This window comes from Aphelocoma coerulescens, chromosome 4, assembly GCF_041296385.1.
Source record: "Aphelocoma coerulescens isolate FSJ_1873_10779 chromosome 4, UR_Acoe_1.0, whole genome shotgun sequence".
NCBI classification, from domain to species: Eukaryota; Metazoa; Chordata; class Aves; order Passeriformes; family Corvidae; genus Aphelocoma; species Aphelocoma coerulescens.
The window spans coordinates 76572189-76849894 of NC_091017.1; the positions used below are offsets into that span (position 1 = coordinate 76572189).

General features: G+C 51.9%; 9 protein-coding genes and 1 long non-coding RNA gene across 21 annotated transcripts; 3 read left to right on the forward strand and 7 right to left on the reverse strand.

Annotated features, from left to right (window-relative positions):
- The first annotated feature begins 3806 nt into the window (after window positions 1–3806).
- Window positions 3807–32807, forward strand: RNF24 (ring finger protein 24). 4 transcript variants are annotated; one of them, XM_069014761.1, is made up of 7 exons: window positions 3807–3899; window positions 12166–12248; window positions 21591–21740; window positions 27277–27319; window positions 28229–28270; window positions 30304–30383; window positions 31473–32807. In XM_069014761.1, exons 3-7 carry the CDS (start codon window positions 21598–21600, stop codon window positions 31609–31611), a joined length of 447 nt encoding a protein of 148 aa, XP_068870862.1. In that variant the 5' UTR covers window positions 3807–3899; window positions 12166–12248; window positions 21591–21597; the 3' UTR covers window positions 31612–32807. The 4 variants fall into 4 exon arrangements, with proteins under 4 accessions (XP_068870862.1, XP_068870861.1, XP_068870858.1 ...); XM_069014760.1 differs by lacking the exon at window positions 12166–12248 and having other exon boundaries at window positions 3821–3899; XM_069014757.1 differs by lacking the exons at window positions 3807–3899; window positions 12166–12248 and adding an exon at window positions 19033–19141.
- A 1638-nt stretch (window positions 32808–34445) lies between these two features.
- On the reverse strand, window positions 34446–50769 carry PANK2 (pantothenate kinase 2). Of its 2 annotated transcripts, XM_069014762.1 has the most exons (7): window positions 50481–50769; window positions 42252–42604; window positions 40838–41091; window positions 39692–39868; window positions 39329–39452; window positions 37660–37785; window positions 34446–37066 (listed from the first exon to the last, which is right to left on the reverse strand). In XM_069014762.1, exons 1-7 carry the CDS (start codon window positions 50689–50691, stop codon window positions 37016–37018), a joined length of 1296 nt encoding a protein of 431 aa, XP_068870863.1. In that variant the 5' UTR covers window positions 50692–50769; the 3' UTR covers window positions 34446–37015. The 2 variants fall into 2 exon arrangements, with proteins under 2 accessions (XP_068870863.1, XP_068870864.1); XM_069014763.1 differs by lacking the exon at window positions 50481–50769 and having other exon boundaries at window positions 42395–42485.
- A 2196-nt stretch (window positions 50770–52965) lies between these two features.
- MAVS (mitochondrial antiviral signaling protein) lies at window positions 52966–60282 on the reverse strand. Of its 2 annotated transcripts, none has more exons than XM_069014764.1 (7): window positions 60244–60282; window positions 59478–59607; window positions 59181–59367; window positions 58615–58832; window positions 57698–58229; window positions 56500–56654; window positions 52966–56033 (listed from the first exon to the last, which is right to left on the reverse strand). In XM_069014764.1, the coding sequence occupies exons 2-7, from the start codon at window positions 59592–59594 to the stop codon at window positions 55377–55379; spliced, it is 1866 nt and encodes a 621-aa protein (XP_068870865.1). In that variant the 5' UTR covers window positions 59595–59607; window positions 60244–60282; the 3' UTR covers window positions 52966–55376. The 2 variants fall into 2 exon arrangements, with proteins under 2 accessions (XP_068870865.1, XP_068870866.1); XM_069014765.1 differs by lacking the exon at window positions 60244–60282 and adding an exon at window positions 59802–60180.
- Window positions 60283–62043: 1761 nt separating this feature from the next.
- PTPRA (protein tyrosine phosphatase receptor type A) lies at window positions 62044–176617 on the forward strand. 2 transcript variants are annotated; one of them, XM_069014766.1, is made up of 24 exons: window positions 62044–62131; window positions 89121–89255; window positions 119031–119102; window positions 154048–154126; window positions 154534–154899; window positions 156882–156899; window positions 160685–160769; window positions 162054–162127; window positions 163918–164054; window positions 165833–165923; window positions 166411–166487; window positions 167355–167391; window positions 168500–168597; window positions 168745–168864; window positions 169787–169953; window positions 170735–170870; window positions 171574–171723; window positions 171839–171932; window positions 172691–172767; window positions 174076–174210; window positions 174446–174571; window positions 174956–175107; window positions 175334–175469; window positions 176210–176617. In XM_069014766.1, exons 3-24 carry the CDS (start codon window positions 119091–119093, stop codon window positions 176282–176284), a joined length of 2442 nt encoding a protein of 813 aa, XP_068870867.1. In that variant the 5' UTR covers window positions 62044–62131; window positions 89121–89255; window positions 119031–119090; the 3' UTR covers window positions 176285–176617. The 2 variants fall into 2 exon arrangements, with proteins under 2 accessions (XP_068870867.1, XP_068870869.1); XM_069014768.1 differs by lacking the exons at window positions 62044–62131; window positions 89121–89255; window positions 119031–119102 and adding an exon at window positions 145462–145554.
- On the reverse strand, window positions 123993–127592 carry LOC138110083 (uncharacterized). The gene is made up of 3 exons (XR_011150789.1): window positions 124935–127592; window positions 124715–124801; window positions 123993–124546 (listed from the first exon to the last, which is right to left on the reverse strand). It is a non-coding gene; the product is annotated as an uncharacterized lncRNA (long non-coding RNA).
- A 5261-nt stretch (window positions 176618–181878) lies between the features above and the next one.
- MRPS26 (mitochondrial ribosomal protein S26) lies at window positions 181879–185099 on the forward strand. Its single transcript, XM_069014769.1, has 4 exons — window positions 181879–182192; window positions 182895–183032; window positions 184122–184245; window positions 184467–185099. Exons 1-4 carry the CDS (start codon window positions 181906–181908, stop codon window positions 184596–184598), a joined length of 681 nt encoding a protein of 226 aa, XP_068870870.1. The 5' UTR covers window positions 181879–181905; the 3' UTR covers window positions 184599–185099.
- A 386-nt stretch (window positions 185100–185485) lies between these two features.
- On the reverse strand, window positions 185486–186718 carry LOC138109195 (neurophysin 1-like). Its single transcript, XM_069012268.1, has 3 exons — window positions 186584–186718; window positions 186302–186503; window positions 185486–185628 (listed from the first exon to the last, which is right to left on the reverse strand). The coding sequence occupies exons 1-3, from the start codon at window positions 186701–186703 to the stop codon at window positions 185579–185581; spliced, it is 372 nt and encodes a 123-aa protein (XP_068868369.1). The 5' UTR covers window positions 186704–186718; the 3' UTR covers window positions 185486–185578.
- A 2438-nt stretch (window positions 186719–189156) lies between these two features.
- On the reverse strand, window positions 189157–190873 carry LOC138109196 (vasotocin-neurophysin VT). Its single transcript, XM_069012269.1, has 3 exons — window positions 190721–190873; window positions 189987–190188; window positions 189157–189338 (listed from the first exon to the last, which is right to left on the reverse strand). Exons 1-3 carry the CDS (start codon window positions 190838–190840, stop codon window positions 189157–189159), a joined length of 504 nt encoding a protein of 167 aa, XP_068868370.1. The 5' UTR covers window positions 190841–190873.
- Window positions 190874–196647: 5774 nt separating this feature from the next.
- On the reverse strand, window positions 196648–212903 carry LOC138110086 (RING finger protein 37-like). 3 transcript variants are annotated; one of them, XM_069014772.1, is made up of 5 exons: window positions 212815–212903; window positions 203990–204086; window positions 201679–202855; window positions 198669–198830; window positions 196648–196958 (listed from the first exon to the last, which is right to left on the reverse strand). In XM_069014772.1, exons 2-5 carry the CDS (start codon window positions 204041–204043, stop codon window positions 196744–196746), a joined length of 1608 nt encoding a protein of 535 aa, XP_068870873.1. In that variant the 5' UTR covers window positions 204044–204086; window positions 212815–212903; the 3' UTR covers window positions 196648–196743. The 3 variants fall into 3 exon arrangements, with proteins under 3 accessions (XP_068870873.1, XP_068870871.1, XP_068870872.1); XM_069014770.1 differs by lacking the exons at window positions 196648–196958; window positions 198669–198830; window positions 201679–202855; window positions 203990–204086 and adding an exon at window positions 206067–208758; XM_069014771.1 differs by lacking the exons at window positions 196648–196958; window positions 198669–198830; window positions 201679–202855; window positions 203990–204086 and adding an exon at window positions 206067–209015 and having other exon boundaries at window positions 212815–212889.
- A 7324-nt stretch (window positions 212904–220227) lies between these two features.
- LZTS3 (leucine zipper tumor suppressor family member 3) lies at window positions 220228–261562 on the reverse strand. 4 transcript variants are annotated; one of them, XM_069014775.1, is made up of 4 exons: window positions 261389–261562; window positions 227070–227558; window positions 224712–225542; window positions 220228–223193 (listed from the first exon to the last, which is right to left on the reverse strand). In XM_069014775.1, the coding sequence occupies exons 2-4, from the start codon at window positions 227517–227519 to the stop codon at window positions 222483–222485; spliced, it is 1992 nt and encodes a 663-aa protein (XP_068870876.1). In that variant the 5' UTR covers window positions 227520–227558; window positions 261389–261562; the 3' UTR covers window positions 220228–222482. The 4 variants fall into 4 exon arrangements, with proteins under 4 accessions (XP_068870876.1, XP_068870877.1, XP_068870874.1 ...); XM_069014776.1 differs by lacking the exon at window positions 261389–261562 and adding an exon at window positions 236973–237086 and having other exon boundaries at window positions 224712–225473; XM_069014773.1 differs by lacking the exon at window positions 261389–261562 and adding an exon at window positions 236973–237086.
- Between the last annotated feature and the right edge of the window lie 16144 nt (window positions 261563–277706).

The following is a 277706-nucleotide window of genomic DNA, read 5'->3' on the forward strand; positions in this document are numbered from 1 at the left end:
CGCAGCGGGGAGGGAGCGAGGGAGGCTCCCCACATCCCATCTCGGGGGCAGAGATGGGATGGGCACACGCTGATATTTATAGAATCATAAAGTCGTTAATGTTGCAAAAGCCCTCTAAGATCATCCAGCACAACCATTAACCAACGAGTGTCCTTGGCTGAGAGGGGCCGTGGTCCCTCTCAGATCAGCTGGCAAGGCCACCCCAGAGACCTCAAGTGAAAGGAGGGGAGAAGGGGAGGCAAGGAATGGGGACACCAAGCAGTCAGGATGGATGAAGAAGGGGAAAAAACAGAAGAGTGAAGTGGATTTTTTTCCAGTGAAGGAGCTGGAGGAGGGTGTTTGGAATGTGAGGATGTCCAGGACCTGGCAGCGCTATGCCATGGGAGCAGGGAATGGGATGATCTGCAGGAACCCAACCCTTCCTCTGCCCACCAGGTCTCCCATCCACAACACAACATCCACAACAGCCTGGCCAAGCCAGGCTTGTGAGGCTGAAGGTCTCACAAGGACCAGGAGATAAAAGATGTGGGGGTAGATCAGAGAATCAGGGAATCATTAAGGGTTAGAAAAGCACTCTGAGATCATCAAGTCCAACCCTTAACCCAGCACTGCCAAGGCCACCACTGACCCATGTCCCCAAGTGCCACATCCACAGGGCTGTTAAATCCCCCCAGGGATGGGGACTCCACCACTGCCCTGAGCACCTGTCAGGGCTTGACCATCCTTTCAGAGAAGAAACTTTCAGAGGAGCAGGACATCCTGACAGGCTGTGGGAGGCCGTGACAGGGCTGCTGCCACCACTCCAGCCTCCACCTACTTTCCAGGGACACCTCAGTCCCATCCCTGCCCTGGTCACCCCGTTTGAATTGGGGTGACAACAGATCTGCCACGGCATTCGTGGTCCAGCACTGTCAGAGAGGAATGAGGGAGAAAGGAGATATCTTCCACCTACCCATGGGACAGACCCACCCTCTCTTATCACCCCATCTTCGTAAGGTCCAGGCATGCAGCTGGGCTGGATCACTCATTGAGTAGGAAAACCAGGATCTTCTCATACATACAGCAAGGTGTTATTAGCAGGAGCACGTGGAGCAGGGAGAAAGGGAGCAGTGTTGTTCCCTCCGTGACCAGGGGGGGAATCAGGGCTTGGAGATGCATCCCCACACCCCCAATTAGCTGAATTTGGGTGCCCCCATCCTGCATCCTTCTGCCAGCACGCAGGCAGAAAGGATCTGCCCATCCAGCCTGCTTTGCCTTTCACCGAGGAAACTTCCTTGGCCATGTCCCCACGCAGGCAGCAGTGCTTCCCAGGGGGAAACTGAGGCAGGGAGGGTGGTGCACCGCAGGAGCTGCTCTCTATAACCAGCAGCTGATCCTGGGCATAAGGCAGTGTCTGGGAGCCCTGTGCCAGCACTGGAGTCCCAATGGACACCCTGCCTTGCCCATGTCCAGAGTGCCATGGGGCCATTTTTGGGTGTTTATTATTTTCTCTCATTCAGGGAAAGAGGCTGGACATGCTCTGGCTGTGTGTGCTGGCAGCCCAGAACCCCCCCTGTGCCCTGGGCTGATCCCACAGCGTGGGCAGCAGGAAAGGGGGGATTCTGCCCCTCTGCCCCACTCAGGTGAGACCCCACCTGCAGAGCTGCCTCCAGCTCTGAGACCCCCAACATCAGAAGGACGTGGAGCTGCCAGAAAGAGTCCAGAGGAGGCCATGGAGATGCTCCAAGGGCTGGAGCACCTCTGCTCTGGAGCCAGGCTGGGAGAGCTGGGAATGTTCCCCTAGAAAAGGGAAGGATCCAGGGAGACCTCAGAGCCCCTTCCAGAGCCTAAAGGGGATCCAGGAGAGCCAGAGAGAGACTTTGGACTAGAATCTGCACTTTTCTCATCAGGAGAAAGGGGAATGGTTTCACAATGACAGAGGGCAGGGTTAGATCGATATTAGGAAGAAATTGTTCCCTGCGAGGGTGGGGAGGTCCTGGCACAGGTTGTCCAGAGAAGCTGTGGCTTCCCCACACCTGGAAGTGTCCAAGGCCAGGTTGGACGGGGCTTGGGAACAACTTGATCTAGTGGAAGCCGTCCCTGACCACGGCAGGGGGGTGGAACAAGATGAGCTTTAAGGTCCCTTCCCACCCAAACAATTCCATGACTCCGTGCCAAGGACAAGGCTCGCAGCGCTCCCTCCCCTCCGGCTGCAGCTCCAGGCTTTGCCCCGGAGTGCCCAGGGCCGGCCCGCGTGGGAGGAACGGCAGAACTCGATTTCCGAGTGCATTTGCTTCCCAAATTCGTCCCGTCAGCAGCCGGCAGCGGGTCCCCTGCGGGGCTCCGCAGTCTCTTCCCAACACCAGGAGTCCCGGCTCGAGCATGTCCAGGCGAATCCCTCCCATGCCGAGCGGGGATTCCCACAGCGGGAATAAGGCTTCACCTAGTGAAAACATCCAGCGGATCGGCTTCCTGCCTCATCGCTCAGGAATCCCGAGGTCAGGGCCGGCGAGTCCTCCCACGGCAGCGCGTCAGGCCGGGAGCACGGGATGCGCATCCCACTGTCCCCGCTGTCACAGCACCCGGGATGCTCATCCCAGTGTCCCCACTGTCACAGCACCCGGGATGCTCATCCCTGTGTCCCCACTGTCACAGCGCCCGGGATGCTCATCCCAGTGTCCCCAGTGTCACAGCGCCCGGGATGATCATCCCAGTGTCCCCACTGTCACAGCGCCCGGGATGATCATCCCAGTGCCCCCGCTGTCACAGCGCCCGGGATGATCATCCCAGTGTCCCCGTGCCCGGGATGCTCATCCCACTGTCCCCGCTGTCACAGCGCCCGGGACCGCCGCGTCCAGCCCCTCCGCTCAGCCCGGAGAGAGAAGGAAAGGGGAAAAAGAGGATCAGCTCCCCTTGCACGTCCAGAATATCCTCGGACCAGCGCGTGACGCTGGCTCTGGGTGACATCCCAGCTCCAGGGTGATGTCATTTCCCCCAAAAGTGATGTCGTGTCCACGGGAAAGGGACAGGGATAGGGACAACTGGAGGGGTGCGGGCAGCAATGAGCAGAGCGGGACAGTGCCCACTCGCACACCACCCCCGGTGCCACCTCCTGTCCCCTCTGCGTCACCCTTCCTGCCACCCCGTTCCCACTGCCACCGACCCCCGTCATCCGCCTTCACCCCGTTCCTGCCATGCCCTGTCCCCATCTGTGCTTACTGCCACCCTGTCCTGTCCCCCGCTGCCACCTCATGTCCCCAAAGCCATCTCTTGACTCCACAGTCACCTCTTGTCTGCACAGCCCTTGTTCCCACAAGTGCATGTCCGCACTACACCATCCCCTGTCCCCAGCATCACCCCCTGCCCCACAGTCTCCACTACACCATCCCTGTCTCCAGTGCCACCCTCTGCCCAGCGTCACTGCACGTCCCCAATGTCTCCTTCTGTCCCCACAGTCACTCCCTGCCCCCGTCGACCCTCCCGTCACCTCCGTCTGTCCCGTGTCATTCCCCGTGTCACCCCCTTTCCCTGTCACCCCCTGTCAGCCCGTCACCCGTGTCACCCCCGTCACCTGTCAGACCCTCCCCGTCACCTCCTCTGTCCCATCCCGCCCCGTGCCATTCCCCGTCACCTCCCCCTGTCCCATCCCGCCCCGTGTCATTCCCTGCCACCTCCTTTCCCTGCCACCTCCCGCTGTCCCATCCTGTCCCCGTGTCACCCCGTGTCCCACCCTCCGCTGTCCACTGCTGGCCGCTCGCCCCGCCCACCCATCCATGACGTCACCCGATCTGCGCATGCGCGGCGCGCGTGGCGAAGCCGTGCCCGGCTCCGGGCGGGGCGGGGCGGTTCGGCTCCATCCGGGTCCTGCCCGGGCCGGGCGGTGCGGGCGGCGCGACCCCGGCGGGACAGCGCGGCGGCTGGTGAGTGTGGGGGGCGGGAGCCCCCTGGGGGGCCGGAGGACCGGAACCCCCCCCCCCGAGCGCCCATATGGGGGGCGGGGACCCCCCCTGGGGACCCCCATGTGGGGTGGGAGCCCTCCCTGTGCCTTGTTCTGTGGGGAAGGGACCACTCTCCATCCCCCTTGTGTGCCTGCGACCCCTTCCTGTGCACCCCTCTGTGGGGCAGGGTCCCTCTTTCATCCCCGCTTTGGGCAGAACCTTCCCTCTGTGCCTTGTTCTGTGTGGAAGGGACCCTCTTCCAGCCCCCCTGTGGGGTGGGACTTTTCCCTGTGCCTTGTTCTGTGTGGAAGGGACCGTCTTCCACCCCTTGTGTGCGGTGGGACCTCTCCCTGTGCCTTGTTCTGTCGGGGATGGTCTGTCCTCCATCCCCTCTTTGGGCTGTTCCCTCTCTCTGTGCCTTGTTCTGTGGGGCAGGGTCCCTCCTCCATCCGCTCTTTGGGCAGGACCCCTCTCTCTGTGCCTTGTTCTATGGGACAGGGTCTGTTTTCCAGCCCTCTGTGGGGCAGGACCCTCTCCCTGTGCCTTGTTCTGCGGGTCAGGCTCCCCCTCCATCCCCACTGTGGGGCAGGGGCACCCCCTCCTCAGCAGCTCCCATGGGGGACAGGGTCCCTCCCTCTGCTCCACAGTCCCCTCTGGGGTAGGGACCTCCACAGGGCAATGGAGCAGCCCCCATATCCCACAGACTCCTAAGGGGAGACTCTCAGGGTGTCTGGGCTGTGCTTTTGAGGTGTCTGGCAGCACGGTAGTGGTGCCATAAAGTCCCGGTTGTGGGGCAGAGGGGACAGCCCTAGGGCACAGCTCTGGACCGTGGACTGGGACTGCATCACCCCGGAGGGATGCAGGAGAGGGCTGGGGCACACAAAGGGACAGGGGGCATGTCCCCACCCAGCGCCCATCCTGCCTGGAGCCTCTTGATGAGGGGGAGCTCCTGGGGGTCCCACCCCACGCTCAGTTCAGGGTCCCCAGGTCACCTCTGTTCCCGGTAGCCGCTGGCTTGGAATCAGACACGTCCCCTTGCTTTCCTGGGGCCAAGACAGGACGCTGCGGGTTTCTTCTGCTTTAAAAGAAAACCAAAGAAAAAACTACCCAGAAATGGGAAAAGCTGCTTTTTTGGAGTTACACTGGGCTGCTGTTCCTGCCGTGCCGGCACGTCCATACCCTCCCTGCATCCGCCGCTTTGTAAGGGACGTGCGTGGGACCCTGGGGACTGGAAACCAACGGGTAAAAATGGACCTCCTGCGGTTTGGGGTTTTGGTTTTTTGTTTGTTCAGTTCAGCCTGTCTTTGTCTTCGCCGGGGTGCACGGAGGAGAACACGCGTGGGTCTTGGTCACTCCACGAGCGGCACCGGCTCCGTCGGATGTGCCAGCGAGTGTGTCTGAGGGTTGCTTCCCCCCTCCCGTGCACACCTTTGGCAGGAGGCTTGGATGATAGCTTGCTCTGGCACGGTCCTCGCCTTTGATCTCGAGTTTCCTGCCATGGATAACGTGTTCGGCAACACGCGAGCCCGGCTCGGCAGCTGCCGGGGAGGGCGATGCGGGTGCCTCCTCCTCCTCCTCCTCCTCGTCCCGGTTTTCCCCAGCTGGCTCCTGCCTACAGCTCCCGGCTTTCCTTTGTTTCGGGTGCCGCCAGGACGGCTCTCACAGCCCAAGGATGCTCTGAACGGAGCAAAGCCAAGCACAAAAAGACCCCCCCCCCATCCCTTTGTTTCCAGGCGTTTGCGGGCTCAGCTGGTTTTTTACACAGCGGCGTTTCATGTGCCCAGGCAGATAAACCGACTACTCGATGTCTCTTCTTTTTTATCCTATTCTGAGTTATTTTGGGTGCTTTAGTTTTCAGGGAGCACATCCCGGCTGCAGGCTGTGCCGGAGGGATGCGGCAGCTTCCTGGGAACGGGGTGAATTTGCCAGAACTATAACTGGAACATCTCGTGGTTGTCCTCTGGTGTCCTCCTCGCGTCTCCTCGGCTGAGCAGAGCCATAAGCTCTCGGCACCACACTAAAATCTGGGATCACCAGCCCTTCTCCTGGGAGAACTCTGACCCTGGTTTGCATGACCTGCTGCCAGCAGCAGCTTTGGGGACAGAGGAAGGTGAACAAAACCCAGGCCCATGCTCAGCACTGATGGCTGAAATCAGCTTTTTTTTAATATGTGTCCTTGACTCTATAGAAAGCAAAATATAAGTTCTAATATTATTATCAGCATTATTTTTTAGGTTCCTACTGCTGTTTTATTTCCCTCAGGTGTTGGGTTTAATAGCAAAACCATCACCTGAATTCATTTGAGTGCTATTTTTTTTTCACGACAGATGTACACAAAGCACCTTGACCGTGTCAAACAGCCCCTGAGTCAATTGGGTTGTTTGCTCTATTACTTTATTCATACAGGTTCGATGCTCCAGCTGATGCATCTGGAGTGCTGTGCCATCTGGAGCAAAAATTAAATACAAATTTGGCCCCTGGCCTGGAAAAATAACAACCCTGTGCCCCACTGATAATTGGCAGTGGAAGGATAGAGCCCCTGACAGAAGAACTGCTTGGGGGCAATGTGGAAGGAACCCAAAATTCACTAATTGAGGTATTTAAAACATATTAAAAAAGGGAAAATAAATGCTTCCAGTCCCGTGTGCCGGCAGGAGGGATGATGTGATCTTGTTACCAAGTCACAGGGCTGATACAGGCAGGTGATGGTCCTGGTCCTGGGTGGGTGGTGGTGATTTCCCACATCTCCCAGCCTTGCTGCTGAAGGAAATCCCCTCCACAACCTCACAAAGCTCTGTTCCACCGCTACTTGGCTCAGGTTTGCTCATTTTGTCCTCGTTCACCAAGGCTGGGTTGGACACTGCAGGTCTGCTGCTTGGGTTGCTGGCATTGCTGTTTGGTCAAAGGCTGTCTCAGATTTGGGGGGAACAAGATGTGGAGGTGGGTCAGCTCTGCAGGAACTTACTGGTTGTGCATCCCAGGCTCAGATCCAGTCACCTCCAGGTGTGACTGGAGATAACTGTGATGGACTAGCCATGAAAGACACCTTGGGGTCAGCGTGCTCTGAATGTTGTGGGATCTGTTGGACCTTCAGATGAGGAATACTATGTGCCAAATGGGAAATAAGATGATGGCTGCTGGTTGCTGCCACTGTCCTTGGCTGGAGAGGGGTCCTGGCCCTGTCCTGGGGGAGAAGCAGGTGATGGGGCAGAGGAGGAGGAGGATTCCATGATGAGGAAGCAGCAGAGCTGCTCAGGACTATGGAGTTGAACCAAGCCTGAAGGTTCTACCCAAGAAGAGCTGACTTCCAGCTGCTTTCCTGGACTAAACAATGTGTGGGATTACAGGAGGGTACCTGGCTTTGCTAGGAGGGCTTTTGTGCTTCTGGGCCACCTCTCCAGGTGTTCCCTGTTGGGTCACCCCTTCCAGTGACCTGCTGTCAGCTCCACTTGGGTTGTGTGGCAGAAGACGTGTTGTGAGTGATTTACTCATAGCCATGGATGTGGAAAAGGTGGAGAGAGGCACAGCTGGTGCTCATCTCCTGTTCCCACCACCTGCACCTGGAACCTTCTGCCTTGGGATGACAGGGCTGAGACACGGTCCTCCCCCAGCTTGCCAGACTCCTGCCGCACAGTAAACCCAAACAAGCCCATCCTGGCCTTGGCAGGAGGTGCAGATCCTTCTGGTGGTCCTCAGCCAACTTGGACCGTTAGTGTGGAAGCCTGGAGGGTATTTTTTGGGGGGTTGAAGCTCTCCCAGGTCTCAGCAGAGGTTGGTGTGGTGGAGCTGGGTTTGTTTGTTTTTGTTCCTGCAATCATTCCTCTTAAAGCCGAGTGTTGTTGACACAAGATAAGATCAGCCGTCACAGCCATCCCCTCCCCCGTCACTGTTCACTGTTGCCCTGGAACCGCTCAGACTCAGGTCGGGAGTGGCCGTCCTGGTGTGCCCGTGTCCCCACCCCGAGTCGCTGACAGGGCTCTGAAGCGGCATCAGTAATGATGTGATACGGGGCTTATCTGCAAGTGAGCCCAGTCATCGCCTGAGCCCGGCGGGTGCCGCTCGCTGGGTTGAGAAATGCCAGTGATCCTATGGAAAACGTGCTCCAGGAGAGGATCCAAACCGATGTGGTTTTGCTACAGCCATGGGCAGTGGTGATTTGCTTCCTGACCTGAGGGATAGGAAAGCCTTGACCTTGACAGTGGGCTGGAGCAGTGCCTATTCCTCCATCCTGGGATGCAGCGGTCCCCGCTGGAGACAGAGCTGCATCATTTATGGGTGCTGTTCCCTCTGCAACAATAACATGGGCAGTGTGTCATTTTTCTACTTGTCTGGCATGTTTAAATTCCATCAAAGAACAAAAAACAATCCTAAAGGGTTCCAACCGCATGTGGAGGGCTCCTGTGTCCTGCTCACAAATGGTTGTGGTGCTGAAGGGATGGTGAGGGGAGACGAGCCTGGCCCTAATTCCAGTGCATGGATGGGCAGTGGGAGCTCATGGACCACGTTAGCTGCAAACAGCTGGATCAGCGTAGCCGAAGGCTATGAGGTCTCAGGTTGCTCTGCTGCCGGAGCTACGGCTGGATCAGCCTGTGGAAAAAGCAGAGACACCGAGGAGCAGCAAGGGCAGGGTGGTGGGAAGCCTGGGCATCCTGCTTTTTCTGCTCCACCTTCAGGACTGTGAGTGTGAGAAGCAAGCAGGAATGACTTCCCCAGGGTTATTTTGGCCTTTTTTTTTTTTTTTTTTGGTTGTGGGTGTGTTTGCAGGACACCAGGACTGCTGACAGCAGCTGGGGTTCTCCTGGCTCCAAGGGGAGAAAGGATCTTTGCACGGGATAATCCTGGAGGCCCACCCCAATGTTTGAGGGACAGCGTGCTAGGCAGCTCCTTCAGTCTGCTGTCTCCATGGAGGCAAGGGATGGACATCCACGTGGCAGCACAGCCACAAGGGTTATTGATGTGTTGGAAACCATGAAAGCCCCTGAGAATGGTCACGTAGGAATTGGGACTTCTCCGAAAAGGTAGTGGGATTGATAACCCAGCTGAAGTGCACCTGTGCCAATGCCCACAGCGTGGTCACCAACAGGAGAAGGAGCTGGAAGCCACTGTGAATCAGGAAAGCTGTGACATCGTTGCCAGCACAGAGACATGTGGGATGACTCAAACGAATGGATTGCTGCAATGGATGGGGATAACTTTCCATCATTTACCAGCAGCCCTGGCTAACTGGGAGGTCCCAGCTGGCTGGAAGTGAGCAGATGTGACACACAGCTACAACAAGGGCAGGAAGGAGGATTTTGGGAACTAGGGGGCTGTCAGTCAGGTGACAGGAGCAGATCACCCTGAGTGCTGTCACGCAGCACAAACAGGGCCATCAGAAGATCTGGAGCAGCCAATGTGAATTTGTGATAGGCAGGTCCTGCCTGACCAACCTGATCTCCTTCTATGACAGGGTGATCTGCTTTGGTGGATGAGGGAGAGGCTGTGGGTGTGTCTCTCTGGACTTTGGCAAGGCCTTTGACACCACCTTTTCGTGGAAGGGGCAGGAGTCACCATCCCTGGAGGGATTTAAAAGCCGTGTAGAAGTGGCTCTTGGGGACGTGGTTTAGTGGAGGCCTTGGCAGTGCTGGGTTAGCAGTTGGACTTGATGGCCTTAGAGGGCTTTTCCAACCTAAACGATTCCATGATTGTGTGATTTTATTATCCCCTCAGAGGATTAATCCCGCCACTAATGCAGCTTTTCACTCGCAAAGCACTTTAGAGGAAGTCATGCCAGGAGAGCGCTTGGAGAGAAAAACTGAAAGTGCTGAGCAGGAGGCAGCTGCCCTCCTGATTTCAGCCCTCCCACTGTCGCTCTCCCAGCCTGTGGAATAGGAGTGGGTTTCCCAGCTTCTTGGCTCACAGGGAGTATTTCGGGGAAAATACAAGAGCTCCGTGGTCGTGCGGCTTCCCAGGCGTGGAACCCGAGGGATTTCAGCTTTCCCATCGGTCCACTGAAATCCAGGAGGAGCGGCCCGGCAGGTAAGAAAGTGGGTGAAGCCAAATTACCCATCAGAACGGAGTGGGAGGGATCAGAGTCTCCCACCCGACAACTTCCAACTACAGCAAATCCACCCGAGTGGATCGTACCTCCCGCCGACCGGGGCTCTCGGAATTAAATCGGAATTAAATTGCCGGGGTATTGTAAGGATCGAGTTAAACTTCTCTCCACGCAGAGCTTTGTCCCGAGCAGGCAGATATTTCCTCGGTGCTTTAACGATTCCCATTTTCCTATTGTTCCCTATAAAAACCCGTCGCCAGGCTGGGCTTCCCCCGAGGCGATTTCCTGGCTCCGCTCAAACTGCGGGCTTGGGGTTTTTCTTTCGCTTTTTAGTTGTGAAGTGTTGGATGACGACCCGGCATTTTGCTCTCTGAGATAAAAGATAAGGCTTTTGGAGGCTGTGTCGGTGGTGGCCATCCGAAGTGGGATGGGATTGAGTGGTTTGGGGGCTGCATAAATTGGGATGAGCTGGCTAGAGCCCGTCTGCTGGTGCTCGTGTGGGTTGTGTGTCTGTCAGCTGAGCCCTGCACCCCAGTCTCGCTTGGCATTCACACCAAAACACCCTCACCTTTGTGCTGAGCGTTGTTTGGGGGCGGTACTTTGGGAGTAAAAGCAGGAAAAATTGATAATTTTTTTGGCTGTGGCTTTGTCTGGGGGGTGCTGAGTTGTCGTGTGCTTTTGACCGTTCTTGGGGCTTCCTCCTTGTATCCTCCTCCTCCTGAAGTTCCCCATGCAGCTGCCAGTGATGCAGCAGGAGGAACGTGTCAAGGAGGTGATGGGAAAGGCCTGGGATGTGCTGCAGCCAGGTGAGAGGGATGGAGCTGGAGACAAGCCTGGCATCAGGTGGTTTATTCCAGCCTTGGATGCTAAAGCTGGGAGCAGGAGTGTTGCAGAGAGTTAGGAGATGGCTGCATGGGGACAGTGGGTCTTTTCCCAAAGCCAAGCGAGTATTTGTGCCTAAAGACAAAAATTATGTGGTCCTGCAGAAAAATGGACTGGAGAAGAGGGATTCTGCTGTCATCCCATCAGGCACCTCCAAAAGGAGGGTTTTTAAGACAAGCACATGAAATTGAGGCTTTGTTTACACTGAGGTTGGAACTTGAGTGTCTTTAGGTTTCATTTTTGGATGGAATTTAAAAGAGGAAAGAAGTAAGAACTGACAAAAGTTTAGTTTCTTTCTTAGAAAACGTCTGCTTTCTAACAGAAGTTGCTTTTCCTTTCCCAAAGATCCCCTGAATCCTTTCTGCTTCCTTTAGGTTTGATTTATCTCAGGTATTGATGTTCTGTGCTGGAACATCCAACTTAGTAGCAAACGGCTTGATATCAAACCCCAGATTGCACATTACCTGCTTCATCTTCTAAATCAAGTAATTTATTCTTCAGTATTATGAATCACTCATTGTGAGGGTAGCAGCAGATCCCAGCCTGTTTCCATGAGGGTGCCATGTTACATTTTCCTTATTAACCCAGGTCCTTGCTGCAAAGCCTTGAGGATGAAGGCTGCTGCCAAGCTGGGCACAAGTTGGGTTTTGTTGCTCAGAGATTTTTCTCTTCTTTCTTGTTATTAAAATAATGTTTTCCTAGGCCACTGCAGAACAAGTCAGATGGTTGGGATGGATTTTTTTTCTCAGCTGGAGCATCCATTTCCATAAGAGTTGGAGCCCAAAGATAGGTTGTGAAGCCCTGGCAGGTTGCTTGCCCAGGATGGGATCCTGTCTTTAGCCTCCTGTGGATAGACTAATCAGGCTTGCCTCGATACCCACATAATTCCAGACAACCCTCTGCAGCACTGGGCTGGAAATCCCCCTTTTCCACCCCAAAACCAGCCTCGGTGGGGATTTCTCTGTGAGGACTCGCTGTGTGGCAGCCGTCTCTGCAGGCTGCTCCATGCTTTTGTTTACATCTGGTAGAAAACTTCTTAAATTTCCTGGCAAGGGAGTAATTCTAATCCCTTTCAATGAGATCAACGGATTAGTGTCTCAGATGCTTATAAAATTGTGAGGATTAGCCAAGCCTCCCCCCCTTTTCTTTCTATGCCACGTAACGTCATCGCCGCGTTTTAAAAGGGGATCTCTGTGCTGTTACCAAGAGCTGAAGGAATTTCGGTGAGCCTCTGCGAATCCAAGCGTTTAAAAACCACATCTTCATCCTCTCCCTCGCTCCCTCTGGATTTTTGTGCAAGTTTTAGGGTGTTTTTCTCTTTTCTTCCAGCATCCCTGGCACCAAACCGCGGTAGCCGTTCAAGCAGATACGTTGGGTTTGCGTGGCTTGGCTGCGTTGCGGCGCCCGTGCGGGTAAGTAGGGAGCTGAGCCAAAGTTTTCCTTCACAGAGACTTGCAAATTCCCATCTTGAGAGGACCAGATCCCAAAAAACATGTTACTTCATGAGTTTGCCCCTCATTTCAAAGGATTTGGGCTTTTGTGGTCCATCCCCAGAGGGGAACGGCACTTCTGGGCCGACAGGATGCTCTCACCCCAACTGTTGAGAGCAGGATGAAACTCCACACACCCACATTCCTGCATCCTCTTAATTACAACCTGCACTTTCATTAGGACTTGCTCCCTAACCAGCTCTCAGGGAGCTGACAGGGAGGAGGGTTTCAAACCCTGTTGCCTCTGCCCTCAGGGCAGTTTTTAAATGCCTTTTCTACCGGGTCGATGGTTGCGTGGTCGCTTGACCTGTGTGAGCAAAGTGATCCCGAACTGCCAAGTGGTAGGAGCTCGGAGCCAGGAATTCCTGGCCCCAGCCCAGTAGAGTTTCAGAGGCGAGCTTTTAAATATATACAAAGACAAGCTCATAATTTCCACTCTACTAATGAGGCCACGGCGTTTTCATTGAAATGTGCCAATAGGCGCCGTGGTGGTATTTTAGCAGCCTTGTACTGTGAATCCAAATGTGATTTAACATGGCAGCCCCTGCAGAGCCATGGAAAACCGGCTTCTCCCGCTGAATTTCAATGATGCTGCTCAGCAGCACTTCCCAAAAATCCCCTCGGCAGTGGGACTTCTCCTTGTGTTTCATCACGACAAAGCTTTTCCCCCACTTTGGTGAAGGTGGGAATGGGTTGAAAGAGGATATTTTAAGAGGGAAAAGTCTTAGTTTAAAGCCTGGGTTGAACAGATGTGTGGCTGGCTGGTGTGGGGTGGCGATTTAATAACCGGGCTGGCCGGAAATATCAGTAAATCATAGTAAAAAAATGGAACGTGAGGGCTCCAGACATCGTGTTCTCTCTTGACCTTTAAAAAGCCACTCGAAGCTGCCAGCCTGCTCGTTGCTAAGCCACCTTCTTAGTGCCACTCATATATTTTCCCTTCTAGTAGGCGATTCAGCGCCTGGGAATTCGTGGAGATCTGACAGTAAACTGTTACACGCCTGAAATTCCCACTGGTGGTTTTTAGCTTTGTAGCCTTGAAGCGTTTGGAAAATATTTAGCAGGTTTTGTTCAGTCAGCTGCAAGAAAAATGTAAATTTTAGGTGACTCTCTCAAAAGTTTGTTCTTTTTTAAGTTCAGCATCACAGCTGTAAATTGGGGTGTTGCTTATTTAGGGCTCAATTTATGAGGAACCCCGGCAAGGAGCAGCATCCCTGGACAAAGGAGGGGTGTGGGTGGGTGATGCTGAAAATTTACACCTGGTTGTCCATCACCTCCTGGTTACAGACCCCTGGGGTATGGGTACACACCTGGATTTTAGAATCACAGAATCATGGAATGGTTCGGGTTGGAAGGGACCTTCAAGACCATCTCATTCCACCACCCTGCCATGAGCTGGAACACCTTCCACTAGACCAGGTTGCTCCAACCTGACCTTGAACACTTCCAGGGACAGGGAGTCCACAACCTCTCTAAACAACCTGTTCCAGTGCTTCACTAAGGTCCTTTCGCTTTCTGCATCCCTCTAAGGTCAGGCCACGATTCCAGGAGAACAGGGAAGAAGGATGATAGCCCATGGCATCCCCCTCAGTGCTGAGACTCTGTGACAGAGGAGGAGATGCATTTATTGGGTTGCTGAATGTTTCTCTTCAGGCACCTCACTTGGCTGTGCAAGTCTGGCAGTGGAAAAGTTCAATTTTTCATTTCCAACTAAATTTTGAGGGGTTTTCCATCCTTGCAGCCACTCTGCTTGTGCCAATCCCATAGAGGTGAAGCAGCTTTTGTCCTGTACCCATATGACTCCCAGGAGGTTTTTTTGCTGGACATAAAATGTTGCAAAACTTTTCCAGTCTCTGTTAGCAAGGGAGAAGGAATGATAAAAAAAATACTCCCCTAAATCCCGGTACTTGGGTCAAAACCAGGAAAGGGTGGGCTGACTGTGCAGCTCATTTTTTGGAAGTATTAGGAAAAATTGGAAACGGCAGTGACGTGGCATTGGTGTGGATTCCCAGCAGGCTGGGGTTTGGGATTGTCTGGGTTTTCCCGAAGCCCTTTTCAGGCTGTTAGGATTGTAAAATACAAATCTGGCCAGATCAAAGTGGGCTTGGGGGAACGGCTGCTCCGTGGGATTTGTTTAGAGACTTTTTCCTGGTATCCAGTCACCAGCTTTTTCACTCTTCTCCATCCAGCTACCTCTTCTTAGGTTTTACCTCAAATATAAATGGTGCAATTAAAAGGGTCCACGGAGTGCGTTCCTGAGGGCTGAAATCCAGGATCCGGGAGCAGACAGCAGCAGCATAAAGAGGAATTCTTCCCTCTCTGGCCTCATGCTGCTTTTCCACCACAAGGCTTTACAGCCATCTGGATCCCCTTTCAGATTATGCCCCCCCTCCCAAAAATCCATAACCTAGCAACCTTATTTAGTGTAAACGAGAGCATTCTGCCTTCTTGTTCCTCAATTGTGCCTGGCTCCTCCAACTGCCTTTATAGGACGGCTGCTGGCAGCTGTGATCCCATCACTGGTCCAGGGTGCTTGTCTCCAGCAGGATTTTGTAGGATTATTGGTCCCTGTGTGTTGCACTGATTATTACTTTTTTCCCCTCATTAAAGGAGCTTAGGAAATGGAGGAAAAAAAGGGTTTCGGGAAGTTGTTTAATCCATCTGCTTCTCAGTATAAGAGTGGAGAGGGCAAGTTGCTCTTTGACTTCATGGAAAGTGATTGGTTTTGGTTCAGCCTGAAGATGATTTGATCAGAGTGGGATTTTTTTCTTCCAGATGTGATATTTTGGGAGTCCCCATTGCTTCCCACAGCTCTGTGTCATCACCCGGGAATTTTCAAATTCCCTGGAGCGTTTAACACCAATTTTTCTACTCTGACCCTTCAGCTGTGCAGGCTGCGTGTTTCTCATGGAGTTTCCAATTTGCTTTCCTCAAGGAATCTGTTCGTTGGGGAAAACTGCAAACAAGGAAAAGCAACCACAAATGAAGGTGGGAGATTATTCCCACTTGTCTGTGCTCTCATTGCTCTTTTTGGGCTAAAATACTCCCAAATTTAATAATGTGTGTCCCACTGCCTTCAGCCCATAAGGGGAAGTGTGGTGGCTCCTGCCTTCTCCTTTCACCTCATGAGTACGAACAGGGCTGGGGGCAGGAGGAGGCAGCAGCAAATCCTTTCCCACCACACTTTTGTGGGAGGAAGAGTCAGCTCACCAGGTCGTGACGTTGGAGCTGCATGCCAGGAAAAGGGGGGGGGGGGGGGGGAAATAATTACAAATCCCCAAGGCCAAAGGGGAAAAATTCCTCAAGTGTTATTTCATCTCCGAGCAGTGGGTTGAGCTGTCCTTGGGCAACTCGTATGAGCCTGTCCGAGAGAGGAGCTGCCAGCTCAGCTTCAAACCTTCTTGGGAAGTGATTCCCAGCTCTCATTCCTGATGGGAGCTCAAGCAGGGCTCTCCTCCAAACTCTGCCTCCCCCTCCTCCAGACTGTATTAAAAAGTGCTATTGACTTTTCTTTTTTTTTTTTTTTTCTGTTTATTTTTGCCTGTTTTCTTGGAACTTGCAAAATCAGCCCTGAGCAAACCTCTGGTTTGCTTTTCCAACAGTGCTGAGAGAAAGAACTTGACTTTACAGTGGGTGATGGGAGCTGTGGCTGACCCATTTCTGCACGTTTCTCTGCCAGCGGTAGCAAAAACATTTTTGCACTTAAAGGTTCTCTTCAGTTTTAAGGTTCTGGGATTAATTGTTTCTTAAACTGTCTGGAATCAGAAGGACTTGCTGGAAATTGCAGCCGTACAGTCGTGCTGCTGGATGTTGCATTCCTTAGACTTCCCCATTTTTTTCCAATTGCTTTGTCACATTGTCACATCACTTTCTGTGTCCCCTGCCCAGAGGCAGTGGAGAGGGTTAAGGTTTTGTGTTTGGTGTCGGCCAGCTGGGGAATACAGCCAGGAAATTTCCTGATTCCAGTTCAGAAAAAGCATCGGATCTGCTCTCAGGGAGGAGGGATCAAAGGTCCGAAGTGCTTCATGCTTGGAGGTCAGTTTGGTTCCTTGGATGTCCAGGCACACAACAAGAGCTCACCACCACCCCCAAGCCTGCAGGCAGCCAAAATGGGGGAAACAAACGGGTTTTTGTTCTGTTTGACACCCAAAAGTTCTTTCTGTTGCTGTGATGGTGCCGCATCACCCCAGCCAAGCTTTGCTGGATCCTGGTACAACCCTGCCTGTGGTGTGAGGGACCTGTTGGGATGTTCCCTCTTCCCAGCACATTAATCCCACTGATCAATAACACTGCCAAACCTTGCACCATCCCTCAAGCTCCTCCATTCCCTGCCAGGTTGTGGAGTGAAGGATCTGGGTCAGGTTGGGTGCTTGGAGCTAGCGCTGGATGTCACATCCCCGTGGTAGCATTGTAGCTCTGTAAAATTGCATCGTGCCAAGAGTTTTTGTTTTCTCCCTGTGCTCAATCCTGTTGTTCCCTGGTTTTGGACAGCAAAGGCCATCGCTCCTGGCTGGAGCAGTGCTGTTTTCCCCCTGCTCCATGCCAGGCAAAGGTGATGCAGCCGTGTGGCATCTCTGTGGTGACAGCGATGCTGGTTTGGGGTTGGCTCTGCAGCTGCCTATGATTTTCCCATCGCCACGCTGCAGATCCTGGTGCTGGACCAGCTCCAGAGTCAGAGCTAAAGGAAATTCCTTCCAGCTGCTTGAGGTCAGGGCTTCGCTTTGCTTCTGGGGTCCACGAGGGGCATTTTTTGCCTGCGAGTTAAACGCGGGTGTCTCTGGCTGCTGCTTCTTAACACCTGGAAGAATGTTTTCTTTTAAATATTATCCCGTTAGTCATAGCCATTAAATAACCTGCCTCTTGTAGAATCATTCCATGGAAGAATACCCTGCGTTGCAACACAACTTGGGCTGTTTCAGAAAGGTCTTGTCAGCTGCTCCCTGTTTAACTTTCAACCGAGTTAATAACGCTTTTGGTTAAACCTGTCTGAAACACGTTGCGAAACGCCTTTGAAACGCGAGACGCCGTTGACGCCCGCTTGAAACCTTTCCCATCAATAAAATATTTCAGCTTGGAGTTTGGCCACAGCTTAGCATTCACTTTTCCCTGAGATTCGTGATTTCAGGCCTGCCTGTGTCTGGCTCCGCTGGGTATTTGAAGCTCAGTGTTTCCCGGAGATGGGTTGGCTTTGCCAGCCTGGCCGGTGGTATGCTCGGACCACCAGCTCCATCCAGTTTCCCCAGTTAATGGCTGAGGAGACTCAGTCTGAGTTTGCTTTGAACCCCTGTGGAGAAAGTTGTTTGTCTTGAAAACATAAAGTAAATCCCTCTAAAAACAGGAGTTTTATTTACAACAGCAGAGGTAGAAGCCGCTCCTCTGCCCAGCATGTGGGCTGTATTTAGGTGTGGTGATGCACAGCACATCCATGGCCCCTTTATGCACTGATGTTATAAATAATTTTTTTTTTTTTTTTTTAATGGACAGGCAGCTCCTTTTAATACTCCAAGAAGGAGCACACACTTCAAATTCATGTGGCAAAGCAGCAGGAAAGCAAAAATCTGCAGCTTTCAGTCCATGGCATCACTTAAAGTGGCATCCCTGGTGTCACCCCCTGGCTTCAGGGACCACAGCTCTGCTTTGCTCCCCTCCTCCTCCCTGCCTCAGTTTCTCTACCTTTGAGAAGATAATTGCATCCTTTATTAATCCCTGTGAACGCTCTGGGTACGAGGTTGGCCCCACGAGTTAAGTGCTGGCTGTGGCTCTAATGGGGATTAATTTGGCGACGTGGCTGCGCAAGGTTTGCCTTTCGGAGGCCAACGTGTAATCAAAGCGCTGAGACACCAGAGCTGACCTGTAACACTCCCTTCCTGGCTGCTCGATGGGCCATTAACCAGCACTTGGCTTTTAATTAAAGCTGGGTTTTGTCCTCCTTGGAGAAAGGTGGATGTGCTTTGCCCCACGTGGCTGAGTCATTGGAGGGTGTAAGGAAGGAGATGTGGAGCTCAGGTTGTTCTGCATTTGTGCCTCGCTGCATCCCAGGACACCATTGTTCCTTGTTACTTTTCACGGAATCAGAGAAATATAGAATCATGGAATGGTTTGGGTTGGAAGGGACCTTAAAGACCATCCAGTTCCAACCCCGTACCATTGACAAGGACACCTTTCACTATCCCAGGTTGCTCCTAGTCCCATTCAAGCTGGCCTTGAATACTTCCAGGGATGGGACAGCCACAGTTTCTCTGGGCAACCTGTGACAGTGCCCCTTTTTCTTCGTGTAGGCTGTGTCCCCCCTCTCAGGGGCTTCAGGGACCTGCTGGGGGCCATGGATGCCCCACAAGCATCATCTCCCTGCTCTGAGATGCCTTGACCATGGAGAGAGCAACAGGGAGGCTTTTGTTCTGCACCAGAAACTTTTCATCCTTCTTTATGGCTCCTTTTTTATTTCTTTTGGCTGCGCCCTTGCAAATCTGAAGCAGATTAAAATACAGTTCCTCCCCCCCCACTCCCCTTAAAAAAAACCAACCCCAAAGCTTGGCTGCTTGAAATCATCAGATTTCACTGGAGTCTTTTAAAGTTAACAGTTTCCTGGATCCTGGGCAGACTAACTGATTTTTCCCCTTTAACCTCTGTGTTTTTTGCTGTAACGTTTCTCAGCTGTTGCAGCAGGAGGGAGGGAGGACCAGGGCAGCTCTGATGTGGAGGAGGTTATTTCACACGGGGGTTGGATGAATCTGGTGCAGGACTCCCTGGATTTTCACCGCAGGGGACCGAAAGGTCGTCCCCAGGAGGTTGAACCCCCATGATATGGCTGGCAGGTAGGTCATGGCTGCATTCGTGAAGCCCCTTTGGGGCAAAATATTAGGGAAATGGTTCCACTGGAAGAGGAGAGTAGGATGCTGGAGGTTGGTCTGAGCTCTGTTTCTGCTGACTGTTTATTTGCTGAAGGCTCTGATGGTTTCTAGCTGTGCTCATGGATGTGGGGATTGGTGCAAGAGCGGCACAGCTCAGGTGCATACGACCATGAGGAATTCTTCTGGCTTGATGGGATTTGCTGCCCCAAATGCAGCCTGGATGTTCCTTACCTGCCATCTGTGCCACGGAATCTCCTGGTGGGATTGCTGAGAAGAGCATCACAAGTTAAAAGAGTTGTAAAGAAAAGAAAAATAAGAGTCCAGTGCTGGCTGGTTTTGTTGCCTCTCCTCCAAGACTTGTCTCTCCTTCCTTGTAAAAAGTCAGCTGGAGCTTTCCCAGACTGAGGATGTTTCTCTCGGGCAGTTGAGGAGCTGGAGGCAGCCAAGCTTGGCCAAAGGCAGCGATTATCAGCACAAGCCCAAGGGCAAGGTGGGGCAGCCTTGTCCTCCAGCCGAAACATCCTCGTGCCACGAGCGTGACCGAGGGGAGCCGCTGAACCGTCCCAAATCCCTTTGACCCAGCAATCGGTGCGGGACTGAAACGCAAACCCAGCCCTGCAACGCCGAGCTGCGCATTAACTCCGCCGGGGCTGGGAACAAAGGTTTGGGGCCTGGACGGGGCTTTTTAAAATGTATTTGCAAAGCAAACCAGCTCAGCTGAGCGGAACAAGCGTCGGTGGAGGAGCGTGAGCTGCCGGGTGGTTGCTGGGCTATAAAATCCCATCCCCACCAGCGCTGGCAGGGGGATGTGCCGGCTCCCCGAGCTCTCGTAGCGTTTCCACGTTGGCTGGGAGAGTTCTGAACATGCGTGTTGGTCTCTGGAGGCTTTAATCAAATCCAGGCTCTACCAGAAATCGCCTCGAAACTTCCAGCGAGCTGAGGAAACTGAAAGCAGCCGGAGCAAGGAGGCTCCCGGGCGGGGGTTTGATGCTGCAGGGATGTTGCCTTCAGTGCGGGGATAGTCCCGGTGAGGCAGCCGGGATGAGAGGTGAGTCTGCTCCCCGTGGGAAGTCAGAGGAAAGCCCCCAGGGCTCGGCAAAAAAGGGGCCTCAAGGGGAAAAGGAGATTGGGGAGTGAGGATGCTGCTTGGAGGGACACTCAGAGGACACTTGGATTTCGGAGCGTCACTCCCTGGCACGTGTGGGTTCCGATCCCGCGGTTTCCCTGCCGTCTTCCCACCCCGTGCAAAATGAGGAGCTGTGCAATTACTGCGCTGTGGAAAACTCCCCGCTCCAGGGGAGGGTTTTGTTATCCCTCGGTGATTTTATTTGGGAAACAGGGCTCAGACTGTAGGTACTTTCCTTGCTTGTAAAACTTCATCGCACGCTGCTCTCCTGTGGGCAGAAGGGAAAACAAGGTGTATTTTTAACTTCCTTTTCTAAGCTGGGGGCAGGGGAACTTTATGCCTGGCCAGCAACGGTTGTGATCATCTGAGGGTGAACGGTTCAGAGAATGATAGGAAGATAAGAGATAATAAATAAGTGCAATTAAATCCTGGGGGAGGTGATTGGCTGAAGTCATTATCCCAGGCAGCTGCTCGGGCTTTAATTGGGGCTCTCTGAGGGAAGGGAGGTTTTGGTCACGCGTCCCAGACGTGGGACGTGACAGCCAAAAGTGCTGCCTCTTCCTCTTGGCCAGCACTTGCCGGTGCCTTGGGGCTTTCCTGGGGGGAAGCAGCCTGGGCTGTGCTGAGGAGGAAAGCTGAAACCTGCAGAAGTGCTCTTAAACCACCAAACCTGTGTCTCAGATGGGAAAAACAAACAAAGCCTCCTTTACAGAGTCCGTAGTCTCCCCATAATTTCTCTCAGTGGCACTGCAGTGGATGTCCTTGTCCTTTTTCTTTTCTTGGGGTGCACTGGGATAATGTGGACCCAGCCAAGCCCTGTGCTTGCTTGATGGTTTTGGAGGGGGGTTTCTATGGGATGAAGAATTGGTCTTAGAAACCAGTAGAGGGGAAGGGAAGGCAAACCTGCCTTGCTCCAAGGCTTCCTGGCTGCTTTCAGTATTTTTACCCAGTTACTGCGGGGTTTGAGGGACACTGGCTGCTGCTGGGGCTGCTTGGATGCAATTCCCACCATCCATCTCATCCAGCGTTTAACCTGAAGGATGATGGGTGAAAGGAAAAGAGCTGGAGGAGAAGCTCACGGTGGGAGAAGGAAAATCCCAGCCCCAGCTGATCCAGCCCTGCTTTGTTTTCAGGGTTACCAAGATGGGAACTTGGTTTTGGGCAAGGAGCGGGGGATGAGTGAGAAGTCATCTCCAGCCCCCTCCACCTCCCTTTGGAGGGACCACTGTCTGCAGAGTGCATCCCTAAGGAATGTCACATCCATGTGTTTTCTCCCTGTCTCCACAGCCTACCCATGAGCTCGGACTTCCAGCATTACAGTTTCAGGATGCCGAACATCGGGTTCCAGAACCTTCCTCTCAACATATACATCGTGGTTTTTGGCACGGCCATCTTCGTCTTCATCCTCAGTTTGCTCTTCTGTTGCTACTTGATCAGGTAAGGCAGTGTTGGAAGGGAATGTTCCCCAAGAGCTTCCCTGCTTCCAAGCCCATCACCAATCCCTGCATCCCAAAAAGAGGGTGGCAGCACCTTATCTTTTTGTGACATGTCTCGTGCCAGCTTGATGTCCCACAAGGCAGTCACATTATCCACCTAAAACCAGGAGATAACTCATATTGCTGAAACAGGCATGGAATTGTGGTCAGCTTCTCAAAAAGCCTGGAAAGGGGTGTTTTATGGTCCCTGCTTTCTGCTTAACGTTTCAACACATTTCCCTCTGTAATGAGTAACTCGTGTCCTGTGTGCCTAAGGAATGTTTAATACCTGCTCCGTTGGTTATTGAACACAAATTGCTCCTTCAACAGCACAGTTTGGGGATTAATGATGCAGAGTTGATGTGATAATCTGAGCAATGGGGGAGCGGGATGGGAGGGTTAAATGTTGTTCCAGTTTGGGGCTTCTTTTAATTATTTAATGGGCCATTGGGGAGATCGTTGGGCTGCTAATTGAGAGGAGAAACTCTTCCTGATGGAGGCAAAATGAGGCAAGTGGGGAAAAAATGCAGTGCCTGGGAATCGAGGTTGTGGTGGAGATGAGTTGTGCTGATAACCTGAGATGGGGGGCTGGCTGTTCTTCAACCTGTGCCTGGGAGCAGAGGTCATCGCTCTGCCAGCAGTGGCAGCCAAAATTCTGCATTCCCAGAGCTCTCCTCTCCAGCTTTTCCATCCCCCTTCCTTCCCCTCTGTCTTTCCAGCTGGCCCCAGCTCCCTGCAGTCTGTGTATCCATCCCATCCGCTCCCTGTGTTCCTGTAAAACAGACACCCAGTCTCTCCTTGCACCACAGCAGCCAGTCCCACCAGGGTATCTATCCAGAGGCTGTTAAAAATATTTTATCCTTCTCTTGTAGACCAGGGAGGCAACATTTCCATGTCAACCTTCTACATACTTGACAATTGCCAACCATTTTCAGTTCTGTGTGAAGCAAAACCTCATAAAAACATGCAGATGAGCCCAAACACAGGCTTACCCAGGGGTGATTTGGGCTGCTTGGGCATCATATCTTGATTTTTTTTCCCCACAATTATGCACAAGACAAGGGTGTTTGAAGGTGCAACACATCAGTCCATCCCAGTCTGGGATGCCAGTGGGAGGGGATGCAAAAAAAATAGACCAGCAGTGTTTAGAAAGCTCAAGGACTTGTTTTGCTCATGTGGAGCTCGAGTCTATATGGCTCAGTTAGAAAACTGAAGAGGTGTTTGGACTTTGAGAGTATTTTCCTGGGCACTCTCTGGGTGTGTTAATGCCCCAAAGAAGGAATAACAAGGAGTAATGTCTGGAAGGTCAAGCCAGAAAATCTTTAAATTTAGAAGCTGGAGGCGTGTTGTAAGAGAGAGAGGGTGAGTAACCGGTGAGAGAAGCCAGCAAGGAAGTGGCAAGTCCTCTGTCTCTTCACGTCTTTAAATCAAGAGCGAGGGCCTTTCTGGACGAGATGTTTTGGCTCCTGTTCCTGAGGTGCTATTTAGCAACCCATGATAGATGGGGAGTTGGATTAGGTCATCCAGTGATCCCTTTATAGCCCAAAACCCTAGAGAGACTCTACAAATGGCTCTTCAGACCTCCTCCCTGAACTCTGTTATTGGCAGAGCAGAACCAAAACAGGATCCTGCAGCCCCCGTTGGGGAGGGTTTTGCCGTGCCAAGGGTCTGAGCTGTGCCAGTGTCCCGGGAACATCTGCCTCCACGGAAGCTGCTGTGTCATCTCAGCTCATCTGGGATATAAAAGCCTGAGCTTTGGTGGGGTTTGGGAAGCATTGTAGGTGGACAACAGGATGAGGACAACCCACCTGCAAGTGCAGAGAGACCAACAGAAGGACAGGTTCCCTCCAGAGCTCCAGGGCTCTGCTCCCATCCATGGGGGTTCTTTGCAGGTAACAGCAGCTCCTGGCTTTCCCATAGGTGCAGCATCAACACAACCCATCCTCTCCCTCCTTTCCCACAACTCCACATCTGCAAATACTTGGCAAACACCAAGCAAGGCTCATGACACCACCTTCAGGCCCTGGTTCTCATCTCCTGCTCTGGATCAGAGCATCCCCTGCAGCTCTCCTCACATCCCCAGCTGGGGAGGCATCCGGAGCATGGAAGAGCCAATATCAGGTGTATTCACCCCAAATCGCAGAGCTGATGGCATGAAATAAAAGATGTGCTGGGGAAGGAGAGAGCACGGGCTGTGCTTTGCAGCTGTGTCAATACAGGCTGTGCTGCCCCACTCCAAGTGGAAGCAAAGTGACAGTTTTAATTGGATTGGCTCAAAACAGAGTCCAGTAGGAATTTTACAACAAAAAATCATCATTGCCTGTGCACTGTTCAGGTGAACCTTGAGCTCTTCTGCTGCTGCAGACCACTCAGGTCAGAGCACAGGTCCCTCATGGCTGCTGCCTCTGCTTGGCAAAATTACAGATAAAAAAGAAAGAACAAGGAAATGAGATTTTGCAGGGAGCTGGTTGTGTCTGATCTCTGGTGAATTAATGAAAGTGATAAACTCGTGTTGCCTTCGGTCCCATAAAACCCAGTCCAGAAGGATGCTGAGCTGAGCAATGCCACCCTTGCTCTGGGTGAAGGTTGCAGCATCCACTCTCCCTGCTTTGCTGTGGATCATCCAGGGCTCATCCCTGAACAGCCTGGAGCAGCTCAAAGTCTCTGGGAGACTCAGGGTACAAAGCCCCTAAAAAGCCTCTTTTGTTCAAAGGGTTGTTACCTTCTGCATTCAGACCTGCCAGGATCCAACACAGTGGTTGGGTTTTCTGTCCAGAGAAGGGAACGGAGCTGGGGCAGGGTCTGGAGCAGCTGGGGGAGTTGGGAAAGGGGCTCAGCCTGGAGCAAAGGAGGCTCAGGGGGGACCTTGTGGCTCTGCACAAGTCCCTGACAGGAGGGGGCAGCCGGGGGGGTCGGGCTCTGCTCCCAGGGAACAGGGACAGGAGGAGAGGGAACGGCCTCAGGCTGGGCCAGGGGAGGTTTAGATTGGATATGAGGGAAAATTTCTTCATGGAAAGGGCTGTCCTGCCCGGGCACAGCTGCCCAGGGCAGTGTTGGAGTCCCCATCCCTGGAGGGATTTAAAAGCTGTGTGGATGTGGCACTTGGGGACAGGGGTCAGTGGTGGCCTGGGCAGTGCTGGGGGAATGGTTGGTACTGGATGATCTTAGAGAGTTTTTCCAACCCAAATGATTCTGTGAAGAGCCCAAGGAGCCCAGCTGAGCTGGGGACAGCCACACAATGATGGGATAAAAAGCCAGTGCCTGGGACCTTTCTACTCCTACCATAAAGCATGAAATAAGCAGATCTTGGAGGTAAACCTGCAAAAGAATTTTCCTCTGCATTTTATTCCTGTAGCTGTTCACTTGCTGTAGGTGAGTCAGTCACCCAGAGAAGCAGGGTGCTCCCACTCCTGCGGGAAGCGATCCCAAAGCCCAGGAGAGGCAGTTGTTCCTTCAGGGAGGGTGACAGCACACAGGATCAGCAGCCAGGCACTGTGTGGTCCCTTATCTCGGTCAGACATCTGCCAGGAATTCCTCGGGAGTCGCAGCACTTGACACGAGATGGATGGAGCTGGCTCCAACTGGGAATAGTGCTTGCCAGGATCCGGGGTCTCCTCATGACAGCTGTACCAGGCCCCACCAGGATCCATCTGGCCCAGGATCCTGGCTCAGAGGGAGGGAGGCAAGGAGGAGCAGGCTGAGCTTGCACACTTCAGCACCAGCTGTGCTCGTGCTGCTCCCCAGAACCTCCAGGGAGGGGTTTTTTGGGAAAATCTCCCTGTCTGGCTCAGCACCAGCCCAGGGCACTGTAGATCCATGCTTACAGCACGGAGCTGTGCAGGGCCAGGTGGCTGCTTCTTCCCCACCACTGCTCCAAGGCGCTCCAGTGGCTTTGGCTCAGGGGGGCCAAACCCTTGGTGGCCACTCAGTGCTCCACACAGACGGATGCTGCCTCCCATTCCGGGCGAGTTTTCCCTTGTCTGTGGTCTCCAGCCGCACGCCTCGCTTCTCCCCATCTGTGTTTCATAACCGCCTTCCCAGCCGCCGGATCCCTGCGGATTGGGCCGGTTTCATCCTGTTTTCTCTATTGTTCCTGCATCTTCTGCTCGTGTTTCTGCTCAGGGTCCCTGCCAGAGGGATGAGACCCCAGTCTCCTCCTCCTTCTGTTCCTCCTCTTCCTCTCCTCCCTGCCTGCTGCAGTGTTTTCCATGGTTCACAGGCCGGTTCCTGCCAGGCAGCGTTCTTGGAGCAGGAGGGATGGCTCCCTGTGAAATTTGGGACTCAGGAGCTGACTTTCTGCATCTCTCCCTGCAGCATTAAGGTGTATTTTTACCCATCCCTCAACTTAAAAAGCCCATGACATTTTGGGGGAGGGTGTCAGACATAAGGAAATATTTTTCCATCCCATTTTTATAACTTCCCCACTGCAGTGTGGCAGGATTGGAAAACCCCCACGAGTTCAGGTTGAAACAGCCAGGGATTTCAGACAGCCCCCAGAATATTTTTGGAGAAGTGACATTCCAGGCAAGGGGGTTTCCCATCTGAAATCACACTCAGGGCTGGCTGGGGAAAATATTCCTACGGCTCTCCAAACCCTGCAGCCACACATTGACTCCGTATTGAAAGTCCTTGGCCAGCTCTTCAGCTCTGGGGACTTCCCTCCTGAGTTTTCCAGGCACTTTATTAAATGCCATGTCTGGTAATGAGAGGCAATATTAGTTATTTTAATTTTAAATGTATTTATTTTAGGAACATAATGGGCTTCTCCAACCAGTGGATGCCTGTGGAGTGCTCTGCTGGCTCTGACTCTGGAGAGGGGAGACTGGAGGGGGAGGGGATAGAACCAGCACTTTGCTTGTGGCCTAAAATTCCTGCTGGACTTCCCACTGCAGCAGATGTTCTTGGAATAGTTTAATCCCACTCCTCTCCATCCCTCAGTTTGCTGCAGGAGTGGATGTTGTTTGATGGATCTTAGAATTGAGGATAAAGCCGAGTTTGAGGAACCCGGTGTCACCCAAGCAGTGTGATGGGGGCTTTGTTGGGAAACCTCTGGGCAGGGAATCTCCTTCCCTGTCCCTGCTGGAGTAGGAGCAGAGCTTTCCTCAGGTCTGAATCCCTGTCGCTTGGAAAACGGTGCCGCATCCAGTTTTGGAGTTATTGCCAGCAGAAGTGGCTGGGAACTGAGGGGATTTATGGCAGATTGTGATTTCCTCACCCACTTTTTCTGGTCTTAACCATGTGGGTGATGTCTGCTCAGAAAATCAGGGAGATCAAAAGAGGGATAAGGGAGGAGTGTGCCTGGGGATGGAGACGTTGCCTTCCCAGCAACAGGGAAAGCTGGATGTTGCCTAAACGTGTCGTTTCCTGTGGCCATCCTCATTTCTGAAATAAAAAATTTAAAATATAACATGTTAAATCTGGGAAAGTGGAATGTTTGAGGTATTACAATAATCCCATTTTTTTGCCTGACCTCACGTTTCTCCCTGGTTTCACTGCAGGCTCAGGCATCAGGCACACAAAGAGCTTTACGCCTACAAACAGGTGAGATGATCCTCCAGCTTTTCTTTCCCTTCTCCCTAGTGCCAAATCCATCAGTTGTCCTTGTGCTGGTCCTCTCCTTGGGAGGTTTCTGGCCCTCCAAGGGCAGTTCTAACATCCAGGCCAATCTGTCCCTGCTGATTTAATTGTCCCCTACCAGCTGGGCCCCCCAGGACCATCCCTCACCTGCTCATCCCCAGGTCTCTGGATTTTCCATTGAAGTCCTGAGCACTGGGAACATCACCTCTGGAGCACCCCAACCTCTCCAGCCCTCACCCACTGCAGAGCAGTGGTGCCATCACTTCCCCAGCCACCAGTCCATGTTCTGTGGGGTCTGGATCTGCTCCCAGGGTTGGACCCAGCTGCTCCAAATCCCTGCAGCCACAGGGCTTTTCCAGGGAACAGCTCCATGGCAAGCCCAGCTCTTCCCTGCACCCACCTGCACTCACCAGTTAAAATAAACTTGGCCCAGAGGTGGGTGTCAGGCTGCTGCTTCCCCGTCCTGTTTTCTCCAGGATTTGTGGGATTTTCTGCCTCTGATCTCTTGATCCAAGCAGGAAGGTGGGTGGAGTTGGGCTGATAACACACAGTTATCCTGGATTTATAGCCCTCTCCAGGTGTTCAGCTTGGATGGAGGGAAAATGAAGTGGTGAAAAAGAGTGTGGTGGCCCAGGAGGGATAAATCTGGGAGGAAACCTCCTGGATTTGGTGCTTGTGGTTTTATCTGTCCCAGCGCTCCCATCCTCCTGTCCCTGTGCAGGGGTGAGGGCCCCTCGTGCTCCCTGGCTGTGCTGGGTTTACTGGGGGGTTTCCAGTTCTACTGGGACACTCAATGGGATCCCTTTGTGGAGCTTTTTCCTGGGAATGCTGACAGCAGAAGCTCTGTCCTGACCCCAGTGCTTTGCCTTGCAGGTCATACTCAAGGAGAAGGTGAAGGAGCTGAACCTCCATGAGGTGAGCATGTCCTGGGGTAACAAAGGTTCCCTCAGCCTCCTCTTCCTCACCCTGGGGAGGGGGAAAATCCTCAAATTTAACTCCACTGGGAGCAGAGCATGCAGGCAGCTGTGCTTTGGAAATGGGGAAAGCTCCTCTACAAAAATCTGGATTAAACCCTTTTCCCTCCTCCTGGCTCCCCTTGGGTTTTCCTGCATCGTTATTGTTATTTATTGCGTTCTTATCACGCTTATAAGAAGCTGTGGATAAGGGGAGGCCAAGGCAGGCTGGGCCTTGTATAAACAGTGTCCCTGGGTGGGGACGTCCCCTCTGGTCCCGCCACGGTCGGGGTGTGACAATATCCACCACAGCTGTGGGCAGGGAAAACTGAAATCCAGGATAAACACTCCTGGAAGAGGCAGATCCACTCCTCCCTCCCCACCCCCTGAGGGCTGAAGCACCTCAGTTTTTCTCCATGGCTTTCCAGGCTTTTGGGGGCTGAGCATTCCTACTCACAGCCCATTTTTCCTGCTGAATTTCAGCAGGAATCTGCTCGAATCCCACGTCAGGCACAGCCTGGATTTATTTATTCCCCAAGAGACAACAAAAATGCCTACCCACATCCGGGCACGAGGCTGCTCATCTGCTCACGACCAGCTCCAGTTGTTTATAAGCCACTATTTATTTTATTTTAATCCCCTGAGCAGAGCCCATCCCACGTTTGAGCCTCGCCCTCCGCTCCCCACAGCCACAGGGTAAATCCCAAGGGCCCCAGGGTTCCAGGCAGTCCCTGCTGCAGGCCCCTGTTTCTGATCCACTCCCATTAAATCGACCTGCAGTGGGGTTTTTGTCGGCACACCGGCTTCAAAGCACTTCAGTGGGGTGAGAAATGAGTTGTAGGAAGGATTTGGGAATGTGCCAGAGCCGGGAATGGCTGAGATAACGCTCAGCCCTCCTCCTCCTCCAGCTCTGTTCCCAGCTGCCTGCAGATCTCCCAGATTTCGGGGAGGACGAGGGCTCTGTGGGGAAGGGGACAGAGCAGTTCAAGCTCTTCCCTGGGATTTGGGAAAGCCTGGCAGGGTTTAGCTCAAAAATATCCCATTTTGGGCATTTGTATTTTGGCATTTACAGGCAGTGTTTCTGGAAAGCAGAGGACGGGGTGGGAATTTTCCAACATGATGGGGCGGCTGCCCGGAGCCCTGCGGAGGGAAAGCGCCCGCCCAGCTCTTCCCTCCCTGTCTCTGGGTCTGGTTTTCCCCTTTTTCCATCATTCCACCTCTCCCAGGCCCCAGGGGAGCTCGGGATGTGTGTGTTCCTCAGGAGATGACCCCAACAGCTGCACCTGGCCCTGGTGCACTGACAGAGATCCCAGGCCGAGGAGGCTGGGAAAACCACCCAGAAATATCCTGAATCCCCTGGGATATCCAAAATGAGTCAGGAGGAATTGGCTGCGAGGGTGAAGGAGGTTTTGGCTGAGTCTTTTGCCTGCTGGGAAAACAGCCACCAGCTTTCCCAGCCCTGGGATAGGGATGGCAACAGCCCATTGCCTTTTCCTTTTCCCAGAAGTGTCCCTGCGGATGCAGCTCAGTCCCAGGGACCAAGCAGCAGCCTGGATCCATCCCCCTGCACCCTAAAACCTCAAACACATCCAGCTTTGGGGCTGTTCTGTGGAGGCTCCATGGTCCCTTCCCAGAAAAGGGAGACCTGAGCCTCAGACTGTGATTCCAAAGCTCAGCCAGTGAAATTTGGGAAGGCTTTAGGGGGGGATTTCACCCCTGTGAGGGTGGGGAGGCCCTGGCACAGGGTGCCCAGAGAAGCTGTGGCTGCCCCTGGATCCCTGGAAGTGCCCAAGGCCAGGCTGGACAGGGCCTGGAACACTCTGGGATAGTGGAAGGTGTCCCTGCCCATGAAAAGGATGGAGCTGGATGATCTTTAAGGTCCCTTCCTATCCAAACCATGCCATGATTCCATGATTTTGGCCATCTGTGTAGTTTTGACGTGCAAATGTTGTGCCCTGACCACTGACACCGCCCTGTGCATCCCACACCTTGCAGATCTGTGCCGTGTGCCTGGAGGAGTTCAAGCCCAAGGACGAGCTGGGGATCTGTCCCTGCAAACATGCCTTCCACAGGAAGTAAGTGTGGGCTGGGCAGTGGGGCTGGGGGCTCTTCCCACCCCCATTCCAGGGCAGGAATGGCAGGAAAAGCCCCTGTTGGATGAATTGGAGGATGTGAAGCAGCAGAGGCTGGGAGCTGGAGAAATGATTCACAGCTTGGGGAGCTGGGGTTTAACTTGTAGGGTGCCCCATGCAGAGGCAGGAGCTGGCCTTGGTGAGCCTCATGGGGACCCTTCCAACTCAGTCTATAATTCCAGGAAAAATGTAAATATATATTTTTTTATATAGCCCGTGGTTTATATAAAGCAAAACCACAAAAATTTATGTGACTATATAAAATAATAGCAATGTTTTATGTAATAATACTATATAATATACTATATGCTAAAGCTACATAATATCCTACTATCTATTACAGATATTTTTCTATTTTCTGCTTATTTATACATTTTATCTAGTTTTATATATTTATATTTTATATATTATATAATGTATTTATACAACATTCATATATATAGTATATATACTATATATATTGTATATACTATATAAGTATATATAATATATAATATATATAATTATACATAATATATAATATATAATATGTATAATTATATATAATATACAGGATACATAATAGTATGATATCAGAATTATTGACATAATTTTTATCATTATTTCTATACATTTATATGCATGATATAAATTTATATATTTATACACATATATGTGATTGTGTATTATTGGTACATTATTTATAGATTCTGTATTTATAATTTCACAGACACCTTTTACGTATATAGCTTATTTTTTGGCGTATACATTTTATATCCCTATAATATAAATATAAATATAAATATAAATATAAATATAAATATAAATACAAATTTTATATAAAGCATAACACAAAATCCCTGTATATACACACACAGAGACACCCCCCCAAAAAAAAATCCCAATAAAACATAAAGGTACTCAAATGATGAATTAAAAACTGTTCAGCAGCAAAGCTCCAGGGCGGGATCAGGAGGTTTGGGGGGGATTTTGCAGCTCCGCAGCGAGGTGCGGTGTGTCCGCACTGACGCCCCGTGTCCCCCGTGTGCGCAGGTGCCTCATCAAGTGGCTGGAGGTGCGGAAGGTGTGTCCCCTGTGTAACATGCCGGTGCTGCAGCTGGCGCAGCTGCACGGGAAGCCGGACCCGGGCCCGCCGCAGGGGCCGCTGCCCGGCTCGCAGAACATCGTATAGTCAGTCCCTGCGGGGCCGGGCCCGGCCCGCGCCCGCCCGCGGCGCTCGGACACAACCAAAGCACTTCGGCCGCAGCTGAGCAGCCCCAAATCCTGCCGGGATGAAGCCTGGGCTCGGATCCTCCGCCAGGGCCAGGAGGGGAGTCGGCGTCCTCGGCACGACATCCTTCTCCAGCACCTCCCTTCTCCAGCGCCGCGGCCGCCGGGAAGCGGCGCGGTGGCACCCAGCGACCTCCCGGAGCACCGCGGCGGCCCCGAGCTCCGGCCCCTCCTGCTCCCCCGAACGCGGGGCGGACCCCGCGGCATCGCGGCCGCTTCCTGCCCCCTTCTCTTCGCCTTCGGTTCCTTTGCCTTTGCGATTCCCACCAGGAAAAGAGGGGGTCTCGCCCCTGGAGTCGTGCTGCGGTTGGGTGTCCCCGTGGCACCCGGTGTCACCCCCGGGAGCAGCGGGTGGTGGCTGTGTGGGTCTCCCGGGTTTGGATTCCCCTCCCACCCTCCCGGGGGTGGCTGCCCCTCCTCCTCGGCTACCTCAGGGGCCTGCAGTCCCTGGAACGGGCACCGTCCTGGCCTCAGCTGCAGTGAGAGCCCTGGCGTGGGGGGCAGGCAAAAAATCCCGGCCTTCGGGATCATCCCATTGCTTCCAGCCTGGCCCCGGGGGTCTCTGGGCAGAGGTTTCCCTTGCCAAAACACCCCAAACCCCCCATCAGCGCCTGGCGGGGAGCTGGGCCACCCTCTCGCCTCTCCGACCACAAGTTTTGGGTGTCCCCTGCCATCCTCACCAGTCGCATTCCCGGGCTTTGGGGGAGGGGGGTGTCAGTATTACACGGCAGCGGCTTTCCCGGGGGCAGGGCTGGGGGGGCTCCTGGTGCCGTCCCCCCTCCCAAATAACCCGGGACTGTTTATGGAGCGTGGAGCCTCATAGACGTGTTTGTACACTACAAATTCTGCAGCAGAATATTTTTTAAAACATTCGCTGGTTTTGGTTTTGTTTTTTTTTTTCCCTCTGTTTGTTTGGGTTTTTTGTAAGCTCTATTTTTGTATATTTAATTGCTATTTGAAAATTCTAATAATGCGTCTTTTTTGCTAATCACACTCTTCTTAAGGAAAAACCAGGAAAGAAAAAAAAAAAAAAAAAAAAAACAACCGAGAGTTTGCATGTGATTTGACTTGAAATGTAAATAAAAGCAGGTTTTGGAAGCGGGGGTGTGTTTGCAGGGGCTCTGTCCCCCCATCCCTTGTTCCCTGTCACGCCGGGGATGTCCCCAGCAGGGGAGGGACCGCAGCAGGGCTGGCGGTTGGGTCACGTTGTCCATGTCCCCTTGTCCCAGCAGCATCCCTGTCCCAGAGCAGAGCATCGCTCCCAGCCACGCCGGTGGGGACACCATCCCATGAGGGCAGGGGGGCTGCAGCGCACCCCAAAACCCCCAGCCAAGGGGGATTTTGCAGGTTCCGGGCACGGGTGAGCTTCCCTGCTTAGGGAGAGGATATTCCTCCAACCAACCTTCCCAGCCCGCATCCCGGCCCGACCCCCTCATGCCGACCTCGGCAGGGTTGGGACGGGTTCAGCTCCCGGCTCAGCGCTATGGGATCTCCTGGGGTGCAGCTCCATCCCCATCTCCTGCTCACTTTGTTCCTCTCCTCCTCTTCCTCAAGGCTTGACCAGGCGGGTGAAAAAATCCCCTTGGATTGTCCCCATGGGGGTGGCTGAGCTGGGGCCACCCCCAGGCTGGGATCCCTGCAGGGCCCTGGTGTGGAGGAGGAGGCGGGGCTCCCACGCGTCCATGTCCCGCTGTCCCCGTTCCGCTGTCCATGTCCCGCTGTCCATGTCCCGCTGTCCCCGTCCCGCTGTCCCTGTCCCGATGTCCATGTCCCGCTGGCCCCGTCCCGATGTCCCTGTCCCGATGTCCCTGTCCCCCTGTCCCGATGTCCCTGTCCCGCTGTCCATGTCCCGCTGTCCCTGTCCCGATGTCCCTGTCCCCCTGTCCCTGTCCCGATGTCCCCCGATCCCTGCCCGGCGCGGGGCTGCTGCCCTCTAGTGCCGGATCGTGCCTGAACACCACCGAAACCATGGAATCCTTTGGATGAGTAGGGACTTCAAACCCCATCCCATCCCATTCCATTCCCTGCCATGCGCAGGGACACCTTCCACTATCCCAGGCTGCTCCAAGCCCCGTCCAGCCTGGCCTTGGACACTGCCAGGGATCCAGGGGCAGCCACAGCTTCTCTGGGCACCCTGTGCCAGGGCCTCCCCACCCTCACAGGGAACAATTCCTTCCCAGTATCCATCTGATCCTGCCCTCCGGCAGTGGGAAGCCATTCCCCCAATGTTCCGTTCACCACCTCCAGAAGGAGCCACAGGAACTGAGCGCCTGGCTGCCATTCCAGCCCTTTTTGGGATGACGAGCTCGCTGGGAGGCAATTCCCACTGCTGGGACAAAGTCTGGATCTCCCACCGAGCTGCACAGAACAGTTATTTTGCTGCTTCCACCCCACGGCTCCTGCTCTGGATTGATGCTGCACCACCACCAATCCCATTCCTATCAATGATCAGCAAGGAAGTTTTTCATCAAAGCCAAAAACGCTGCAATTTCCCCCAGAATAATTAATGTTCGTTAAATTTTTCCCCCCCTCCTTTAAAATGCTTTGAAATACAAGTGATTCCCAGAGCCTGAAACATGCAGGGAAGGAGAAACAATCAAGGATTGCCAACAATTATTTTCAGTAAGCTAAAAACCAAGTGGTTGACCCCGATTTCCCCAGCACATTTCTGCTCATTCCCACCACCATCCATCCCGCTGCGCTGGAGCTCCAAGAACGAGACAAGAAGCAAACAAAGGGTTTGAAGCATATAAAAAATAACTGTAGTATTTTATAACAAGAAGAAAAAAAAAACAAGCAGTTTACAAAAAAAGGATAGACAATAAGCCAGGAACTTTGGTGCTGGGATCAGACTGTGCTGGATCTACTCAAAAATCCCGAGAAAAAGGAGTCACACACGCACCTGTACAGAGTGAGGATGTGGAAAACTTGCAGGATGCTGTGCCCAGGGACACCAGTGTCTCGGAGCAGGGACTGTGGTGGATCAGGCTGTGGGATTGCTGCTGGGAATTCCCAGCCCTGCAGAGATTTCCCAGCTCTCCACGGCAGAACCATGGCAAGGTGGCTTCTGCATCAGCCCTCAGCCCCCAAGGCTGCTGTGATTAATAAAAGCCAGGCTTTTTCCTGTGTATCCCAAGGATTCACACACCCTCCCCAGCCCAGCCCAGCACTGACCCCCTACATCAAGGAGCCACAGAGGTCCCAGGCACACGGATATTCCAAAAAGCTGAAGTTTCTGTGCCTTTTCCATGAGTTTTGGCCCTGAGGGTGGGTGAGTGAAAGGCCAGCCAGGTACGTGTGTGTTGGGTTTTAGGGGGTACAGCAAGAGCTGAGTGTAGAAACCCTTCAGTCAGCACTCTGGAAATGGAGATGTTTTTAATGGAGCGTTTGGGAACCTCTTGTGTGACTTCACAAGGAATGAAGAATAAATGAGGTCTTGCATTCAACTGATCCCAAACAGGCTGCCCAGAGAAGCTCTGGCTGCCTCATCCCTGCAAGTGCCCAAGGCCAGGGTGGATGGGGCTTGGAGTGACCTGGGATGGTGGAAGGTTCCCTGCCCATGGCAGGGGTGGGAATAGGAGGGGCTGTAAGGTCTCATCCAACCCAAACCACTCCCGGAGCTGCAGGATCCTGCTCCCAGCCCTCACCTCTCCAGTACCATCATAGGAACACAGAGCAGGACACAACTGAAACCTGTGTTAGTCTGCAGGAAAAACATTTTCCTCCCCAGCCAGTTCAGATCACCTTCCACATGAGCCCTGCACTCTTTTTCCAGATTTTTTCCCAGTTGTCAAATCCCTGGCTGTGTCCAGAATCTCAGCTCACAGTCAGCTGAGGTTTAGAGATGAACACAGATCTACCCAGCAAAGCAAACACCCTCTGAACCCATTTCCTCCCTTTTCAGAGGGAGCTGCCACATGAGGAACCCACCTCACACTGCTCAGATCTGGGGATGCAGCAACAGGCAGAGCCAGGTGGGATTCAGGATGTAGGGAAGAGCTCGGGACTGTCCAGCACTTCCAGCCAGGCTCACAAGGGGATCAGAGAGCTGGAAATTGGTTCCTCGGGAAAGAAACCAGGACTGGAAGGGCGTGTTGAGGTCAGGGTGATGGTCATCCTGATATCCTGGGATAAACCCAGACACCATGACCTGATCTGAAGGACCTCAACAGCTTTCCCTGTGCTCCAAGGAGCTGCTCACTGGGAAGCCAGAGCACTTCCAAGGCCATGTCTCCATGAGCTCACATCCCGAGGGAAGGTGCAGATACTTCGTTGCTTTCAGAGAGCATTTATTGAGCGTGCAGGATCCCTCCCAACCCCCCTTCCCCAGGGTGCAACTTCCACAGGGGCTCCACACCGCAGCATCCCGCTCGCAGGCTGTGTGGCAGCATGCACAGGGAAAAGAGGGAGTACAGCATGCACGGAAAGGGGAGGATTCCCCCAAAATGACAGGAGTGTAGCCATTAATAAATGTAACATGGAATATTACAGAGATCCAAGCGTGACTGAAGGAAGCATCTCTTTGGTGGAGTTCTGTGCAGCCGAGTTTGGGAGAGAGAAAATCCCAAACAAACAAACAAACAAACAAATACCCCTATTCCATCCTCAAATTTAGATCTCAAGGCTGGAGGCTGACAGACACCCCTAACACCATTCCAAAGGGTGCTGAGGGCTGTGTAGGAGCGCTGCAGGCTGCAATGGGAATCACCCTGAGGCACAGATCCCTGCTGTACCTTCTGTCCCTAGGACAGGGATAAGGACGTGTGGAACAGGGATAAAGCCTGGCTGAGAGCACAGCTGTGTCCCACTGTGGATCCAGTGGGCCATATGCAGTTACACACCAGGGCTGTGCTGATGCTCTTCCCCCTTCCCAGACCGTTTTCCAGCACATGGAGAACCTCTGATTGTGAACACAGAACTGACCTGGGCACTCGGCACTCCAAGGGATCCCAGTGGAAGGAGCAGAGTGCCCGTGCACTGCTTTGTCACCATCATTAAACACGGAGTAAAACTACCTAAAAAGGGCAATTTCACATGACTGAAATGCCCCACAGACCTTCCCATGCACCCCCATGTCCAGCCAGTGTATTCCAATCACATCCTTGGAACAAACCTGCACTGTAATCCCAGATGGATTTCAACTCTTACAGACACCCATCCCCGTGCTGTCCTGACAGGCCACAGCAGTGGAACAGTCACAGCAGGGGCTGCGACACAAAACGTGGGCTCAGTGACCCCCAAAGCACGGGCTCAGTGGCCCAGGGAGTGACCTGAATCCATAGGTCCAACAGAGATCCTACACAGAGTCAGGCTGAGTCCAGGAGTCCCAGGAGAGCACCGACTGCACCGAAGTAACCCTGAGGAGCGGAAGGAACATCCAGTGAAAATCCACCTCACACAGAACAGCAATACCCACGGAATCAGGGAATGGTTGGGGTTGGAAAGGACCTTAAAGATCATTCAGTTCCATGTCCTGCCACAGGCAGGGACACTTCCCACTATCCCAGGCTGTTCCAAACTCCATCCAACCTGGCCTTGAACACTTCCAGGGATCCAGGGGCAGCCACAGCTTCTCTGTGCCAGGGCCTCACCACCCTCACAGGGAACAATTCCTTCCCAATATCCCATCTAACCCTGCCTCTGGCAGTGGGAAGCCATTCCCCCTTGTCCCAAGTCCCTCTCCAGCACTGGAAAGTCTCCCTGGAGCCTTCCCTTCTCCAGGCTATTAAACACATGGTGTAATTTTAACAACATATAAAGGAGAGGGGAAAGATACAACGACAGGGAGGTACTTTATAAAATAGAAAATAAAATAAAATATAGCTGTGGCTGTAGCAGCAAAGCCCTGAGAGCCTCCTGCACCGTGCACTCAACAGCTCCACTGGCTGTTTACAGAGCGCTCCAAGGATTTGCATTTTGCCATGAGACAAATTTTAAAAAGGAATTTCACCTCATGTTCCAAGAAAAGTGCTTTTAACTGTCCCTTTGACCAGTAGTCCAGGGCGTAGGCCAGGAGCCTCATGGAGATGGTGTTGATCCGAAGGAAGTTGCCCACGAACACCACACGGTTGATGTTCTGCCAAGTGTTAAGGGGAAAAAAAAGGAATATTAAGGCTAAATTCTATTTTCTGCTTGCAATGATGAAAACCCCCCGTGGGGATGGGTCTGGAGCACCAGGAGAGGCTGAGGGAGCTGGGAAAGGGGCTCAGCCTGGAGCAAAGGAGGCTCAGGGGGGACCTTGTGGCTCTGCACAAGTCCCTGACAGGAGGGGGCAGCCGGGGGGTCGGGCTCTGCTCCCAGGGAACAGGGACAGGAGGAGAGGGAACGGCCTCAAGTAGTGCCAGGGGAGGTTTAGGTTGGATATGAGGGAAAATTTCTTCATGGAAAGGGCTGTCCAGCCCGGGCACAGCTGCCCAGGGCAGTGGTGGAGTCCCCATCCCTGGGGGGATTTAAAAGCCGTGTGGATGTGGCACTTGGGGACACGGGGCAGTGCTGGCCTGGGCAGTGCTGGGGGAATGGTTGGGATTGATGATCTTAAAGGATTTCTCAACCTAAATGGTTCAGAAATTCTATGATTTAAGTGCCTGCTGAAAGTGTCTGGCAGAACCTGCAGAAAACCACCCATAATTCCATTAGAAAGCAGGACCAGGCCATTTTAAGCCAAGCCCTTCCTCAGACTCTTGCAGAAATTCCAAGGCCAATCTACAGCCTTTCAAACTCATGAATTTGGATAGAATAGCTGATTTTCCTAAGAAATCCTTATACTGCCTGGGAACACTGATCATCAAGTGCCATCTCCCCCTCTCCTCCCATGATGAGCCTTTGACTCATCATGAAACACCTGAGTCACTCTACTTTTAAATGGGGAGAAAACAAACTAATTAGGAGCCCTTAACCAAAATAATTTTTAAAGAAAGGGAAAGACCAACCAAGTAGTGGTATTTTGGATTTAAACCAGACTTCCAGCCTTGCTTTTCCACCCTAAAATAGTTCTGATCCAAGCTCTGAAGCTTTCTTGTTCTCCAACAAGAAAATAATTCAGTTCCTCCTCTTACCGAGGAACCAGGATCGAGTCTTACCTGCTCCTGAACTCACATCCTTCTACGGATTTTCCCTCCCTCCCCACACTGATTAACATTTCCCCTGAACTATTCAGGATCCTCATTTCATTCAGCTGAGCTCCAGAGCAAGGAATGAGCAGATACATTATGAGCAAGGCTGTTTAGGACAGGTCTTGCCTCGTTTTGGCAGCAATGAAGGCAGAGCCAGAGGAGTCAGGAGGATGCTGGATGCCATTTGCCCATCCCGTGGAAGCAGGCTCAGGATGGAGTGCAGAGCATGTCTCTGCTCTTTCATAGCCCTGTACAATGCTGCTTGACATGAATGCAACAAGGCAGCACTGTAAAGAAGCTGAAAGCACAGAGATCCAACAACGGCCGTGGCAGTGGTGGGGCTTGGCCAGGAAATCCAGCACAATTCGTAAAAACAACACAGGAAAAGATATCCAGCCTCTACATCCTCTATCCCTCCTTTCCTCCTCTCCCAGTGGTCCCCAGAGCTGTTCCCAAAGAGAGGGGTGTTCCTCAGGCAGGCAGCAAGGGAAGAGATTCCCAAAATACCTCATTAAGGGCACACATCCGCGCTATGGAGCCAATGTTGTTGGTGATGGTGATCAAAGTGGCCTTGGCCAGGTCCTCCTTGCTGACAGATTCCCTCTTCTCCTTGCTCATCATGTTTCCAAAGCTGTAAAGACAGTTTTAGGGTTAAAGGTCCCATCAGAATTCCAGGAGAAAACAAGAACTGCCAATTTAACCAAAGTGATTCCTCTTGAAGGATTGACTGCTACCTTTAAAAAGCATTGCTACCAATAACTTAGATCTCTTAGGAACTGCTGCTCTCCTAAGGCACCTAAATCCAGCTTTTCATCCTTGCAGGATCTCCAGTGGCAATCAAACCAAGATGAGAACCAGGCAGGGCGTTACCTGGATGCCACAGCCCAGCCTGGCAGCCCAAAGCGCTCGTAGTCTCCTCCGTAGATGTCCCGCACCAGTTTGTCCACCTTGGTGCTGTCCCCATGGGATGCCATCTCCAGGGCCTCCTCGAACGTGGAGCAGCCCGTCAGAAGGCAGCAGAGGCCAAAGAAGGTTCCCCCTCCAAGGCTGCAAGTAAAGCAAAATGAAAATGAAAGCTCACGTTGTTCAGCTCTGCGTTCCAGTTAGCTCAGGTCACACCATTCCTGACATCTTGTTTTAGGGAGAATTATCTTGGAAAAGCAGCATTTTCCTGGAAGTCTGTTCCTCTCACGTATCTTACAGCCTGTGAGGAATCCCTCGCCCTCACAGCTTTGTGCACGGGCCATGTTGTGAAATGAGACCTCCATTTTCTTATGTTACACTGTTCACTTTCTTCCCAGCATCCAGAGATGTTAATCTGAAAATAAATATTAGTCCTGAGGGACAATTGGAGTGTCAGGGCAGAGATATCCAAAAGTTGGGGGAAAAACTCTGTCTTGTTCACTTTACTGTGCACAGATGCCACTAATAATGTATAGTAAGAGTAAGAACTGTACTGAGAGGCTTAAATTATTATTATTATCATCATTATTATTATCATCATTTTTATTACTACTGTTACTTTCCAGGGAATTCAGGAGAGCTTAAAGCTACAGAACTCTTTGGCTTTGCCAGAACACAAGAGCAACATCTTCAAGATGGGCAAGAACTGGGGGATTACTGCTATGCCCTTATCCCTTCCACCAAAATCTGGCAACTTTTGGAAGTCAGGATGGAAATCTCAACTTCTTGGATGAAAGCTAAGAGTGTTAACAATCCCAAACTATGTGATCTTATAAAATAAATAAATAAAGCCCTTAAATTCCTACAGCAGGGCAACTAAAAGACCAGCTTTGGTATAGACTGGCTGCAGTAAAGACACCAAAACATGAAATCCAGATCCTGTTTTCCAGGAGGGATTTTTGCTGGCAGGGAGTAACTGCAGTAGGAGCAGGAGCTTGGTCATTCCTCTCACCACCTTTCTTGCAGCTCATCCCTGAAAATGCCATTTACAAAGCAGGAATGTGCTCCAGACCCTAAAATCAAAGTCCCTGTACCCCCCCCCCCAGCACTCACCTGGTGCCTGTTACCCGTTTGTAGTTGTCTTTGGAATAGACAGCCAAAATGCTGACCCCTGAGCCAATGTTCACCAGAAGGAGAGGATAGGGATTCTCCAGGTTGAATGGGAGCTTCTGGCACCTCTCAGCATCCGTCGGGTTCTCAAAGTAGTAACACTCTGAGTGTCCATTGAACCCCAAGGAATCAATGTACAGCACTCCTTTCACAAGGCAATCCAGCTCATCGAGCTTACAAAGCTCAAGGTCACCCATCTGGTGGGAAGGAAAAAAGAGGAATATTGAAGAAGTAGCCAGGGATTTGAAGGGTTTATGCTCAGGGCTGGAAAAATGCATTCACTGCCAGCTCAGTCCTGCTGTGTCCATGCTCCCTGCAGAGGCTGAGGGAGAACAGATCACAGGGGAGCACAGGGACTTCTAGGTACCCCAGCCATCAGGTGTGGAACAGGGCAAAACCATCTGGATCCACAGATGGACACGGAGTGAATTCCAGCAATTCCCACAGGCCTGACTTAGGCCCTGATGCTGAGGCACTGGTGTGAACAAGCCAGGAAAAATGAGGGACTTACACTGTCTGACAAAAATATCCCACAAAACCCATCCAAAGGAACATCAAAAAACAGTGAGGAAGTTACAAGATCATTTTCCTCTCATGTCACTGCCTTGACCACACAAAATGGGATATTGGGAAAAACAACAGAAAGGGTTGTGTTGCCCAGAATAGTAGTGGAGTCTGCATTCCTGGGGGGATTTAAAAGCCATGTGGATGTGGCACTTGGGGACATGGGTCAGTGGTGACCTTGGCAGTGCTGGGGGAACAGTTGGATTTGATGATCTTAGATGGCTTTTCACCCTTAATGATTCTATAAAAGCCTTTTAAAATGCATTTTTCCAAGCCCTGACTAAACAAATATTTATCATGTTTTTCACCATGAACAAGGATCCCACTTAGAATGAAATCACATGATGATGTCAAATCCCAACTATGAACTTCCTGACAGTTACATTTACCACAAAATCTGCCTGAACCTCAACCAGCTCATTCACATAGGTGTCAGAAATGAAACCAGGTGAGCAAAGGAAGAAAATAAAGCAGGAGAAAGACAGCAATGAGGAAAAAAAACCAAAACAACCCCACAAGACTGAGATTAGCACAAGCAGAGATTAAAAACAGAGAGGAAGATTTGTAAGAAAGATCATTAGTGAATAGTTTTAGAGTTATGTTCAGGGCAGAAAGTGTTTTAATTTGGAGATGCCAATTTGACTCCACATGCCAAGTTTAACTGGAGTTACAAACAGCATCAAAATGAAGATTTAGAGAAGTTTTAGAGTGTGCAGAGGAAGTTTTCTAGTTTTAAGCTTTCAAAGAAACGTCACTACCAGATCCTAATGGTATAGAAGCCAAAAATGCCTACTGTGCGAAAGTCCTGCTCAAATTTGTACGCTCCACCTCCCGTGGCACATAAGGTAGTATGGAGGCTCGAGAAGTGCTTTTCGCTTCCCATTTGGATAAAAGCAGGCATGTCATGAGTAGGAAAGCGTATAAAGTGCAGATTGCCTTTACGTCCACACAGGGTAAGGTCCTTGAGCTCAAGGTGCACATCCCGAATGCCTGTGGAGCCATAGGCTACGTTTGATGTCAGGTATTTGCGGATGCTTTTGAGGTTTTCCACTTCTTCCTCTTCCTCTTCGGCCGTGATGTCCTTGGGTTCAAAATAAACCAGTTTGACCAAGGTCCCTCCGATGTCCAAGCCAAACCAGGGAAAGACTGCAGAGAGAAGACAAAGAGAAAATGAGACGGGGTATGGCACAGCCATAGCACGAGCACCTCTCTAGTGGAAGGTGTCCCTACCCATGGCAGGGGGTTGGAATGGGATGGTCTTTAAGGCCCCTTCCCACCCAAACCATCCTGTGATTCCATGGAAACAGTTTTCATTGAATTAATTAATGCAGTTCTCTAAGGACCCATGTGGTCTCTCCATTTTCAGGAATGTTGGCAGCCTGGTCTGTCTTTGACAAGAGACAGCTCCTATTTAGAGATCCCTCACATTCAGGAGCTCTGAATATTTGCTGTACAACACTCAAACACTGACATCCCTCCCCACAGGTCTGACAGCATCCATACCCTTGCCAGATCCTGCTGCAGGTTTAATCCCCAGCTATTCCTTTTCCAAAGTTCTGAACCAGAGCCACGGATAACACCAGTGCTTTTACATCAAAGGGATGTACAAACGTTCCCTAATTACAACACAGGGCTGAGGTAGACAAGTAATCTAAGATGCCGCAGGGAGACAAAAACAAATGTCTAATTGGATTATTTTATTAGTCAAATTCCCCCATGGTACAAAATATGCATCAGTGTCAGGCCCAGCAACATTTACAGCTGTGTTAGATAATGAGCTTCTTGGAAAAGATCAAGAGAAACCCCTGATCTGATGGAATCTGCGATTAGAGCTGGGAACTGGAACAGATTAGTATCACTATTAATGAGCTAAAGGAGAGGCTGGAGCTAATGAGATGCACAGGCTCCAGAGCAAAGGGAAAAATGTAGCCACATGTTAGGGCTTATGGGAGCAGGATTCAACCCTTATGGTAGCTTCCAGAAGGAAAAAAGGAACTCTTAGAAAATCAACCTGAATCATAGAATCATACAGGTCAGAAAAGACCTCCACAATCCCAACTATTAACACAGCACTGCCAAGGTCACCACTGACCCACGTCCCCAAGTGCCACATCCACACAGCTTTTAAATCCTTCCAGGGAAGGGGACTCCACACTGCCCTGGGCAGCCTGTTCTAATGCTTGATTGCTCTTTCAGGGAAGAAACTTTCTCTAACATCCAACCTAAACCTCCCCTGGCCCAGCCTGAGGCCGTTCCCTCTCCTCCTGTCCCTGTTCCCTGGGAGCAGAGCCCGACCCCCCCTGGCTGCCCCCTCCTGTCAGGGACTTGTGCAGAGCCACAAGGTCCCCCCTGAGCCTCCTCTTCACCAGGCTGAGCCCCTTTCCCAGCTCCCTCAGCTGCTCCAGACCCTTCCCCAGCTCCGTTCCCTTCTCTGGACATGCTCCAGCACAGACATTACCAACGTTCCTCTGGAAAACAGCATCTCAGGGTTTAGTAAAAGTCCTTATCTGCAAACAGATAAAGGTGGAACATGGAGAAGCCCTCATCCCTCCCCCTTTGGAGCAGGAATCCCTCATGTCAGGCTCTTCAGGGAACAATCTTAGCACAGGCAGAGCCTGACAGGTTGGAGGACACATTCTCTGGTGGCTGTACAGGCCCTTCCAGAGCTTTCCAGCTCCCAGGAGCTCCTGGCACCGGCAGCTCCCCAAAGTATTTTTAATCCACCAAGTTATTTTTATGTATTTCCATAGAGGCCACCCCCAACCATCACCAAAGGAAATCTTGAAAGAAGATGCAAGCTCTATTTTCGGAGACACATCCAAATCCCAATCACTCTCCATTTCTGAGGCATTTACTTCAAACAAGAACAGACACAAAAATAACTTTTCATGAATGAAAGGGAAAAGAATCTGAATGGCAGCCCAGCAGAGAGAGGGAGCAGGGGCAATCCAAGGACTTTTACACAGGCAGATAGTGATAAGACAAAGGGGAAAGGTTTTAAACTAAAAAGAGAGATTTAGATTACATATTAGGAAGGAATTCTTCCCTGTGAGGATGATGAGGCCCTGGCACTTAGAAGCTGTGGCTGCCCCATCCCTGGAACTGTCCAAAGCCAGGCTGGGTGGGGCATGGAGCAACCTGGGATAGTGGAAAGTGTCCCTGTCCACACCAGGGGGTTGGAACACGATTGTCTTTAAGGTCTCTTCCAACACCAACCATTCCATGATTCCTGGAATATATTTGTTCCTGTCAAAATATGCCATTTGATTTCTGCATTAGACTTTTTTTTTAAAGCATCCCCACCATTATATTTAGACAACAATCTTCCCCCAAACTCCCTTTGCCAGGCTACACAGGGGTAAAAATGGGGAAAGAGCAGAGGTTGGGGACTTGGAGATGGTCTCACTAATGTGCAGCAGAAAAGACAAACATCCAAAAACACGGTGCTCTGAAGCCAAATGCCTGAAAATGCCACAGGGGCTGCTCCATCACAAGCTAACAGGCTCCTGCTTCCCAGCACTCAGCTGGTGCACGGCTTCAGTAAAGTAACAGATTTGTTTTAAAGTTGGTTGTAAAGTTCACACACCAAACTCCTACACTCAGCAACACAAACCTTCCAGATTTTAGGGCAAACACCACCTGGGTCCATCGGTTTAGGCAGCTTTCCTGGTCACAAAAAAAAGAGCAGCTCCTTGGAAACTTCACCCCATACCCAGTACCATCAAGACCTTCAATATTTTATTACACATAAATTTAATTTTTATTTGGGCAGAACATCAAGCCTGGAGTTAAACCACACCAGTTGTCCACTATCTGCCTCACCAGGAACAGGGAAACAGGAATGATGCCAGCAGAGCTGGGAGTAACTGCAACCAGGCTGGGCTCATGGGTCACTATCTCTACTCAGCACTGGCCCTAAAAAGAAAACCGAGCCCCCTGAGCTGGGATACAACTTCTGACCAGAGCTGGCTCCCACATCCCTGTGGCACTGCTGGAAAGGCTCCGTACAGAGCAGCTGGTATTCTCCATCTGCAGCAGCTCGGCTGTACCTTCCCTGTAAGTCACCAGGGATAAATTTGAAAAGACAGCCTATTAAGGTAATTAACTTACCCCAAATCATTGTTAATTATGGATCTCTCATTATATACATCCTAGCCACAGGTTAAGAATCCAAGGAAGAAGTGTGTGAGCTCAGAATTAAGTACTTCTCTCCCTGCTGCAAAGGATTCCCTATGCAGTAACACCTGTTGGAGAACTCAATCCATTACAGGGACAAAACTTCCCTATAAACCCTTTTTTGTAGGAAAGAGGAATGGCACACAAACAAGAGGAGGAAATCACTCCAAGGACATGAAGAACTGGGGATTTTTTCCTGACACTTACAGGAAGTCATCCAACAGGAACATGCAGGGCAGTGACAGCTCTTCCCTGTCTGAGAACTAGAAAAATCCAATGGAGGGAGGAGGAAGCTCTCTTGGATCAACGCCATCACCATCTGCCACCAAGATTTCTCCTGAAACACTGATTTATTTTTTTTCCCAGCAGATGAAAGCCATCCTGAGATCTCTCCCTTGTAAGGCTCTGAAGCAATTTTTCCAAGAGAGCTGCCGCAGATCTCGAGGAGCAGCAGGAGAACTGCCGGCATCCAGGAGCCCCCGGGCATCCCCGAGGCAGATTTTGCTCAGTCAGAAGGTTCTGCTGGAATAACCAGACACCAGCATCAATGGCCAGGGCAGGAAATGCAAACACTGCCTCTCATCACCTCCTCCCTGCTGCTACTTGGAGATCTCTGTGCTGGGATGAGTCTCACATGTCTCCTTTCCAAGCGCTCACCAGCTGGAGAACAACGGGAAGGATGGCAAATCCCAAGGCTGGCAAGGGAAGCACATCATCTGTATGGACCCTCTGGGCTCTCCTCCTGCCCAGCACCTTCTGGAAAATGTTTAGTTGTTCCTTGGGTGTTTGGGCATTTCCAAGAAAGGCAGGAAATCCTCTGCTCTCAGTTCCAAACCTCCTGCAATCTGTCTCCTTAGAGGAACTCTGTTGCTTTACTGGAGGATGAGAGCCATGAATCCCATTCTCAGCGAGTTGGGCAGAGAAGCTGTGGCTACCACATCCCTGGAAATGTCCAAGGCCAGGCTGGAGCAACCTGGGATAGTGGAAGGTGTCCCTGCCCATGGCAGGGGGTGGAATGAGAAGGTTTTGAAGGTCCCTCCCAACCCAAACCATTGGCCTGACAACTTGCTATCCTCGAGCACAGACAATTTTAAAAGCAGCTCTCTCTATATATTTTCAGGTAAACAGCTCTTTGTCTTAAAAACAAACCTTCTTCTCAGAGGCAGATCTATGGCTATACAACAAACAGCAACAAACAAAAGACTGGTCGGCAAAGTTAAGGGCTCACAGCTCTGACTAAATAATCCCAGAAAAGCTCAAGGATACTTTGTGTGCCCACAGCAAGAGCTGCCACCCTCCCTTCAAATCCCTTTCACAGTCAGACTGTAAGATCTTTGGGGCAATAAAAAGAAATTGCCTTTATCTGATATGTAAATTACTTCATAAAATTTAACACTGTGTAAATAAAAAAAGCCCTCAACAGATTTATTCTGGAAGCTGCAGAACTGTCAAGATGAAAGAGGTGATATAATTAAAGATCTCCATGGTGGATTTTCATCACAAAACAAGCAGCTCAAGTTGTATTTCAGAGTGATCCTTAACTTCTGAGCCAATTATATCAGGAGCTAAAAAGATTAGTCTGATGATTTAGTTCAGCGTGTGACAGCACCTCCAGGCTTACTCTGAAATATTCAATATTATATTTTAATAGTGTTATACCATGCTGGAAAATTTACAGCTGAGAAAAAATACAATTTATTAGCACTTAATATAAAGTGACACTAAGTCTACATTTCCTCCCATCCCTAAAAACAGGCTCTGACAGGAATTCATATTTCATACACCATTCCAAAACAGAAAAAGATATTTAAACATCAAAGCTTAAATTTTGTATTACCAAAGAAGCGACAAAACGGCATTTTATTTTTACCTTTTCTTGGATACTTTCTGTATAGAAAATTTAAAGTCACGTGTCCATTATGTCTTTGCATGATTCTGATAGAAGATACTACAACTTTTTTAAAAGCAATCAGTTGAAAGGAAATAATACTTTTTTCTCAGGGAACAAACAAACAAGCTACAGAAGGGAGAAGCACATTTTGCTAACCAGGGAAATAACCTAAACTCATCTCTGTTGAGTATCCCAGGATTTCAGGAGGAGCAAGGAGAGAGTGGAAGAAGGGGAAAAGGGGGAAAAGCTGATGACCTGAAATGCTGATCTATTTCTCTTATAAAAAAGATTCATTAAAAAAACATTCCCCTGCTCATTATGACCTGTTCATCATCAGGTTTCTGCCTGGCACTTCGCCCTGCCCACAGCCACAGCTCCCTTATGGACCACGATGGGAATATCCTCTTTACTCATCTGGGATCTTTCCAGTCCGATTTTTTAAGTATGGATTTCAATAATGGCACTGATAATTCAGTATCAGAAGGGAATTTTCCTGTGTTGTCCTTGGAGCTGATAAAGTTTTTGTATATGACATGTCTGCCTGCACTAATAACCCTGTCAGGCTCCCTTTCCCAACACAACACTCCAAAGCTTCAAGAAATCTCCGTGTTTTCAGGGACACTTCTCAGACCCTTCTGAGAGCAAATGTCCTTGACTTCTCCCCCTTCTGACAGGGGCATAGGGAAAATCAGTGTCTTCAGTGAAGTTCCTTAAGTGCACCAGAAAACATTTCAGGGAATCATTCAGGTCGGAAAAGACCTCTGAGATCAATTCCAACCGTTAACACAGCACTGTCATCTTCACCCCTAATCCATGTCCTCAAGCGCCACACCCACATGACTTTTAAACGGGGAATTTAAATTTCCAGGGAATGGGAATTTAGCTGGGATGTTGGGCGCACTGTTTCTTTCAGATCTATCCCAAATCCAGCCCTCTTCCCTGATCTCCGCAGTGAAACAGCCCTGACTGTACCTAACAGGCACAGAGGGACGAGGAGGAAGGAGGATCACGAGCCTGCTGAAATCCTTCCACTCCTGGGGAAGCGGGGCTCATCTGCCAGGGCATCTGCCAGCACAGCCAGGCAAGACAAGCCTCAAGGTCACCCAGCTCGTTTGCCACATGCCAGCACCAGACAAGTGGGAGCTAAAGTAGGATATTTTTGATCCCATGCCCATTAAGCGCTTCCCCTTCATTCTGGCTTGAGTCTTCCTTAAGGTGGGATGGAGCATTTTAACTCTGAAACTGATTTACTGTGACATCAGGCATTGTCCCTGCTAAGGGATACACTTGTCCCAGTCCATTTCTCTTCCAGTTACCACAAGAACCATTTAGGAAAGTCAGACTACATTGTAATCCCAAATCACACCATGCTGACCTTACAGAATGGATCCAAACCCTTTCTTGGAAGCTGCCAGAACACCTGTTTTCCATAAAGTATCCCACGCCTCTCTCAGCATCCAACTTTAAACCACATTTTCCAGAGAAGACACAGACACTGCCCCGAGCAAGGCAGAGGAGAATCATCACCTAACGCAGAGCTTTATGTCCTCCCTCATTCTCATACCAGAGATCTCCTTCATGTCCCTGCAGCCTTTTAACTAACAGGTCTCTAATTAACAGCCCCACGGATCCCTATTCCTATTTTTCACCCTAAAGGCGAAAGAGAAGCTGCCTTTTTCACCAGCAACCAAGAAAAGATCAGAACACTCTTAAAACTTCACTTGAATACAGTAACAACATCTTGGTGCTGCCAGTCACAGCCGAGATGCAGCAGAATCCTGATCCCTGTTTTCAGCCCAGATTTCTTGCTCTCATCTTTTTAACAGCTGTGCAGGTACCAAGGAATTACACCGAGGTTGTTTCATTTTCAGGTATGGAAAGTTCCTTCCAGGAGGAAGGACTCCAGCAGAAGTCAAGGAATAATCGCTCGGTTCCTCCTCAAACATGGCTGAAGTCAGTGACAGCCACGGCACCTGCACGGCAGCTCCTGCTGCTCCCAAAATGAAGGCTGCCATCCATTTTGCTGCTTCCAGTAGGACACTTACAAATGTGGTTACAGGGATGGGGTGTTTTCCTTAAAAAGCCTGGTTTGATCTGTGTCCAGCTCCTGCCAAACCTGTAGGGTTCTTCCCTCCCAAAATTGAAACTATTCCCTTTGCTCTCCATTGCTTTCACAGTTACCAGTCCAGCCCCACAACCTCACACCCTGGTCCCTCCATCTGTCCTGCTGTGCCCTTCTCCTCACCCTCTGTCACCAGCTGCCTTTCCTTCCTTCCCATCCAAGGTCCCCCAGTTTGGGAACCTCAGCATCCACCACAGCCCCATCCCGTGTCCTGCCCCACCAGGCAGGTGTCACCTCATCCTAAACCTCCAAGAGCTCCTGGAACGCAGCTTGTCCCATCCTTCACCCCAACCTCCTAGCCCATGTCACTGTCCAACCGTGTCCCCACCGTGCTGTCCCCAAACAAGCCATGCTGTGCCCATGCCATCACCCCACAGTGCTGTTCCCAAGTTGGCCATGCTGGACGAGTCATCACCCTACCGTGTCCCTCCGTGCCGTCCCCAGACTGGCCATGCTGGACAAGTCCCCACTCCACTGCGTCCCCACCGCGTTCCAGACTGGCCATGCAGCGCCCATGCCATCACTCCACTGCGCTGTCCCCATACTGGCCACGCTGGACAAATCCTCAGCCCACCGTATCCCCGCCGTGCTGTGCCCACACTGCCCATGCCGTGCCCATCTCACAGCGCCGTCCCCGTGTCCCCCTCCCTCCCTGCTGCGCCCCACGCCCCCCCAGCCCCACCTCCCCAGACCCCGCCCCTGCAGCCCCCACCCGCCACAGCCCCACCCACCGCGCTCATTACCATAACCCCGCCCCTCCCCTGCCCATCCTCTCAGCCCCCCCGCCTCTCCCCCCCTCCGCTCTCGCTCCGCTCCCGCTCCCCCGCACTCACGCGGGCGGTTCTTGCGGACCGAGTCCCGCCGCTGCCGGCTCACGGAGCCGCCGCGTTCGCGGGGCTGCGGACCCGCCGCGCCGTCCGCGCCCGCCGCGCCGCCGCTGCTCCGCCGCCGCAGCTGGGAGGGCCCGGCGTCCGCGCCGCCACCCCGCCGCCGCGGCTTCTTCTCCTCCTCCGCGCCATCGCCACAGCTGCGCGGCGGCTCCATCGGCAGCGCGGCCCGGCCCCATGGGCCGCCCGGCCCCGCTCCGGCCCCGCTCAGCCGCCACCGCCGCAGCCACCGCCCCCGGCGCGCCTGCGCCGCACGGCCCCGCGGGGCGGGATACCCCGTGAGGCGGCCGCCAATCCGCGCCCCCCGCGGCGCAGAGCGACAGGAGGATCCGCCAATGGGAGGCGGGTATTGAACGGCAGCAAGATGCTGGGCCCGCCTCCTGCTCTCGGCGGCGTAGAGTGACAAGCGCAGCTGCCCAATCGAGAGCGGCGCCTGGGTGAGGCGGGTCAATATGCGACAGCTCTGACCTATGGGCTGCCTCTGGGGCGAGATTGACACACCAGTTGCCCAATGACTGAGAGAGCTGTCCGAGCGGGGCGGGAGGAGGCGCGGTGATTGACAGCTCGGGTAACTATGGCAACACAGGGGGCCGAAAGGAAGAACCGCAGTAGGCCCGGCTGGGCTGGGCCGCGCGGAGGGGCTGATTTGAATATTATTTGCATATGCAGATAGCGATGCACATGGCACGGGGCGGGTCTGCCACCCATCATGGCGAGCCCGTACCCCACAGCCTGGAAGGGACCTTAAAGACCTTCTCGTTCCACCCCCTGCCATGGGCAGGGACACCTTCCAGCAGCCCACGCTGTACCAAGCCCCGTCCAGCCCGGCCTTGGACACTTCCAGGGATCCAGGGGCAGCCACAGCTTCCCTGGGACACCTGTGCCAGGGCTTCACCACCCTCTCAGGGAAGAATTTCTTCCTAAGATCTTAAAATCCTCAGCTCTTCTTTACATCCCAACATAATTCTAGTGTGGATGCATTCTGTTCTTTAAATCCTGATCCCATGTTTATCAACAGCCGCAGCAGGAAACACGCAGGTGGCAGAAAAATTGAGGCAACCATGAAGAGGGGTGTAAGCAACAACCAACAGGATGAAAATTGAAAGGAAAACACAGATTCCCAGACTACAGGATGCCATAAGAGCTCTCACTGTAAGGCGATGGCGATCTCCGTGTGAAATGTCAATTGTTGTCTGGCACACGAAGAGCACACCAAGCATGGAACCACAGCCCAGTGACCCAGGGTGCTCCTCACCTGCCCCGGGGTAATCCCAGCTCACCGCAATCCTCAGGCGTTAATTTGATACTGGAGGGATCAGTGACCAACATTCCACAAAGGTGTGATAATTCCCGAGAGAATGTGCTGATTTCTGGACAGCAGGGTGAAAACAGGACAAAGGGATCAGTCAAATTTAGTTGGTGTATTTTAATATCCTGTTGGGTGAGTGGAGGAAGTGGATAAATGGGGTTGGCAGTGACAGAAGATAAAGGATGAGCTCTCTGAACACAAATAACCTCCTTCAGAGCAGTGTTGCCTTCATTTGGGTAAAAAAGGAACTTGCTGAGCTCTGCTGCCCAAAGCTCTGAGTATTTTCAACCCCTGATCAATGTGTTTGACACACCTGGGCTGTAAGAGCTCAGGGAGAGGAGAAAGCAAGGGGAGCTCTCAGCTGTTGGGACAGAGCAGGGCCTGCAGGAGCATGGAGAGGGCATAGGAAATGGCTGCTCCCTCCCAAAAACTTCCTGTTTACCCCCAAAAGGCACACTGCATGTCAGAGCTGTTCAGGGGACAAGAAGACAAACCTGGGGAGCAACCACCTCCAGAGCTGAACCCAGCATGGCTAAGGCAGCCCAGCATGGAAAACGTGCCCCTTTTCTGTGCAGGATGCTGGGATAGAATTCAACATGAGAAACTGGGAGATTCTGGATAATGGATGAAGCAGGATCCTGGCCTTGGTGAGGTACCAAGCTCAGCACACATCTGTGCATTGTGTCCACCTGGTTACATCCAGTCCTGAGGGTCTTTCCCTTCCAGCCACAGTTCCCTGTGGCTGTTTCTCCCAAACAGTTTCTCAGGGGACTGACTTTGCAGCTTGGTGCATTTCTCCTCCCAGAACTTGTCCAGTTCCTCTTTGGTGACGACATCCTGACTTGCTCAGCTCTTGGCTGCCTCAGGAACCACCTTCCCTGTTTTCATCCTGCACATCCTACCACCAACAAAAGACCTGCCGTGGCGGGCATCCTCTGGACCATGACCTGTGCTTTTTCCAAAAGGAGGTCTGGAAGCTGCCCCTGAACCCTGTCACCTCCTCCTGGCACCGATGGCCTCAGTCTCTCTGTGTCACTGCCATCAGAGCCCTTCAGACTGTTCCCTCCAGCCATAGCCCCATCAACCTCCTGCTCTTCATCCAACAAATCACAAGAAGTCAAGTGTGAAGCATCAAACCAATTTATTTTAGTTAGTAAAAGGCTTTTTAGCCTGTTAGTAAAAGACGTGCAGGGATACAGCTCCCTCCTGCACCATCTCCTGCTAATGAGGCTTTAAAGTGCTACATAACAACTGTGACAATCCCGGCACTTCACAGCAGCGATCTGAACATGTGCTTTCCCCAGCCTGAGGTGGTGACAAACCAGCTGTTTCACAAGAGAAATCTGACACGAAAAGGCAAAGCATTCAAGTTGTTGCTTAAATGTATGGAAAAACATGGGAAGAATTTCATAGGCAAGTAAAGCATCGGAGAAGAGGGCCTTGGTAGGGATGCGGCTGGTTTGGGATCTCATGGATCTCCTCTGAATTACAGAAAGCATGGAGAAGGCAAGTGCCTTTTTGTCCCTCTTGTTAGGGAATAACCATTTTAACAGGAAGAGCAGCTCCCACATTCCCTCTCCTGGCAGAGAGTGTGTTTAAAGGACTGTCCCTTCCTCCTTCAGCACCGGGCGCTGAGCAAGGGATGAACACCTCGAGATCTTCTGGAAAGCAGCCCTGACACACCAAAATCAACACCTCCCTCTTGCATATACTGATTGTCCTTAGTTTTATGGAGGCACTTCTTGGACTTTTGGGCAGAAGGAAAGTATTGGGAGGGAGGAGCAGCCATTCAGGGCTGATGGACCTTTCCCACCCCAGGCCAAGCTCCGGGCGTGATGGCTGCACTTTGCAGCCAGGCCCCAGGGGGCTGAGCTCCCTCCTGCTCCCTGCCAGCAGGAAGAGGGGATTTTGGGAAGCTATACTGACAGCAGGAATTCAGGATGAGTAAGTTACTGGACACAGCAGGATGAGGGAAGTGATTCTGCTCCTCTGCCCCACTCGGGTGAGACCCCACCTGCAGTGCTGTGTCAAGATCCGCAGCCCCAACGTAACAAGGACGTGGAGCTTCTGCAGTGAGTCCAGAGGAGGCCACAGAGAAACTCTGAGGGCTGGAGCCCCTCTGGAGTCAGGCTGGGAGAGCTGGGAGTGCTCAGCCTGGAGAAGAGAAGGCTCCAGGGAGACCTTAGAGCCCCCTCCTAAAGGGGCTCTGGACAGAGACTTTGGACAAGGGCCTGGAATGACAGCACAAAGGAGAATGGCTTCCCACTGTCAGAAGGCAGGGTTAGATGGGATACTGGGAAGAAATTCTTCCCTGCGAGGGTGGTGAGACACTGACACAGGTTGTCCAGAGAAGCTGTGGCTGCCCCATCCCTGGAAGTGTGCAAGGCTAGGTTGGATGGGGCTTGGAGCAACCTGGAGCAATGTAACTACTCCAGGCTGCTGCTTCACTGCTTTACTGTATTTTAGAATCACAGAATGGGTCATTAAAGAGCATCTCATCCCACCCCTCTGCCATGGGCAGGGACACCTTCCCCCTAGACCAGTTTGTTCCAAGCCCTTTAAGTCACTGGAAGGTGCTACAAGGTCTCCCCAGAGCTCAGAGCATCTCAGACTCTGGTGTGGCCTCCCTGCAGTGTGCAGCTGATCCCATTTGTGTCCAGCCTGAGCAGAAAGTTCCTATACCCCTATGCCATAGCAGCAGGTATCAGGAAGGGCAAGAACTCCATTTACCCTTCCAGTCAGGCTCAAAAAATCCAGCCTGAAAATCAAAGACACCCAACAAGCCTTTGTGGCACCAAGTCTGCTTAATGTTGGCATTGCCTGAAACATTCCTCTTAAATCAGAAACCCCTTTTCCTGCCGGGAGAGGGTGAAATGGGGCTGATCCTTGAGAACACTGGTTAGATGCAACTCTTTCCTGACCCTCATGTTTATCCCCAGGGTCAGTGCTGCATGAAGCAATTCCAGGAGGAGCAGCAGAGACCACCAAAGGTCCTTGCAGCAGAGGCAGACACACCAAGTAAGGCGAACTGAACATGAGACGTCTGGTGGAGGCTGCTGCATGCACCCTTGGGCACATTTTCAAGCCAAGATGAGCAGAGCCAAGAAAATCAGCTCTGCTGTTCCAGGATATCTGCACAACCTCTCCTGGCTGCACTGCACAAAGGGACCTGGAGGTCACCCTTTGGATCACCAGTTTCCCTGAGGCCTCCTGGGACCAAACAAGGAAGACATGGAGAATCACCATGAGGGCTTTCCTTTTTGACTCAATGGATCACTTTGGAGCAGGATCCTCTCCTCCATGTGTGTAAAATGAGAAGGCTACAGCCAAGAAGATGGTTGGGAACTGTGAGGGAACAGACCCAAAGCCAAGAGCATCATGTACCAAGGCCTCTTCCAGCAGAACCTTCCAGAAAAAGATTTAACAACGCCCCTACTGCCCCCCTGCTATTCTTCAGGCTTCAAATGCGTTGGCCAAAATCCTGTTGCCAGAGGAATTCCCCTGGCTGCGTCACGGTCATGGCATTGCATCCACTATTTCCGCAGCCGAGCGTACACCGCGAATGCCATGGCAGAAATGATGCCAACAGCTGGAAGGATGTACAGCAGGGACAGGCCGTTGCTCTCCCCCTTTGGGACTCGGGCCTGAGGTGAGCTGGTGGCAGCATCACGGCCACTGCCAGAGTTGAAATTGACAGAGCTTCCAAGGGGACTGACTCCATCACTGCCAGCTCCAAGCTGGGTGCTGGGGTGATGATCCACACGGACCTCATGGGTGCCCAGGGAGGTGCTGTTCCAGCTCAGAGCAGGACAGGAGTCTCTGCTTGCTCCAGATGCCTCCTTTTCCCTCGGGTCTGCACAAACCAAGGAGACTCTGGGGGATGCTCCTCCTGAGCTCTGGCTATCGCTGCTCACCAGGATTGGGTCGCTGCTGAGGCCAAGGCTACTGGAGGTGGTGGAACGGTGGTTGCTGGGCTCCTGAGAGCTTGGGCATCTGCTGGCCACCTCTGGGCTTCCCCGAGGCATGGACATGAGGACGCCTGGCTTGCTGAGCTCCTCATCCCTCTCATCACTGTGAGACACCCAGACGCTCGTGGCAGAGCTCCCCCGGGAAGCCGATCTCCCAGCCGTGCCTTTGGAGCCTCCTACCACAGCTGTGCCCAGGACAGGGTTTGTCAAGGCCGGGACCACCTTTGGGAGACAAGGAGAGGGGATGGGTGCAAAGGGAAGCATCCACTGGCCCAGTCTTGGGCACACAGGTCCCACACAAACCCACTTCAATACTCAGTCCCCACACCTGCCATTAATAAAGTTGGGTCACAGGTAACAGTGAAGTGAAAGAGCGAGGGAAGAAGGGAGATAGGCAGGAAGGAAAGGGAGCCAGGCAGTGAAGAGAGCAGTGGAAAACAGCACCTGGAAGCCAGGAGACTGACTGGCAAATCAAGGAGGGGAAATGAGTCAAAGCCCAACAGTTTGGCTCCCTTCTCCCATGCTCCATAACACAGTGTGTGGACAGTAACATGAACACAGTGGGGGAAAAACCATCCCTGAATAAACTCATCACCAGCTCATGTGGCACTGCAACAGAAAATCTCCCAACCGGGGGAGGTCACAAGGACACGAACGAATGCAAGTGGCAAGAGGAAAGGTCACCTACTTCCTCCTTTGTTGGCACAGAGGGGGTGCTGCTGGCTGTACTCCCAATGGGCAGTTTCTTCTCTTGCTTAAGAGACTTCAAAGAGGTGTCACGGGATGGGAAAGTGTCTCTGGGCACAGGGGTAGCAACCAGGGTAGCTGTTTCCATTGAAGCACCTGTCAGGGAGAAAACAAAGTACATTGTGTTAACCAGGAGGCCTAAAAGGTGAGATTTGCTCTTCCTCAAGGATACTGTGACAGGACAGTCCCCAGGCTGAGGGGGTGGCACAGGGAGCAGGACCCAATGCCCTGGCTCTGCTGTGGCACCTCAGCTTTCCCTGCAGCTGCAGGTAACTCATGCAGGGTGGGCTGCAGGGCTGGGGAGCACCAAGGGAAAGAGAGGCTTTTAAGGCTCCTGGAACTCCATGTCCCCCCAGCCAGAAGGGGCTGACCCCACATGGTGGGGGCGAAAAGGCTGGCAGGGATGGGTGTCTCTCCTCCCAGAGACCCTGGAGGGCAGGGCTTTATCCTGATTCTATGAAGCCCACGGGCGAGGGATGCAGGAGATGCTAAAACTCCCCCAGACGCAGGACAAAAACATCTCTACAAACTAGGGGAAGGGGAGAAGTTTCACACCCAAAGCAGCTGCACTGACAATAAAAGAATTAAAATGCACTTGGGTAAGATGATCGTTGTAGGTTCCTTCCAAATGAAAGAGTCTGGTCTGTTCTATTCTACTCCACCCATTCCCCCAACACTGCCAAGGCCACCACTAACCTGTGTCCCCAAGTGCCACATCCAAATAGCTTCTAAGTCCCTCCAGGGATGGTGACCACCACTGCCCTGGACAGCTGTGCCAGTGCTTGACAACCTCTTCCGTAAAAGAAATGTTGCCTAACATCCAATCTAAACCTCTCCTGATACAACTTTTGTCCTGTTGTTTGTTACCTGGGAGCAGAGCCTGACCCCACCTGGCTGCCCTCTCCTGTCAGGCAGCTGTAGAGAGTGAGAAGGTTCCCCCTGAGCCTCCTTTTCTCCAGGCTGAGGCCCCCCAGCTTCCTGAGCTGGTCCTCATCAGACTTATGCTCTAGAGCCTTCCCAGCTCCATTCCCTTTTCTGGACACATTTCAGAATCCCAATTTCTTTCTTGCAATGAGGGGCTTTCAGCAGCACCTCCTGCTCCCTAGTGGCTACTTGGTTCTGCCAGAAGAGAAACCCACCTCCACTCCCTTGATGCCCTCGCAGCTTCTTCTCCGCATCAAACTGCTCCTGGATGAGGAGGGGGCTGCGCACATCCACAAAGCTGCCCGTGGGCTCACCATGCCCAGAGCTTGGCACAGGCTGCTTTTTTGGTGCTGAGTTTGGGGGCTGCTGCCCCACACCACGAGTGGCCCCTTCCAGCCGTGGCAGTGACTCTGTGGAGATATCTGAGTTCTCTTCAGGCTCATTCCTGGGCTGCTCAGGGCTGTGAGTGGCACCTGCATCCCTCGATGGAACAGACCTGCCCAGGGCCAGGCCCGCTGTGCCGCGGTGCAGGTGGTTGGCATTCCCGAAAAACCCGTTGTCCACGCACACCGGCCGGCGGCTCAGCCAGTCCCGGCCCTGCTCTGGGGTCCCCGGTGACACTGGCACAGCCCCGGCGGGGTGCGAGGGATTCCCCTCTCCACTGTGCCCACCGCTCACTCCGCCATGGACTTTGCTCCCAGGTGGAATTGGCTGGGGACTCTCTTGCTCTGGGAGTTTTTTGGGGAGCTGGAAGGAAATGAGCTGTGTTAAAATCACTGAGATGAGGGGGTCTGGAACCACGGGGGTGCTCCAAACCCTGAGCAGTGACCCCTGTGAGGCTGGTTATGAAGGGGGTCTGGGGTCTCTCCTGGGCACCCACCCGATAGTCAGGGGCTGTGGAGAAGCCTGGACTGGCAAAGCAGACCCGCACTTCCCCCATGGAGGGAGACAAGAGAGGAAGCAGTGACAGGGACAAATAAAACATGTAAGTTACCAGATGCAGCAGTGATCAGCAGTGAGAGGCTGCTTGGGGTGGCCCTGAACAAGCCTGGCCCTACCACAGGCTTCCCACACCCCACCAAAAGGTCCAAAAGGGACCTTTGTGTCCCCATCCAACACGTGCCCTGCTCACCGATTCCTGCACTGGGAGCCTGGCCTCCAGGTCCGTGCTCTTGGGGGTGGCAGCGCTGGGCAGGACAGGTGGATGGTCACCAGCAGGCAGGTCTCGGCGTGGCTGCTCATCCATCGGAGCACCCGGGGCAGGATTTGGCCCCTGGGATGGTGTCTGGGCATTGATAGTGGGAGGGGCATCACGGGGAAGGGAAGAGGTAGCAGCAGAATCTGAGGGACCTGGAGGAGACAAGCAGATCATTGTGGGAAAAGCTGAGGAAGCAGAGGATAAGTGTGGGGCTGAGGCAGCTCTGTGTGCGTCCCTGCTCTGTCCCCACATCAGCCAAACCCACAGCATTCCTTCGTTCATCTTTCCATCTTCCCTCTTCCCAGGTGACAACCCCAGCCCACCACCAACTTCAAACATGGACCTGTCATCCTCAAACACATCACCACAGTGAAGAACATCCCTGGGACAGTCACAGACACCTCCAGCACCCTAGGAAGCCAAGGCAGGGACAGAGACAACTTTGTGTCCCCACCTCCAGCAGCCCCCCGGGGCACACTCAGGGAGGAGGAGCTACATACGAGGTCGAGGTCGAGGTTTCCAGGTGTCATAGACTTCCTGCAGCTCATCGGCCAAGTGCCCTGCGTTGTTGTGGTGCAGTGCCTGGATGAGATCCTGTACCCAGCCCTTCCTGCACCTCAGGTGCTGATAAAACCTAAAGACAGCTGCCTGGTTGCCCCGTGTCTCCTCCCGGGCAAGGAGTTCATCCTAGAAAAAACACACAGGGCATCTAAGAGACAGTCTAGCTTAGAGGTTAGACAACTCTATGTTCCCATTGGGGAAGGAGCCTGGCAGAGCTCAGCAAAATAGGAACTTACTCTGTCAGAATCGACAAGGCAGGTCAGGGAATCAGCCAGCGACGCCACTCGGATAGCCCCAAACTTCTTGAGGTTTTTCGTAATGTGGATGTACACTTTGTCTTCAGCCAAACCCATCCTGGCTCAGCACCTGCACAGAGACAGAGACTTAGCGTGAGCAGAGGCTGCTGGTGAAGCTCAGGCTGTCTCCAGAAGCTGTAGCTGTTCCATAGGCACCCGTGCCCTGGCACAGACACTGCGATGAGACAGGGGAAATGCCAGGCGGAAAACACGCAGAGAAGACGTTCGGGTTAAAGTTCAAAGCTCAGCTTCATTTCCACAAACCTCGCTTCTTTCTACCATCGCCCATCCTGTGTTTATTCCCATTCTGCTTGTTTGGATTCAGCCGGCGGGTTGGGGGCCGGCCTGCCGGCGGGTCATAACAAACGCCAGGGCCACAACAGGCGACAGGGCCAACACAAGCACCAGGGGCCACGGCTGGAATCCCGCAAAAGCAATGGAAAAACCAAAGGGGAAGGCATAGGGCTCCTTCCCACAGGGAATGGCGGCCCGCAGGCCGCGACGTGGCTCTGTGCGCCCTCACGGCGGGGCACCCCCGCCCTCAGCGCGACCTTCAGCCCCCGGGGGAGCTCCGGGAGGTTCTCCGCTCTCAGATCCCCATGGCAGAGCGGCCGGGGGTCGTGGCCAGGGCTGTGGCGGCCACGGGGGTCGATGCGGCTCCGGTGCTCCCCCCCGCTTCCCCTCACAGACCCTCAGGGCCCCTCACCTGCGCCCGCCGCCGCCGCGCGCCCGGCACTGCTATGACCCCACCCCCTCATGTCGTGCCCGCCGCTGATTGGCCGTCGCGCACGCCCGTCATGATGATTGACACGTAGTGATTGACAGGGGGGCGTGTCCGGTTCCGGGCTCCTCAGGACGAGGGGGACGCGGAGATCCTGGGGCGCGTCCAGCGGGTGTTGGAGCACGGGAGCGTCTGTCCTACGAGGAGAGACTGCGGGAGCTGGGCTTGTTTAGTCCGGAGAACAGAAGAGTGAGAGGGGATCTCATCAATCCATATAAATATCCCCAAGGAGGGGGTCACAGGATGGTGCCAGACTCTTTCCAGTGGTGCCCAGCGGCAGGACGAGGACTAATGGCCATAAACTAAACCACAAAAAGTTCCACCTCAACATGAGGAAGAACTTCTTTGTGTTGAGGGTGAGCACTGGAACAGCTGCCCGGGGAGGTCGTGGATTCTGCCTCTCTGGAGATATTCCAAACCCAGCTGGACGTGTTCCTGTGTCACCTGCTCCAGGTGACACTGCCTTGACAGGGGGCTTGGACTGGATGATCTCCAGAGGTCCCTTTGAGCCCCAGGATTCTGTGGTTCTGTGGTTCTGGGAGCTGCACCTGTTCAGCCTCGGCAAGAGACATCTGAGAAAGAACCTCACTAATGTGTATAAATATCTGAAGAGAGCGTGCCAAGAGGACAGAGACCGGGCTCTGCTCTGTGGTGCCCAGCAATGGGACAAGAGGCAAAAGGCAGAAACTGATGGAAATTCCACCTGCATATGAGGAATCCTTCATGTGAGCACTGGCACAGGTTGTCCAGAGAAGCTGTGGCTGCCCCATCCCTGGAAGCATCCAAGGCCACAGGTGATGGGGCTTGGAGCAGCCTGGGATAGTGGAAGGTGTCCCTGCAGGGAGTGGAACGAGATGGTCTTTAATGTCCCTTCCAACCCAAACCATTCTGTGATTTTAATTAATTGAAGCCATCTTTCCTCACTCTAAATTATATAAAAAAATCATATTTCTGGGTTGTTTCTAATTAAGAAGAGATCTTTGTGATGATCAAAACTTACCACGTGAAGCACAAAAGCCACTCGCTCAGTTGCGCCCAGTAATTTTTGTTCCTAGAATCATAGAATCATAGAATCATAAAATCATTGAATGTTAAAGGTTTGGAAGGGACTTTAAAGATCGTCCCAAGCCGCCCTGCCACGGGCAGGGACAACCCCCACTAGACCAGGTTGCTCAAGGCCTTATCCAACCCGGCTTTGAAAATTGCCATCGTTGGGTCATCCACAACTTCCCTGGGCGACCTCTTCCAGTGTCCGAGCATCCTCACAGTAAAAAGTTTCCTCCTAATATCCAATATAAATTCCCTCTCTTTCCACTTGTACAGTTACTCCTTGTCCTACCGCTGCATTTCCTTCCTAAGAGTTCCTCTCCGGCTTTCCTGTAGTATCCCACCAAACCTTTTTTGTTTATAGTTAATTTCCTACTCCGGAATTTTGGGAAGCGGGACCGGTGGGGGGGGGGTGGGGGGGCGGCAGTGCCGCCTCCGCGCCACCAGGGGGCAGCACCGCCACGTGCCGGGGCCCCTCATGGCCACGCCCATGGCCACGCCCCGGCCACGCCCCCGGCCCGGAGCCGCGCGATGGCGGCGGCAGCGGGCGGGCGGCGGCGGCGGCGCCGCTGAGCGCCGGGAGAGCCCCGAGGGGCGGCGGGGGCTTCCCGCACCCCTTCCCCTTCCCTCGTATCCCCCTCCCCTTTTCCCCCGACCCCCCCCCCCCGCGCCCTCCCCCGCTGCGCCGTCCATGGTTACAGGCGGCCGCCGCGGCCTCGCAGCGGAGCCGTTTGGGCGGGAGCCGGCGAGGGAGCAGCGGCCGCAGGTGAGCGGGGGGGGGGGGGGGGGTCGCAGGTGAGCCCCCGGGGATGGGCACGGGGTTGTTACGGTGGCGTGGGGGTGATGGAAGGGGCGGGGGGCGCGACCCACGCGTGTTCGTGGAGTTGGGTCACCCCCGCCCTGTCCACACTGAACTTGGGGGTTAGTATGTGCGTATTTGTGGGTATATTTGTTGATGGTAATGGTGATTTCTAAAAGTGATCGCTGGCTGGGGCTTGTGGATTTGCTCCATTGGAGCGAGTCCAGAGGAGGCCACCAAGTTGATCGGAGGGATGCAGCACCGCTCCTGTGAGGAAAGGCTGGAGGAATTGGGATTGTTCTGCCTGGAGAAGGATCCGGGGAGACCTAATGGGGGCTTTTCAGTACTTGAAGAGAAGCCACAAGAAAAATGGAGAGAGACTTTTTACAAGGGCCTGGGGTGACAGGAGAAGGGGGAATGGCTTCACACTGAAAGAGAGTACGGTGAGATTAGGTATTAGGAAGAAATTGTTCCCTATGAGGGTGGTGAAGCCCTGGCACAGGTTGCCCAGAGAAACTGTGGCTGCCCCATCCCTGGAAGTGTTTAATGCCAGGTTGGACAGGGCTCTGGGCAAGCTGGGATAGTGGAAGGTGTCCCTGCCCATGACAGGGGATGCAACAAATGGGCTTTAAGGTCCTTTCCAATCCAAACCGTTCCATGATTCTATGAACCTCCAACTGTGCGTCTGCAGCGACCCACGGCCTCCTCCCACCCTGCACCCGCGGGGTTGGACACGGGGGTCCAAGCTGGGGACAGCCCTGTAAGACGCAGAAAAGGGCTGCAGGGCAGGGCCACCATGGCCACGATCTCCTGCCAGCACCCACCACCTCCCTGCTGCAGGATCGCCGGGCTCCCTGGACACCTCCTCTCAGGGCACTGGGGCTTCTGGTCAGTGAGGAACCCTCCTGACCCACGGTCTGACCACGCCCCCCTTGGCAGATCCAGGCCGTGCCGGTGACCAAAGGCTTCTTTTGGGACGGATATGCCAGCCTGGGGACTTGTGGCCTGGAGCCTGGCTGCTCCCTGTGCCATCCCTCCGGGAGATGCTCCAGGCTGGAGCATTGGAAGGCACAACCTCTTTGCTGTGGGGTCCGAGGGCTCTGTCCCTTCCTCGAGGGCTCTGTCCCCTTCTCACTGGCTCTTTCCGCTCCTCGAAGGGTGTGTCCCCTCCTCGCCACTGCCTCCGCGCATCCCAAACGGGAATCCCAAATGGGAATGTCCGTGCTGCCCCTCTCCGGGCTCTCCCACGCTCGGGTAGCTGCATCCTCCCTGCTCGGCCAGCGCTTGCTTGTTTCGGATCTTGGATGTCATCGAGGGTGGAAAATGTGACAGGAAGGAAGGGAGGCTTTTTTTCCCTCCTGCTAAATATGGACTGACATTAAAAGTCCAAATACTGTCGTGAAAGGAATCCCAACCTCTGTTTGTCGAGGGAGAGAAAAACGATGTTTTCTGGCTTTTCGGCTGTGAGGTTCCAGCTGGGAAGTTTCGCAAGGAGTGGTGGAGTCCTTGCCGGGAGCCTCAGGAATTTACTGAGCTTGTTCACAGGACACTCTCCACAGCGTCTTATGCTAAAAAAAAATTAGTCATCCCTTCTCTGCCTGCCTGTGGCTGGGGGAAGCTTGCTGCGAGCATGCAGGATGCTTGGAAATATTTAAGGATTTTTTCCTCCTGTACAAGGAGTTCTAGAAACGGCAGGAAATAAAACTGCGGCCCCAACAGGAGTTTTTCATCTTTATTTTAATTCCTGTTGCTGCAGCAGCCAGTGGCAGAGAGGGGAAGGATGTGCTCGGGGGAGCTGCAGCCGGGTTTGGGGGGAGGATTTGTCTCTCCCTGTCAAGCATCAGATGCAAACTCATGCTGTTATTCCCAGAGAGATTGGGAAACAGGTTCTATGTGGAGCTCTGGAATGAGGAATGGGATCACAGGGTTGGTCATGGCACGGCCAGCTCCCTGATGGCTTCTGCTGTGGCCAGGGCGAAGAGCCAGGATGCATTTTGGGGAGCAGGGACCACAGCTTCCCTAGGACCTGGGGGTGCTGGGAGAGAGAGACTTGGTGTCTGTGCTGGGCAGAAAGTGGGCACTGCTGCCTTCCCATTCCATGTGTTTCTTTCCACCCCTGTTGGAGAGCTTTCTGGGGGAGCGCCTGTGGAAAGCTCCAGGGTTTTTGCCTGATCTTTATTAAAACAGTTGGTTAAAGCAGCTGGTTGGTTACACTGGGCTGAAGGTGGTGGAGTCATCGTCCCTGGAGGTGTCCAAGGAGCAGCTGAACGTGGCACTCAGTGCTCTGCTCTGGTAACAAGGTGGGGATTGGTCACAGGTTGGACTTGTGAGGTGATGATCTTGGAGGTCTTTTCCAACCTAAATGACTCTGGGATTCTGTGAAAACAGTGGGGGATCCTGGGAGGTGCTGGAATAGGTACTTCCTGTTTCCAGGGTACTGGTGCTGGTGCTGCTGTGTTGTTCCCAGACTAAGGAGACACAGCCCTGCCTTCCTGAAACATCCCTCATAAATATCTGAATCTCTGTGCTGCTCCGTGATACTGGTCCATGTCCAACATCAACATCCTTGTGGACGAGCAGCTTGAATTCCCTCTCTCCCTGTCTCCTCCTGCTACCAGCCTACATCTGTTCTGCTCCAACCCTCTGTGTTTCCAGTGGGGTGGTGGATCCCAATCCAGCAGGGAGGGTGCAGGTTTTGTGACCTCTGCTGTGCCACTGTCAGGGTCTGTGTGATGCCTCAAAACACTGGGGAGCGTGGGGTGGGATATTTTGCATGGAACTTGGTGCCTGTAGTGCTTCCATAGGGTCAGGAGTGGCACCAGCTGCTGCCTGGTCCTCCGCTCCTGGTGTGACATGGGCAGGAGGTCAATAGTCCCTGGCAGCCGCTCTCTGGGCTCATTCACAAATCGCATTTTCCTCTGGAAATAAAACAAATCCCCGGGCTTTCCTCTCACAGTGGAAGTCATTTGAACACGACCAGGTCCGCCAGCATCCCCAAAGCCTGCGGACAGGAAGAGACACTTGAGTGGAGAGGTAGGAAATGTCTGCATTTAGAGCAGTGGCTGATTCATCTCCTGCTCTTAACTCTTTCCCCCCTGATTTTAGTGGGATCAGCTGGTTTGCTTCAAGGCTCGGAGCCCAAGGAGGCTCTGGCTGGATCACAGAATACTGCTGGGTTTAGTACATCGTGTTTACGTGGTTTGGGGTGGAGAGGGAACGGGGTGTGCGGTTATCCGAATCGGATAACCAGAACGTTGGCAGTCACGTTAGGGAGGATTAATATTTAATATATAGGGTATGAACCATTGTGCTTAATCACTATCTGATGGGCTTAGGAAGAGATTTAGCGATAAGCAAGTGATTCCTGAGCTGTCCAGAATGATTTCTTGCATCTTCCTCTGGAGCAGCTGGTCCTGGATATCGCTAGAGGCTGGTGTGATCCTGTTCTTCCTGATGTCTCCAGTTTTTGTGAGTAGAGTGGCTTTCATCACGAGTGTTCGCTTCTCATTAAACTCACAAATACTCTGGAAACCCTTTTTCTCTGATGCAGCTCACGTGGCTGGACTGTCAGCTGTGGTACCTGTCAGCACTTGAAACTTCTGTGTGTGGCCAAAGCTTGTGGGAAATACGTTGTGGGATCCATGGATAATGGCACTGTCACATGCATCTGCCCAGGCACTAGTCCAGAGGCAGCTCATTGATTCTTTTGTCTGTCTAACCTCTTTAGGAGGCCTTTCATGTCATCTCCAGGCTCCCACCATGGTCCTGGAACTCCCCATGAGAGTGGTGCTGCTTTCCACAGCTGCTTCATGTTGCCCCACCTGGGTTTTTTCTGCAGCATGAGGTGTTTTGTAGTACAGCAAGGTAGGGGCTGCCCCTCTGGGAAGGGGATTGCTGTGTTTGTGCAGGGAGGAGGTGATGGTGGGGAGTGCTGTGTCCAAGGCTGGAGTCCTCAGCACAACAAGGACTTAGAGCAACTCCAGAAGAAGCCATAAAGGTGCTTCGAGGGCTGGAGCTCCTCAGCTCTGGAGCCAGGCTGGGACATGTTCACCTGGAGAAGAGAAGGCTCCAGGGAGGACTTGGAGCCCCTTTCAGTGCCGGAAGGGGCTCCAGTGGAGCTGGAGAGGGACTGGGGACAAGGGATGGAGTGACAGGACAAGGGAAATGGCTTCCACTGCCAGAGGGTGGGTTAGATAGGATATTAGAAAGAAGTTCTTGGCTGTGAGGGTGGGGAGGCCCTGGCACAGGGTGCCCAGAGAAGCTGTGGCTGCCCCTGGATCCTTGGAAGTGTCCAAGACCAGGTTGGACAGGGCTTGGAGCAACCTGGGATAGTGGAAGGGGATTGGAACTGGCTGCTCTTTCAGGTCCCTTCCAACCCAAACCATGCTGTGATTCCGCGGTTCTGTGCCAGGGCACTCAAACAATGCATCTCCACAGCCACATGTCCTGCAGGTTTGAGGGTTGTGTCTCCATGGAAGGAAACCCTTCTTTAGGCTGCAGGAGGGTGTGTGCCTGCACCTGCCTTCCTCCCTGCCTCAAATCAGAGCTCTCCTGGCTGAAAGCATCAGCCATGGCTGTCAAACCCGCTGAGCTGTGGATGCTTGTGTGGTACCTCTGTGTTTATGGCAGCTGCAGTTTTGATGGTGGCGGTCAAAACACCTGAGTGTGGGTTGAGTTTTGGCATATTGGTCATGCAGAAAATCCTGGTGTCTGCTGTAGCAGGCATGGAGGTTGGAAATCTGTTTAAAATTGGGACTACTTTTTTTCCAAAACACCTGTGGAAGAATTAGAGAATCAGGGAATGGTTTGAGTTGGAAGGGACCTTAAAGCTCATCTCCTTCCAAGCCCCTGCCATGGGCAGGGACACCTCCCACTAGCCCAGGTTGCTCCAAGCCCTGTCCAACCTGGCCTTGAGAATGTTCCTTTTGTTCTCTGTGCAAACAGATCACTTGCTTAGGCAGCAGCGACTCCTTATTCCAGAATAATTTGTTGTCCTAATTCCTTCCTGTTGAAGCAACTCCATTTTGCATGGAATAATTAGCACTAATTTGAGCCTGGGATGGAAAACAAGCGTTCTCTGACTTCAGAGGAGCAGAAAAGAGCGTGACCTCTGCCTTTCCCACGTGAGTCAGGTTGTGCCGTGCCATCCCTCCTCTGAAGCCAAATTAAAACCTGTCAGTGAGACCGAACATTCCAGGTTGGCAGGAGGGAGCAGGAGGTGGAGGTGTCACCGATTTTAAGCCTTCTGCTGTTGCATGGAGCTGAGGACAAGTGTGGTGAGGGGGAATGGAGCAGCACCTCCTTCCTTCTTGGCTGACACTGAGGAACAAATAAACAGAAATGTTCTCACTGCGCTGATGTGAAAAGCTGTTTCTGAGCCAGCCTGGCCTGTTGGTGGATTCCTGGCTCCCCAGCCAGGTACTTGAGACCTTTTTATTGCTATAACAAGGACTTCCTCATCCTGCCCCGCAGTCTGACTCGATCCATGGCTATTTTCTGGTCCTTCCAGGAAGACATGCCTGCTCTGCCTTCCTTTGTGTAGGGAAGGGAAACCAGCCAAACCCCTTTCCTCCCCCAGAGCCCTGAGTGTCTGAAGAAGGGGAGGTGCAGGGCATCCTTCCTGGTTTCTCCAGCATTTACCTGGGAAGCATGAGATGAATTCCAGTGCGAAGCTGTTGCAGGCAGGATCTCCCTTGCCTGTCTCCCAGCTGCCTTTCTTGATTCTGGTAGGCTCAATGTTTGCTGATGGGGTTGTGAGCACTGAGGCCATGAACCATCTGTTCAGGATGAGTCCTGGAGGCAGTGGAAATGGGAGATGCCCAGCCTGGAAATCCCAGCTGGCAGAAAATGGGCTTCCATTGTCATGATACCTGAACACCAGCCACCTTGGCTGATGGATGCTGCTTAGACAGAGAGTTTTAAGACCTGAATTCATAACTTGGGGGTCCAAGACACTTCTTGGCACTCCAAACTCCATCAATAAAGGCGTGTTATAGGCTCATTGTGGAGGTGCTGCAGCAGCATACCTGTCTGAAAAACAGGGTTTGGCCTGTTGGAGCTTGTAGGTTTTGTGTATTCAAGTTAAGTAATAGGTGACAGGAAGCCCGGATCCAGGTATGAGCAGTGAATCAATCACCACTGGATTGCTCTGGGGTTGAACCAGCACCCCTTAGGATGACTGTCCTCCCATATCACACCTGATGTTTCGAAATAATCTCTGATTGTTCTGATGAGCTGAACCCCAGAGGTTTAGCTGGCTTTGGGCTCCACCCTATCAGTGGTGACCTTGCTCCAGGGCTGGGGAGAGCAGCAATTCCCAGTGTGACTGCTGAAGGCAGGATGTCTCCCGGGTCTTTACTCACATGCTCTTCCCCAGGACGTTGGGGATCATCTGCCTGAAAGAGAACTTGCAGAGGGTCTCCCCAAAACTGACACCCAGCCATCCTCATTTGTCTTCTGGGCACTCAGCATGTCATCTGGGAACACTGATAATGGAATCATGGGATGGTTTGGTCAGAAGGGGCCTGGAATATCATCTCATTCCTACCCCCCACCATGGGCAGGGACACTTACCACCATCCCAGGCTGCTCCAAGCCCCGTCCAGCCTGGCCTTGGACACCTCCAGGGGCAGCCACAGCTTCTCTGGGCAACCTGTGCCAGGGCCTCACCATCCTCACAGGGAAGAATTTCTTCCTAACATCTAATCTAAATCTACTCTCTTTCAGTGTGAAGCCATTCCCCGCTTCTCCTGTTGCTCCAGTCTCTCTTCTTCTTTCCTGTAGGCTCCCTTCAGGTCCTGGAAGGCCCCAATTAGGTAATCCCAAAGCCTTTTCTTCTCCAGGCTGAGCAATCCCAATTCTCTCTCTTTCCTCATAGCAGAGCTGCTCTATCCCTCTGATGATCTTGGTGGCCTCCTCTGGACTTGCTCCATAGTGGTGAACTCACCAACTAAGCAGCAGATCCTCCTGGAATCCCTGGGATTGTGTGGGCTCCACCCCTTGCTTCCCACCTGTGTTTTTAGAGGTAGTGTGTCAGTTCCTCCTCTGGGGATTTCAGACACTTCAGTCACAACCTCAGGGCCAATAGTACTAATTTGCATTGGTAAATGATATTGTGGGATATGTCAGAGAGGGTTCTGCAGCCAGGAAATCTGTTCCTGGCCCCAGTGTGATTGCAACCAGCTCAGAGTCCTGCTTGCTCCCAGTCAGGCATCTCTTACTCCATCCCCAGAAAAACTCTGCTACACCCAGTGCAGACCCAGCCCTGGACCAGGAACAGAGGAGAAACAGGGCTGGAGGAAGAAGGGAAAGAAGTGACCCACAGAGGCAAGGAATTAGGTGAAGGAAAAGCCAGGAAGAAACTCAGGTCTGGCTGCTGGTGGCAAGGGTGATCCGAGACAGCCAAACCAGGAGCAAAAGGGACAGACCTCCCAATCCCGATGCTGTTAAAACTTTCTGGAAGGCTGGAACCTTCAAATGAGTAAATCTCACTGAGTAAGAGGAGAAATATGAAGAACAGGATTTGCTTTTTTTGTGTGTGTGGGTTTTTTTTTTTTCAAAAAGGCATTTTAGTGGTTTATAAAGATTCCAGCAGCGCTCTGGGAAAGCGCAGCCTCCCGTTCCAGGCACCGTGTTCAGCACAGGAATATCCTGGCTCTCGACCTGCAGGTCTCGAGGTACCATAAATTTTTCTGGTGATAGTGTGTGGCAGGCCAGCATGCAAAACTTTTCCTGCTGCTTTACAGTTTGAATCATGTTTTTATCACGGCAGCAGATAATCATCTCACTCGTGTTCCAGAAGCGAAACTCTTGTGGATGTGTTTGAGAAGCCTGAAAATAAATATATTCACATGTGTTTGCCAGTGTTGCTGAACACATGGTGTGTCTCAGAGCCTCTGGATTTCACTCTCTTGCAAACTGGCCACTCTTGAAGGCTCAGAAGTACAACTTTATTCCTGTGCTGCAGTTTCATACCCCTTCCACAGCAGACACTAATGCCATCCCCTAAATGATGAATTAGAGATGAATGGAGATGAGTTAGGAATGAATAATAAATTGGAAAGCATGGATAATCCTCAAGATTTTCTCTTGAGGAGACTTTAAACCTATTTGGCTGCAGGAAAGTAGATGTTTTTAATCCCAGTCACTGTGTAGAATTTGTATCCTCGTTCCGGTGGCAGGGTCGGAATGCCAGGTGGGATCTTTGGGTGACTTGGTGGCAGCAGCTTGTCTTTAGATACTGAAACTGGGATGAGAGAGGTTCAGTTATTTTCTAATCTTATCTGGGAGTGTGCTTGACAACCCTTTCCATGAAGAATTTTCCTTTATATCCAATCTAAACCTCCCCTGGTGCAACTTAAGGCCGTTTCCTTCTGTCCTGCCTCTTGTTCTCTGGGAGCAGAGCCCGACCCCCACCTGGCTCCAACCTTCTGTCAGGGAGCTGTATTCAGCCAACTCATTTATCATCTTTCTATACCAGTCTTGGCCTTCAGTGGTTGTGTGGGAGTTATTTTTTGACTCCAGCAGGTACCTGGAGGTGAAATCTGTGGCCCAGCCATTTGTGTTACAGCAGTGCCTGAACTGGAGCTGTGCTTCAGCTCTGGCTGTGCAGGTCTGGCCTCCCAGAATCCAACATCCAAATGAATAAAAACAGGAATAATAAAATAAAAAAAAGGCTAGCTGAGAGAGAAAAGCAGCTTTGGAAGGGCTGAGGTGAATCTCTGCTCTCCTGAGAGATAAGTACAAGTCACAGTCATTTCTAATCTCTCTCATCCCCTCCTTGGCTGAGGCTTCAGAAAGGATGACAAACCTGGTGGCTCTTTGAGTATTTTCCACCTCAGGTCCATCCCCATCCCTCTTGATGGCTGTTGTGAGGGTCCCTGCTGGAGTTCATGTCCCTCAGCCAGGGCTGCAAGGGAGCTCTTGGCAATACAGGTGCAAAACCAGTGCTGCAGGTGCATGTTCACAAGGGTGACACATCTGATCCACCCAGGAGAGGCTGTGGAGGCACCTGAGTATCTGATACTGCTTCCTGTGTCCAGGTTTTATCCATGGCATAATGTAGGATTTACTCCTCACATTTCTTAAAATGTTCTAGAGGAAGTTCCATGCCTGTGCAGAGGTATTTGCCTTTTTTTCCAGGATATTCTGTGGGGGTTGTTCGAGTTTATGTAACTTCCCATATGTTGCCCTCTTCTTGTAGAAACTTGAAGATAAATTGTGAAATGCAGGCAGCTGCTTTAAAAGGATACATCCTCAGCTGGAGCTCAGCCTGTTTGTGGCCAGAAAAGGGGAACCTGGGAGCCCTCTGTCCCTGTTTCCTCTCTGGCACAGCTGAGTGAGCAGCGTGGGATGGAGCATCTGATGCTGCCCCGTTGCCCAGCGCGGGGATGCTGCTGCAGGAGGAGGCCCTGGTGAGCTGGCAGCAGGCTCCAGAGCAGGCACATGCTGTGAGGGTGGTGGTTTCTCCATGGAGGGGCTGCAGCCCTGGCTTCATTCCCTGCAAGCTCTTTTCTCCTTTCCAAAGCTGCTGCATTCCCTGCAGTGCCCCTCTGCCCAGCAGAGAGGGTGGTTTAAGTGGCACTTTTAAGTCAGTGTTTATTGAACCACTTTGCTGGACCAGGTCTTGCCTGGTGCTGCTTGGTCTTCATTCCCATGTATATCATAGAAACATGGAATCATTTGGGTTGGAAAAGCCCTCTAAGACCATCCAGTCCAACCATTCCCCCAGCACTGCCAAGGCCACCACTGACCCACGTCCCCACGTGCCACATCCACATGGCTTTTAAATCCCTCCAGGGATGGGGACTCCACCACTGCCCTGGGCAGCCTGTTCTAATGCCTGAGCACCCTTTCAACAAAGAAATTTTCCCAAATATCCCGTTCTAAACCTCCTGGCACAACTTGAGGCCATTCCCTCTCCTTCTGTCTCTGTTCCCTGGGAGCAGAGCCTGACCCCCCCTCCCCGGCTGTCCCCTCCTGTCAGGGAGTTGTGCAGAGCCACAAGGTCCCCCCTGAGCCTCCTTTGCTCCAGGCTGAGCCCCTTTCCCAGCTCTCTCAGCTGCTCCAGACCCTTCCCCAGCTCCACTGCCCATATCAGGGTCTGAGGGTGCTCAGTGTCTTGCAGATCCACATTTGTTGGCTCATGTGGGACACAAGCCCAGCAGCTGGTAGGAGATTCATGGCTCTTGTTCACTGCAAGCTTGAACAAAGCCCTTCACCCATCACCCAGGTCAGTTCTGCTTATCATTTTTGAAAATGGTTCAGTCCCATGTTCAGAAGGAATTGGAAGCAGGGCAGTGGCAGAGCTTGGAGCCTGCCTCAATCTGGGGTGTTTCAGTTTGGCCAAATTTAGAAATAGTCACCCCAAGACATGGGGAATTACACAGCATGTAATTAGGGTCTCCAAAAACATCTCTTTCCATTCCCTCTCCAACCCCCCTGGACCCAAGCCACGAAGCCCAGCCACTGAACAAACCCCTCTTTGGAACTTCAAGGCTGAGGAACTGAATTTGTCCTCTGACAGTTGTGCTTGCTTGACTGGTGGACAGAGAGCCAGGAAGTCTGTGCACAAGTGGATGGGAGAGGTGGAAAGTCCTGAAGGGAAAAAGTGCTTCAGGGATGAACCACACAGGTCTGATGATAACTGGCTGGAAACTTCAGCCAGGGCTTCTGGACAGGCAGACAGCCTCAGCAATGCCGGGAAGACTGAGCTCCTCCACATCCAAACCCGGGAATTGACCTATTCAGTGGGGGTTTTTTGAAGTTACAGCAAGATCATGAGTGTCTTTAGGAAGCCAGGAATTTTGGAATTGCTCAATACTCACTCAGCTGCTTCGGCATGGGTTATTTGGAATGGTTTTATTTTTGTAGAATGGACTCAGTTACCAACGTGGGATCTTTGGACATGAATGTGTTTAGCTGCTGTGGAAAGAGGTCCTGGCAAGGTGAGGCCTGGCTTGGTGAGTCTGGCTTCATTGGAGGTGACATGACAGCAGCCTCTGGGCAGCACAGCAGACTAGAACACCAGTCTTGTAGTTTAATCTGTTTAAACTGTCTCTGCTGCACAAAACAAGTTCCTGCCTTTTGCTGCCCAGAATGCCAGAGTTTCATAGAATCATTGAGTCATGGAATGGTTTGGGTTGGAAGGGACCTTAAAGACCATCTGGTTCCAACCCCTGCCACGAGCAGGGACACCTTCCACTATCCCAGGTTGCTCCAAGCCCCATCCAACCTGGACTTGGACACTTCCAGGGATCCAGGGGCAGCCACAGCTTCCCTTGTGTTTGGAGGGTGCAAATCTCACCTGCTACAATTTGGCTTCATTTGAGAGAGAATCTTTAAAACTCTTTTGAAGCCTTTAAGGACTCCTCTTCCTAGGGAACTCATGGTGCTGTGTATGTGCAGGGGGATTTCATTTTGGGCTGTTCAGTGCCCCACACGCCAAGAAAAGTGGCACGGATTTAAGGGAATTTAAGTTCCTGAAGCCCTGAAATTCCACCCAGCTGTGCCAGAGAAAGTATTGCTGCCCAGCTGAGATCACTGCTTTATATTTGATATTGAATTCCCCCTCCCCTGCTGCTTCATTAAGGCAGTGGAGTTACAGAAATGTCAGTAATTAGCTAATGAAGGACACGGGTGGTAGCACAGTAACAGCTTCCATAGGTGCATGGCTGTTACTCCAGGATTTTCAATCCAGCATGGAAAGGTCATCTCTGCCACGCTCATCATGGCTGTGACTGGTCCCATCCTACATCCAACACTTTCTGTGCCACTTCAGCTGTTTCCAGCCCCCTGGATGGTTGTGGCAGTGCATTCCATGCCCCCCCTTCAAAATGGGACTTCAGGCAGGCTCCCAGCCCCTGCCATCAGATCCCAAGCCTGGGATAGGAACAGGATTGCCACTTCCACATTTTCTTCTCCATTTTGCCTGTTACAGAAATTGTTGCCAATATCTTCAAGTATCCCTTGAGCTTTGTCTTCACTGACAGGACTGGGCTGTTGGCATGGAGCATTTCCAGGAGGATTGCTTTGCTGTGGAGGTGACAAATGGCAGCTCAGCTGCTTTGGGATGCTGTGACCACTTCACAAGGGAGCACGTAGAATGCAGAGCTCAGGCATTCCCTGTCCTTATTGAAGTCCTTATTTAAGGTCCTGCAGGCTATCTTCTGGGGAGATTCAGAGTTCAGCCACTGGGTTAATGAATTTTGGTGGGGTTTTTGGAGAACCAATCCTGTGTCAAGCCTTGGGAGGCTGCGGGGCCTCTGGCCGGTGCTGTGGCACAAACCCACCTTTGGCCTTGGGCTACCAAGTTCCATCTGTGGGCCAACTCTCAGTTAACGGTGGCTTTTGCCAAAGACAGGATGGTATTTTGTGTCTTTCCTGTAGGAAGCTTTTGCAGTGACCCTCTTGTGGCTCTTCAGCCAGTTCTGAAGCATCTCTGGCTACCCCAATTTGCCTGTGGTCACTTGATGTGCGGTTACAAATGACCCTGTCAAAGTGTGGTGTTGGATGTTATGTTAGAATCAATTGTTCTCATTGTTTATGGTTTAATTCATATATTTTTGGAAGCTGAGCCCTCATTCTGACTTTGAAACAGTCAGAACATTGAATAAAACACTCCAAAGCTTTCAAAACATTTGAACTATATTCTCCCTTCAGACATTGTCAGTCATTTCCATTCTAGATCTGACCCCAGATAGCTGCTCTGAGCTGTGCCCAGGTTGCAGAGGTCCTTGGATCTACCTCCTGAGGCCTGAGGAACATTGGGAATGATGGTTTGGGGGAGAGGAACTGAAAATGAATGTGGTGGTTAAATCTGTTCTTGCTAATAAGAGCCACTTGAATTTATTTTTGGGTGCAATTTTGGTCCATCCTATTCTGGAGCTAAATTCATGATTTGCTTTTTGGATTGTCTCTTCCTTCCCTCTTGGCCTCCAGCTGCCAAACCCTCCCTTCTCCCCCCATGCCCTGGCACATGGCATTGCAGCATCCCGAGCTCCAGCACTGCAGATGTGCCAGATGGAGACACTGAGCTTGTGCAGGCCTCAATTTTGGAAGCAACAAAAAAATGATGACTTGAGCAAAACCTTCTTGTTTGTACTGAATTTCGTCAGAGCCCAGCAATGTTGAACAGGCACCTTGGAAACTTCGTGCCAGAGAGCTCCCAAGTGTTGCTGCTGTTCATGGAATAGTTGGGGTTGGAAGGACCTTAAGGACTATCTATTCCCAGGAGGGACACCTTCCACTAGACCAGGTTGCTCCAAGCCCCATCCAACCTGGCCTTAAAGCCACAAACAACCTCTGCTTTTAAAAACCTGTCTCCTAAAATGGTCTTTGTAGACAAAATCACACAGCAAACACTTGCCCACTTAATTCTTCCACTTGAGATTTTTCTTTCCTCTGAGCAGGGTTGTTTCTCAGCAGCTTTGAGTGCAAGGATGCCTATTTGTCAAGTCTTTGCTGGCTGCAGAGTTGAAACTCTTCAATACTCCTGTCTTCTGCGAGCTCTCTTCCATGAAACTTTCCTTCACTTGCCATCCTCCTGCCATTTATCAAAGCCTGCCTTGCTCACGGATTTGGTGCCCAGTGAGGGACTGGGGTTATTCCCATTGTGTCACACCAGGCTGCCTGCTGTCCCCAGAGAAAAGGGGAGAGATGTGAAGTAAAAGGAGGAGTTGATGCTTCCATGCTTGTTGAGAAATGCTGGCTTTTGAAATGCCCTAAGCCTGAAGTCTCTTGCTTGGAGAACAGGTCTGACGTGCCTAATGATGCTGACCACTTCCCACTCCAGTTGCCTGGTCCAAAAGGGATTTACTGCCTCAGAAATGGGGCTCGTTCAGCTCGCTTTAGGTAATGGGCAGCTGAGGAAGCAACACTTTAATTTTTTCCTAGAATAAAACATCCTGCAGGGGCTTCATGTTTAATAATAATAATCTGTAAAACCTTGTGATCTTTGATTTTAAGGCACGTGCTGTAAGCTGAACTCAGTGGTTTAGTCACAGAATCACAGAATGGTTTGGGTTGGAAGGGACCTTTAAAAACCATCTCATTCCAACCCCTGCCATGGGCAGGGACACCTTCCACTATCCCAGGTTGCTCCAAGCCCCATCCAACCTGGCCTTGGACACTTCCAGGGATGGGACAGCCTGGACAACCTGTGCCAGTGTCTCACCCTCACAGGGAAGAATTTCTCCCTAATATCCAATCCAAACCTCCTCTCTTTCAGTCCTGTCCTACAACCTCCCTTTCACCTTGGTGTCAGCTGTGCCTTTTCCACCATTAATACCTGCACTTAATATTCCCACTTCCTGCTTAATAACTGGGGGGGTCAAGCCCTCTCTTGCCAAAATTGGGTGTTCTCTGGGGCCCTGGCACAGCAGCATTGGCTCCTCTGTTAGTCCCTGGCTGAGCAGGGAATGCCGCTGCCCCGGAGCCGAAAGGAGAGGAAGGTGTGAAGAACTGACGAGTTGTTTCATGGCAGGGGTGAGCTGATGTAAGATGGAGGCAGTGTTGTTTTGGAGAGTTTATTTTTCTGTTCCCTCCTTTCTGCACGTGTTGGACCACGTCTGGTGGTGAGTAAGGCGGCTCAGCTTGCTTACCTTGGCGTGAACGCCGCGCTCTGGCGCAGCACCTTGTCCTGGCTGGTGTTTTGGCAGGCTGGCAAATGAGCTGTCTCACTGTGGCTGACACAGAGCCTGGCACAGGTGGCTCTGGAATTGCCTGGGGTGGGAGGTGAGGAAAAGGGAGCTCTCACCTGGTGGCAGTGGCCTGTGTGATCATCCACCACAGAATTCCCAGCTCTGCTCAGTGCCCTGCGTGCCTGACTCCTGCCTCTGGTTAGGCTGAAATGAAAATGTGGGAACCAGATGTGACCCGCCAATACTATCTTGTTTAACACCCTATCTCCAGATGTTTCCAGTTTGTAGTGCTAATTTCCCCTTGCAGTTATCCAAGAGCTAAATCTGAGATGCTTGCTGCCTTTAGGAAGAGGATCCAACTGACCTTAGTTTTATCTCTTGCTTTGCTTGATCCCACATCTCTTGCATCCAGGTTGGACAAGCCTGTCCATCTCCAAACTGCCACTTCCATCTCAAAATCATCTTGCAGTGAAGTTTTTACTTCATTATCTGCATAAGAGGATTGAAAAGCAAGAAGAATCAGATTTTTGCCCAGGAAATTTTGTGCTTTGCAAGGGCATTTCACCACATCCTTTTTTGAAGGCTGTAAGAACAGCTTTCTCCAAGGGATGCTCTTCCCTCGGGACTGCTCATGCTTTTCTTAAATTTCACCAGCACGTGACCACAGGACATGGAAGGACTCGCAGGAATGTTCCTAACTCCCTTTGAAAGGCAAGCTGTTATTTCAGCCTCTTGCAGAATCACTCTGACAGGAGACACTGCAATCAGGCTCCAGAGGTAATTGCATTTGTAATGTGAAAGACAGAACAGGGTCTACAATTCTCATCCTTGACTGGCTCTGCAGGGACTTAAAGTAGTCCAAAAAAAAACCCCCAAACCAACAGACCCAGCCATTGCTTCTGAAATTTGTGATTGGTCTGGGCAAAACATTAGGAAACAACATACTCAAGGGGACAGGATGATCTCATACATCTGACTTTAAAGCAACACGCTCCCATGGAAACTTGTTTCCCTGCCTATTCCAGAGCACTGGCTGCTGCCTGGATCTCCCCTGCCCTCCCTGGCCCAGCTCAGCTTAGTCAGCAAGTTCCAGTTCAACTTCTGCCTTTTATTTTGTGCCTGTACCTGAGTTAGCTCCATTCCTCAGTAACCAGCTCTTTGTCAGAGGAAAGGTTTCCAGGATGCTGCCAGCAGCTCATTGTCCATTTCCTGAGAAGAACTGCTTGCTTTTAAGTAGTTTGCCTGAAATCTTGACTATTCCAGTGCAGCTGAGGCTTCCTGTGTTGGTTGACTTTCTTGGGATGAAGTTCCAGCCACCCACATGCGCTGTCTGCAGTTAGTTCTGAGTCTGGGGAACAAATCTCTGCTGTAGGGTTTTGCCGTCACCGTGTTGTTGTTCCTCTGACGTTGCGATGTGTGACCATCCTCGGTGTGGCAACTGTGATTTACAAGCAGCAGCTCCCCACTGTTTATTGCTGTTGGATTTTGAGGGGTGTGGAGACAGGAGCTGGGCTGGAGTGAGCCACGGGGGTTGGATGTAGCAGTGTTGAAGGAAGTCACATCTGGAGCCCGGTGGCTTGAGCGAGGGATGCTTCTGCCGTGGCACATCCTCCCTGGTCCTTCCTCAAGTGCAGATCAGACCTTTATGATGTTCACAGCACTTGAGTACGAAGACAGTGGAAGGATCTTGGCATCCCAGGTGGAGATGAGCTTGTTTGCATCCAAGTTACTCAAGGGTTTCCTCTAATAAAGCCTTGGCGTTCCCCGTTTGGCTGGCTCGAACGCCCGGCTGGTTTCTTTCTTCTCTGTCATCAGAGGTGTGGCGTGGACTTTCCCATTAGAACGTTGCTCATTCGATCCCATTTTTTGAAATTCAAGAGAACAGATTCAATAGAACAGATAATCTTTCCTGGGCCTGACTCTTGCTGGTTTTTTGGGAGCAGGTGCCAGCAGCTGGTGTGGCCATGAATTAAGTGATACAGGAGAAGCTTGTCCAGAGTTGACCATAGCTTCCTATCCACCTCTGAAGGATTTACCCTTCGTGAAAGGTTTCCATTTTCATTAAATCCACCCTGTAGCAATGAAACCTGAAAAAAACCAGGAACTTCCACCTCCAGCAGACTGAGTGGTGTTGGTGTTGTTTGGGTTTTTAACTGGGGAGAATGAGTCAGCCTGTCCTCAGAAAGCACCAGGACTATTGGCACCACTTGACCACCAGTTTCCTGTTGCTCCCTTTTGCTTCTCTCTTTTTCCTTTTGTTGAAGCTTTTAGGGCTTGGGTACACGTTTGTGAGAGTGTCTGGATGTTTCCCACTACTGGGACTCTACTGTGTGTGTCTTTGCTTTTTTTTTTTTCGAAAGGAAGACCAGAAAGATGTAGAGATCAAGTCCTTGGCTGAACCTCAACTTCTAGAATCATAACTCTTACTGCTGACCTTAGGGAGCTGTCAGCTCCACAAATAAATCTTTATAAATCAGCATTTTCACTGTAGAAATTCACGCAACTTGATTGCAAAGTCACTTCAAGCAGAACGGAATAAAACATATTAACTGTTTTGGGATAAAGCTTTAAAGGTAGCTTCGGTAACAGAGGACTGACGACTATGAAGTTATGGCAAATTCATTCCAAACTTTTGTGTTTGGTTTCTGGGATATGGCCTTGGTGTCTCAGATCATGCTTTGCATGCTGGGCACTCACATTTTTTTTGTTGTTCATCCCTTTTTCTTAAAGAAAGGAACACGGGGATGTGCAGGAATGCCAGAGCAGAGCATGTGTGCCCGGGTGCTGGAGGCGTATCTTTGTCTTGTGAGCATGTGGGAATATCTGCATGGAAACCCGTGCTTTTGGGGATGGGAACCATCCCGACTGAAGCCGGAGCAGATGGGACACGCAGCCTGAACCAGCCCGTCTCGTTTATGCTTTATTAATTAGACATGTTATCAGAGTCATCTGTGTTTTCTTTCCTCTTCTCCTTTCCAAACCAGTTCTGCTGCTTCGCTGCCCGCAGAGGCTCTGATGAGGAGCTCAGTTTGAATCCCTGAGACTTGCATGGCAGCACTTGTTCATTGTGGTCTGTGTGAGCACCATAAAAACTTCAGGGAGAGAACTCAGAGGAGCTTTGTGAGCTCTGGGGATCAGAATTTTGGGAGTTGATGGTGCTGTCCTGGTAGCACATCCTCCTCCTATGTAGTGTCAGTGTTTGTAAGAACTTCCACCATGTGTTAATCACAGAACCACAGAACGGTTTGAGTTGGAAGGGACCTTAAAGACCAACTTGTTCCAAGCCCTGCCATGGGCAGGGACACCTTCCACTAGCCCAGGTTGCTCCAAGCCCCGTCCAGCCTGGCTTTGGACACTTCCAAGGATGGGGCAGCCACAGCTTTCTTGGCAAACTATGCTGCTACTTTCTGTAGAACGCTTAAAAACTGGCATGGATCAGAAAGGTGACTGGATACACTCATGGAAAGAAAATGTAAAGATCCCTGGGTAGAAATAGTCCATGCTGAAGACTGGGAAGTGTTCTGGGGAGAAAATGGTACATGCTGGTGGGGGACTCACCTTGCTTCACAGCCTTGCTGCTGATTACTGTTGGAGGTATTGAATTAAACAGATCTCAAGTGGGGTCTGTCATGCCCCTTGGGACAGTCTCAAGCTGTCCCTGTGCACACTCAGCTTCAAGATCTTACTGAAAGAGAGAAAAGCTTTTTCAAGTGCTGGAGTGGGAGCTGGGAAGTAGGGATTTTCTCAGATTTCCCTTTGAACCTTTATCTCCCAGCAGGTTAATATCTGAATCCTCAGTGTCCCTCATCTGTATGTGAGGGTGAAGTGGGTCGTAAAACCCTTTCAGTGAACCCCTTATAGTCTCAAGCTGCTCCAGTGGAGGTTCAGGTTGGTCATTAGGAGGCAGTTCTTCATAGAAAAGGTGATAAAATGCTGGACTGGGCTGCCCAGGGAAGTAGTGGAGTCCCTGTCCCTGGAGGTGCTTAAGGAACAACTGGACGTGGCACTCAGTGCTCTGGTCTGGTTGACAGGGTGGTGATGGGTCACAGGTTGGACTCGGTGATCTTGGAGGTCCTTTAGAACCTGGGTGATTCTGTGTGTGCCCATCTCTGGTGCAGGAGATGGTGAAACAGGAGTTGGACTCGATGATCCCTGAGTGGGTCCCTTTGAGCTCAGGATATTTTGTGATTCTCTGAAACCCCATAAAGCCAACCTGAGTTTTGGCCTTTCCAACACCTGGGCCTGTTTTATAGCCACCATTTGGCGAGGTGAAGGGAAAATCTATGGATTTGCTTTGTCTGATGCCCTTCCAGGGAAAATTCCCACTCACCAAAGAAGCAGCCAGATCATCCCTGCAAACACAGCAGGGAAATGACTTTTAGTGATGGGCTGGCTTGGATACTGCCCAGATCCCTTCCCTTACAGCAGGACACGATGATGACCGTGTCCAGGCTCTTCCTTGGCACACACACTCAGCATATGTTATCCTTGAAGTCCTTTTCCCAGGCGTGGCATGCCTTTGTGCAGGCACAGTGTCTACCCTGCTAATAGGATGCTAGTGTCTTCTATCAGCAAGTTAATTGGGTCCCTCGGTGCTGGAATATTTCCTGCTGCTGCATCCTCTTCCCGGAGCTACGCCTCCACCTCGGGAACTTCCCTGCTGATGAAGATGTGATGCTGAGCTCTCCGCCGTGCCCGGAGCCAGCGGAGGTTAAATCCCAGATAAAGCTTTGGGATTGCTCACAGCCTGGGGCGGGGGTGGGATGCACACGCTGAGAGGTTGCTGGGGGCATTTTAACTGCATTTTGTTTATCGAGCTGGCTGTAAACACAGCAGGAGGTTGCTGCTTCTCCAGAGCCTGGGAGCCAAAGGTGTATCGATCCCAGGGAGCTGTGGGACACAGGTAGATGCTGGTGGAGATCTCAGCTGGGTTGTTTCCAGCTGAGGATGAAATTTCTCTGCATCCTGCACTTCCTCCTCTACTGTAATGATTTTATAACACAACTTTGTCAGCTGATTTCTCCCCAAAGCAAGAAGCCCTGTTGCTAGGAGTGGGGTGTGGGGGGGAAAAAACCTCAGGAATACTCATCTTCAGCAGTCCAACACTGCCGATAACATTGAGTCACTGCTGAAAGCCTCAAAGCAAAACAGATGTTCGGTTTCTAGTGACTAAGTAAGTATTAAAGGTACCAGATGAGCAAAGTTTTAACTGAGGTATTTAATTTGTGGTTGGCAGCTGAGACAAAGCATGAGCAAACAAGGTGCAATGAAGAAATGGTCTCTCTCCTGGCTTACACATGCCGGTGTGTTTTCATAAAACCTTTTTTGTTCCATTTTTTCCCATTTTTTAAATATGTCTTTCCGGCTTGACTCATTCTCTCTGTAGTTGTAACCTTTAGTTCTGGGTGGGAAGGCAATTATTTTGTGAGACATGAGACCAGTGGCAGGGTGAGTGGGCTCTTGTTGCTGCGTCTGTCATCTTGCTGTTTGACAAGTCACTTCTCCAGGAGTGGTTTGTGTCTCTGAAGTTGGGGATAATTACACGTGTTCTCAAAAATAAGGAAACTGGGCTTAATGGTGCATCTGCTCAGCCTGACTTTTGAATTCATGAATGAGTAGAAAACTTGGAATGTGACTGTCACACAGCTGTTAGCCTTCAAGCAAGAGACAATTTTTGATGACTGTATTCTTAAAAAAAGAGTTAGGGTGAGAACTGTGATCCCAGGATTCTAGGCTCCTTGGGCAGCCAACACTGGGAGCTCCTTGAGCTGCTGCTGGTGTAGGTGTTGGGTTCCCATTGCTTTGATCCCTGGTGAGAAATCTGCAGCACTGTCTGGCTGTGTGGAACAGAGGTGCTGAATCCCTCAAACCTGAGCAGGTGATAACACAACAGGGAAGGAATTGTGTCCTGGTCCCTCTTCTCAGCATCGTGTGCAGTGGGAGTGCTTGTGGATTCCTCAGGTCCAATGAATACCTAACGTAAAACACATGAAAATCCTGGTAAAGAGGACCCTGATCAGAACTTCCCTCCTTGGTAAGTCCATAAATCAGCTCACTCTGTACTTTCTGGAGGAGTGACTCGCATTTTGGCTGCTCAGCACCACAGGAAGGACAGAATAGACTTTGGGTTGCTTTCCCTGGTGTGTGGGAAGTGGATTTGTACTGCTAAGCCCAAGTGGGAGCTGAAGCCAAGGCTCCATCCTGCCAGTCCTGCAGGATTTAGGGGGGTTTTGGCAAGTTCTAGATGGTTTCTATTAAGAAAAAGGCTTTTTGGATCTCTTTTGAGGGTGCCTCCCTTTGGAGGCTTTCTCAGGAGCCCATGTGCTGAGCACTTAATCTTCCACCCCACTTAAGGGAAGAGGGGCAGACACCAAACCCTGTTGGCACCTTATTTCACTTAATTCTCACATTTAATTGTTCTTCCTTGGGCTTTTAAGAGAGTCTCTGCCAAAATCAAGAAGCTAAAAATTAAAGTAATTATTGTGGTGATGGAAGCAATCAAAGAGGCCACCAGGCTTCTGGTCTGAGTGCTGTGGAGGAAGGAGCAGTCTGGGATTGAGCTCATCTCCTGGGACACGCTGGGCTCCAAGAGTTAATTTTGTTCCCGACTTCTCTGTCCATGAGTAATCCATTTGTGCTGGGAGGAAATGGCAAGTTCTTGCAGTGAGGACAGGCTTCACTGCTGGAGAAAATGATGCCTATTTATCATATGATGCTCTCCGTGCCTTTTTTTATTTGTCCTTCATCTGAACTAAGCTCTTTGGTGATGAGCTTCCCTGACAGCAGATTTTGTAGTGGCCTACAAGTGTTTTTCTTTCCTGCGTTTTCTATTTCCCTGCAATTCCTCACACAGCCCCAGGCACCAGCTTGTGCTGGGGTCACCCACCTGGAAAGGAGCTGGACAGGAAAGGACCTGGGGGTCCTGCTGGACACCCAAGTTCACCCTGAGGCAGCAATGTGCCCAGAAAGGACAGTGGTGGCCTGGGCTGGGTGAGACAAAACACTTCCAGCAGGTCCAGGGAGGGGATCCTGCCCCTCTGCTCAGCACTGCTGAGGCCACACCTGGAGCAGCGGGTCCAGTTCTGCCTCCCCAGGACAGGAGGGACATGGACAGACTGGGGAGAGCCCAGTGAGGGGACTGGAGCATCTCTGCTCTGAGGAAAGGCTGGGAGAGCTGGGACTGCTCAGCCTGGAGAAGAGAAGGCTCCGGGGGCCTCATCCCTGTCCATCAACACCTGCAGGGAGGGTGCAGAGAGGACGGAGCCAGGCTCTAGCCAGTGGTGCCCAGGGACAGGACAAGGGGCCATGGGCACACACTGACCACAGGAGGGTCCCTCTGAACATCAGGGAACACGTTTTGGCTGTGGGGGTGACCAGGTGCTGGCACAGGTTGCCCAGGGATGTTGTGGAGTCTCCATCTTTGCGGATATTGAGCGTTTATTAGGATACAATCATGGGCAGCTGGCTCTGTGTGACCCTGCTGAGCAGGGAGTTGGACCAGATGATCTCCAGAGGTCCTTTCAAACCTCCACCACTGTTCTGAGACAGGGAGATCAAGGTCCTCAGGAGATGCAGGGCTGGGCTGAGCCCTCTGCAGGGGTGTGACTTATGCACAAATGCAGCTACATTTGGCATCGAACAGCACTGTGTGATCACATCTCCTCTGCTGGAAGAATGTAAAATGGCTTAATAATTCTTCTCCTGCTGTTTTGGATTAATTTCTATCTTTATGCTGTGTGTTTTCTTTGCTTGCTTCCTCCTTTCACCTTCCCAGCTGTCTCCTCAGAGCAAACTTCCGTGACTCTTATTGTTCTGCTTGTTTTCATTCTCCTTCTTGGGTAAATTTATTTTTTTTTTCAAGTGTGATTTCCTAAAGCTCTGCAAAACGCTCTTTCCCTGCTGCATTTTGAAGTATTAGTTGCAAAAGAAAGGGTAAGGAGCCTTAATTCAGGTGCATGTCTTCCTTTATCTGCTTTTCTTTTAAAAAGTGACTAAAGCCACTGATGAATAATGCTAATTTCTGCTGCCATCTGTGAATGCAGGACCAAGCTGTTTCAGAGCAGCATTTTTAGTGCTTTATCTGTTCAGGGCGGGGAAGGAAAAAGGCTCTTAGCTTTAGCAGCAATAACCTATCTCTCACAAGTTGTAGTCTGTGCTCCCATCTACCACTAAAACCCAAAGCAAACAAAGATTTGTGCAGAGACAGGAAACCTTTTGGGTGTAATTGCCAGGAGGTCTTTGCTTTCACGATTTTTGGGTTCACCCAGAAAGGCAGCCGAGCAGGGCTGCGGTTCACTGGGGTGGATTTATTATGAGCTCTCACTGGGCTTTAATTGGACATTTTTGGCAGCTCTGGGAGTTTCAAACGCCCTCTGCAAGAGTCTCCTGGCCACGCTGAGTGAAAATGGCCCAGGGAGGGAGGGAGGGAGGGAGGGAAGGGGCTGGTGTGTGGAGGCACAGCTGAGCTACGCCCTGATGACAGCCCTGCCTCCAGGCTCCTTTATTTTGGCCTCGAGCCTTAGTTTACATAATCCTGCCCTGATCCCTCATCTTCTGCACACATCAGCCTTAGAAGACCCTCCAGTCTGACCAGATCAAACTGGGAAGCAGGTCTCCCCTGTCATCTGAGCCAGGAAGTGCTGGTGTTGGTGGAGTCGGGTGGCTTTGGCTGTATGAAAGACCTCACCAGTGCCAGGACTTGATTTTGGGGCTCCTTTGGAGGCTGAAAAAAAACAACCCAAACCTTGAACATGGTCTGGAGAGCTATGGAAAAGGTCTGGCTCCTGGAGCCTGTGTATTGAATAGGTGCAGCCCTAAATGGGGAGGTCTGACCTGCAGAGTCCTCGTGGCTTTTTCTCATGTGTTTATCTCTTGGTTGTGTGAATTTCCCAAACCAGAACTGGGCTGTGATTTAGGACTAGTTTCCCAAACCAGAACTGGACTGTGATTTAGGATCAGTTTCCCAAACCAGAACTGGAGTGATTTAGGATCAGTTTCCCAAACCAGAATTGGGCTGTGATTTAGCATCAGGTCTTTAGGGAAGCTTGTCATGGCGATGTGTAATAGCATAATAAAACCCTAACTGCTTCACTTTAATGTGTCAAATGACTCATTTACAGTGTCATCTGGGACAGATGAGGCTCTATGAGATAAGTAAGACTTGCATGGGGAGGGAATATTGAGTAATGGACCCACAGCTATAATTGGAGGAGGAATAGATCTTCCATTTCAGATCTGAGGAAGTGGTTTATCTGCCCAGGCTGTAAGTGAATGATTCTTCTCTCAATTTCCTCCGCATATTCTCCACTTCCTCTGTGTAATATTCCTGTTATTTATAACTGCTGTGTTGAATCCTAGAGGTAGATGCTGCCTGCATTTCTATATTATGTAGAAGTTGAGGTCCAACAGGTTGATGTGTAGTCCTGACCTTCTGGGAGCAAAGAATTGATATGGAAGCAGGGAAAACATTTATGTCCCTATAACTAACCCCTTTTTCCCTATATTCTGAATATAGAGCAGCCCTGTCCATCTCCTCCCATCCCACAGGAAGCCAGGGAAGTGGCAGACAGGCATACAAAGGATTATTATATTTGATCAGGCTTGGAAATGGGCTGGAGATAAAGCCCTTGGTGTTTACTGGACCATTAAACATTTATTATCATCTCTCCAGTGTGCTGGTGGTGCTGTAAATAACAGCTGTGACCAAAGAGTGGGGTCAGCAGTTGCCTTTTGCACCGATGTTTGTAAATGGAGAAGCAGGTCCTGTGATTTTTTAAGGGTTTGGTTGGGGGGAGCATCTGCCCAGATGCCATGGAGAGAAAATGGGCAGATGAGCTGGCAGGCCAGAGCTCCTCTTTATCACAAGGAAATGCTGAAATCTTAGGAAGTGGGAGAATTTGAACAACAATGAAAAAAAGATTAGGGCCAGAGTTAGGAGTTAATTTATCCCTGCCCTTCCTAACAAAAATACATAATGCCCTCAGATCAGAACAGCTTTTGGATCTGGATTTAATTAGGTGGAAGGAGGGTTCGGGCCTCTCTCCCCCAGCTCAGCCACGCTCCAAGAGGCATTTCCATCATCAGACTTTTATTTCCCTTTCTCCACCTTCCCAAGCTTTTGCAGGGAGAGGAGAAGCGTCGCCGCAGGGCTGGAACTCAGCTCATGGGGTCTGAGCTGCAGCACCTGGTCGGATGATGGGGCTTTTGAAAGGGGGAATATGAAGGGATTACTCTATTGCTGGGAGGCTGCAGCCTGGTGATTCCTACCGCAGGCAATCCCTCTGAAGTCAATGAGATTGGAAAGCGTGTAAATCAGTATGGAATTCAGAGTTTTCATGGAAAAATGGGGGGGGATATTTGTTTTACTTGCATATAAATTACTTCTAATAAGGCTCCATAGACACGACTGATCCTTCTCACCACACTGTTGCTCCTTTGAGTCCCAGAGTCGTTCTCGCTGTCCTCTTATTTTTAAATAATTTTGCAAAAAAAGCCTCCTGCGTGGGAATGCTCTGTGGTTGTGAAGCGCTGCTGGGAATGACTCAGGCGGGAGCGAGTCCTCGTGCGCTTGGGACCTGCGGTGTGAACGGAGAAAGGAGACAGGCTTGTTTTCACACTCTCTCATTCTGTGTCTCTGACATGTTCCTGTTCCACCATTCAGATGTCGTCAGGCTGAGGGATAATTAGAGGGAGCCTGTTTTGCTGCAGAGCCGGATTGGGGATCCACATTGCCATGGGCAGGCTGGGTTATTTGGTGGGGAATGCAAAGCAGTGGAGTGGGTGTCCAGGGAGCACTGCTGCACCATGAGGGAGAAGGTGCTCTGCTGCTCCTTCCCTCTGCCTGCAGAATGTATCTCCTTTCTATGAAACACAGAATGGTTTGGGTTGGAAGGACCTTCAAGACCGTTTAGTTCCAAGATAGGTGGCAGGGACACCTTCCACCAGATCAGGTTGCTCCAATCCCCATCCAACCTGGCCTTGGACACATCCAGGGATGTTGGATGTGGGTATGTTGGTTTTTACAGTGGTGCTCTCTAGCCTGGAAGTCTCCATCACTTACACACAGATGTTTAAAGAGGTTCCTAGGAGCTGCTCTTGGACCTCTCAGACACTGGTTCTGCTGCTGCCTTTGCTGTGGGTGGATGGTTTGGGAGCTCACTCTGTGTGAGGCTTTAATGCCCTAATAAAGCAGTAGAACAAAGAGCATCAGCTTTTCTCTTGCTCCATTGAGAAGGACATTTAATTTTGCCAGATGTTCCCACGGCACAGGTGGTTTCGGCTGTTTTAGACTCACCTTACCTTAGAAAAATGCACATTGCCTGTTTGTGCTTTGTGCAGCACGTGGAAGATGTGGCCAATTTGAGTTGAAAATGAGATCTAAAACTGGAGGAGTCCTACAGAAAGTAACTGAGGAGCCAAATATATACAACTGAATAACTGAGGAGAGAACCAGGTCCCGTGAAGCTGGTTGCCAAGGGAATAATTCACTTGTCTCTCCCCCAGCCTGATGGAATATTGTTTTCCTCTCCTCCTTGCCAACATACCCACAGCTCCAGAGGAGTCACTCTCACTCCTGTAGATGCTTTAACTGATCCATTCCTAATTCCACCTTGGGGCTGTTTTCATGAGCAGAGGAGCCTTTGAAAGCACCTTCCCCTGTTCCAGGCCTCCAGAAGGGTTTGTGCTGTCCAGAGATTTGTCCTCTTTTCCCACTGGTGCTGGCTGACCCGATGAGTACCCAGTTCATGCCCACAAACTTTGACTTTCCTCTCCAAAAATAAGGGTGTTTTTAAGGCAGCAGTCTAGATTTGGATGTAAAATCTTGCTTAAAAGGAGATCTTTCCAGCTTCAGGCCAAGTGATGTATGATCCTTGTTGTCCTGTCTGGGGAGCAGAACAATTCAGGATTAATTTTTAAATCATTTATTTAATTATTTGATTTATTTATAATTTAATTCTTTTAAATTTTCTTTATTTTTTAAATTAATTATTCTTTAGCTCCTGGTGTATTAACAGGGTATGCAAACTTGGGTTATTCCCCAAAACTTGATCTGTGGTCTTCAGTCTTCCTCTTAACCATCTCCATGTCTTCTGCAGGCTGGTGTTTCTCCATCTGAGCTTGGAATACTTGGATAAACTTACTCTACATGGAGACTCCGTAAGTGGCTGGGACAGTCTCAGCTTAGTTGGACAATCCCAGTCATCCACAACAAAACCCAAGCACTGGGGGCAGAAAAAGGCTGTTTAATGTGGCTGATCCGTGTGAAAGGACTCACTCATCTTGGCACAAGCCACTCACTGCGTGTTCCTCTCTTCCAGGGTGCATCGAGAATAATCATCAGCCTTAACAAGGATTGATTGTGTGCTCCTCATCCTCCTGTCCTGGTATTATTGGGAAGAAGCTTTGGCCATCACGTTGGGGAGGCGAAGAGGTGAATGAACGTCCCTTTCAAGGTACAGCAGAGGCATGGATGAGGTGTTTGGGGTGTGGAGGTGGTGCTGGTGTAGCCTTTGGAGGTTCCAGGGTGTACAGGTTCCTCATGGATTCGCATCCCTCGATCCTACACGGAGAAACCTGCGCTCTGTCGTTCCCTTGTTCAATCCTAATGAACGCCGTCTTCTCACACTGGGGGGGTGTTGGCTTTGTATTGGTGCAAACTTGGATAAATCCAGTGTTTTCTCTTCATTTATTTGAAAGAATCTTTCATTTTTGAAACTTCTTGAGTTGTGTTGGGAGGTGTATAGAGTATGGGCATCAATTTTTGTACTCTTTTGGAGAGGGCTTTTCTTCAGTTTCTTTCTCTTGTGTACACAAACCAGTCTTAGACTAAAATGTACTGAATTAGTGTTAGACTGAAATATATGCTTACCTTGGTGCAGATGGGCACAGAATTCTTGCATGAGTGATTTATTGAGGAGGGAGAAAGAAAAAGCCCAGAGTCTTTGAGGAAAGGAAGGCCATGGAGCATTACTCAGGACATTGGTGAATTAAATCTCAACATCCATCAGAGAGTTTGTGGGAAGTTTTTCTGGTCAAAGTTCTTCCCGTGGTCTGACCTGTGGAAAAGAGTGAGGAATGCTTTTAAAAATTAAAAATAAAAACCCTACTGTAAGATTTCTTGTTGGGTGTTTCGAAGGACTTGTTCCAACCCAGGTGGATTCAGTGCTGGGATGGTGCTGCTGGAGTAGCAAAGGGAGATGTGCATGTGGAACCTGGGGATTTGTATAAACAAGGTCTTTTCCTAAAGCATTTCTTGTTGCTGTGGCTTTCACAGGTTCACCCTGTCTGGAGAAGTAGTTTGTATTTGTGGTTTGATATTTCCTTAAAGCTTCCACACAGCATCCTGCCGACACTGCCTGCTTCACAAACATGGCCAATTTATGGTTTCATGTAAAAATTCTTTGAACTCATTGCAAATCTGATTTGATACCTCGGTGCCAAACTGAAGCCAGCCCTAACTTTTAGGGTTGACTAAATCCTTCCCTTGGAATCTGTGTGATATTTAGCAGTGAGTTTCAGATCTGCTTGTGTGTGTTCCTCTCTGTGCTTCACTGAATTTTATGTTGTGTTTTGCTATGTGCATTTTTAAGCCTTTTGTTTTTTGCTCACTTTTTGATTTGGGGAAAACTCCTATGGAGGTCAACAGCTGAATGAATCCCAGTAATTAGGGTTGTCCTGTGCAGGGCGAGGAGTTGGATGGGGATGATCCTTGTGAGTCCCTTCCAGCTCAGGATAGCCTCTGATTTTAATTTACTGAGAAGGGCCAACTGTCTTAGGAGAAAAACTTTCTCTTTGGTGCCTTCTTTTCCATATCTGATCCCATTAAGAAGTAAGTTCAATGAGACTGAAGCCTCAGAAAAAATTCATGTATGATTCTCAGTGTAAACATTAATAGCCTAAACTCCATTTGTTTTTCAATTTTTGCTGGTATAAGACAAGGATTTTTTAGAGAAGCAGGAGCTTGGATGTGCCTTTCAGGGCTTCTGAGCTGTTTGGGGTTAGAATTCAGTGGCCAGCTGGAATCCTGAAGCTGCTGGGATTGGCAGGATGTGTGTGGAGCCACATGAAGAGGAGTGGCTGTGGGCTGATCACCGTGGCCGGTGCTGTGACTGGCCAGGTGAAATGGTCCCCACAAAATTGCTTGTGTGTGAGTGGTTTGTCTTGCATGATGAAGCCCCATGTGGATGTGACTCTGGTAGCTGAAGTGAAATAGTCCCTCAGCACCTTCCTTTTGCAGCAAAATCAGATTAAAATTTGGATTAAAACAGCAGCTTCTTCAGCAGAGCCCTTTGGGAATAAGACAGCAAGGTCCACACTGAGGTCATGGGGCTTGTTCAGCTGCCTCAGATAGTGTGGGATTCTAGGTAGGATCTGGAGTGTCAGAGGTGTCCATTGTACCAGGAACCTCTTGACTCCTGTGGGCTACTGGAAAGACATTTTGGGCTGGGTGTTTTTTCTCTGTCTAAAACAGGGGTTATGAAATAGCTGATGGGAGCTGGAAGGGCTTGTGCACCCTTTTCTGCTTGTGTTTCATTATCTGTCACTTCCTGATTTGTGTCACAGGGCCAGAGCATTCAGATTCAGATTATGTGGGGGAAAAGTGATGCATGAAGCCCATACAAATCTGCCCACTCAGATGTATCACTAGATTTCTGGGCTTTGTTTGCATGGGTCCCATTCACTTGTCACAAGTTACTGTCCTCTTTTTGTCAGCCATTTCTGCAATGTCACACGTTTATTCCAGCTCAGACATAGTAAGAGTAGTGCTGGCAGACCAGGGAGCCTCTGTTTGCAGAGCACAGGTGAGAATGCTTCAAAATTTAGCTCTGAAATGTTGATTATATCCCAAAAGGTTTTGCTTGTGCAACTGAAAACCTTGGGATCACAGATATCGTAGTGCTCCCAGGTCTGGTGGCACCTCTGAGTAGAGGTCACAGTGGTTTCATATCAAAATTGGCTTAAAATGCATTACTGGAGGAGGGGAAGGAGGGTGGGAGGTGGGACCCACTACCAAACACCTGCCATCTGTCCTAGAGGGTATGAGTGGGAATTGTAGAACACTTGGGTTGGAAGGGACCTTTAAAGGTCATCTCATTCCAGCCCCCCTGCCATGAGCAGGGACATAGAATCATAGAATATTTGGGTTGGAAGGGACCTTCAAGACCATTTCATTCCAACTCCCCTGCCATGCACAGGGACATCTTCCACCATCCCAGGTTGCTCCAAGCCCCATCCAGCCTGGCCTTGGACATTTCCAGGGATCCAAGGGCAGTCACAGCTTCTCTGGGCAGCCTGTGCCAGGGCCTCACCACTCTCATAGTCAAGAAATTCCTTCTAAAATCTGGATTCACACAGTTTTTTCCACCATAACTGTTTTTATGATCCCAGCAGGTTTATGGGAAGGGTAGGGGGGAAGCATCCCCGACGCCATGCAAAACTTGGAATAACAATACAGGAATGTGGGCAGGATCATCTTCCTCAGGTCCTTCAACCACCAGCCCTTCCTTAGGCTCACAGAAATAGTTTTGTTTAGGAAAATCAAGGGCCTTGTTCAAAAATGCTGGAATTTCTTTGGAAATTGAGCTTTCAAAATCCGCAGAGAAGCCACCTCTGCTCTCACAGCAGTTCGGAAGCTGGGCTTTTTTGGGATTGCTGCCAACAAATATTTCTTGGAAACCCTTCCGTGTGCAGTGCGAACAGCAGGACAGGAGGTCTGGATGTGAACTCTGGATGGTAAAACCAGGGAGGTTTTGGCAGGGCTGTGTTGGGATGCCTCGTTCTTGGCCTTTCTCCTTGGGGTGTACAGGCAAACCCCTGCCTGGGCTGGCTCAGAAACTTCCAGCTGACTTTCTAGCAAAGCTGAATTTTCCACTGACTAGGAAAGTTTTTCAGATTGAAACAGCTCTCTGATTTTTTGGATGGATTTCTCCAACCTGTTGACTACACCCAGTCTGTATTTTTGAATGAAACTAGTGCTGAACCTTCCCTGCAGGGGCAAGAATTCTCATAGAATCATGGAATGGCTTGGATTGGAAGGAACCTTAGAGACCATCTACTTCCAACACAGGGACATCCTCTACTAGACCAGGTTTCCCCAAGCCCCATTCAGCCTGGGGATTCCCTGAAACCATTCCCTGGTTCTATGATTCTTTGAAAATGGACAAAGCTGTAGCCTGGAGTATCAATTAGTCCTTGACCCAGGTCAGACTTTCCCCTTTTTTTTCCTGTACAGGTTCTCCATTGCTTTCTCTGAATCCCTTCTTTCTGGTTTTTTTTGGGAAACTATAAAATTTATGTGGAGAAGGAAGGAAAATCTCTTTCTTACTGCAAAGGGCCAGGTCAGCATCTTTTTTTAAAATCCCTGTGAGAGCAATTTGTCAGAAAACCTTGTGGGAAGCAGGGAGCTTGAGCCTAGTGGAGCCAAGCTGAGCTTGAACACTCCCTTGATTTGAGCTCATATCACTAGCAGGAACAGAAATCTTTTTATTGGTAACTATACAGGATAAGAAGGAGAATTTCCCAAAGGATGGGCTTCTTCCCTAAGTTTCATTCTCTGAGGAGGCCCTGAGAAAACTGGGAAGTTGGTAGCTCCAGACAAGTAGATGCATGCACTGGTGTGCATTCTCACCTGTAGGTACACAGGGAGCTTTCCCAAGTTGCCCAGAACCTGAGAAAATGGAGATAAAATCAAAAAGGCAATTGCAGTTAATTATGCTTTGAAGGCAGCTGGAGATTGGTTGGAATCCTGTGGGATTTCTGAGGCCTCCCAGTGCAATTTCAGGTGGAGTGTGGGCAGGAAGGTTTGGTTGCTGTGGTTGGAGCTGTCTCAGTTGTGCCTGTCACCTCTGGCTGTTGGGCTGTGCATGGCACAGATGTCACCACCAAGACACAGTTATTGTCTCATGGCAAATTCCTCATCGAAGTTTTGAGTGTTGATCAAAAAAAAAACCAAAAACAATCCCAAAAAGATAATTCTGTACATGACTGAACTTCATTGGTTTTTTTCCACCCACACGCTTTCCCTTTTCTTCCCATCCTCACCAAACCCTGGCCTGCATTTTGTGTCTTGGGTGATGGGAAGAAGCCACATTCCAAGAAATCTTGGATATCTCTTTGGTTTATAAAGGAATTGGGATGTGACCAAAGAAATGCCAGAGGCTGGATGTTCAGGGGGCTGCAGGTGAGCTGGTGTGGAGTAACAGGCGTAGAAATTCATCACAACAGTTAAATGTCTTATTTTCTGTGATGTGAGCTTGGGAAATTAAAGGAAGAGCCTAACTTTTGACTCCAGAAGAACCAAAGTCTTGAAGTATTCAGCAGTGGGAGTGACAAAATACACAAAGCTGTGTGGGACAGTATTTCTTGCTGTGCCCTTCTGTTCCTGTGGGAATTTAGGTCAAAAAATGCTCTGCTAACTTCATAATTTTGCCTGAACCAAACTTTGGGTCTCCAAACATGTTGTAACCACATCCCATCAAACTCATTATTACCTGAAATTGCACTGCACATTTTTTGGTAGGTCCATGTGAGTGTTTTGTTGAGGCCTAGACTTCAGCAGTAGTAGAAACACGTGATGTTTTTAACAAGATAATGCAGACTTGGTTTTATTCCCTTAAGATGGCAAATCTTTCTTCAGAGAATCATGAATTAAACAAGACAGTGCCTCACAGCAGGTATTAAGGAAAAAATAATAATTTTTTAAAAGCCTTTGGAATGGTCTTTCCCTCTGGCATCTTCACTCAGGTTCTGCAATCAGTAATTCAAAGGAGGTTTTGTGGGAAGGGGAGGCGAGATGCAGGAGTTGATATGACTTCCCCAGGGGTGAGAACTTTGAGAGCTGGGACCTGAGCATAAATCTCTCTAATTCCAGCTCAGCCCTTCACTGTGAGATCATTACTTTGTGTGATTAATCTGTGCAATGCCTCCAAAGCCTCTAAAGCCATAATGCTACACATGCATTGAGGAATCCTGCTGCCAGCTGGAGTATCTGGGAGTCTCTTGCCATTTCTGGCACCTTTTTGCTACGACTTTTAATACAGTGAAGCATTCCCTGGCCTTGGTTGGTCTTACTCTGATGTAATCATCAGTGCTAATGTAGTCTTCTTTAGGGAATACTATTTTCAATAGGGACAAAGAGTTCTCCATGCAAAAATCAGCTGAAATGCTGATATTTGATAAGTACAGGTACAACTAGCAGCCATGGCAGTTGTCTGTCTTAGTTTTCTTACAATGATGAGTAACATAATGTGTTCTTAAAACTCACTTCCTAAAGACAGGAGAGCAGTAACAGGACAGTCTGCATTTATCAGCCCCTCCATCCCAAATAACCTTCAGAACCTCTGAGCAATTCCAGCCATGTTTGAGAATCTTCAAAATCTTCAAATCTTGCAAATTCTGTGAAAACTGAGTAGCAGTGGGGAGCTTGAGTGGAGAGACCATGAGGCTTCCCAAACTTGATGCAAATTTCTGCAGTGTAAATTTACTTCTTAGGTAATCCATGTTTGATTTTTAGGATGATGCCAACTCCTCAGCTGAGGTCATGGTATTACCAAAGCCTCGAGTGTGATGCTGGGCAGTCACTTCGCCCTTCCGCTGCCTTAACCCCGATTTAATGTAGGATGACTTCATCCTCCTTCTCTCAGAGGCACGTGCTGCTTCTGTCACAGGCATTAGCAGATTTACCAGCAGCACCTCACACGCCTCAAACTCTTTGTGAATCCCGTCGGTGCCCAGAGCCCCGGGAATATCTGATGCATCACGTTGCAAACTGTGAAATTGAAGATTCAGCCCCACTTTGATGCTCTGGCTCTGTGAGCAGCAGAACTAATGTGGCTCAGCATACTAATGAGGGAGGTATTTATTGTTTGGGGCCTGGATGGTGTTGAGCTTCACCCTTGAAAAATTCCTGGGAGGCTGAGCTTCCTCTCGGGATGGGCCTTGTGGGGTCCTCAGCAAACAAACAACCGGCATCACAGCAGAGGGGAAAAATTCCAGCTTTAAAGGAAACAGCCCCAAAATGAAATCCTCTAGATAACTTACAAAAGATCTTAAGTAAGGGAGGATTGAAGTGGAAATCGTTGCTTTTCATGGAGAGAAAGTGAGGATGAAACTGAGGCAAGGCCTAAGCCAACAGGTCACCACAAGGATAAAATTAAGATGCCAACAGCTTTTGGCATTGCTGGGGACGTCAAAAATGTTGTTTTCATCTTGGAGAAGCCCTTCTCCAGCACTGCCTGTTTGGGTCACTGAAATCTGTTCATTTTAACTGGAAAGTACCAAAATGAGTGAAGATGTCGCTTTTAACCTTGTCTGGGCTTGGTAGAAAAGCACTTAGAGCTAAAAGCTGGTGTTGGTGGGACCTGGAAATACTGACTGGAGAAGGCTTCATTGAGATAAAACCTCTCTATAAAGACAGGACTTCAAAATTCCATGGGTTTGTCAGGTGCCACATCCCTTGGGATTTCCTGGAAGGGAGGAATCCTTTACACTCCTCACATTTGTCATCTGGGCAGTTTAAATTCTCTAGAAAGGTGTGGGGGATTACTTGGAAGAATTTTGCTTGCAAGGATGGCTTCCACCAGGAGGGGAGAATGCCATGGACTGAGGACCTGTGTGAAGAGAGTGTGGTGGTTTCTGGGAGTTTGAGGGATTTCCCGGGAGGCTGGTCAGGTTGGAGATCCAAACCTCTGAATTATGTGTAATGTAATAGCTGAATTAACAAAAAATCACAGAATCATTTGGGTTGGAAAAGATCTCCAAGATCATTGAGTCCAACTTGTGACCAATCTCCACCTTGTCACCCAGACCGGAGCACCGAGTGCCACATCCAGTCATTCCTTGGGCACCTCCAGGAATGGGGGTTCCACCACCTCTCTGGGCAGCCCCCTACAATGCTTACAACCTTTTCCATGAAGAAATTCCTTAAAATGAGATGGTCTCCCAAATATCTGTGCTCTTGACTCAGCTGCAGGGCCTCCAAAAGCGAAGATGGTTTTGGTTTAAGTTCCCTTAGCAATGAAATATGTATCAAAAATCCCAAACATATAAATTCTACTCAATTTGCTTGTGTTCTCCACATCCAGCTTTTATATCCCTGGGATGATCTTGACTTATTTCCACCAAGAAAATTAAATTCCTGCTGAACCACATGTCCAGAACTCAGAACAGCACCTTGACACGGTGTTGCTTGGGGAACCCAAAGAGTTTTAGGAGCCTGATAGGAAATTCCAGCAAACCAGGACTGTTGTCAACCAACTTCCAACTCGAAATCCTCCAGGAGCACAATGCACTACAATTATAGCAGCTTTCCCAGGGCAGGAAACAAGCGCTGCCACTGCTGTATTCCTGTGTGTGATATTTCTGACACACAATGTTATCTTGGGGATTGTTACATCAGCTTTTATGTGGTGCTGGGAGGGTGGGGCGGAGGTTAATTGGTCATGTTAATGGTTTTCGTGTTCCTAATTTAGGCTCTGAGTGCTGTCCTTGGGTTCGGAGGGAGTTACGAGAATTCTTCGTTCTATTGTGGTGCTGTCACATCTGTGGTGTGGGGAGATGGCTCCAGCTACAGCCCAGACCACTGAAAAAGCTCATTCAGTCAAATTTTTGGGGTTTTCTCCTGCTTACAATGTGTTGGAAAGTCATGAGACTCCTAATGGATGGACTTGCTCTGAAACCAGACCTGTCTGTACAGATTTACATCCAGCTGGGCTTCAGCTGAAGGACAGGAGCTACTCACCGTGTATTTGTTCAAACTCATCTCTGGCAAAATGTCTTTAATTCACCCCAAATGTGTCTTTTTGGACATGTATTCTGGAAACACAGTGGAAACTAGTGCAGAGTTCATGGCTTTGTGGTTATAGGGCTTTTTCCTTCATAGAATTACAGAATTATATAATTGTTTGGGTTGGAAAATGCCTTTAAGATCATTGAATCCAGCCCTTAACCCAGCACTGCCAAGGCTACCACTAAACCATGTCCCCAAATGCCACATCCACTTGGCTTTTAAATCCCTCCAAGAGTGATGAATCCACCACTGCCCTGGGCAGCCTGTGCCAGAGCTGGACAACCCCTTCCATGGAGAAATTTTCCCTCATATCCGATCTGAACCTCCCATGGTGCAACTTGAGGTCATTTCTTCTTGTCCTCAAAATATAAAAAAAAACCCAGAAATTAAAACCCCAAACCACTGCAACACCCAAACCCTCAACTTGTTTTGTTTAGTGACCATTCCTAAAATACTTCTGCTCACCAAAGCTATGGAAGTAGGCACCTCATGCATTGGTTGAGGGGTACAGCTCAATGAAAAATGAAAAAATAGTTTGGCTTTTTTTTTTTTATTCTTCAGTGTCTGGTGAGAGCAGAAGAATCAGCGAGGAAGTTAAAACTCTGGGGACCTCGGCTTCCTAATGGCTCAAAATGCATCTTTTTGCATGAATTTAAAGTTAAAAGGTGTTTCAGGCCAGGTTGGACAGGGCTTGGAGCAACCTGGGGTAGTGGGAGGTGTCCCTGCCCATGGCAGGGGGCAGAACTGGATGAGCTTTAAGGTCCCTTCCAACCCAAACCATTCTGTGATTTTAAAAAGATTTTAAATGCCTGTCCCTTTTTCTAGAATCTGAAATGTCACAGCCACCATGGGGTGGTTACAGAAGAAACACTCACAACCATTCTACCAGGGATCAAACTTCCTTTTCATGTATGATGTGCTCCTCTCACACATAAAAAGCTTATTTGCTAAAGACCATTTGCTTTTCTCCAGCCAGACCGACGAGGCTGTGCTCAGGAAGCACCAGAGGGCTGGCTTCATTTTATAAGAATCAAAAAAAAACACTTCTGAGAGAGCTCTTCGTGTCGTACTTCCTCTATTCAGAACTCCAAGTCTTTCACAAAAACTGAGCAGAATCCCATGGGGCCACAGCCATCCCAGGGTGGTGGATTGAATGACTTAAGTATCTTTTTCTGGTCTGATTTGTGACTGTAGCTTTAATTTATTGCCTCCTCTGTAAACCACAGATATGTTTGTTATTTGCAATTACATGGTTTAAAAAAAAAAAAAGAGCTTTATTTGGATTTTTAAGTCATTCTTGTTCTTTGCAGTGGCATTTGTTGCAGTGAAATCCTTTTATGAGGCTTGTGGGGAGAGTTGGGTTGAAATAGCTTCTCAAAGGGACACATGACAGGCAGTGGCTCAAGGAAGGGATAGATTGGATATTAGGAAAATTCCTTCATGGAAAGGGTGGTCCAGCCCTGGGGATTTTAAAGCTGTGTGGATGTGGCACTGCTGGGGGAACAGTGGGCTCGGTGATCTCAGAGGTCCCAACCTTAATGGTTCTCTGATTCTAAGGATAAAAATGAAACTTTTATCTCTTCATGGAGCCTGAGTAGTGCAGCATTCACCCAAGTCAATTTTGTACATTGAATATTTGGAATATTCTTTTTTTACTGTAGAAAGCCTCCCACCTGAAATTTAAACACCTACAGGAGCTGAGCTTCAGTTTTTCTTTCAAAAAATTGTCCCCATGCTGGACACCTCATGGTCTGATGTTTATGGTCACCATATTCACATACCTTGAGTCAGCAACCTCCTCCTTGTCACTTAACACAACTTTAAAATGTTTATGCTGAAATTTCCCTCATGTGTAATAGTTTCTATGTTTTGCTTAAGTGAATCTGATAATTTTGCATTTTTAGAGCAGAGAGAAACTTGTGGTCCAGATCCAGGGATTAGTGATAATATATTTTGGAAAAAAAATCATTTTCATGTTGGTTTCGAATCCATCAATCCCTTAAAAAAGCAGAAAGAGAGGTTGCCCAGTGAAGCTGTGGCTGCCCCATCCCTGGAAGTGTCCAAGGCCAGGCTGGATGGGGCTTGGAGCAACCTGGGATTGTGGAAGGTGTCCCTGCCCGTGGCAGGGGGTGGAACTGAATGAGCTTTAAGGTCCTTCCCACCCAAAACATTCTGGGATTCTCATAGGATTCTGTTCCAAAGGACACAGTTACCAACCACGCTGTCCATCAGTGCTGATTTTGGGAGGTTCTGCTGCCTGGATTCCAGTCTGTTGTGAAAAGGCATCTCATCCACGATGTGGTAGAGTTGTAGGCTCAGTGCATGGAGCAACCAGGCGTGAAAAAAATTAAATTGCTCATAAATATTTTACTATATTTAAAAAAAAAAAGTTACCCAGTAATTGCTTTCCTATCGTTACCTTCTGCCTGCATGAAAATAACATATGCCAGCATGAACCCCAGTGGCAGTGGGGAAGGATTGAGTGGGAGAAAATGAGGTTATCTCTTGATCAGTATTTTATCAGCTCAATAACAATATTTTGATTAGGAAAAATACTGCACTGTCCCTCAAAGAGACACAGGCTTCTTGTGATTTCTGTGTCACCAGAGTTGTTTGAGGAGGGTTGAATCCCACACGGCTTAAAAACACCAAACCACTAAGACCAAAGGATCATCTTTTAACAACTCTGTCATCTGCTTTAAATCCTTTTCATTTCTCCAGCCTGAGTGCCTGGAAGGAAGCTGGAGCTCTTCCCTGAGTGGTATTGCTGCCTCTGGCTTGCTCTGGACACCTTTCATGTGGGAGAGGAGAACTTGTGAGCAGGGGCAAATCAAAGGGCCTTGGGTTAAGGGATCATCAACACCCGAGGTCAGAGTGGTCTCGGGGCTGCAGCCACAGCTGCTCCTGTTTCCATTTGTCCTGGGCATGGACATGAGGTGGCTCCAGTTGCAGAATCACAGAATGGCTTGGATGGGAATGGACCTTAAAGACCATCCAGTTCCAAACTCTTCCAAACACCTTCCACTGTCCCAGGCTGTTCCAAGCCCCGTCCAACCTTTCCTTGAACATTCCAGGGATGGGGCAGCCACAGCTTCTCTGGGCAACCTGTGCCAGGGCCTCCCCACCCTCACAGGGTTTCTTCCCAATATCCCATCTAACCCTGCCCTCTGGCATTGTAAAGCCATTCCCCCTTGTCTTGTCCCTCCATCCCTTTTCCCAAGTCCCTCTCCAGCTCTCCTGCAGCCCCTTCAGGGGCTGGAAGGTGTTTAAAGTCTCTCTGGAGCCTTCTCCAGGTGAGCACCCCCAGCTCTCCCAGCCTGGCTCCAGAGCAGAGGGGCTCCAGCCCTTGGAGCATCTCCGTGGCCTCCTCTGGACCTGCTTAACAGATCTATATCTGTCTTCTGCTGGGGAGCCCAGAAAATGCCACTGATTCAATGCCTTGGCACAACCCTGCAATTCTTGGCATTGGAATCTGGCTGGAATCACTGAGCTCAGGCCAGACTCCCTCCCTCACACTGCTGGGAAATGAGGAATAACCCGACTCATCCCAGGAGCTGTGCAGGTGCAAAAGCTGGTCGGTGAGAGCTGCAGGGTGCAGGTCCTTTGTAGATCCCTGCCCTTCTCTGAGCACACTCTCCATGCTCCCTGCCTGCTGCAGATCGCTCCCTTCTGGCGTTGAGAGCCTCTCTCTCCATCTCTCCATCCCGTGGCTCAGGAGGCAGCGGTACCTGATGGATACAGCACAGCCGATCATGGCCCCCTGCCACCAGCCTCGCCGGTGACCTCAGCAAAATCCCTCTCCCTGCTCCCTGCTTAAAATCGAGGATGAAAGGCAGTATCTCATAAAAAGGAAGGTCTGAAGGTGATGCTTGCACGTAGCTCTCTTTGTTGTAGGTGTCTGTACTCCCGGCGTCCTTCTCATCCTCAGAAATCTAAAGGCTTTTGTGGCGGCATTCAGCAAAGGACTGCAGTGCACAGGTCTTGTGGCAGTGTGCAGTTAATCACCAGGCTACGTCCAAAGAAAAGGAGAAACCCTTTGCTCATAAAAAGGGCGGAAAAGGGATCAAGTTTTGCATAAATCAAGAGATCTTTGCAGCAGCACGGTGCCATTGCTGGGAAAATTCATGGGGACCTCAAAGATAAGGGGAACAGGAGTGCTGAGCAGCACAGGGTTGTATTTTAAAAACCCCACAGTTCGCCTCTTTTTTTGGATGTTAGAGAAAATTGTGTGGGCAGAAGTAGTGGTAGAGTCTCTGCACTTGTATCAGGGAAGCTGCTGATGGGTTTCACCAAATATTTTCATGGTGAATTGAGATTGTGGAGGAGATAAACGATAGAGCTCTCCAAAACGCCTGGAGGTTCCTTGTGAGGGGTGGCAAACTGGATTTCTGGGCTTTGAGGGCGCAGCCATGGGGGAGTTATCAGGAAGACAAAGAGATAAATCCAGGATTACTGCCAGGATGTTTGCTGATAGTAAACAGACCTGCGAGATGTGCAACAGCCGCTGGAAAAACCGTGAGTGCTGATGCTGGATACGGTGCAAATATCCACAAATTGGTTAAGAAAAACCCCAAACACTCAGTGCTTAAAACGAGTTCTGCAGGGAGAAGAGGTGGAGATGCCAAAACTGGGAGGAGCTTTGATAGCCAGCGTTGAAAAGCCGTTTCCTGAGTGGGAGGCTGGAAGGATGGATCCTGTAGGTTGGAGTAACACGGGAACGCTGCCTTTCCTATTGCTCCCCGCATTCCCTTTTTTGCTGGGCCATATTTATTATTTCACATGGGTTATAACTTCCTCGTCGGCGCATGGGGGTGTGGGAGGGGGAAGGAAATGACACTTGCTTTCTTTGCAGGACTTTGGGAAGAGCTGCAGAGTAAAGGTTGGCTCTAAGAGCTCGGTAGAAATGCTGTGCTTCCAAGCGAATTCCTGCAGGTACTGTCGGGTGAAGTAACCTGAAACCTGGCATTTGGGGTGCGGCAGAGGAAGATTGCAACCTGTCCAGTTTTGCTTTGTAACGTAACACACCGTGGAAAAGGGCCTGACTGGGGTTTTTTAACACTTTTTTTGTCTTTTTGGCTTGTAGTGGCTCCATGGTTTTGGGGCGCTCCCCAGCCAAAGGTGGTTGGGCTTTGTTTGCCTCCAGAGCCCTGTTTCCCTTCACACAGTCACAATCGGGCAGGAAATGGGTTTCTTGTCCAGCCAGCCTGGTTTTCTCGACAGCAAAAGCTCCCTGGGTTCTGCTGGGAAGCTCTCCAGCTCTGCTCACCCCCACGCTTCTCCGTGCAATTCCTCCACAGCAGCATCCAGCCCAAGCTCAGTCTCACCTGGCTCTGCACGATGCTCCTTGTAGTTTTTCTACCTTTTACCTCAAAAAAAACCACTCGAGCAGCTTTGCCTGTTCCTTTTTATGTCATTGTACAAAATGTGGCTGTCACACCCACCAGCTTCCTTTTAGGTTTTACCCAGTTCTGGGCTCCGGGTGCCTTGAATAAAGGGATTTATGCCTGGACATGGCAGCGGCAGGCTTTTCTCCTGGCATGACCAGACTCTCAATGTGACATTCAGAGCTGTAAAACACTCCTGACAATAGCTGGTGTTGTTCAAAGAGCAGCATAAATAATCAACGGGTTTTTTTTTTCTCTTGTTTTTTTTTGGGTTGGTTTTTTTTTTTTTTTGTGAGAAGAATAACATCTCTCCAGGCTGGCTGGGGAGGCGAAGGGCAGGCACTGTTGGAATGTGGAGGGGAAACTCAGGAAGGGGTGACATGGAAAACAGTGACTTGAGCTTGTTTTCTAGAAGGTTTTAAACATCATGGCACTGGTCTGTCTCTCAAACAAGGTGTTGGGGCCTCTGTTCTTTTTTACACACGTTTTTATGCAGAATAAAGTAATTCCACTATCCAGGTTTCTGTGTGTTTGCAGGGACCTTGTGGCTCTGCACAAGTCCCTGACAGGAGGGGGCAGCCGGGGGGGTCGGGCTCTGCTCCCAGGGAACAGGGACAGGAGGAGAGGGAACGGCCTCAGGCTGGGCCAGGGGAGGTGTAGATTGGATGTTTCTTCATGGAAAGGGCTGTCCTGCCCTGGCACAGCTGCCCAGGGCAGTGGTGGAGTCCCCATCCCTGGAGGGATTTAAAAGCCATGTGGATGTGGCACGTGGGGACGTGGGTCAGTGGTGGCCTTGGCAGTGCTGGGGGAATGGTTGGACTGGATGGTCTTAGAGGGCTTTTCCAACCTTTTTGATTCTGATTGTGCCCAGGTCTTTATCCATCTTGAAAACCCCCAGGGATGGAGATTGCCCAACCTCTGGGCACCGAGCTTGACTGATCTCATGGTGGAAAAGCTTCTCCCTGCACCCTGAACCTCTTGATCCATCTTCTGCCCATCACCTCCTGTCCTCCCACCCTGTAAGAGCTGGGCTCTCCCTTCTGCCTGATGTCCTTGGAGATGCTGGAAAGCTGCTAAGTCCCCTTCCTCACCTGGTGCTGGTAGCTGAGTGTGCCCAGAGAGAAAAAGGGACAAATATCTGTGTATTTGTGCATCTACCACATACCTCAAATTAAAATTAGAAATGGAAACTTGTTGAAGAAGTTACCAAAAAGATGCATTAGCAATTCAGTGATGTTTCTTCCTGGTTCACTAGCCCACGTGCGTGGTAACTTGCCTCTTCTGAAACTTTCATAGAAAAATATGTATTTTTAAATTTTGCTTCAGTTTTTACATTCCTATCTGTCAGTACCAATAGGTGATGTGATCCCACCATTATTTTGTCAATTAGGCATCTTTTTGGTGCTGTGACCTGAATATAGGATGGAGCAACTGCTGATTTCTCTTCAATACGATTTTTGTCTCCTTTCTTTTAATTCTTTTATAAAAAATCAAGAATTTCACCACTAAACCAGCCTCTTTTTTGTTAATTTCTCCAATACTGTGAAAATAAAGCACTGAAATAAATCTGGTTTGTACAATGAACGTGCAGAGGGAAAGGCTTTTGTTCACCCTTTAGACAAAACCTGATCCCAACCTCATCTATTAAAATTTTATATTGGTAAAAAAAACTTTCTTAAATATGCTTATTTTCTTTTAAAAATGTTTTTAAAAAATGATCTTAAACTGAGGGGGAAAAAAACCAAACCCATGCAGTAGTTGTGGCCATGCCCAGAGTCTGCCCAGCACGTGCCGTGGGTATGAATGAGCGCCGGCAGTTTTGTCTCGGGGCTGGATTAGGCACAGTTGCTACTGGAAACTGCACAGCCCAGCTCAGGGAGGCTGTTCCTCTCCAAAACAGAGTCCCTGCCCGTGGCAGGGGCTTGGAACTGGAGGATCTGTAAGGTCCCTTCTGACCCAAACCCTTCTGTGGTGCTGTGGAAGCACCGCCGAGGCTGGGGAGCTCACTGGGGTGGTGAGGACGTGCCCCATCCAGCACCACTAAATGCCACTTACTGGGGTTTGACCTCCAACAGCATCCAGGGGAGGCTTTTCCTTCTGGGATTTGCTTTGAGATGCAGCGTTCCTACCTTCATTTCTTTAAAAAAAGTCTCTTTTCAGGATTCAAACCCCCCAAAGTCTGTGTTTTTGCACCGTTTGGGTTTCAGCCCCGCTGCTTGCACGTTGTCAGTCCTGGAGCAGCAACAGTGGCTTGGTTTTGAGATGTAAAACAAAAGCTTTTGTGCTCCATGGCTGGTGTGTGCTGCTTTCTGCTGTAAGGAGGGAAGCTGAGCCCTATGCTCAGCCCATTCCTCCCCTGGCCTTCCTGCCAGGCCATTGAGCTGGCCCCTGTCAGTCAGCAGTGCTTTCAGAATGAAGCCGTGGGATAAAGCTCCAAAATGTGTCTGTGTCAGCTCGGGAGTGGTGCCTGCACTGCTGGGTTTGGGGGTGTGCAGAGCTGCCCACGTGCAGTCACTTTTGCACAGTCATTCATGCCTGTCGGAGGGGTTGGACTCGATGATCCTTGTGGGTCCCTTCCAGCTCAGGACATTCTGTGGTTCTGCTCTGGGATCTCTGATCTGTAGCAGAGCTCAGGGTCATTCCCTTATCCACAGCTCCTGGATCCCGTTCATTCCTTCTAGACTCAGTCTAATAAAGCCAGCTTTAAACTGCAGCCTTGCTCTGTGGAGATGGGACAGGGTGGTGTGTCATCCCCTCCAGAATGACTGGGAGCTCCATGTAAGGTCTCTGCACAGGGGATGTGGCATTTCAGTACCTAAAGGGCCTTAAAAAAAGAGGGTGAGTGACTTTTTATACAGGCAGATAGAGATAGGACAAGGGGGGGTGGTTTGAAATAAAAGATGAGAGATTCCTATTAGATTTTAGATGGAAATTCTCTACTATGAGGCCCTGGAACAGGCTGCCCAGAGAAGCTGTGGTTGTCCCATCCCTGGAAGTGTCCAAGGCCAGGTTGGACAGGGCTTGGAGCACCCTGGGATAGTCAAAGGTGTCCCTACCCATGGCAGGGGATTGGAATGAGATGGTCTTTCAGGTCCCTTCCATCCCAAACCATTCCATGATTCTGTAACACCTTTTGCTGCAGGGAAATCTCCCCTCCCTGTGCTGACCTGCCCTTTGCAGGCTGAGATAAACACAGTCAGATTTTATTTCACCCTGGCAGCATATTTTAAAATCAGGCTGACAGAGCAGTGGACCTGAGAACAGAAAAGATGTCGAGGCAGTGGCGATTATTGGGAGTGTTAGAGCAGCATGGAGAATGCAAGGATGCAGAAATAGTACAAATCCTACTGGGTTGGGTTGTTTGGATCACAAAAACGACTTGCTTTTAGGGGTTTTTTCAGATACTTGCTCATATTTTTTGTCCTTGAGTGCTGTGCTTGAGTGAACCCCCCCCCCACCCTTGCCTTGGGAGGTACTGATGCTGTTGGTAGCTCTCAAGGCAGCTTTGCCACCAGGACCAGCCTGTCCTCCTCTCTGTTGCCAGAGAAATCCTCAGCCCTTGCAGAGCACTGACCTTCAGTTTATACTTCTATACCTGGAATTCTCCCTAGAGCTGTGTTGTGCAACAGGGAGCGTGATTCCACATGTGTTTTATGTAAGCCAGAGAGGATTTCGGGTGTTGTGTTGGAGAATCAAAGCCCTATTTGGGGGAACCTGCAGTCTGACTATCCAGTTGGACAAGCTCAACTTTCCCTGCAATTTAAATAGACTCTGCCAGAATGTTAATTGTGCCAGGCTCCAGAGCTACCTTTTAACTCCTTAGGAACGTGCTGGGTTTCCAAGCCACCCTCACTCTCCTGTTTCAGTGGAGAACAACAGCTTTGAATGTCTGTGTCCTTCACCCACTCGTTCCCCTGGAAAGCTTTTATGGCTGCAGTGTGTCCTTTGGGATAATCCAGGACATTTGAGCTCAAGAAGGTCCTTTCCTCCCACACCTGCTTGTGTGGAAGTGGGGATCTCCCTCAGAGCAGCTTTTACCTTTATTCATCCCAGAAATTCCTCCTCTTTGAGGCCAACTATTTGATACCTGTAACATTTTGGCAATTCAGGTCTGTTCACTTGTTCTCAGTTTATGGCACTTTCTTAACTAAGTTCAACCAGAATAAACAGCATCCAGAGAGAGAAATTCCAGTTTATTGTGAATATCAGCAACACTGGAGAAACAGCTGTTCAGTTAGGGGCAAACTCACTCAAAAATCATTATCTTGTTTATTAGAAGGCAAAAAAGAGCTTCAAGTGTCAGAGATAGAGAAGGGATCATGCCCAGTTTGGTTTGTTGTGGTATTGTGGGAACACAAGTGCGCTTAGTCCCAGCTGGAGCTGTGGCAAAAGCTGTCCCCTGGAAATGCTGGAAGCTTTGCTGTTGATTTACATGGATGCAACCCTTCCTGCTCACAGATTATTATTATTTTCACCATCTGTGAAAGTTTCTGCAGCAAAACCTTCCTTCAAATAGAGAAGGTTTAGGATAGTAAGGAAAACAGGCATAAATTAGGGCAAAACCATTTGGGTTTGTTCTTGCTGCAGGGCAATAGTGGGGAAAAAAAAGAAAATTAACCTCCTTTTTCCCAGGATACTGCCTTACCTGGAGCGTGTACCTTCCCTAAGTGGTGGCAGATGGATTTCTTTGTTTTTCTTCAGGCTTGTGAAGCATCCAGGATTTTTGGAGGAGCAGCTGTGTACCCCAAGAGTTAGACTGAGGTGTTTCCTTGTAGCCTGGCATATTCCAGCTGCTGCTGCTGGTAGGGTGGACCTGTCACATGCAGGATCTTCTGATGCCATCGTGGACTCTGTGGCACCTGGGATGGTCTTTAAGGTCCCTTCCAACCCAAACCACTCTGTGATCCTGTGTTGTTGGGGGTCTGAGTTCTTGGCACCTTCAGTGTTAATTATTTTTTTAAAGTTTAGGTAATTAATCATCTCAAACAAGTCCTGGTAGCTAAGGTAGGACAGGATGTCCATGTGGGAAGTCACTCCTGGTTGGAGACTTGGCTTTCTCTTGAGAGAAGGACCTGAGCAAACTTGAACCGAAAATGTGTGGGTTTAAATTTTAGAAAAAACCCAAACACAACTTTTTAAAGCAGCATTTTGTGTTTTAAACAAAGAATACAGAGCTATGGGAGACCTTCCAGAGAAGCAAAAAAATTATTTTATTCTTGGAGTAGGGTCTTTACTGGAGAAACAAAACTGAAACCCCCAAAGGGAACCGAGACCTGTGGCCACCTGAATCCTGCAGGAGATCACCATGATGGATTAAAGGGAAGCTCCACAGCTGCACACAACACCTGCCACCACAGCTCAGTCAGAGCTTTCCTAGCCATGAGGAGGTCTCATCCATGACTTTTAGCTCCACTTTCCATCTCCAGTGTGCCCAAAGGTTACAGAATTCCCATGGTAGGACTCCCCGTGCAGAACTGGAAGGATCCTGATGCCAGTGTGATGAGTCCTGCAGGTTTAGTGCTGCTGTCCGCTGTATCCCCCCAAAAGAAACATCAAAACTTCTGGCAGGAAAAAAATCACATCCTGGATCTTTTGCTGGTTTTGGGAATTTGGGTGGAATAGACCAGGAGGTGGCTTCTCCAGGGCTGCACCTCCAAACATTTGCCCTGTAGCCCCTTTGTATTGTAACGACACCCTTAACGCTTCCAGACCTGATGTACATGAGGGTTTGTGCCACAATTCTCTTGATCCTTATGTCTTCCGGGTCCCCACGGATTTCAGTGCTGTTTGGAGGGGCAGGGAGATTGTCAAAACTCTGAATTTCATCCAGCCTAAAAGCTGCAGCAGAGCCAACATTATTGTTTGGTGCAAAGTGCTGAGCAATCCACAACAGCCTGGTCCTGCGGCGTGTCCATCCCTTCCCTCTTTGGAGTTACCACAGGGACTTTGTTGTGTGTGTGGGGAGTTGTGTCCAGGTTTTGGTTGGATTTTAGGGAAAATACCTTCACAGAAAAGCTTGTCCAGCCCTGGCACAGCCCTAGAGTCCCCATCCCTGGGGGGATTTAAAAGCCATGTGGATGTGGCGCTTGGGGACACGGGTCAGTGGTGGCCTTGGCAATGCTTGGGGGAATGGTTGAACTTCATGTTCTTAGAGGCCTTTTCCAACCTAAAGGATTCCATAATTCTATAAAATTGAGTGGATTTATTCACAAACTTTACTTTGACAGTGACTTTAGAGCCTGATGGTCAAGCCAGGAGGTGAAGCTCCTTTATGAGCACATTGAAGTGGGGCGGTGACAGTGGCAGAAATGAAACCCATTTTCCTTTGGTCTCTGCTGCTCTGGCTTAATATTTTTTTTGCCCATGTGTAGCTTTGTCAAAAGCCTTACTCTGCTCTGTCGTGATCTGCTGAGGGTTTGAGGCTCAGCTAGAGCAGGATGGGGTTGAGGTGGGACAGGGGTGTGTAGGTGTGCAACAGGGTGTCCTGATCAGCACTGATAACAGATCTGGAGATGCAGACGTCTGGCTCTCAGAAAGGGGCCACCAAAAAGGGTTCTAAGGAATCCAAGTGTCAGTGACAGGCAGAAAGGAGCTGTTGCTTTTTGAGCTTCATGACCTGCTGTAGCTCTGATCTCACATCCCAGAGGAGAGAGGCACAATATCCTGGCTACAACAATGATATAAATACAACGTTGTATTTATATCCACAGCTCAGAAATCCATCCGTGAGAGGAATGAAGAATATCCTGTTGCTGTCCAATGCTATAACTTGCTGGAGCTTGATCCTTGGGTTGCTTCCTGAACAGTCACTCCATGTCCCTGTCCCTGTCCCCGTCCCAACTCCTGCATGCACAGAAATCCCAGCCAAAACCACCACCTGACTCCTGCATGGTGTAGATCTGCCTTTAAACCAGATCCTGCTTGCCTTCAAGTGGATAAATCTCTGCCTGGGGCTTGGCAGGCTGTGGGCTGGGATCTGGTGGAATGATGGGCAGGAAAACCCAAGTGAAACCTCTCCCATCAGGAACAAGGATGTTTCCATGGCAGTGATTTGCACTGGTGAGCAGAGCAGGGAGTGGCAGTACAGGTGAGGTATGGGACACAGCCAGATGTGGAAATTCTTGAATTTGACATTTGGCAAGCAAAATGCATGATGGGAAATGGGATTTATTTCCCAAAACTTTTAGGGAAGCACAAATCATAGAATCCTGGAATGATTTGGATTGGAAGGACCTTGAAGATCATCTCGTTCCAACACCCTGCCATGGATGGGGACACCTTCCACTAGCCCAGATTGCTCCAAACCCTATCCAGCCTGGCCTTGGACACTTCCAGGAATGGGACAGCAACAGCTTCTCTGGGCACCCTGTTCCACTGCATTCATTCTCTCCCAAAATGTCCAGGATACAGCCCAGCCTCTTGCAAACTCTTGGTGTGTGTCCCACCTGCTCTGTTCACAGAGTGGGTCAGATTAAGACACCTTCCCAAAAACAAAACCAGCCCTGAGCCAGCAGCAGAAGTTGCCTGTGAAGCATTTTGTAAGGTTCTGCCCCAATTCTGCCCTGAGGCCACTGATGTCCCTGGTGCACTGCTCAAAACCTCATGTCCATTCCCCCTTCCCAGCTGCTCCCAGCAAACCCAGGCTGTGCAGAGGATGACTGGTCGTGTGAGTGGGTTTTTTCCCCCCCTTCATAAGTTTGTTTATTCATTAAGGAAGTCAAAAGAGGAAGAGGAATAGAAAGGTTGCAAATGTTTTGCTTAGAAATGAGACCTCAGTGACTGGGCTGCACATTGCCCCGTGTAGGACACTTTGGGCAGCTCCAGTGTCCTCAGTGGGAACTCAGGAAGACCAAGGTGCCCTCCCAAGGTGTGCTCAGGTAGGGTCACAGCTTGTTTGTGTATCTGCTTACATCCATATGGCCCAGAGTTCCTATGGAGCCAGGCTGGGAGAGCTGGGGTTGTTCAGCCTGGAGAAGAGAAGGCTCCATGGAGACCTTTCAGCACCTTCCAGTGCCTGGAGAGGCTCCAGGAGAGCTGGAGAAGGACTTTGGACAAAGGGCTGGCGTGACAGGACAAGGGGGAATGATCTTTACACTGACAGAGAGTAGGTTTAGACTGGATATTGGGAAGAAGTACTTTACTCTGAGGGTGGTGAGGCCCTGGCACAGGTTGCCCAGAGAAGCTGTGGCTGCCCCTGGGTCCCTGGAAGTGTCCAAGGCCAGGTTGGATGGGCTTGGAGCAACCTGGGCTAGTGGAAGCTGTCCCTGCCCATGGCAGGGTGTGGAACTGGATGATCTTTAAGGTCCTTTACAACCCAGACTGTTCCATGATTCTATATGCCACTGTTTGACTGTCAAATCTTCACTAATGAAAGCCTCTCACGTACAGTTGTGCATCCATTGGCTTCCCAGAACGTGGCCCTTAAAGCCAGTGGCCATCTCTGCATCCCGGGAGTTCTTTTATTCCCGACTCTATCACTTCAATTTTTAAAGGATGCCTCTTTTCAAACAGCTTTGCCCTGTCTCTTTACACATTCCAATCTAAGAAACAGCAAGGACTAAATTTTACAGGCACCAGGAGGTCATGGGGTGCTCCTGCTCCAGGGTCAGGCATCAGCCTTGCCTCCCATCCAAGGGAGCAGACCTGGACTGTAGCTCGGAAAATGCCAGGGAATGGTTTCTCTGTGCACACAGAGAGGGCGAGGAAAGGAAAGCAGAGAGATTTGCCAAGGGAAATGGTCCTGTTACGCACAGAGTGTTTTCTTTGGGTGTTTGTTTCCCACCCCTCGCCCGGGATGCAGAGCTCGGGTTGGGAGACTGAACCCGACGGGTTTATCTCAGGGTGTGGCATTGCTGCAGGCTCTTATCAGGTGTGTCCTGGGGAGCGAAACCATTTGAACAAAAGCCTTTCACCTCCATTTGTGCACAGTTCCTGCGCTTGGCCAGGGCTTGGTGTCTGCACCGGGGTGGGATTGGTCCACGATTGATTTGTCTGCAAGAAAACGGATGGGTTTTTTTGGTCTTTAATGCATTAATTTTGGGGATGGAAATTCTAGGGTGGATTGGTACAGATGAACGAGGTTAGAAACACCAGTGAGGCTGTATGGAAGCACCAGCACCAAAATTAATTCGATTAGAATGATAGGATATTAGAATTACAGAATCATTTAGGTTGGGAAAGACTTGTAAGATCAGCTCTGGAAGGAGTTGCCATGGTTTAGAAGCGTAGGAAAGCTTTTCCTCCTGAAAACTGCCAGCTTGTTCAGCTGTCAGGAGAGAGCCGGATGCTTTCCTTGCTCTCAGCTGCTCCTTTAGCTCTGACAGGCTGTTTGCTGGGATGAAAGGAGACACATCAACAGGCAAAACTGCGAGAGCTGCCGGCGTTTGTTGCTGTCACACCTGCGTGGTGGCACTGCCAGCACAGCAAACAGGCAGGTAGAGTAAATAACGCTGGATTTTTTTAATTTTTTTTTTTTTAGTTCTTTTCTACAAAAAAGGAGATAACGACTGGATGCTGTCCCATTTTCAGCCTAGGAATTGTTTGCCAGACTTGAATTACAGGAATTGCTGTAGTGAGGCAGAGCAGCTCCATTAACTGGGAGCTGGCAGGGGCTGGGGGAGGCTTCACACACCGAGGCCCCGCGTTGTGCTCCCGTCAGGAACGATTAAAGGAGCTGTTTGTGATGGAAACAAAACCAAACTGGGCTGATGCTTTAAGGGGAAATAAAACAGGGAAGAATAACTTTATTGAGCTTGTTTATTAAATCTTGCTGTGCTCCCTTCTGAGCAGCAGAAACTGTTGGAGCTGCTGGTGCAGCCAGTTCGTGTTTTGTCTTTCCCTTTTTTGAACTGATTTGGTGTGGAGAGGCTTTGGACAAAACCCTTTCATATCCCTTTGGCTTAGCTGCAATCCTAAACTGATCTGCTGGTGACAGACTTAAACTAATTATCACCAAAGAGTGCAGAGGAGAGGTTTTAAAGCTGTTGTTTTGATAAGATGATGGGTTTTCAGAGAGGCTTGGGAAATATTGGGTGTTAAGATGCTGATGTTGGCCCGTGCCAGTATCCATATTCCATCACAGGGAGGGAGAGATGAGTTTGCTTTCGCTGCTAAACTACTTAGAGAAGGTTCTGCTTAAAGATGGAGGGGAAAAGCCACCACCCAGGCAAGGGGAACAGCAGAAGAGCAGAAGGAAGCTGGCTGCAGATTTTTTTCCCTTTGTGTTTCACTAATCCTTTGGCCCTGCAGCTGGAGCAGCTCAGTTCTGCTCCCTGCTCTTGCTGGAGCATCCTCCAGTTCCCATGTGCCCCTGCCCTTTTAGTGTTTCATCCTTTTGCCTTTATTAAAAAACCATCCAGTTTCACCCCTTGCCACAGGCAGGGACACCTTTCATTATCCCAGGTTGCTCCAAGCCCCATCCAGCCTGGCCTTGGACACTTCCAGGGATTCAGGGACAGCCACAGCTTCTCTGGGCAACTTGTTCCAGGTTGCCCCTGGGCTGGTTTGGTGTTTCACACCCTTATTCTCTGAGCATTGATGATTTTTTTTGGTGCTATACTGTGTTTGCCCTTACCTGTGGCGCAGTGAGTGTTACCAGATGGTTTACTCAAAGTTGATTTTTTTTTAACACTTCTAGTAGTAGTAGTTTAGTGCTTGCTGCTCTCCTGCTGTATGTTTTTTAGCCAGGCAAAGTGCCAGCACGTCTGTTGGAGGAAAAACTCCTGGCTGGATCCTGGAGAATAAACTGAGCTCGAATTCCCTCTGAAGGGAGGGAGCTCAAGTCCCCCAGGGACGATTTTTCATCATAACGGTCGCATTTGGTAAATTAGTGACCAGTTTTGGAAGGAAAACTGGATGACTTTGGGAGCATCCCCTGGTAGCCATAAGGAGGAGGGAGATGTGGTGCAACACCAGCCCCTGGAGCTGGAGCTGAGCATCACCAGCAGCAGCACAGCTGCTCTCTGCACAGGGACACCAACCACAGCCCTGCAGGTGTTGGGGGCTCAGGCTGCAGAATACCTGTGGGATAGCTGAAAAAATCCATGTTTTGGTAAAAGCCTCTGAAGGTCTTAATAAAAATCCCTTGATAGTTACCTACTCCAGGTAGACCTACCTGTGCATGGTGATTTACTGATTTAACCCAGCCTCTGCTGTGATTCTTGGGGTGTCTTGTGCAGGGCCAGGAGTTGGACTTTGATGATCCGTGTGAGTCCCCTCCAGCTTTGGGTGTTCTACGATTCCAAAAGGAGAAGTTGTCACTTTGCAGTTTATTTGTTCCTCCCTTATCCTTGCTCATTCAGTTGGAAAGATTTAGGGTTGTTTTTTCCTTTTAGGGCAGGGATCATCAGGACACTCTGTGATACCTCCCTGATCCCAGCAACCATTCCTATCTCTGTTGCAATTCAGGTGGGATTGGAAGGGGCACAGTGCAGTGGTTTTTGTGAGGATGACTTGTTTCTTCACATCAATTTGATGAAGCAAAGTGCAGGGGATTTGAGTCTCCTGCTCTTTCTTTGGTTTTCACACACTTCAGGGGGTTGTTTTTCTAGCAGCCTCTCTCTGCAGCCACCTATAACTTGGTGTGTTTCGTGCATCAGGGGGAGCTTAGGATGTGATATTTAGGAAGCAGAGAACAGAAACTGGCATTCCAGAGGAAGCAGATCACACCAGCTCTCCTCACCCCTTCTCCTCAGTTATTTAGGCTTGTTTTGGGTCACTGTGGAGCCATGCCTGGCCCAGTGGGATCCTGGAGGAGCTCCAGCCTTTTCAGAGGCAGCAGCTCCCTCACAGCGCTGTCCCAGAGGACTGTGGCAGATTGCAAACACTCTCAGCACAATCATACCATCCCAATTAGCATAATGATGCTGCCTAATTTATGCACAAATTGCCCTAATTTATGTGTGTCGATACATGTGATTAAAGCAGGTACAGGTGGAACAGGGTTTGGTCTCACCCAGCCAATGAAGCACAAAGCTGCATCCCCCCCAAAATGTGTGAAAGGTCCAAAATTCCTTCTTCCTCTTAGTAAAATGTGGAGGTTTGTGTAGTTTTGCTCTGGCAGCATGAATGCAGTGCTGGGCAGGGCTAAACTCGTGGCAGGAGGTAAGAGAATAAAGGATTCCTGGGCTGAGATTTGCATGGATTATTAAACGCAGCTTTAATTTGCCTTGATACGCTTGGGTTTCAGGTGGATTAACAGGCGGTGGGATTTGGGGCTGTCTAGCCAACTAATACCTGCCTTCCTTTTATTTTAATTATTTTAACAAGGGATGGAGGACTCCTGGAACTGTGGGCCACCTTTGCCAACCCCTGATCTTGAGCGTTTTTGTGTGTAACGTTTTAGACCATTAATATTCTCGATTAACAAAACTGCTGTTGTCATCTGAATTCCCAGAGCACTTTCTCAGTAGGGTTCTTCCAAAAAAACCCTCTCAGACTGTAACCTTGTATTCCTCATTTTAAGAAAAGAAATAGATAAAATGGTTCCATAGAGTCACAAACTGGTTTGGGCCAGAAGGGCCCTTAAAGGTCATCTCGTTCCAACTTAATCTGACAGGGTCTCCATGACATTACTCCTGTCCTAAATCCAAAATGCTGTACTAGCTACTGGGAAGAAAATCAACTCTATCCCAAAAATCCACTCTAACTCAAAACCAGGACAACCTGGTCACAGCACCAAGCCTGTCTGAGAAGTGTTTGGACAATGTTCTCAGGCACAGGGTGGGATTCTTGGGGTGCTCTGCACAGGGTTGGACTTGATGATCCTGCTGGGTCCTTTCCAGCTCAGGGTATTCCATGATTCTCACTGCCCTGGGAGACACTTGATGCTGAGTCCAATGGTCTCCTTCATAACTGAATCTCTTTCTGAAGCAACTTTGTGTAATAGCATTGCCAGAAATACCTGGATCAGGCTGGTGTCGGGTTTCCCAATGCTGCCAGGCTTGGAAAACTGAATTTTGGTGGTAGAGAATGGAAGTTCCTTCCTATATCCCATGTGTTTTCCTTACCGTTAGTGTGCTGTAACATCGTGTGCATTCCCCAAGTTAAATTGCTTTCATCCAAAAATACACAACTAAGATATACAAATAATAAATATGAATTCTTATGGTATTCCCAAGGTCAGTGGGTTGCAGGGATGGCTTTCCACACCCAGCTGACCGCACCAGATCCTCCGGAAATAGCGTTTTGGGAGGCTTATCTGGCAAGAAGATTACACTGCTGGCACATCGGGGCACAGGGGGTCAGGACAAGGCAGAGGAGTGGAAAGAATTGTGTGGGGCCAGGGCTGCAGGAGCCAAATGTGGGACACGCTGCCTCCTCTCAGCTCCGTGCCACATTTGCTCCTTGGTAGTTGCGCTTCCTGTCCATGCAGAAGCTGATTTCTGAGGCCCGTGAGTAATTTCTAAGAACAGATGTGGATGTGAGACACTCCTGTGAGTGTGTACAACACGACATGTTTCGACTCTGACATGACTGCCCGCCTGCTCCGTGCTCCGTTCCTGTCACAGGGAATGGGGGCTGTGAGTCACTGAAACTCACACATCCCCAATTTCCCTCTTCTCCAGCCACCTGAAGGCACAGCCGGCTCCACACCCCATTCACACACGTGCCATTGACCTTGATAAGCTCTCTTGTGTTCATTCTGCCTTTGCATTTGCTGGTTTTTGTTATCTCCCAGTGTACACTGTGCTTTCAGGAGATGTTGTCCTTGTCTTGCAAGGAGCTATGAGCGTGCACTGCATGAGTCTCGCTCCGAGCCTTGGAAAAACTCGGCTTCATTGCTGATTCCCTTTGAACTCTGGGATGGTGGGGGTAGCAGCAGGGGAGCTGGAGAAGAGGAGGCTTTGGGGAGACCTTCCTGTGCCTAGAGAGGCTAAAACAGAGCTGGAGAGGGACTTCAGACAAGTGCATGGAGTGATGGGACGAGGGGGAATGACCTTAGGCTGTAGGAGAGTAGATTTAGATGGGATATTAGGAAGAAATTCTTGGCTGTGAGGGTGATGAGGCCCTGGCACGGGTTACCCAGAGAGACTGTGGACTTCCCATCCTTGGAAGTGTCAGGCTGGATGGGGCTTGGAGCAACCTGGTCTGGTAGAAGATGTCCCTGCCCGTGGCAGTGACACTGGACTTGATCATCTCCAGAGATCCCTTCCAACCCAAACCACTCCATGATTCTGTGGTTCTCTTGCACTTAGCACCATCCGAGGCTGTGTTTGGAATCTGTCAGCCTTGGGAATGAAGGAATAAATTGACCATGAAAATATTGACAGCACATTTGCTTATGCCAACCTCCTAACTCGGTCCCATAAAATTTACTGCTGTCTAAATGCACAGTGCTAACCAAAGGATGGAAGGGCTTCACTCCTGCATGGGGAGGAGAGGCTGGACTGAATTCCTGCAGCCCTCAGACCCCTCTGCCCCAGGACAGCAGTGTCCCTGGGAGGTGTTGGGAAACGCTGGATCATAAGGAAGAAAATGCAAGTGGTATGGGGGGAATACCAGCACATCTGGGGTCACTCATTTAGAGCCAGAGACAAGGGAAAGCAGATGCCTCAGCTGTTCTCCAGTTCCCTTAAAAAAGAAGTATCAGGAAAACAACCCAGCTCTCCTCCTCCCTGGCAGATCCAATGTCTTTTAATCTGCTCTGTCTCACAGCTTCTCTTACAATGGAAGTTGCTGGTGGTCTGCTTGGGTTAAGCAGCAATTCTGGCAGCCTTCTGAGCAGACGTGATCTCCCGGTCTCGTTGCTTTGAAGCTCCTGGTTCTATCACACTCGACTAAATCAGATTTTTTCTACTCTGTGGAGGTAGAAAATCAGCCCCATGCGCCCATCTGATTGCAGTGCTGAGACTTGTCTAATTGAACAAGTGCTCGAGTCAACACTTGAGCAGGATGAAAAACAATGAGGAGATCACCCAGGGATTATGTCTGAGCTCCACAGCTCCTGGCACCGACACAGCAGATGGCTGGGTCGCATCCTGCCCAAGGCTGGGCAGGAAAGATGTCGATAGGAAAATAAATATTCATTTGGTTCAAATGTATTCAGCTCGAAATCCAGAAGTGCCTCAGGTCTCTAACTCTGTACTTCGTAGCAGCAGCCCAGAAGATGGGGTTAGTTGGGGGTTGGCTCCACAGACTCCTGCAAGGAGCCCCACTGCTGCCTCAAAGCTGCTGTGGGTAAAAAATATTTTGGGAAGGGGAGCTGAGATGCAGGGAGTGGAGACAACTTGGCTGGTCATGTAAAACTGGGGAACAACCAGGAACAGTCTGGACAGGGCGTGAGCCCTTCTGGGGTGGCTGTGGTGATAGAGCCAGGAATCCAAACCTGAGAGCTGCTGGGGAGGGAGGTGGTTTGGGCAAAGTGTGAGAACATCATGAACATCCCTGCAGGTCCCCAGCCTGTTCCTTATAGGATCACACTTGATCCTACAGCCAGAGTCTGTATCCAGAGAGGTTTGGGCTTGGGGAAGGCGCTGGTGGCTGTGCCATGGGTACGTGTCCACCAGAAATCCTGATGACCCCCATGTGGATTTCTGTCCCCTTCCCTTGGGGTGGAAGTAAAAGAACACACACAGAACTGCTTTTCCCAATGCCCAAACTTCTGTCTGGGGAAATACACCCTCAGAGGAGCCCAAAGTGATTGTGGTGCCCTCACTACAATAGAAATCACCTATTTCCTCTACCTCTGCACCTTCCTAAACTTTATTTACTTTTACCCAAACAGCAGGGCATGTATCAGGCCAAGCTGGGAATGTCAGTCTCCTCATCCATAACTGCTGCTGCCCTTTAATTCCCTCCTGCCACCTTTTCCCAAAAGCACTTTTAACCCTGGAAACTCCCACAATTTTGCTTTCTGTATTTAAAAGTTATTTTCATTTTTTCAAGTGCATCTGTAGCTTGAGCAATAATGAAAAACTGCATTTTGCTTTTTCATCTGGTAAAATGAAGTGGAATTGCCTTGCTGGCAGCAGTAAAAATGCTGTTTCCCTAAGATGTTTCTGGATTCTAACTGTTTGGTTTTAAAAGCTTTTTTTGTTTGTTTGTTTGTTTGTTTCCAGGGGGCAGCACTGGAAGAACCTTTATGGGCTCCTAATGACGTGCAAGTGGACGATTGACTGATGATGATTAAGGTAGGAAGAGGTGCTGTTAATTTTGGCATCTTCTCATTTGTCCTGTCCTTGAAATAAAATGGTGCTGGCCAGTGGCCCAATGGTCATCCCTCTATTTTGGGGTTCAGTACACAACTGTGGCACTATGGCCAAGCAGTAACTTGTGCTAAAGTGTCCCTTTAAACACAGAGGGAAGGGAAATCTTATTTAAGAACTACCTGGGAACGTAACTAAGTGGAAAAAATCTGACTTCCTCCCCCAAAGGATAATAAGGTCTCTGTTGGTGCAGAGTTGGAAGGGACATGACTCCTATTTGAGAGCACTCAGCACAGGGATTTTTTTGTTCTGCTGAAACCCAGTGGTTGGGTTGGAATTCAGGTTCTAACTTGCCATCTCAAAAAAAAAAAAAGAAAGAAAGAAACTCGAACTAAAAATATATTTTATTCGTTTATTTTCATCATCTTGAGCTTCTGTGGAAAGCTGGTCTATCTCCAGATGTGGCAAGAGACTGCTTAATTCTTGATTGATGAAACAGAGGAAAATCCCTGATTTCAAAGCAGTAAACTATTGTACAAACTTGGAGAAGAACATACAAATGTGAGCAGAGTTAAATGGGTTTATAAGTAGTTTTATGCTGCTTTAATATCTGAATTCTTGCCTTGCTGGGTCATTTCTGCCATGGCTGTTGTGCTCAGAGGCATCCTCAGGAGGGTGAGATGGTCACTGCTGGTCTCTGCCTCCTCTTCCAGTAGCAAAGAGGGTCCTTCCCCCCTTTAGGAGTCACCACAGAGACTCCCAAATCTACTGTAACAGAGGCTTTGCCTTCTCCCACAGTTGGGGTTTTCACTTCTGATTAATGGGTGCAGCTAATGGCTGGTTGGTTTTCGGTGTCGGCAGAGAGCTGTTGGAAGGAGAGGGGAGAAAATCAAGCTGCAACAAGAGCAAATTCTTGGAACGCAGGTTTGCCGTTCTCCGGCGTATTTGTACTTCTTGTTTGGCTTGCGATAAGATGCGCTGCTGTGGAATTTGCTTGGAGCAGGGATTTGCATGAATTCTTGTTTCTTGCAACGTGCACATCTGTGCAAGCCCTCTCCCCGTGCTCCGCGGTACCCGAGCACCCCTTTGGAGAAGGATTCGTGTGCCGGGGTGCAGCGGTCAGCAAAAGCCGAGGGCTTGGGGGAAGGAAGGCTGCAGTGGTAAAAAACAAAGCTGCTGAAAGAAGGGGAAAACTCCTTCAGGGCTGTGCAGCAGCGTCAGGGTTTGTGTGTTTATTCTGTGCCCTGGCTTCTCATCCCAGCGCGGTTTTGCAAAAGCAACATCCTCCTGTTAGGAAAAACTCGGGGCGGTTGTGCTTGGCCTCTCGCAGAGCTCCCTTTTATATTTAGGAAGTGTAATGCCACCAGTCACAGCTGCTGATTGATACAGCGTGGCCCAAAATTATGTACAAGATGGGAGTAAACAGTCATTGGGGATGGTCTCTTGATTCTGCACTTGGAGCTTTTCATTGGAAGGGTTTCCCCATTCTTCTAGAGAGATCTTTCTGTAAATCCCTAATTAAGCAAATGAGCTGCAGTGACATCAGTCTGTCTCCAAAAAGAGCTGGTGTTTTGGAGAAACCTTCAAGCTGCAGACTCAAATTATCCAATATTTAAAATTGTGGTGTCTCATAGGAATAGGAAGAGCGAGGAAGGAATTACTTGAGTTTTGGGTGACTTCAGGTTTCATGTACAAAATCAAGGTTTTTATTGATGCTAATTCCAGTGTCCTCACTAAACCTGATGGCATTAAAAAATTTGCTTGTAATTCTCTTATTTCCTTTTCACAGAGAGTAGGAAAGGTTAAGGCAAACGTGTTGGGATGTTCATCTAAAATACTTTGTGTGATGTATTTATTTTCTGAAAAATTGGCTTTGCAGGGGAAAACTGGGAGAATTCCTTCCCCCCAGAGCATCAGGGGCAGGTGTGGGTGGTGCAACAGGTGGAGCATCAGTGGTCCCATCATTTGTGAGGGCCTGGGTTGGGAAGAGCACCGGTGTGTGTTGAAAGCAATCAGTACAAGGTGCTAAATGTAATGGGGATGTGGCATTGTGTGGAGCTGTATTTGAGCATGCAAAGCACTGCCAGAGCTGCTTGAAAGGGCAGAAACCATCTGAGTGTGGCGGAGACAGTCCCACTGACACCACTGTGGTCCCAGTGCTGTGTTTTGGAGAGGGGGAGCACTAAAACCACAGATCTTGCTTCAACAAAGCCCATCCAAAGCCATCCACAACCTCTGCACCATCCATATCCTCCTCCAGCTGTGCTGCCAGCACCTTTGGGAGGTGGGAGCCACCCTGACGTGCCCTGTGGATTTGCAGAAGAGCTCGACACGTGTGGTTTCCTCCACCAGTTCCACCAAGCTGTTGTTTTCGGTGCTACCCACAATAACTGAAATGTCTTTCCTGCGAGATAAGTCAGTAATTGTGGTTGGCTCCTTCCTCTGGTGTTTGTTCTTGCAGTAACTTGAAGCTTCATTTATCACGAGGGTGCTGCTGCTGCTCTCCTCTGGGGGTACCCTCAATCCTTCAAGGACTGCTCCTCAAAAAAGTGCCACAGCTTCATCTTCTCCCCAGGCACATGTAATTGTGACCAGGTTTCATGAGATGAGATAGGAGGTGGTGGGTCAGGACTCATCCCAGCTCTGCACTGCTTGATCCTGGTGGATTTTGCTTTGGTTGGCCAAGGCCTAAAGTGGTTTTTCCCCCACTTGGATTTGCAGTTTCAGTCAAAGGTACCACCCCCTGCAGTGCTTCTGAACTCTTTAAAGATTGCTTTGACATTTTGGGACTTGCTGATGTGCTGGCTGATCCTTGGAGTACATTTTGGAAACACAGAGTTTGCCCAGAGACCAGAAATCACAAGTGAGTGGTGCTCCTAAATCCCATCCACACTTCTCCCCACCTTTTTCCTGTGAAGCTTCAAACTTCTACATGAAATTTGTTATCACAATTGAGGTGAGCTGACCTGGCCTGCTGCATCCTAAAAGATACCCTTGGATTTGTAGGGACTGCTGCACAGAGTGCAAACCATCATTCCCAGCACACACCTCCAGCACTGGGAGGTTGGAGCTGAGCATGGAATGGGGACAGGAAAGAGAAAACTCCTTTCAGAAACCACACCAGGTAGCGTGTCAGGACCTGCAGCCCCTACCTGGAGCTGCTGGGTATAAATAAACACATCCACCCTCTGTCTTATTTCTGACAACTGCCTCCCTGAGGAGTAATTTATATTTTTTTTTCCCAGTAGCTTGTTCTGCAAGCAGGTTTCCTCTTGCAGGTGATTAGGAAAACCTCATTTTTATGTTAATTAGGCATAACTATCAGTGCACAGACATCAACTGCTCTCACATCCTTCTGAGACGTGCGATTTTTATTGAAATTCAGTCCTGAAAAACCGATACCAGCAACTGATGTACCTGTTGCCTGAGCAGATGGGAAACTGCACCAGAGGGGTGGTTGCCTCAAAAACACGTTGCCAGGGTGTAGCAACCACAGGTTCAGCCTTCAGGAGGGTTGCAGCTGCAGTCAGTTTGGGTTTTTAGTGGTGTCTGCTTGCTAAGTTTGAGGGTTTCCTCAACAACTTGTCTCCACTGAGATCAAGCTGTGCTAATTTAGTTAATTGCAGCTAAGCACAGCTACTGCTGACATGGGTGGGCCTGCACCTATAAGAACAATTCTTTTCCATGTTGATGTCTCCAAACTCATCCCTGCTTTGATTATATTTGGTCCTATGAGAGGGTCGAGTTGATCCACATCTTCAGTAAAACAGCTCCTTCATTTTGAGCAGATTGGCTGCCCCTTTCCTGGAAGTGCTCAAAGTTGGATGGGGTTTGAAGCAACCTGGTTTAGTGGAAAGTGTCCCTGCCCATGGCAGCAGCGTGGAACTAAATTGTCTTTAAGATCCCTTCCATCAGAAAAGGAAAGGGAATTCAATCAGGTGTGCTTTGGGTCTGTTGGTAAAACACAAGTGCAGCTGCTTTGGTGACATTTTCTTCACAGTACCAAGCATAGAGAGAACACTGGAGGTGGAGGGGGTGGAGGAGAACATCTGGTCCCAGCTGATACAAACCAAAATCCACGAAATTCTGGACTTGCACCCAGCAGTGGTACAATTGGAATTGCACTGTCTTGCCCCAAGACCATGTGCTATAAACCACGTGCAGGTTTCAGGAACGCGTTTGCCCAGCCAGACACAGGGCAGCAACGGGATTAGCCAGGTCAGTGGTTGCTAACACCATTAACTTCTCCTACCTCCTTTTCCAGAACTCAGTTCTCGTGATGTTATTTAAGGATTTTGTAATCCAAATCCTTGAGGTTCCTTGCTGAAAGCTAAAACAAATACATCCATCTTATCAGGTCTTTCCAAGAGCAAAGCATGGAAATCCCCTGTCAGGCTGGCACCGTCACCGGTGTTTTCCTCTCTCTCCACCAGCGACTTTTCCTTTAATATTGCTCTACAAATCTTCCCTGGATTATGCAATGATTAAGAAGAAAGAATGAAAAATTACACAGGAATCTGGCAAGGGACACATGGACCCCTCGCAGCTCCAGCTGGTGGTTGGATGGATTTGTGATGCATTAAACACACGAACGATCTACTTGTGGTGCAGAACCGCCGGTGCTTGGTCAGGGATCTGTTCCCTTTTCACACAGAGTCATCCTGAGGGCAAGCAGATATTTGGGTTGGGGATTTTTGTATGTGGATGTACACAGGGGTATAAGGCAGGCTGGAAAATGGAATTATTCTGTGTATTTCCAAGGGCTGTGATCCTTTACCTGTGGTGGTCTAAGGTGGGTGCAATTTTATGGGAAGTGATACCTGGCAGCAGGTAAACGGCTGCAGGTGGGGAGAAGCCAGACAAGCTTTTGATGCGTAAATCCTCCAGTTCTGACACAAAATGTGATATTTGTCTTACAAACTCCACCGGTTGCTCTGAGCTTCATCGAAATATAACAACACTTGGGGTGAGAGAGGGCACAGTTGGCACCTGTGGAGCCAAGGGATGAGCTCGCTGGGGAAGGAGGTAAATTATTGCTCGGGGAACATGGAAGGGCGATCTGGGGACCAAGGAGGAGGATGGCTTTAGAGAGAAGCTAGATTTTGGTTGACCGTTGCTGAGGGAATTTAATTCCCAAACTTGAATTTTAATGCATTTTAGAGATGCCCATCAGTATGCAAGACATTTTCCCTTTCTCTCCTGTCCTCTCTTAGCCAGGTGGTTCTGCCCAGCCTATAAGTTGCAGTGCAGGAAGTGGGGGGTGTACCAGGTGAAATGTGGAATATTTAGGGAAAGAAATACTGTGATCCATAGTTTTGCTGCTGCAGAGAGCATTTGTGGGATGGGAGCTGTGTCTGAGCTGCTTGGCTGGGTTCTGCTTCCATTTGATGTGGTTCGTGTGCCTTGGTGAGCAATTCTCTTTGGGAGAGCTGGAGGGAGAGGAGAAGCTCTTTAAAGTGAAACACTTCAAATATAGATGGAGTTTATACTACAATAAAGCTGTGTTTTACCTCTTCAAGGCTCTTTTTCCCCTGTGGAAGGTGCCCAGCTTGGCTGCACCTCACTCAGCAGATGTTCTTGGCAACTTCAGGTCTTACCTTGGGCTGAGCTTTGAGGAAGCACAAGGTCAACCTGCTGTCATTCTGGAGGAAGTTTGTAGGTTCAAAATCCAACTAGACCTGTTCCTTAATTTAAAAAAAAAAATAATAAAAAGCAAGCAAACAAAAAATATTAGTATGGACCTCTTCCAGTCTTGTACAAGGGGGTAGGGAAGTCATAGAATCATAGAACCATAAAATGCTTTGGGTTGAAAGAGACCTTAAAGACCATCTAATCCAACCTCCTGCCATGGGCAGGGACACCTTCCCCTAGACCAGCTTGCTAAATCAACAAGATCATGTGAACAAGACCATGATATTGCAAAAAAACTTTGTATTTGAGACAAGCTAGTTTTGAGGATGAAATGTTGCTGTTTCTTCCCCAAAATGAGTGGATGTTATGGCATCCAAACTGACACCTGAGCTTCTGAGGCACAGGTGGGACTGAGCAGGATGGTCTCTGCAGCTGCATCCCGTTTGGGTTTAGTTATATAAGGTTCCTCCTTGCAGAGAAAACTAGTGGGGAGGTGAGAGCTCTGCAAGAGGGGGAAAATGGCTCAAGGGATTAAGCAGCAGAAAAGTGGTGGAGTAGCTGTGGAAGCTGGGTTGGGTTTTTCAGGAGAGAAGTTGGTCAGGATTTGTGTTGTGTTGGTGTTTTAGTCCATGCAAGGAGACTCAGATGTGAGGAAGGAAGAGATGGGAGTTTAGCAGGCACCTGCTGGGATGTTCAGTGTCTCCCTGCCTTCATCCCAAAGGTGAACTCAAAATTACAGGTAGTGACCATGAACAGTGTGAGGGCTCTGGATAGAAAGAGTTAAATCTAAGCAAAAATGAAATTATTTGGAAGGGCTGGAGCTCTGCCCTTCAGTGCTTCCCCAAACTGGAATGTTCAAGAAGCCCCAGGAATGGCTGAAACACCTCGGGATCCCCGTGAAGGGTGGTGTTGGCTGGATTTTTATCTTCCCAGTCTGTCTTGGAGTGAAAACGCAGCGGAGAGGATGAGGTTTCACATGGGGAGAGCAGGTGTCCCCTAAAGACACCAGTTAGTGCTGAAAAACCAACCTGAAACTCCAGCTGCAGAGGGTCAGTGCCTCCAGCTGCCTCGGGCCACGCCACTGCCAGCTCAGCATGTCTCCAAATGCTGCTGGGAAAGGAAAGCAGAGCCCTGGTCCTGCAGGTGCTGGGCTACAAGAATACCTCGACATGCACATTGTGGTGCTGCTCCACCTCCTTCCAGAGCTGCCAGATGCTCACTTGGGCTGTCCTGGAGCTCAGACACACCTTGGGCAGGATGGAGATTTGTTTCCTCAAATGACAGGTCACAGGAAATGAATTTTCTCTTCAGCTGCCACTGTGATCAACCCGGCCTGAGTGCCATCAGCAGCATTAAAAGCACCCTCAAATATTTCACCAGGGATGCTAACAGGTGTCCACAGCATGAAAACAAACTGGGAATCCCGGTATGGCACTGGTTTTGAGCCAGTTGCTCTATGGAAGGTCAGCTTTGCAGGAGGATGCTTCCCAGCTACTGTTTTGCTTCACCAGTGAATCTGTTAAAAGTCCTCTTCCCAAGCAGCCAGAGGTTCCATCAAAACCTGTTTAACATCTATTTCTTTATTTTTATGTGCTTTGAACAGGGCCTGAAATGTTCCATTTGGGAAGATGGTTTAGTGAGATGTTGGCTGGCAACCCAGCTCTGCATTAACTGCTTTAGAACCATCTATTCCCTGCTTCAATTTTATTTGCCTTTAAATAAAAAAAAGATAATATCTGCTAGACACCGGTTTGTTCATCCCTCAGGCGGGTGTTCAGGAGTTTCCATTGTTTTTAAAGTGGCTGTTTCTGGGCTTTTGGAAGGGCTGTCAGCTTGCTGAAGTCCATGATGGATCTGTAAGAGGAATCTCACAGGAATCCTATCTGCTTAATTGGAAATGCTGGTTAAGGGATGGGATGCAGATGATCACCAGGATGCTCAGCCACACCCTTGGTCCACACACTGTGCCCTGGGCATCCGTGCTTTGTAATCTCATGGGGGCAGCCCTGGAGTTTGAGCTTTAGCAGGGGGAGAAACTCTTCCTCAGTGCTTCATGTCTTGCTTGTAATGAAATGACTTTATTTTCTTGTGCAGCAATCGTAATTTTAATAAATTTTCCCCGTCACAAAAGGAAAGAAATGTTGTGAACTGATTTGCTGCTTCTCTTCACCGTGAGGCAGATTTTTCCTTTTCAAAGGAAAATACCTTTTAAAACATTTGCTCTGCTTTTCAGCTTGAATGATTTCATCCATACTCTGATTTTTATGAACAAAGGCTCACAGCAAGATGACTTTCAGCCCTTTCAGCTGTTGATTTATCCCAGTCTTTATTCTTGGGAGCAAAAATATGGAAAAATTCTCTGTTACACCATTTTTAACATACATTTTCAGAGTTTCATACCACAGGGTGTTGTGGGGTTTTTTTTCCCCAGCGATGCTTTAACATCTGAATTTGGTACAATTCGCTGCTTTTGAAGCATTTGGTGACTTCTGCTTTGTGCTTGATCCAGTTTTGATGTGAATTGTCCAACTTCTGTTTCGGGGGAGGAGCAACATTATTTTTTTTCTCACCAGCCTACATGGCATTTAATCCATCTGGAGCACGTGGCTGCTGTAATACAGAAACCACACTCTTTTTTTTCACAAATTCTTCCCTGTGTGACTTCAGTAGTTAAAGCTGGTTCAGTCTCCTGCCCCGGGACTGCTGTGCTGGAAGCTGAAATCTGTTTGTGTTTAAAGATGCTGCTTCTATTTTGGTAGGAAAATGCATCATTGAGAAGTCTTTCTTCCCACTAGCTGCACACTCAGCCTGAAATAAAATTTCCAGGGGCACATCCTAATGAAATAACCCACTGGGACACAAAAAAAACCTGCTGCTGGTAGTGGGACCAAGCTGGATGCTTCCCAAAAGGAATAAGTTAAAGTCTTGTGTAGCAGAGGTTGGGCACAATCGAGGTTAGTGAGTGATGAGATGGTGTTAGAAGAAAGTTGTTGGCTAAACAAAGTCTGATGTGTTACAGGATAGGAATTTTTATATTGGATGCAGTATCTCATCAGCAGAAAATAGCAGGAATATGGGAGCACTGAAGCTTTTGGGGCTGTTGGTGGATGGGAGGCTGGACATGCCCTGGCCATTCCCTGGGCTGATCCCACCGTGTGGGCAGCAGGAGAAGGGGAGGATTCAGTGCCTGAAGAGGCTCCAAGAGAGCTGGAGAGGGACTTGGGACAAAGGATTGAGTGATGGGACAAGGGGGAATGGCTTCCCACTGACCAAGGACAGGGATAGATGGGATATTGGGAAGAAATTCTTCCCTGTGAGGGTGGGGAGGCCCTGCCACAGGGTGCCCAGAGAAGCTGAGGCTGCTACTGGATCCCTGGAAGTGCCCAAGGCCTGGTTGGATGGGGCTTGGAGCAACCTGGGATAGTGGAAGGTGTCCCTGCCCATGGCAAGGGGTGGAATGAGCTGATCTTTAATGTCCCTTCCAACCCAAACCATGCTGTGATTCTGATTTTAGGATGATATTTTCATTCAATTTAAATAGGCTGGGATGCAGTGAGGGTTATTAGCAGGGCAGGGTGGTTAATTAACCCACAGGACACGTGAGGAGGTGCAAGGGCTGTCTGGACGCAGCCACTATCACTTGGAAAGCACCAAACACAGTCATTTCACCTGGAAACTTGGGATTCACAGGAGAACAGGAAGAGCAGGGTTCTCAAAGGCACATCCAGGGATGTGCTCTCGAACCAAACTTCAGAAGTTAACAATGTGGTGAAGAATGAAGGAATTTCTCCCCTAAAAATGGATGCAGTTGCGTAGAGGATGTGTGCAGGGACTGAAGAAACCCCCCCTACAGTTTCCTTTCCATCAGTGTCACTGCCTCCCTCACATGGATCGAGATGAATCCAGTGGGAAGGACACAACACTGGAGAAGGGGTTGGGTGTCCCTTTGTGACAGCCACCATCCCCACCAGCTGATGATCCTGATGATCCTGCTCCTCTTACCTCACATCCTACACCCCATCCTTACCAGTACTCCTAGAGGGATTTACAGAGCCTCTGAAGCGATTGAAGTGCTCACAAGTATTTGAATGTCCCAGTAAGTATTTATCTGCAATTAAGGTCTTGGAAAAACATTGTGAAACACGAGCCATCATGCGAGTCCTGCTTCCCTTTGTGGCAAACTGGCAAATGCTGGCTTTGATCCTCTCTTATCCCTATGGATCTGAGCCCTCTTCTTTCTTCTTTGCACAGAGGACCCACAAAAGCATCTGGGACTGTGCACAGGGCCCCGAACAAGCGGCAGCCAGGCTCATCTCTCCAATTTTCAGGCTCACCAGCGCCTTTTGTGAGATGGTACCAGCTTTGGTACTTCAAAGAAAGGTGTCAGAAATGCAAAAATGAGCAATTAAGGATTAATCTGCTTGTGGGGATGGGTATCTGCCTCCCCCTCCTGATTGCACTGTAAATTAGTGGTTGACTTGAGCCCTGTAGTGGAGCTATTTATACCTCGAAGGTTTGAATTATAGCTGGATAGATTATATCATCCCTTTGTTTAATCCTTTTTCCTTTCTTCTGTCGGGCTTTTGACCTCAGTGATTTTCAAAGCAGTCAGATTCGCTTCCTACGGTTTTCTTGTGATGGTATTTGTATCCAGGAAAGGGGAGGAGAATTTAGATGGCTTTTTCTGTACCATTTTATTTTCTCTTGCTCGCCCTTACTCATTTCCTCATTCAGCAGCCCAGTCCTTTTCTTTCTGTTTTAACCTTTTTAGGCGTTTTCATTTCACAACCGTCATTGCCTTTCTAAGGCTTTTTATTTTCTAGGGCTTCAAAACAGCAGAGGTGAGGGGCAGCCTGGGTGAATATTCCACTTTATAGGCTTGAGCTCTTCCCAAAAAGCTTTGGAATGAAGCTCTCCTGCCATGCACCTGCCTGCTGGTCAGACCTACAGCTCTCCTTCCCCCCGCCACCCAAGGACTGAGTGGTGTGAGGGAGGGTGTTGTTGCTCTTGGATTTATTGGCTGTGATTTTGCAAATAAATGCTTTATAATCACTTCCTTGCTGCTCCTTGCAGCCAAGAAAGGGAGATGTGCAGCCAGGGAAGGGCAGGCTGCCTCCCTGTGCTCCAGCTTTCCCTGTGGATATGCATTTCCTATTTCCAAGACTGCTTTCTTTTAGACCTCTAATAAGTGTTAGAGGGTTTAGAATGTATATTTATTCTTACAGCTCTCTAAAAGTTGCGTTTTAAACAAAAAAAAACCCAAAGTTGGCCCCGGGTCAGTGGCTGCAGTGGTTCCTGGCTCTTTGCTCCACTGCTGCAGTTTGGATTTTCCCGTACTTCCCGTCCAGGAGAAGCCATCAGGAAAATAAAGGGCACAGGAGATGTGGAAGTCGACTGAATATTTTTAACTATTAGAACATGCTGTACAAGGGTGGGAATTAAACTCTGCTGCTGGAGCAAGCAGAGAGTTCCTCTGCAGTGAGAGCTTCTCTCACATCCTCCTCGATGGGTTTTTCTACCTGGAGCAGCCCTCCCATCCAAAAAATTCCCATTGGCCTTCACATCCTTGTGTAGCAAGGACTTACACACACGGTTCAATGTTTTGAACAAGAGGGAATGGAGATATCCAGCAGAACTCCTGACAGGAGTGGAGACCTTTAAAAGTGAAGCTGAGCTGGGCTGGACACCAGCTGGTGGGAGCAGGAACATCTGTGGGATGGGAACAGCTTTTAATGACTTGTAATTCCCCATCCCTGTACTTCCCAACCCCTGGAAGTGTTCAAGGCCAAGTTGGATGGGGCTTGGAGCAACCTGGGCTGGTGGAAGGTGTCCCTGTGCCAGAGGGAGGATCTTGAAGTAGCAGGAGGCTCTTGGATCTAGTGGGTCATTATTGGCTACAGTGGGAGAATTTCCATTATGATCAAACCCAAAATCACCATTTTTTGTAAGAAACTAGAATAGCTTTTACCACCAGATGTGGGTGTAAAATCCTGTGGGGAAATAGGATGGTGGTTGGAGTAGAGTTTTCCGATCTAGTGGGTTTTAGGACTTTTTCAGTGGAAAAGTCATTGCATTTTTGATGCCCTTTATCAGCATGTGCTTAACCTCCAGCCCGGTGGATATTTGGGGGTTTGTTTATCTTTTGCAGCCCTTCCAATTTTTGTGAACAAATAATACTTCTTTGGAGCAGCATTTGAGCCCTTGGTCCTTTTTTTCTCCAAGCTGCTGCCCACAATTTGACCACATCTCAGCCTTTCTCCTCCATGGTATTTCTGGGAAGTCGAAGCTGTTGCCTGGTGCAGAAAGGCCAATCATGGGATAAACTCAGATCCTGCGTCTGGAATGAAGTTGGGAATATTCATCAGGCAACACCAGTATCATAACCTTCATTTTCATACACTTGGGGAGTGTTGCAAGCAATTAAGGCTGATCAGATGGGACTGGTCCCTCTCCTCTCTCCCCTTATCCCACCCTCTCTTACTCTTTTCTTTGCCTTCATTCCCTCCTCCCTAAAAAAGGAGCAGGGGAAAGAAAAGCAAAGTAACTTGTATGGATAGAGGGGACATGTAATTATGAGCAGTGGGACCAATTTAAAAAGGAAGATTTCAGAGAGACTCAGACTTCCTTTGACATGTTGAGGGGTTTTTGGTAGAGGATAAAAGGAAAATAAACTAATTTATTCCTAAATTGTAATTCCTTTTTGGTATTAATCTGTTTCATTAGTGTAGTTCATAAATGCACACAGGCAGGGGAGAGAGGGGGGCTGCAAATTGAAATGAAGATATTGTTGAAAGGAAAGTCTTGCTAGGAAAGGCTTCCTGCAGGGAGCAATCATATCCCAGGAGAAGAGCTGGAAACTCCATCGCTTTGGACTTTTGTAAGTGAGACTGGATGGAGCAATTTGGGAAATTTCTTGTAGGGAGCAGTTTTTCTGCCTGGTGGGTAGGACCAGATGATCTAATCAATCCCTTCCCTGGCCAGTCCATGTGGTTTTCATTTCCTCCTGCTGAGAGGTGGGGAGGGGAGCTGAGCTGGGGAGTGCGGTGGCCTTAGGGATCAGTCACTGCTTACAGGGTTGCTGGTTTCCTGGGCTGTGATTCTGCCACTCTGAAATATTTCCAATTAAATATTTTCAATTAAAATAGACTTTTTATCCCCTGCTGTGACTCTTCCTAGGCTTAGGAGGGTGTAACCCTCTTTGCAGGGAGCGCTCTTCACCTTCCCTGAAGCTGCAGCTGAGGCATCTCCCAAAACATCCCAGTGTCCCTGGGGTGTCAGCTCTGGACCTTGTGAACTGAAAATTGTTTCACTGAGATTTGAACAGCTTTTTCTCTGCTTTCACCCATAAAAAATCCTGTTTCCTGTTTGTTCCACAGGACAGAACTCTGAGAATGGGGAAGAATTTGGAGCAGAATGTATCATCATGGAATCACAGGATGGTTTGGGTGGGAAGGGACCTTAAAGTTCAGCTTGCACCACCCCCTGCCATGGGCAGGGACACCTTCCACTATCCCAGGTTGCTCCAAGCCCTGTCCAATCGGGCCTTGGACACTTCCAGGGATGGGGCAGCCTCAGCTTCTCTGGGCACCCTGTAGCTGGCCATGAACTTTTTATTTCCCCTCTCTTTACCTCTTGGTCATCGTGCAGGGTGGTGATGAGGAAACCTTGTGAAGCAGGTTAGGATTTGACCCAGTTGTAACATGAAATTATGTGGCTGCTGGCTGTTGGTGTGTCGTGGCTGAATCATGGCTTGAAGGTCACGAGTGATTTGCCACCAGCCTCGTTTATCTACCAGAGTGGGTGCTGTGCCTGTTGATGGGAAGAAAAGCAAGGATATATGACTTGATATGGATTTCCACGGAGGAATGGAGAGATCTGAGAATCGTTTCTTACCTGGGAAGGATGGTAGTGATGGAGGAAACAGCTGTAGGACGTGGGAGGAGGGAGAAGGTGAGAAAGTGGACTGTGCATAGCATTTAGGAAGGAGATGGATTGAGTTTGGTTTAGTGCTGAGTGTGAGTTCTTGGGATAGAGAGAGCTGGAGCAGAGAGGATGAGGCCTGTAGAGCACTGGATGAAGGAGCAACTTGTGTGGTGCAATTGAGCAGAGGGATGCTGAGCAAATACAACTCCATGGTTATGTTTTTTCTGGAGACACGGGGGTGGATGTGAACACAGTCCACACGTGCCTGGTTTTGAGGCCATGGGATTGCAGTGCCTGTCTTTATTTGCTTCTGTACTTTAGGGCTCGTATTTTCTTACTCCATGTGTGAGAATTGAACCTCAGCTCCGCTGTCCTCTCCTAAGGAAAAGCCTGTGGAGATCTGCCCTGGATCTGTGCTCGGAGCACGTTCACTCCCTTGCACAAGTGCAAGGTCAGATTTCTGAAGGATCTGGTTTTCCCTCAGAAGAAGAGATGGCTTTTCAAAGGAAAAGTCCGTTCTCCTTGACAGTGACTTTATCCCCTTGACAACTCTTAATTCTTTCTGAATTCTCCCAGTGGTCAGGGACAGCAGAAGTTGGATGCTGCATAATCTCCGATCCCCTGCTGGCTTTGCATCCCTCCTCTCAGCAGTGATTTGTAAATATTATTTCCCCCCAGTATTTTAAAGGACATTTTCATCTCCCCTGGCAGAAGAAGGAGGATATTTCTGGCACTGCTGTTGTATCAATTTTGCTCCTTGTTTAAGATTAATATTAAAACTAATAACAACACCAAAGCAAACTCAATTTTGGTGCTTTCCTCTTAATTTACCCATTCACTTAAAGTCCTGGAACTGCAGCTTTGCTACCACTTGAGACTCAAAATGCAAATTTAACTGAAGATCACATGGAAATCAACTCATCCATCTTCTGTGTGATGAGCAAAGGTGCATAAAGGGAAAACCAAACTGTAATTTAAACCTTGGCAGAAAATAGGGAGGAACTGTGGGCTGCTGTCATGTTGATTGTTTGGGCAAGGCAGTGGGATTTTGCTGTGTTGTTTCTATTTAGCTAATTCTTAGCAGCATAATGGCAATTTTAGAAAAGTTATTTCAGTCAGCAGCGAAACTGCAACACAATAAAGATAGATTTGTTCCCCTGATAACAGTTTTGATCAAGGTTTCCTTTTATCCTGCAGTTTTTAAATAATTGGCCCGCTCGCTCTTGGCTTTTATTGTACTGGGGATGTTGTAAATTCAGATTGTTTTGTAAACCTCTAATTTTAGACACGTCTTGATGCTTATTGTTCCCTTCATCCCCCTTTTTTTAATACCATGGCACAACCTCTGCAGAGAGGCGGAAATCATCTCTGTCCTGAGACTTTCATGTCTAGACTGGATGAAGGGCACGAAAATGCAACCAGAGCAATCCCCCACCAGCCTTTTTTTAAAGTCACTTCTCCTTCCCAACCCCAAACCCCGGAATCTATTCCCTTTACCATAACACCAGGCAAAAATAAGCGGATGAAAATCATAAATGCAGCTTTATTGAGTGAGTGTGAAATCAGAAGCAGCTTTCCAAACCAGTAGCTGTGTATAAAAGCCAGCGCAGGCATCAGGGACACAATTGAGTTGCTAAGGCAGAGTTTTCCAATCGTGCCCCGTAGAGCCCCGCATCGTCTCATTATTCCGCTCCAGCGTCAGCCAACAATGGGGGGAAGATAAAAGCCTGGCAACCCGTTTGCTTAGAGGGGTCAATTTATCCCAGCTCTTTGTAGGGCAGTGTAATTTTAGGCTTTTACGTGGCGGATCACGCCGAAATCCTCGCTGCAGCACTTCCGTAAATAGGTCAGGAGGGGACTCGCCGTCGGGAGAGCGAGGCCGGGATCGCACCTCGCTTAGAGGGAATTATGTTTTCTCAATGAAAATAAGATGGTTTTGTCCCTATTCACCCAGTTTGTAAAGGGGAAAAAATGGGTCAGTTGGACACAGCGGCGTGTTTCGGTGTGCTGCGTTCGGGATGGAAAGTTCGTGGAGCCTGGAAGGGACGCTTTCTCCCACAGCAGCAAGGAGGGATTTCCTTTTTTTTTTTCCTCAGCAGGAACATTGGAAATTATATATAACAGGTGTTTCACCTTTCTGAACGTTATTCTGATATGCTTGGTTTGTTTGGCACAGATTATAAAGCGGTCGTGGGGCTGTTTATCAGCTCCAGCGCTTCTGGGTGACCTTGCATCTCATCTTTGGAAGCAGCTTAATACCTGTAGCATCCCAAAAAAAGGATCTCAGGGTTTTTATTGATAGCTTTTGTCAATAGAATAGTATTATTTTGCTATACCAATCATATATAATGATATAATATTTAGCTAGCAATAAAATAGTATTATTTTGCAATACTCTGACAAACTGCAGGTGTTAGGCATGGTCAGGGGTTTGGCCACAGTGGCAAAAGACTTGGGAAAAATTGGGTGGAGTGCTTTATTCCTCCTCTCCCCACTGACAAGCTAATAACTAATTGCTCAGGGAGGAAATGGGAGGACTCTGGAAGGCAATCAGGTGCCAAGGTAAATGCAGCCTGGCCCTGCCTTTAACCGATTTTCACAAGGAGTCCTCCTTCAAAAGAGCTGGGGTGACATGGTTCAAGGTGAACAGAAGGCTTTGAACATCCATGAGCAGGTGATGCAGATGTCTGAGAGGCTTCCTCTCTCCCTCTGTAGAGAAACATGCAGCAGGCTGGGATCTGTCCTCCCAGGGCTGCTCAGAGCACTTAGGATCAGAGCACTGCAAAGGATCCATTAAAAAAAAAATTAAAAATCCACTTCTCTCTGCCTTAACGTGGATTTTGCTCCCAAACCACATGGGAGATGGATGGATGTGTGGGGAGAGTGAGGGGTTGTATGGAAACCCTAAGTTGTTCTTCCACCCAAACCACAGATGTCCTGGTAGGCATGGGATAGCCAAATGTTCGAGATGCTTCTCATTTTGCTGGGAAAGAGGAAGGAAAAAGGCCACTTCTGTTTGTCTGTTCTGTGGGAATGCCAGGGCTTGGTTCAGCAGGGAATTGAGACCTCTGTGCTTCACTTCCCAAGAGAGCTTCTTCCATCTAGTGCAACCAAAGGACTTCCAGGGTAAGACTTGAAATCAAATTTTCCTCTCCCAGTAAAACCTGGGGTCATCTGAGGATGGCCAAGAGCAGCGACACTGAGGAGCAGCAGGAGCAGGAGCTCTCTCTTTTTATGTGGTCACCCAGTATTTTCATCAGCCTGAACACAGGTGTTCTTCTCTCTCCTCCCTCTGCTGCTCAGCTGCCACTGAGGTTCCATGGCTGGAGGCTGCAGCACAGAGGAACAGCTCCTCACTTGGCTCAGCCCCCTTCTCCTCTCGCTGTCACCTCTCCAGTTCCTGCCCTTTCTCATCAGCCTCTCACCCAGGAGCCTCCTTTGATCCTGACAGTTTTCCTCTATGAAAAGGGTGGAAAGAGCCCGAGTGGCAGCTCCCTTGGGCTGGGAGAGGGGAGGTGGGTGCACAGTGAGACACACACAAAAACCTGATGCCGCTACTCTGTGATGCTGAAACAATATCTGGCTCCCTGATCCCAAAGTTTCTGCACAGCGAGGAGGAATGGAGATGATGGCAAAGATCTGGGACACATCGCTGTCCTTGGCTGCCCAGCTTGTCACCTGCTTCCAGGCTGGCTCCCTGGCTCATGGCAGGTGAGCAGATCCTTGTGCCACAGGTGTGGTCCTGGGAGCACTTTGCTCCAGGGACCCACTGGGTGTGAACAAGAGGCGCCAGATTTCCCTTCTCCTGCCCCACCAAGTCCTCCTTTTACTGCAGGGCTTGTGCAATTTGATGTCCCTGAGTGCTCCTATGCTTTGTGACTCATGGTTTTTACCTGCCAGGCTGTTAAACCCCCAATTTTGGTGTTCCATGTGCCAGCTCTTGTAATAGCTCAGGTCTTTTGAAATGGAAAAGGAGCAAAAGCCCCAAACAAAAATGCTGTTGGGCCATGAGGGTCTTGTGGAGGGAGAAGCCTGGAGTGGTGCTGGGCAGCAGGGACAGGTTTAGATGGATATTGGGAAGAAATTCTTCCCTGCGAGGGAGGTGAGGGGAGAGAGCAAAGATGCTGAGACATGAGATGATGCTGATGGTGAGATATGGGGTGCCCCTCCAGTGGGGGATCAGTCCAGAAGCACAGATCATGGTCCCCATGCTGTACTGACCATCTGAGATACTTCAGAGCCAGCTGTCAACACAGAAGCACTTAACTCCTGTCTTCAAGTGAGGGTGGGGATGGGTGTCAGCAGGGGCCAAAGGCTGCTCCAGTAGTGAGGGCTGATGGAGAGCTGGGAGGGTGCAAAAGGGGATGATGTGGAGCTCATGGAGACTCGTGGAGCACCAAAAGCCAACAACTGGAGGGATCCTGTCATCTCTTCCAGCGGGTGCCCTCTAAGAGCAGGAATGGAAACACATGACTGCACACACCCATGGGGTAAACCAGCACCCTTTCCCAGTTCATACTGGGATACCCAGCTGGTCCTCAAACCCCAGATCCCAGGTTGGGTGCTCCCCTGAAGTGGTGAAGCAGGAGGAGAAGATGCCAACTGCAGGCTGTGTTTCTGGTAGCTCGTCTCTGACTTAACAGGAAAAGACTGACCACAGAAAATGTACAATATTGTTTTTCTCTGCATTTTCCTGAAATCTGTTGAACCGCTTTGCCTGTGGAGGGAGAAGAGGAGGGGTCACATGGGGGATGGGGAGGAAGAAATAATGGTGGCTCTGTTCAATGGAACTCCCCTAACAGACAGTTTGTGTTGTTATTTTCCCCCTCCAAACACATAGATCTGATCTGAAAATCCCGGGCTTAAAAGCACAGATGTTTAGTCTGACACACAAATGTGGCATCGTTCCAGCAAGTGAAACAGCTGGAAAGTTCCTGGTGAGTTCCGAGGAGCTAATCTGGGATGAGAGGAGTTAAAGCTGCTCAGCAACAGCTGCATCCTTCAACCAAATCTGAAACCTTCCTTCCCTTCCCTCCAGGTCCTTCCCTTTGTACTAAAGCAGCTTTCAGAGATGTTACAGCTTCTCCTGTCCCTCAGAGTGTCCTCTGGAGCAAGGGGAGAATCAGTGGTGGGGATAAAAACCAGCCTATGGCAGTGCCACCAGGCTGGATATTGTGAGGTATTTTGGGGGTCTTATCTCTGTGCCCAAATAGGTCAGGGGGAAGATGGTGTTGGATTAATTCTGTCTCTACCTTAATGTCACAGCCAGAGATGTGTTGGGGTGTGAGTTGGGATGGGTGGCCATTCATCTCAAACTCATGAATTTTAATTCCAGTCCACACCAGCAAGGATTGAAAGTATCTCACTGTTGATGTTCCTTCCTGGACTCTTAATAACTATCTTAGCTTCTGCCATGAATAACTGGTTCCTCCAGGTGGTTTAAGAGTATCCCACACCTGAAATGCCCTTCTGCTGCCAGGAAAGGCCACCTGGAGAGAGCAGATACTGCTCTGCTTTGCCCTGTGCTCTCTCTTTCCAGTCTTTTCCAGTAGTGCACAACCTGCTTTAGAGGCTGAGCTGTACCTGTCATTTTGACTGCTTTGGAGCTGGGAGGGGGTCAGAATTCCACTCAAGAATCCTTTGTCTTCATTGCCATCCTCTGCAAAGTGGTGGTGGAGATATGGGGCTTTCCTTCAGCAAAGCAACCAGGGGGCACTTCAGAGCTAATCCCTTTCTTGTGCTCCTGATGGGATAATTCATTAATCGAGAATGAAGACGGCACCATTTTTTCCAAAGACTCCAGGTCTGCTTTTCCTGCAGCTTCCAGAGTGGGAGGTGGGGAGCAGTCAGCATCCAAACGTGTAATTGTACAAGCATTTGTACATCGGAGCATCAGGGATGTACAGAGCATGTGAAGAGATCCCATAACATCTGGAAAACCTGGGTTTTAAAGCCAGGCAAATCACACCCAGAACCCATGGGATGCCTGTAAGGCTGTGGGGGAGAGGAGTAGAGGAAAGTACTCCACAGAGGAGTAGAGGCTTGTTGGTTCATATTTAAGTCAAGGCACTTCTGGAAATCATGTCTAGATCTCTGAAATTGATTGGAGATGGTTCCTTCAAGAACGGTGCCCCAACCTGAGGGTGTTATTAAGGTAGAAATAGAATCATAGACTCAGTTAGGTTGGAAAAGACCTCTCAGATCATTGAGTCCAGCCATTAACCCAGCACTGCTGTGTCCAAAAATGACCCTGTAATGAACTGACCACTTGTAACATCCCTTTTGCTTTGTTTGTCTGTTAGATGTTGCCCCTTTTCCATCTGTAGGATTTTGGTTTTAAGCCTTGTGCGTGTCCCAAAATGTCATCTCCTTTTCTCCCTCCTCTTTGGTACATCCCTGCATTTGGTTATGGAAGGATTGCAGGGGTTCTTCAACTTGGCACTCATGTCCCCCCATTGCTGTACAAGGACAGGATGGCTTGGGGTGCTACATCACCCATTTGGGAAGAACCAATCCCATAGATAATCATCCAGGAATGTGTCTGATTTGGGACAGGGCACAGCTCGGAGATGGATGTGTGCCACTGAAGGATTGGACTGGATTTGGTTTGGACTAAGGGCAACAAGGAGGATTTGAGCCAGGATGGCCTCAGGGTGCATGGCATGGATTCAAAAGTGATGGCACCAAGCTGAGAGGTGCAGGTGATTCACTTGAGGGACAGGATGCCATGCTGAGGAACCTTGGCAGGCTGGGGAAGAGGGGCCTCGTGATCCTGATGAGGTTAAACATGGCCAAGTGCAAGGTCCTGTGCCTGGATCGGGGCATTCCCAGGATCAGAACAGACTGAGGGATGAGTGGATTGAGAGCAGCCCTGCCCAGAAGGATCTGGGGGTGTTGGTGGATGAAAAATGAGCCAGGTCACAGCCCAGGAAGAGAATTGTACCCTGGGCTGTGTCCAAAGAAGGCTGGCCAGCAGGTCAGGTGAGGGGATTCTGTTCTCTACTCTGCTCCCAAGGTGCTCCATCTCCAGTGCTGTGTCCAGCTCTGGGATCCACAGTACAGGAAAGACATGGAGCTGCTGGAGCGAGTCCAGAAGAGGCCACGGAGCTGCTCCAGGGGCTGGAGCCCCTCTGCTCTGGAGCCAGGCTGGAGAGCTGGGGGTGCTCACCTGGAGAAGGGAAGGATCCTGGGGGAGCTCAGAGCCCCTTCCAGTGCCTAAAGGGGCTCCAGGAGAGCTGGAGAGAGACTTTGTACAAGGCCTGGAGTGACAGGACACAGGGAATGGCTTCCCACTGGCAGAGGGCAGGGTTAGATGGGATATTAGGAAGGAATTTCTCCTTGTGAGGGTGGGGAGGCCCTGGCACAGGATGCCCAGAGAAGCTGTGGCTGCCCCTGGATCCCTGGAAGTGTTCAAGACCAGCTTGGAGCAACTTGGCCTAGTGGAAGGTGTCCCTGGCCATGTCAGGGAGGTGAAACTGAATGGTCTTTAAGGCCCCTCCAACCCAAACATGCTATGACTCTGTAAAAACGAGATGAGTTTGTCAGGCCGGGCTCTTGCGCCGCCAAACACCGTCCTGGTCTCGAGCAACAGACTTTGTGTTGTGTCCGTGCAGGCACAGAAAGCCCTCTCTGTTGTGTGGGAGCTCCTGTACCATTTAATGCCTGGTTTGGGGGGTCTCTTATTTAACAGCAACACTGAGGAGCCTTCTGTGTATTATGCTGCTATCCAGGGCCTGATGGAAATGGGTGTTTTTGTAGTAAAGCTGCTTTTCAAAGCCTTTTAAAAGGAACAGCAAAGACTTTCAAGGATGGGGATGTCTCGGGTGCTGGCGTCTTCATTGCTGTTGGAATGATTTAATCTGAGTGGAGGGCTCTGTCCTTCCGGATGGGACTGAAATTAATTTAATTCAGCATAATTTTGTTTGGCTTAGGTGCCTAATGCAGGGGGATTTCAGCTCTGTCGTAGCCTCTTAATGTTTATTTTCATATCACTAAAATCTAAGTGACAAATGGTGATGTTTAATGGCTGCCCAGGGAGAACTCGTTTATTGGGGAAAAAAGCAAAATGGGTCATAAAAACGGAATTCCAGTGTTACCTTGACTCTGTTGTCTCTTTTACATGCATCCAGCCTCTGCTGTCATCAAGGAAACTTGAAATTCCCTCTTTGTGTTTTGTTTTGCACATGAAATGGCCAGGATTCATCTCTTCACTGCTGCCTACATGTGTCCAAAAATATTTGTGGTCCCAGTGCAAACACAATCTCCAAACACTTCAGAGAAGCTGTTCCTTCCGGCAGCTGCTGCCGCCGTGGTGCCCCTGAGCACAGCAGCTCTTCCAGGCTTTTGAGCAGGTTTTCAGCACAGAACTGCCTCACCAAAGGATGGGAGCATTATTTTGGGAGGCTCTGTATTTTTTGATTTGCCGTGATGGGCATTTTACTGGTATGTGGCCGGAAGAAATAATTAAACTGGTAATTTGCTGGTTTTTCATGTAATTGCCTCAGGAACTTGTTCTCTTTTCTAGCACTGAGCTGCAGGTGACAGGACAAGGGGGAATGGCTGCAAACTGACAAAGGGCAGGGATGGATATTGGGAAGGAATTCTTCCCTGTGAGGGTGATGAGGCCCTGGAATGAATTTCCCAGAGAAGCTGTGGCTGCCCTTGGATCCCTGGAAGTATCCAAGGCCAGGTTCGACGGGGCTTGGAGCAACCTGGGCTAGTGGGAGGTGTCCCTGCCTATGGCAGGGTGTGGAACTGGATGATCTTTAAGGTCCTTTCCAACCCAAACCATTCCATCATTCTGTGATTCTGTTCTTGGAGATGATGGGGTGCATCCACCTTCGCTTTAGGGAGGGACCTCAGGCTTCTCCTGCAGCTCCATCTAGAGGGGAGGATGGTGGGCTGGTCATGGAGGCTGGTGGCCTCTGTGGACCACCAAGGCTCTGCTGTCCCCTCACCCAACATCCCACCCTGCAGCACCTTGCCAGGGCTGTCAGTCGTGCTTTTCCTGATCTTGGGGTTATTCCTGACCCCAGATCCACGTTGCTGCTGGAAACCCTTGTGTTTAGTGGGGAGGACACCACAGCCAGACTCAGTTCCTTGCCCAGACGCTGCTGGGGAGGACCATTTCTCTACTGAACCTCAAAAGCAGAAGCAGGTGCTGCTCCCTTGGCTGAGGATGCAGAAACCACACACAGCTGCTCTGCAGTTGCTTTTGGGGTGGATTTCACAAGAGAAATCATTGCTGTTGGGGCCAGGGCTTTTCTGGAGAGGAGGTCCCAGCTGGACCTGCCCAACATCTGCACTATGGCTGTGTGGGCCAACACCTCCATGGACCTCTGGGCTTGCTCCTCTAACTTCAGCTTTCCTCCCAACCATGGGCTTTGGTTTTATGTGATACTCTTATTTTAAATGCCATCCTGGAGGGAAGAACACAGCAGTGCTGAGTGTCAGGTTACCTTCCCTATCTGAGTCCTAATTCTCCCTTTTTTTTTTTATATAGGGTTCTCTGGAATTCCCAGCTACCCGGCTGTGCCCAAAAAAAGGCTGGTTTAGACCTTAGCAACAGGGTATTTTTGTTCAGATTGTATTTGTTCTCCTGTGAGAGCCATTGTTCTGTCCCATGCCTTGGCCGCTTCGAAGGCTGGAGATAAAAGCCCAGGCTGACAATAATACAGTTGAGTTCAGCCTTTTGTTGGGGAGATGAAAATAGAGGATGAATTGTGAATAACATGGGAGGGCTAAAAGTCAGTCGTCCCAGGATGTTGGTTAATCACTTCAAAGATAAGAAGCTGCATTTTAATTATATATTTTTCAGAACTACTGAACATTAGGTTTTGTGTCCGTATCAGCAGGGGCTTGAACCCACCGTGGTGTTTAGGACTGGTTCTTACAATCTTGTGTCAGCAGGAAATATGTTTATTGCAGTGATATTGGGTTTATGGTAGGTTTATAGCAAAATATATATATAATTTGTAGTGGCTCTATTGTATTAGGTTTATAATACGTTTGTAGATACATAATCACAGAATTATCGAATCACAGAATGGTTTGGGTTGGAAGGAACCTTAAAGTTCATCCAGTTCCACCCCCCTGCTGTGGGCAGGGACACCTTCCACTAGCCCAGGTTGCTCCAAGTCCCATCCAGCCTGGCCTTGGACACTTCCAGGGATCCAGGGGCAGCCACAGCTTCTCTGGGCACCCTGTGTCAGTGTCTCACCACCCTCACAAGGAAAAATTCCTTCCCAATATCCCATCCATCCCTGCCCTCTGCCAGTGGGAAGCCATTCCTTGTGTCATGTCACTCCAGCCCTTGCCCCCAGTCCCTCTCCAGCTCTCCTGGAGCCCCTTTAGGCCCTGGAAGGGGCTCTGAGCTCTCCTTGGAGCCTTCTCCTCTCCAGCTGAACACCCCCAGCTCTCCCAGCCTGGCTCCAGAGCAGAGGGGCTCCAGCCCTTGGAGCAGCTCCGTGGCCTCCTCTGGATTTGCTCCAGCAGCTCCACGTCCTTCTGATGTTGGGGGTCCCAGAGCTGGACACAGCACTGGAGGCAGAATCTCCTCCCTTGACCTTCTGGTCACATCCATAAATATATTTTTATATAATGTGTTTATAGCAGTAGCAATGATAGAAGGTGCCCAGCTTGGTTTGGCTCCGTGACCTGTGCCTACAGCATTGCTTTGCCTTAAACGAGGACACCCCTCTTGGGCACAGAAGATGGAAAGGAAAACAGGTGAAGAAAAGGCAGATTAGAAAAATTGGTAGAAAACAGATGGAAACAAAAGAAAATAAAAGAAAGATAAAGGTGGAAATAGAACCACTAGAGGCAAGCAGAGTGTGGTCAGTTTTCAGGAGCATGGGCTGATGAGAATAAATATTTGGGACACTGACCTGCTGAAAATGCTGACAGTGTGAATAATAACAGGGATCACCCCAAAACTCCACAGACCGTGGAAATCCTTTCCTTGCTGAGGGTATTTTGATGGCACTCTGGGCAATAGCTCCTTTTTGCTGAGATATTTATGTTCCCAGAGAACTTCCTGCTCACATCAGCTTCTAGCAAGGCTCCTCATCCCTCCTGACAGATTGTCCCTCCCCAGCTGCCCTCACCTGCCGTCCCTGTAATTGGCAATAATTTCCCTAAATGCTCACAAAAGCAGATGTTCTCTCTGTGGTCGCATCCAGCCGGCTTATATTGCACTGGATACACGAGCACATGGAATTAAAGGACTAATTCCTGTAAATAAGCCTATTAAAAGGTTGGAAATAATGCCTCCAACTAAACCATCAATGGCAGCCGAATCCCACTGGTTGCATTAATTTGTTATCTGCAATGTGCCAATCCCAGTCCGCCCAGGACCGGGTGCCCTCATGCTTGGCCAGTTGCTTGTATGTGGTGGTTGGTGGGTGTCTTGTATTGTTTCCAGCTCATAAATCACATTTATAGGTAATTAACACTCCATCTAACACTTCCCCAGTATTGCTGGTGAGTGGGAGAAGAAATTGCTTCTTCGTGCAGTTGTGAGTGGGGGGGACTGTGCTTTCAAGGCTTTAGGTGATGCTGCTGGAGAAAAAAAATTATTCTCACTTATTTTCCTGCCTCAAAGCAGGGGAAAAAAATGTGTCTCTCCAGTTCTTCTCCAAGTTCTGGATGTAAGGAACATTTTTTACAATGAGAGTGGTAAAACCCTGGCACAGGTTGCCCGGGGAAGCTGTGGCTGCCCCATCCTGGAAGTGTTCAAGGCCAGGTTGGACAGGACCTTCAAGACCATCTCGTTCCTCCCTGTGCCACGGGCAGGAACACCTTCCACTAGCCCAGGTCGCTCCAAGCCCCATCCAACCTGGCATTGGACACTTCCCGGATAGGAAGCTCTTCAAACTCTATAAAATCCATGGGCTCAGTTTTCCCTGGCCCCACATGTTCAGCACCATTTCATCCACTCGCTGGATTGGTCATCCAAGAAAATGGAAAAATCGTGGCATTTCGGTGAGCTGACTTTTTAAGGCAGCATCTCTCTGGGCTTGCAGCTCCAGAAATACCTGTCAGGCAATTTTCCTTCCACCTGGAAACACGCTCCGATGTCTTATTTGTGGATTGTGCTGAAAAACAGTTGTGTCTGGCAGCACAACTGCTCCAGTCAGACTTTTCAGCTTGAAGCCTTCAGCAGAAGACGTGCCTCACAATGCTTTTGGCACTCACAAAAGTCAGGGAGGAAAACGCTTCAAATCCAGTTCCCCTCGTTTGCAAACCTTGTTTATAAACCCTCACAGCCACTGGTAAAATCATGATTTTGGTTTCTCTGGAGAGCAGAAAAACACAGTTAATGAGAGATGCAGGGGATGCATCCCTGGCCCCGCTCCGGCTGTCACCATTTGTACCTCATCCTCAACCTTTTTTTTTTCCCCCAGTCTAATACATGCAAATATATGTAAAGAGTAAAGACTGTTCCACCGAGTCTTGCACGTTTGTTCAAAGAGGAGGAAAACAAGTCGATTTTACAGGGAATTTTCAGGCTGAATTTTTAAGACCTGCCTATAAGAAAAGACCCAAAAAGCAGCTGTTGGCCGCGGGTGCTGACCGAGGTGATTCTTCCTGGCGTCTGTTTTCCCTGCGCTCGCAATCGTAATGTCATTAATATGGAGCTTTTGGAGAACTGGAGTATATCCTAATTAGCAGCCTCTGATTTTTTTCCTAGTTTCATAATCAGTGATCTCGGCTACACCACAAGTGTTACTGTGGCAACAGGGCTGAACTGAGCAGCGGTGCAGAATTACCGCAGGTAAAGCGGTGATTTCACGGCTCCGCGGCACTTTCTTAGCCCGGGGGCTGCTCCGTGGGACGGGCTGGCTGCTCCCCGCACCTACAGGTGTCCCGGGTGGATTTCAGGGTAAGCACAACCACGGAGATTAAGCTGCATGACCGAACGCATGCATTTTAATTGGGGCTGAGCCTCTGTAATGAGATTTTAAGGCTGTCATGCGAGTGATCCCCTCCGACACCTTTGTTTTGAGTAGGATGCTCCGAGCCCTCAGTGCCTGAACGCTCCCGGCTCAGTCTTGGTGTGGAGCTGGGACTTCATCCCGGTCCTGCAGAAAGGGCTGAGCTCAAACACTGGGCTTTTATTTTTTTTTTGGGGGGGGGGGGGTTCTTTTATTTTAAGCCTCATTTCTCCTCCCCATGCACCGTCCTCTCTCTCTCCGAGAGGCATCTTGCTAGGTAGGGATGTTGTCATGCTGAATAATGGCCATCCTTCATCCTGACTCCTCCATCAAAAGCAACCAGTCCTTTTCATAGCTGAAATGTGAACTGTGCTCCTGTTTCCTTTGTACACGCCTGGGACTTCGGAGGGGACACCCTAGAATAGAATATTTAAGGAAATATGTTCCTGTGTGCCTTGACTTTTTTTGTTTTGATTATTAATTAATGATTTTGAATAACAAGTTGAGCCAGCTTCTCCCGTGCCTCTCCGGTGGTTGTTCTCCACTTCCCAGTGCCGTGTTGCAGCTGCAGTGCTGATCCCATGGGGAAAGGACACCAGGAGAGTGGTCTTATACTAGCCAGGGGTTTTTACAAGCTCTGAGGGCATTTCTTCAGCAGATCTGTGTTAATCATCCCAGAGGAGGTCTCACCTCCCTCTCCCTTTTGCAGCACAGCTTCTGATGCGTCCCATCCCTCACCTGCAGCAAAAAACCCTCCAGTCCCAGCACCTTCCTCGTGGTGACAGCTTGGAGTTTGTCCTTCACCTTCCTCCTCCCTGCTCTCACAGCTCCCTCAGGCTTGGCTCACTGCTCTCCTTCTCAAAACTTCCCCTTCTCTTGCTCTCACCTGTCCCACCTCGATGCTCTGTCCTTTGGGAAACCCTCTCCAGCTGGTCATTCTCCACTGCTACAAGCTCAGGAAGCTTTTCATCCCCTCTGTCTCATCCATAATTTATTCCCCAAGCCATCCCAGTTTATTCTGCAGTAGCAACTGGCACATATTCCCACGATCACACATCTGTGGCACCAGGAGAAAAGAGTGGCTGAGGGCGAATTAAACCTGTTCTAATTATGAGAGTTATTAGTAAAATTATTATTAGGAAAATAATTTGTATTTGTAGTGCTTCCCCTCCGAGGCACCTTGGGCAGTTTCCAGGCTGTGCCAGGGGTGCCCTTCCATGCAGCTCCATGGACAAGGATCCTCAAGGGCCTTGGTCTTAGATGTGCTGCAGATCTGCTCCTGGCTTCATCCAGGGATGGAGCCTCATCCCCTGGCTTTTACGTCCATCATTTCAGCATGAGACCATCAAGTCTGTAGGCTCTTTGTTAGTATTTGCTTGTTTTTAAACATACAGGGACAAATTTCTTTCCTAAAAGCAAGATAATACCGAAGGGTAAGGTCTGACGTGCCAGTTACAGAGGAGGAATTGTGGGGGTTGGAACTGCATGATCCTTAGGGTCCCTTCCAAACCAAACCATTCTGTGGTTCAGTGACTGGTACCCACTGTCAACATTTCTGCATCTTTGTAGGAAATTGAACTATTTCGTGTCCCAAAAACACCCACATTTATTGTTTTTCTCTGGGTTTTTTTGCTGAAAATCTCATCAGTTTATTTTTCAGTTCCAGAAGTGTTTGGACAATGCTTTCAGGCACATGGTGTGATTTTTCTCAGGCACATGGTGTGATTTTTCTCAGGCACATGGTGTGATTTTTGGGGTTGTCCTGTGCAGGATCAGGAGCTGGACTTGGTGATACTTGTGTATCCCTTCCAACAGCCTGCACAGTGTAGGGATCTCCTACTCAGTGCTGGGTGCTTTCTTATTCCACTATGAGCTTCAATCCCAGCAGCTTTGCTTTTTGAAAAGTTTGCAGGACAGTCAGTTACAGAATCACAGTGATAGACTTTGGAAGGAACCTCTGGAAGTTACCTGATCCAACCTCCCACACCAGCAGAGCTGCCAGATCCGGTTGCACAGGACAGTGTCCAGACAAATTTTGAATATTTCAAAGGAAGGACACTCCACAACATCCCTGGACAACCTGTGCCAGCACTTGGTCACCCCCACAGCCAAAACGTGTTCCCTGATGTTCAGAGGGACCCTCCTGTGGTCAGTTTGTGCCCATGGCCCCTTGTCCTGTCCCTGGGCACCACTGGCTAGAGCCTGGCTCCGTCCTCTCTGCACCCTCCCTGCAGGTGTTGATGGACAGGGATGAGGCCCCCGGAGCCTTCTCTTCTCCAGGCTGAGTAGTCCCAGCTCTCCCAGCCTTTCCTCAGAGCAGAGATGCTCCAGTCCCCTCACTGGGCTCTCCCCAGTCTGTCCATGTCCCTCCTGTCCTGGGGAGGCAGAACTGGACCCGCTGCTCCAGGTGTGGCCTCAGCAGTGCTGAGCAGAGGGGCAGGATCCCCTCCCTGGACCTGCTTGGGGAACCTCCTTCCATGTTCTGGCTGGTGAACACCTGATTCTCTCCATCCCCCCACAATGGCTTTGCACACGTGGCTGCTGCTGCCAGGGGGGCTTTGAGAGAGGATCACCATGGGGTGGGTTAACATCTCACTAAAGTTCATATTCACAGGAAAGGCTCATCCTGGTTCAGACCTGCAGTTTTTATCATCATCCTAACAGTGACAGATATTTCTGGGTGCCCAGAAATCCAGGTGGGAAGAGGGTTGGGTTCCCTCCTTGCACGTATTGTGCTCTTGGTAAGATGAGTGTGTGCTCACCTGTTGGACTGAAGGATGTGAAAATGCTCCAAGGGCTGGAGCTCCTCTGCTCTGGAGCCAGGCTGGGGGAGCTGGGAGTGTTCCCTGGAGAAGAGAAGGATCCAGGAAGGCCTTCAAGCACCTTCCAGTGCCTAATGGGGCTCCAGGAGAGCTGGAGAGGGACTTGGGACAAGGGCCTGGAGTGATGAGACAGGGTGAAATGGCTTCACACCGCCAGAAGGCAGAATTAGGTGAAAAAATTCATTAATGTGAGGTTGTTAAAGCCCTGGCACAGGGTGCCCAGAGAAGCTGTGGCTGCCCCTGGATCCCTGGAAGTGTCCAAGGCCAGGCTGGACGGGGCTTGGAGCAGCCTGGGAGACTGGAAGGTATCCCTGCCCATGGCAGGAGGTTGGAACTGGATGGTCTTTAAGGTGCCTTCCAAACCATGCCATGAGCAAATCCTGATGTGCAGGAAAGCAGTGATTTGTGGAAGGTTGAGTGGGTGGAGAAAGCCACACTCCAGGCCCTTCCCACAGGCTCATCCTCTTCCTCCTGCCCCGTTCCGTTCAGGGGCTGTCGCTCATGTGGAAGCCGCCTGTTTATTTAAAAGAAGAAAAAATAAAAAGAAGAAAACTAAATGGATTTTCAGAAAGGGTGAATGGCTGCTGTGATTCATCTTTTCTGGTGAAGAGTGGAAAAGCAGAGGGTGGGGGAATAATTTTCAGTGACACATCAAAGGCCTCGCTTCAGCTTCAGAGACACATGCGAGGAATTAGTCACTGCACTTTAGTGCAACAAAACCCTTTTTCCTCCCTAAATTCAATTCTTCTCTCCCTGTGATGGCCAACTCGCCACAGCCCTCGGCTATTCCATGTGTGTTTTTACATCCTTTGCATCTCATCCAGCACGAGAGGTTTGGGGTTATGATGAAGTCGCCCTGCTGTTGGACAAACTACTCTGCCATGGATCACAGCTCCAGTGAGAGGCTGGAAATCCACAAACAGGATTTTAAAGGAGCAGGGAGGGGGAGAGGGAATGGCAGGTTTGTTTTCCAGGGTGGCTGAGCCATGGTGATGGCTTGCTGCCACCAAAAAGAATAAAAAAATGACCTTTTTCCCCTTTCTTTATGCTCATACTTGTTCTCGCCCTACTGTGAGCTGCTTCAAAGAGCCAACCTTGCTCCCAGTTCTGCACCCTTTCCCCCTGCCAACAAATAAAAAGGAAAACTGAATATTATTTTTATTTTTCACTGCAGTTGGAGCCAGCATGAGGCAGTCAGGCAGTCTCAGTTGAGCCACTGCCTTTCAGCATCCTCCTGATGACAGCAGGGATTGCTGGGGTCCCGGGAAAGCTGGTTAGAATTCAGGTTGTGTCTCCTCACTGCACACAGAAAAAGATTGCCTCATTTTCCAGGAATTAGGAATATGTCAGAGGTGGGGGTAGATCCTGCCTTTGATTGTGGACGGCTGTATCCGGGTTGGATCTGGGCAGTTTCTGCAGCTATAAACACTAATTCTTTGCATTCTGGAAGCGCGGCGGGGTGATCCTGCAGCCTGACCCCCGCTGTAGCACCAGCACACGCATTTTGAAGCCACTTATTACTTTATAAAGAGATTATTTCCTTTATTTTTTGCCCCCTCTGGCATCAATCATCTTGACAAGATCTGCTTCTTTTAAAACATACATCCTGCAGCTTAAAATCCAGCCTTTCCTATAAGGAAGATCCCGAGCAGTTTATGGAAGAGCGCAGTGCACATGCACTATCTATATATATACACACACATATATATACATATCTATCTGTCTAAAAATACAGATCTATGTAATATTTATGGGCACACCAGTGACAGTTATCAAGGTTTCCTGCCCTGATCTTTGAAAAAGAAGGTTTCAAACAAAGCCACGATGCCGAGCATCCCGACCCTCCGGAGCAGCGGTGCCGGAGCCGGCTCCTTTCTCCTGGGCAGAGCCGGCGCCCTGACGTCAGGGTGTTTTTCTGCAGAGCTCGCAGGATGTTGCAGCCGGCCAAGAGCTGTGTTTATGTTGATAACATTACAAGTATTTCCTCTCCGTTTCCGAAACCAGCAGGGAGGGAGCCGAGGGGGAAGGGAGACTCAGGTTTCTCCAGCTTTGGGGTAGGACTCCCAAGGCCTTTTATGTTAAGGAGCGAGGAACGGCGAACCGCTGGCATTTATTTATGCTGCTTTTGGGAATAGGGAGTGTTTAAGAGCAGGGGCTGGGAACTGGGAGCTGGGCTGGCACAGCCCTCCCCTGGCGCAGGGCTCTTTGCCTGCTCCCTGCTCCGGATCCAGTTTTAAGGTGATAAAGCAGCTCTGGCAGCTGATTGCCGGTCACAGGAGCAGCTCCTGGGATTTGGATTTTTGGGTAATGATGTGCACGGCAAGCTGGGATGCTCCCAGCATCCCATTCCTTCTGACAGTCACAGCAATAAAGCCATAAAAACTCAGGTTCTGCGTGGACCGCCCGCATCCAGCTCCGTTCATGAAAGCGGGGCAAGGCTCGGGGAAATCCAGCATTATCTCCCCTTGCCAAGCCTTTTCTCCTCCTGCAATCCACTCATGGATCAATGAACTGATTAAATGTAGAATCAAGGGGGGTTTAGAGCTCCCTGCCCGCTGATGTAATCCCAGGGCATCGGAGCCGCGCTGCCGGCTCAGCGAAGGAGGGACCCTCGTTGATGGCTGGACTTGATGAGCTCAAGGGTCTTTTCCAACCTAAATGATTCTGTGATCATCCCACCATCCCAAAGGGGCTTTGCAGCTAGTCCAGGAATCTCCCGTAGCTTTCATCCGTGTAGCAATCACTGTCATGGAAATAAGCCCAAGCTCTTTTATCCTTTGTGGGTTATTTCCCTATAATAGGGAGCAGAGAAAAGATTCACAGCTTTTCCTTCTTTCCTCCCACCCTCTGTGTCCTGCTTTGATATCAAGGGAAAGTGTGGTGAGGATGTGGGGAGGCTCTGGCACAGCTTGCCTGGAACGGGAGCAGAAATGGGATGAGTGGGATCCCAGATAAATGGGGATCCTAAATGAATGGGATCCCAAATGAATGAGGACCCGAAGTGATTAGGGACCCTAAATTAATGGGATACTAAATGAATGGGAGCGCCAGATGAATGGGATTCCAAATGAGCGGGATCACGAACGAACAGAACCCCAAATGAATGGGAATCCCAAATGACTGGGCATCCCAAGTGAATGGGATCCCAAATGAGCAGAATTCAAAAGGAATGGGAATCCCAAATGAACAGGATCCCAAGTGAATGGGGATCCCAAATGAATGGGGACCTCAAATGAAAGGGAACTCTTGCTTTGAGAAACAAGTTGGAGAAACAGAAAGGAGCCACATCCACCTTCGTGAATGGTGTTTCTGTGCAAATACTCATCAAAATACAGCAAGTGGTCACTTTTTTCCTAGCAGTATTTCCAGAAGATCAAAGCCTTTCCCTTTCCCTTGCCATTGTGTCCTTGCTGTGGCAGTGATGGGCTCCCAGCGAAGGAAGTGGTTGCGATGACGAGACCTTGGTGCTTTCATCAGCCCTTGCGAGGTTTTCAGAGCATCTTAGTGCCTTCATTTCCATTCTCTGGAGTTTCAGTGTGGGCTTAACTTCCTCCTGCTTTTGCAGGCAGGTCCCATCAGGATGAGCACCTTATTTCTGTTGGATTCTATAGTGGAATGCTTGGACAATCTGCCTCCTGCAGCGAGTTACAAAGATCATAGAGGTATGGAATGGTTTGGGTAGGAAGGGACCTTAAAAACCATCTAGTTCCAACCCCTGCCATGGGCAGGGACACCTTCCACTAGACCAGGTTGCTCCAAACCCTGTCCAACCTGTTCTTGGATGCTTCCAGGGATCCAGGGGCAGCCACAGCTTCTCTGGGCAACTTGTGCCAGGGCCTGCCCACCCTCACAGGGAAGAATTTATTCCTTATAAATATTGGATTTTCTCCCCAAAGCCAAACCTGTGTAGACCAGGCTCATCTCAGACTCTGGCAGGCAGCTGTGAGGTGTGTTAATCAGCAAGAGTGGAACATGTCATCAAAGCATCCAACTACTGGTTGTGGGTTTTTCCCCACATCCCACCCTGGAGCGTAGCCTGGGGGAGGCATTGCAGGACCAGTGCTGCTCTCACCAGTGACAGGAGGACTGAATCAGTTCAAATTCATGCAGACAGATATTTTAACTGGTGATGAAACCCTCTGGAATGCTGACTGCTCACACCAGTGGGACCCTTGGAGAAAGCCCTGCACAGCTTGCAGCAGCAGGGCTGGCCACGGACGGAGCCTACGGAAAGCTCTTATCTCCAGAGCTTGGTTTCCTTCTGGTTCAGGGTTTGTCTGACCTTTTGGTCACTGAGTAAGGTCGATTTTTGCCAGGTTTTCTTTTGGAGGGGGAGGAAAAACATGTAAGTAGGTGGTGCTGGTGGGAGGATACTCCCGGGTGGGGTGGGAGGATCTTGTATTGCTGATACCGTTTCCAGTGCGTGGATGACTTCAGCGTTGTCCTTCTGCCCGGAGTTTGGGATGGGTCTAGATGAAGCAGATTTAAATGAATAGAAGAAGCACAAACAACACAAGATCTATTAGAGGGGGAGGGAATAAAACCCATTCTTGGCAGCACCTCAGGTTGACTTGGCAGCGAGATCTCGCAGCTCTCTCCCGGGAGATCCTGGAGATGCAACTGGACACGGGACAAAAGCCTGAAGGATGGGAGTCGTGTGGCAGCTGCCGGCCCATGGCACGGAGCAGAGCTGTTTCTGAGCCCTCTCTGGGCTCGGAGCAGAGGAGAGGTATTTGCCCATCCTTGGGAGGCCCTGTGGCCACATGCTGGTCTGGGCTTGGCAGCTCTGGGCTCTGTCCTGGCCAGCACGATGATATCTCACAGCTCTGGGCCTCTGGATCCGTAGGTGTTTGGGAGGAGATAATGATAGCAGCTTCTCAGGAGCTTTCTGAGGTCTCCAGAGGAAAGAAATCAGCATAAAAATCTTGTATTTAAAAGGGCTGGGGGGAAATGATTTTACTGATGTCATCGTCCTGTAATTTTGCTGGACGTTTCCTGGGAAGCACGGACAGTACGGGTGTGCAGCCTGAGCTTGCTGATCTTCTTGGATTATTTGTGGGTGTTTGTTCTGTCCACACACACAGGGAATCCAACGGGGTTTGAGTGGAGCTGAGTGTTCTGCCCCTGCCCAGTTACATTTCAGGTGTCAGTGAGCCAGGGGGAGCTGACCTCTCCGTCATTCCTGCCTCTGATTCTGGGGAGTTTGAGATCAAGGCTCTTTGCCATGGTCTTCACCTAAATTTCACCTGAGTTTGCTCAAAGTGCAGTCATTTGCAGACCACTATATGAAGAATTTATTAATCTCCTTTAAGACCAGCTACTTGGTTTTAGTGCTCAGCTTGTTCCTCTCATGCTCTCCCACAGTTCACCCATTCCCCGCTTCATCCATGGACACCTTTGCTGCTCCACCAGACTGGGATCTCTCCATGTGCTCTCCCATTGGGGTCATATGAACACACCCATAAATCCTTCCCATCCAGATGTCTGCAGGGACTCCAGCCACGCTTCTGCTCCTCCTTCCCAGCTCTACAAGATGCACAGCGACATCCCCCACCTTGGATTATTTTGGGATGATGTTGCCTGAGGGTTTAAATAAGTGTTCTATGCTTTCTTCCCCAGGTCAACATGGATTTGTGGTTCTTTCTCCTTTTGCTCGGAAGTGGCCTGATAAGTGTAGGTGCTAACAACGTTACAACAGGTAAGCTGTGCTCCTCATCTCTCCTTTATCCCATCTTTAGGATCAGAGGAGTGAGGGTGAACATGCTCAGTGTCTTATTCCTCCTGCCCTCCACGTAGCTGTAACAAAGTATTGGGAAGAGGGTATTGGTGAGCTTTGGGTGCTCATAAATGGGGCCCACAGGTTTTACCCCTGACTGATACTGATCCTCATGTCCAGGGGCTCTAATAGCATAAATAGCACCTGCTGAGGTTATATTTTTATGACATTTGCATCACCTGCTGTGCAGAGCATTCCCTGTCCTGCGCTCGGGATTTGTTGGTTGTTTTATCCTTATAGTTGCAGTCACATGAATCTTCAGCATCTAAACCCCTCCGTGTCACAGAAAAGAATCTCACAGAGGTTCCCCTGTGCTTTTCCCTTCTCAGAGCCACCCACAACAGTGTCCACCTCCCCCAGGAGCCCCACCAAAGCTCCCACACCAGGTCCTGAAGATGGGACCACGCCGAGCACGAGCAGGCTCAACATGAGCACTCCAGGGACTGTTTCTACCACGGCGCCAAAGCCTCCTCCAACCACAGCTGCCAGGATCTCCCCCAGCACCACCACTGGCAGCCTCAACATCTCCTCCACCCCGGGGACAACCGTGCCTGTGCCTCCAGCCCTGTCCCTGCTCCCCAGCGTGACGCCGTCGGCTCCACGCACCACTGTCCCCAGCACGGAGGCAGAGACGACAGAGAGGAATTTCAGCATGGTGGTGACAACACAGGAGACCTCTTCTGCTTCCCACAATGGTAGGCACCTCCCCCACCTCTTCTTCTCCAGGCCACCCTGCCTCTGGGTTTGTTTCTTTGCTCTTCTTTTGTTTTGCTGAGCAAAATGGAGCAAAAAAAACACCTTGGGGCCAATTCCATGGTGATATGAAACAATAGAACTCCCTGAATGGCCCAGATCAGAAGAGATTTATCTGACCAAAGGGTTAGGCCAAGATTATCTAGTGAAAGATATCCACAGATGCACTAGAGAATCTTTGCTTCCAGCCCAAACTATTCTCTGATTCTCTCCTTACATTATCATTTTTACCCATCACTTGGGTGATTTTAATCTTTGAAAAGTCCAGATGAGAGAGAGTTGTCTCTGATGCCATCCTGATCTCATTCCCCTCTTGGCACATCAGGAAAGTGGCCCCATGAAGTGTAGGTTGGCTGCTCAGTGCAGGTTAAGAGTGAAAAATCAGGCAAAAAGAGGCTGCAGTGACCAGAAATCTTTGCTGAGCTGTGACTCTTCAGCCATGGCTTGCTCACTGTATTGTTTGAGACCCAGTTTTGGTACTGCATGTCTCCAAGTTGCAACAGGAAGATGGCAGTGCCTGCTAGACCTTGGGATTAAGTGGGAAAGCAGGATTGATGACTTGGTGGTGGGGTAGGAAACGCTGAAACAAGATAATGGTGGAGTTAATGCAGGGAGGTGTCAAGTGTATATTCCTCAACCAATTTCCCAAGGGATGTTGGGTGTTGGGTATCTCTGCACATCTGTGAGATGTGTGTGCCCTCTTCCTCTGGGAATCTTTGGAAGCCACAGCCCGTGAAGCTGCAGTGAAGTTGTCTTTGCTACCAGCAGAGGAAGGGATGTGGCTGAAGGAAGTTCACAACCCAGCTTTCAGAGTGTTCTGCCACCCCTGAGCTCATCCAGGTTCCTTCCCAACACAAATCCTTTTTTGCAGAGTGAAGGAGTCCAGCATAGCCTTAGACACAAGTTTGGGGCAAGTCTGGAGTAAATGTAGCCTTCAAATGAGAGAGATGGAGGAAAAAGCCTTAAGTGCTGCTAATACCTGGATTTTGTAATATGATGTCTGCTGGGGGTGAGGGGGGGGGACTGAATTTATTATTTTTGTGTTTCTTCTGCCTTTTTGTGGCTTGGGTTACCTGGTGTGTGCCATGACACGTTGGCCATTGCACCATCAAGGCCAGAAGTGGCTTCTCACTTGATGGCAGCCCTGAGAACAAATGACCAAACCTAATTCTTCCTTTATCTCAAGTAATTTGTCAAGGGGCAAAATCAGTGCTAGGGCTGCCCTTGCCATTAGATTTAACAGGAAATGCGGGTGCTAGTCATGGAAGAATTAAGTGGTGCTCACAAAGGGGACTGGGGCACAAGGTCACACGTTGTACAGGCAGTTCCTCCACATCCAAACCCACCAGGGTTGGCCTCAGCCCTGCACTGCAGCTCTTCACACACAGATCATGGCCACAGGGTGCCCGTGCCAGCAGCACTGCCCCAGGAGAGCCGGGCTCTGCTCTCCCTGGCACGGGTTTGTTCCGGTGTCCTCTGGATGAGACATCCAACCCAGCAGGTAGAGACTTTTCCTTGGATGCTCCTCGCCCCCATCCCTGAGCCCAGCTGCTCTTAATTGAACTCTTGGCTCAGCCACTCTCTTAAAATTATGCACCAGTGTTATCTCTTGGTGTTTAAGTGCTAATGAATTGCACCAGTGACTTGCTGGTTATGGGTTTAAACAGTAAGTTGTGTTTATTGTGTTAAAGCTTGGCTTCAGCTCCCTGTTCTGCTGATAAAAACTCAGGATTTGTTCCTTTTCCCTTACTCAGAAATTCATTTTAACATCCTGGCTTTATAGCTGGTGTTTTAAAGGAAAGATTTACGGGCAGATGATCAGAGTTACTAAATTTGTTCCTGTCTTGGTCTTTGATCCTTCCTGACTTATTAAAATGTCTTGTTCCTTTTGTTGCTAAGAGACTTTTGTTTTCTTTTCCTACAGGTAACTCTGACAGAAGAGGTAAGAATTTTATATTTCATTGCTCTTTAGTCAGTAAAAACATTTCCAGAAGTGTTCTGCTATCAGAGAGCTCTCCTTAGGACTTCCAAATGTGCTTTTACAAGGCCTCCCAAGCTCTTTAGAGGAGCTGGTGACATGCTGATATCTTAATTTCTGTTGGGCTTTTCTTTTTAGAGCAAAACAATCCCATTCCAATTTGTACATCTCCTATTAGATACAAATTGTTCCTGCTTTGAGAATGTCAGCATGTCCCTAGAGCTGGATGACCAAAGTCTAAGAAGCCATTCAGGAAATTTCCTTTTGTTTTTGTTTTTTTTTTCTCCTGAATTGTCTTTATTGACTGTGACTTATGCAATTTGATCCAAACCCGTCCTGCAGATGATGGGAATAATTATTATTCTCCTTCATTCTGTTGGCAAGCAGTAACACCAATCCATTTCTTGTAAGAGAACAGCACTTTAGGGACGTTTTTCCATCTCTCAGCTCTGCAAACTGGCATCTCTACCAGAATATTTGCAATTACTCATGGCTTTAGCACTCCAGGAGCGGGCAGAGCCGGGCTGGCTCCCACCTGGAGGAAGGAGCTGGGTGTTGCAGCTTTGCAAACTCTGCCTTGTGCTGCTCACAGCGCCTGGCTCACCCAGCCCACTGATGGTGCAGGGAACAGGCAGATGCTCTGCAGCACTGACTGGCAGCACACATTTAGCAGAGGCAATGAAAGGGATGCAGGTCCGAGGGAACTCGTTTGAAATTGTGGCCAAGTCTCTGTAGAAATGCTCAGTGTAATTCCCTCAGATCTGGCCTGGCTTAGGTCTGATTTGATGCTCTCTCTGCTGTCATTCATCCCTGCTCCTGAGAGCAAAGAAACAAGAAACTGGAATACATCTGACTTCCTAACAAGATTTATATTAATATTGCTGATATTAATAAGGGACCTTTTGCAAGAGCATAGAGTGATGGGACAAGGGGGAATGGCTTCTAAAGTGAGAGTAGGTTTGGATTAGATATTGGGAAGAAACTCTTCCCTGTGAGGGTGGTGAGGCCCTGCCACAGGGTGCCCAGAGGAGCTGAGGCTGCTACTGGATCCCTGGAAGTGTCCAAACCAGGCTTGGAGCAACCTGGGATGGTGGAAGGTGTCCCTGCCCATGGCAGGGAGTGGAATGGGATGATCTTTAAGGTCCCTGCCAAGCCAAACCATTCTGTGCCTGGTTTTGTGGGCAGATGTTGCCAGCTGTGAGCAGGGATGGGTTTCTCTCTTCTGCAGGGAACAGCCTATAAACCCCTACAGAGCACCTCTGCCTCCAGCTGGGACATGATCCCCAGCACCAGAGGAGGGTTTGGTGGCTCCTCAGAGGAGCCAGGACAAGATTTAACCATCCTGATGAGATTTAACCAGCCTTCCAAGCTTTGGACTATGGTGGGTGCTCCAGCGCCGTGGGAGCTGAGGGTTGAATCCTTGTCCCTTTTCCAAGTGAATTGCCAACGTGAAACCCTCAGGCTGAGGCTGGAGCAGGGCAGGAGCTGTGGGGGGTTGGCACAGCTCAGCAGGGCTGGCAGGGCAGGGAGGGAGCAGCTGGGGACCATCCAGCTCGTTTCCTGCCTGGGCTTTGCTGGGTGAGCCCTTAGCAGTGGGAGAGCTCCAACTCCTCATCCCACCAGATGTGTCAAAAGAACGGCTGCAAGAAAACCCCCAAACCCTCCAAACTCCCTGCACCCTGCTGCCAGAGCCACTCCTGCCCCCAAATCTGCATCCTGCTGCCAGAGCCACCCCTGCCCACAAATCACACCTCTCTCACAAATCCCCAGCCACCGCTGCCCCGCGGCTCTAGCCTGGCTCAGCACTGGTTAGGCTGAGCTTAACTCCAGCCAAGGCAGGCAAAAATGATCCAGCGGTGACTTAACACCACAGGTTTTGGCAAGGCAGCTCTCCTTCCACTCCTGCAGCCAGGATGAAGGTGGTGGCTGTGCTCAGAGGTCTCCCTGAGAGGCCAGGGCCGGCTGTGGTTGGGCCAAGACCAACCTGTTCTTGCTTTTGGAAAGAGTCAAGGTGGGGAATGCCAAGGCTCAGGCACCTATTGAGGTGTGCAGGAGGCAGAATTCCCAATAAATTCCTTTTGGGCTGTGGGAGATGCCAGTGCATTAGGGCAGTAGATGGAAAGGACAAAGACATGCAAAACGAGGATAATTTAAATTTTTTTTTATTTGCCACACCAGGTCATTGCCTTGAAATCGTTACACAAAAATCACATGTTTTAATAGAAATAACTTTCCCAGGCCTCACACCACAGAGGGACAAACACAGAAATATAATCAGAGTGCCCCTGGGTAGCTCAGAGATGGACAAAATAAACCCCACCCAAGGAAATCTGCTGGTTGAAATTGGTGAGACACATGGAGTAGGAATCTGCAGGGAAATGGATGCACAGCAGGTGGGAAGAGGGGTCGTGGCCTGCAGCTTCTTGGGGCTGTGTAGACACGGTGTGGTGGCCCTCTCAGATGGAAGGAGCTGATGAAAAATGGAAATAACCCCAGCTGGCATGGCTGGCATCCACATTTATGTGAAAAAATGCCCTTCAGGGCCATTCTCCTCCCTGGTTGGAGCTGCTTGGCTTCCAAGCCAGCTGGGTGATTTGCCAGCACCAACCACTGATTCACCGACCTCCAGCACAGGATACAAATGGCTTATTTAAAGGAAAAAAATCTGCTGTGGGTCTGGAGGATGGGAATGTTTCAGACTAATCTAAGTGGTTTTGCAAGGGAATTGTGAGGTACCTGCCCTTGAGGAGCTTCTGCAAGGGAGCCAGATTGGGCCACACTCGGTGGCCTGGCAGTGTCTGACATCTCCTGCCCTCTAAACTCTGTATTTCCAGGCAGGAAAGAGTAGGGGGTGGGACTAGATGATCTTTGGAGGTCACATCCAACCCAAATTACTCTATAATTACAGAATCACGGGATGGTTTGGGTTGAAGGGACCTTAAAGCTCATCCAGTTCCACCCCCTGCCATGGGCAGGGACACCTTCCACTAGCCCAGGTTGCTCCAAGCCCCATCCAGCCTTGAACAGTTCCAGGGATGGGGCAGCCACAGCTCCTCTGGGCAGCCTGGTTCACACCAAATCTCACCCTGAGGGCATTCAGATCCCAGGTGCAGCAGGAAGCTTTGCCCTCTTGTCCTGTTTGACAAGGAACTGGAAGCAAAATCGTGGTGGTGTTACAAATGTAGTGTCTGTGGGATCCTACAGAGGCCACTGTTTTCACCCATGTTAATAAAAAGTTCCTTATCACATTATATCAAACTCATGGGTCTGTTAGGAACTTCTCTGGACCCTAAAGTCTCAGGCAGAAAATTTTGTGGATCACCAGCTGACAGAGGATATTTCTACTCGTGGCTGCTGGGCCACCGTGCACACATTCAGTTGTGCAGAAGAAACCCCCAAAAATAGCCCAGTCCCAAATTTCTCCATCACCATTTTCATCTGCAAGGTCACAACTTCACAGTGAGCAGCCCTTGGAGAAGATTGAGGTGCTCTGAGTGGTGGTTTCAGGTTTTAATCTGACCTGCAAGTGTCTGAGGCACGTGGTGCTCACTCAGGTCCTTTGCTGTCTTCACTCTCAGACTGAAAAAATGCAACATCACTTAATACTATTTATTATTCATTCTGTTTTTATTGCTAATATCATCAACAGAATTGGTTTTCAAGCAGGAATTGTAGAACTCTGCCCTGTTAAATGATGGCTCTGGATGTTTTCCCATGTCCATAACCACACCTTTCTCTTCCTCTTGCAGATGAGACTCCAATTATAGCTGTGATGGTGGCCCTGTCCTCCCTCCTAGTCATAGTATTTATTATTATTGTTCTGTACATGTTGAGGTAAGAGCTGCTTTAATGCTGGATTCCCTTGTTTGACAGAAACAATTCCTGAATGAACAGGAATGAGCCTTTTGTGCTGTCTCCCAGGCTAAAGGCTGACACAGCTGGTGCTTTGAAAAGAAACCTGTAAGGACAATGAATGAAAATGATGTTTGGGGTTATCTGGTGAATGATGCTTATTCCTTTCTCTGCAAAGCTGCTCCTCGTGTGGGGAATTCCTGTTCTGCCTCTCAAAATGTCACATTTTAGTGGGGTAGAATGAGCTGAAGCCCTGTCAGTGTGGGGAAAAGCAGGTGAGGTTTCCTTGCGAGGCTGCAGGTGATGGATTGAGTAATGCAGGGAGGCTGAGCACAGCCACAAAGTGCTTTCCATGTGTTCCTCCTTGATTCCCATCTTGATATCAAGCAGGATCCAACACCCAAGCTCTGCTTTGGGTACCAAACCTGGACATGGTCCCTGTGCACCTTTCCCTGTGAATGGCAGGAGCTTGTGAGGAGTGTTAGGTGATGCTGTAATTAGAGTTACAGCACAATAAAGCCTTCTTAGGTTCATTTTTTAAAATCCAAGCATCTGCCCTGCTCAAAATGAAGCATTCCCAGCTCCTGAAAGCATAACTAAGAGGGTCTTTATTCACCTGCAGTAGACATTTTAATTTACTCACCAGTTCGATGATTAGGTAAGTCTTAAAAAAAACAATTAAAAAAAGAGAGAACAATTTCCTTAGCAGTGGAAAACTTCCCTGTCTCCTGGCTCCAGGCCTGCCCTCACAGCAGTAAACCTGAGGAGAGTTTTGCCTCAGGAGTTCGGCAGCAGCAGAGTTTGAGTCCTTCCCACCTGGCTTCCAGCCCTGGAAAAAAGGGTTTGTGTTCCCTGCCCAGTGATTCAGCAAAACTCTGAATATCAGGCAAAGGGAGCATGAGCAGCTGCTCCAAGTTAAAAGCACATGGAGCAGGGCTTTGCTGCAGGATGGATCAACCTGGGCTTTATGTTCTCTGCAGGATCAGCCCAGGGAGCAGGAACTCCTTGGGGTGTCCTCCAGAGCGAGCACCCTTAAAGCTTCTCCTGGCTTCCACCTCACTCTGGGCTCCTGCAGCTGTTCCAGATGTGCTCAGTGAGAAGCTCTGCCCACAGGCAGGATTTTAGAGGTCCTGCAGCCTCCTGGACCCACCAGCTAATTCCTGAAGCCATGAGAAAGTGTGGGACACCCTGGCATCTCTCATCTGGGAGGGGACCTGGGCTTCCTGGTGGGTATTTACTGACTTTTCCACTCCAATTCTCTGGCAGGTTCAAGAAATACAAGCAGGCAGGGAGCCACTCCAACTCCTTCCGTCTGTCCAACGGCAGGACAGACGATACAGGTGAGTCCACCTGGTGCCACACAGAGTCTCTCCCACCTCGTGGTTTTGTAGGCAAATATTTTTTAATTTCTGTTTTTGTTGTTGTTGTTGTTGTTGTTTCCTGATCTCCTTGTTCCACGTTTTCCATGGTTTCAGCATGCTTTTATAGGATCAAGGTTTATTTCCCAGCTTTCATTCCAGTGACTAAATGTGTGCCCTCAAGTGGTTGATATTAAAATGGGTGATCACTTCCAAATCAAACCCTTCACATTCCTCTTGAGTTTTCACAGTATTTCTTTGACTCAAATAAGAACCTTTTTTGAAAAAATGCATCTTTGGGGAGTAATTAAATATTCCTCTGCTCTTTCAGTTTAGGAAGGTTTCTGATTAAAACTCAGATCTTCATGCTGACTGTAGACACCGAACTAACATTTCCAGGAGAAAGCAGGGAATACACTTATTGTCATTGTAAAAACATTTTTGTACCTCCTAAGCATGCACAGATGCCGTTTTAAAGCCTTGTGTCTAAATTCTTCTGCCCCTGAGCTCTGAGCCAGAGCTGACACTGAAGCTCTGAAGTTGTGCATCTCCATCCATATGTAGGCACCAAATTAAGATCTGAAGAGGCCTCTTAAGCTCAGTTCAGATCTTTTACAGCACTCCTTCCACATAAACCGAACACCTTCTGGGAAGCACTGAGATTCAGCACCTTTTTTGTTTTATGTTGGCTGCTAAGACCTTCCCTGCCCGTCTCACATCACTGTAGACGGAGGTGTGAACTTCATAAACCCTCAGCTGTGTTGGTGTAACCCTCACATGGCCTTTCCTGGCTTTGCTGAGCAACACAGGCAGCAGCTGCCTTTGCTGTGCCCTCCTGGGAATTGTGCCACAGTGGTGGTGCCAGACTTTCCATGTGAGGGAGGGAGAAGCTGGAATTCAAAGCAAGGTGGTCTCCAGCCCCAATATTGATGATTTGGTCCTCAGTGCCCTGTCCTGTCTCTGCCAGAGTGTAGATCCCAGGGTGTTAATCGTTGTAGGATTACTGATTTTTTCGGGTTGGAAAAGTCCTTTGAGATCATCCAATCCAACCATTCCCCCAGCACTGCCCAAGCCACCACTGACCCCTGTCTCCAAGTGCCACATCCACACAGCTTTTAAATCCCTCCAGGGATGGGGACTCCACCACTGCCCTGGGCAGCTCTGCCAGGGCTGGACAGCCCTTTCCATGAAGAAATTTATCCAAATATCCCACTCTAAACCTCCCCTGGCACAACTTGAGGCCGTTCCCTCTCCTCCTGTCCCTGTTCCCTGGGAGCAGAGCCTGACCCCCCCGGCTGCCCCCTCCTGTTAGGGAATTGTGCAGAGCCACAAGGTCCCCCCTGAGCCTCCTTTGCTCCAGCCTGAGCCCCTTTCCCAGCTCCCTCAGCTGCTCCTGGTGCTCCAGGCCCCTTCCCCGGACACGCTCCAGCCCCTCAGAGTCTTTTTGTCACAAGGGGCCCAGAAGTGCCGCCAGGACTGGAGGTGCCCCAGCAGTGCCAGCCCAGGGGACAGGCCCTGCCCTGGCCCTGCTGCCACCCCAGTGCTGGCACAAACCAGGTGCCACCGTGCTCAGAGCAACCTGTTGTGGTGGAAGCCGTTGGAACGAGATGATCTTTAACATCCCCTCCAACCCCAACCACTCTGCGCAAACACGAGGGCAGCCCTCAAAGCGGCGGCGCGCAGGGGGTCCCTGTGCCCAGCTGGGCGTGGGTGGGCAGTGCTGGGCACGGGGGACAGCTGGGGGCCCCTGTGACCCCCGGGTGTCATTGCAGAGCCGCAGAGCATGCCCCTGCTCGCCCGCTCCCCCAGCACCAACCGCAAGTACCCCCCGCTGCCCGTGGACAAGCTGGAGGAGGAGATCAACCGCCGCATGGCCGACGACAACAAGCTCTTTCGGGAGGAGTTCAACGTGAGTGCCTCTGCTCCTGCCCTCAGAGCCCACGGGCTGCCCTCCAGTTGGGGTTTAGGATGTGGTTCTCGGGGCTTTCTCAAAGGGCTGAGTCTGTCCCTGTGTCTGCGGTGAGGGTGGACAAGCTGCTCGCCCTCATGCTCGCTGCTGAAAAGCGAGTTTCTAGCAAACAGCTCTTCAGAGTTGCATTTTCTTGGAGTCAGGAGTGATTCTGGATGTCTTGGGGTTTTCCAGAGCTTCTGTGCTTGCTGGTTGCCTCCCAAGCTCTGCCTCCCATCTCCCAGTCCTCATGGCTTTAAATCCACAAACAGCCAAAAAAAGCTTTGACAGAGAAACAGGAATGACCCCATCTTATTCCAGTGAGCTGTTAGCCCTGAAACACAATGATGACAATGTATGAGACAAAGGTTGGCCTTCAGCTGTGAGGAATCTCAGGTATTGTGCTTGTCCCACAGGCCCAGAGCATTTCTTCAGGGATGGCTACAGGCTCTTCTTGACGTTGCTGAGCTTTGCAGCTGGTTGTGACAATAAATCTGGTTTGCCTTGTCAGTACAAAAATGGATTAGAATAGAATTGAATAGAACGGGATAGATTCATTAAGGTTGGAAAAGCCCTCTAAGATTGTCAAATCCAACCATTAACCCAGCACTGCCAAGACCACCACTAAACCCATGTCCCCCACTGCCACATCCACACCTTTTTTTTAACACTTTCAAGGATGATGACTCCACCACTGCCCTGGGCAGCCCCTGCTGGGGCTTGACAACTCTTTCTGTGAAAAAATTTTCTTTGATATCCAAGCTAAACCTCCCTTGGCACAACTTGAGGCCGTTCCCTCTCCTCCTGTCCCTGTTCCCTGGGAGCAGAGTCTGATCTTCCCTGGCTGCCCCCTCCTGTCAGGGAGTTGTGCAGAGCCACAGGGTCCCCCCTGAGCCTCCTTTGCTCCAGCCTGAGCCCCCTCAGCTCCCTCAGCTGCTCCTCATCAGACCTGTGCTCCCAGCCCGGGTCCAAGCCATGATATGGCACCATGAGAACGATGAGAAGATTAAAAAAAGCCACTTGACTTTGTCCAGCTGCTGCACAACTTGATCCCTTTCCTGGCCGTGCTGCAATGAAACCAAATAGGTGCAATGAATGCCCAGGGAGGGGGACTTTTAGGGTTATAAATACCTGATTGCCCTGGACACTTCCTGCCATCCTGTCAGCTGGAGGAAGGGATGGTGGATACCTCCAGAACATTCTTTGCTGTTCAAAGACGATGTGGAATAGCAGCGCTGGGGAAGCACCTCCTGTGCTCGGTTGGGAAACCCAGGGACAGTGTTCCCTGTCACCCCATCACCCCCCAACCAAAGGTCCCCTGGTACTGCTCCTGCCATCACTGGGTGGCATGGGGCTGTGGGGGCTTAATCAGGTCACAATTAGCAGCACTGTTAATGAGGGAATCTCGGCAGGAGCCTCCGTGGGCAGGAGGAATCAGGAATGAGCTCGCCGGTGCTGCCGGGTGGGTTTGAGCTGGAGGCTTTGCTGCCACCTCCTGTCCATGGATCAGGAGATTCCAGACATCTCCTTTCCAAAGGGATTGGCTCTCTCTGGTCCAGCCCAACTATTTAAATGGTCACTTTGAGCTCGGTGAGGAGGAGGAGCTGGTGCTGGGGTGGAGGTGAGGGGTGTGGGAACATGTACGGAGGGGCAGGATGCTCAGATGTGACATTTGCCAGCACATTGTTCCTGCTGTGCCATGAAAACATCATGGAAAACCCTTTTTTCTGCCATTTCAGGCTCTCCCAGCGTGTCCCATACAGGCCACGTGTGAAGCTGCTTCCAAGGAGGAGAACAAGGAGAAGAACAGATACGTGAACATTTTGCCCTGTACGTATCGGAGCTGCTTGGATGGGGCTGGGGGCAAACACTCAGGAGCTCCTGCCAGGACTCCCCATTCCTGGTTTTGGGATGGGCAAGGGCACGGTTGAGGGCATTTCACCTCCCAGGTGGGTGGCTGGGTCTGCTTTAGCTTTAGGTACCTGTGAGGAGAAGCTCCCTGGAGCCCTCAGCAGCCAGGAGGCCGTGGAGAGTGAAACAGATGGGAAATGCTGGAAGGGACAACTCTTGCCTGGTGGCATTGGGCAGTGGGGCTGGCTCGAGGTGTCCTCACATGTGCACTCTGCAAAGGAAAAACTACCTTGGACAAGGTCTAGGACCTGTCTGGGCTTAAGCAAGAGGAATTTGGGGCCATAAAGGTGTTTTTGCAGCAGAGCCAGGAGCACGGGCTCCACTCCAACACCTGGATTCTTGCTGCACCAGGGACCAGCAGAGTGGAGGGGGTTGTCTTTAATGCAGAGTTTTAATTTCCCTGCAGATGATCATTCCAGGGTTCACCTGACTCCCGTGGAAGGGGTCCCCGACTCCGACTACATCAATGCCTCCTTTATTAATGTGAGTTTTGTGATTTGAAGGGGAAATCCCTGCCAGGAGCAAAGCCAAGCAGGCTGGTTTGGAAAGGGCTGGGGAACCACTCCTTCTGGAGCTAGGGATTTCTCATCAGCAAACAGCTGATGAATCATAGACTCTTTCAGGTTGGAAAAGCCCTCTAAGACCCTCAAGTCCAACCATTCCCCCAGCACTGGCAAGGCCATCACTAAACCATGTCCCCAAGTGCCACATCCACACAGATGTAAATCCCTGAAGAGTGTGGCCAGGTGATCATCAGTGCTTCCCAGCTTTCAGGGCTTGCTGTGGGAAGGGGAGGAAGACAAAATCAAGGAATCCACCTAAAATGGAAGCAACGTTGCCCTGCTCTGTCCCTGGGAGGAGATGGGTCCTCTGTGGTTGTCACCATGTGGCTCCAGTCAGCCGGAAGGGTCATGTGAAAGATGGAGGCACATGAAGCAGAGCAAGACCCAAAAGAGTGTTCTCCTTTCCTCCCCAGTAAATAAAATGCACAAAATCAATCCCCAGGAGTTCTACAGCCCGTTTTCCAAGGATTAATGCTGATTTTCACATGGTGCTCTGGATGCAGGGTCTGACCCCAGTGGAAGGGCTGTCAGGTACCACTTCGTTAGTGCCTTTGTGCCAGCAAGTGGGGTCATTCCTGCATTATGTGAGCATGGGGAGCATTCCTGTGGGAAAACAGCCCTTTGCACAAGGATTTTCAGTTATTTCAGCCCATCTTTGGTGCTGGTTCTCCCCTCAGAGGCTGCAGCCCCTTCTCTGCAGGAGAATGGGCAGCAGAGCAGATGCATTTCCTGACTCTGGTGTTAGAGAAATATTCATTTGTCTTCCTTTTTCTCCTTTTCTCTGCAGGGGTACCAAGAGAAAAACAAGTTCATTGCTGCACAAGGTACATTTTTGATTATTCCCATTGCTCTATTGGGGACAGCTGGGCTGGGTCCCTCTGCTCTGTGCCCCTCTAACCACAGCACAGCATCTTGCTGAGTTCCCCTGGTCAAAAGGAGGCTTGGCTACCCCACAGATTGGTCCCAGAATGATTTTCCCGGTCAAAGAGCAGTGCTGGATGTGTTGGTGGAGGAAGAGACGTCCTACCTGTGCAGTACCCATTGCTGGAGGGTGTTGTGACCTCTAAAAATACTGCCAGAGAGCTGCTCAATTAAATTCCCCAAATCACAGAATCGTTGAATGGTTTGGGCTGGAGGGGACCTCAAATCTTATCTCATTCCACACCCTGCCATGGACAGGGCCACCTCCCACTATCCCAGGTTGTTCCAAGCTCCCTTGAACACTTCCAGGGATGGGGTAGAGAGAAATGTCCCTGTGATCTTCAGAAGTCCAAGCACATCCCTAAAACCAGGATTCCCACTCACAGGGTGGGGATCACGTCAGCAGCAGGATGTTACCTGCCCATGGGAGTGTGTTGTATTTCCTCTCTTGACTTGCCAGTGGATCAGGGCATCCCTGGCCAGTTTCCCTGGCTCTGGCTGGAGAAGGAGGCTGGATTAGGTCCGTCAGCACTTCCAGGCTCAGGTTAAGCTTTGGCTCTGCTGTTCTTTTGGCTCACCCTGAGCCTCAGGCTTGGCAGGGGAGTGTAGGCTGAGTTAGCTCCGTGTCTGGCAGGCAGCAGGGAGCTATTCCTGTGCCACACTGAAATGGGATCCCATGGCTACAACCCAAGATCCCAGCACAGGACTTCAGCAGACTCTGGGACAGCCACAATTTCCCTGGGTGACCTTGGGCAAGTCCATGCTGTGTTTGTCTGGTTTCCCCTTCTTGGGCTAAATGTGGAATTCCTGACCATGAAGCACATCCAGAAAATTCCACCTACTGTGTGATAGGGTTATCCCTCGGATCAGACATGCCCAGACACCACAGCACCTCCTGTGACCTATTGGCAAAAAATGTGTTGGATCATCCATGGCGTGTGACCTTTGGTTTGGCCCCAAATTGTGAGGGGTTGATCCCAAAGAGGACATTTTGTTTCACCTTCCCCTCAGGACCAAAGGAAGAAACAGTGAACGATTTTTGGAGGATGATTTGGGAGCAAAACACAGCGACAATTGTCATGGTGACCAACCTGAAGGAGAGGAAAGAGGTAGGTGCCCAAAGGTTTCACAGGCTGGGATTTGACCCAAATTGGGCCAAATCTGGCACATCCTGTGCCTATGGGCATGAACTGGAGCCATTCCCAGCCTTGTGAGGGTATCCAGAGCTAACCTGCACCTGTTTCCTCCCCCCACAGTGTAAATGTGCTCAGTACTGGCCGGATCAGGGCTGCTGGACATATGGGAACATCCGAGTGTCCGTGGAGGACGTGACCGTCCTGGTGGATTACACCGTGCGCAAGTTCTGCATCCAGCAGGTGCCAGGGATCACCTCTCCCATCCCTTCCTGTCCCATCCCATCCCTCCCCTCTCCACGCTGGGCATCCCAAACGTGCTGGCTCAACTCCTGCAAGGTTCTGTGAGAGCAGAGTTGGGATGAAGTGACCCCCAGCACCCATTTTTAACCAGAGCTGTTAAGAATTTATTCCTCCCCAGTGCCTGTTCCCAGTGGTACCAGCGTGGCTGTGCTGAGAGCAGAGAAGCTGAGGGATGCCAGGGCTGAAATCCCATCCTGCAGTGCTCCAGCACTTGCTGTTACCAGTGTTGGTTCCTGCTCTCACCCACAGACACTTAATGCCTGAAAATAATCAGATTTATCCCCTCAGCTGAGACAAAATCCAGTGCCGTACACGTTGGGTTTGATTGCTTTCCCATCTGTCACCACATTTTCTTGTCCTCTGAGGAGACTCTGGGTGTTTTAGTCACTTTGTTTGTTTTCCTGCTGCTCTCAGAGGCAGGCAGGAAAGAGCTGGTGCGTGCAAACCTGTCTGGACCCTGCTTGTGATTCTCCTGAGCTTCATCCTTCACTCCAATGGCCTGGATGTGTGTGTTTTCCTCCCCTGCCTTTAATCTGAGGATGATGTGGGCAGAGGAGTGGGAAAGGGTGGAGGAACAGCTTTTGTTTGAGCTTGTTGGGGACGAAATACGGCAGCTGCTGCCAGGTTGGATCCACACACAGGGACAGGCTGGCATCTCACAGCCCTTGGATGTGGTGCATTGAAATGTCATGTTTTTAGAGGCTGATTTGTCCCAGAGCCTGAGTCCATGCCCTTTCAGCTGTGGATGCTGCTTCTTAAGCCCTCCAGCTCCATCTCGGGTCTGCAGCTCTCTCTTAATTTTGGGGGAAGAAGGGAAAACCTGAGTGTTTCTCATTAACCTACGGGCACATTTCCCCTCCAGGTGGGTGATGTCACGAACAAGAAGCCTCAGCGCCTGGTGACCCAGTTCCACTTCACCAGCTGGCCCGACTTCGGGGTGCCCTTCACCCCCATCGGGATGCTGAAATTCCTGAAGAAGGTGAAGACCTGCAATCCCCAATATGCAGGAGCCATAGTGGTGCACTGCAGGTGAGTGCTGCCCACAGCCGACCTCTGCCCGTCCTGGGTCACCTGGAAAGCGTCTCCTATTTAAGAGGAATTTTTTTTGTCAGGCAGGACTTTTTTATTATCTTTATTTAACTTGCCTGTGTTAAACGGGGATGTTCCTCATGGGGACATGCAAAAACTGGCATGAATTGAAGGAAGGTCTTGGAATCAGTGATGTTAGGGTGTTGCAACTCATCTTGAGGGGACATTTGGGTTGGCTGGATGCTGAGAGAGCCATGCTGAGCACTGCTGGTGTCTCCCTTGGCTCTCCTCTGCCCTGGTATGAGAAGATAACATCTCTCTTTGGGAGAACAAAGTACTGAGCTGACAGATGGCCTGGAGCAAAGGCCATGGAGATTGGCCTCACCTGGAGTGGTTTCAGGCACAGCAGCAACCCTGGGGGAGCCACGGGGTTTCCACACTTCAATAAGGTGAAGCCCCATGGTTAAAGGCAGAGATGGTCACATTTGCAACATCCCAAGTCCATTTTTCCTGCCTTCTTGGGAAGCAGCTGATCCAAGAGCTTTGTCTTTCCCTAAAGTCTGCTGCTCTCATACTTCTCCTTGAAGCCCATCTCATTCCCACCGCTTGCAGGGACACCTTCCACTATCCCAGGCTGCTCCAAGCTCCATCCAACCCGGCCTTGGACACTTCCAGGGATCCAGGGGCAGCCACAGCTTCTCTGGGCACCCTGTGCCAGGGCCTCCCCAGCCTCCCAGGGGACAATTCCTTCCCAACCTCCCACCCAACCCCTCTCTTGCAGCGCCGGGGTGGGACGCACGGGCACTTTCATCGTCATCGATGCCATGCTGGACATGATGCACGCGGAGAGGAAGGTGGATGTTTACGGCTTCGTGAGCCGGATCCGGGCTCAGCGCTGCCAGATGGTACAGACAGATGTAAGTGTGGTGCTGCCCTGGCCCCTGGGCTTGGATTTCCTTCACCCAGTCAAAGCCTATGAGGTCGAGTGTTATCCCTTATTTTGAGTGATGCTGCATCAAGTGAGCCCTTGGCGGGGTCCTGCTCTTTTTAATCCCCTTTTTAGAATCATTAAATCATTTAGGTTGGGAAAGATCCTTAAGATCAAGTCCAGCCATTCCCCCAGCACTGCCCAGGCCACCACTGACCCAAGTCCCCAGGTGCCACATCCACACAGGCTTTTAAACCCCTCCAGGGATGGGGACTCCCAACACTGCCCTGGGCAGCTATGCCAGGACCAGACAACCCTTTCCATGAAGAAATTTATCCAATATCCCAATCTAAACCTCCCCTGGCACAGCTTGAGGCTGTTCCCTCCCATCCTGTCCCTGTTCCCTGGGAGCAGAGCCCGACCCCCCCCCGGCTGCCCCCTCCTGTCAGGGACTTGTGCAGAGCCACAAGGTCCCCCCTGAGCCTCCTTTGCTCCAGCCTTGGAGAACATTTTGTGTCACATCAGCTTTGCTTGGTGTGGCAAATAAGGTCCCAGTCCCCATTTAGTGGCAGGAAGGTTGTCACTCACTTTTCTGGGGTCTCAGAGGGTGGGCAGGAGGGTGGTGGGTCTGCCCCCAGCATGTGCTCACTGGGCATGGAACGGGCACTGACAGCACCCTGCACCCCTGGCAGATGCAGTATGTGTTCATATACCAAGCACTGCTGGAGCACTATCTCTACGGTGACACAGAGCTGGAGGTGACCTCGTTAGAGATCCACCTCCAGAAGATCTACAACAAAGTGCCAGGGACCAGCAGCAACGGGCTGGAAGAGGAGTTCAAGGTGAGCGTGGCTGTTGTCCTGGTGGATCTGCTGGGATGGTGCTGGAATGGTGCTGGGATCACCCTGTGTTGGCCTGGCTCTGAAACTTCCCTCTGCTTTGCTCCTTGCCCCACAGAAGCTCACTTCAATCAAAATCCAGAATGACAAGATGAGAACGGGCAATTTGCCAGCCAACATGAAGAAGAACAGGGTGCTTCAGATAATTCCATGTAAGGCTTGTTTGGCTGTGTGCCTGGTGGGTGTGGGGACAGGAATCAGGCTGGAGAGATAGGACAGCAGGGACCTCGTGATGTTCAACAAGGAAAAGTGCAAAGTCCTGTCCTTGGGGAGAGACCAGTTTGTGCTGGGGTCACCCAGCTGGGTGGAAAAGCAGCTTGGCAGGAAAGGACCTGGGGCTCCTGACAGACTCCAGCCTGAACCTGAGCCAGAAAAGTGCCCTTGTGACAAAAAGGACAGTGGTGGCCTGGGCTGTGTGAGGCAAAACACTTCCAGCAGGTCCAGGGAGGGGATCCTGCCCCTCTGCTCAGCACTGCTGAGGCCACACCTGGAGCAGCGGGTCCAGTTCTGCCTCCCCAGGACAGGAGGGACATGGACAGACTGGGGAGAGCCCAGTGAGGGGACTGGAGCATCTCTGCTCTGAGGAAAGGCTGGGAGAGCTGGGACTGCTCAGCCTGGAGAAGAGAAGGCTCCGGGGGCCTCATCCCTGTCCATCAACACCTGCAGGGAGGGTGCAGAGAGGACGGAGCCAGGCTCTAGCCAGTGGTGCCCAGGGACAGGACAAGGGGCCATGGGCATGGCCATCTCCCAAACCAGGGCATGGCAGAGGGTGGAGCTGACTGTCCTTGTCCCAGTCAGGTGCACTGTGCTCCCTTTCCCTTATCTCTGTCTCTCACTTAGGGCTTGGTGACTCCCCAGCTAAAGGCCAGGCAGGTTATCCCAAATCTCAGATGGTTTTGTTCTGTTCCAGATGAGTTCAACCGAGTAATCATTCCAGTGAAGAGAGGGGAAGAGAACACAGACTATGTAAACGCTTCCTTCATTGATGTGAGTCTTCTCCAATCTTCTTTCCATCTTTTCCCAGTGGAATCCACCTCACACTGCTTCCTTTGGGAAGAATTTGTCCCAAAACCTCCTTTTATGAGTTTTGTACAGCTCCCTCCATTTGACTTTGCTTTGTGTCACTGGGTGGTGATGGTTTCTTTCTCCAAGAAACCCGTGGGTATATCCAGCTCCTTGTGGGAGAGGAGAGCTGGAGCCTGAGAAGATTCTCCAAATCCTGGGCTCACTTGTGCCCCTCTGGGCTCTGCTGATGGCTGTGGAGAACAGATCCAGATATCCATGGAAATAACACAGCACGGGCCATTTGGTCAAAAAACATCCACCAGATGAGATATGGGAGCAATGCACGATCCCAAAACCCTGGAGAGAAGCCAGGTCAATCCCATTACACCTGTCTGGGTGGTGGCAGGAGGCAAGGCAGGGAGGTTAAATGTTGTCCTCACTCTGAGGAGGACATAAGTGATTGCACATCCTTCTCTCCTGAGCAATCCTGTGGACTCGAGGGAGACATCTCGGATCAGTATTTATCTCCATGCAGTGATGCCAGTGCTGGCCAAGTGACAGACCTTGCTCTTTTCCAGCCCAATTTCTGCTTTCATCTCCTAGTGGCAGAGGATTTTTTTCCCCCCAGAAGGCAATCACTGGGTTTGCCCACTAAACCCAGTTTATTCCCAGTTCTAACATCCCCAATTAATTGCTCCCTGCAATCTCCTTTGTTGGGTCCCTGCTGTGGCTGCGGGAGCAGCCAGGAGCAGCTGCCTTGTTGTGCATCCAGATCAGAAAGCGCCCATGGCACGTAAGCAATTTGGGCTGAGGATTCAATTTCCTGCCTCTGCTGAACTTTGCTTAAATGACAAACTCCAAATGACGAAGCATCTGCAGTCACAGTCTGCAGGGAGGGCACAGGGGAGCCAGCGTCGGAGGGGTTTGGAAACAGAAACTCTTTGTGGCTGCGGAAGAGCCAGAGTCATCCTGCCTCACTGCTGCTTTTCATAGGTCACAGAATGGTCTGGGTTGGAAGGGACCTTAGAGATCATCTAGTTCCATTTAGTTTTGCTTGCTTCTTCCCAAAATCCCCAATAAAAATCATACCTTGAGTATTTGGAGCTAAGGCAAAGCTCTGCTCCAGCGCTCAGAGCTTGCAGTGTTGCTCAGGTGTGCTGGAAAGCCAAATGGATAAAGCCAGGCATGTGTAGGGGATATGATCCTCCCAAAATTGAACTGAGCTTGGTAACCCCACCATGTCCAAGAGATTCCTCCTGCTGCTCCACTGACCCTGTTGCCAAATTCCAGGGTTATCGCCAGAAGGACTCCTACATCGCCAGCCAAGGGCCGCTGCAGCACACGATAGAGGACTTCTGGAGGATGATCTGGGAGTGGAAATCCTGCTCCATAGTGATGCTAACAGAGCTGGAGGAGAGAGGCCAGGTAAGCTCCTGGGATCAGCTGCATTAAACACCAGGGAAAGAAATAGAGTGGCAGGGGGTTCGAATGGGATGGTGTTTAAGGTCCCTTCCAACCCGAACCAGTCTGTGATTCTGGGAGTTTGTGAAGCCTGTGGGATCCCACCTGGTGTTGGGCAGCTGCCAGAAGATTCTTCTATCCAAACCCACGGGAAAAACACGGGATCCTCACCCTGTCCCTTCCTGTGATGCTTCCTCAGGAGAAGTGTGCCCAGTACTGGCCGTCCGACGGCTCCGTGTCCTACGGAGACATCACGGTGGAGCTGAAGAAAGAGGAGGAGTGTGAGAGCTACACAGTGCGGGACCTGCTGGTGACCAACACCAGGGTAAGAGCCTGGCTGCTCCCTCTGGGGAGCTCTGGGTGCTCCTGTTTCAGTGCCATGAGCTCTTGCTGGTGTTTCCTCAGCTCCATCAGCTCCTCATCATCCCAAAGGGATTGTATCCATGTATCCCTGCCTGGCACCCCTGAGAGTCCCTGTCCTGCTGCTCATTCCTCATCCATCCCCTCTATCCTGCTGCCCTCACCACCCAGCCTCCCTCCTGCTCCCCATTCCCCGCTCTTCCCCTCCTCCATGCCATGGGAATGCCACCCCTCCTGCCCCACAAGCAGCTTTTCTACACGGATTGTTATCCCAAAGCCCTGAGCTGGTGGGTTCCTTGGTACAGATCTCTCACCAGCTGCCTGACCTTGAGCTCTGCCCTCCCAACAGGAAAACAAGAGCCGACAGATCCGGCAGTTTCACTTCCACGGCTGGCCAGAAGTTGGGATCCCCGGGGATGGGAAGGGGATGATCAACATCATCGCGGCGGTGCAGAAGCAGCAGCAGCAGTCTGGCAACCACCCCATCACTGTGCACTGCAGGTAAAGCCTGGCTGGAGCAGCTGGGCCACCCCTCCGAGGGGATCTGCTCCACCAGGAGCTTGGGAGATGGTCAGAATCCCAAAACACATCCTGGATAAACCGGGAGAGGCTGGGGCAGGACTGGCTCCTCCAGTTCTCCGGCGCTTCCCCTGTGGATTGTCCCCTGGGCAAAGCCAGCAGGGGCAGGACAGGGGTTTTCCCTCACCCCCTGGTTTCTCTTTCCCAGTGCTGGAGCAGGAAGAACGGGCACCTTCTGTGCACTGAGCACTGTCCTGGAGAGGGTGAAGGCAGAGGCGATCCTCGATGTCTTTCAGACGGTCAAGAGTTTAAGACTACAGAGGCCACACATGGTGCAGACACTGGTAGGTGTCTCCTGCCCCGCCAGAACCTCAGCAAGGACAGGCTGGGGGCTCAGTGTTGAGCAAAAACCTCTTTGGTTCAAGGCTTTCTCTCTCCATGAAAGAGGGAGCGAGGGAAGATGTGGATTCATCATCCCTGGAAGCGTCCAGGGCCAGGTTAGACAGGGCTTGGAGCAACCTGCGATAGTGGAAGGTGTCCTGTGGCAGGAGGTGGAAACAAAGTCATCCTTGAGGTTCCTTCCAACCCAAAGCATTCTAGGATCCATGATTCTATGGAGGTGGGCCAGGAGGTGTCTCCCCTTCCTCTTGTAAAGGCATCTGGAAGAGGTGCTGAAGGCATCAAGTGCCTTTTGAGCACTGACAGAAGCCATAGGAGCCGCCTTGGAGACATCCTCAGGCACAGCCCACGTACTCATGGGCTGAAACACCTGGAAAACCATCCTGGAGTGGCCGTGGAACAGGCTTGGGCACACAGGTGGGGTTGGAGCAGGCAGGGCTGGATGAGGCCTTTCAAGAGGGATTTGCAGGGATGCTCAGGGATTTAAAAGAAAAGTCTTTGGGGATCCAAACAGAACCTCAGAGAGGGAAGGGGAAAGCAGAGTTTCTTTTGCCATGGATACCCCAGCAAGGGTTTGGGGGTCACAAGGAGGTGGGACCTGCTCTGGACACCTGGCCAAGCATCAGGTGCTGTCTCAGGTGTGGGTTTTCCTGGTGTAACACCGTTCTCTCCCCCAATCCCCCAGGAACAGTACGAATTCTGCTACAAGGTGGTGCAGGAATACATCGACGCCTTCTCAGACTACGCCAACTTCAAGTGAAGAAAAAAGAGGAACAAAAATCCACACCCACCCCCGAAACAAATGACAGAAGAGTTGCCTTCTTTAATATTTTGTAATATTCTGTTTGTTAATATACCCCCCCAAACAAAAAAAAAGAACCTATGTGTATATATCTTAACTGTTTTAGAGGTTGGTACCATAAGCTTCATATTAGCTGGAGATTTTATATGTAGCAAAGTGTTAGTGCAGATACTGTTGGCTCCTTTTTTTCCAATGTTTTATTGGGGAATTAAATAGCGTGATGTTTGGATTAATATTGTCATACCATCTCTCTTCTGGAGAGTTGATACAGGCTGTTATTTTGTTTGTAAATCTTTTTTTTTTGTTTGTTTTTTTGGTTTTTTGTTCTTGAGGGAGTAAAGCCTTTTTAAAAAAAAAAAAAAAAAAGGAAGAGAAAGATATCCTGGATCTCATCTGAAAACAAAACCCAACCCCACCAACGCAAGCTTTTCCAAACCTGCAGGGAAATGGTTTCACATTTTTCTGCTGGTCAGCTCTTAAAAAAAAAAAAATAAGGAGAAAAAAGAAAAGCTCATTCTGTGTGTGTGTTTATATATAAATACCCTCATTTTTCTATCTAAAGCTAAAAACTTCCCTCCCTCAGGGTTAGGCCACCATGTGCTGCTGGTTTGGAAACTGTAATTGCCACACAGCAGCACCCAAATGTTGGGATTTCAACCCCAGAAAAGCAAATCCCAGAAAAACAAAAGGATTTTTGCTCCCTGAAGGAAAGGTCTCTGTGTTTGGGGCTGGATTTTAGAGCAGGGGTTGGGGTTGGTCCTGTGGCCCTGACATGAGGGTGGTCACAGTGGCCCTGCCATCCCTGCTGGTCCTCCTTGGACCAGGTGAGCTCCATCCCCAGCTGCTGGAGGGGATCTCAGATTCTTCTCCTGGCATCCTGAGAGATCACAGAATCATGGAATGGTTTGGGGTGGAAGGGATCTCATAGAACTTCCCATGACAAGGGACACCTTCCACCATCCCAGGTTGCTCCAAGCCCCGTCCAACCTGGCCTTGGACACTTCCAGGGATCCAGGGGCAGCCACAGCTTCTCTGGGCACCCTGTGCCAGGGCCTCCCCACCCTCACAGGAAAGAGTTTCTCCCAAATCCCTACTCCAGGCCTGCTCTCTTTCAAGAAGAATCCAAAGGGTCAAGAAGTATCCTGAGGACCAAGAATGCAGCAGTTCTGTATTAGAAAAAAGCCAGGTTAATGTGGTTGATTTTAATATTTTCTTTGTTATAAAGGAGTGCCTGAGGAAGCACCTTCCTTGTTCCTCCTGCAGTCAGGGTTAACTGGGGGAGCTCCCTCCCCACTGCAGGCACTGGGAGAACTGGTTTGGAGCAGAAGCTTCACCCCAAGGATTTCTCTGGACACTCCAAACAGCTATGGGGAGCACAGGGTGGGTGGCAAGGCCCAGGAATATGGACAGCTCTGCCCAGGGATGTCCTAGGACTCAGGATATGGGGTTGAAACCTAGGAAATGGTGAGTGAAAACAGCCCATGAGTCAGAGTATCTTGAGTTTTCCAGCTTTTTCCATCCAGGCAGGATTCACAGGGGGGTTTGGCAGAGGCACACAGGCAAGGGAACACCCCAAAACACCCCCCAAAAGTTGCTTCGCTGCTGCCACCATCCCCACCCCATCACCTGGTACCCCTCACGAGCCCAAACATCTCCCCATTGTTAATAAATTCTGACTCCTAAACTTTGAGAGGCTTTGGGCCAAGGCTGGCAGTCACACTCAGAAATAAATCTGGTGACCCCAAAGAAATGGGGACCCTCCTTAAAGAGGAGGGCTTCATTTGTGCCCACAGATGCTCCACCCAGGAACATGGACCACCCCAACAAGTCCCTCCATCCCACTCCTCGATGGGTGCTGGCTGCTCCCTGGTGCTCTTAATGAGGTTTTCCCCTTTTTTTTCCTTCATTCCCAGGATCTCAGAGGGCTTGGGGAAGTTTTGGGGTCTGGGGAGCTGCCTTGACTTTTCACCACAGCATCTGCCCCGACCCCATCCTGCCTCCAAGTGCAAATATCAGAGATGAGCAGCTGCTGGAGATAATCCAGGGCCAGATCCTGCCTAAATCCCCTTCCCGAGCTCTCTCACATCCCCAAGCTGGGAGCTTCGGGCTCCGTGGCCATTGCCAGCATCCAGCCCCGATCTGGGGGTGCCAAACTTGAAATGGGGAAAGAATCAGAGAAACTGGGGTTGGGATGGGGTAGGGAAACTGAGGCACGGGGGATTTGCTCCCCTCCTTTCAACAAGAGCATCCCTGGAGCTGCAGAAGGACCATGTGGATCCCTCCCTTTCCCAGCTGCCAGGAGCTGTGTTGGGAAATGACCCCATTCTGGGGGTCCCAAACCCATTCTGGGGGTCCCCAGCCCTGGGTGATGGAGTCACACGGGGGTCAGCGGGGCAGAATCCCCCCAAAAAAGGGGTGCCAGGGTGCTGTCCTGCGGTGCCAAGGGGATTTGGGGGGGAGGAGGCACTGGACACTGGCATGGGGAGGCCGATGCCATCAGCGAGGTCGCAGTCCCCTGTGGGAACGGTGGCGAGCCCGACGTCACTGTCACCGAGCCCTTCAAATAGCGGCGCCTGCCCGGCCGGACACCGCTCCAGCCACCGGCCACCGCCACCACCGGCACCTGTCCGGCCAGGTACGGGGTGGGGCCGGGGTGGGGGGGTCCTGCTTGCCCCAAATCAGACCCCAAAGGCAGCCCCGGGGGTGGGGGGGAATGTCCATGCTGGATCCAAACCCCAGCAGGACCCCGGGGTGCTGAGTCCCCCCGGCTTCTCTAGCCCCAAAGGGCACCCAGGGGTGCTCATTCCCTCTGGATCTGCATCCCAAACCCACCCCAAAGAGATGCTGGGTCATCTCCTCCAGCATCTGCATCCCAAACCCACCCCAAAGAGCATCCATGGGTGCTCATCCCCTCTGCATCTCCATTCCCCTACTCAACCCCTGGGCTTCTGCTGGACCCAAACCTCCCCCGGCAGCACCCACGGGTGCTCATCCCTCCCGCAGCCCCCCGGGGGTGTCCCCGGAGCGGATGCCGCTGACACAGGGTCCCCCGTGTCCCCGCAGTCCCCCGGCCATGGCACCCCGCGGGTCGCTGCTGCTGCTGGCGCTGCTGCTGCTGAGCTGTGCCCTGCCCCGCGGCCGCGGCCAGCACTGGTCCCACGGCTGGTACCCGGGGGGCAAGCGGGACCTCGGGACCCCTACAAACCTCCAGGTAGGGTGTCTCCCGCGGGTCATCCCCCTCCAGGTCATTCCCTTCCCTCCCGGGGTGATTCCCCCCCTCCCAAGGGTGATGCCCACCCCGGCTGTGTCCCCCTGCCCTGGGGTTACCGCTCTGCGCCAGGGTTTGTGCCCTCCCCCCCCCCGCCCCGGGGTAAAAGCCCCCTGCTCCTGGGGTTATAATCCCTCTGGATTATCCCCCCCGAGTTACACTGCCCCAAATTGTCCTCCCTGGATTAGATCCCCTTGCAATTATGTCCCCGTCCCGCGATTATCTCCCCGCTGAGTTCTCGGATTTATCCCCGCCCCAGATTAAACCCCACTCCGGATTTATCACCCCCACGGGCTATAATCCCTTCAGGTTATCCCCTCCAGATTATCCCCTTTTCCCGTGGTTATCTTCCCCACCGAGTTGCCTTCCCCCCGCAGTTTATCCACCCTGAAATTCCCCCCACCCGCGGGGTGATCCCCCCCCATCCCGGGTGTTTTCCCCCACGGGTATCCCCCTTTTTCCTCCTCCCGCAGGTTCCGTCCCTTTTCGGGCGCTGCCGTCCCCTCCCGTGTCCCCCCCGGCGGGAGGAGCCGCTGCCGGTGAGCGGGAACGGGGCTGGGGGGCTCGGAGGGGTCCGGGAGGGATCCCCAAGACCGGGACTGACCGATTGCCCCCCGCCCCTCTCCCGCAGCGACCCGCGCTGCGCCCCTGACCGGAGGCACCGACCCACGCGGGAGCGAGCCGGGACCCCCGCGCGGGGAATAAAGGGGCTGGGGGGGATTTGTGCTCAGTGATGGTGCTGGGGAGGGGGGTCCTGCGTGGGGTGTGATGGGAGGCGGGCTCGTGGGAGGGCTGGGATGTGCCCCGTGGGGATAATGATGTACCGTGGGGATGCGATCCCATGCGGGGAATTCGTGTCGCGGGGTGGGGGAAAATCTGTCCCGTGGGGGCTGCGGCTTGTAATGGGGGGGGTTCCGATGAGCGGGGGTTGTGTCTCTCGTGGGACTGTGTCCCGTGTGTGGGATTCGTGTCCCGAGGGGGATCCCATGTCCGTGGGAGGTGTCGTGTCCCGTGGGACAGCGGTCGGGAATTCGTGTCCCGTGGAGGGGGGTGTCCTATGCGAGGAGGTTCTGTCTTTTGGGGTGCCGCGTCTCGTGGCTGGCTGCTCCCTGGGGGGTTCCCTGTTCCTTAGGGTTCCGTGTCCGTCTCCGGCGGGGGTTCTGTGTCCCATGGAGGTGTCCGTGTCCCAAGGGGGTGTCCCTGCCTCGTAGGTGTCCCTGTCCATGTGTCACACGGTAGTCTATGTCCCGTGTAGAGTGTCCCTGTTCCAGGGACGTCCCTGTCCCCTGGGTGTCCCTGTCCCGTGCAGGGTGTCCCTGTCCCGTGTAGAGTGTTCCTGTCCCTGGGTGTCCGTGTCCCTGGGTGTCCCTGTCCCGTGCAGGGTGTCCCTGTCCCTGGGTGTCCCTGTCCCGTGCAGGGTGTCCCTGCCCCTGGGTGTCCGTGTCCCCTGGGTGTCCCTGTCCCGTGCAGGGTGTCCCTGTCCCTGGGTGTCCGTGTCCCTGGGTGTCCCTGTCCCGTGCAGGGTGTCCCTGTCCCTGGGTGTCCGTGTCCCTGGGTGTCCCTGTCCCGTGCAGGGTGTCCCTGTCCCGTGCATGGTGTCCCTGTCCCTGGGTGTCCCTGTCCCGTGCAGGGTGTCCCTGTCCCTGGGTGTCCCTGTCCCTGGGTGTCCCTGTCCCGTGCAGGGTGTCCCTGTCCCTGGGTGTCCGTGTCCCTGGGTGTCCCTGTCCCGTGCAGGGTGTCCCTGTCCCTGGGTGTCCCTGTCCCTGGGTGTCCCTGTCCCGTGCAGGGTGTCCCTGTCCCTGGGTGTCTGTGTCCCTGGGTGTCCCTGTCCCGTGCAGGGTGTCCCTGTCCCTGGGTGTCCCTGTCCCTGGGTGTCCCTGTCCCGTGCAGGGTGTCCCTGTCCCTGGGTGTCCCTGTCCCGTGCAGGGTGTCCCTGTCCCTGGGTGTCCCTGTCCCTGGGTGTCCCTGTCCCGTGCAGGGTGTCCCTGTCCCTGGGTGTCTGTGTCCCTGGGTGTCCCTGTCCCGTGCAGGGTGTCCCTGTCCCTGGGTGTCCCTGTCCCTGGGTGTCCCTGTCCCGTGCAGGGTGTCCCTGTCCCTGGGTGTCCCTGTCCCTGGGTGTCCCTGTCCCGTGCAGGGTGTCCCTGTCCCTGGGTGTCCCTGTCCCTGGGTGTCCCTGTCCCCCTCCACTCCCCGACTCCATTTCCCATCAGGCCCCGCTCCCTCCTCCCTTCCCGCGGCGCCGCGCGCGCGGGTCCGCCCCGTGACGTCATTCCCGGCGCAGTGACGTCACGGCGGCGCCGCGCGTCCCGCCATGCTGCCGGCGCTGAGGCGCTGCCGCCCCGGCCCCGTCCCGCTCCCGGCCCTGGCGGCCGCGCTGGGGCCCGGCCCCTTCCCGGGGCTCTGTCCCGGCCCCTTCCCGGGGCTCTGTCCCGGCTGGTCCCCCCGGGCGGTGCCGGCGCGGGGCCGCAAGAGTCGGCACGACCCCCCCGCCAAGTCCAAGGCGGACCGGGTGAAGCTGCCGCCGCCCGTGGACCCCGAGGAGCTGCTGGTGGTGCTGGAGCGGTACCGGCAGCACCGGCTGGTGCTCAGCGCCCTCCGGTACCGGCACGGGATGGGGATGGGGATGGGGATGGGGATGGGGATGGGGATGGGGATGGGGATGGGGGGGTTTTTGTGAAGCAGAGGAGGGTTGGGGGGCTGGCTGTGGCTTTGGGTAAGGGACTGGCTGTGGGACAGGGGAGCGTTGGAGGGCCGGGTACAGGGCAGGAGGCTCGTGTGGGGCTTCTGAGGGGCTCACTGGACTGGTTACAGGATTGGCTGGAGGGAAGGGGACTAGATATAGGGCTGTGAGGCTGCTGTGGGGCAGGAGAAGGTTGGGGGTGGCTGTGGCTCTGGGTATGGGCTGGGGGACTGATGTGGAACAAGGGAGGGTTGGGGGGCTGGCTGTGACTGGGTGTGGGACTGGCTGTGGGGTGGGCGGCTGGGTATGGGGCTGTAAGGCAGGAGAGCGTTGGGGTTGTGGGTGTTTGGGGCCGCTGTGCGGGACAAGGTGGGGCAGTGGAGGGTTGAGTCTGGGGCACTTTGTAACAGGAGCAGTAGATCCTGGGATACTGTGGGGTGGGAGAGGGTGGTGGGGCTTGGACTGATGAGGGGCAGGGAAGAGTGAGGGTGGTGGGACTGGGAGCACTGTGGAGCAGGGGAGGGTCAGGGTGGTGGGGCTGGCTCTGCTATGGGGCAGTTTGGGGAGAACCCACTGTGCTCCCAGGCCAGGAGCTCAGTGCCCTCCCCTGCTCCTGGCAGGGCTGAGTTCAGGGCCGAGGTGCTGCAGAAGAAGCGGGAGGAGCGCCTGGCTGCCGAGGGCTCTGTGGAGGAGCTGGAGGAGCACCGGCGCCTGATGGCCTGGAACGACGAGGAGAACGCCCGGCAGCGGGCACGCAGGTCAGCACGGCAGGGAGACACTGCCCTTCCTGGCTTGGACTTCTGCTCAGGCAGAACTGAGCTCAGTTAGAGTCTGGTCTGGCATTTACAGAGAAGCTTGGACGGGGTCACTCTGGGCTGGGTTAGGAGCTGGCTGATGGCCGGGCCCAGAGAGTGGTGGGGAATGGTCACATCCAGCCGCCGGTGGTGTCCCCAGGGATCAGAGCTGGGTCCAGTCCTGTTTAATGTCTTTGTTAATGATCTGGATGAGGAGATCGAGTTCACCACCAGCAAATTTGCAGATGACACCAAGCTGGGTGTGAGTGTGGATCTGCTGGAGAGCGAGAGGGCTCTGCAGAGAGACCTGGACGGGCTGGATCCATGGGTTAAATCCAAGGGTATGAGGTTTAACAAGACCAAGTGCCAGGTCCTGCACTTTGGCCACAACAACCCCTGCAGCACTACAGGTTAGGGCCAGAGTGGCTGGACAGTGGCCAGGCAGAAAGGGAGCTAGGGGCACTGATGGACAGCAGGCTGGACATGAGCCAGCTGTGCCCTGGTGGCCAAGAAGCCCAATGGCACCTGGCCTGGATCAGGAATGGAGTGGCCACCCAGACCAGGGAAGGGATTCTTCCCCTGTACTGGGCACTGGTGAGGCCGCAGCTCGAGTGCTGTGTCCAGTTCTGGGCCCCTCAATTTAGGGAGGGTGTGGAGGTGCTGGAGCATGTCCAGGGAAGGGCAACAAAGCTGGGGAAGTGTCTGGAACACAAGTCCTGGTAGGAGCAGCTGGGGGGCTCAGCCTGGAGGGGAGCCTGGAGACAAGGGGAGACCTTGTCACTGTCCACAAGTCCCTGACAGGAGGGTGCAGCCAGGATGGGTCAGGCTCTGCTCCCAGGCAGCCTGGGAGCAGAGGACAAGAGGACACAGTCTTTTCCAACATGACTGATTCTGTGAAATGGTGACCTTTTTAAATAAATCTACCTGTGCAGCCATCGTGGTTCCTGCGCCTTTTGCTGCTGAGGGCCAAGTCAAGGGGCTCTGGGCAGCCTCCTGCTCTCCTGGGGATGGATGTGTCACCTCATCCGTCGGATTTTCATTTCTGTCTGGCAGAGAGGAGAGACTCAGGAAAGAAGAGGAGGAGCAGAAGAGGAGGAAGTTGGAGATTGCGGAGAAACAGGCCAGGAAAATGGAGGCTTTCCTGGAGGAGAAGGAGAAGGAGGTTCTCCAGCTGCAGGTAAGAGCAGCTGGTGCCTCCTGGGAACCAGGCTGCCAGAATCCCCTGCATGTGGAAGCCGTGGGCTTGTTTTCCACAGATTTTTGTGTTGGCAGCTGCGAGCACAAGCGTCGGCAGCTCCAGGGGTGTTGACAGCGCGTGGAAGGGAGAAGGGCTGAGCCGGGGCTCTGGGAACAGGGTGGGATAATCCTGAGGGGGATAATCCTTGTCCTTTGGTTCAGGAGGAAGCCAAAAACTTCATCACCCCTGAGAACCTGGAGGCACGGATCGAGGAGTGCCTGGACAACCCGCGGAACTACAACTTCGCCATCGACAAGGACGGGCGCATCGTCAAGCGCACGGTGCTGTCGTAGCAGCCCTGGCACAGGGCTCCTGGCCTGGGTGATGTCCAGAGGCCCCCCAGACAGCACAGATTCTTCCTTTGAATGTATGAATTGACCACAGAAGTGGTGGAGAAAGGCCACGGGTCTGGCTGTGCCTCTTCCAAAGGGTTAACGCCTGTGGGAGAGGGGGTGAGGGGGAAGCTTGGAGGCGCCAGCAGCCTGGCTCAGCCCTGTGCCTGTTGCTGTGCCTGTGATCCCACCTCCCACGTGTTTGGATCCCTCCTGCCTTCACACACAGCATGTGGGGAGGAGCAGGAGCGGTCCCAAGGCAGAGCCTGGCTCTGAGCTCCTCGCTGTCAGCTCCTCTGGATGCTTCCGAAGGCAAACGAGGGCTAAATGAATTTATAGGAAACACTGACCTTCTCTTTTTTGTTGTTGGGGGAAGGAATTAATTGTAATCCTGATTTCACACTTTAAACCCTCCTTTGCACATCCCTTGGTGTGGCTGAATAAGAAAACGTGTCTGAATGATCCGGGATTTCTGGCATCTCCTTTTTCTTCCCTTCAGGCTGAATTTATTCATCACCTGGGGCTGAAGGTGTAGATAAAATTGTAAAGACTTTGGGCCTTCTGGGTTGTTGGGGTCTTGCAGACTCTTAGCTTTGCCCTGAAACTGCCTGGAGTTTACCGTGGTTCAGCCATGGTCTGCAGGTCCCTCCCCCTCCCACCCTCCCTCCCTCCCTGCCTCAGATAATTGACCTGAAATCCTCACTTTTTACCTCCAGTTTTTCCTAAAAGTGTCTTTTTCTCTCCTCCCGAGCTTGCACCTCAACCAGGCGAGCCCACAAAACCCACAGACTTCTGTCTGGCTTGTTTTTCTGTACAAGTTTTATTTCTAATTAAGCTCATCACTTCAGTCTGAGTCACAGCCCTGGGCTCGGCTGTTCCCAGCCTGTGGCGGGGCTGGGATGTGATGGATGCAGGATCCTGCGGATTCTCTCCCAGCTGGGCTACGAAAAGAGCATCTCCTGGTCACAGGATGAGTCAGTGCCACAGCCCTCTGAGGGGAGAGAGGGGGCAGCGTGGTGTGAAACCAGACAGCCCCGACCAGACCCCAGGGACCCCCCAAAACAGCCCCAACTATCCCTGAAACAACCCCCCAGACATCCCTGAACCAGCCCACAGGGACTCCCCAAAAACAGCCCCTGGACATCCCTGAACCAGCCCACAGGGACCCCCCAAAAACAGCCCCCAGACATGCCCCAAACCCCCCTGAACCAGCCCGCAGGGACCCCCAACACTGGGGTTTAATGAGCTTGTGCTCACTCCATTCTCTGATGTTTCCCAGGATTTATAGCAGGATCTCTGGTAGTTTAATTTAGGGCGGAGGGTGGGATTTTGGGAAAACTTATGAGAGCAGGAGGGGATGTGGGTTGTTGTGCCCCACGGGAGTCCTGCCATGCCCCGCGGGAATCCTGCGCTTGCTCAGGCTTCAAAATTTGGTCGCTGTCTGCTTCCCTCCTGCCCCAAACCTCCCGTTCTCATCCCTTGCCTGGGGTCTGGATAGGTCACGGAGCATGGTCTGGCTGGCGGGGCGATGGATGGACGCATGGATGGGACAAAGAATCCCTTGGGCATTGTCCCCTCTCCCACTGTTTGGTAGAACCCTGAATTCCCTGCCGGGGGTGCGAGAACTCCGTGACAGGAATCCGAGCATCCCGTGCCACCCTCACCGGTGCTGCAGCAGATGCCAGGAGCGGCGCAGCTCCCTCCGGAGCCGCAGGGTTTGCGTCCCGACTCGCAGGGGGTGGGCAGGAAGTTTTCCTCCTGGCAGCGCAGCGTTTCCGAGGTGCCGATGTAGCAGCCCAGCTCCTCCCCGCAGCAGATGTTGGGCCCGAAGCAGTGGCCCTTGTTCCGGGGACCGCAGGGCAGGCACTGCTCAGGGAACAGGGGGGAAGAAGGTTGGGAGAAGGGAAGGACGGGGTTCGGAGTGCCCCGAGCCCTCCAGGACGTACCTTCCTGATGTCCATGTCCAGCACAGCGCGTTTGCCCCCGATGGGGCAGTTCTGGATGTAGCAAGCGGAGGAGAGAGCCAGGAGCCCCAGGAGGCAGAGGGCCAGAGCCTTGCAGGACATAGCGGCGGGACAGGGGATTTTTGGCTGCTCATCCCAACCGCTGGCACTGTATTTATAGTCCCGGCTCCTGCTTAGGGATTCTGGCACCGGCGTCACCCGTGTTCCTTAAAAACCACAAGGCATTGCTTCCCACAGCAGAGGGCTCGGCTAATAGCCAGAGGTCGAGGACGTGAGGTCAAGGACAAGGTGTTGGTTTTCTCCTCAGTGATGAGTCCGGCGGCGGCAGGAACGTGTGGAGGTTGTGGATGGAGCTGGATGAACGTCTGGAGGTTGTGGATGGAGTCCTGTGGGGTTTGGGGCCTGTCTCTGCCGGCCACTTAGGGCTGCCGAGCTGTGGTGTGTCCCGCTGGGAAACCCTCTGGCATGGAGAGGGTAGGGATGAAAAGGAAGGCAGCTGCGGGTGGGATGTGTCCACCCAGGAGCAGGGTGAGAGGGGCATGTGCTTCCCTTGGCTTTGAATCCCTTTGGGTGGGAGGAAGCAACCCCACATCCTCTGGGATCACCCATCGGATCTGGGGCAGGGAATGTCCTTGCTGGCCCTGTCCACCCACCCGTGCCTGGCCTTTGGGGGATGCTCAGCACTGGGCTCATCCCACTCAGGGATGATGGTAACACCCAGCCTTCCTCACTCGTGTTCATCCAACAGCTCCACAGCCACCTGAGAACACCAAACCTCCTGGGCAAAGACCTGAAATCCCAAATTTCCCACTGCTTCTCCTTGGACCTGCACACGGGGATGGAATGTGGTGCCCTGAGCCACATCACCAGCAGACAAAGCCTCCTCCCTCCCCCCTCGCAAGAAGCTGTGCTGAGGATGAGGCCGAAGGCTGACACAACAGCCCAGGACCCTGCTCACCCCAGCCCCTCACCTTCCTTATCCCAATTAGGAGCTTCCCAGCCTGAATAAATTTCCCTGCTGAGGACAAAACTTGACGTCCACTTGACGTCATTACCCTGCACTGGCTTAATTGGGAATTAGGCAGCCCAGAGCCGGACAGCCATGACCTTTGCCTGGTCCTCTGGCTTGCTTCGAAATCCACCACTTAGTGTGGCCAGCGAGAGGGCAGCCGGGCCCCTGTCACCCGCCCAGCGTCAGTCACAGTCCCTGGGGACAAGGCAGGCACTGGGATCCATGTTAATGGGTTGGAAACGGGGCTCAGGACCTGCTGGGTGCTGTCCCAGTGGCTCAGCTCCGGCTGCAGCACGGTGGAGGGAGGGAATTCTCATCCCAGAGCCCCTTCAGCTGCTCCAGGGGTGCCCAGACCCCTGCAGGATGTGTCTAGGGAAGACAAGTGGGGGGAAAACCCCAATTATCAGCCCCTGGCACTTTTTGGGGGCTCGATTTTTGCCTGATTTTGAGGTGTTCATCAGATGGAGCATTCCCAGCTCAGCCACATATTCCCGGCGCTGCAGGAATGTTGGGGTTCACATCCAGCATCTCGGAAAAGCCCGGGTGCTAGGGCTAGGCTGAAAGCCCAATTCCCTCATCCCAGCTTGGAGTCCCCCGTCCGTGCTGGTGTCACCCCTTTCCCAATGATTTTGGGGTAGTTTGGGGTTGCCCCCCTCCCCAGGGCTGGGATCAGATGCTGGCTGTGAGAAGCAGGTGCCGGATCAATCCTGCATCCCCTGTGGGGTGCGGGGAGCTGCTGTGGGCAGGATGGATCCCGCCGGTGCCAGGGAGCTCCACCTCCCTGGAGGTGCCACCTCCCTCAGGGACAGTATAAAGGACGAGCTGTCCCCTGTGCCGTGGCCAGTCCCAGCCCAGAGAGACCTCGGAGCAAGGATCCTGCAGGGTAAGAGAGCCGGGAGAGGGTTGGGATAAGGCTACCCCAAATTTTGGGGGGTGACTGTGGGATAACAGGGACTGATCCTCCCTGTCGGTGTCCAGAGGTGGTGGGGAAAGATGAGAACAGCCCTGGAGGGGGTCTGTGGAGCAGGGACCCCAAACCTCACTGCTTTGAGGGAGTTTGGATGTTTTCCTTACTTTTTATCATTTTTAGTAGATGCTGTGCTGGTTCCTGAAGGCAGCGAGGCCCCGAATCTGCCCCAAAGAAGGACTTGGCCACGAGGTAACATGAGGGTGGCACATCCCAGCTGTTCCCAGTCTGTCTCCTGGGGCTGGGGGTGCTGCTGGGGCTCCCAGGTGGGACTCCACGGCCAGATCCCAAAATTCCAGCTCTGCTTGAGCTCCTTTCCCTGGGAGCTACAAGGACGGAGCCCAACCCTGCACCCAGCCCAGCCAAACCACACGCACCCTGTGGGCGTTTGGGGACAGAAGACCCCCCAACCCCCCTCATCCTGAGCCCCAGCCAGATCCCCTGGAGCCCCCATGAGCCATCCCCAGCGCCCAGGACGAGGCCACCACAGTGCACGAGGACTTTTATTGGGTCTCGTATGTACAGTGCCGGGGTGGGGGTGTCGGTCAGGGTGGGGGGGACTCCCCACGCCCTGGCTCAGAGCAGGGGGTGCTTGCCCTGCTGCTGCTGCTGCTGCTGCTGCCGGTTTGCCAAGTGCATGAGCCTGAGGAGCAGATCTCCGGCCGAGCCATCCAGCACCGTCAGGTTCTTCTCCTCCGCCGCCTCCGGAGCGCCGTCGCTGCCCTCGTCCAGGCAGCCGGTGTCCATGGCGCACGTCTCTACCGCAGGAGGAAAAACGTGGCGATGGAACAGGTTATTTGGGACCACCAGGGGGTTGTTTTCGGCCGGGGAAGGGGTTGGTGGCAGCCCGGGATGGGGGGGGGGGGGGGCACAGCTCCTGCTCCAGTTTTGTCTTTCCCGTTAACCAGGGAGCGGGGCTGGATTTTCTGGCACATCAGGGAGGCTGTGCCTGGCCAGGAAAAAACTCTTGGTGGGTCAGGAAGGAGCTCTGAGTCCAATCCTTTAGAATCAGGGAATGGTTTGGGTTGGAAGGGATCATAAAGTCCATCCCATTTCAGCCCCTACCATGGGGCAGGGACACCTCCCACTAGCCCAGGTTGCTCCAAGCCCTGTCCAGCCTGGCTTTGGACACTGCCAGGAATCCAGGGGCAACCACAGCTTCTCTGGGCACCCTGTGCCAAGGCCTCCCCACCCTCAGAGGGAAGAATTCCTTCCTTACAGTCAGCCCAACCATCCCCAAATTATCTCTGAATGGAGCCAACACCGCTTCCACCCCATGCCTCTGTTGCCCCTCTCTGAGACAATCCCACCACCAGATGAGTGTTACCTGGAGAGTTCTGCCCCTTGCTCTCCCCCCATGCTCCCCCAGCCACCCCAAACTCCCCGTCCCACCGTGACCCGCTTACCGGCGGTGCAGCAGATGCCGGGCGCGGCGCAGCGGCCCCCGGAGCCGCAGGGCTGCCCGCCGGCCTGGCAGGGGGAGGGCAGGTAATCCTCCTCGGCGCAGCGCCGCGTCTCCGCCGTGCCCAGGTAGCAGCCCAGCTCCGCGCCGCAGCAGATGCCGGGCCCGAAGCAGTTCCCTCTGTTGCCGGGGCCGCAGGGCATGCACTGCGGGAAGGAGCTGCCTCAGTGCCCGCACCCCAAAAACCCTCCTTGCACCCCAAAAGCCCTTCTTGCATACCCTTGTGTCAGAAACCCCTATGCACAAGCACCCCCGTGTATGGAAAGCAGCTCCCCACCAGCCCCTCTTCCAGCCCTTGGAGGTGCCACACTGCCACCAGCGCTGGTCGCTGCCCCCAGCAATGCTGACCTTGTGCCCCAGTTTGGGGCGTCACCACTGCCCCCCATGACCTCTCTGTCCCCTCTCCATGCGCCGTCCTGTCCTGCTCCCCAGCCCAGCCCAGCAGGACGCTCCGCTGTGGCCAAGCCAAAAGCACTTTGGAGTGGTCACTCCTCCGCCACTGCCCCATGGTGTGCCCTTGGGCGTGTCTCCCAGCCATCCCAAAAAACCCCACTGCTCCGGGGAGCGTGGCAAGGCCAGTGGTGCCCGCAGGTGACGGGAGCCTCTGCGCCCCACAGAGCCACTGTGTCCCCCCGAAAGCCCCATCCCGTGTCCCGAAGCGCCCGTCCCGTCCCGTACCTGTCGGAGAGCTGAGTCGGCCAGCGCCCGCTTCCCGCCCCGGGGGCAGTTCTGGATGTAGCAGGCGGAGGACAAGGCGAGGAGGCAGAGGAAGGAGAGGGGCAGCGAAGGCTCTGCCATGGTGCAGGGTGCCCGCGGCCGTGCCAGGGGAAGCTGCTCCAGCTGCGTCTGGCCCCGTGCTGAGAGAGCTGCTATTTATGCTGCCATCACCCCTTCCCAGGGGAGGAGGAGGAGGAGGAAGAAGAGGGATGGGTTGGGTTTTTTTTGTTGTTTTTCCTTTTTTTTTTTTTTTTATCCCTGTCTGTTTTTTTTTCCCCCAAATCGCATCCAAGCAAATCTGTAATTGAGATGATTCAGTGCGGCAGCACTCAGGGCTGGTGCATCCCACCCGTGGCTGCTCTGAGGGGCACGGGCCGGCCCTGGGATGTGCTTGGGAAGGGGTGCGGGATGGGCTGCGGGGTGGGTTCAGGGAGAGGTGCTCCTTCGGAAAGTGCTGGTTTGGGGAGGAATGCGGCTTTGGGGACAGATGTTCACTCAGGAGATGTGGTTTTGGGCAGGATGCGGATTTTGAGAGGGGTGCTGGTTTGGGGTGATGCTGGTTTGGGATGGACGTGGATTTTGGGAGAGGCGCTGGTTTCAGAGGGATGCTGGTCTGGGAGCAATGCTAATTTGGGGAGGGATAAGGGTTTGGAAGGTGCTGCTTTAGGGAGGGTTGTTTATTTGGAGGATGCTGGTTTGGGATTGATGCTGGTTTGGAGGGATGCAGATTTTAGGAGGGGAGCAATGCTGGTTTGGGAAGGGATGCTGGCCTGAAGGGATGCTGGTTTGGGAAGTGTTGTTTGTTTGGAGCATGCTGGTCCAGGAGGGATGCTGCTTTGGGGATGCTGCTTTGGGGAGGGATGCTGCTTTGGGGGATGCTGTTCTGACTGATGCTGCTCTGGAAGGGGTTGCTGGAGGGAAGTGACAGGGTCGGGGCTGGGAGAGAGCCCCGGGTGCACAAAAACACCCCAAAACCAGGGGCGGGGCTGCAGAATCGGGGTGCGGGGCAGGACCCTGCCAGACCCTGTCCCCAAAGGGACCCGTCCGTGCCACCCACGGCTGTCCTGCCTCTTCCCCCTCTTCTCCAAGAAAGCAGAAGGCAGGGAAAGCTGTGGGAGAGGGGGAGACCAACAGAAAAGGCACCTTTGGGGCTGGCACAGACCCTCCTGCTGCAACCAGGGGTCCCCACTGCACCGAGACCCGGCACACTCGTGTCACCCACGGGCTGTCAAAAACACCAGTACAGGAAAAATGCCATCAACAACCCCCTGCCCCATCCAGCCGTGAATATTCCTGCTGGTCCCAGATCCCTTCTCCAGCAACGCCAAGGGCAACCTCAGCAATGTGAAATTAATATGCAGAGGGGAATCGGGTGCCTGTGAGCATCAGCCCTCTCCTTTCTCCCTAAAAATGCTGGGACTGGCTCACAGTGATCAGGAGGGTTTTTTTTGGGGTGCTGGGAGGGGGGTGATGCCAGCTGTGGTCCCGCTTCTGGAGCTGTTTTATCCTTTACTCATCTTCACGTAATGAAGGGGAATTGAGGCAGAGAACCATAAAATCAGCCTGGACATCACTTGGGGTGGCTTAACATGTTTTTCCCTCACCCCTCATTAGTTTCCCTCGTTTTCTCACCCTCATTAACATCCTTTTTCTGCTGGACAAACACCCCAGGCCGGCCCAGCCCTAGTTGGAGTGAAGGCTGTGGTGGTACCCTGGGTGCTCGAGCATCCCAAAGGAAACTCTGATCCCACTGCAATCCTCCCCGGAAAACCAAAGCGCTTTGAAAAGCTCCACAGGAAGCAGGGAGCGATGCTGGAGGGGGCTGAACCCCAGAGCGTCGCTCTGCCCCACCAAGGGAAACTGAGGCATGCAGGGAGGACGTTTTGTGTATCAATGCTGGGGGGTCCCAGCCTGCTCCCCGCTCCTGCCGTGTGATTTTGGAGCATGGATCCACCTGGGGGGTGCCAGTCCTGGGGTTTGCAGCTTTTACTGGGTAACATGAGGGCGATTTCCTCCCCTCGAGGGGGGTGAAGGTGGCCACAGCCCCTGACTCAGCTCTCCTAGGGACCGAGGGAGCAGCGAGTTCCCAAATTTGCCCCGTGACGCTGAATCACCCACGTGGGGCAGCCGTGGGGGATTTAATGACCAGCATCATTAGCGGCAGCCTCGTTTCCCCATCCAAACCCATCCCTTCACAGCGGGAGCCCAAACCCACTTACGTTGCAGGGCTGAGGAGGACGCAAAAGCCCTCGGCTGGGAAAACTTTTCTTTAAAAGAACCCCAAATGTCAGCTCTAAATTGGGTGTTACACGCTTCTGCTCCGTCTCTTCATTACTGTATCGTAAAATTACATTAGCTGGGAACGATCTGCATTCAAATGATTCTGTGTCTGGAATGATAACGCAGGAATATGAGATTAAAATGTAATTATGCTCTTTAAAGTCAAGGAAGGTTAATAAAATGTTTTTCCAAGTTGCAGAGGCTCCGCAGCCGCAACGCGGAATCACTTACGGGAATCAAGGGGAGGATGAGGTGGCAACGGGGAGGGGGAAATGGGTAGGAAACACAAAAAAGGGGGTTTTTGGGGAGGGAAATATTGGGGTCACCTGGGGTGCGTCGTGGGATAAGTGATCCCAGGGGGATGGGTTTCAGAGGGGTGGGCAGAGCCAGCTCTGCTGGGCTGGGATGCTCCCTGGTACGCGGGGTGCTGCTGGGCCCCCATCCCGCTCCCAACCGAGGCCTTGGGGCTGCTCAAAGTCCTACCCCAAATCCTCCAACACCAGCCCCAGGGTCCCTTCTCGGCGTCTGCAGCACCGGATTTGCTCTGCCACGTCCCTGCTCTTCCCCAGGCTCTCCCCCAGAGGACCCCCCTTCATTAGCACCCATCTCCTGACGACACCCGCAGGGTGCGGCCGGTGCCAGGGCATTCATCGGGGCCCATCAGCGGCTCCCATCCCTATCCCGGCTCCACTCGGGAATGAGGGAAATCCCAAAGGCCTGACCTGGGCTGGGAATGAGGCAGCACCCTCAAATCTGCCCCCCTCTGCTCAGCCAAATTACAGCGCCAGCTCTTGCAGACACCAGCAAGGGGCTGGGGCTGCCAGACGGGCTCAGCCACGGAGATCATGGAATGTCTGAGGTTGGAAAAGCTCTCCAAGATCATTGAGATCCCCCGGCGCTGCCAAGTGCTGACCCCAAGTGCCACATCCACACGGCTTTTAAATCCCTCCAGGGACGGGGACTCCAGCACTGCCCCGGGCAGCTGTGCCAGTGCCTGACCATCCCTTTCCATGAAGAAATCTTCCCAAATATCCAATCTGAACCTCCTCCTTCCTTCATTAACAGCAGGAGCTTCGTTAGCTCTGGAGCCCCCAGCAAGGTTGGTGAGAGCCCTTTTGGAGGCAGGAGAAGGGATGGAGGTGACTCTGCTTGGCTGCAGCACAGAGAGCTCCCAGTGCCAAAGTTTAACCAGGAGAAATGAGAGTGACAACATTTAATCAGGATAAATTAGAGGATGTTGGAAAATGGGATGAATTTCATTGATTTGTGCATTTTCCTGCCTTTGCCGTGGCTGGAGGGGGATGCAGCAGGGAAGAAGAGACTTCTTGAAGATGTCACTGATGCGCTGGCGACACGGAGAGGGTCAGGCTGGCAAGGGAGAGCTCCCTGCTCCCGCCTGGGAGCTCGAATGCTCCTCAAACAGATCTGTCACTGTCACCGTGGCCCCGTGGCTGACAGGGGGTTAATGGCTGGGGGCTGGTGGGGAGGGGGATCCTGCACCACCTCCCCTCACATCTCGGATAAAGATGCTCCTCTGCTTTCCTGACAGCTGGAAAACAGCTTTGATGCCTCTTTAAAGGCAGCACAGCCAGCGTCAAGATTGGCTGGGGCGTTGCTTTGATCACTTCCACGGCCAAATCCATCCTGCTGGGATGCAGACGTTACCCTGGGAGGTCGCTGACCAACAAGGGATGGATTTGTCCGAAACAAAAAATGCTTGAAGGATAGTGTTAGAGGAAATTGCTCAGGCTGCAATCAGTTCCATTCCCCACCTCCCAGGGAGAAGACAGGCTTGGTGCTGGGAATGAATTTGCTGGTGGCATCCCCATGGGAGATGAAGAGGCATTGCCGTGGGTCCAGGCAGAGGAACCCATGGAAATTCCTGGCTCCGTGTCACCCCGCCCGTCACCTTGGGGTGCAGGGAGGGTCCCTGCTGCCCACGGGGGTTTCAGTGCCCCGGGACCAGGGGGGGCAGGGGTCCTTCCCTGAGCTCCAAGATGTGGGTGCAGAGGGAAACTCATGCCTGGATCCGCAGCAAGAGGGGACACAGAAGGTGAAATGTGCTGCCAAAAAGTCACAGAGGGTTAAGGAGGATGAAGGCTCTGAGAACCTGCAATGAGGTGGGGATGAGTAGGGAGGGGGACCTGATGTCCCAACACCACCCCTTCCCCTCCAACCCCTGCTCCGTGCTGGCTCCTGCCCCTCCCTGCAGAACGAAGGGAACCTGGAGATCATTTGGGAGATGGCTCCCACCTGGATCACTGCCCACCACAAGGACCTTTTGGGCACTGGAGCAGCTTGTCAGAACCGGTGGCTTTGGGTTTGGTTGGAAGCTTTGGTTGGAGCTTTGCTAGCGCTGGAAAAGGTGATGGCTCTGGGGATCCAGAGGCAGCCGTCCCTCCTCCTCCCTTCCCTGGGGGAGTTGTGAGAGCTGAATCACCCTGGGATGGCTCACTGCAAACACGGCACCACCACTGCAATGAAGTGGATTTACTGCCTCCGAATCGTGGGGTTTTTAGGAATTTTGTGCCTATTTTCCAAGCGTTTATTATTTTAAGACGCGTGCTTTTCTATTTTTGCTGGGAATGGAGATGGGCTGTGAACTCCTGCTGACGCAGACAGGGAGCAGGAGCAGTGTGGGGCCAGCACAAAGCCCTGTTCCAGTGCATGAGCAGCTCCTTCCCATGCCAGCGCTGCTCAGGTGCCTTTTGAGAGCAAATAAAGGTGTGACCAGGGTGAGCTGAGTCAGCTGGAGGCTCCTTATGGCCCAGAACACCAATTAAGTGGCACCAGCAGGGGGTTGTAGAGGTGAGAAACCCTTTGATGTCACCTTACCGCCATCACATCCAGGATGGAACACATCCAAGTCATTTTTTGTCTGGCTTTTTCCTGAGCAGCTCTCTGACACCCCTGTGGGTGAGTCTCATCCCTGTGATCCACGAGGCTGCTGCCACAACCCCTCTGAACCCCCCCTGGTCTGCAGCTCCCCTGTGTTGGTTTGGCTTTATCCAGCCTGTTTATTCCTCCTGTGCCCAGAGAGTCCCCCCACGATGAGACCAATTTAGGAGCCAGAGAGAGAAATTGACTTTAAACATTTTATTAAGGCTTAAATGTCTATCAGCCAGCCAGGAGCTGGGCCGGTCACACGACATCAACCAAGAGGGTGGGATGGGATGGCTTTTCTACAAGATTCTGGATGAGCAGGGTGAGATCACTGCCAGCTCCTCACTCCTCAACCACGGCCTCTCGCTGTCGATTCCAGGACGAGGGACACGCTCCCAGCAGGACGAGGGGAGGGCGAGGTGGGCAAGGGGAGGAAGTGAGAGGGGACTTTGTGTGTGTTGTCACTCACAAGGACTTTACCTGCTCCACAACCGGGTGGCTGCTGGTCAAACGTGGCGTGAACTCGCGGGGAAGCTGAGCTGGTCCGAAAGGCACCTGTGCTAAACCTCTGAGCCCTGGGGCGGTGCTGGAGACCAGTCCTGGATAAATACATATTCCTTGATAAAGAAGCTATGGCTTTTGTCATCCTCAGGCTCCGGGCCGCTCTCTAACCCCCCACCCCCCCTGCTCTGTAAGCACAAGACCGAGTCCTCTCCGCTCTCCGGCTCTCCTCCCGGCGGGTTGGCAGCTCCTCCGGCGGATCCGTGCGGACACGGGGCACAGCAGCAGCTCCTCCTCGTCCTCCCGGCAGCCTGGGGGGGTCAGAAGTGAACCCTCCTGACGTCGTGCGTGGCCGCCGCCCTCTTGCAGCTCCCGCAGTGGATGGGCGAGGCCGGAGCCTTCTGGCGCTCGGCCAGGCAGGGCCGGCACACGAGGTGCCCGCAGGGGAGCTGGTACACGGGCTCCGCCTTGAAGTAGCAGGAGAAGGATTTGCCACAGGAAGCACATCCCTGAGTCTGGCTGCTCCTGCCGTGCTCTGCAAACCCAGAATCACAAAATCAAACCAGATGGAAAAACTTCAGGGATCATCTAGTCCAGCCTGTGACCCGACACCACCACGTCCAGTCTTTCCCAGGGACTCCACCACCTCCCTGGGCAGCCCCTTCCAGTGGCTGATCACGCTTTCTGTGAAGAAATCCCTCCTCATGTCCAGCCTAAACCTCCCCTGGCACAGCTTAAGAGTATAAAACAAGGCAACAGAAGTGGATTAGGCAGGGGGTGTGGGAAGTCCAGGCTGGGCCACCCCTTCAGTGCCAGTCCTGCCCATAAGCCGAGGGCCCCAGGTCCTGCAGACTTCAGCTGTGACTCAGGACTGTGCCAGTTTCCTGCCATTACCATAAGGAAAGGGAATGGTCCAGCTCCCAGGGCAGGGTGTGCTCAGAAAGGGATGGATCACATCAGCACTTGCACCGTCAGGCTTTTAATTGAGGACAGATGACTGTAAAAAAGGGCTTTTCACTTTTACTGAGACTAAATCACCCTCCCTCCTGCTCTCCCGGCCGGATTGAAAGCAGCGATTCCCGAGTGGAACAGCTGAGGTGTCACTTTGCATTCCTGTCACACACAGCCCATCGAGGGCTGCTCAGCTCTCAAACAGCAGCAGTTTTAGAGGGGTCAGGAAAAAGCTTCAGAGCTGAATGTCACTGAAACAGCAAAAGCCGTGTGGAGAGGGCGAGAGAGGGAGAAACAGACACAGACAGACAGACGGACACAGCCCTTCCTCGGGGTCACCCAGTCCCTCTGAAGCCCCTCTCATCCATGAGTAGGCAGAGCCTCACCCAGGGGGAGAGGAGCCAGGACGTGTGGAGGGACATTGAAGGTTCAATGCTTCCCTGCCCCCCGAAGGGGTAATTTTGGGAATGCATACACAGCCGGATGAGGGGCTGGGCAGCAGGTGGGGTTAAAACAGCGAGGGCTTGGCAGCCTGGGTTGTGTACACCCAGTCCTGATGGGATTCTGGGCACACACACGGTTGGTTGGCCTGGGATGTTGCTGCTGTGACCTGTTCCTGTTCAGGGTCAGATACCATGTGGCATTTCAAAGAATCACGGAATGGTTTGGGTTGAAAGGGATCATAAAGCCCATCCCATTCCTCCCCCCTGCCATGGGCAGGGACACCTTCCACGGGCAGGGACACCTTCCACTATCCCAGGTTGCTCCAAGCCCTGTCCAGCCTGGCCATGGACACTTCCAGGGATCCAGGGGCAGCCACAGCTTCTCTGGGCACCCACGTGGCAGCTCCCCAGCTTGCTCCACGCAGCTCACAGGCAACACTGAACCACTCAGCCCAAATTGCAGAGCTCTGGGAACAGTCTGAACTAACCTGGAGCAGGCTGAGCACCGTGGCCAAGCACAACACATCCCAGATCATCCTTGGGCAGCACAGAGGTGACAGCCAAGAACACGGGAAAGTCACAGGATCGCTGCCACAGCCTGCTCTGCCCGTGGGCATGGACAGCATCCCACACCTTCTGGGGTGTCAGCAAGGTCTAACCTGCCTCACTGGGAGGATAAACCATCAAAACTGCTGAGAGAGGCAAGGATTGCCAAGTGAAGCTTGCTGGGAGACAACGGAATATTTTATATGGAATATATAAACCTTTGGGGTGTGAACAGTGCTCCCTGTTAACCCAGCCCCAGCTCTCCTGCAGCTCCCAAAGGTGATCCAGAGGCGCCCATTGCTCACCAAGGACTGTGCCCACGCTCCAGGAACTGCTGCAGCCGCCCTCTCCTGGAGCCTGCTGCTGGCTCTTCATCAGCTTGGCCGTGAAGGAGGGCATGGAGCTGAGAGCCGAGGTCAGGGCAGTGTCCAGGCTCTCCGACAGCTTCTGCTCGTGGGACACCAGGTCTGCAAAGGGAAATAGGGACAGGTCTGCAAAGGGAAACACAGACCAGGTCTGCAAAGGGAAATAGGGACAGGTCTGCAAAGGGAAATAGGGACAGGTCTGCAAAGGGAAACACAGACCAGGTCTGCAAAGGGAAACACAGACCAGGTCTGCAAAGGGAAATAGGGACAGGTCTGCAAAGGGAAATACAGACAGGTCTGCAAAGGGAAATAGGGACAGGTCTGCAAAGGGAAATAGGGACAGGTCTGCAAAGGGAAACACAGACCAGGTCTGCAAAGGGAAATAGGGACAGGTCTGCAAAGGGAAATAGGGACCAGGTCTGCAAAGGGAAACACAGACCAGGTCTGCAAAGGCAAACACAGACACCAGGTCTGCAAAGGGAAACACAAACACCAGGCCTGCAAAGGGAAACACAGACCAGGTCTGCAAAGGGAAATAGGGACAGGTCTGCAAAGGGAAACACAAACACCAGGTCTGCAGAGGGAAATAGAGACAGGTCTGCAAGGGAAACACAAACACCAGGTCTGCAAAGGGAAACACAAACACCAGGTCTGCAAAGACATGAAAAAGATGGAGAAGCAGATGCTGGGAAAAAGAATCTGTGATGGAAACACTGCCTTGGCTCTGAACCCTGAGGGATTTTAGGAGCCCTGCCACTTGTTTTGTTGAGAGGTGTCTTTTCCCCACCAAGGGGCTGGGATGGGGGTGGAGTACCTCACTTCCTTTGGGTCCTGGAGGTGGAATGCCCTATGGATTACCACCAGACATTCACATGGTGTCCAACTTAACAGGATCAGAGTAATTTCAGTTGGAAAAGCCTTCTAAGATCATCCAGTCCAACCCTTAAACCAGCACTGCCAAAGCCACCACTAAATCATGTCTCCAAGTGCCACATCCACATGGCTTTTAAATACCTTCAGGGATGGGCAGCCTGTACCAGGGCTGGAGAACCCTTTCCATGAAGGCATTTTCCCTAATATCCAACATAAACCTCTCCTGGCACACCCTGAGGCCATTTCCTCTTGTTCCCTGGGAACAGAGCCTGACCCCCACCTGGCTGCACCCTCCTTTCAGGGAGCTGTAGAAGTCTGCAGGTCTAAAAAGGGGCAAAACTCCAAATAACCCAGAAAGCTGTTTTTCCCTGAAATCCCAGGCACTCCCTCAGCTGGCTCCCGAGGATCCCAGCCCAGTGCTCCCAGCCTTGCTCCATGCAGCTCACAGAGAACATTTAAACCACTAATAAAATCAATGGGACTTGTTTTTCCCTCTTTGTCCCAGTTCTGAGCCCCAGGGCCAGGGCTGGACCCTCCCTGTAGGGCTGCCCTGTGCAGCACCGGCAGCGCTAATTAAGACGAAGCATTAAGAGAATGTTGTCTGCATCACTAATTCTGTTAAATCCATCTCCCAAGGGAAGAGCTCGGAACTGGTGCTGCCACATTTGCTCCACCAATCAAGGCTGATGATCCAGTGCAGCAGGAGCTCCGTGGGCTGAGCACTCTGCTTTTATTTATGTATGGACACGGGAGCTCCAGGACCCCCAGGGCAGCTCCCCGGTGGGAGCTGTCACACACCTCCACAACCAAAATAACCAAAGATTCCTCCTAAAACAGGGAATGAGCTCTAGGCTGAGGGATCAGAGCAGGAATGTGCAGTCTGACTTCTCCCTACTCTTCCTGGTACCATCCAACATCCGTTCATTTCAACCAAAGAATTTGTTTAAAATCAAATGGCCACCTGAGCTTTGTCCTCAAAACATTTTTGGGCAGTGTGGGAGAAGGGTGAAGGCAGTGGCAGGTCCCAGCAGCTCTGGGTCACCTTTTGACATGTCATAGACCAGCAGGTTAGAGCAGACCAGGAAACTGGGCTTACCTGCCTGGAGAGCCACCCACAAGATACCCACAGACCTGGATTTACACCCTTTGTCCCCACGTGCCACATCCACACGGCTTTTAAATCCCTCCAGGGATGGGGACTCCACCACTGCCCTGGGCAGCTGTGCCAGGGCTGGACAACCCTTTCTGTGAAGGAATGGTTCCCAATATCCAGCCTAAACCTTCCCTGGCGCAACTCTTGTTTCCTCCTGTCCTTGTTCCCTGGGAGCAGAGCCTGACCCCCACATGGCTCCTCCTTTCAGGGAGTTGTTGACAGCCACAAGGTCCCACCTGAGCCTCTTTTTCTCCAGATTTGAGAACACTTTGCATTCCCAGCAGTGCTGCTTCCACATCACTGAGAAAAGCACAGATAAAGGGAAACCAGCACCCATTCCCTTCCCCTGTAGCCACAAGTCACATCTCTTGTCTAATTTGGTCCCTACCAGGTTTTCTGCTTTAACCACCTGAAAATTCTGTGCAGGTCTCTCCCAGGCTGGGCTCTCCCTCCTCCCTGCAATTCCCTTGCTGTGGTTTGTTCTGTGTCCCATTCCTGCTCTCCTTCCCACCTCCCTCCTCACGATGATCCACACAGCCAGGACTCCCCGTGCCATCACCACTGCATCACCACCAGACATTTCTTTTCTTGTTTTTGCAGGATACAATAAATCCCCCTGGAAAAAGAAACTTCAAACCAGGATGGTGAGGAAAATGTTGTCTCCACATGGAAGGAGGAGAAAGAAGTCCAAACTAAAAGGGGAACAGGGTGACCTGAGCAAACAAAGGCTGTGAGACACTGAACAGGGAACATGAGAACTGCATGAAATGACCCAGCTCCACCACACCCATCAACAGCCAAACACAGCCTGGAAAATTCTAGAGGTGGGATGGGAATTTGCACTGGATTTGTCGTGATTTGAAACCCCAGCCTGGGGCTGTCACAACACTCAAGGAACAGAGGTGACCCGGGGAGCCACGATACCTGTGGAACAGTCCATCTGGATCAAGGGGGAGTCACTGTCAGTTTTCATTTTTTTAGCACTGTTCTCTGAGGTAGCTGTGACAAGTAAGTTTGTAGCAGAAAAATAGGGCGGCTGCAGGGAGCCCTGATCCATGCAGTCCATTTTCCTTTTCAGAGAAGACATGGTGATGGAGGAGGGCACCAGGCTCTCCGAGGCGTGAGCCCTCCCCAGCAGGTTGGTGCCAGGGATGCTGTGCTGCAGCAGGAAGTGGTCTATCCTGGCCTTGAGGGTGGGGTGAGGTAGGGGCTGCGAGTGCTGGCTGAAGGCCACCCCCGTGAAGGGATCGCTGGGAACCCGGCCCCAAGACGCCTCGCTCCGGTTGCATTTTTCCAGGGTGGTCTGGTCAATCACCTTCCCAGAGGGCAGGAGCATGGGTAAAGTCATGATCTCCAGAGTGATGGGGTCCAGGAATTCTTCAGGGATGTCTTGGACGACATCCACCAGCTTGTGCAGGGTCTGCTGCTCGTTGGCACTGAAGGGGACGCAGTCGCTCTCCATCGGCGTCCAGAGCTCCGGCTTGAGGCTGCCGACATCCTGGGCCAGGAACTGGGAGGCCACCTGGAAGACGCCCTCGATCACCTCCTGCGGGCAGGACTTGGCAGGTTGTCCCCACACCTCCAGCCTCTTGATGCTGGGCAGGCCCCCGCCGGCCACGTGGGTGATGCAGATTTTTAGGTGGGACACATTGCTGAGTGAGGCCGGCCCTTTGTTCCAGAGGTCTTGAGACACCGAGCCGGGGTAGGAGAAGACATTTTCCATCTGATGGAAGGGAGGCCTTGGCTTGAAGCCTCTGTGGCCGAAAGTCACTTTGCTCTGATTTTTTAAGACAGCTTTGCCCACCAGGGTGAAGGTGTCCTTGTCCGACACAGGCTGCCCGGCCAGACCTGAGCACTGCCCCTCAGGGCTCTGCCAAGAGGTTTTGTTGCATGAGGTAGAGGTGTAAACTTCCAGGCCGGAGAAGGTCTGGTACCCTCCGGAGGAGATGTCGATGTTGATCCTGCAGATCTCGATGTTGAAGGGGAAGGAGATGGTGACGTGCACCGGGGGTTTGATGAAGTACTCGCTGCGGAAGCCGCGGTTCCTCCTGGCGAGGTCTTCGGAGATCAGGTTCTCCACCTCGTAGCCATCAGCAGAGATCTGTGTGCCAGGACAAAACTGGGTTCAGTTTGGAGCAAGGAAACAGAAGGGAGCGAATTTCACAAGCACTTCCATAGATTCTCAAGGTGACATCAACCAGGAGCCAAGGCTGAGGTTTATGTGCAGCTCAGAGAAGACCCACTCCCACCCTCCTCCAGCCATGTGCTCCCATCCCCCCTTCCTGCACCCTCTGTCACCATGTCCAGATCTGACTTAACTGCTGGAAGAGTGGAAAATTAGGGATAATTTGTGGTTTTGGCTGGGTCAGCAAAATAAGTGGGAGAGGGTGTCTGGGAGCAGAGGATGAGCGTGGGGGAGATGGGAGTCTCCTCTTTCAGTCTCCCTTTTCAGATGGGATTTTCTTTGGCCAACTTATCCTGCCATGTGGAAAGGCACTTGGAATCACAGTTACAGGATCCCAGAGGAACTCTGGATGGTAATCAGCCTCTGGGACCCACCTGACCCATCCCTGAGGGAGATCCATCAAACCAGGCTGGGTCTCCCAGAACACCCAATCCCATCCTCTGCTCTGCTCCTGGGCAGACAGGCTCAACCCATTCCCTTTCCTGGAAGCCCCAGGACCTAAGAAATCTGCAGCACTTGCTGAATGGACAGATAAAAACAAGGAAAATCTATTTATTCCATCTCTTTAATATGGTCTTGATCATGACAATCACTCCACACCTCTGTGGCATGGCTGGGTCTCTCCACAAGAAATCCCAGTACTGCTGCTTTTTGCAGCACAGTATTTAAAAAGCCAAGGCTGTCCTGGATTTTGGGGTGAGTTGGTGTGGAAACTTACAATTTAAAAATAGCTGTGAATGAAAACTGAGTTTCTTAAGAGATTCTGACGTGCTGAGTGAAACCAGAAATACTTGGAAAGTAACTTCAGCAAACATTGTCAAGAGCTGCGTGTTCCACTGGGCAGAGGGAAAGCTGGAATATTGCAGGGGAAAAGGGATCTTGTCTGGTTATGAGATCCTGCAAAATTAGGGCTTTTCCATCCAATATTTAATGTGTGCCACATCAGAGCAGTGATGTTGACTACCCAGAGGAGCAGTGAACAAGTCCCTCCCCCCAGGACAATTCCACCTAATCGCTCCATCCCCAAATCCCCCCCCATCACTATTTTACCTTGTTGCAGTGAATTCTTGGCTTGAACTGTGGGAGACAGACGTTTATTACCATCTTGGCAGCTGCAGAGAGGTCACTTGCTGAGCATCAGAGTCAGCTTGGGAAAAAAAATTAAAAATAAAGGAAGTGAATATCCATGAGCAGTGAAAGGATCTCGTGTTTCAGAGCCTGGGTGAATTCCTAAAATGCACCTCAGATCTGAGTCCAGGAGGTGAAGCCAATATAAACCCAAATGAATGTGGTGGAGAGATGTGGTTGAGAAAAACAATCACATTAATATTAATTAGTGAACCTGTGGAGCAAAATCAAAGAGAAATGGCTTCTTACCTCTGAACAGACCAGCAATTAGATGTGAAGGTTTATCAAAGATGCAGGAGTTTTGTAGGTGTAGGAAAGCACCAGCACTGTCACAGTGAGTCAAGATTACCCACAAATATTAATAATTGGTGTTAAATAACTGCAAGGGAGCAAAGGGCATGGAATAGCTCTGAGGGAGATGTCTGGGATCTGAACACCAACTGCTGATCCTTCTGCCAGCGCTCATTAAGGAAACTCAGGTGAACACACCTTCTTTCCCATTGAAAAAAAAAGTGTGCCTGGAATTGGCTCTCTCAGATCCCTTTTAAGAATGAAATTATCTGCAAGGTGAGAGCTTTAACCTCTTGTTAACCCCAGCTTTAAAATGTCACTGCCCTGGGCAACCTTGCAAATCAGGGACTCGCTGCCTCCTTCAAGAACAAGCAGCTCTTTAATGATTTTCCACTGATCTGTTGGTTCAGCCCAAATGAAATTGGCCTTCCGGGGGCACGTTGGAAAGGCAGAGTTAATGAGCTCCCTGTGCTGCATCTGGAAGGAGAGAGGTGGAATTCAAGGCACAAATCCCACAGATAAACCCCAACCCAACACGGAATTCACACCTGCAGGGAGCAGAGCTTGGTTACAATGTCTTGAACGAAGCAGGTGTGAACCTTACAAGAGGAACAGCCAGGTGAGCAGCACTTCTATCCCACAATTTGGTCTGGCAGCCATCAGGAGCAATTCCTGCTCCTCAAGGAGCAGGACAAGCACACACCAACTTTCCTCCAATATTCCTTCGCTGGCTTTCTGAGTCTGAGAGGCTTCCAGAACTGGGCTGCCAATGGGGAACTGTTTAAACTGGGCTGACTTTTGGCACTTTTTTGCACCTTGTAGGAGACTGACAGTTCAACTACAGGCTGTGCCTCAAAAACTGCTCTTTTTGGCTCATTTGGAACCAAAATGAATTTACCAAGTGGTGAATTCACTTGGCCCTCAGCACTGGTGTTATGAAAGAGGCAAACCAACTCTCCTTGCTCCCTTCTTTGGGAAAACTCAAGGTTCTCCCCCTGTTCTGTCTCTCCTCTCTTTCCTGGGCTGAAGACTTCTCCAGCAACGTGAGGAGCTCTGTATAGGTGTTTTATAGGATTTTCTCCTACCTGTTTGTGACCCTGAGAGAAACAACTCAGGTTAATTTTTCCAGTCTCAATACCTCAGTAAGGAAATGGATTATTCTGCATTTCCAAGTCACTGCACTCCCTTCTGCTGCAAGACTCTGCTACAAATCTCATGGCAAAAGTTGAGTCACCGAGTTGCTTTTACCCATGGCTGTGGATTTTTCCCTCTCTCTTCAGTGTGTGCCTTCCCTAAGGTGAACAAAGATCTTTGCACTGAGGCAGTGAAACACAGACCTGAAAAAAGTCCTCTGTGGTTTTGGACAAGGAATTTCAAACGAGGCTGTCTGGAGCTCGTCACCACATCCCTTCCTGGTGTCCTGCATGGGACTACAGAGCTGCTGCCATAAGGAATGTGCATGGTGGACACCAAATAAAGTCCTTGGAGCATGAAATGAATGTCTGAGGTCAGAGCACCCCAACCCTCAGTCCCACTCAGTATCCACCCTGCTCACACCCAGATCCTAAAGGAGAAACCCAGGCTGTGCCCTCAGCCCCAGCTCCATGGGGATGGAGACACGAGGAAATAGCTGTGCGTGCTCCTGGCACCCAGCTCAGCCTCATGACTGAATATTCTCTATTCCTGCCCTCACAGAGGCATCGAACCCAACCCCTCTCATTCAGGGCGGAGAAAGAAACAATCACAGAGAAAAACGAATCCTTAGTAGGTTTTATTTGTGGTGGAAGCATTTGAGGATCCGGGTACAAAAGGAGAGCACGGGAAGTACAGATGTCACCAGAGCAGAAATGGCCACACAGAGCAGCTGCCAAAAACCGAGCCAACACCCAGAGACCATTTTAACCAGCACCCAGCCATGGAGACGCACTGGGGAGGCTCTGGGCAAGCCCTTGCCCCCACTAGCCAGCCCTGGTGAGCAGTGCTGGGCAGAACACTTTGTAGTGGAGGTAGCTGAGCTTCTCGGAGCGCGTGCGCTTGAGCAGAGGGAACCACTCCCAGAAGGGAATCTCCACCACCACGTAGCCCAGCAGCCGCAGCTGCCGCCGCTTCAGGCAGTGCAGCCCCAGCAGCCGCTTGGAGCCGTAGCAGAAGTGGTTCCTGTTGGACACCTGCAGTGCCAGCCTCACTTCCTGAGGCTGCCAGCACCCTGCTTTAGGCTCAGCCTGGGATTTGGCACCTGCAGGAAGGGCTCCACCCAAGCACGGCGTTCCTGCTGCGTCCCCTCTCTCCTGTCTGGCAATGCCGACTTCATTTCCCACTTCCATGGGAGACTGGCTATGAGCTCTCCCCTTCACGAGCTGAGAAATTAAATCATCTGTCAGACTAACTCCCATGTCTTTCAGCTTCTTGGCTGCCAGAGGATCCTTGAAGTTGAAAGGGATGGGATGTCCATCTGTGGCCAAACGCACCTCCAGGTCACTGGACCTCGTGTGGGGCAGGATCATGTGGTTCTTCACATACTCAGGGCCTCCCAACATGCTCTCAAGGAGGGATGTGGCTTCCACAATTTCAGGCCTGATGTATATTTCCCGCTCTGCAAAGCTCAAAACCACCTCAGTGAACTCCTGACAAAGCTGAGGCGGGAGGTGGCTGCCTTGGTAGGTCGGGCACTCGATTTCAACGCTCTTACCAAGGGTGAACAGGTCCTTCTTGAGCTCATATTTGCTACCTCTGGTTTTCTGGATGAACTCCTCCCTCAAAGCAAAGTCTATCAGCTCCTCTGGGAAGCGTTTGACAAATGCCAGGCCAAGCAGAGCAGTAAGGAGATGCTCTGGAAACTTGCTAAACTCATGGAGTTTCATATGCAACTGCTTTATCAGGCTGGAGTAAAACTCCTCCGCGTTGGGAGGTTCATAGTCCAGGCACCCAAACGACCACAGGAATTTGGCAGCATCCTTGCTCCGGCAGTAGGACACCTTGGAAGGCAACGAGGTGGCAACAGCAGCCAAAACATCCTCATTAAAAAAGTGCAGGGATGAATAGGTAAGAGTGATGTGCATGATGCCCTGGATGTTTGTTGTAGGAATGCGAGCAGGAATCACCTTCCCGAGCTCCCTCATGAGGGGCACGTGGTCCATGCGAGTGTAGCGCAGCATCTTGAGCACGTTCACCAAGGCGTAAGTGCTCATGTCCTCCATCTGCAGGGACACCCTGTCTGCAATCCTCCTCATGACGTGGTCAGACAGCCCACTGAGGGACTTGAAGAGCCCCAAGCAGATGGCACCCAGCTCCTCCAAGGTGAAGGCGTCCAAGTGCTTCAGGATCGTGCTCTCCACCTTCTGCGCCAAGTCCGCGGGCGACCTTCGGCCTTCCCCGATGATGTAGAGGAGCTGCACAAACTGGGGCAAGGTGAGGTCCTGCCAGTGCAGGTTGGCATAGCTGAACAGAATGCCCAGGTAGGAGGGCACGGTGCGCTCCAGGCAGCGCCAGCAATCCGCCACCAGCAGCAGCTGCTCCAGGCCCATGTCCCACGCCCGCCGGCAGAACTCGGCCTCGCACGCGTCGAGCAGCGGGTGGGAGGCTGGCACGGCCAAAGGGACACAAGCCTTTAAAATCTGGATGAGATCTGGGGTGCTGAACAGCCTGATGGCCGTGACAGCATGGTGACACAGGGCACCGAACCTGGGATCGGACACCAGCGCCGCGTGTCGCTCCGCTGGCAAACAGCTCAGCTTGTGGAAATAATCCGTGAGAATTCCCGGGCTGCCCTCACACCCGGCCACACTCTGTAAAATCGACTCCCCTTCCTCTGCAGGAAGGGTCTGTGCTGGCTCAGCGCTGTCGCAGCTGAGAGATCTGTACTCAGGCCTCCCCTTCTGGAACATGCGGGGGTCCTCCTTGGAGTTGTGCACCTCCCATTTTTCCTTCTCTGCTTCCTCCTTGTACAGTGTGGCCAGGATGGTCTGTTCCAGGAGTGTATTGGACTTGGGCTTGGGCAGGGCATTCCTGACGGGTGGCAAAGCTTGGGAAGCGGCAGGAGGGAATGTGTGAGGAGCCTGCGTGGTGCCAGGGCCGGTGAACGTGTCACTGAGGGCCTGGCTGCTGTCCCTGTCCACGCGCTGCTGGGAGCCAGCCCTGCCTTTGGCATAGGCAGCTGGATTATACAACACTCTGTAGTCCTGTGGCTTCAGCAGCTGGATTGTAGCCCCGGATTCGGTCCCAGTGTTGGCTGCCCCTGGTTTATCGTGTTTTTCCTTCTTGCTTTTGCTGCTCCCATGCTCGGCCTTGCGCTTGGCTGTGGTCGAAAACGCTGTCACCCTGCTCAGCCTTGGGAATCTTCGGCACATTAGCACCGTAGCCATGGATCTCAACTTACTGGGGCTCAGAACTGCTTCCAGGTACTGAAAAAAGGGCAGACGGAGAGTGAGTGGCCTCCACCTCACAGGCGGCACGTTTTTAATCAATCCTTTATGCTACTGAAGGGGAGGCGGCGCCGGTGCCTCCCCTGGCCAGGGCAGCTGGATCCCGGCAAAGCCACTATGGAACGTCACCTCACGCAAAGGCAGCTCAGGATGAGCACCCAGGTGACCTGGGCTTGGAGTAGAAGGCAGTCAGGGCATGACCTGCTACTGAGCAGACACAAGAAACCTGGCACAGCCTAGGAGAGTTAAGAAAAAAATCATCATTTTTTCATTCTTAAGAGACTCAAGCTGCTTTTCTTTCATTCTGAACAGTGAAAACGTGTTTTTGCAGTAGAGCTGCGGCTTCAAAAGACTTTATGTGTTCAAGCAGAGCATTCTGCTGCTTTGGCCATCATGGTCTGAATCACTGACCACCACCTGAGAAGTTGTCCAGATATCCAGGGTGCCACACAGCCCTTTGCACCTGGAGACAGGATGTGGAGCAAAGTCTCCACCAAACCAGTGCAGAGAGTGAAAACTAGACCAGAACCTGCAGGTGGAGATTGGAGGAAAGAAGAAACGTGGCCCAGAGCAAAGCAAGGGAAGAGCAGGGGAGAAGTAACACAAATCATTATGTGATGCTACATCCCAGGCTGAGAACCGGGGGGAACAGAGCTTTAAGCTTCAGATTTGGGAGCGTCTCCTGGAGTTTTAGAGTACAGCAGGTTTAAAAATGGCTGGTGCCTTCCTAACTCCTGCCTAAAGCAGCTACAGCTCAGAGGGTGAGGATGAGAAATCCGTAGGAGTCCAGCTGGGTGCTGCCAGCCTGCACTGGCTGCCAAACGAGCCCTGTTTACCACGATTCAGATGCTGATTAAAAAATAAAGCACCAGGTCAATGCTGCGTAGCAAATCCTTATCCCACCCAAATACCCACCACACAGGTGTTATCCACTTCCTCAAAATCCCTCCTCAGCACCACAGGGAGCTGGGTAATCAGGAAAGCCAAGGCCTGGCAGAGACGTTGCCACTGCAACGCGCTTTGTGCTCCCCACATGGGGAAATAAATCCTCACGGACACCCCTCAGAGCTCTGCTTGTATCCACGGCTTCCTGACCAGGGATGGAGCAAGATGTGGGATCAGAGCAGGCAAACTCAGTTTTGCAGCAGCAGAATGGACACTTTGGGGCAGAAGAGGTGGGGTGAAGCACGGGTTTGGGGTGTGTGAGCAAGACAGTGGGATGGGGCCTCACGAGCAGCTCTGGCTGAGAATAAGCTGGATTTTTTTGGAGTATAAGGATCCCCATGTCTCACATGATCCAGGGACACCTTCCACTATCTCAGGTTGCTCCAAGCCCTGTCCAACCTGGTCTTGGACACTTCCAGGGATGGGACAAGCGACAGCTTCTCTGGGAAACCTGAGAAGCAAACGAGGACATCTCGCATCCTCTGCTCCATGGACAGAGCTTGCAGGCAGCAAACACCAGAGAGGGAGGAGAAGCTGCTGGAGCAGAAACCACCCCAGCAGAGAGGTGAAAAAACCAACTGGGCTGGAGAACAAGAGACTCTGGTGGGTTTGGGGGAAAGGGAAGGCAAACTGAAATGTAGATTTGTGGAGACAGCCACACAAGGACGAGGGTACAAGAGAGGCCACTGTGCTTTTGAGATGATCAGTAAATATTATGAGCTGCTCAACAGCCCACCAGGCACCTTATCTGTATCCCCAAACACCCTGAGGCAGCCCCAGGTGCAGATCAGGCTCTGCCCCATAGACTCCAGGCTGTTCCAAGGCCATCACTGTCCCATCCCAGCATGAGAAGTCAAATCGTGCCAGGCAGGAGAGACTCTGCCCCTTCCTGCCTGTCTGGGGAGCAGGGAAAGGAAAAGCCCCCTCAGAAGCTGGACAGAAAAACCCAGCTAAGAGCTGGATTTCAAAGCTGTCCTGTTTAGCTCAAAGGAATGTCTGATAAAATGATCATTCCTGGCTTTCCTGGCTGTGGTGTCCAGCCTGAAGTGGCTGCAGGTGACAGATACTGGAGACAGGGGACAAGGCTCAGCCTGCACCTGGCTGGGGGAAGGAGAAATCCCCTCCAACAGCTCCTTGTCCAGCACCTCACAGAGCTTGGACCATTAGAGGGGCCGGATCAAGCTCCAAAAACCATCTCAAACAAGAGGAACTTTATCCAGGCGAGGTTTTCCCAGAGATTTCCTTGTCTGACTCGACTTTGAGTATCTTTATCTATTTTTCTACTAACAAAACCCAGGTAATTTCTATAAACCGACTTCTCTCTGCTGTGAAAGGTGATACTGCCTAGGAAACCCAGCACTGCTGCTCCCAGAACCCCTCCCAGCAACAGCAGCCCCACTTCAAAGCCAGGGAATCAAAGCCCCGGTGAAGGCTCCGAAGGCGAGCGCCGCGTGCTGCTAAGAATATCCTGCACGGATTGACTGTGGAGCTGTGACACATTTGGGGATCCAGGCAGTGCAGAGAATGCTTCTCTCCTCCTTTGCTTCAAATCCAGCAAGAAAGAGAAGACCACGCACAGCAGAGCAAGGTTGGGATGGGACAAGACAGTTCCAAGCACCCTCAAGGGCAACAGGCTGCTCCAAGTGATTTTTCCATGATGTCGCCCGCCCCCAGCCCAAATCTTTGTGATCTTTCCAGTTTCCACTCCATTTCTCTTCCAGCTCCACCCACACCTTCACTCAATTTGCCTCTCTTCACCTTGAGCAATCGGCCTTCCTTCCTCCCTCCTCCCACCTCCCATCCCAACGCAGCCAAACTCCTTCCCACCTCTGGGCAGGTCTCTCCAGAATTTTCACTTCCAGCAGCTCCAGTGAGCCAGGCAGTTTTGGAGCTGGGCCCTGCAGGCTGGGAATGCCTTTTGAGGAGCTGCTCAAGCATGGAAACAGTTCTGTTTAAGTGTCACAGCTGAGCATCGCTAAACACCTGGGAAAGAACATTCCCAGAGGGATGGCACCCATGCCAGGGGATGTTGGTGCATCCCAAAACGCTGTCAGGGCTTTTGCTCCCTCTGGAACACTCAGAGGGGCTTTTGGAAAGCCCTCACCATGTGCTTCCACCGGCAGCCAAAGGGCAGAGGGAATCTCCTTGGGATGTGAGGGATGAAATGTTGGGGAGAAAACAGCTCGTTTTGGCCAACAGCCTGAAGTGAACTCCTGTGCCTGGGCTGGAGAGGAGAGCAACAGAAAAGGGATTTTCTTCCCCCAACAGGTTATGATGTCAGGGCACAAAATTGTCACTTTTTTACTTTTTTGTGCTTTTTTCTTCTTTTCTAAGATCACAGAATTACGGAATGGTTTGGGTGGGAAGGGACCATAAAGCCCAGCTCATTCCACCCCCTGCCATGGGCAGGGACATCTTCCACCATCCCAGCTGGCTCCAAGCCCTGTCCAACCTGGTCTTGGACACTTCCAGGGATCCAGGGGCAGCCACAGCTTCTCTGGGCACCCTGTGCCAGGGCCTCACCTCCCTCACAGCCTGAAATTCCTTCCCAATATCCCATCCATCCCTGCCCTCTGGCAATTTGAAGCCATTCCCTGTGTCCTGTCCCTCCATCCCTTGTCCCTCTCCAGCTCTCCTGGAGCCCTTTTAGGCCCTGCAAGGGGCTCTGAGCTCTCCCCGGAGCCTTCTCTTCTCCAGGTGAGCACCCCCAGCTCTCCAGCCTGGCTCCAGAGCAGAGGGGCTCCAGCTCTCGGAGCAGCTCCGTGCAATTCCCTTCTCCCGGGGCTCCAGGGCAGCACCGGGGGCAGGGCTGGAAGCCCCGGTCCCTCCACTCGCCCCTATGGCTGCACCTACAGACACATAATACACACATATAAATATGCACACACACACATATATATATAAATACACATACACATAGATGTTATATGGGGCAATGCAGCCCAGGGCAGGACGAGGGCGGCCCCGCCAGCTGAGGGGGTGGCGCGGGCAGGGGGCAGAGGACAGGGACAAGGGAAGAGGAAGGGGAACGGGGATGGGAACGGGGATGAGAACGGGAAGGAACAGGCACGGGAAGGGGCCGGGACTCACCGGGGCCGCTCCGGGGCCGCTCCGGGGCCGCTCCGGCTCCGCCGCCGCCGCCGCCTCCTCCTTCCCCCTTCGCCTCCTCCCGCCGCTTCCGGTCGCGCGGCGGTGACGCCACTTCCGGCTCCCAGCGCGCGCGCGCGCGCGGCCGGCGGGTGGCGCCAACGGCTCGCGGCGCAGCCCCCTCGGCGCGCCCACGTGATGCGAGGTCACGTGGCAGCGCGAAGTCACGTGGGCGCCGCCATGGCGGGGGCGGGGCCGCGGCTGAGGCGCCGTGGCCGCCCCGCGGCTCCGGGGCCCTGGGATCCGCCGGACACGGGTCCCGACCCGGCTCCCCGGCAGCCCGAAGTGATGCCTTAGGTTTTAACTTTGATATTTTCCAAGCCCTGCGCTGCCCAGTGTGTAACTCTGAAGTTTCGTGTGGCCCGTCAGCTGCTGTTCTCCCATGCTGGTTAGACATAACAAACCTCTCTAGGTTTGCTCTTCAAGGACACCTTGATTGTCCCAGGCCCCAAAATGTGTAAACTAAAACCTAGAGGAGGGGCAAACTTGGGGTAATGCCATCATGAACTGAGGTTATAATTGGAGAATTAACCCTGGTATGCAAATGAACCAAACTTATAAAAGGGTGAAGAACCCGTGACCCAGGGTCCATCTTGGGTGTGGCCTTTTGACTGCCCAGGGTGAGCCTCTGAGGGCCCTTCAAATAAATACCTACTTTTATTCTCTTATTCTTGTCCAGTCTCTGTTTTTAGGTGGCCACCTCAAGGCATCAGAAAGGGAGCTGCGGTGGCCACCTGTGCCAATGCCTCACCACCCTCCTGGCACAGATTCCCCAGAGAAGCTGTGGCTGCCCCTGGATCCCTGGAAGTGCCCAAGGCCAGGCTGGATGGGGCTTGGAGCAACCTGGGCTAGTGGAAGGTGTCCCTGCCCATGGCAGGGGGTTGGAACAAGATGTTTTTTGTGGTGCTTTCCATCCCAAACCATTCCGTAGCTCTGTGAGTCTGTGATTACAGGACACCCTTTGGTCTGCAGGAACCCACTGGGAGCCAGCACACCCAGGGATGTCCTTTTTGTGTCCCCAGAGAGGCACCACCCCCTCGCTGGTGTGGGTTGGGGTTGTGAGTGGGGTGTGTGGGAGGCTCCTGTCTGAGCTGACACCCATCACTGCAGCTGTCCCAGGAGAACAGGGGGGATTCAGGTCACCGTGGACCTGTGAAGGTCTGGCCTGAGCCCCTGCTCCCGCTGGACCACTCAGAGCCCATTGGCCAGGGCTGTGTCCACCCAGATTCTGAGTATTGCCAATAATTACGGCTCCACTGTTCCCAGAAATCTCTCTCCTGTCCACTGCAGGCTTTCAGCACTGACAAACTAATTAAATATGGCCTTGAGCCTTACTTAGCACTTGTGTCCCTTCCTAATATTCCTACCAGGTGGAATTCCTGTCCACCTCTCCCTTTTATTCCCTGGCAGGTGAGGAGATCCCGTTTTCAGGAGGCTGCAGGGGTCTGGAGGAGAGCCACGCTGGCTGGTGGCACCTCAGGCTTTAAACCTGAGGGAACTCAGGGAATCCCTGACTCCCTTTGCCCTGGGAGGCACCAGCTTTGTCACCAGAGGGCAGGAGACCTCGCTAATGAAGCTGCAATCGGGAAAAGTGCTGGAATTGTTGGGTTTTTAAAGAGAAACAACGTTTATGTGTTGCTTTTAGTGACGCTGACCAAGCAGTAGGGTGGGATTCATTTGAGTGAAAACCTGCAGGAGGTTTTGGACATGGTGTGACCTCCCTGGTTGTGAGGGAAGGTTGGATGGACGTCGGCCTGGGGCCTGCATCCAAATCCTCACCCCAAACATCTGGGATCCAACACAAATTTGGATGCATTTTGAGTGTTTTCCGCTCCTTCAGCCACGTGAAGGGCTCATGCTGGGGAAATCAGGGAACTCCTGGAGATGCTCTGGTGGGGGATGTGGTTGTTCCAGGTGAGGGCTTGGGATGGGAGGGAATTGCCTTCCCACCACTGCAGCTGCATTGGAGGGTGCTGGTACATCCAGTGTGAAGCTTTCCTTCCAGTTCCCCAGCCCAGCTGTGCCTCCATCTCCAAAACCCCCTTGGTTCTCACCCCTTCTCCCGCCTGCAACACAACCAAACAAGCCACGCAGTCCTGTTTTTAAAACGGGGCCTTTCTCCATTTTATTTTGCCCAATAAAAATCCTTCACAGTCAGGTCGAGAGAGGAGAGTTGGAGATACGTATACATATAGATCTGCATGTCTATTTATATATATACATACCTCTGTACAGATATATTTGTATATTCACCGTAGAAAATGGCAAAGGCAGTAGCTCTTCACATCTGGGTAACCCAAAGGGAACATACAACAGACCAGCAGGGAAGTGGGAAGTGTGGTAGAGTTTTAACAAGAACCTCTGAAACAGATACACCTTTGCTGTACAAAAATCCCAGAATGCTGCGTGTTACCTCTTTTTCCCTTTTTTCTTTTTTTTTTTTTCTTTTTTTGTTCAACCTCTTGTCTTTAAACACACTTAAACCAGAGGCCAAGTCAAGACAACGGTGTTTGGGAGTGACCACGTGGACAGGAGAGACACCCGACTTTATGGAGTTCTTTTTAAATTTTTATTATTTTTTAAAGTATATATATATATATATTTATATATATATAATTTTTAATATTTTTTTTGGGTTTTGGTTTTTTTTTAAGATTTTTTTTTTCTTTTTTTCTTTTTTTTTTTTTGCAAAGTTGAGACGCAGTTCGGAGAACCGGCAACAGTCGACGCAGAAACAGAACAGTAACGGAGTCGAGTTCAGAACACTTCTGGTTTGAATTCACAGTCAGAGGAGAGAGAGAGAGAGAGAGAGAGAGAAGGAGAGAGACACCGAGGCGTCAGGAAACGAGAGGGAAGAAAGCACAAGGCTGGGATTGAATTTACAGTCGGGGAGGTCCGGAATGGGACGAGGGGTCTCACGCAGGAGGTCCTGCAGAGGGGCACGGCCCGGCGCCGGTGGAGCTCCTCTTATTGCTGGTGAAGTCGGACAGCAGCCTCGCCCAACCCGCCCTCCTCCCCGCGGGGAGCCGGGGTTTGGGGGGACAGCGATGGATCTGCTGGAGAACGGACGACTCAGCGACGTGCATCGGTTTGGGGCGAGGAAAACCCTCCCCAGCGTGGTGGTGCCCGGAGCGAGGCCAAGGCCAGGGCGGCTCCTCTGGGCTCACAGCGATTACCAGGTCCCGGAGAGTGCAAACGAAGACACCTTGGAGGAGCCCCGGTCCCTGGCTCTGCGGGGACACGGCTGCCTGGGAAGGGACTGCATAGACACATTGGCCGGGTGTGCAGCATTGGGTGGTGCTGGGACGCTCCTGCGCTGGTGCCGGAGCTCTGCCCGCACGTGTTCTGCTCCTTTCAGTCAGAGGAAAGGGGGAAAAGGGAGCCTTCCCCTCCGAGCCTGGCTCTCAGGAATGGCAGAGCCACGGTGTCCCACTGGTTGTCACCGAACGTGGCTCCGTGAGCTCAGACACCCCAGTGGCTCCCGCATGGAGAAGACCCGCTGCAGGGACCCAGTGACAGCCGTGGGATGGGCACCAGGAGAGGATGGGCCACACCTCCTGGCCACCCAGGCTGGTGGCCTGCTGGGTGTGGGAAGCTTTGGACTCTCCGGATAAACGGGGCCACCAAGCTCAGAACGCTGTGGTCATTTAGAGCCAGACTGGACCTCGCATCCCTTTCCGAAGGAGTTGAGCCCGGGGCTGGAGCTGTGAAGGTATTCACGGGAATGTTGGCTTGCCTGCAGGTGTCAGAGTTGGGAAGAGTCCCTTTTAAATCTCCCTGGAAAAACCTATTGCTTTGGGACAGAAAGCAGAGACTTCCTGCCAGAGAAAATAGATCTGTGAAAGAGCTGTGGAGACACGGCCTGGTCCCAGGCTCCAGACCTGACACAATCCCCTTTACTGGGAGAACCAGGGAAGAGGATTATCCTGAAAATACAGGCGCTTGGTGCTGACAGCAGTTGCACTGCCAGCATGGAACATCCTACTGGGAAACCAACACCTGCAAAAAGCTGGATGTGATCCCAACCCCTCGATACACTGTGGGGTCCTGCATGTCCCTATGGACCTCAAAGACCCTCAGACCCCTGATTTTCCAGAAGGTGGAAGGACCAGGGAGCCCCAGAGCTGGGTGTTGATGGTGTAAATCCCCCGTGCAATGATCCCATGGGATTGCAGGCCATGGGAATGTCCTTCAGCAGGAAGCCAGGTTGTCCTTGGAGGTAAAGCAGGGCTGATGGAGGTGCCATGGGAATGTCAGAGAGGAGGGGATCAGTGTTCTGGAAAGCTCCTGAGAGCAGGGTTGGGATAACCCATTCTCAGTGGGGGCTGCAGCTCCAGCTTGTCCAGATGGGAGATGGGAGAGTACTGGGACAGGCACTGACTGCTCCAATGGGATGGGAATTATCTAAAAGGAGGCAGGAGAGCCTGGAGAGCTGGAGCAGAGGAGTAGCAGGGCACAGGCAACACATGAACAGATCTTTAGCAAGGGGTCTTGGTGATCAGTAAATTATAAAGGGGTTTCAAGGCTTAAGCTGAAGGTTTGGGTTAAACTGACAGCGAGTTGGGCTCTCTCCCATCCCAGGAATGGTGTGGAGAAGGCTGAGCACAGCTGGGGAGCAGAGGCACAGTGAGAGGCATCTGCCCGAGGCCCAGACCCACCTGAACACCCACCTGCAGGAGCACAGATCTCCCACCGGCCTCCTGCCAGGTCCAGGAGCCTTCATGGAGCAAAGGTGGGCGGAGATGCCTTCAGCACCCCGAGCAGGTGAAGCGAAGAACATTCTGCCTTCACCTTGCAAGTTGTTTCCTTGATAAGGAGGGTGCTGAGGATGCCCTGGGGTGAGCTGGGGAGAGGACACCACGGGGGCAGCCAGCAGGACCACCAGCTCTCAGGACGCTCATTTTCCTGGGCAATTCCCACTGAGCCAGAACAATTGACTGGACCCTGTAGTGATGTCTGCTGCTAGAGGAGACCTATTGCTCTGAAGACAAGAGGCATGAAGTTGCCTGAAGACAAGAGGATGCATGGCTTGGCATGCATCCTCTCTTCTCCTCAAGAAGAAAGGGAATGGCATCCATCCCAGCTCCTAGGGACAGCCCCTGGTCCACATTCTCCACGGGAAATGTGTGGAGCTAATTGGTATGGCTGTGGAGGATGTTGGTGTAACCAGCTGGGAATGATCACCTCAACCAGGAACTCCTTTCTATCCTGTCCTATCTCGCACAGGAAAGGCCCTGCAAACATTCCCAGGTGGGACACGGGGAAATCATGCCCCCTGCCAGCTTTCATCCACCTTTTCCAGCCCACACCGGCCTCAACTCTCCCCAGGGAAGCCGGGATGCAGCTCCAAGCATGCAGCCCAGCGTTCTCCGGAGATCTTTGGTCATGTTGCTCGTGAGCTCGCTGCCTTGAGCGAGCTATAAAGTGCCACTGCAAGGGGCAGGAGGGGAGCAGGATGGTCCTTTCCATGGGCAGAGCTCAGGGGGGACACCTCTGGGAGCCACTGTCTGCATGGAGTCTGGGTGTGATACCAGAGGGGCAGAGGGGACTTCAGCCTTAACCAGGGGGCAATTGCAAACCTGGCTCAGGGAGACAGCAAGCATCAAAGCAGGACAGAGTGACACCAGGCTGAGCTAATCCCAGGTGGATTGCTTTCCTGGGAGGTGCTGAAGCCCTGATTCCCGCTGCAGCCAGGCACAGGTCGGGGTGCTGAGCACCCCGTGTGCAGCACGCAGCGCTCGGCCCCACTCACCAACAGAGAAGCCACAGAGCCTTCTTGTCTCCATTTAATCATCAACATACAGAGCCGGGCTCTTATTTACATCCAAGTACACTTCTCTCTGTACAACAGCATAAGAGCAACAGTTCCATTCCTCTCTGGAGCGTGGAAACCTGGAGGTGAGTGACCACCACCAGTGACAGCAGGATTGGGGTCACCGGCTGCCACCAGACTGGCAGGAGCTGAGTGGAACTGTGTGAGGCACAACAACATGCCCTGGTTGTGGTGTTCACCCTGGGGGTGAGAGGGGAGTGCTGGAATTAGCTGGAATTAGTGCTGGAATGGTGGTGGAGCAAAGCAGCCCCGCTCACAGCAGAGTAAGACCTTCCCTGGCACCAGGACAACTTGCTTAGCCCACATTCTCATGGATGGAAGCTGCTGGAGCTGATCAGTGTCCTCTCCTCTATTTATTGTGTGGATGTGCTTGGAGCATGGCTGGGCTCTGTACATGGGATCCTGTGACACCAGAGGTGCTCCAGGACTTCCCACCACTGGCCTGGCTCTCAAAAATCTTGGCTCATATCACCCAGCTGCAGCTGTCAGGCATCCCAGAGCATCTCTAATGACTGTGGACCCCATGCGTGGGCAACTGAGCTGACACCCTCGTGGCCATAGCTTGTGGTGGTCGCCAGTGGCAAGTTAGAGAGGATTTTGGGGGCAGGACTTGTAGAATGACATATGAGCCAGGACATCACGCTGAATTCCACTAGCTCCAAGGTGGAGGAGAGAGCTGGGGGATGGTCAAGCCCAAACTCTGGGTGGAGTTCCATGGGACAGAAACAATTCATCAGCCCTGCCTGAGCCTCCAAGAGACACGCTGTCAGCCTCCTTGACCATTCCCAGGATATGTCACCCAAACGCCAGCCTGGTACCCCTTGGCTGTCCTAATCCAGGGCTAAGACCCCAGAGCCTCAACAAAGCTTTTGATGGGAGATTTCATCAACTTGTGGAAGTGTTAAGATCTGGAAGGAGCCAGGTGAGTTCCCACCTGGGCACAAACAACAGGAATCCAGGTGTCCCACCATCATTTTGCGCCGTCTTTGCTGAGCAAAGGGCTGGCACAGGGGAGACAACTTGATGGGGAGCAGGACACCCAGTTGTGGGGAGGAATCCTGAAGCACAGGAATCCTTTGTGGCAGTTTGGCTCCCAAAACCATCTGTATTTTCTGTCACCGTAGCACAGGTGGGGTGGTTTCGGCAGGACGGCCAGGTGCTTGGGGGATCCTGGGAGAATCCCGAGAGAGGGAAAACCAGCAGCAGCAGCAGAGTGTCTTAATAGGGGTCTGCAAGGCTCTGTCCTCCAGGGAATGTCCACAGTCGAGGTCTCTGACATATGGATTGAAACTCTGGATCGATGTGATGCAGTGAAGAAGGTGGAGGGAGTGGGCCTTTCCTCCTCCGAGGTGAAAAATCTTCACAGGCACAGACACCACACACCTGCTTTGGATAGAAGGACAACGTGGGCTTCTCTGATGTGAAAAGAAAGCTGAGATGGTGGATTGGAGACCTCCAACCCTGACAGTGTGGGATGTTTGACTCTGTCTCGAAGGCCTGGAGTATGACATGGAGGAAGCTCCATGTAGATGTGTCCCTGGGCATGGCAAAGTCTGCTGCTGGGTGGCACTGGCAGGCAGCTGCACTCCTTCCTCGGTGAGGTGCACGGGCTGATGTCCAAGAGTGCTGGAGCATCTTCAGGATTCGCAGTGGGGCTGTTCCCCACTCCCATCAGGAGTCAGACCTGACCTAATCCTCCTTTTATGGCTGGTTCTGGGAGAGGGGCTTAGCCTGAGCTGCCCCTGTGTTTTCCATGAGTTATGTCTTCCTCCAGGTTGAAAGACATGGGCAGAAGTGGTGGGAAAAGACAGGAACCATCAGCTGGGATCTTGAAATGCCCTGGTCTTGTTGTACATCTCCATTTTCAATGGCCCCAGGGATCTCTGGCAGCCACCACCAGCTCCTGGCCAGTAGCTCTGCCTGATGACGTGGGCTGGTGGGACTAACTGCAGTCTCCACCCTTTGCTCAGTCTGGAGCTCACCACAACAATATTTATTCTCAAATTGAAGGTCAGACCCGGTCATGAACAGGGGAGCTTTGGGGAGACAGAACATGGAAAATGTGCAGGCTTTTGTTTGGAAGGTCTTCAGCCCCTCAATGCCTCGAGGTTCTTCCGTGGTATGCACATGAAATGTGATCTGGCCAAACTCTCCCTGGAGTCACCTCACGGACATTTCAAGACGTCCCAGTGCTAAATCTAACTTTTCTCTTCTAGCTTCTCCCCAGGACAAAGAGCCAAAATCCCCACTCCTATTGATCCTTTGGCCACCGCCCAGTCAGTGCGAACTCCACTTTGCGACATTTTTCTTCTCTTTATTGTGACTCGGGGTAGAAAATTATCCATGACAGGAAGGACTGAGCTCGCTTTGCCCACGCTTTCAAGCGGAATGCCGGGTTTTGCTGCCTCGGTGACTGTGCACGTAGGATTTGGTTTATGGTTCTACCAGGGCGTAAGCACTTGCGTGATTTTAAGCGTTTCCCCCTCTTATGACTTCTTTCATGCTCAGGGTTAGTAGCTGAGTATTTTCTTGAGCTAGGCCTGCGTTATCTCCATCCCTGGAGTGTGGGATGCCCCGTGGGATGGCTGTGGGCGCTGTTTGGAATGGCTCTACTGAAGGCTGACCGTTGCAATCCAGCCGTGATGCTGCTGTGCCTCCACTGCAACTCCTGAGTGAGGCTCTAGTGCTGTTTTTAAGCAGACCCTGGACCAAGAGAGTGCACCAAGGTGTCACTCGTTTGGGGACAGGGTGGCACAATTGCCCACTTTTGGGGCAGATTGCTAAAGCTTCAGTTTGCATAAACATCCCATGGGTTTGGAGGCTTCCCCAAACCTCGGTTACATTGACTTTGGGAAGTAAGAGGGCTCTTGGGAAGGAAAACTAGCTTGGATTTCCAAGCTTTTTTCTTGCTGTAGCCAGCTTGGGTATAGAGTAAGAGTAAGGGGACCAAGGCAGAGGTGGGAGGGTATTTCTGCTCCTGGGCTTGGTCACAACCCGGGAGAGGAGTGGAACTGCAGGAGGAAACCACAAGGAAGTGAAAACGCAGCATTATGTTAAGCTCTGCTGAGCCTCCAGAGAGGCTCCTGCTGGGACATCATTCCTTGTTGGCTTCTGTTACCAGGACAGGCTCATCCTGCTCCTCAAGGATGTCCTAACCTCTTGCAACCAGGGCAAGAGGGAGTCGTCTGGTAGAGATATGTCTGGTTTCACTGAAATCAGTGGCCAAGCTCGCACTGACTTCACTAAGACCACTGTCTAGACAGGATACTTGATGCAGAACACTTGAGTTTGCTCGTGATCCCGAGAGCTTTGCTCCATTAGCCAATGTGGCTAAAAACGTCCTGGAAAAAATAAACCCCAAAAAAACAACAAACCTGCCACTTTGAACTGTTTCGCTGCACGTAAATGAGTGGAAAACCAAAGAAACTGAATACAACCCTCCAAAACAACCAACCGAAGAGGGTGAATTGTAGGAGAGGGGGTGGCAGCCTCTAGTGAAGTAACAGTCAGGGCAGATTACGAAAGAGCCAATTGACCCTCACCAGCTCTACTAGGAAAAAACCCAGACGAGATGTCGCATTATCGATAGAAAACCAACGCACATCCACAGTTATTTTACCTACAGAGCACAGAAGTGGAGAGTAAGGGTGATGGAGCCTGGTGGGAGCACGCTCACACTGCTCCAGCGGGAGCGCATTATCCTTCGGAAGATCACTGGCTTGAGTAGGTAGTACATGCACAGCAATAAAAAATTCCTTTGCGTCGCCTCGGTCCCTCCTCAGATCTCGGTGGACTCTATTCGCTCGAGTCTGGAGGGAGTCCATGTCTTCTTCTCCTCGGTGTGCGGGGGGCTGGTGGTCTTTGTGTTCATCTCGTTGACCTTGTGCTCCAGGAGCTGGTTCTTCTGGTACATCTCCACGTAGTTCAGCTGCAGCTGCTTCTGGTACTTGATGACTTTCTCCTTCTCCTCCTGCCACGTGCGCCGCTCCTCCTCGAAGTCCATCACCTGCTGCTCCCGCTGCTGCCGCTCCAGCTTCAGCTCCGTCTGGAGCCGCTCCACCTCCCTGCGCAGGGTGTTCACGCTGTCCTCGCTCTGCCGCTGCATCTTGGCCTCGTCGCTCTCGCAGGCCAGCGGGTCCCGCAGCTTCTCCCCGAGGTCCCCGCCAAAAGGCCCCGCAGGTCCCATGCTGGCAAGTGTCCGCTTCAGGCCGGAGACCTCCAGCTCACAGTGGTTCAGCTTTTCCCTCAGCACCTGGACCTCGCTCATCTTCCGCTGCAGCTCGCTCTCGCAGATCTCCAGGTTGACGCTCTTGGAGCTGTAGGAGTCCTTCAGGGTGAGGATCTGCTCCTCTTTCTCCCGTAGGAAGTTCTTACCTTCCTTGAGCTGCGACCGCAGTCCCACGATCTCGTTGAGCTTCTGGGAGACGTCGGCTTGGGAGTCCTTCAGCTGCTGCTTGAGCAGGGAGATCTCACCTGCCTTCTGGCAAACCTGTGGGGAGAGCACCCGTGAGGCTGGCAGATGGCATCGAGGAGCTGCTTGTCCCTGGCACTGCCCGTGAAACAACCCTGCTCATGGACCCAGCCTTCACCAGGACCCAGACCATGCCACAGACCTCTGTGTTTTTTCCTGGCTCTCAGGGACCTGATGCTGTTTCCAGCTGGAGCTGCCCAAACAGCCAAGCCCAGTGCTGCGGTCCCCACCAGCAATGCTTCCCTCCTGCCTTCATCTTACTCCCCCACCCACAAACCCGCGGTGCTCAATCCCAAACCTTCTCAGCTGGAGTTTTCCCACAAAGTTTACCTCAATGGCATCTGGACCTTGAGCAAGTCTGAGACAGAAACATCTCAGACCCAGAGACCACCCGGTTTCTCCCCAAGACCTGGGAGCATTGGACAGGAGGCAGATAAGTAGACTTTACTTACTCATCCTATGATGCCTTCCTTCCCAAAGACTCCTAAAGAACCCTGGAAGTGCTCAAAGCCACATTGGATGGGACTTGGAGCAACCTGGTCTAGTGGAAGGTGTCCCTGCCCATGGCAGGGACGTGGAACTGGATGGTCTTTAAGGTCCCTTAAAAGACCTGGGCAGAACTGCTGGTCAAAGGAGGGACAATGCAGTCTGCTCGTTCTGGGATTTATCCTGCAGAGGTTTTACAACAAGTCTGTAATGATCTCTGCTGAACATCTGCAAATGGCACATTTCAGAGCCTAATTAATCCCAGCTTCATTTACTTTCCATCAGGATTAACAGAATACGGTCTTCTTGATTCTACAGCTATGTTTTGCCTCTGCACTCTTAATAAATTTAAAGTTTCTAGCCTGTGCATGGAAGGATTAAAATTCTTCACATGATCAAGTTGAAAAAAAAAGGTATGTTAGGAGTGGCTATACAAACAGACCTTGATAAAATGTTCTAAAAATAGAAACAGTAGGAAAAAGTTATGTAGGACTCAACAGGAGAACTAGAAAGAGGAATTTGCCTTTCTAAGAGAGATAAACTTATTAACAACTGAAAACAGTGTGTTACAATGGAAAGCATGAGGTAGACATGGCTGTCGATATCATTTTTATCTCAGTCGCTTTTATATCTTCAATTTAAAAAAATCAAATATCTGAAAAGCAGTTTCAAGGTTTGCCCAAATGCAAATAGTAAAAGAATTTAATTAAAATAGACTTAAGCCCATTTTTGGCAGGCACAAGTACCTGTGTGGAAAGACCTGTGTTCCCTGAAACTGGATTTGAATGTCATGACTTGGAGTGACTGTGAAGTCAAATTATTAACCAGTACAGGGGGGTGTGCACAGAAGGTTGTGCTTATTTTAGCTTAATTGAAATCAACAGGCCTGGAACTCAGACAAGTGAGGTGACAAGTGTCACCTGTTACCTGGAGGCCACCAACCCATGGCTGTTACCTGTGGGCTCCACTTAGGGCACGTGGGAGGTACTTTGGGTCCCCAGACCCCGCGACGGAAACCTCACTCAAGGTCTGTTACAACAACGCTCTTACCTCCCACTTGGTCTCTTCAATCTTAGGGAGAAACTCAGCCTGCTCCTTCTTGAAAGCCACAAATTTCTTCTCCAGCTCCTCTCGTTGCTGGAGGAGTTGTCCCATGTCATCCTGGAGTTTTTTTTTCTCCTGCTGGAGCTTGAAGATTTGGAGCTGCAAAGCCTGCTGAGCCCGCTGCGCCTTTTTGGAGACCTGCTGCAACTTGTTGGCATAGTTCTGCCTCAAGTCCTCCATCTCCCTCTCCCAGATCTTCTGCTTCTCCTCGAACACCTGGAAGATGGCCGCCTCGCTCTTGTCCAAGTTCCTCCGCATCTGGAGCACCTCCTGCTCCTTCTCCCACAGCCGGTCCTCCAGGTCCTGGATGATGTCGTCGGTCGAGGGCGAGTGGAAAGGCATCGTTTCGTTGAGATGGTTCAGTCTGTTGAAGGACGAGGTGCTCTTGCTCGAGGACCGCCCGCTGTCTGAGGTAGATATCCCGTTGTATCCCACGATGTTCTTCTCCACGTAGGTGGTCCCGATGCGGTTGATGTGGCTCGTGGAGGCGCTCATGGGGCCCACGTGCTGGCTGTAGCCCGTCCCGTAGGTGGGCAGGCTCGTTAGCGAGTTACGGCCCGAATCCGAGAGCCCCCCCCCTTGGTTTGTAGTCCTGTTAAGGCTGCTCTTGTCGAGTCCACCCTTGGGTGCGGACGGGCTATTGCTGTTGGCATGGTTCAAGCTCTTTCTGTTCTCTGCCATCCCGTTGCTCTGCGGCGGGCAGAGGTTCTGCATGGAATGGAAGTTTTTAGGAACTACTGGTTTAAAGGCTGAGGGTCTAACTAAGGGCTCATTGCTCTGCAAAAAGGAAAAAGGACCACGCATCAAACACAGCAGGAGGCTCGGTAACACACAAAAGAGACACGTTGGCACAGGGTGGGGCTGATGCAGCTTGGGCTGGCTCCTTATCCCACCTTGGTACACCCTGGACCATTTGAGGTTGCACATGAGGGACCTGTGGTCACTCATAGGGCAACACTTTGCCTTCCCTTGCCCCAGCTGAAAGGAAATCATTTTAACGTATCCCAAACCTGCGTGATTTTTGCCCAGAATACTCCTTGGGTTCTCTCAGTGCTCTTTACAAGGAGGGCCACCCTTTGCTTACCAGACCTGACCAAAATAACTCTAATTTTGGCTGATTATATTTCTAGCCTTGAGGTTGCATTGCCCTTTTGCTGAAAGCTGAATCGAAGCCTTGGATTAGCTGCCCTTTTGCCTCAGGAGCACCACATCTCCCCGCTGCCAGCAGTGACCTGTGCCTGTGGGGACCTCGTGTCCTGCTTATCCTCAGACAGGAGCAGGTAGGAGCTGTGACCCCAGCAGTGACACCAGGCAAGGAACATGCTGGAGCTGCTCTTCATTTGAAATTTGTGTTTTCTGTGGGCCTAAGCAGTGCTGGGGGACAATGGACCACAGCCATAAGGGATTTGGAAAGGATTTTAAAGCCTTGCACATTCCTCTCCCCATCAATGCACCATTAAAAACAAAATTTTCCTTAAAATGGGATTGAGTCTGCCCTACTGCAGGTTGGATTTTAGGTGAAAATTAAATGGGAGGAAGCAAAGGTGTTTTGAAAATGCCTTTTAGGAGAAACAGAACAAGCCCCAGTGAATATGTTGGAGGTTGGAGACCAAGTGTGAGACTGAGATGGACTGCAGGGGCTGTTGGATTAACAACCCAGGAGAAAAGGCCACCAAATGCTGCAGAAATAATGCTGGACACAAATTATGGAAGTCACTGGAGCAGAGCAGCAGGCTACAAAAAACACTGCTGGCTCTGGGGCTCTGCTCCTCCAGGCCTGGGAGATTTTGCTCCCTGAAGCCAATATGAGCCATGAGGACTGGGCTGGGCTGGGAGAGAATGTTTACAGGGGTAGTTCCCAAGCCGTGTCCCTCACAAGGGGCACTGGGATTCTGAACAGATGCTCATGGCTTCTTTCAAGCAACAGCTTTAGGTGGCAGTGTGTGGTTAACAACTGCCTATAAAAGGCACAAAACTAAGAGGGGACTCAAATGCTGGACCTACTGAAACTGGAGCCGACTCCAGCTCCCTCCCCATCCTTCAGGGAGGTAGGCACAACATCTCAGGAAAGTTGGAATAGCCAGTGACTTAAATAAAGAGCTGTATGTGGAAGACTTGTGGTCATGCTCTTGGGTTCCTCAAGAACTAACAACCCCCTGGAAAGTCATAAGAATTATATCATCTCTACATAAAAACGTACAAAGTAAGAATGAGAACATAAGGATTGCACCGTTGCCCCAGGCCTCCTGGTCTGTGCTTCCAGAGATGTGCCACGGCCACCCAGCTGCTCCAGGAGGTTCTCACCTGGTCTAGTTTGCCAGAGATTGGCAAAATCTTTGGTGGGTTACTGGGCTCTCGGTACTGGGGAGGCGGCGGCAGGTTCTTCTCGTTGTTGGTGGTCACGTTGCCGCAGATGTCCATCTTCACCTTCTCGCTCTTGCGCAGGTCGCCGTTGATGTAGAGAGAGTTGGAGACTTTCTCCGACTTGTAGGTCTTCTCCTCGCCGGAGTAGCGGTTGGAGATCTCCCGCGTGGAGTAGCCGTTGCGGGGCCCCTCCGTCTGCCGGCCGCTGCTCTGCGTCCGGGTGCCCACGCTCTTCATGGCGAACTCCTGGTCGTTGGCCACTCCGCTGCCCACGCTCCCCATGGCGCTCTTGGGGATGGTCTGGGAATAGCGGGGGGCGAAGCCGTGGAAGTTCTCTGGGCTGGGGTAGGCCGGGTCACTGAGGATGGGCAGCGTCTCTAGCGTGGCCATGGCAGCGTAGGGGTGAGGTGGAGGCACAGCTCAGTGGCACTGGGACAAGGAGGGAAAAGGGTTGTTAAAGAGATGCCTTTTGTCTGCCCTGCCCTTTGCAGATCGAAATCGTGTCCCAGTGATGGCGTTCTCCTGCTCTCTGGGATCCCCAGGTCCCTTGGAGGAGCAGCATTCCCCAAATCCCACCCCCTGCTCTCCAAAGGAGCTCCTAATCTTCTTAATCCAAAAGTTGTGGTTGCCAGGGGAATGGGTTGCATGGATTTTAGTAGGCACAGCTCTACGGCATCGGTGAGACACAACCATTTGCTGTTCCCAAGACTGAACTATTTCTGTCACTTCTCCCAGGTTTGAACCTGTTTGTGTTCCCATGGGGATGGAAGGTCTCCATCCCTGGTCCTGGCTCATCCAAGTGCTCCCTCCAGCACATCCCTTAGGGATGGTATCACAGGGCTTAAACAACACACTTCCCATCTCTTCCTTGGGATTGTTGTTGTTGAACTTGAGTTTTTAAAAAGAAGCTTTTGTCCCGGTGTCATCCTAAATTTTCTTCTAAATATTTATCCCCCTTCTCAATTTGATTCTTACTTAGCCTGTGCCTTGGGTTGGCCAAAACTAGGCCATGGGACATGGTTAACATGCAAATATTGGTTTCAAAAGTTGTCTTTGACCAGGGTTGTCCTGAGACCAATTATCCTTGGGACCAATTCTCATCTATCTAGATGCTTTTCATCAGCTTTTACACAAAGGTGTAAAGTCTTATTTGAGGAAATGGAAGACCCACAACAACTTTTTCTTGGTCACCTCATTGAATAATGGAGAATTTGAACCTGCACCAGCCAAGGATCCCATTACCCAAAGGAAGGGAGAACGTGCACTGCAAATTTTGGATGACTGAACCAAACCTAGAGGAGCAGGGTCAGTAGCTCGTGGACAGCTGTGGACACTCAGCTGACCAGCGTCCACCCAGCCCTCCAGAGTTCATTGACTTGGTCCCCATGGGCCAGAATGGATGCTTTTCTTTTGTCTCAGGCACCCTCAGTTGCAGGTTTTCCAAGATAAACCATCCTTGTAGTGTGAGGACTAAGGCAGGACTTAAGGTCAGTGGGAGGTGCTGTGGTTTCCCTGTGGATGGGATAAAAATAGTTGATGCCCTTTGGAGAAAGGTTCAGGGATGGCAGAGGTCAGGCAGGACCAGCAGGAAGGGGAGATGGAGAAAATCCCCCTTTCAGTGGGGTTTTCCCCCTCCTTGGGGGAGGGATGTTCATTCAGCCCTCCCTGAGTAAAGCAGAAGAGCTGGATTTATTTCCCTGGAGAGCAAGCTGAGGTCGGGAGCTCAGCTCCCATGTGGTGTCTCAGAGGGCCTTGCTATTTGCACTAATAATGGAATGGAAAAAGAATTAAAAAGGTTAAGGCAGGGTCTGTGCTGCTCAACTTTGCTTTTATTAAACTGCATTTCTGGAGGCTTCTCCTCCCCCTTTCCCAGCATCCTGCCCTGTCCAAAGTACAGCCCTAGTGGCACATGGGGCAACTGCTGTGCCAGAGCGAGAGGACACAGAGCTGTTGAGGTGGCGTTTAAGGTCCCTTCCAACCCAACCCATTCTGGGATGTCATGAAGCAACGAGCATTAAGTGAACACTCTGTAGTCCCTGCTAAGGACATCCTGCAGTTTGCACCTCTGTCCTCAGCAGATGATCTCACATCATTCCCTGATGAGAGTCTAAAGACCAGGCAGTAAAGGAGGATCACATGAGCACCTGTGGGGATCCACTACAGTCAAAACAGGAGCGTTTATTGGTGATCAGTGAAAAAACCTCTGCCCGAAGCAAGAAGTGGCAGGGTCTGGTCAAGTATCCAGCATGTGACATTTGGACACGTGTTCCTCCAGTGCTCTGAGCAGCACTCAAAGGCTGGTGACCCCGCCACACCCTAAAGACACTTCCCAGAGAACATCATCACTGACAGCTCATGAGTGCACAATGCCCAGGGGTTAATCCAGGTGCCTGCTCAGGGCCTGGAGAGTGGCTGGGCTGCGGAGCAATGAGGAGGGATGGAGAACACCCACCTGAAGCCTCACTCAACCAACGGTGCCTTTGGATTTTATGAGTCAAGGGAAGACTTTGTCCTGCTAATTTAGGAATAACCTGCTTTTCAGTGACTTTGGGAATCTTTATAGGCTGTGACTTCTTTTTATGGGACACCAGGCACCATGGGAGGGATGTGCTGGAAGGTCTCAGCTCCAGACAAGGAAGTGGCATCGTCTCCTTGCAGTGCTCCCCAGCCAGCAAGGGAGAAATCCAGGTTACTTTTCCCTCACTGGGTAAATTTCACAGTGACATTTGCACATTTACATTGACTCTCTGAGGGCAGCATGAGGTCACTGGAAAGTTTGATCCTTCCAAAAGGAAGAAAAAAAAAAGAAAAAAAAAGGCCAACACAACAACAAGCGTTTTCTTTTAACTGGGAATCATCCAAGAAAATACTCTGAAAAAAACCCTTGTTCTTAGCTTATGTTTACTGCAAACCCGGGATCTGATAAACAGAGCATACAGACAAGTGTTACAAATATGTTATTAAGGAGATTCCAGAAGTGTCAACAGATCCCTGACAGTACAGCTTTGTTTGCCAAAAAGGGCCATTTTTTTTTCTGAGAACAACAACTCTTGGGTTTGTATCTTCTGGCCAGCTCCAGTTCCCAGTCAGGTTTTACATTGGTTGTTCCTCAGCTGAACTGTGAAATCAAATTTTGAGCACAGGAATAGCGTTGCCATGCTCCAGCACAGAGCAGGAGGGTCATTTTTTCTCCTTCCAGGTTTGGAGGAATGTGTGACTAAAAACTTCCCTAGGATATTTCTTCTCCTTAAATCTCATCATCTCTGTGGTGACAGGACAAGGGGGAATGGCTTCAAACTGACAGGGCAGGGTTAGGTGGGATATTGGGAAGAAATTCTTGACTGAGGGTGCCGAGGCCCTGGCACAGGTTGCCCAGGGAATTGTGGCTGCCCCTGGATCCCTGGAAGTGTCCAAGGCCAGGGACAGGGCCTGGAGCAACCTGGGATAGTGGAAGGTGTCCCTGCCCATGGCAGGTTCAAGGTCCCTTCCAAATCAAATTATTCTATGATTCCATGATAACTGCCTGCCTCCCATTGGAATGTGAGCTAAAAGTGGGCGATTCCCAGGGGTGCCGAGCCTGTCCATGAGCACAGGGAGGCTGAGGGAAGATGAATGGTTTGCCTTTGCCAGCATTTCGTTCCCAAGTCCATCCTTTAGAAGGGAAGAAGAGTCACCCTTGAGCATGGCTGGGCTTGGAAGAGACCCCCAAGCCACCTCAGAGGGGCAAAAGTGTCCCCGTGGTTACAGTGGGAACCCGAGCAAAGGGACTTTCTTGCAGACACAAAGAAGGAAACCCCTCCAGAACAAACTCTGAGCTGAGGTCCCATTTCCCAGTATTCCTGTGTTAATAAAAGCTAAAAAGGTTTTCTTTGTCTGCCTGGATTGACTCAAGGCTCCCTTCCTGGGAGGTATCTCCAAATCAAGGGAAGATGCCATATCTCATCAGTACAGTCAACCTTCTCTGACCAGGGATACTGGGAATCCGCACACTCCACATTGCAGCACCTCCCCATCTCATCCAGCTCTTGGCCTCTTGGCCTTTCCTGCAGCAGCCTCTCCTCAGAGACAGCGATATTTTGATGCCTGATGCAGAAAATGTGGGGTGAAATGTCCTTTTCCCCAGCCGTGGTGGGCAAACTGTGCATGTCCACCCCTTTATCAAGGTTTCCTACCACGCCTGCAGCTCCAGGACACTCCTAGATGTTACTGCAGATACAGTAATTTGTAAAATAACAACTGGGTCTTCACACTTGCTCTACCCAAAGGATTCAGCGAATGCCTTCCAGTTAAAAAGAAGAATTGGTCTGAGACAAGCAGCTGAATGGTTAACTACACTAAATTATGGAGGCCTGGCTCTGTTCCTGCCTGAGGAGGTTAATTGTTAACACTCTCCTAACAAAGGCCTTCGGGAGGCAGACATACCTCAGCACCAGTGCCACGGGAGAAGGGCATCAATCATCGGTCTCTGGCACAGAGAGCTCCAGCAAGGAGCCCCAGAGCAAGGCAGGGCCTTGGCACACACACCATGCCAGGCATGTGGCGCTGGCAGCAGGGGCAGCAAAGGCTTCTGAAGGTCAAAAATTCCCCCTCTTGCCAACTGCGGTAACAGGTGTGCCCCTGACCTTCATTAGTCGGGTTTGTTTGCGTCGGCTTTAACGAGCCAGCAATTACTGGCACCGTAAGCCCGTGCTCTGCTCTGTTGTTTTTATAGGGGTAGGACCTACACCTGCCCCGTGTTTAAGGCTCGGGTTGGCTCTGCCAAGGTTGGCAGCGCTGCCAAGGGATTGGTTTGGCTGGAGGAGAAAAAGTCAACACGTCCTGTGGTGGTGGAACAGGTTAGATATGGTGGGAAAAGAATGGCTGTGATACGTTCAGCTTCTTCCAGGAAGATACTTGGGGAGGGAAGGAAAGGACAGGAATGGGTTAGAGGTGAAGACACAGACCCCGTAGGGAGCAAAACCACCTGTGTCCAGTGAGGCATTAACAAGCCCTGGGGAAAAAACCACCACTGAAACCCATGATTTGCAATTGGACTCGTAAAATCGTGGAATCACAGAATTATTCAGGTTGGAAAAGCCCTTTAAGACCATGGAGTCCAACCATTCCAAGGCCACCACTGACCCACATCCCCAAGTGCCACATCCACACGGCTTTTAAATCCCTCCAGGGATGGGGACTCCACCACTGCCCTGGGCAGCTGTGCCAGGGCTGGACAGCCCTTTCCATGAAGAAATTTCCCCTAATATCCAGTCTAAACCTCTCCTGTTTAGAAGCTGTTCCCTCTTGTCCTCTTAGTTTCAAGTGCACGTTTCAGTCACACCCCTCTTCCTCTCCCTCACCTTTCCTTGCACATCACATCCTCCAAAAAGGCCTCTCAGCTACTGCTCTGCCTCCTGTGTGTCATGTGCCACCTCCTTATGGCCGTGCCGGACCCAAACCTGGCTGAGAGCTCCTCCACTGGGATTGATTCAAGAGGCAGGGACACCATGGCTCCCCTCCCACCTGGCTCCAGTGCCCCGGCACCTCCTGTTCTCCTACACCCTTCTCAAGTTGCTCAGTCTGAAGAGGGGAACAGAATGAGCTTTTCTTGTCTCTCACAGGCATTTTTTTCCAGCCCTCAAGTAATTCTTGTGGCTCTTTCCTGCACCTCCTCCAACTCCTTTCCCCCCATCCTGGCTCAGTGGCTGCCAGGTTTTCCTCCACCACTGGAATACGGCACGAACGCACTTGAACCTGTCTGCAAAAACACGCAGATCTCGAGTTTTCAACCACAAGCTTTTTCCACAACCAAAAGCCAAATGAAGTCAGAAGAACAACTCCTGCTCCTTCCCTAGGACACAAACCTCTCTTTTCCCATTTATCCCTGTACTGCAGTTCTTTTTCCCTCACTCAGAGCTAAAAAGCAAACTCAGGAAGGCTGGCTGGAGGGTCAAATAGTGGCAATTTCTTGCAGCCACCCTCAGCCACCTCTTGGGCCATGGGGCTGCTGTGTATCTGCACATTTTCCATCCTTATGTGCAAAGGATTTGTGATTGGATTTACTGTTGGACACAATATCGAGTAACGCGCTCTAGGGCACCCTGCTGGAGCAGGGAGGTTGGACTTGGACAAGCCAGCATGGTAGTCCTGCCTAGGAACATCCAGTTGGGGAAGGTGGGGACCATCCTGACCCTCTGTGACCCTGCCACTTTCCAATTACACCTTTCCCAGCACCTGAGAGCGCTGAGGGGCCTGCACAGGGACCTGCTGCATCCTCTGGATAACTGGGCCCAGTTAAAAGCTGTCAGCCATCCCAGTACAAACCCATTTCTGAGACAGGAGGATCACACTTTGCTTTTCTCTCCTGAAAATGTGGCAGCATCAGGAGGGGGTGTCAGGACTAGGGGCAGGCAGGTCCCAGTTTTGGGGGCTGCGCTTCCTGGGGCTGCTGTGGGAAATAAAAGCGAGCTGGCTTAGAAACATTTCCTTTTCCTTTCCGCCTGCTAATGAGATAATTACAGCCTTTTGTATTCTGGGAAACTACTTTCTCATTATGGGGGCCGCATAAGCTATTTACATAATAAGCCTGAAACAAAAGAGATGAGATGAAAAGACCCAGGCGGCTCTTCAGGGGAGCTCTTGTTGAGCTGCCAAGGGACAGCACACAGGATGACGGATTCCTCCATCCCCAAAGCTCCTCTGGTCTGGAGTGGGTGGCAGTGCTTGGTTCAGGATGTCCCCAGCGTGGGATGATCCTCTGTCTCAGCTGTGAGGGTCCCCAGGGTCCTCAGAACCAGCCCTTTCTTAAACCACCCTTTGCAATTCCCAGTGATAAAGGATTTGGGAGGGGTGGCCATGAATCCAAACCCACGTCAAGGAGAGCCATGTCAGCATTTGTGGGGCTCACAGTGACAGCTGGGGACGAGTCCCACCACCAGAGGATGTTTGGCACCAAACTGGCCTGTCCCTTGTCCCATCTGCTGTGTCCCAGCTTCCTCCAGCTGTGGTCAAGGGACATTCTGGGTACCAACCTGTCCCATTCCATATCCCATATCCCCGTTCCTCGTTTCACTTTCTGACCCAAGGACATGATGGGCACCAGACTGTCCCAGCCCATTTCCCTGTCCCCCTAGTTGGCCAAGGGATGCGCTGGTTACAAACCTGTCCCATCCCATTTCCCATTCCCATTTCCCATTCCCCATTTCCCCACCCCCCCACCTGGCCAAGGGACACAGTGTGTACCAACCTGTCGCACCCCATGTCCCAATTCCCTGCCCCCACAGCTGGCTGGGGGACACTGGGTACCAAACTGTCCCATCCCACATGCCAGTGCCCCGTCCAAGGGACTCTCTGTGTTCCAAACTGTCCCTGCCAGCCCCACCACCTCCCTTCCCCAATAAAGGCCCCATTGTTCTCCCCGACAAAGCCTGAACAGTGCAGCCTGCTCCACCTTCCCTGGCCAGTCTTCCCACTCTGCTATCAGTTTTCCTCCCTCGGTTGGTCGCTGTGTTTAAGGGACACAGTCCACTGCCACGCTGTCCCCATCCCCCAGGACGTGGCAGGAGGGGAAATCATGGCAAAGCACAGCCACAATCTGCACTGTGGAGCACATGGCCTTGGCTCCGTGCCCTCCTGCTTGTCCCTCCTTCCCTCTCTGCTCCCTGAGGGTGTTCCTGGAATGGACACCGTCCACAGCTTCCTGGAAACCCCTTACGGACAGTAAAATAACCAGTAAATCAATCTGGGCATGGCTATTGCTCATCCAGATGAAGCTGCTCCACCTGTCCCAAGCCCACCTCCACCCCAGCTCCCCATCTCAGGGTGTTCCCAGCTTTAATCCACAGCATTTTCTGGATCCAAAAGAGCAGGCAGGGTGGAATTAGAAGCCAAGCAGCCGGCAGGCCTCACCAGTCTCGAGCTGTTCCAGTAAGGGAAGACATCAAAATTATTCTGGAGGCTGCAGCGAGGTTGGCAAAGCCCCAGAGAAACCTCGGCAGGTGACATGGGGATGTGACAAGGTACATTTGTACAGGGTCCTGCGAGGCTTTTTGGTCTCATCCTTGGAGGTTTTCAAGTGCTGAATGGACCAGCCAGGGTCCACCAGCAGCAGGATGGCCTGGAGAGCTCCCAAGATCCTTTCCACCAGGAATTATCCTGCCATGGGGTTTTTTGCAAGCCACGCTGGGGCTATCCACCAGCATTCCCCTGGCCAGAGTCCTCCTCCTCAGGGGGATTTTCCCCCCTTTTCCCATCTGCTCTCAGAGCCCTGGGTTTGGATCCAGGCTGGCATCCTCCAGGATGCACCCAAGGGAAGATAGGAAGGATTTTCCATGACCTGCCTTGTCTGTCCCCGTCATCCCAAGGGGCAGCAGGACAGGATGGCTTCACGCTCAGCCCAAGCCACCATCCCAAATCCCATGTGTCCATCAGGAAGGGTTCATCTGTGGTCTCATCTGTGACCCCTGTGGCTGCCCCCAGAAGGTGCTTGGGGCCAGCTGTGTCATCGTCCCCAGTGAGGTCCCAATGGCAACCTCTGCCCAGAAAAGCACCAGCTTTGGTGGCACAGGGAGACCTCCCTCAATTCCCTCAGTACAGGGAAAGGGCAGTTTGATGGAGCAGCCTCAGCGCTGGCTGCGGGCCTGAGGGTCTGGGATGCCCCATTCCATGGGCTGGACTGCTTGGGGTCATCCCAGCCCTGCATGCCTCAGTTTCCCCTTGTTAAGGGGCTGCCAGTGGGATCCAGGGTGAGATTTCCCCACCCTGAACAATCCATCTCTGTGCACCCCATCTCTGCTCTGAGCCCCTGGTGCAAACATAGCCCAGCAGGTACCTCCCATCCCCAAAAATCACCTGGAAAGTGTCCCACCGGCTCAGACCTGCACTAATCCACCCTTTTGGGAAGGTAGCTGGAGATGAGGTGCTGCCAGCTGAGCCCGTGGTGTCCCCAAAACAGGGGATATGGGGAAGCTCCTGGTCACCCTGGCACTGCTCCAGCACAGAGCACTTGCCTGGCTCCCCAGCATCAGCCTGAGCATCCTCACACACCCCCAGCATCCCAAATCTCAGGGATCCCCATGTGATCCCCTGCTCCAGCCCAATTCCATGCCCCCAAATGCCAGGAGGACCCCGCCCCCCCCCCCTTTGTCACCACATCCCCCTGTGCGATTTAGACCCCTGCCCTAGGCGGGATGTTTTGGGGGAAGGCTGATCCTGCCCTTTGGGATGAGCCATCCCCCCCCGAGCGGTTCCGAGGAGCCGCCCCACGAGCTCTGCCATGCCCAAACTTTGCCCAAACCTCTGTCCCCGCAGGAAGGACAGCGAGGGGACTCGCCACCGGCTGCCACTCGCCGCCCACGCCACCAGCCCGGCCGTGATTCATCATTAACTCGCCCCGAGGAATTTCTTGGGCGCGGAGCCAGCCCGGGAAGTGCTCGCTCCTCCCCGGACACCACGCTCGGAGCAAGCCCTCATGGTGGCTCGTCCCGACGGTGCCTTGTCCCCAGGGCCGGAATTAGCGCTGCTAAACCGGAGTGATGCCCTCAAACCCGCCCGGTGCACGGTCCCGGTGCTGGGGGGTTCCAGCTGGATCCAGGGGGAGTTTACAGAGGGGGAAATCACAGCTTTCCCCACCCTGAGCCACCCAGCTCCGCGCACCCCATCTCTGCTCCGACCCCCGCTGCGAACGCAGCCCGGTGTCCCCCCCCCCCAAAATTCCCTTGCAAAGGGTCCCACCAGCTCAGCCCTGCATTAATCCACCGACAACCCTTCGCTCCCCTACCCGGCCCCAAACAAAGACACCCAGCGAGAGGGGGAAGGAGAGGAAAGGAAAGATCCCACAAAAAGCCAGCACCCACCGGGATTTACCTGGGCAGCCCAGGGGTGCGTCCTGCAGCTCCCCATCCTGCGCCGACCGCGAAATTCATTGTTTCCCTGCGTGGTATCCCGGGAAAAAGTCCCAAATAATACCTGCGGAGAGCAACCTGCTGCTGGGCTGCGGCCAAGGGCTGCCCTTCGCTCGGTGGGATTGGCCACGGCGCCCGCAGGAGCTTAACTCTTTGTGCCCACCTCCGGCAGGGATTTTGGGAAGGGATGGCTCCGTCTTCCTCAAAGGGGGATTTGGGGCTGGTGGTTTGGTTTAGCTGCAATGGGAGCTTTGGGGTCAGACGCTGGGTTTTGCTGAAATAAGGATTTGGATTTGCCTTTTCTATTTTCGCATGGGGATTTTGGGGTCTGATGGCTTGGTTTTGCATAAATAGGGGTTTGTGGATTTGGAGGGTTTTGGGGTTTGCTCAAATAGGGATTTGGGATTCAGGGGCTTGTTTTTGCTCAAACAGGGAACTTGGAGTCAGACTGGGTGTTTTTCTTCAAATGAGAATTCTGGGGTCTGACAGCTTGGTTTTGCACAGAGAAAGTTTTGAGGGTCCCACAGCTTGTTCTGCTCAACTGGAAATTTGAGCTCTGACTGCTGGATTTTATTATTATTATTATTATTATTATTATTATTATTATTGTTATTGTTATTGTTATTGTTATTATTATTGTTATTATTACTATTATTATTATTGTTATTGTTATTGTTATTGTTATTGTTATTGTTATTGTTATTTTTTTTCTTCTCAAATAGGGAACTTCAGGCTCTCAAAACTTGGTTTTGTTCAAACAGGAATTTTGGAATCTGACAGCTTGTATTTCCTTAAGCAGGGATTTTGTGGGTCTGATATCTGAGGTTTGGGTTTGTTTTTATTTTTTAACAGGAATTTTGGAGTCTGATGGCTTGGTTTTGCTCAAATGGATGATTTGGGGTAGAGTAAGTTATTTTGGCTAAGGGTTGTTTTTTTTTTAATAGGGATTTTGGGTCTGACAGCTGGGTTTTCCTCAAATAGGGATTTGGGGGCTGACGGCCTGTTTTGTTTTTTGTTTATTTGTTTGTTTTTCAAAATGGGATTTTAGGGTCTCAAAGCTTCTTTTTTTTTTCATAAATACAGATTTGGGACCCTATCAGCTGGTTTTATTTCAAATGGAATTTTGGGGTCTGACAGCTTGGGGTTTTTTTTCAAGTGGGGATTGCTCCGAGCAGCTCGCTTTCACTCAGTTATTTTGGGATCTTTCTATCAGGGAACTTTCCCATCCTTCTGGGGATGCTTCCCAGCTGCATGCCTGAAATGAAAGGCTATGAAGAGCTCTCAAAGAAGGGCAGAGAACTGGATGAGTGGGATGAATGGCATGATGCATCCATAGAATCACAGAATGGTTTGGAAGGGACTTTAAACCTCATCTCATTCCAACCCCTGCCATGGGCAGGGACACCTCCCACTAGCCCAGGTTGCTCCAAGCCCCATCCACCTGGCCAAAAGCTGGACCTGGATGCTGCCCTCCCTCCTCTCCATCATTCAGAGCAGAGCCCTGGTGACACACGATGGCCCAGAGCTCCTTTTCCCACTTTCCCAGCTGCCAGCGCTGCGGCGGGAGAGCAATCAGGCTTCCCATCGGGGGCCGTCCAGCCCCAGCGCTTACTCTGGAGATTATTCGCAGTCGTGGAGGAAGGGAAATAAAGCCACACAAAACTCCCACTAATTTAGACTTATTTGCTCGAGTGAATTTTCTGTTGGCAGGACGTCTGGGGATCAAAGGAGTCACCGGTCGGGGCCTCGCAAACGGGGCCGGCGTTGGTGGGCAAATAACAGCAAGAGCAGTAAAACAGCAATAATGTCAAAATAATCAAATATGGGTTAATGTGCATTTAAACCAGGGCCAAATGCACTGCTGGGGTGCACGGGGAAGGTGTAAATTATATCCAAAATGCATTCCAGTGGAGATTCAAGCTCTTAATTTTGCCCTTTAACTCCAGAAGCAGAGAATTCACACAAACAGGCTGGTTTCGCGATGTGAGCGCACCTTGGAAGTAGCCACGCAGACAGAGAGCCCTTTCCATCCCTGGCATTGCTCTGGCAATAACCAGAGCTGGCTCAGGAGGTGGACCCTTCCCAGTAGGGGTTTGGGGAAGCTGCTGGAGCACAGGAGCCTGTGGCTGCCCAGCAGGGAGCTGCAGCAGGCCCAGGCTCGGCAGATCTCACGGGAGACAGGCGGTTTCCTGACGCCGCAGCTGGTGGAGGCTGTGCTCGTGCTCCCTTTGGGAGCTGAGTTATGTCTTAGCACTTCCCACAGATGAATAAATCATGATAGGAGAGACTTTGGAGAGCGCTGGAAACTCCAGGATAACCCGTGCTCCTGGCGCTCTCAGGCAGGGCATAAACTTTTGAACCCTAAACTCCCATTTCTAACCCAGGGCTGGGGTGGCTGAGACAGGAACTGCTCTGCCCACCCAGGTCACCTCCAACAGAGCCCCTCCATCCCCTCTGAGAGCCAGCAGAGACCCCCAGTTCTCACCCAGCACCCCTTCGTGCCAGGGCTCCTGCACAGCCAGATGCAGCCAGGCCACCACATTTCCCTGTCCCCATGGACACAACCACCAGGACTTGCTTTCAGCCCTTTGTGGGGTTTATCCTTCTCTGCTCTGCCCTTTTTGGGTGGCTGTTGTCAGACTCTGCACCCAGACCCAACCACCTGGGGTGACCTCCAGCCTGGGACTACAGGGTTGGGGTTACCCAGCTAAAAATCCTGCCCTACCCAGCCACGATGGCCTTGCTCTGTCTTGGGGACGAGGCTTTGAACATCCACCCAAAGCCACCTTCCTCTGGAAGAAAGGAAGAATTTACTCTTCCAAAACCCAAACTCTTTGTTCCCCATGTCCTTTTTTCTTTTCCCTTTTACTTGCAGGAGTGGCAGCCCCCAGGCAGGGTGATTTCCATTCTCTTGGGACCGTTTCATGTCAAGATCCCAAAGCTCTCTGAGGTCCTTGGACTGCACCTGCAGGACTGGTTCAGTGTTTTCTGCACCCACCAGGGAAGGAGGAAAACATCAGCTGCAGTGAGGTCTGAAGGAGCATCACTGGCCCGGGACACTCCCCAGGGAACAGGGGTGGAAAGCATTGATGTGCTCAGGCATGTGGCGAGGCGGAGCTGGGAATGGGAGCAGAGACAGCGGCTCCCTGCACTGGGATTTCTTCCTTGAAAGCTCTGGGGAGCTGCTTTCAGTAGAAGACATCCCAACATGAGCAAGAGCCTCCCTCCTCTCCTCACCCAGACTCCTTTAGTTAGAGGGAAGATCATTTTCAAAGCTTTGAGGAGCAGAAAAAAAACCCTAAATAAGGGTTTCCTGGATATTGAGCATACTTTGAGGTCATGAATGAAGTGGCATCTCCATCCCAGGATGTCTGAGTGCCTTGGCTGGGCAATGTCAAGGCCAGCCTGGTCTGGTGACAGTGACAGTTCTGAATTTGTGCTGGAGGTGTCCAGCACTTTCCAACCAGCACCACAACAACTCAAACCCAGCTCAGACCTCAGCTGCAAACTGACTGTGCCTGTAAGTGCTTGGCATCCAACAGGCTGCACACTGGAAGCAGAATTCCTGCAGTATCTCCTCACCAGGCTCTGTCTGAAGCTCTTCCCTGCTATCTGTTATTAAAGATAGAGATTTCCAGGCCGGTTTTCAGAGGAAAGACCCTATTTTCTGTGACAGCCAAGGGGTGTGGAACATCCAAGGGTTTCCCTGTGCTTGTGGATAGAGATGCTGCCTTGCCTGATTTGTTGTGAGTGCCCTGCAGGAATCACAGCCAAATGTGCAGGATGGGGCTGGTAGGGGAGCAGGACTATGCCATGCCAGGAAATCCAACCTTTCTGCTGGGAAAGCTGATAAAATCCCCAGCAGCCTGCACAGCCTGAGCAGCCTCTGTGGCTGAGCACCCGGGAGAAATGTCAGGATGACACCCAGAGTTCATTTGTGCAAGAAGAAACTGGTTATGTGGTCAAACAAACCTTCTCTGCACCCGGGGGGTTCACCAGCACAGTGACATCCCGCTGGTCTGGAAGTTAAAATGCTGGGAGAGGCTCTTCCTGCTCGTTAAGTGGAATAATTTGAGCCTGTGTGAGACCTCTTCATACCCACACAGAGCTGGGGAAGGGAAAGGACCTTCTCCAAGCTGCCACAGGGGATGGCAGAGGGTCCTGAGGCTGGGTTGACCCCAAAAGCTGGGTTGATGCCAGCTGTGGCAACAGGAGATGCTTTCCATCTCCAGTCAGTGGCATCTGCCTGCTCAGCTTGAGCCAGCACGAACAAGCCAAAAGACTCTGGTTTATGTCATCCAGAGGGATGGTTTCCTATTCTGGAAAAAACATCCCTGCTGGTATAAGCTGTCTCCTCCTGTACCAGCACAGGGCAGACAAAGCCTCTCAGTGCTGGCAAGCCACAGCCCGGTGCATGGGCCAGGTTTTCCATAAGTCAGGAGAGGCTCCTGCATCTCCACCTGTGGGTGCTGAAAGCCCAGGGTGTGTGCTGGGTGCTTGGCCGTGGGGTGTGGGTCAGGTCTGAGCTGCCTTGGGGGAGGTTGTGAATTATCAGGTTTCCCAAATAATGTCCAGAGGATCATGGAATCGTAGAATCATGGAGTGGTTTGGTTTGGTTTGGTTTGGTTTGGTTTGGAAGGGACCTTAAAGCTCATCCAGGTCCAAAGTCCTATCCCAGGTTGTTCCAAGCCCCGTCCAACCTGGCCTTGGACACTTCCAGGGATCCAGGGGCAGCCACAGCTTCTCTGGGCAACCTGTGCCAGGGCCTGCCCACCCTCACAGGGAACAATTTCTTCCTAATATTTAGTCTGAATCTCTCATGTTTTAGTTTAAAACCACTCCTTAAGCATCCTTGGGTGATTATCCAGAATGAAGGAAACAAACCTCCCGTTCACAGTCCCAAAGCATCAGGCCAGGCCTAGTAAAAATAAACTGGAGCAAACCAGGAGGGGCAGATTTCCACTGCAATCACCAGGTGTTCAAGGAGCCTGTTTGGAAGTGCCCTTTCAGTCCATATCAGGAATTAGGGATTTGGCACAGCCCCCTTGGCTCGGGGTGGGAGGTTTTTTTCAGGGAGGAACACCAGGCTCAGGACTAAGTTGTGTGTACTCATGTTGTCCCATCCAGCTCCATCTCCATCGTGGCCAGCCTCTGCTCTGGGGAAGAATTGGTGGCTGAGTGGCTTCAGCAAAAGCAGAAGCATGAGAATCCTCAAGTCTTGGGAAAGATCTTCTGGAGGAGCAGTAGAAGACTGAGCAGGAAGCCTGGAGCATCCCTGTGGTGGCTCCCAGGCCTCTCTGTGCAGGACCCAAGGTTCACAGTCCCTTTCCAGGCCACAAGGACCCAGCTGACACAGTCCATGGACAACAGGGAGGGATTTGGCTGACTGGAGATGGATGTGGGCTGAAATTCCACCTGAATCCATGACCAGCTGATGGCCCTGGACTCCTGGGAATTTGGAGTTTTTGGTTAATAAATGGCCTGAGTGCTACAAACACATCCCCCAGCTACTGCCTCCCCCATGGCTCTTTGTCCTCGGAGGAATGTGGGTATTCCCTGCCCTGAGGACAAATTCCTTTGCAGTCACTGGCACTGACCCATGACTGGGAACCAGTTTGCCCAGTGGGTGAACCAATGGTTTTGCCTCCAGTCCTGCTCCAGCCACCATCTCCATCTCCCTGGCTTCCTTTTCTTTAGGCTGTGTGACCAATTCCCCTCTTCCCAGCTCTCTGAACTGCACTTCCCAGCCACTGAAGGATTTGTCCTTGTTCATCTCCAGGCTCATCCTCCTCAATCCTCCAAGCCCTGGCTTGGATGCCATGCAGAGAAAAGAAGAAGGAAAAGTCTTCACAACCCAGATTTGCAACTTTGGTGGCATCAGGCTAGCCCAGAACCAGGAGTCACCCCTTCCCATCATGTATTAATCCTCCAAAACAGCAAGGAAGGATCCAGGTTTGGCCAGGAAGACGGATGGAAGAGGGTGGGAGCAGAGAGGTGTACAACCAAAATATGTGCTGCCACTACAGGGTGATGCCTCCAGGCTGCTTATCAACCCTTTTTCCTGAATGTTTGTGGTCAAGGCAGGGTTTTACTGGTCATGCCAGGGGATTGTGGCTTCCCTGAGCAGCACTGGTGGTGGGGGAAGCCTCTGTCCTGGAGATAACCATGGCTCAGACCTCAGTGGCCTGTGGGCAGTGGGACAGAGAGACTTTGAAGCAACAAAATGGAAAACCTGGGAAAGGATCCACAGGCAAAAAGGAAAACCTCAGAAAGGATCCACAGGCAAAAGTCCCTCTTGTTTTGGAAGCATTTTTGGCTGTGATCACGCTGTGATTTCCCCCTGTCAGGACAGACTTTGTGGATCACCTGGGAGATCCTCCTGCACTCGGGAGCAACCTTTGGAGCAACTCAAGCGTTTGTGACCCACCAAGCCTTCACCCTGCAGGGACAAACCAGCTTTCCTGTGCAGTCCCCTTGCATCCTCAGCATCCCCCAGCCCGTTTTGGGGAGGGGGTGCTCCTCCACAGCAGGAGGATGGAGCAGTTGGCTCCTGGTCCAAGCCACAGGAGATGCCAGGGATGGGGGAATCCTGGCTCCAACATGATCCCCTTCCCTTCCACCAGGTGAAGGGGGGCCTTTACCCAGCCATCAGCTCCTTCTGCTCCTTCACTGAGGGATGATGGATGGGGAAACCCAGGAATGGGATTTCTCTGGAGCTGCCCGTGTTCTCCCAGCTGGCCTAAGGACCCATCGCCTTCTGAATGAGCCACTGAGAGAGTTTAGGGTGAGGAAGGAAAAGAAGGAGTTGAGGGGATGGGCCAGGGAGGGAAAATTTCCATAGCTGCATAATAAAGGTGATTACATAAGGGCATCCTGCGTCATCTGCGGCTGGCATCTCCGGAGAAGTAATTACATCTGCACCACACATCTAAAGAAAATATTATCACGTTGGCTTCCAAATTCTATAATTAGCTCTTGCAAGATGTGTGCCAGGGCCTTTATCATTCCGTGTACGTTGGCTATAGAGCCAGGCGCAGACACATGGAGGTTTTTTCATTTGCCAGCTAGGAAAATATTTGGAGTTTAGTGTGGTAGCTGACCCCAGTCCCCCTGGAAAGGGCGGCTCTGAGGGTTTGAAGTGGTGTGTGAAGAGTGGAACATTTTCCCAGTCTCCCTCGGTGCCTGCCGGGCCATGGGGATCCAGCAGGAGGGCAGGAATGGCAAAGCCAGAGCTTGGCTTTCCCTGCTTCTTCAAATGCTTTTTGATTTCTGCCCTAATGCTCTGAACCTCAGGAAGGCTTTTTTTCCCTTGCTAAATAAATGACCTGATTTGCAGGGAGGTGTTGCCCTCACAGATTCCCAGGCTCTCTGCTCCGTCGTATAAAACAAACCCTTTTTGCTCGCCCAGCTTTGGACTTCAGAACCAACTCTGGGCTTTGAACACTCCTCCCATCCCTCCAGATCCTCGGCAAAAGGAAAAAGAGGCTTTGAAATGGAAGCAGAGGTTGCAAAGCTCTCGGTTTGATGGAGGGCTTTTCATGTGGAGCTGGAGATGGCCACGGGACAAAGCTCCTCTCTCCAAGCTGGCAGCTCGAGGGACACGGCAGGGGCAGGGATGGATGGAGGATGAATGAAGCAGGGATTTGGTTTCTTTCTGTTTCCATTTGCTCATAACCAGCCTGGGAGCCCTGGGAAGTGCCAGCAGCTCTGCTGCAAACAAAACAGTGGAGAGATTTATCCACATCTCCTCCAAAGAAGCTCCTCCAGTGACGACTTCAGCTGTAAAGTGGGGCTGTGCAGGACCAGGAGAGTGGGAGGGAGTGCCAAAATCCTGAGGGCTTGGTGAGAGAATGGTTGTGTTGTGTGTGTGAGAGTGTGTGAGTGTGAGAGCGTGTGTGTGCAGCTCGGATAAACCATCCTTGAGCGGAAAAACATCCTCTCTGTCCTGGCCTCGTAGAGGGGGGTGGTGACAACTCCTCCCTGTTTCCCAGTTTTGTGTTATTCCCACTCAGAAGATGCAGAGAGCTGGAGGATGGGGAGAGAGGAGGGCTCCAAAACTCAGCAGAGCTGTCATTAGGGCCAGATCTAATGAAACCTGGGAGCTGCCCTGTGAGGACTGAATAACCAGCCCCAGGGACACGAGGTGAGACCTGCCCAGATGAACCATTTTGCTCCTGTTCACAACCACTCTGAAGAGCTGCTGGATCTGTCAGTGATCAGAAATGGTCTTTCCAGGAGAGGAAAACCCAGGGAGTCAGACAGCAAGCATGGAAAAATCTGTGATGTCTCTGCTGAGCTGGCTCCAGCCCTGCTGTCCTCTTGTGCTTTCCCTGCAGCGCCCTGTGGCTGATACAAAACCTTTCTCCATTGCCCCAGTCAGCCCAAAGATCATCACGGATCAAAATCACTGAGTCACGAATGGTTTGTGTTGGAAGGGACCTCAAGACTCACCCAGTGCCACCCCCTGCCATGGGCAGGGACATCTTCCACTGTCCCAGGCTGCTCCAAGCCCCGTCCAACCTGGCCTTGGACACTTCCAGGGATCCAGGGGCAGCCACAGCTTCTCTGGGCACCCTGTGCCAGGGCCTGCCCACCCTCACAGGGAAGAATTCCTTCCCAATATCCCATCTAACCCTGCTCTCGGGCAGTTTGAAGCCATTCCCCCACATCCAAAGTCTCTCTCCAGCTCTCTTTTAGCCCCTTTAGGTACAGCCTTTGTGACTTCCATCGCTCACCTGAGCTTTGCAGAGCACCTCAGGCACTGATGGGGCTCCCCAGAACGTGGGGTTGTGTGGTGTGGCTGCACCTTTGGGGACACAAAGCTGCTGGCATTGCCCTCCTGCCCTAACCCTGCTCACGTCACTGCTTCCATTCCAGTGCTCCTGGGGAACCCTAAAAAAAAAACCAAACCCTCTTCTTTGGAAATTTTGCCTCCTCAACACCAGTGTCCCAGGGAGAAGGTGGGGAATGATACCCCAGTGGCACAGCCCTGGGCACATGGTTCTGTGTGGAAAGGAGAGAGGTGGGGAAGGATGGCATGGGAGCAGGGAGGAAGTGAAATCAGCTCTGTCAATGATTTGCAGGAGAGAAAACAAGCTCCTGGATGGTTTCATGGTGAACCCAGGGGTGCTGGGTTAATGGTCAGGTTTCACGACCTTTAGAGGTTCTTTCCAGCCTCGACCATTCGGTGATTTTATGTTTCCAAAGGCATGCAGCAATTCCTAGCTGGGGCTGCCCATCCATCCTGAGCCAGCCCAGAATGTGTGGCCCAACTCCAGGCAGGGATTCCTGGTGCTTTGTGCAAGGATTTGCCAGAGGAGAAGGCGCTGCCTGGGCTGAGGCACCACCTGCTCTCTCCGCTCCTGTTTTCCTCTCATCCCTACCTTGAGCTCAGGGAAGCAGAATTCCTCAGGCGTGCATGTAAAATGGGAAGCACTTGTGAAACAAGCTCCAGAGGAGCTTGGCACATGTTACAAGCTTGCACTTCATATATTTGGGACAGAACTCACCCCGGCACAGCATCCTGATTAATTTGTCTGAGCTGGGAGCAATCCCACGCCGTTCATCTCACCTGTGCTGCTGACAGGGGCTGTCGTGGGATCTGCCTGTGCAGACACCAGGAGTATTCCCAGCGTTTTTCCTCAGTAGTTTTTAGGGTTTTTTTTAAAATGAATCCGTGCTGACAAATTGCTCAGACATTCCCAGGAGCTTTGGTGGCTTTGGGGCAGCGCTTCAGACAGGACCAGAGCCACGGCCAAGTGATGCACAGATGTGGAGCTGTCTCCTTTTCAGTGTGGAAAGGGGGAACTCTTAGCCAAAAAAAAACCCATCAGGAAGCAGGTGAAGGCAGAAATCAGGGAGAAAAGGAAGAAACCACTTCCTCAGGGAGTGGTTGGTGGCCTGGGGAGCTCCCTGCCGTGGGATGCAGTTGATGTTTGGTGTTTGAGGGGAAACTTGGCAAGTTCATGCAGCAGAAATCCATCAGGATCTGCTGTAAATTGCACAGAAGGCAGATTTGGGAGTGTATTGAGGGAATACAAAGCAGGCTGTCAGACCGACCCTTCTCCACCGATCCCTGCCCTTTGGTGGTAGAATTGTTAAGGTTGGAAAAGACCCCTAAGATCATCGAGCCCAAAAGTTCCTATTGATGTTCACCCCTAAAACATTAAGTGGCCCCATTGTGCCCCAGACATGCAACAGACTGTGCAGGAAGATCTGTGAAAATTCAAATTGTTGTAATCCAGAGCTGCTTGTGTTCATGGTTCCACAAAAAGCAGAAACAAAACCGAAAACAACAACAAAAAAAAACCACCAAAAAACCAAAACCAAAATTAAAAAGAAACAAACAAACAACAACAAAAAAAAACCGAAACAAAAAGCCCCAAACAAACAAATGAATAAACAAACAAAAACCCCAAAAAACCAAGCCCCCCCCCCCAAAAATACAAGCCATACAAACCACCAAACACCTTCATATTTTGCTAAACTAATGAAACCAGGGAATTTCCCAAGCTGAGGATGGATTAGCTGCCATGAAAGTTGCTAAATCTGCACGGTAGGACAAGACATGCACCTCCAGCAGGAAGGTGGGATGGCGGGGAAGGGGAGATGGGGGCTGATTTTTTTTGGGCAAGCCGTGGGAAGGATGAGCATCCCTGGGGAAAGGCTGCTTATCCCATGAGGAGTTGCTAAAGACCCGAATTCCCTAATAAGGATGGGAGCCACAGGGGGGTGCATCCCAGGCCACCCTAAATGTGGTTTCCCTGGACACAAGGAGTGGCTTTGCTCAGAGGCAGCGCTGTCCCCGGGCCCAGCTGGAAGCTGGACAAGTCCCATGATGTCACTTCTGCAGGTAGAGGGGTCCCAGGAGCTTCAGGGGACAAGGCCATCGTGCTGTGCCACGAGGCCACTTGGCCCTTAGTCCCAGGAGGAAAGAAAACTCTGGAGAAGCTCTGCAGGGCTTGGTGAGGAGATTTAAACCTTGATCCATGTGCATTTATAGTAGAGGGTGCAGAGAGACCTCTGAGTGCTTGGAGAAGTGACAGACAGAGCTTGGGCAAAACATCTGGAGGGGCTGGAGCGTGTCCAGAGAAGGGAACGGAGCTGGGGAAGGGGCTGGAGCACCAGGAGCGGCTGAGGGAGCTGGGAAAGGGGCTCAGCCTGGAGCAAAGGAGGCTCAGGGGGGACCTTGTGGCTCTGCACAAGTCCCTGACAGGAGGGGGCAGCCGGGGGGGGTCGGGCTCTGCTCGCAGGGAACAGGGACAGGAGGAGAGGGAACAGCTCAAGTTGTGCCAGGGGAGGTTTGGAGTGGGATATTTGGAAAAATTTCTTCATGGAAAGGGCTGTCCAGCCCTGGCACAGCTGCCCAGGGTGGTGGTGGAGTCTCCATCCCTGGCGGGATTTAAAAGCCGTGTGGATGTGGCACCTGGGGACAGGGGTCAGTGGTGGCTTGGGCAGTGCTGGGGGAATGGTTGGACTGGATTATCCTGGAGGGATTTTCCAGCCTAAACAATTCTGGGATTTTATCTGTGCCTGGTTTCGTGTTTGTCACTCTTGGCAGCCCCTTCCTGGTCTCCGTGATCCTGCTTCCCTCACCTCCTCATCTCGGGAAGCACCACCCCATGAGCCTGGCACCTGTTTGCCTTCAGAAGGGTCTTTTTTTCCTTCTTCAAGCAAGGCACTGCTGAGATGCCTCTGGGGGAGGAGGGAGAGGGGTTAAACCCCCCCAAATGTCAGTGGTCCTAAAAATAGCCAGGCTTTTCCCGCTCGCATTGACTCACCCGTCACAGACCACAAACTCCTGAGTCACGTCAGGGGCTGGGGGGAAATTGTCTCTCCCTGCTCTGTTCCAAACAGGGATTCAGTGTCCAGAGTGACCCTTGGTCACCCTCGGAGGGACAGCCCTGCCCCCGTGCAGGGGTGGTGGGGTGGGGGATGGCGCTGGGATGTGTCAGCATCCCAGCACGGACGGGCTGGAGAGGATGGTGAGCTGAGCATCCTCACCCTCTTCTGCTTCTCCTGGCATTTCCTTCTTGGGGCTCAGCCCTGCCAGTGGGGGTTTCTGTTCCTGCAGGCGCCTCCCCCTCTGGAATAAGGTGCCCAGCAGGAAGTGGGACCTTGTTTTTGTCTGTTCCCACCCCACTAGATTTCAGCCGTCTCTGGTTTGAATCCTGCTCCCTCCTGCAGCTCTCAGTCCTCTCCCACCCCTTCCCAAGTGCCAGAGCTTTAACCCCACGTGGGAACAATTCAAAATATCCTTCCCAAAAAGCCTCACCTAGGGCTCCCAGCTAAAGAACAGAAATGAAGGGAAAAAAAACAAATTATTTGGGAGGTGTGGGGACCAGGAGTCTGTCCAGCTGCCTCTGGGATCACAGCCAGGAGCAACACGGCCTCTAAAAGCCACAAGGTGACCCCAGAAGCCGTCACAGCCAGCAGGGAGGTGGTGACCACAGGAAATGGGGCAGAGGAGTGGGTCCGTGGGCCTTTGGTGCCAGCCGACCCCCTTCTCCCTGCAGGTGCCTTCCCACCAAGAACTGTCCCCTCTCCAGCACCCAGATCCTCATGATCCTAACCCGACATTCCCAAAACTCTGCACTTTGGTCATTGGGGCCCTCTCCCACCAAGAGGAAGGTGCAGAAGGATGTGCTCACATCTCCCCTGCTCGGTCCCACCGGAGCAGAGACCCCCATCCCAGAGCTGCAGTTAAAGGAAAGGTTCTCACCGATATTTTGGGAGCCACTTCCTTCCCCTCCCCTCCTCCAGAATAGCTTTTTGTCTTTGGGTTTATTTTCTTTGTTGCCTCATAAAGGTTTGACCCTGGGGTGTTTTGAATGGACTCGAAGGCAGCATTGTATTCCTCCCGGGATGTGGCTGCCTCGGGCACGGGGAGGGAGGAGGGAATTCCATTGTGTCCAACCTTGCGGACCTTCGGGGAGGAAAAGCAGTGGCTTCTCCTGCTGGGGCTTCTCTCTGCTGAGCCCCGTGTCCTCTGCCAGCTCCTCCCTTGGCTCAGCCCATCCAGCCACCCCCACTCCTGTCACTTGTCCCTCGCAGAGCTGCTCAGTGACAGCTCCACCAGCACAGCTCCTCTGCAGCGGGAAAATGGGATATCCATGCCCTGGCCAGCTCCATCCTGGCCAGGTCTGACCCAGACCCTTCCCAGGGGTCTTCACCCCTCTGCTGCAGCTGATAAAAGTCACCACAAAATCCCTGTGGAGCCCACAGATGGATCCAGCTGCTTCTTGTGTGTTTACATCGTCTTAAAATAAAGAATAAAAGCTCTGGTTAATGATGCGGCCTCCTGACCCACCAAAGGCTCTTGGAGACCTCAGTTTTCATTTGGGCTCCCTCTTTTCCACCCAGAATACTTCAGAACCAACAGTGTCTCCCAGGACAAAAAGTTGTTGGCATTCTGGCTCAATAAAGTTATGGAATTTACTCCACAATTCAGTTTGCAATTGGCCACATCAGGTCTCTCCTGGAGGTTCACAGGCAACACAGAGGAAGCGACTTTTAATTTGATTTTACAAAATTAAGAGCAGCAACATAACTGCAGCAGCATGGCCTGTCCTCAAGCTGGAGATCAGAAAATCGCTGATAACAATGGAGGGGGGGGGGAAACAAAAGCTCAATAATTTCTGTTCTGGCTTTGGGAAAAGCAGGCTGATGTTCTCATATTGCACAGGGACAACGAAGTGCTTTCTAGTCCATTAGTAACCCAGGAAGACACTAAATGGCATGGCCTGAGGATAAACATTTTTAAACAGCGGGTTCAGATTAATTTGCTCCCAAGAGTCCCGTGGAAGCAGGACGAGGAGAGGTATGGGCTGCTGCTCATCCTCTCTAAGAAGTCCTGGGATTTCTCTCAGATCCCAGAAGAGTGGAAAGATGATAATTACAGGGCCGTATTAAAAAAAAAAGGGGGGGAAAGGAAGAGCTGGAAAGATGCAGCTTAGGCTGGCAGAAAGGGATGCAGGATTAGAGGGATGGAGCGTGGGAAGCTGTCAATATAAATAGATGGCTCATACAAAACAGCGTTTCACAGACTCCTTCAGCCTCACCGGGGGCAGGTTTGTATCAGGTGACCCCAGCAGCACCACAGATGGAAATGTGCCCCTGTGAGGAGCTTTGGTTTGAGGGTGTCATGGTTATTCTGGTTAAAAAATGAGTTATCACAGAAACATGGAATGGTTTGGGTGGGAAGGGACCTTAGAGATCATCCAGTTTCACCCCAGGGACACCTTCCCCTATCCCAGGGTGCTCCAATCCCCATCCAGCCTGGCCTTGGGCACTTCCAGGGATCCAGGGGCAGCCCCAGCTTCTCTGGGCACCCTGTGCCAGGGCCTCCCCACCCTCACAGGGAAGGATTTCTTCCCAATATTTCAGGTAAATCTTCCCTCTGGCAGTTTGAAGCCATTCCCTGTGTCCTATCACTCACTGCCTGCCCTTGCTGTCCCTCTTTTCTTGTCATGGAAGTTCACGATGGGGAGTGTTGGATCCTGACTGGATCCCGAGGGACTGGGACAGGGATGGCTCCCTCCTCCCTGTGAAGCTGGTGCTTAGATAAAAAGAGTCTGGGAAGAGGAGAATCTCACTGATCCCGCCCCATTTCCCCCAAGCCTCAGAGCTTTTCAGGGATGCCTCCCACCCAAAGCTGTCTTTGGATCCCCCAAAAGGTTGATGCTGCCATCAGAGGACACTCTCCCTGACACTGCCTGCTCCCTCCTCGCTCAGTCTAATGCTGTTCTGTTCCATCCTCCATGAATTTTTGGCAGGGAATTATGACCTCTGAGAAAAGCTGCTTCACTTGGTTTATCTTTAACCCAGTGCTTGAGTCATCTCCAGTTGCGTTTTGAGGTAGAGCGAAGAGTCACATCCCTTCGCCCCATAAACAGAGACTTTAACCCCTTTTAGGCTCTGTAATAGCCACTCTGGACATTTTGGTGGCTCTGAGGCACTCCAGGAGTTAAAATTCCCTGCACCAGGCTGCGGTTCCCCACTGGAAGCTCCTCTGCACCTCCACGAGTCACCGGGACACCTGCGAGAGGTGTCCCTGGAGCAGGAACCACCTCACTGCTGCCATTCCCACCTCTTATGTGGGACACGCCGGCCACTGGCCACCCCCAGGGAGGCAGAATCCCCCAAGGTAATTCATGCCAATTACTGCAATCAGCTAATTAGCAAACAAGATCGATTCAAATGAAGTTACGGTGTCAACAGCTATTATGCAAGCTTGTGTGTGCTGGAGGAAAGCCATCCTGAGAGTCCTGGCGGTCAAAAAGCCCTCGGGGGTGGGAATTGAGGAGAGGTAAAAGGGATGTGGGGGGGGGCGGTAGGAGGGAAATTAAGGGGGGGAAAAAACCCCGTCGCTGAGACAAATTAGGGAGGGAAAGCGTCGAGAATGGAAAGTGATCCAGGTAATTGCTTGTAAACACAAAAGGGATGATGGAGAGGGATGATTCCCACCAGCCAGGCTGGGGTGAGAGGGAGAAGCCAGCTCTTCACTGGGGAATTATCCGGGCTCCTCTGTAGGGCATCCCCCAAAGGTGAGGGTGCAGGGGTGGGGGGTCCTCCCTCCCGGAAAATTCCAGGGTGAGACAGCCTGGGAAGAGCTCTCTGCTCCCGGCCACAGGACACCCATCGGAACCAGCTCTCCGGCGAAAACCGATTGCCACTTTTGGAAGCGAGTTGCCAGCTTGGCCTTGCCTGCGATGCAGCGATCTCCCGACGGGAATTAGAGGCAGGCTGGCTCCATCGCTTCTCCCTCTGGGAACGCAAGCCTGAAGCTGGCTGGGGCCACGAGGGTGCGACACCGGGAGCCGCAGCCTGGTGTAAAGCCTGCAGAGACATCTGCTAATCCTCCCCTAAGCCCGCTGTGATGGATTTAAAGGGTGTTTTTGTCGCTCGCCCCCGGGATGAAGATCCTCGGAGGATAAGCGGCCGAAGGAAATGAAGGGATTCTTCCCTCCTGCGGTGGGGCAGGAAAGGGAGACGCGGCTCCCGCTGGGATGTGCCGGGGGCTGCGGGTGTCACCTGCCCCGCGCTGTCCCTCGGAGCGCAGGGATGCCGCCCTCATCTCCCGCTGGAATTCGGGCAGGAGTTCGGCCGCCCGGCTCAGGAGCGGACAGATGCCCTGGTTTTATCACAGCAGCTGGCCCAGAGAAATGTTATCCGGCAACCCAAATCTCTGGCTGCCTTCTAAACCCCGGAGGGGTGCAAAATTGCTTTGCACTCTGAAGCCAGGGTTGGAGAGCTGAAGGAAAGGGTTTTCCCTAGCTTCTGTCCCGGTCAAAGCTGGGGTTGGGGCTGTAACACCACGTCCTACCTGTCCTCAACTTCCCTTCTAAGGATGAGAGGAAAAGACATCAACAGATCGATGGGAAACTTCATTAAAGGAGGAAAAATTAGGTTTTCCAGCTTGGAGGAATAACCCCTGAGCGGTGGATGCATCCACAATGCTGGGATAGCTGTGCCAGGAACGTGGGCATTCAGGGCACAGGGTGGCTGCCCAGGGATGACTTGCAGGACTTGTTTTTAAAACAAACAGATCCCTTTTATCGCCTGAAATCCCGCACCTCCGCCACGAGGAAACGTGTGGAACAAAAGAAATGCCACCATTAATCAGCTCTGGAGCTCGGGGCTTGGCTGAGGGACCTCTTCCCACAGCCACGTACCCACCTCCCTCGGTGCTGGGCACAACGCAGCCCTGCCTGGAGCCGGGCTGGCCGCTCCTGCCCTCCCAGCACATTGCAGGGAGAGGGAAATAATCCCTCCTTTCTTTCCCAGCTATCAGGAATGCACCACACCTGGTGCCCCTCGGGGAGTGTTTGCTGTCCTGGCGGGCGCCAAGGCCGGATTGTTTGCCCGGGGAATTTTTTTTTTTTTTAGATATGAAATATTATTATTAAAAGCTAATTTGGGCCCCTGAGAGCGTGGAAGGGAAGGCAAAGCTCTTGGCTGGCACTGAGGAATGTCAACAGGCCCTGGGTTGGTTTGGCTGGTCCCAAAGCTCTCCTGAGCTGCAGGAGATGAGTTTGGGCTTTGCTGGAAAGCAGGCAGGGGGATTACCCACCCCAAACACGTGCAGGTGGCACATTCACCACTTTAACCACAAGATCAGGTTTTGAAATACCTCATCCCAGTCCCCAGATTAGCTCCCATTCCAAACAGTCCCTTGGGAGGCTGCAGTGCAGCCCAGCAGAGGGAAACTGAGGTTCGGGAACGTGCTGAGGATGGCACCAAGTGCCAGTAGCAGGGAAAAAAACAGATTAAAAACTTTCCACTTGGGACTCAACAGCACTAAAACCACTCCTTCACGTTGGGGACACCCTGATCTCAAAGAAGTCAAGCCCTGGGGCTTGGAAAAGCATTGGGAGGGAGGAAGAGTGGGGCAGGCAGGAGGAAGGAGTGGAGCAAACTCCTGCTGTGCAGTGGCAGCTCAGCAGCAGTGATTTATTATTCACATTACTGGAGGAGCTGGGAGAACATCAGGGTCTCCCTGAGCCTGGCATGAGTATTATGGGCTGTGCTCAGCCCGCTCCTGGAGATGGGTGTTGCTGTCCTTGCTGAGCTGCACCGGGTGGAGATGTGGATTTTCCTAGCAGAGACCTTTTGAGAGAGGTGTTTGTTGGAGGAGGGAGAGATCTGAGCCAGGAACAGGTGCTGGTCTTTGCAGAGCCCCCCTCCCCTGGGCAGGGACTACCAGGGATCCCCTCCCCTGGGCAGGAGAGCCATGGGGTGCAGGGGCCTGTGGGGATGCAGCTCTGCCCGTCTCATCCCAGCATCCCTGATGATTTTTGGGGAATGTTTTCATCCTCTCCTTTCCACCCTGGTGTCTCTGAGACACCTTGAGGAGCCCAGCCTGGCCAGAGCAAACACCAACACGTCCCTGTCCCCTGTCCCTCCTGCAGGGAGATGTCTGAGGTGACACAGCCGGTCCTGCCATCCCAACATCTCCGGTGGGATGGCTTGGCTGCTCCTCCAAGTGCTTGCCAAGGGCAGAGCCGGGGCTGTAATGAAGGCAGCGGCCCATGGGGAGTGGAAGGAGCCTGTGCTAGATCAGCTGATATAATTAGAAAGCGGGGACAAGGAGAGGAGCTCCTGTGCCCGAAAGCTGGGCTGTTCTTTCCAGCTCCAGCAGCTGGGCTAATAAAAGCTCCGACCTCCCCTTGTGCATCATCTCCAGCGCGTGCCTGGGGGCTCTGCCATGGCTGGGAGCGCGGGGAGGAGCTCCCACATTCCAGCTTTTCCAGGGATGGGGCATCTGCAGCCGCTCTGGGCAGCACCCACCACCATCACCTTGGCCAGCCGGTGTCCTCTGACCCCCTCACCTGGGCCTCACTGCTGGCACTGGGCACTGTCCATCCCCCCAAAACCACTCTTCCAGTTGACTTTTCCAACCGGCTCTGTGTCCAGGTTGTCTCTCCTCATGTTTTTGTTCAGGCAAGAACCCCCACATGGCCCCAAAGTGACCCCAAATGGCCCCAAAATGACAACCTGCTTGCAAAGCCCTCAGGCCAAGCCCTCTGGTGATGGTGGGGAGATGGTGGGTTTGTATGGGAGCATCTCCACCAAATGAGATGACAGCCTGGGAGAGCTGGAGAAGAGATGGCTCCAGGGAGACCTTCCAGCACCTTCCACTGCATAAAGGGGCTCCAAGAGAGCTGGAGAGGGACTTAGATGGGATATTAGGAATGAATTCCTGCCTGTGAGGGTGGCAAGGCCCTGGCACAGGTTGTCCAGAGAAGCTGTGGCTGCCCCTGGATCCCTGGAAGTGTCCAAGGCCAGGTTGGACGGGGCTTGGAGCACCCTGGGATAGTGGAAGATATCCCTGCACATGGCAGGGGGTGGAATGAGATGGTTTTAAGGTCTCTCCCAATCCAGACCATTCCATGATTCTATGAAATCCCAACCCCACAAGCCAGAGTTTCCCCATGGAAGAAGGAACTGGGTGAGATCTCCATTCATCTGCAAACCCACCTGGTCTCCTGTGGCAGCACTGACCCCTGCTAACAACCCCCAACGCCTGCAAACTGACCTCACAGCAAGGATTTAATAGGATTTAGCAACAGGGAAACCCTGGCTACCTGGGGAGTGCAGAACACACCTGGGCAGGCTGGGGGAAGCAATATTCCTGCTGGATTTGTGGGACATATCTACCTGGATAGAAGAGGAGGAGATCCAGTGGACCTTCTCAGGGCTGGAGGGAAGGGAACATGGAGAACCAGGGTCTGTAACACCAAGGTACCTTGAAATCCTGAGCCTACAGAGAAGATCAGTCCTGTGGGTATTTAGGAGAGGGTCGTGGCTGCATGATGAGACCCAGCCTGATGCACTGGGCTCGTTCTCACCTTCCCTGCAAAATAAACCCCCCATCCCATCCAGCTCCTGACTTGTCCCTGGCAGGCACGGATCTGTTGGGCATCACTCCACAGACCTTCCCAGCAGGGAACCAACTTCTTCCAGTGCTGGACAGCCAGTCAGTCACTGCTTATCCCAGGTTTTCATTCCTGGCTTGGATCATTATTTTTATTACTGGTCCTGGGCTTCCAGAGGAAAACATATCTTTGGGCCACATACCAAGGGATTTGGTTAATTCGTCACCCGCAGACGCGCAGATATTTATTTAAAAGCGCCTCTTGTTATGTTACTTGGCAACTTCCGAGCCCGTGTGTTTCTGCAGCTGATAAATATTTGTGAGGTTGGTTGTGTGAAGAGCAGCATGTGTTAATGATCTGATTGCCTTTTTCCCGGGCTCCCTGCAAAGGGAACGGGCTCCATCGCCCATTGGTGCAAAAGGACCTGGAGGTGCTGGACAGCAGTGGCTGGACACGAGGCCAGGTGTGCCCAGGTGGGCAAGAGGCCGGTGGCACCTGGCTTGTGCCAGCACTGGGGTGGCAGCAGGGCCAGGGTAGTGCCCGTCCCCTGTGCTGGCACTGCTGGGGCACCTCCAGTCCTGGGGGCAGCTCTGAGCCCCTCACAGAAAGACTCTGAGGGGCTGGAGCATGTCCAGGGAAAGGAACGGAGCTGGGGAAGGGGCTGGAGCACCAGGAGAGGCTGAGGGAGCTGGGAAAGGGGCTCAGCCTGGAGCAAAGGAGGCTCAGGGGGGACCTTGTGGCTCTGCACAAGTCCCTGACAGGAGGGGGCAGCCAGGGGGTCGGGCTCTGCTCCCAGGGAACAGGGACAGGAGGAGAGGGAACGGCCTCAAGCTGGGCCAGGGGAGGCTCAGGTTGGAGATCAGGAGGAATTTCTTCATGGAAAGGGTGGTCAGGCATTGGAATGGGCTGCCCAGGGTGGTGGTGGAGTCACAATCCCTGGAATTACCCAGGGAATGACTGGACGTGGCACTCAGTGCTCTGGTTTAGTTGGGGCGGTGGGTGGTGCTGTTTGGCCAAAGGTTGGTACTCAGTGAGCCCGGAGGTGTTTTCCAACCTGAACGATTCTGGCATTCTGGGATTATACCTGTCTAAACCTGGAGCATCCTGCTGGCTCTGGAGCATCTTGCTGCCACATGATCAGGATTTGGCCCTGAAGGAAAGAGAGGCTTATGTAGGGCTCAGACAAAACTCATCCTTCTGGCTCAGGAACCAGACAAAGCCAACAGGACCCACATCTTCATGGCAAAACCTCCCAGTTTTGTGAGATGGAAACGCAGCCAAAATCCCCGTGAGCCTGATTCCCAGCCTTGCAGCCTTGCAGGAACTCCTGCAGCTCCTGCACAACTCAAGGGGACTTTCCCTGCCAGGAGAGCTCTTGGCTCCAGCCAAACCTGGATCACAAGGCGTGAGCCATCCCAGTTTCCTGATAGCTGCCTAAGCAGTTCTGTTTGCTTTCCTTGCTGTTTAGGGAGCTCCATGGACCTTCTGGCCCCCCATGGTGGGGCTCAGCCTGCCCCTTCCCCCCAGAGTTGTGCCTGGGGCTGTGGGGTGATGGAAGAGCGGAGTTCTGGCTGCTTTAGGGAACCACCAGGATTATTGCAGGATCTCAGGCGCTTGGTCCACCACCACCTCCAGCATGGAGCATCCCATCCTACCTATGGCTCCTGGTGGCACCGTGTCCTGCAGGAATTGTGGGCTCCTGGAATGGTTTGGGATGGAAGGGACCAGGGATGTCACTCCCTAGACCAGGTTCCACGGAAAGGGCTCCCACAGCCAGAGGATGGATCCAGTGGCCCAGCATGGAGGACAAAGGCTTTGCCCACGGAGCAGAGGTGTGGGGGAGCCAGAGGGGTTGGGGGGTCCCTGCCTGCTCCCCAATCCCGAGGGCAGGGATGTCTGGGCTCCTGGCCTCGTGCCTCCATTTCACTTTCAGATCCCTCAAATAATAACCGTGTTTGCCAGCTCCTGTGAAGGGAATGACTAATGGGAAAGATCCTCTGTGAAGGGAAACAAGAAATCTTGTTTCACCCTTTGTTTGCTGGATTTCTCTGACAGCCCCAGGCATGGCTCAGTTCCTCTTCGGGAGAAAGCAGATTTTAAGCCCTTCAACAGCTCCAGCAACACCCTCTTAACTCTTAGCCTTCCCTGTCGGGATAAAACTCCCTCCAGAAACTTTTTTGCAGCCAGTTTATCCACATTCCTGCTCCATCCACATGGAGTTATCACACAGCGAGTGCCTCCGACTGCTGATGCAACGTGGTTTTCACAATGCATGTGGCAAACACCCTCCCCATCTGCCTGGGGGTTTTTTTTGCAAGTCAGGGGACCTTCCTCTTTTCCTGTTTTTTCTCGGGATGGGTGACCAAAGGTGCCCTTATCATGGAGATGCCCCTGTGATGGAAGCAGCAGGGGATGCCCAGGGCTGATGCTGCAGCCCCCAGGGAAGAGGGGGCTCTCCCAATCCCGCCTCTTGTAGGACAAGCTGCTGCTCTCTCCCAGACATCTACAGCCAGATGTTGGACCTTCAGATGCTTCTCTCCCTGCTCTTTTTGGATCTGAGGGGGCTGGGAGTTGATCCCTTGGGACACCAGCCCGGTGACCCAGCAAGGAAGAGTTTGAGGAGGAAGGAATCTCTTCCCTGGAAGCAGACATGAAGCCACACAGGCACTTGAGCCGCTTTTTAAATGCCCACCCCTGCCCCGGGGAGCCGACGGGGACAATTTCAGCCGCTCCACACACTCCTCCTCTTCCCCGCTGCCATCACAAGGCCGGCACTCGGGACAAGGTGCCCGCTCCCCTTGCGTGAGCCCGGACACCGCAGACAGGGAATCACACCACTCCGGCATTTCCACGCCTGTTTTCGCCCGTTCGCCTCCCAGCCTTTGCAGAAAATAAATTCCCCAGCCAGGCTGAACTCGGATGACAGCATCGCTGCTATATTTAGCCACGGCAGATCGCCGCTCCAACCGGGGCCACACATAAACAAACCCCGGCGCACGGAGCTCGCCCGGAGAGGGCACGGCCGAGCGAACGGCGCGGGATGGAGCAGCCTCCCAGCCCTGCCTGCCCCAAACTGGGAGTGCCTTGCGCTCCCTGGTAGTGCCAGCTCCTCCCTGGAGGGCTCCGTGCTGGCACAATCCAACGCCGGAGCGGGTTTGAGGATGAAGGATGCGCTGGAGGGTGTTGGAAGCAAAGCTCGGAGAGCTGAGGGAGTTGCCAAAGGTTATCCCGCGGGGCAAGTGGCATCCCCCGGCTGGGACTGCAGCCGCTGGCTCCCAGCTGGAATCCAGCAGGCTGCTGGCATTCCGCCCCCCTCCCGTGGACTGTGCTGTGGGGCAGAAAATGCCATAAAATTCCCCGCTACAGCTGTACCCGCCCTTCCTACCTCCGCTGCACATCTCCCTGCAGCCTTCCTGCTGGCAGCTGCCTGCTCCTCTCCCTGTCCGTGGGGCACGGAGCTGCACGGCGATTCACGGAGCTGCACGGGCATTCACGGGGTGTGGAGCAGAGGGAAGAGGTTGTTGATGTGCAGCACGGTCCATGCCTGGCTCACTGGCAGGCCTTGCCCTCCTTCCCCAGCTCCTCACGTGGGGAAGAGCATTGGGATGCTCAGGGGGTGCTCAGGGAATGCTTGGGGGGATGCTCGGGGGTGCTCGGGGATGTTCAAGGGGATGATCAGGGGGATGCTGACGGGGGGGATGCTGAGGAGGAACTCAGAGAATGCCCAGGGGGATGCCCAGGAGGGTGTGGAGCGTCCAGCATCCCAACACCCTCCTCTGGAGCAGAGATCATCCGGCCTGGGGGGCCGCTGGCAGCCACAGGTTCCCAGGCTCTCGCCTCGGCTCCGAGGAGGGGACGGGGCGGCAGAGGGGGTCCCTGCTCCCCCTGGGCACACCTACAGCCCCGGATGGGGCTCTGTGCTGCAGTGCAGCAGCTCCAGCCCCGCTCCCCCCGGGGAGCTGGCGGAGGGGATGCCCACCTTCACCCTCCCTTCATCGCAGCGCCCGCTCCGCCTGCTCCAAGCCCGGCTGCCGGGCCAGCGAGCGGGCTGAGCCGTCGGGAGGAGCAACAACCCGCTCCTCTGCTGCTGGGGATGCAGCCCGTGGAGCTGGGACCCCCAGGAACAGCGGGCAGTGGGGTGGGCGTGCACCCACGGCTTGGGGGCCGCGGTGGGCGCGGGGGAACACCCGATCCTTGCAAAGGCAGGGAGGCGCCGCTGCCCCCTCGGGTGATGTCCCAAGCGGGGATCCCCTGGTCGGGGTGGGGAGGAACGCTGGGTACCCAAGTGCTGGCAAAGCCGGGGAGGCATCGGCGCCTCCTGGGGTGAAGCCCCCGGCGGGGAGCCCCATGCCATGACGTCCCCCCACGTCCTCCCTCCCTCCCCACCGCCGCTGCTGGGCGAGGGCCACCCAGCACCGAGGCAGATGACATAATTCCCAGCAACTGCACGTTAATCACTCGGCCGCCAGCAACCTCCTCGCCGTGAATCCAACCCCCAGCCCTCAGCCACCGCTCCCCTCCCTGACATCACTGCCAAAGAAATAAAGAAATAAATAGAAGAAGATGAGGAAAAGGTGACGAGGGGGAATAACCTGGCACTGGCACACAGGTCTGCCCCCCCGCCGCTCCTCCCCGCCTCGTACTCTATTTTTGGGTGCTGTCACATCCCAATGGCCCCGCGGGGCCAAATCCAGGCAGCTGCGACTTTAGGCACAAACACGGCTCCCTCCCCTCCATCACACCCGAAATCGGCGCTGGCAGCCCATCCTCCACCCCACCCCCTCCCCAAAATCCTCCCCTCCCCCCCCCAAATTACATCTGGGTGGGTGGTTCAGGGGAGCGAAGCTCCAGCATCAGGTCCCCCACCTCGCTCTCTGTGCACCCCACATCTCTCCACCCCCAAGAGACCCCCCCCCGTCACCCCCCACCCCATCCCACCTCCCCCTTCTCTCCCAGCGCCGCTTCCCAGTTCCTCCCAGTCGCTTCCCACCCCGAGCCTTACTCTTGGCGGGGATGCTGGGGCTGCGCCGGTGCCCGGCAGCGATCGCGGCGATGCGCAGGAGCGGGCAGGGCTCGGGCAGGGCTCAGGGATCGCAGCCGGGCGGCCGCTCCCGTCCGAGGGGTCTCATCTCATTTTGTCCTGTGTCACCAACACACACACACACATTCGCAGCCACGTTTCCCCCCCCTTCTTGCGGCAAACGGCGGCCAGCCCCGACCCCACCCCCTGTCACAGCAGCAGCCTAACAGCGAGGACCGGGAGGATGGAGGAGGATCTGCTCGCCTTCCCTTTAACTCTTCCCTCGCCACCCCCCCAGGACAGGGCTCTGTCCCCGTGGACCTGGATGGGGATGCTGGGATGCTGCATGGGCCCCCCTCACCTTGCCGCCTTCCCCCCCAGGGCCCCGGGACAGGGCGTGTTTGGGGTCTGGTGGTGCCCTGGCTCTGTTCCCCGCAGCCTCGAAGTGTCTCATCACCCTCGTGCCCCCCCAAAAAGGAGCCCCCAAATAAAGCTGGGCCCTGACATTGCCCCAGGCAGTGGGGCAGGGCGTGTCTCACGTGGGGCACGGCTGGGGTTTGAGGGGCATGGGCAGCCCCTGGGCGACAGACAAGGCCGGGGGGTGGAAGCCAAGTCTGTCTGCCTGTATCCACCAAGAAAATCCCATTTTGCTCCCTATTTCCCCCCATCTCCAGGAGCAGAGCCTTTTGGGGGGGGAGGGGACTCAGCCTGAACTCCTGGGGGTCCCCAGTGGGGGTGGGATGGGGATGTAAAGTCAATGTGGGGGATGAAACAACTTTTCCCATCCCATGAAGAATCCAAGGACTGAGCTTGCAGGGATGGGGGGGCAACTCCCCAAACTGCCTCTTACACAGATGAGCTGGAAAAGGAACATCCCAATGGCCAAGGATTCCAGCTGAAGGCAGGGCAGCTCCTGACTGTGACATTGCACAGAGTTGTCTTCTCCAAGGAGCAGTGAGAGGTGCCAGAAGGAAAAGGGAAACGTAAAGGGAAAGGAAAAGGGAAAGGAAAAGGGAAAGAAAAAGGAAAAAGGGAAAGGAAAAGGGAAAGGGAAAGGGAAAGGAAAAGGAAAAGGAAAAGGAAAAGGAAAAGGAAAAGGAAAAGGAAAAGGAAAAGGAAAAGGAAAAGGAAAAGGAAAAGGAAAAGGATAAAGAAAAAGGAAAAGGAAAAAGGAAAAAGAAAAGCTCATTATGATGTCCATGGAGAGGGAGGTTGGTGGCACATGTCCCTGCTCCCAGCTTCACCCCAGCTTCACTGGGTTTGCTGCAGCAAGTTTGGGTCCTGCCAACACACACCATGGGGCTCTGCTTCTCCCCTTGGCCTTTCCATGGATAAATGGAGGCCACAACCCTCCTGCTCGTCTGTCAGCAGTCCCAGGAGGGAGGAAAGAGGTAGGAATTGCTGCCACTTAATTCTGCAGCTTTCCAGTGAAATGGCAGGGCAGGAAATTAATTATCACTGCTAATAGTGCTGGACAGGCCCTCAGCTGCTCCCCCAGAAGTGCAGGCTGTGAGTCTCTCCCTGCACAGGTTGTTGCTGACAGCGCTCCGGGGGCTGGGTGTGATCCTGCTTGGATGGAAAGGGCAGCTGAGGCTCCCTGATTTACTTACAGCCCGTCACCTTGAGGACTGGGATTAGACCTGCTGGGCAAAGCCACCTCTGCTGTGGGTAGGGTTCTGCCACTTCCCACCAGCACCAAAAGCAGTGGAGCAGCTCAGGTCCTGCATGGACAACTGGGGGGTTCTTTGCAATGAAATCTGGCAAGGAGAGAGCAGGGCTGTCAATGGGGGGTGGAGAAGGTCAAGTCAGATGTGTTTTCTGGGACTGTCCCACCAGGAATGAAGAGGTGCCCAGGACCCAGCAGGATTATCCCTGTCCATGCAAAGCTGTTCACAGGTAAAAAGTGTTCCTGGGCAGCCTGGTCTGCTCTGAGCCTGGCAGTGCAGCCTCCTTCAGGGGTCATGCAAGGGTAGGAGGTGTCCTACAGGAAGCTCACGGAGCTTCTCGTGCTGCTCCAGCTTCTGATGAACCCTGCTCCAGTTGTCACCCCACCACACACCTCCAGGATTGAGCACCAACGCGGAGCTGCACCTGATGGGAGATGAGCTCCAGCTGCCCTCTCCAAGGGGCACTGGAATGCTCCTGGACACCCTGAGGGGATGAGCAGGGAGCCTGCAAGTGTTCCCCCACACAGCCATGGGTCATGCCTAGGCTGGGGCAGCCCCAGTTTTGTAGCTGAGAATCAGAATCACAGAATCCTTTAGGTTGGAAAAGACCCCTAAGATCACTGAGTCCAAAAGTTAACCCAGCCCTGGCAAGAAGAGGGTGCTCTGATGGTGTTACACCTCCACCAGCATCCTGTCCCCAGCTGCAGCTGTTCATGGACACCCAAGGAAGAGCAAAACCAGCACAATATTTCCCCCTTGCGTTCTTCAGCATCGCCAAAGGAGAGGTTTTTGCCAGGTCCAGACATCTGCGGTGGCTGAGAGCCCTCAGTGTGCTGTGAGCCCATCCCCACTGCAAGGTGCTGCCTCCTTGGGTGGGCTGAAGCCCAGAGCCTTTCAGGATACCCCCCATTCACCCTCCCATTCCAATGGCTGAGCCTTTCAATAAGGATTATCCTGGGACCAGCACCGGGGCTGCAGGATTTTCACTCTCCTCCTCTACCCCAATCCCTCTCCAAGTGCTTGCAGATGCAGATTCCCTGTGGTGGGCTGGGATGAGCTCTCTCTAAAGGGGACAGTGCTCTGCTCCTCATCCTCATCCCAGCCCTGCCAACGTCCCCAGTGGACTCTGTTTTCCCTTATTTGCCGAGTGTTTTGCGTGCCTCGCTGTGGTTATCATGCTCCAGCCGTCAGCTTGCAGCGAGTCCCTGGGAGAAGGTGCCAACTTTAACATATGCCTGAACAGTTCTTTTCAGACATATACAAACTGGAACAATGCCTCGCTGGGAATATGCTTGTTGGTGCAATTTGCCAACTGTGGCTTCAGATCTGCTCTTTTCAGCTCGCACCAACTATTTGTAGACGGTGCAAAAGCCGGGATCGCCGCACACGGATGGGGTCTCTGGAAGGCTCTCTCAGGTATGCAGGAATGAGCAGGGCGGACAGTCAAGGGCTGGGCAAAGACCTCTGAGTATCAGAAATAAAGTTCAGATCAAATATTTTGCATCTGAGAACCTCATCCTTTTCCCTTTGCTTTAGGAAGTGGCCAGCACCGATTTCTCTACTGTTTGAACCATGAGCGCGTTCTTGCCTTGGTGCAAGCAGGACTTGGCTCAACTCACCACATTCCCTAGGTTCAAACACCTCCCAGTGCTTCCTCCATCACTGGCGTTCACCTTTGTGGTAGGATGTCATGGGGATGTGACTGGAGTGCCACTCAGGGTGGCTCAGGGTGTCACTGCTCTGTCACACCCTTGGAAAAAAGGGCTGACCAACCTCAGCTGGACATTCCCTGACTTCCTCCCGTGGGTTTGTTGACACCATGGCAATGTTTGAAGGAAATTTGGGAAGGTGATAACAAAGTGGGGCTGGGGCTGTGTCCAGGCTGAGGCTGTGTCCAGGCTGAGGCTGTGTCCGGGCTTTCCAAGTGGGCAGTGAAGGCCCAGTGGTGATGAGGCAGAGTTTTCTCACCAGCACTGGTGAGGACACAGCTCTGCCCTTGCCCCTGTCCCAGCCTTCATCTTGCAACTCCCTGGGCAAGGATCACGTCCCGTTCTTCGCCGATGGAACCCCCCCTCTGTGGGCAGTGCTGGATGTGGAAGTGCCCACGAGCCAACCCAGGAGCGGGAGGGTCAGTGCTCGAACTGCCTGTTCCCCGTGGAGGGCTGCCAAAGGCATGTGTGTTTGAGATAGCAAATCATCAAGGGACCATTGTTCATAGCAACCTCAGTGGAAATATTTTTGTGTGTGTGTGTGTGTATGTGCTGGCATCCAATTTGGCAATGGTTACTCAGCACAAGTGGGCGGCCTGTCCCTTTCTCTCAGCTGGAGCCTCCTCCTCCTCACAGGGACCCAGAAGAGGGATGAAAGGAGAGCAGATGGTTTGGGGGTGCTCAGAAGTACCAGTGCCAAGGGCTGTCTCATCATGGCAGGCTGAACATGCTCAAGACCAAGGAGGTCTCTCCAAGTAATGGGGAGATGCAGGAGGTCTGTGAGCAATTCTTGGGAATAATGGCGGTTTCAGCCTTTGGTTGGATTTTGAGAAGGAGCAGAAATTGAGATCTTTGGGGTATTGTGCAAAGTATGGGGTTCTGTATCAAATACTCTCTTTGCAAGTCCAAAGGAATTTGAAGAATTGATGCTGGAGGGAGACTTTGGACAAGGGCCTGGAGTGACAGGACAAGGGGGAATGGCTTCCCACTGCCAGAGGGCAGGGATGGATTGGATATTGGGAAGAAATTGTTCCCTGGGAGGGTGCTGAGGCCCTGGCACAGGGTGCCCAGAGAAGCTGTGGCTGCCCCTGGATCCCTGGAAGTGTCCAAGGCCAGCTTGGACAGGGCTTGGAGCAACCTGGGATAGTGGGAGGTGTCCCTGCCCGTGGCAGGGGGTGGAACTAAATGAACTTTAAAGGACCTTTCCAACCCAAACCATTCCATGATTTTATGCTGAAGGGCCACTGCTGGCTTTGCTAGGATGAAGCCTCAGGGCTTCCTCCAAGTGACAATCCAGGGATCCAAGCCTGGAGAGCTGGTCAAGGCAGGCATGCTCCAGATGATCTCCTCTTTCAGCACCACACCAGATCTGTCACAGTCCTTTCATGGAGAAATTCCCATTGAAAGCTCCGCTGCTGCTCTCATCCCTGCAAAAGTGAATGGAGAGATTTGTCCTGACCTCCATCCCCCTCCACAGCTCCCGGCATTTCGTTTTTCTCCAAAGCAACACTCTGCTGCTAGAATCAGCTGACATGAAACCGAGCTGGCTCCTACACACCTTGGAGCTCAGGCAGGGCTGCTTCCCACACAGTGTCTTTCACCCAAATTAAACAGCTCCCAGCTGAGCCCTGCCATCCATCATGCCAAGCCACAGGCACAGCTCGGGTTTGGCAGCTTTTACACCTCTGTGGGTTCACGTTTAGTGGGGAAAGAGCAGGGACCTTTTATTTGTGAGTGTGCTGTAATGGGTGTGCAGCCATGGAGGCTGCGGGGCCATCCTTGGGATCACGCTGGAATCAGCAGGATCACGCTGGAATCAGTGGGAGGCTGGTTGTTGTTAAAGATAGCAAAGATCTGGGCATTGAGGGCTGTTCTATTGGGAAGGAATTGCTCCCTGTGAAGGTGGGCAGGCCCTGGCACAGGGTGCCCAGAGAAGCTGTGGCTGCACCTGGATCCCTGGAAGTGTCCAAGGCCAGGTTGGAACAACCCGGTCTGGTGGAAGGTGGAAAGTTCCAGGTTGGAGCTGTGTGGTCTTTAAGGTCCCTTCCAACTGTGGCTCTACTCTGTGATTCCCTGATGTTCAGGCTGCAGCGCTGGACATTCCTGGGGGCATGGATGGGTGCACACTGCCCATTCCTGGGGCTGTCACTCCTCAAGGACGTATTGCTGACCTCACCTTGGTGTCCACACCAATGCCAGGTGAGCAGCAATCCCAGCTCCTTGGCTGTGTTGGTCTGAGCTTGGTTCAGTTCTCCAGGTGGTGTCTGAGAGCTCTGTAGGTGTCCCAGAATGTTTCAGGCACCTACACAGAGCAGGCAGACATGGGATGGGGTCTCCATTGGTGTCACCTGTGGTGGAGATCCTTGCTGGAGACAACACTGCCTGTTTTCATCCATGAATTGAGGTTTTTGTTGGGTATTAGGAAAGATCTCCTCGCTGAAAGAGTGGTTAATCATTGGAACAGGCTCCACAGGAAGCAGTGGAGTCACCATCCCTGGAAGTGTTCAGAAAACAAGATGTGGGGATAGGTCTTAGTGGGAGTGGTGGTGTTCAGTCAAAGGCTGGACTTGGTCTGGGAGGTCTCTTCCAACCTTAATGATTCTGTGAGCATAGGACAAGTGTTTCCATCCATCTGAGGTGGGAAATGGATTTTTGGCTGCCTCAGCTCCTGTGCCTGACACATCCTCACAGTCCTCACTTGTGCCAGATGGCCACAGCCAGGTTTCCCATGGACTGGCCTGTACAGAGAACTGATTTCTGGGGTCACTTTAGCACGTCTCCCCCACACCTCTGAGTGGCAAATGAGCATCTTCCAGCTCTTCTTAGCATAGGCTTCACCCCGGGCTCTCCAGATCAGCCACTTCAGCAAGGTGGAAGTCTCTGGCTCTTTGCCACTGAAAGGCTTCGGGTAGAAAACATCATTATCCCGATTTCTACCTTTTTTTGGGATCTGCTTCCAGGGACAGTAGCTGTGCTGGCAGATCCTCCATCCCCTCACAGTCTGCTTGATGGAGAGCAGCCTGGGGGAATGACCTTGGCCTCAAATTCCATTAGGAAAAGTCCTCATTAAACAAGGCTGTTCTCAGAGTCACAGTTTACAGGCATCCTAGGCAACCGCCTTGGGCTTTTTCCAGTCCTCCAGGGAGAAGCACAGTCCCAGAAATCAATAACTGAGTTCTTTTGAAAGTCAGCACGACTCTGGTGTGATCCAAGCCACTCTCTTCAGTGCTTTCTCCCAGCTGAAAGCAAAGAAGGGGTCCCTAAATGAGAGCTCTGGGCTCCAGCAGCCTGAAGAGGAGCAGTCCTGGCCCTCTGTCCCATCTCCAGGGGATGGTTTTTGCTCAATGCCCACTGCCCACACTGTGTCCCATCCTTCTGGGCACTGACTGCCCTGCTCCCCCCAGAATGGAGCCAGGCAAGGGGAGCCAAGCAGGCTTTGAGGGAAAATACCTTCATTTTTTTTTTGTGGAAACACCACCCCGAGGCTCTGCTGAAGCAGCAAGAGCCAATCCCTCCTTGCCAGCCCCAAAACTCATTTAATCTTCAGATATTCTCCCTCACTCTCTTTAAACCTGGGATTTCTTTCCTGACTCCAAGTGCTCCTTGCTGAACATGCAATAAACACCCAGACCCTCCCCTGTCTATGTTTTGCCCTCCCCAAAACACCCAAAACTTGCTTTATATTCATTTTATATTAACTCCTCTCCCAGCAGTGCTTTCTCCATGTATCTGGACTACCAGACTTCCCTCCAAGCTTCAATTAATGACTTGGAAAGTCTTGTTTTCCTGCCTCATCCCCATCCTGCATCTTCCTGAGGAAAATGCCATAAAACAGCAACTGAGGACACCCTATAACCCCACCCCCCCTTGGTGTAAAGCCCACCAAAGGTCCCTCCTGGTGTTGGGACACCACGAAGTCAAAGCTAAGGCTGACACATCCTCCTGCCCAAGGACAGGAGCTGGGCTTGGAGCCCGGAGAAGAGGCTTCACTCCCATTAATGGGATGAATTAATGCATAATTGTGTGGAATTTGCTTTATGAATGAAGGCCAGCCGGAGGCTGAGGGATGCACCAGCACGAGAGCTCCACATCCCACCAAAGGTCAGTCCTGCATCCCCCTCCTGTGCCTGCGGTTCCAAGGGAACAAAGAGACACTGGAGGAAGCTCAGGGAGCCTGACTCGTGGCCAGAGATGCAAAGAGGTCGGGTGGGTTTGTGCAACAGGAGGGGAAGGGGTGAGCAGCTCACAGACTGACCCCATTTGTGCTGTGAAGACCTTGGGGGGCTTCATGGCTTGCCAGAGGAGCTGGGAAAAGGCACAGGGAGAGGCAATGATGGCAAGATGGAGCTGCCTGAATTCCCAAGTTCACCCGTTTTTTAGCAGTGAGGGTGTTTTACCAGCTGGACAACTTACAATTGGATCCTCTCCCAGTCTTTAAACTGAGCCCATCTGTGTTTTTAAATACTAAGTTTAACCCCAGAAATGATGATACAGACAGAAAAAATCAGGCTATTAGCCACTTTCTGGAAAGGTCTGGAGCCGTTGCACTTCATGACCCCTTGGAAAACACAAGGAACGTCTGCACCTTTCAGAAACAAACTCCAGGATGTTTGAAAATCTGTTTGTGCTGCATCCAGAGCGGTGTAGCAACAGCTGAAGGTCACAAGCGCTGTATAAATAGAAAGGAGGTTTTATTGTGACATGTCCATCCGGAGCCATTGCTCCTGGGTATGCCATCTGGGATGGGAGCAGGAGCCTGAGCATCCCCACCGCAGGGAAGGGAAAGGGATTCTGTCCTTGCAAGGATGATACCATGGAAAGGGGGGGACAGCTATGAGCTTGTAACTTTGCTCCTAATTTTACCGGTTTCGAAGAAAAATCAGAGGTGTGATGGAGCTTTGGAAGGCAAATTCCTCCTGTGGGGTTTCAATCACGTACCCAAGCAGGGAGAAGGAAATTTTCACCCATGGAGAGCATTTTCTATCTGGAGAGTGGTTTGCAGTGACTGTCCTTCTCCTTTGGGGACCTCAGTGTCCCCATCAGAAGGGGTAAGAGGGGCTCTCTGGTGTCCTTCAGCATGTGCTGGTAGGATTTTATACCAGGCTCTGACCATGTGCTACTAAAGACCTTTCCTGGCCAAAATCCTGCTTAATTCCATTTCCTTGTTCCATCCATCAGCTCCCTGAACCTGACATTTGTTATCCTCGTGTATTTGGGTGATGTGCTAGTTTGAAAACAAACCAGTGGGAGGCACCAAGTCAGAATAACAATTTAATGGAAATTAAAGAAAAGGAAAAGAAAGTAGAAGAAAACACTGACAGAGTCAAGATACAACCTGAGTCGCTGTTAGGCAGGGTGGTGGGAGCAGTCTGGTGGAATGGTGGCTGCAGTCCTCTGAAGTGGTGATCCTGTAGAAAAAGGGTCTGCTCTTCCTCAGAAGGTCCAGTGGTGGCTGTGTAGCTCCTGTCCCCTGGAAATCCAGTGGAAAGGATGTCTCTGGTGTTCAGAGTCCCAGATTATATCCACGATGGGATGCTTGGTTCCTCCCTCTGGGTGGAGCATCTCACAATGGGGTAATGAGTCATGAGGCCAAGTGTTGATTAGGCTCATTAACAGAAGATGGTCCTGAGGGAGTTATCTGTGAGTCATGGGGCAGGACAATGATGGGCCATGACAGCAAGATAGTCTGGGGGGAGGAGGCAAGGAAACACTGCCCCTCCTGATTTCCACAGCTCATGAGGATGGTAATAGAATACACCTCAACCCAGGACAGGTGATAAGTTCTTCATGGTCTGGAGCAGGCCCAGAACAACAGCACCAGGAGGTTGCCTGAAATAACAGGTGGTGATCGCTGCAAAACCCTGTGGATGTCCTGAGAGAAGGGCAGCAGCCATGGGGGGGGGGGGGGGGGGAAATCTTGACTGGAATCTTGGTAAAAACAGCCGGAATGAGACACTGGGATGGAAGAGCTTGACCCAAGGAGTGTGGGTGGGCAGGTGGAGGTGTTTGCTGGTGCAATTCCTGCTGCTCCTGAGGGAATGGGAGAGGAGAGGAAAGGAGAGGAGAGGAGAGGAGAGGAGAGGAGAGGAGAGGAGAGGAGAGGAGAGGAGAGGAGAGGAGAGGAGAGGAGAGGAGAGGAGAGGAGAGGAGAGGAGAGGAGAGGAGAGGAGAGGAGAGGAGAGGAGAGGAGAGGAGAGGAGAGGAGAGGAGAGGAGAGGAGAGGAGAGATGAGACCTTGGCTTTCACCACTGGGAGATAACTCCTGGTGTTTCAGGAAAGCACTCAGAGAGGGACACAGCCTGTAAACCTTCAGACATCATGGCTGGATGGTGGCCAGAAGGTGTCTCAGCTCTGCCTGCCTGAGGTTCATCTCACCAGGGAATCTTTCCCTGTGGAAGGCACAGTGTCCTGTCCTGCCCCAGGCTGGGTGAACCCCAGGAGACCTCAGAAAGCTGTAAGTGCTTGGTGAGGGCCCTTTTTTCGGGAACCTGGCCCTCTCCTGGGAGCAGATCCTCTGACAGCTGCTCAATGCTGCCTCCTCCTGCTCCATGATCCCACTCTTGGGAGGTCTCTTTTAGCCATGAATATGGATCAGGAGCAGCATCCTGCCCCAAACACACCCCTTTTCCAAGACCAAGGTTGTCTGCACCTCTTTGAGCAGGAAAAGTGTGGCTAACTCCCCAGATGACCATCTTCTGCTACTGCTGGCTGGAAGGATACTGCTGATCTGAGGAAGAGCTGGAGGATGATGAGCCATGGCAGGGTAATCCAGGGCTTCAGCAGCACAGATATATTCCAACTTCTCTCACTTCAGCACAGGCTTGCTGGATCCATTGTTGTTTTCCCATAGGATTAATTTTACCAGGTGATAAGGATGGGATCTGGAAGTCTACTGAAGCACCTAAAGGTGGCCTGTTAGAAACCCATGGGAATAAAAGGAGGAGAATCCCAGCTTTTCTTTGGAGCTTGAAGGGAACAAGTGTTTCTCCCCCTCCTTGAAGGACAGCTGGGTGAGTGGCATTCTGACCACAGAGAGGAAAATCTTTTCTCTCCTGCTCTGGCTGCTGATGTGGTATTGGATTGTGTGATGGGTCACACCTATTGATCACAGCAGGCTAAAAAAGACACAACCCATAAATAACTCCTGACGTCCCCAGCTGGGCCAGAAATCCTGAGCAAAAGGGCTCTTGGGAGAGCTGTTGTTGGTGTTTCTCTGTCCCTCTCCTCTGGGGAACGCTGGGGACAGGGTTTGGGTTAAGCCAGATGACTGGGGCTCACTGCAATGTTTTTGCAGGTGTTTTCTTAGCGGGGGCTGGGTTATCTCAGTCCTTTATCCAGCCCTTCCTGGATGAGCATCACCAGCCACACTGGAATGGGACACTGCTGCTGTCCAGCCCTGTGCTCTTCCCATGCCAGTGCTCACCAGCACGTGGGCAGATGGTTGAGGCATGAAGGCAAAGGTGACTCTCCTCTGCTCTCCCTTCCCCGAAGCGAGTCATTCCTGGTGCTCAAGCTGTCCTCGGAATCCATGGAACTGCAGGATTTTGGCACAAGGAACTGTAAGAACCGCACGGCAGGGAGACCAAAGGGGGGGGGGATCAGATCGTGTTTCCTTAAGGAAACAGCCCCAGATGGTTCTGATGCCTTTTCCTGGTCTTAAAATCAAGAGTCACACATGGTTAGAAGGGGAAAAGGGATTTTACCTTGGTATTTATTTTAAGGATCCTTAGGTGCACACGTCCAGGTCATGTGCATCGAGATGCACCCTGCTGAGTCTCTGTGTCTCTCTCTCTTTCTGACCCCCTCCACAACACTGGGTATAACATTATAGGTTTTACTAATTAGCAGATCTATCAAAGCTTCCCCAATGAGAGGCTCAAGTGAGCCCCCCTCCCCAAGGAACCTTCCCCTGGATGGCTCTATCTCGGTTTACAGAATGTGTTCTGGAGAGGACCTTGGGCTCTGGGGCACACTGATCCCTGGCTACGAAGCTTCTGAGATGTTGAGTCTCTCAGCTTGACAAACAAGTCCAAGAATGTAGGGAAAAAGCACTGAGAATACAGAAGTTGTAAAAAGGTATAACAAGGGTATAAAAGAAAAGGCAAAAATCTTCATGGCATCAGTTCCGGGGTGGAGGAGCAAAGCCAGAGTCCAGGGCAGCTGCTGGCCAGGGCCAGGGCACGAGGGGCAGCAGCAGCCCCCTCCTTCCTGATGCTCCACCAGCTCCCACCTGCTCCGTGTGGCCTGACCACAGCGAGGGACACGTGAGGAGAGGAGAGGACACAGCCAGGCACCGTCTCTCTCCCTCCTCCCCCTTTCCCTTGTTTTTACACAGCTGACAAAAAAAAAGCATTCCCCCCGTAATGATGATTCGGCCAACAGGTCAAGTCAAGCATGACAGATCTCATTCTGGAGCTGGGGTCAGGCAGCAAATTGCCTCAGTGCTGCTGGCACCCAGATCCCGGTGCTGAGGGGCCAGTGGGGTCCCCCCAGCATCCTCTGGCTGCTCACACCCCCCGTGCCTCAGGTTTTCGGGGGCCTGGGGCTGTCCAGCCACTGCAAAAGAGGCTTTGGGAGCAGCACCGTGCTGGTAACTCCCGGCCTGGGGGCATTTCCCACTTTATCAGAGGCCGTGGCAACATTTTTGCCTGATCCGTGAGTTTTCTCTGCTTCCAGCATTTTACGGGGCACGCTGTGTCCTGCATTTCCCTGGCAGCGGGGAGGAGGAGGCAGGAAATGACTCTGCTGGAGCAAGAGAGTTCCAGAGGGAGCGAGGAGATGCAGGGTCCCTTCCAGGGAGCGAGGCTGGTGCTGAGAGAGCTCCGGAGGCTGCCCAGGCCCTGATCCGAACCCAAGGAATAAAATCCATCCCGTTGCAGGGAGATAGAGAGTCAGCCAGGGAGGGGAAGGTTTATTTAGAGAAACAACCGTGGGCTGCCTGCCCACACCAGGCTTTTAGCTGATGATCTGCACGTGCCATGGCTGGGGGCGGCTGGGGGAAGGAGTCCACTATTAAAAGCCTGGCAGAATCTCTGCTGAATCCTGCTGGAGCTCGGGGAGGGCCTGATCCAGCAGAATCCCACCTCCAGTGTCACCTCATCTGACCCTGGGACCAAGTCAGAGACGAATCCGTGGCAGCTCGTCCTCTCTTCTTCCAAGGTTGCAGCCTAGGAGCACTGGTGGGGAACACCAGGAATTCCTGAGAAACCGGGTGCTTTGAAGGATTATCCACGATTTATAATGTACCCAGAGATCCACACAAGCCCCGAGCATCTCCTGGGAAAAGGTGGGGAAAGGCTGTGCTGAAGGGAGGGACGCTCTGGAGAGGATGGATTGTGCAGATTTCCACACTCCCGAGCTGGGCAAAGCCTGGAACACCGATGATCCTTGGCATTTATGGTGATCCGGGCACTGAATCCATCCCCTTTACACTTCTCATCCCTCCAGACACGGCCAGCACCTCCCAGCGATGTGAATCAGCACAGGATAATCCATCTCCTTCCCTCTCCATTCCTGCCTCCGTTAAACATGCCCTGCTCTGGGGACAGCTCTGTCCGCAGTAATTAAGGTGGAGATTCCTCCTGCAGCCAAGGGCACTTCCCGGCTCATTAACACCGGGAGGACACGGCAGGAAAAATCTCTGCCCTGCCCTGGGGGAGGACACGGAGGAAACAGCGCTGGGTGCACCTGGGGTGCTGCTGCTGAGGGGCGCCGGGAATTCCCGTGCATGGATGGGGACACGGGGACAAAGTGCTCGGAGCTTTTGGGATCTCAGGATTCGTGTTTTGGGGTCAACCGCATCCGTTTGCATTGGAGCAGTGGGGAATCGGCACAGAATCATGGATTGGTTTGGGTTGGACACCTTAAAGGATTCCTGGTTTCACCCCCTGCCACCGGCTGGGAATTTTCCCCTACCCCAGGCTGCTCCAAGCCCCGTCCAACCCGGCCTTGGGAAGCAAGAGGAGATGAGAGGAAGGAATTACCACCATCAGGAATTAACCCATGCCCAGCAGGGGCCGATGTGCTGCAGAAGGACTGGGGGCACCTCAACCTGCCCTGGACAAGGTAATTTTGGCAGAGCTCAAAGAAAATGGCCCTTTCTTGCCCCAGGCACCTGCAAAACCCATCCCAGCTGGTGCAGAAGCAGGGAGTGCTGCTGTCAGAGGGATGGGGCAGGCCCAGGGCAGTGTTTTCATGGCTCTGCTCCTCCTTTCTCCTCACAGCTCGGGAGCTGGGGGAAGGATGCTGAAGGACCTGCCAGCCTCACCCCACTGGGCTCTCTTGAAGCCAGCAGGAAAACCTTGGAAATACATTCAAGGGATGGTTTGCCACAAGCTTTACTTCTCATTAAGAGTGGAGGTGCTTTTCCTACTCCGAGTTTACCTGCAGGAGGTGACAAAAAGGGAAAAAAACCCCTTCATTTGTGGTGTTTTCCCTGAAAACACAAGCCCTGGAGCAAACCCAGGACGCTGCATGGTCATTCCTACGTTCACTCCCTGGGCTCCACAGGCACCAGGACCACCAAACAGCAGAGCTGGTCCCCCACCAGAGGATCAATCACAGGATGGTGTGGGATGGAAGGGACCTTAAAGACCATCCAGTTCCACCCCCCTGCCACCATCCCTCTCTTCTGCCTCTCTCACAAGGATGTGCGGTGCCATAACCTCCCAGCAGCCACCTGGGATGGAGGAGGGGAATCCAGGGTCATTAGTGCAAGGAGGAATGAGGCCAAGAGGGCTTTCATGCCTCAGCATCTTAATTGAAATGGGTTTGCCATCCTCCTCCCCCTTCTCCCAAGCCCAGCACATCCAGGCTCCGTCAAGGGCATCTCCTGGCCCGGTGCTGTGCACTCTGCATCCCCCGTGAACCACTCACATCTCTTTAATTAAATGTCAAGATATGCAGGGTTTTTTACACCTTTTAAGTGCCCTCTGCTCGGAAAGATTCATGGAGAGCTCGGTTATTGGGAGGTGAAGAAGTGGGGGAGCTGTGGGTAGGAAAATTGTGGGGAAAACGGCGATCACAGCCAGGCAGGATCCCCTGAAATCCTTTGGGTTGTTTATTTGAAAGGCTGGAGAGCAGGGAAAGGTTCTTCTCCCAGAGGGTGCTGGGCACTGCCCAGGCTCCCCAGGGAATGGGCACGGCCCTGAGGCTGCCAGAGCTCCAGGAGCGTTTGGACAACGCTCTTAGGGACAGAGTGGGGTTGTTGGGGTGTCTGTGCAAGGCCAGGAGATGGACTGGGTGATCCTGGTGTGTTCCTTCCAGCTCAGGACATTCCATGGTTCTGTGATCTACCAAACACAGCTTGAGGTGCAGCTCCTCCATCTCCAAAGCCAGGGCTGGTCCTGAGGCATCACCCCCAGGGGAAACCAGTCCTGTCGTGCATCAGTGTGGGAAGTCCTGAAGGACCAGAACTGCTTCCCTGCAGCAAAAAGCAGCCTGGTGTGACCCTCCAGGGGTCTGGGGAGATCACGGAATCACAGAATCCCAGATAGGTTTGGGTTGGAAGGGACCTTAAAGCTCATCTCATTCCACCCTTTGCCACAGGCAGGGACACCTTCCACTATCCCAGGTTGCTCCAAGCCCCATCCAAACCTGGCCTTGGACACTTCCAGGGATGGGAAGTGCAGAGCTGAGGTGCTTCCAGCCTTTTTTGATTCTCCTCACTGAGTCCCCTGGAGTCACCTCCTCCCTATTCAGGTCTCCCTGTGAAAGGCGCAGTGTCCGACATGGAGAGGTGCCAGATGCTCTTTCTTGCGGCTGATGGAGGGCTCGATGCCGAGTGCTGGCACTCCCAGAGGATGTTTCCCTGCAATCTGTCCTCCCAAGGAGACCTGGAGATGAAGCAGGAGAGGAGGCAGCAGGGCAGGAAGCAGCAGGCAGGACACATTCATCACCTCCGTCCTCCCCGCGGTCCAGCGCCAACCAAAAATAAACACGGCTCCTGTCCCAGGCCACCCAGATCCTGACCCACCCTGGACCAGCTCCCCCTGCTCCAGGTCCCTGCCTCAGCCTCAGACATGGCCAGGGTGAGTGCTGAATCTGGGGAAAGCCTTTTTTAATCTTGATAAACTTTGAAATCTCAGTGTAAATCCTGCAGTGGTGACAGCGGGATTTGGGAGTCGCCCTGCTAGGATGGGATGTGCTTTTGTCACCTTCTGGGGAGCCCACAGTGCGAGTCAGCATCAAAGTCAGAGGAATTTAGTGTTCCAAGCCAACCATAATTTCTCCTGGAAAGCACTTAGGGAGGCTCCTCTGGTGGCAATTTGAGCAGGCCACTGACTCCAGCCTGGATCCCCCTCCATCTCCATAGGCTGCAGTGGGAGCTGACACATTCCATGTGCACAGACACCAGAACTCAGGTGAGGAGAGACCAAAATCCAGGTGGAGTGGTCAGTCCCTGCACCAAAATAAGGAGAAGAAATGGTGCCTGTGCCTGGGTGGGAGGCCCACAGTGCAGGGAAAAGGAGGCTGGAGGGAAGCTCATCCCATCTTTGGTGAAACCCTTCCAAATTTCCAAATGCTTGAAGATGAAAATTTCAGATTTTAGAAACTGCTTGGGTTGGACGCCAGAAGGACGTGGGCAGCTGCCTGGACTCCCAACACCAGCGTGTTGATGTCACCCCAGTGGGAACCACGAGCTCCCTTAGGACACTCGGCCTTGGTGGAGCTGCTCCTTCTCCCCAGTGCAATTTGGGGACTGGGTTGTCGGGGAGGCATCACAGTTCCTCTGGTGGGATCTCATTATGTGATGAGCTGAACATCTGGATTAAAATAGATCAAATAGTCACTAAATCCTAAATAAGCCTGGGAGCTCAGCAGCAGCCATATGCTTCCTACTGACAAGCTCAAAAAAAAAAAAAATCTCTCCTTGCCATTACCTCACACTGCAGCAGTGTTTTATCCTCCTCCAAGCCAGCTCAG

What these genes read in the sequence shown, in the direction of transcription:
- RNF24 (XM_069014757.1), top strand. An exon ending in AGGAGCTGAACCTCCATGAG is followed by an intron (nt 28,271 to 30,303) that starts GTGAGCATGTCC and finishes CACACCTTGCAG; the next exon opens with ATCTGTGCCGTGTGCCTGGA. An exon ending in AAACATGCCTTCCACAGGAA is followed by an intron (nt 30,384 to 31,472) that starts GTAAGTGTGGGC and finishes CCGTGTGCGCAG; the next exon opens with GTGCCTCATCAAGTGGCTGG.
- PANK2 (XM_069014762.1), bottom strand. Translation starts at nt 50,691, where the DNA reads ATGGAGCCGCCGCGCAGCTGTGGCGATGGCGCGGAGGAGGAGAAGAAG. An exon ending in AAACGGGTAACAGGCACCAG is followed by an intron (nt 39,869 to 40,837) that starts GTGAGTGCTGGG and finishes CTTTACTTGCAG; the next exon opens with CCTTGGAGGGGGAACCTTCT. An exon ending in GGCTGGGCTGTGGCATCCAG is followed by an intron (nt 39,453 to 39,691) that starts GTAACGCCCTGC and finishes CTGTCTTTACAG; the next exon opens with CTTTGGAAACATGATGAGCA.
- MAVS (XM_069014764.1), bottom strand. Translation starts at nt 59,594, where the DNA reads ATGGGTTTGGCTGAAGACAAAGTGTACATCCACATTACGAAAAACCTC. An exon ending in GAAACCTCGACCTCGACCTC is followed by an intron (nt 58,833 to 59,180) that starts GTATGTAGCTCC and finishes TGTCTCCTCCAG; the next exon opens with GTCCCTCAGATTCTGCTGCT. An exon ending in AGGGCATCAAGGGAGTGGAG is followed by an intron (nt 56,655 to 57,697) that starts GTGGGTTTCTCT and finishes TCTCCCTGACAG; the next exon opens with GTGCTTCAATGGAAACAGCT.
- PTPRA (XM_069014766.1), top strand. An exon ending in GGCTGGAAGAGGAGTTCAAG is followed by an intron (nt 171,724 to 171,838) that starts GTGAGCGTGGCT and finishes CTTGCCCCACAG; the next exon opens with AAGCTCACTTCAATCAAAAT. An exon ending in CCCATCACTGTGCACTGCAG is followed by an intron (nt 175,108 to 175,333) that starts GTAAAGCCTGGC and finishes TCTCTTTCCCAG; the next exon opens with TGCTGGAGCAGGAAGAACGG.
- MRPS26 (XM_069014769.1), top strand. Translation starts at nt 181,906, where the DNA reads ATGCTGCCGGCGCTGAGGCGCTGCCGCCCCGGCCCCGTCCCGCTCCCG. An exon ending in CTGGTGCTCAGCGCCCTCCG is followed by an intron (nt 182,193 to 182,894) that starts GTACCGGCACGG and finishes TGCTCCTGGCAG; the next exon opens with GGCTGAGTTCAGGGCCGAGG. An exon ending in AGGAGGTTCTCCAGCTGCAG is followed by an intron (nt 184,246 to 184,466) that starts GTAAGAGCAGCT and finishes CCTTTGGTTCAG; the next exon opens with GAGGAAGCCAAAAACTTCAT.
- LOC138109195 (XM_069012268.1), bottom strand. Translation starts at nt 186,703, where the DNA reads ATGTCCTGCAAGGCTCTGGCCCTCTGCCTCCTGGGGCTCCTGGCTCTC. An exon ending in TGGACATGGACATCAGGAAG is followed by an intron (nt 186,504 to 186,583) that starts GTACGTCCTGGA and finishes TTCCCTGAGCAG; the next exon opens with TGCCTGCCCTGCGGTCCCCG. An exon ending in TGGCATCTGCTGCAGCACCG is followed by an intron (nt 185,629 to 186,301) that starts GTGAGGGTGGCA and finishes CTCTCCCCTCAG; the next exon opens with AGGGCTGTGGCACTGACTCA.
- LOC138109196 (XM_069012269.1), bottom strand. Translation starts at nt 190,840, where the DNA reads ATGGCAGAGCCTTCGCTGCCCCTCTCCTTCCTCTGCCTCCTCGCCTTG. An exon ending in CCGACTCAGCTCTCCGACAG is followed by an intron (nt 190,189 to 190,720) that starts GTACGGGACGGG and finishes TCCTTCCCGCAG; the next exon opens with TGCATGCCCTGCGGCCCCGG. An exon ending in CGGCATCTGCTGCACCGCCG is followed by an intron (nt 189,339 to 189,986) that starts GTAAGCGGGTCA and finishes CTCCTGCGGTAG; the next exon opens with AGACGTGCGCCATGGACACC.
- LOC138110086 (XM_069014770.1), bottom strand. Translation starts at nt 208,719, where the DNA reads ATGGCTACGGTGCTAATGTGCCGAAGATTCCCAAGGCTGAGCAGGGTG.
- LZTS3 (XM_069014775.1), bottom strand. Translation starts at nt 227,519, where the DNA reads ATGGCCACGCTAGAGACGCTGCCCATCCTCAGTGACCCGGCCTACCCC. An exon ending in TCTCTGGCAAACTAGACCAG is followed by an intron (nt 225,543 to 227,069) that starts GTGAGAACCTCC and finishes TCCTTTTTGCAG; the next exon opens with AGCAATGAGCCCTTAGTTAG. An exon ending in TTGAAGAGACCAAGTGGGAG is followed by an intron (nt 223,194 to 224,711) that starts GTAAGAGCGTTG and finishes CTCTCCCCACAG; the next exon opens with GTTTGCCAGAAGGCAGGTGA.